Raw genomic sequence first — 253,795 nt, forward strand, 5'->3', positions numbered from 1 at the left:
AAATCTAAATTAATCAATAAATTCAATAAATAATCCTAATTCTAAATGACCACTAAATGCAGAATAACGCGTTGTGTGAAAAGCCCAAAACACTTCCTTACCAATTTTTCTTGGAACGTAAATGATTTGAAACTCACGATTTTTCGTTGTTCATTAGAGTCTGTCTGGAAGCTGTCCGGTAGAATCTCGATGTTTACAGCACGCTGCTCTTTAGTTACGCTGTTGGTGGAGATGTTGAATTGAACCTCGTCACCGACCATCATGGTGGCTTTTGTAATCACATCACAAGACCTAAAAGACAATTTCTTGTCTGTGCCCTCCAACGTTGTAAGCAAAAGACCCAGGGCAGGCTCATGTTTTTCCGCCTGTCAAAAAGTAATTGGATTTTTTTTTAAAAGACAGCCATATATGAATCTGTACACATCATGGGTTTCTCACTGTTCACCTCCCACACATGGCAATAACTACTTCCATCAGCTCAAAGGCAACCATGCTTAGCTCATAGGGACTTTCCAAAGAAACCTTTGTATACTCACAGATTAACAAACTCTTCTTACAAAGATTATGAATTTTTTCTGTTAGAAATTATTTCAATACGTTGCACAATATAAATGCAATCCAACCCATCATAAGAAAAACAAAAAAAAACTAAATCATATTATGGCAGCGTAATAAGCGTTTTATATTAAGTTGATGATTTATTGATACATAAGGGGGAGGCTAAGTGTGACCTTTATTAGCACGGTGTGATAGCTGTGGGATGTTCCTGTTTTGCAGATATCCTCAGAACTGAAGAAAACAAGGGTACTGTTTTGCTCAACAACTGCTGCATGTGTGTGTGACAGAATTAAAAAGTAATAGTTATTTACAAAGATACACTATTTAAGCATCGCAGTTTTAACACAAGCCATTTTAAAGGTGCAATTTGTAAGATATTTGCAGTAAAATGTCCAAAAACCACTAGGCCAGTGTTATATATTTTGTCCAGCTGATTACTATCAATATCTGTAATGTTTTCAACTACTTGTAAATCGTGAGAAAATTTCCATTCAAAACATTGTTACGGGGCAGTGCAGTCTCCTGTCAATGACGTTATTGTCCATGTGACCCTTTGTCACCGCCTTTACTGAGGTAACCCACATGACAACAATGGTCGAGTTCGGAAAAATAAAATGTCGGCCAAGGAAACGACTGGAGGACAAATTTAGTGTAAATAAACGTATATTTTCACTTTTTACAAATTTTTATTGCATTTCTAGTGAGAAATTAGTATTCTAGTTTTCAAATATGTGATTAGTTATCACAAAGGCGCTCTCTGTTCATATTTCAAACACGCTGTCTTTGAAGTGCGTCGGAAAGCCTTTCTCTGAGCTGCCTTCAGGCCTCCGAGTTCGAAGTCATGTCCTCATGAGGCAGCGAGGCCACAAGTCCTCACTGCCTTGAGTTTTCGGACGCAGCCAGTGTCGTGGACAAATGCGGAACTATGCGATAGCGCCTGTCGGGCTACGCGCTTGCTTATGGACAACTCTTTACCGTCTGCCGCTGGTTGTGTCAGCTCCTGTTAGCGTACGGGCCAACCAAACGACCCAAGAAGAGTTTGGAACAAAACGAGAGAGGATCAATTTGTTGTTGCATTATCTGGATAGAGAGAGCTTCACGACAACATTTAACTAGACCGAGATTCTGATCCTGCTTGTGTTTTACGCGATGGGTGAGTTGTTTTGATTCGTAACCCTTCAAAAAACGTATGCTATTATATTGATCACAACATTAGTGTGTAGATTGTAATCAGCGCGTCTTCCCGCGGACGATATGCACATCAAAGGTATTGTACATCAATATAAATGGTCATTTTAAGACACTTCACAATAAGATTTGTACTGTCAATACATTATGTGAAAAATCATTGTAGATTGTAAGTTGAAAACTTAATTCTGTGCTGTGTTAACCATCGAATTTGGACTAATACTGTAATATCTATGACTGAAAATTTCGTTTTGAACATCACATATAAACTTACATAATGAAATAAACGATGTCATCAAACGCAACATTTATAAGACTTGATTACCTTATCCATCAACGTGATTTCTCGTTTTCGTCTGATTGATGGCCATCAGCGGTTGAGTTAAAGACTACAAATCCCATAATTCCACGCTGCTTCAGAGCGTCAGTAAACAACATCATTTTTGTTGTTTGATCTGGCGCCATCTAGCGGCGCAAATAATACAAACTGCATCTTTAAGCCGTTGAAACACACACACAATAGAGCTATATGCGCACGCTGTTTCTGTGTGAAGAGCACTTAATTTGCAGAATTTCGACAGAAGTTTGATTGAGAGGGGGAGTAGTCAGGAGTGATGATGTTACTGCGCACCGAGGTCGAATTGCACCATATAATAATATGGTTCTCATTTTTATACACTTAAAAAAAATTGCCATGTTTTATTTTGTGCCACCATACTTACTCGTGTAACTACTCATGTAACAGTCTTTCTTTAAATAGGGAAAACATGGAAGTGTTTGGTGGCTTCTAAATTCATCCCTGTGTGGATCCTAAGGAATGAATGGGGCTAGGCTAAATGCATTCACAACACGCTGTACAAAGATTAAGTGTACGCATTGAAAAAAGATGGGGACATGTATAAATTTGTCTAAGTTGAGGTAGGAACACAGTAAAATATTGAAAAATGTTTTTTTCTTTAATAAGTATCACAAAATCTATAAAGTGTACATTATAGCTGATAACCACATGAACCCATTTGGTTTTGTGACTGTAGAAACATGTATATTAAGATGTAACTTTAGAGATGATCCCTAAATTCACAACTATCAAATTGTCAATTAAGAAAAATCTGCTCCACGATCAAGTTAAATCTAGTTTGCTAAATATGCTTTTGCTGTTTACAAACAAAACACTTTATATCAAGTACAAAGCTTTAATTACATTACAAGAATACCACTTTTGTTATCATCTCAAGATCATGAGAAAATAAGTTGTGATCACAAGAAAAAATAACTGTACACAATCTCTCTCAGCTAGATAAGCCCTATTCAGAGAGGATACGTTTATATGAGGAGCAGTATTATGTGATAATTACCCAAACATCTCATTTAAATGAAAATGTTTTTTAACTTATACATTTTGGCTGTTGCTTATGTACATGGGAACATGGAGCACGCAATCCTATTTGAATAGGGCTGTAACTTACCTCCTCCTTTGTTAGGGAAGTCTTCGGTGGAACTTTGACAATTGTCCCTTCATGTTTCTCACTGCTTATATCATAGGACACAACTCCAGGTTCGGCGGTCACCGGCTTCCACTACAGATTAAAGTGTGCACAGGTACAAAAAAAAAAAAAGTTAATTGGTATGCGTGAAACATCTACAATGTGATCACGAATAAGGTCAATCTTTAAAATCTTAAGTACCTTGTCTTTCACAGGAGAAGCTGCAGATGTTAGGTCAGATTTTTTTTCATTGCCTTCTGCTTGATTAAGGGTGCCCTCGGATAGCTTCATCAGTCGAATGGCTTTCTTTTGGTCATTCACCTTAAATAAACAGCATTCCTATATTATACAGCACTGCATACGATCAAAACCGAAAACATGATGTGTGTGTTTGGACACTTTTACTCACAATGAAAACTGTGAACTCCACTTCATCCTTAACATTCAGTTCATCTTCTGACAAACGATCAGCAGGAGAGGCAGGCAGGTCTCCATGAGTCTTGGTCTTAATGGTCAGGGTTTCATTGGTCTTTTCCACGATCACACCCTGTGAATCAAAAAATTGAAGTTACTCTACACACTTTCAATACGAAATGGTTTGATGGTCACAAAAGGCATGGACACTTACCTTCTCTCTGATTTCCTTGGTGAGCACAAACGATTCTTTGGCTTTTGGTTTGATGTTTGTTGCTCGTTGTTCGTTAGTTAATACATTTGTCACTAACTGGAACTCCACACGATCATACAGCAGAAGAGTTATGCTGGTGTCAGCCTTTCCAAAGGGGATATTAACAGGATCCACGGATATAATGGTCCTGACGCGGCCAGGATTCGTCTCCTTCGCATTCTCCTTGATAAATACATACAAGATTTTACAATCAAAACACATCACATCAAAACTACAAGACATTGATATGACGCAATAAATCTTACATTTTCAGACTCTTCTCGAAAAGCATTGCATGAAAAGTTTCATTTAAATGGATGTAAGACCTATATTTATACTTTGCAAATGAGCCTTATATTGGTGGTTTTATGTGGCTTGTTGATCTCAGTTGTCCTTCTTGTGTTAAAGTATTTCATATTGAAACAAGAAGTTGAGCTGTACATTACAGAGCTTGTCGCTTTTCTTCAAGCTATAGTTTAAGATACAACCACTTGTTTTTGCTTGTTAGAGGCAAGGTCTTGCTTTTAGTCTAAGGTTTTATAGAATAATATGATGGACATGATATATTTTGTTATTAATTAAGTCATGCATTACAGTACAAAAGCATTAGTTGAGCTCATAAGTTTACATCTGCAAAATGTTAGTATTTAGAAAAAAAGGGGGCTAACGTGTAGATGATGCTGGAAAAGTATGGCACGTGCAGAACTTGGACTTTTTTGAACATAAGTGGCTTAAATCAAACAAGATTAAAAAACAGCTCTTGATCAACTAGTAAACATCATACAGTACTTAAGGGGTGTGTACACCAAAACGTTTAAACGCAGCTGAAAATGCCAGGCGGATGCCGACTGTAGGCGCTTGCCAGCTTTTTTCAGCTGAACGCTTTGGTTCATTTCATCCAAACTTGAACATTTTTCAACTCTAACTGTACGTTCACACGGGGCGTTTTTCCGGGTCCGCGGACGGCGCGCATACGCGGACATCTCTAGTATACTTTCGGCTGAAGCGTTAACACTTCCCATTCACTTTTAATGGTTGACCGTAAGTGTTGCCGAACTGAATTGTGGATCCATCTGCGCCACGTCACTGCCATTGCTCAACTTTTCAAATGGCAATGCGTGCGTCAGCCAATCAGATCACCTTATGCAAACAACCTAAGCAAAGCCAGCCAATTACGTTTATGGAAGACCGGAGTATGTGTTGCTTCAGACAAGCCTTCCGTCAAGCGTTAAAGGGACACTCCACCTATTTGCATTAAGCTTTGTATAGTTAGAACCTCAGTCATGTTTTTGAATGGTTGTGCAGCATTTCCTCAGTGAGAAAGGAGAAATACAGATTTCAGTGTTGCACTTCCTTCTTTCAATGATGTAAAAATCATCATTTTGCATCATTGAAAGAAGGAAGTCCAATATCTTTGTTGAGGGGGTGAGACTACAAACACCCCTTTTCTCGGTCAAATAGGCACCAAATTCCAAAGGTATGTTACATTTCGACTACAAATATGACACACTTTCAATAAAGATTAATGTTTCTACAGGTGAAATGCTCCTTTAACGCTCAACGCTTAAAACCATCAAGTTCTGGCACTCAGCGCAAACAAAACCCACCAGCTGCTGGCGTTTTTGAAAAGCACACTCCTTCCATTGGAAACAATTGAAAACATCTGCTGGCCACCAATGTAAACACCTTGGTAGGCACGCCCCCTAAAGGGGGGGAGGTCGCACACTGGATGCACAACTCAGCGCTGAGCCGTTCTAAAAAAATAACAAACGCATTGTTTTCTAGGAGTATATGCACACCGGCACCGACAGGTGGTGCCTGTCAGTGGCGCCCCCCTGCTACGACTCAGAAAGTTGCTTGAAAATGTGAAATTGCTTGTTTAGGGCAGTACTAAATAAAAATAAGCAATTTGTGTGATCCTTTTATGTTTTGCTGAATATAAACAAGGGGTATGTAAACTTATGAGCTCAACTGTTATGTATTGATAACTTTTAATTATTTTAGTATGAGTATTTATTTTATTGTCCATATGTGGTTTGGAGTGTTCTGTGCGGTGTGTTTGTATTGGATGCCATTGATTGTCATTTGCACTGTAAAACAAATTTACCTACGGGTACAATAAAAGGTAACCTAACCTAACTGCTTTTAACAGTGGCTAGAATGTGTAAAAACATTGGTTTAGCATTATTATTCGAGTAAGATTTGAGTATTATTACAGAAGGTTTTGGCTGTGTCCACAGAGGGTACAGAGCGGTCAAGGACTGGGGAAGTTAAAAGCTAACTGTGTGTGTGTCAGATGTTTCTCTTTAAGCAGTGTGAAGGAATAAATCAACAGTTCAGTGTAACTTTAGATGAACAGACCCTGCTAAAACAACTAGATAAGACACAGGGTTGCTTTAAGGTATTTATACAGTATCTGCAGTAATGAAACAAAGTTATAACTTCGCAAGAAACTCTTTCAGCTGTAAAAAACAGGAAGCAGGAAATCCAACGGAAGAGAGAAACTGACTCTACTCAAGTTAACCCCTTTTAATGGTTATATTGTCATCCTGTCCTTTGTTTTTCTTTCTTATTTTGTTTCTTTTAAACGCCATACCAGCTTCTAAGGCTATATTCATGGCGAGAATAAAGTGTGACCTTTGTCTTATCATGTACTGATGTTATTATCAATGACAAAAACCCATCAACTGACAAAGATAAAAAAACTAAACCAAATATGCATACAAGACATATTTAAATTAAACTAAGAACAAAAGTCATCTGTTTTTCTCTAGTTAATGAATGACTTATTTTTTTATAAATCAGATGATGAACGGTCAAATTTATTTAGATACCCCAGCATAACTTTTGACTATCATCATGTACTGTATCGAAAAAAGTGCCCATTTATACACTACAGTAAGGAGTCATCTGAAAAATGTGTTAAACAACCAATCACTAGGGCGGCTCCATTATGGGCAAAATCATAATCATGATTATTTTAGTAAAAATTATAATCACGGTTGTTATGTTTAACACTAGAGACTTTGAAAACATGCATTTATTTTACCTTTTATTGGAGGTGCACCGATAGTAAATTTTCCACCGATACCGATTATTCACATTATGGCAGATTATTCTGATGATGCCGATAGTTTGGTGGTTATATTAACTTGCATTAACTAAATCCTGAAGACTACATTTTCTGAATGTAATTCATTCTTATAATGAATTTTATATTTTCTACACACAAAGCCCAAATCATTGCATTTTCCTGTTCTCAATACTTTTAAATAGTCGACAGTGTGACAAGTGCTTTTATCGTCTGTTATTGCCCGATACTTCTTTGCATCTCTTCGAAGTACCTTACAAACAAATCGGTCCAAAAGCATGCAATTCATATTTTAAATCGCACAATAATTATTTTACCTTGAACAATCAACAATACAATACAATCAACAACAAACCCATATGCCTTGTCCAGAATATCATAAACATCAATATTCTTAAAACAATGTTTACATTTTAGAGGTCGACCGATTTATCGGCCGGCCGATTAATTGGCCGATTTTTGGCATATTTAAAAAAATCGGCTTTGGCCGATTTTGCTGCAAAATTAGGCCGATTAATAGGCAGGCCCATCTGCAGGCACCTAAGTGCTGTTGTAGAACTCATGACGCTGCCTCTTGCTGCAAGCAGATCGCTCCCGTCTCGTGTGTGTACAGCCATGCCTTGTTCACAAACAGCTTTACTAAATGATGGCGGGATCGCGCGAATTAAGCAGCCAGTACAACAGCGCGACGGGGTTATGTCTCGCGGTGCACTGTCCATGCAAAGATTAGGCTAATTTCATGTGATTAATGAGTGATGATGAGTTTTGTTTGCGTGACAGAGAGAGAAGAGCCGCGCGCGCACGCTTTCTGTCTCCCTGCTTTTATTACTCAAAACAAAACTGACTCGATGGCGAAAGGTCGGAAGACCAAATCATATCCACAAAGGAAATGTTTTTCGTGTTGTTACAGTAACGCTTTGTTTACAGTTTTGCGCTGCTCAGCCTGGATTACAACACAGCGCGTCCGATTTGCGAACTGACTCCTTTGAACGGATTCGTTTGAATGAACGGTTGAAACAAAAGATCTGTCCCAACACTAAACTCACAAGACGTCACTGTCAGCACAATCAGTCACTTATAGCGCCTCAGACATGAGAATGTAAATGTGTTTAGAAAGATTTGCCCTAAATAACAGTCTCAACTAAAAAACATAGACATTTACTATATTAACTTTATGATGAATAAATATTTTATCAGGTCTACCAAATAAGGATTTTATCCTACAAAGCAATAAAAGCCATGGTAAAAAACTGATCTAAGATGATGACAGCAGAGTGTCAGGTAATATCTGTGTCTGATAAATGCATGGTGCAGAGGAGGTTGTAAAACTCTTCAGAAAGATATATTTTTAAATACTTTGACTTAAATAGTGACATTTTTGCATTTAAAATATCTGCTAATAATGATGAGAACATTTTGATTATTATGTACATATAGAAAATCGGCCAAACATCGGCCATCGGCTGCCCTGATTTCTAAAAAATTGGCATCGGCCAGAGAAAAAGCATATCGGTTAGGGGTGTCACGATTCTCCAAATCTCCGATTCGATTACATTTTCGATTCTCGTGTCACGGTTCAATTCGATTCTTGATTTTTAAATGATTTAAATAATTTTTTAAGACAAAAAATTATATGCCTTTATTATTATTATTATTATTATTATAGTTTCACATTAACATTGCATGCTTTTCCTCGCATTGGGGTTTGTGGGCTTTACTTTACGCGAGAGAGCTTGTAGAGAGAGAATTCCTTCTTGCACGCAGATAGACTTAATGCGCACGTCTTGGACTCCTATTATCTGAAATAAAACCAGTGCGTCATAAGCAGCTGCGCTTCTCTCTGTCTCACGTGCACGCGCTCTTTCCAAAGTCTAAACATAAACTAAAGTAATAATCCTTACGTATTTGTTCAGTTTTATGTGTTTCATGCGAGCTGAGGCAAACTATATCTTTTGTTTAAAATATAACCCGCTGCATCTTGGCGGCTCTCTCTCTGCACGTGCAGAGAGCTGCGCTCTGTCCGAAGGCAGATCACTAGGTAGTAATCCTGTTTATGATATGCATTTCAAGGAGTTGTAGCAATACATCCCTCGCGTTTAAAATATAAATCGCGTTCCGCTGGATGGATGTTTTTAAAGGCACTTCTGAGAGGTTTATTTTCCCCCGCTTGGCAAGCCGACCGGACATGACATGGGGACGTGACATGGGGGCGTGGCAGCACGGACGATCCCATTTTTTAATTCGAAGTTCAAGGTTGTGACTTAATTTCGATCGATTTCGATTTAAAATCGAAATCGTGACACCCTTAATATCGGTCGACCTCTAACCGATTATTCACATTATGGCAGATTATTCTGATGATGCCGATAGTTTGGTGGTTATATTAACTTGCATTAACTAAATCCTGAAGAATAAATTTTCTGAATGTAATTCATTCATAATGAATTTTATATTTTCTACACAAAAAAGCCCAAAATTATAGCATTTTCCTGTTCTCAATCCTTTTAAATACCCGACAGTGTGAAAAGTGCTTTTATCGTCTGTTATTGGCCGATACTTCTTTGCATCTCTTCGAAGTACCTTACAAACAAATCGGTCCAACAGCATGCAATTCATATTTTAAAATCGCACAATAATTATTTTACCTTGAACAATCAACAATACAATACAATCAACAACAAACCCATATGCCTTGTCCAGAATATCATAAACATCGATATTCTTAAAACAATGTTTACATTTGATTCATTACCATTAAGGACAAAAACAAGACATTTTTAATTATCCATTTTGGTTCCACAGAACAAAGGAAGCCACAGGAGCAAATAATGACCATATTTTAATTTTAGGGTGAACTATCCCTTTAAGATCTGTTGTACATATCTCATGAGCCGCTCACTGTTGTTTCAAGGTCCCTGTTTCTGCTTATCTCCTCAAGGTCAGCAAACACGCACAAGCAAAACTTCCATGATCTGCTCTCAGATTCTTCCTACTCCAAAATGTTCTCAAATTGTGTATTTTTTATTCAAGGCCAAAATTGCAAGTAATCAGTTTGTCCCTTACAAGTTGTACTACCAAAAAGCCAAATATCCATCTGGTCACCACTTAGTGATAAAACTGTCACAAACAAGCTTACTGTAAACAGCTTTGTTAGTTATAATGAAATAGATTTCATTTATCAAAACATTATAAAGATATGCATTTGTCTGTGTGCATGTCTGTAAGTGGTTATCTATAGTCAACATGTGGTCACCATATATCACATGATGAACTGCTGAGGGAAAAGTTCATGAGGCCCCTCTTGGAATGTACATATATCTTAGTGTTTAACAGATATATTAGCCGCCGGTCTGTTGGTCTCAAACAACATCCAGCACAGTGAAGTGCTTTATGTGGGCCTTTTCTTTTTCAGAGATTTCTCCATGTTTTACCATTTTGAACAAAAGCGATGAATGTCACATTAAAAGTCACGTGTTTATACAAAACCTTGAGAATATATTTCAGGAAGCAGCAATGTGATTATATTACTTACATCAGTAAGGGTTGTAGTAATCACACCTTCATACGCCGTGCTGTCAATGTCTTCTGTTCCTCCAGGTGCCACTTTCACATCAGTCGCCACTTCTTTACCCTAATATCACCAGAAGCAGTTATAGTACACAACTTATATGACACCGATGCTTCAACAGATTTCTGGGATTTGAGCACGTAACACGCAAACACTCACCATATTCTTCACAACAGTAAAATGCACCTTAACTCCAGGCACCAGAAGATTTCGTTTTCCATAAAAGGCATTGAAGACAAAGGAAAACTTTTTCAGATCCTCACGCTCGATGAAGCCAGTGCTATTCTGTGGAGAATTGAACAAAAAGTGTTGGATAATCAAGAAAATACAATAACGGTAAAAGCAATACATATCCAGAATATAAAAGAGCTTCTTACGGTTTTAATAAAACATACTTACACCAACAAATGTAATGACTCCCAATGAGCGTCCTCGAGGTGGACTGAAATCAAATAAAATAAAAACATTTGACTTTTAACGTTTAACTTTTCAACAGTCTGTTGTTTAAATGTATTTTCTTAATTCCACAAACATTTTGCAGAATAAAGCAATAATCTTTTCTAGAGAAAGCAACAACAACGCTGAAATTACTTTGATGTGAATTTCTTGAATGCTGATAACTTGGACGCCACCGTCTTAGCGGGTTCATTTTTAGCCTCTGTCGATTTCGATGGTTCGGTTTCCTTTTGAGGTTTTTGTGGTGGTGGTTCGGTTTTTTGGGGCGGTTGAGGCAAATTCTGGAAAAAAACAACAACATAGATTGTACTGTAAATAGACAACCCACAGTAGACTTTTCAGCCGTTTAGTGAGTGATTTAAAAGACAGGCACACTTACAGCAGCATTTAATGTCGGGGGTGGACCTAGTCCTTGAAAATCATGTGGTGGTCCAAAGCCTCCTCTCTCTCCAAATGCAAGATTGCCCTAATTTATTTGAAAGAAAAATATTGATTATTTCTGTATCCTGCAAAAAAAGTTTTATTCAAAAATACAGAAGCCAAACATTTAGGTGGTGCTGGTCACCATACACTTTTATTGTATGGGAAAAACCTCCCAAGTGACTAGTGTCATTGACCAATATTATAATGGTTAATAATATATTGGCAGATTTTCTATTTTTTTATTGGCATAGCCCAAAAATCTGTTCTTTTGTAAAATACATTAAAGCCAAAATGTGGCAGACAATAAAATAACCACTCATTATTCAGTTTTTAACATAGCGTTACGTTGTATTAATCCAGCACTTACATCCATTGGTGGTGGTGGTGGCCCATAATTTGGGTCTATTGGATGATAACGCTCCATTGGGTCCATCATATGGTAACCTGGTCTATCGTTAAACTCGGGCGGACAGAAGTCTGAAGGTCCACCACCAAATTGCGGAGGACCATACGGCGGTCCGCATCCATAGTCTGGATTGTAAAAGCGTGGATCTGGTCCATCATTAAACCCCGCAAAAGGTGGAAAAGGCGGTCTGTCCAGGAAATCCATCGGGCCATCATCCATAAACCGTCTATCATCTACCATGCCATCCATCATCATCATCATCATCATTCTGGGGTGTCCCGGTCCGAACTCGTGTGATGGCACAGAAAACCTCGGGCCATGTGGACCCATCGGACCTGGTCCGTGGAATCCGCCGCGAGGAGGAGGAGGCATGGGCCATCGTTCCTCAACCGGTCCTGGGGGACGCATCCCCCTTCCACGTTTATTTTTTATCATTTTCCTGACGTCGGTTGCTACTCATGTAACGTGACTGAAGTTTGTCGGTGACCAGCATGCGGGCCAGATAGCACCGTTTTGCAAGCGGGTTGTCTGAACTTGTAACTATGGAGATATAGTTCACTTTTCACGAATTACATCGCTCGGTAACGCAAGCGCTAAAATCGCAGTGGACCACTTGAATTATTACGTTCGAACTAAACTTTAAACCGTTACTTCTCCGCAAAACCCACAACAAAAAATAACTGACTCCTCTGCGCACACTCACTTAACAAACACTCAAGCACGTAATGGAGACGGCCACCGGATGTGACGTGGGAATTTCAAAATAAGAGTGCATTTTAAGTAGGTAAAACCTCTTTTACTGTCTATGGGTAAAACGAACAAAAATGTTGAGTTACATTTATTCAAACGATTGGATTTAATTAAATTATTTTGTTAATTTTTATTCTGTAAACCCTGTTCGTAAAACGCAAGTGTGTCTTGATGCGTTTTAGTTGAACCTTTACCAAAAATAATGGATCATAAATATACACATATAATCATATACATGCGTTTTGGTACTCCACGTAGATCGTAAATCATTAAGATAATCATGTAAACGTTATTGTGGTTTAATCAAGAAAAAGCGCAGCTCCCCAATTACTTAAATGCGTTTATAAGGGGGCATTCTTGCCAGGACCAATATGGCGGCGCCAAATCACATTAACGAACCACAGCGGTCAACGTTTCGACTAAGGGCGAAAGTGATCATACCTCTTTTTGTAAACCATAGACTGTAAAAAAAAATAGGTGTAAACTCTAGTCTAGAGGCAGTTGCGTAGTTGTGTCTCTTTGAGGGCGCAAAAACGTCGTTTGGAATCTCCATAAACAGACGCAAAACGGAAGTGGCGCTACGATGCCGTGACACATTTCCTGGTCTTGTAAAAAGGCGCTCTGATTTCAAGACAGCTAGGCTGAGATCATTTCCAAAATTATGCACATATACTTTTGTGGAAGCATCCGTGGAGGGAGACAGGACGTGAATATTTACCAGAGAATAGTGAAGCAGTTACAGAAGTATGGGGAAGTTTTAACGGAACATGTCAGCTATGATAGTTTGTCTGAAAAAGGTTATCATCTTTCATATTTGTGCAAACTCTTATATAACTTTTTGTAAGAGTGCAAATGAACCCTAAACTTTTCCCTATTGTCCAGGTGAGGACGCAGTTTTGGATGGAGACAAAGCAATTCATGATCGAGATATGAAGTGGCTTATGATGTCTGATGGTGAGAGACCATAATATCAAGTGGCATTTATGTTAAGGAAAGATAACACAGACGCACATTAAAACATATGGTGAATAAATGTTGTAGAAAGTACATCTTAGTTAAATATATTTTTGAATTTGAAAATATATTTAGTTTTAACCCTAAATATGAGAATAGATTTTTAAAATGTTTTTCAGGGGGCAACATTTCTATTTTTACAACCCATACGGCAAATATATATATATATATATATATATATAGAGAGAGAGAGAGAGAGAGAGAGAGAGAGAGAATATTTTTTCTGCCCAAAATATAAACATTTGTATAAAGTGTATAAGGTATACAAAACTAAATCTATACGTATGTTTAAAATATAAAATTACAAGTATATTTTTCCAGTTGAAAGTATATTTCATTTTCACCTTTTGTTATGTTTACAAGTTTGTAACATACTGACCAAGTTTTTCTTCCAATGTGACATGAATATAAATGCTTTAAAATATTTTTATACAGTATATATATTTCACAATATACAAAAAATGACCAAAAATATATTGGAGAAAAATACATTAAAGGTGCAGTGTGTAATTTTTAGAAGGCTCTCTTGACAGAAATGCAAAATAATATACAAAACCATATTATCAGGGGTGTATAAACTAAAGACCTTTTTATAGTGAACCGTTATGTTTTTATTACCTGAGAATGAGACGTTTTTATCTACATACACCGAGGGTCCCCTTGCGTGGAAGTCTCCATTTTGTGCCGCTATGTTTCTACAGAAGCCCTTAACGGACAAAAGTTTTTTACTAAGTTGTCTCCGACGATGACATGTTTTTCCGTTGGTGGCTACCGTAGCTTCTCTATGCGTTTCAAAAGTGAGGGGTGAGCAGTGGACTGAGCCATTGGTTGCAATTCTCGACCTTACCACTAGATGCCGCTAAAATTTACACACTGCACCTTTCAGGCAGTATTGAGAGAAATGTTAAGTATTTGTGAATTCTAAAATAATAAAATGCAATTAAACATAATACTACAGGATCCAGACATGCTTGTCGGTTTTGTTTTCTATATCAGTGATAGTGGCAGAGGTGACACAACCATCTTTGGGAGTGGGTTATGAACTTGGTCAAGCTATGGCCATAAAAAAGAGGGTTCTCTGCCTATTTAGGCCTTCTTCTGGCAAAGGTATGAAAGCTTTTGTAATTGGCATGATTCTCAGATATCCTTATTTCTAGACTACTGTAATACAGTATTATCTTAATACTGGATTAACTGTTGTAAAATATTATATTGCAATTCTTTATCTTTTTTGGAAAATAAGACCTATACCCTTTATGGCAGATTTTGTGAGATTCTCACAGATATTTTAAAGTTACCAGCCAGTGCACAGTACACAATACTTTATGTACATCATGTAAATTCCTGCATCTCATATTCTTCCTTTAGTACTGTCTGCCATGATAAGAGGAGCGGGTGGTGCTTCAACAGACTCACTCTTCCAAGTGCAGGACTACACAGAGGATGAAGTTGAGAGTATCTTGGAGAAATATTTTGATGGTCTCACCAAAAACTGAGCACATTTCATATAGGTCAGCATTTCTCTATTAATGTAACTAAAGACAGAATAATTTGCCAGCCATAATTAGGTTGTAATTCACGTTTGTACTGTTTAAATTTGACAATGTTATTTTATACGATGTGAACATCTTAATGTTATTGAAAATGTAAATGAATCACTTTTTTACTTAAATGTGATTTAAAATGGTTAAAAAATTTAAAACTTATTATTTGCATTGATTGTTCCTGTAAATAAAGAATTTCAAGGTACAATATAAGTTTTTTTTACAAGTATTGCATTAAATATCCAAAAATAACTTACACATTTGTATGGGGTTTTTTTACACTTATGTACTTAAATATTTAAACAGTTTGTATAAAAAATGTCTTCGGTTTCTGATCAAACTGCAGTGGAAATCGTATGTGTCTTCATGCGGCCTTGCGCAGACCGATTGGTGTATGGCATCAAAGTATCGCGAGAGCGATTATAGCGCAGTACTGTTGCGTCACTTCTGCAATACTTTGATAGCAAACATCGATCGATCTGCGCAGAACGAATGTTGTATTTGTATTTGTCGCATTCGACCTCTAGTGGCGAATATTGTGCATTCATCTTAAATACAGGTAATGTTAGGTGTAATGTTTTTAAATGTCCACTAACGTTAGGTGTCGTTAATTATCTGATACAACGCTAATGTGGATTAAATCTATGGGATGCTGTAACGTCACCAGGTTTAACATTTTAAATGAATGTCTCAATACAAAACGAAGGGATAAAATACACACAGTTCCGTGTTGCTTTTATTAAATGGTTAAATATATATATATTGAAGAAACATATTGAAGAAGGCTGCGATGGGGTGAACAGGCACAACTTAATCATTGATGAACCCTATTTCCTAACAAAAGTTAAATGTTACTTTGTGTTATTGACAATTTAACCCCTTAAGTGGCGCAAATACCCTTTGAGTGGTGGTGGGGGGGTGAAAATGTGATATACACCTTCAAATTAATATGGCATGTTTTTGGTCTAGAAGCCTAGTCTTGGTCTTGTTTTAAAGAAGACACTTTGAGGGTTCTCACAGAAGTGTCAGTAGGTAAAATTATTAAAAAAATAAATTGTTAAAAATAGATAAAAATAATTCCATAACATATTAATTTTACAAATAAAATTATAAAAAATGTACAAGTAGTTGTGATCCAAATTTAAAGTTAAAATCACAAAAAATGAGGTTTGCGTCACACTTTTAGTGGTTTTACCAACGGTTTAGGTGTCAACGGTTTGCTGCATACTCTTGTCACAAATTAATAAATTACTGTCAATGCAGTATTATTACTGCAAAAAGGTTTTGAAATATGAAAACTGCATTCTTAGAGCTTTCAAACAATATATAGTTTGTCAACATTTTTAAAGATTTATACTAGGATATAGTTTTATGAATATATAATAATTAATATGCATTCCTATGGGGGGACATGTAACATAAAAACTGTCACTACATTATTTCTATCATCAGACGTTGAAATATGAAAACTACATTCTGAAAGCTTTCCAATTATAGTTTGTCATGATTTTTTAGGTTTAGGACAGGGTATTAGTGTTACAAATACATAACAACAAGGTGGCCCACCTGTATACCCGTGGCATTTTAGAAAATGGCTCTCATTATGTCATTCCTTTACCAACATGGTGATGATAGGTGAAAACTACACTCTTAGAGCTTTCAAACGATATATAGTTTGTCATGATTGGATAAGAATTCACATGCAAAACACTGAAGTAAACGTATGCGTCCCACTGGCGGGAAAGTGACATTTCGCAGGATATAAATGTTTTGAGGCACACTCTCTTCATAAATGAATCAATTACTCTACCTACATAATTTACTTTATAAAACATTGTTGAAATATGTTTTCTAGAGGCTTAGACCTTTCAACAATATATAGTTTGTTGTGATAGACATAACATTTACATGGAAAATATTGGAGTAAACTTAGGTGTCCCGCTCACGGGACAGCGGCACTTATCAACGTTATTATTTATGACCATATTAAAATTCATGAGCACATTCCACCTACTCTAAATTCATTATAGCATAATTTAAATATCAGCACTGATAAGTGTAAATGTATCTTTTATTAAGGTACCAATTAATTAATGTTAATTTTATTTACACAACATGAGATTGTGTTCGATTTGATGCGACATCAAAGCATCGCGAGAATACTCGCGGTACTTCGATGTCATACACCGATCAGTCTGCGCAATAAAGAATAAAACATGCGACGTTTGATTAAAAAAAATCTGCAATCTGCGTGAACGGACCAATCAGTAAGATCTACTGTAGTGCATTGAAGATTTTGCAGTGACAGACGCACTCAGATTGAAGAAAAGCATCTATTTTGTGAGCTGAAGTAAAGGAACTCCATCAAGTTGAACAGAGAAACATTTCAGAAGATGGACAGTATATGAATATATAAGTTTATCTCAATTCAAAACTGGACTTGAGAAGATATTTTATATCTCCGCATCTATACAATTGAACAGAAACATGTCAAAAAAAGACTAAAAACTTTTTTAAAGAAAGAAATGAACGAAGTGATTAAGGTGTTTTGCTTAGCAAATAAAGCAACTAGCTACAATACTTTTAAATATTTATTGCCATTACATCTGAATGAGGCAGGCTAAAGTTAAATTTGTGTTTGTGGGACTTGTGCCCATCACAACCAGGTTAAATATAAAGCACCTGCTCATCATAGATTGCTGTCTGACAAGAGACTTGTCCGTCACTTGTTGTGCAGCCCTTAAACACTTCTCTTTTCCAAACCTTTGCAAACATTTCTCATTTCCAATACTTACAATCATAGAAATGAAACTCAAATGTGGTATATAAAGGAATTTAAAATGGAATAAAGGCCTTCGCTTTTGGTATTTTTAATTTAAACAATCCACAACTTCTTAGATCAAATTAAATAAAAAATTACTGTAAAGGTTTATGCATCCCTTTCAATTTTTTTCAACAAAAAAAAAATTGTTAACAAAACTATGAACAGTTTCCAAAAATATTTTTCCTCTACGATATAACATCAATATTTAAGATCCTTCAATGAACTCAGTAAAGTATCCTCCTCATCAGCCGTGAATAAAGTTTCAATTTTGTAATGTAAAGTAACTGCAGCATAAACCCAAATAAACATGAATATAGTTTTTGGTGTAACAACCAAATTTAGGCTAGGGCTCAAAGTAGGAGCTGCTAAGTGCAAAGCAAAGAGCACATTACAGTGAAACGTCTGAACTCTGGATTTCTTGTAACAGGTTTTCTAGTTTGGGTGTGGTTTCTTGTAGTGTCTACTTTTAAATTCGTAGGCCTTCTGTAAGCATCGTTTATTCAATACGGATTAGTCGAAAGGGTTGAAGTCCCTCTCCAGGTTTTCCGATTCATCATCGTCAGAGAAGAAGTCGTCATCATCTATGTCTTCCTCGTCGTAATCTTCATGCCATTCTGGCACGTATTCATCATCATACTCATCATCCTCCTCGGCTTCATCGCCGACGTCCTCGGCGGCGTGATTGTTGTTGTCTGAGGTTCCCGACTCGGAGCCCCTGTCGGATTTGGACCTGAAATACAACAATAAACTTGTACTCTCTTCAAGAATGAGGAAGCATCACTTATGTTTCTCTGTGAATATGAGGTGGCTCACTCTTTGTTGGCATCTGTGTTATTAGCCAGATTCGAGGCCTGTGCAGTGTCTTGGTCTGGCCCGGTCTTGGACTGATAACCAACACGGAAGTCCTGACATTAAAAGTGACTTGTTGGTAAGAATGGCTATTTTTCACATCCAATCAATGCATATTCTTCTTTCATTAAAAAAAACATCTATGATGACATAAATTATTGAGATTTGTTTAATGAAAGTGGAATATTCCTTTAATCTGATTATTAGAATAATCTGATCATGCAAACAGAATGGGTTATGAACATCATTTAATGCTTACTATACAACTACGTGGAGTGGGATTATGGACCATTTTGACAGAGCTATGAACTTACCTGAGTGGAGTGTTGAAGGATGGCCACAAGACGTTCCTGAATTCTGCGAATCAGCTCTAAACCGGTGTTAAGATGTTCTGGCTTTAGGAGTCGCACACAGGAGGCAAGATCTGTACATTGCAGGAGTGTCTCTTCTAAGGAAAACCAATATGAAAGTATTGATCATCATATACGCAGATAGTAAATGCATTCATGAAATTACAAAATAAAAGACCACAGTCAGGTTAGCAAGGAAAAATCCGGAAAAGCCATTTAAAGAAATGCAGCAAAACTATAAGCAGTATGAACTGCCAGGTAAAACATTTCCAAAACAGCAATTGCAAATTTAGGGAAGCCACAACAGAAGTTTGGTCCAGGACTAATATGACCTGAATTGGCCTCTATTAAAGGTGTATTTTGATTGCATTTTTATTTTCAGTTATTTTTCAGACACTTTTATTGTGTTTATTTCTAATTTTGTCTAATTTTATTTTCTAATTGAGTTTATTTGTTAATTTTCAGTTTTTGAAAGATATATTCATTAAATAATTACTTTTAAATATGTGTATTAATATTTACTGCCAGGTAAGCACAAGAATTAATTTAAATAATCACAACAAACAAAGAAATGTATAAGCTATAAAACAGACAATTAATTGTCACAATTTGTTATACAATTAACCGTCAACCAAATTTCATAACCGTGACAGCCCTGTTGGTTAACGCGGCACGTTTTTCCGCCAAAGTTCAAATTTTTCCACTCGCGCATTTCCCATGGCCACGCTCAACAACTAGCCGCACGAATGAGGTGGAATCACAAGACCTTCAGACACGTGTCAACACGTCTTCACATTGACTTAACATTGAAATCACTCGCGCTTGATGCCTCTACCGCGGCTGGTGTGAACACAGCATTATAGCGCAATCTGAGCCTTAAGGGTGCACTCACACTATCCAAAGCCTGGTTCGGTTGACTAGGTGTGATCGCTCTTTACCGCGCCTGGGCACGGATTGGTAAATCGCGCCCTGGCCGTGTTGTAGAGGTGGGCTGGAGCGCAGTTCACTTGGGTTCAGGCGCAGAAGGCACAACGTGATCGCTTATCGCACGTTTCAAAATAAGAGACGTCTATTGCACGACCACTCACCTTCATCTGCCTTTATTAAAACCTTTGATGCGCGCATCAAGCGAGCTGCACACGCGACAGGTCAACTAAGTAATATGATGGCATGTGGGAGGGCTTTGTGTCATCGTGCACAAACGACTCTGAATAAAAAAACCACAGACTTAACATTACGATGGGTTCCAGTGTTAGAAGAGCGCTTTACTTCCTGCTTTGTTCCAAAACATCGCATCTTAAAGGAATATTCAATTTTCTTAAAAGAAAAATCCAGATAATTTACTCACCACCATGTCATCCAAAATGTTGATGTCTTTCTTTCAGTCGAGAAGAAACTATGTTTTTTGAGGAAAACATTGCAGGATTTTTCTTATTTTAATGGACTTTAATAGAGCCCAACATTTAATATTTAACTCAACACTTAACAGTTTTTTTCAACGGAGTTTCAAAGGACTCTAAACAATCCCAAATGAGGCATTAGGGTCTTATCAAGCGAAACGATTGTCATTTTTGACAAGAAAAATTAAAAATATATACTTTTAAACCACAACTTTTCGTCTAGGTCCGGTCCAGCGCAACCTAACGTAAATGCGTAGTGACGTAGGGAGGTCACGTGTTACATATATAAAACGCACATTTGCGGACCATTTTAAACAATAAACTGACACAATTAGTGTCAGTTGACATACAACAACGTCGGAACGGTCCTCTTTCAACACACTTGTAAACACTGGGGCGGAGTTTCGCTTTCGTCCTCTGTGACCTCTTGACGTCATGACGTATTGCGTGGGGTCACGCTGCCGCATTACGACTGAATCTAGACGAGAAGTTGTGGTTTAAAAGAGCATATTTTTTATTTTTCTTGTCAAAAATGGCAATCGTTTCACTAGATAAGACCCTTATGCCTCGTTTGGGATCGTTCATAGTCATTTGAAACTCCGTTGAAAAAAACTGTTAAGTGTTGAGTTAAGTATTAAATGTTGGGCTCTATTAAAGTCCATTAAAATGAGAAAAATCCTGCAATGTTTTCCTCAAAAAACATAATTTCTTCTGGACTGAACAAAGAAAGACATCAACATTTTGGATGGCATGGTGGTGAGTAGATTATCTGGATTTTTCTTTTGGGAAAATGGAATATTCCTTTAATGACGAAAGCGCCCCCGGGCTCGGATCGATAAAAGTACAGTGTGAGTGCATGCTTCTGGGGGAGTAGTGGGGGGACAATCGCACTGGGGCATGGTATGGTTTGATATGTATAATGTGAGTGCGCCCTTAGAAACAAAAGTTATGGTACAGTTGATGTCAGGTTTAATTGTTGTTCAGAAAAAAAATTAAACAACATAAGTTTAGGATGCGATTTTAGAGATATCTCTCTTTCCGCATTCACATAGATAGGACAGCAGTCTCGCATGATTAAAATAACTGCTCGGACGCATTGCGAACTTTGTACTAACCCAGTAGGATCTGCAGGGCATTGGTATGAAGGTCCAGAGCTTCTGTCTGTTGCTCCATCACATCCATCTTCTCAGTATCCTGGTTGTAATAGCTGTATACACACGAGTAAGCCAATACCTACGTGACAAATTACATAGCGCAAATAAAGGGTTATGACAACGACTGGAAATAAAATCCACAATGTGAAGTAATTCGAGTCTCACACCTTTCGAGCTTGAGCAAGAATCTTGCATGCATCGATCACGAATGTCAAAGACTTCATCTGTAAAGCTTCATTGATAGAAAACACCTTGTTCTCCAGATTGATCGCAAAGTCCTGTAAAATACAATAGGAAGATATTTGCATACAAAACATGACTGATTAAACTAAACTAATTATGAAAGATGAATGGCTCCAACAAACCTTGGCTTGGTTATGAAAGGTGCATCTTTCATTGTAGTCCTGGAACTTCTTCTCTTGCCTTGCAGCTTTGCTGACCTGTGGTCACATATTAACAAACAGTAGTGTCGTTAAAGGGACACTTCACCCATTTGCATTAAGCTTTGTATCGTTAGAACCCCGGTCAAGTTTTTTTAATGGTCATGCATCATTTCCTCAGTTGCCGCTGAGACAGGAGAAATACAGATTTCAGTGTTGCACTTCCTTCTTTCAATGATGTAAAAATCATCATTTTGCATCAATGAAAGCAGGAAGTCCAATATCTTTGATGAGGGGGTAACTCTTCAAACACCCCATTTCTCGGTCAAATAGGCACCAAATTCGAAATGTATGTTACATTTTGACTACAAATATGACGCACTTTTAATAAAGATTAATGTTTCTACGGGTGAAATGCTCCTTTAAGCTGATCGACTGTTCAAATGTGTGATATTTGGGGAAAAAACTTTTGAAATCCTCATAACTTAAGAGCATTTAAAAGAGGATGTTTAATTTCTCTAACATTGCATTCACACCAGCCGCAGTAGAGGCGGCAAAAACGCGCTTTCGTGCGTAGTTGGACGCTTGAACATTTAAGATTAATCACTTCATTCGCGCTTAAAATTCTAGTCATTCGAGGCATTCACGCGGAAATTCACGCTTCTGTGACTCCGCTGAGACTCTGCTCCCTTTCCGTAATCACCACACTACTACAGAAAGGTCCTGATTGGTTAACGCGCCGCAGAAATTCGCTGGAGTTCAGATTTTTCAACTTGCGCGTTTCTCACGACAACGCTCAATTCCAGTTTATTCGAATTCTACCGCGCCGCAGGATAACTCATCGCGTCTTTGCATCGACTTAACATGTAAATCACTCGCGCTTGCCGCCTCTACCGCGTCTGGTGTGAACCCTGTATAAAAACATGCAAAACAGTGTTACGGTACATTCACAGCGTTAAAGCTTCTCATTCACTCGGGTGACGCCATGCGTTGCCGAACTGCATTGTGGATCCGTCAGTGTCACGTCACTGGCGTTGCTCGCAGCAGAAGTTGAACATATCTCAACTTTTCAAGCGCCAACACTGCCAATCAGATCGCCTTATGCAGAGCCAGCCATTTACATTTATGCTAGACCGGAGAACAGAGGAGCATGTGTTGCTGCCACTGTGATTGGCAGTTAGCCGTAGCCGCAGTTTGACACCCTGTGTGAATGTACCATTATGCTGCGTTCACAGCAAACACAAATAGTACGTCAAATTCATGTCTCGTTTCCCGCTTGAACATTTTGAATGCATTCTCGTGTCTAAAGCGGAATAGACGCGCGTAAAAAGCAAGCGTGAAGCGAAATTGACACGCGTCCGTGGCGAAATGCGCTTATTGTGGGAGGGACAAGTGCTAGGCGGTTGTCTGAATATCAGTCATTCCTCCATGTTGAATGAGTGACTCCGGGCGGGCCTGCTGCCACAGCAGCAAGTAGGCTCCTGATTGGTTAACGCGGGCGTGAATTGACAGCAAAGTTCAAACTCGGGCGTCAGAGGCGGACACACGGATGAGACAAATTGTCGTCTACAGCACCGCGATAAACACCTCATTCGTGCCGCAAGACCTCTAGATGCGCGTAAACCGAGGGGCAACCTTCCGTCTCTCTGATGAAGCCAATACGGAAGTGACTTAAACTGCAATTCATTGACTGGGCGCTAGAGGCAGGCTCCAAAAGAGAGTCAATTCCCATAGACCCCATGTTAAAATGCCCAACTTTACAGTAGAAAATAATATATTTACAGCCGGGTACAAAAAGTGTTTTTGGTCCATATAGCTAATTTTGCCCTTCATGACAACTGTGTGTGAATTTTTTTTATAACTCAGCCATTTAAATTATATTAAGCCTTAAAGTTCTGCATAATTAAGGGAGTGGCCACTTGAGTGATGGTTGAACAGCCACTGCTGTCACTAACGTCGAGCTAGTCGGGCGTGGTTTCAGCAATCAGCCACCTCAGCTTTACACATGTTCCCCCCTCTTTACCCATTTTCAGTTTTTCGCGTTTTTAACGCCTACTTTAAACTTCAAAAACGATCTTCACAAACTAACGGGTGACGTCACGGACAATACGTCCATATTTTTCACAGTCTATGGCGTAAAGCGTCTTTACATTGACTTAACAATAAAATCATTCATGCGAGACGTGCCGCACAAGCCCTGAAAAGTGAAGCCAAAACGTCTCAATCGCCCCCCAGTGACTGGTCCCAGTAGAGGTCATAAACCCGCCTCCCCAATGTCATTCAATGGGACTTGAGAGCAACTAAACAATTTGATTACACTTCAATGATCTTTTTTCCAAAGCTGGTTTCTGTCATTTACTTTAGTTTGTATCACGCTGATATAAATTCAAGTGTTTGTTTTTAGTTATTTATTTAATGCTATAAAAACGGTGGTGTCACGTCATGATTGACAGCTGTGATATGCGCATTCTGCGAGAGCAAAGGCGGGGCCTTGATTTTTCGCGGCTTTACTTGCTCACTACTGCGCAGGACTGGTCCCGAAATCGCTACTGCGCAGACTCAACACCCAAGATGTCCGTGCCGTATCTGGACACTGGCGGCTTTACTTTTCAAAAATGAAAGAGCGCGAACGGCTGTCGTCCATCTTTTTTTACAGTCTATGGAACACAGCTTTAGAGTTTAAAGGTGTAGTTTTGTGTGTAGATTTTTAGCGGCATCTAGTGGTGAGATTTCAACAAAACCACATTTTTACACATACATCCACAAAAAGATATTTCAGCATTTAATATTTACCATGGCCGAGCAGTTGTAGTAATCTTTATGTGTTGGCTTCCATGGCTTCAGACATCTCCAGCAAAATCCATGGTTACATTTGGCACACGTCATACTACAGGGCGATAAGGATTCTTCATGTAATTGTATAACTCAAACCGAGCACAACATATATGGTAATAATGTGTCTAGTAATAATACAGAGTGGCATATTTTGTGTACACTTACTGTAGGCAACCCTCGTTTTTCTCAATCTGGGCTTGGCAGCTGGGGCAGCGTTTGGATATCAGTTTGGCCAGATGTTTACTCTGTGCTTCCATACTCATTCCCTCGTAATAGCCGCCGTCATCCATCCACTGAGACATGTGACTGCAGCTGGCAGGGTAGTGAGCCTGGCAGTGGATTGGGTCATTTGACAGGCGTGAGAACAACAGCATGCTTTGTAAGGAAGTTCAAAAAGAGTTTTATTATTTGCTTCACCTCTGGGAAGTTACAGTTGAAACAGGAAGACCAGCAGCACTTGGAGCAGGTGCCCATGCTGCCAATGTTCTCCTTGCACAGGATCTGGTCACAGCCCTGAGGGTTGGTACACCAAGTCAGGTTGGAGCAGCACTCCACAAAGCCTCGCAAAAGGGCGTTGTCATACTGTAAACGAAAGCACACCCAAGCACAGATCAGGACAATTAGTCGATGATGATCATGTCTCTTAACCCATGCAGTGTTTGTGTTGAGCATGCACATATTTGGCAATAGTGTCCTTATCAGTGAGAATGTTGTGAAAGAACTTGGATGTGGGCTGTGCCCGACAGTCTGTAGTAGGACAGTCACAGTTCATCACCAGGTTCTGTTCGATACGAGCGGTGAGGTACTCCTGCCAGCAGGACTGATGGGAAGAACAAAAAAATCATGTCAGACTGTTAGTTAAAAGTCTTCAAATACACAGATATATAATCAAGACCATGGAAAAAATACAGTGGCAAGAAATCTCTGGATCTGGCGGTAACACTTTTAGCATAGCTTAGCACAATCCATTGAATCGGATTAGATCATTAGCATCATGCTAAAAAATGAACAGTTTCGATATTTTTCCTATTTAAAACTTGACTCTTCTGTAGTTACATCGTGTACTAAGACCGACTATAGGAATAATCAAGGATTTTGCTGCCGTAAGCGTAGTGATATTACACAGCGCATGAAAATAGTTCCCTTGGTAACTTTCAATAGCAGGGCACTATTTTCGGGCAGTGTGTAATATCATTGCGCCTCCTGCAGCCATGTTACGGCAGTAAAGTCCTTGATTATTACGCCAGAATGAGAGTATAGTTCCTAGCCATATCTGCCTAGAAAATCACAATTTTTAATTTTCCGTCAGTCTTAATACACGATGTAACTACAGAAGACTCAAGTTTTAAATAGGAAAAATATCGAAACTCTTTGGGTTTTTTAGCACAATGCTAATGGTTAAATCAGATTCAATGGATTATGCTAAGCTACGCTAAAAGTGCTAGTGACAGACCCAGAGATCAGCTGAATGAATTCCAAAACTGTAAAAATCAAATGTTTAACTCTAGAGGAGCTGGAAAATGAGTGTCCCTTTAATTCTCAGAAAAGACTTGATCCTCATACTTACCCTGCAGCAGTAATGCATACAACAGAGCATGGGTGGTGGGTCACTCTCTTTGGACTGGGACAGGCACACAGGACACTGGGTCACAGGACCGGGCTCCGGCTGGGGGTTTTTGATCTTAAGCCCGGCGGCCAGGACCAAAGAGTCTGGGTCGTCCGTGTAGCGTTGGATCAACGTGTCCACGTTCCACTTGCAGTGTATGAGCAGGTGCTCGGCCCGGTCCAAATCCAAACTCAGAGTTCCTGCCACCTGCTGTACGGTGCGCTGCATCAGTTGCTTAACCTCCTCCTGAGTCATCGTGCGACCCATGGAGAAAAGCACAGCCTCCAGCACGCCGTCCTCCATATGCTGCGGGGGAACTATAAGACCTCCCAGGCTGTAGAGAGGGAAATATACACAAACAATAATGTGCTGTGGCTTGGGAGATGTTTGACAGACAGGATTTTATCAAGTTTTTGCACTTTGAACAGCAAGCCTATACAAACCTGCAAAATAAAGCACTGCAAAACGTATCTGAAAGATTATTTTAGCATTAAGCTCTTATTTTGGAATATTGGAATATATAACAGTTGAAAAGTTTGGCAATTTCAATAAAAGCATTCAGCAGTAGGGGGAGTACAGAACTGTGTTCGCCAGCCGTTGTATTTCTGTAGAAATCCGTAGATATGTCTGCAGAGTTCTGTGTCGATTTGTAGTCGATTCGAAGGTACAAATAACAGGGTTTTTGCAGGTTTCACAAAGTCAAATTTAAATTAATAAAATTATTAATAAAATTTTATGAATAAAATTTAAGTCAAATTTTATAGTCCAGTGCACATGCATCCTTTTTTGGGGGCGCGCGATGCGAAGCTCGTCACAACATGTATTTAGCCCGTCATGTGTGAGGTTTGTCATTTCAAAATAAGTGCCTGCTGCAGATCCGTCTAAAAAGTTTATGATAAGAGACCCTCCCATTTGCCAGATACTCACTTAATCAGAATTTACGGTTAAAGGCTCTCTAAGCGAATCTGCGAGACGTTAGTTATTGTTGACGTTTGAAACTGTTTTCAAACAGACTGAGCGTAGCTAACTCCTCCCCCTCCCTTCCGTGCTTTCATGAACGCGCCCAGCCCCCACCCCCAAATCCTTTTTGTCGTTTATTGGCTGGAATACTTTGTTTTGTTATGTGATGCTAGGTTTGGCCACTTGTTGATATTGCCGTTTGTGAAGCCTGGGCTGTCTACAGAGATCGCGTTTTTTTACAGTTTGATCAGCGGACAGGCAGCAAGCAGATAGTGAGGAGATGTTTCCGGTATGTAACAAAAAAATTTTTATGGTCTAAAACGCTTTAATTCGCTTAGAGCGCCTTTAAGGGAGTGTCTTGCGAGTATTTTTGTGAACGTGAGAGTAACTTTTACCATAAACCCCTTCAATGCATGTGCAGCAGGCACTTACTTCGCCAAAGACACGTGATTCACATTGTTCACATGAGGCAACAAACACATGCTTTGAAAACACAAGCAAACACGACACTCGAGCAGCCACTGTTAAAATATATAGGGGCGGTTTTCCGGACAAGGTGTAGATTAATCCACGACTAGGTCTTATTTATATAAGGACATTTAGCCTCTTATGGAACGGCTGAAATTCCACAAGGGGGCGTATTTGTTCCTCAGACGTTGCACAATAAACGTGACATCCGAATATATTCATTATAAATCATGAATGAAAAGTGAGATTCGAACGAATGTCCATTAGTGAACTAACTGTATACACTTTTTATATCGTAATTCGGTCAGAAACGTCAAGATTGTGAGATGAACAAATCGTTTTGGATTAAAAGGCTTGGATATTCCATTTCCTTGGACTTTTGGGGATTCATGAACAATTTGTTTTGGACAATTTCACCAAAGCGGATAAAGGGAAGATTTTGAAGGTAAGTAAATATCCTAAATCGGCGCCGCCCGGTTCAGGTAACTAACAACTAGATTACAGTTTTATGACTGCTAAAAATCATATTATGCTTTGTGTGTGCGCTTAATGGAATCCCGAAAGTCTAAGTTTTCCAACGATGTGCCGCATGACCGTATATTTTGAAGATTTAGTGCTTTAAAGTTACAATGACGTAATGCAGCCTCACGTGCAAGGGAGGGGGTGTACCGTGTACGGCACAGTGATCCTTATCAGGTTAAAGGTGCATTGTGTAATTTTTAGTAGGATCTCTTGACAGAAATGCAATATAATATACCTAACCTTATTATCAGTGGTGTAAAAAGACCTTACATAATGAACTATTGTTTTATTACCTTAGAATGAGCAGTTTTATCTACATACACCGCGGGTCTACTTACATGGAAGTCGCAGTCATGTTTCTACAGTAGCCCTAAACGAAAAAACTGCTCTACAGAGTGAGTTTCAGCCCTACGTCGTCTCAGATAACGACATGTTTGTCCTGTGGCGGCTGACGGCTGTATATGCGTTTTGAAATTGAGGGGTGAGATGTTGGTTGCAATTCGCAAACTCACAACTAGATGCCGCTAAAATTTACACACACCACCTTTAAAGGTCACGCTCTTTCTGATCCCATTTTTTAAACCCTAGTTAGTGTGTAATGTTGCTGTTAGAGCATAAATAATACCTGTAAAATGATAAAATTCAAAGTTCACTGCCAGGTGATAAATTTTCTTTAACAGAATTCGCCTTTCAAAGCCTACAGCCCTCTACTTCCTGCTTTAATGACATCACTAGAACAGTTTTTTGACTAAACTCCGCCCACAAGAATACGTCAGTCGGCAGCTAAGCGAACGGCAAGCTAAGCTGCTGTCGAATCATAACACACTAAACAAACTACACAATCAGAACTCGTTACGTATTTCTGAAGGAGAGACTTCATAGAACCAGGAAGACATCAGACCATTTTGAGGACAGTGAAAACAGCGCTATACAGATAAGTCAATTGTGTGAAAAATAATGTTTTTTTACACATGAAACATGAACACATGGTATATTGCGCACTAGGGATGCTCACATTGACCGTTTAACCGTTAACCGAAGGTAAGAATTTATGACCGATTAACATTATCAGTTAAAATAAAAAAAAAATTTGTTAATACATGGTGCGTGTCGTCATGAGCCGACAGACATTTCGCCACTTTTCGATCTTTAATTTGTGAATGTCCTGTAAATGACACAAATGATTGCTGCCCTGACGTCTGATAAAGTAATCATTTGTATGAGAAATCATTTGTATGCGTGTTTGGAAGCTGAACGGAGACGCGCGCGTGTCCCGGACAGACGTTCGCTGATGGCCTCTGACCCTGTCCATAACATGTGAGCGAAGCAGAGCGGCGTGACGCTCCGCTAAATATTCCGCTCTACTGTTCAAGCGCTCCACTCAGTCGCCCAAGCAAGCGCTCCGTTAACTTTCCGCTCACGCTAGCAAATAAACCAATTCCCGCTCCGACATAAAAAATTTTTTAGTAAGCCTTATTTTTTCTGTACTAACGTTCTTGGATAATTGCATTTAATTAAAGTATTAGCTGATAAATCAGCTAAAATGTACAGTTGTGTGTTGGCTATTAGACCTATAACTGATACGGGGTTCCGGATATAATTCAAATTAACAAATTGTTTCCACGACATCCACGTTTTACTAATTCACAATTTTAAGTAATAATAAATGTAGTAAGTAATTACGAAATATTATAATAATTCGTTCCCCTTATGAGAAAAAAAATTAACAAACTATACTATTATATAAATATATTATTTGAAAAACTAAAATAAATGAAGAACAATTTCTTAACAAGAAGGTTTTTTAAGTGCAAATTTACAGTGCATCAGTAAATACAGAACACAGCTGTGTCTTAAAGAAATTAAAATTAGACAGTATGAACCTGTAAATGTACAAAACGAATGCAATACAGAAGGCCATGAGTATTTATTTATGGCATTTTCAATAGTATATTAGTAGCTAAATTAACGTGTATCTAATATGAAAACGAATAAATCATTATTTTGGCTAAATTCATCTGGATAGATCATTTTAGTCAGACTGATTTGTCAACATTTCAGAAGCTTAAATGCTATCTAAAACAGGAGAGCAAATTGCAGAACAAAAATGTTTAGCTTACTCGGACAGAACGAAAAGCCGTTAATTAAGCGGACTCTGTAAAATAGAGGATGTGCGCTGAATCAGTCGAGTCGGCAAATTATCATCAATGTTTATAATGTTCCACGCATGCTGTTGATGAAAAAAAATAATATCTAAATGTCCATGGAAGAGTCAAGTGTTCAGTCAGTTAATACTAAAGGCACCGGCGTTTTTGGCTAAGCTTCCTCATCCACGGAGCGGAGAACGGGAGAACTATAAAGGTTTTTATTTTAAGTGGTTTTAATGCTGGTAAGCAATCAGTTACATTATGGCGCTTTGTATTTGTGTTGATCAGTTAGATTAAAGTAATTTTCATCTTTAAAACGGCATCTAGATGCAGACGACGCTACAGTTATTCTGTAATCTTAGTTTCATTTCTTTCATTTCTATATAAGGCTGGCGACTTCATTAAAACAGTATTTGAACTCCATAACTTATTGCTATAGATTCTCGAACTATCAAATTACCAAAGGGCATACTGGGATGAGCGAGCGGTGCTGCGTATTGAGCGAGCGGAGCGGAAACTTCGGAAATGCGCTCTGATGGAAATATTACCAGTCCGCTCCCGCTCCGCACCGCTCACATGCTCTGGTCCATAAACATCTCTCTTTTGTACAAACGGAGAAAGACGACGCAAAAACAAAACTTTCTGAAAAGCACCCGGCTTTAGAAATGACCACTGTGGTAGATGAAACGGAGACAATCTGCCCTTTTTGGATATTAATCCTCTGGACTGTTCGCTTGTTGCTTTTTAATAAGGTAATGTTGCGTGAATATCTGATAATGTATGAATCCTGGTTCTGTTGTTGATCTGTCGCTGCTGTTTGCACGTTCAAATTAAATCTTTTGTTTTTACTAGTTCACAGACAACCGTCAACTGTATTTTTACTCAATGACAATTTCATATTAAAATCTTATCAGTTAACGGTTAATGTTCGGTTTAGAAGCTACGGTTGTCGGTCGGGAAAATTAACTGATATGAGCATCCCTATTGCGCACTGTAAACACAATCAAAGCTTCAAAAACACAGAAAGAACGAGACCTTTTAGGAGTTTCTTAGGCATTGATATGTTTTATGGCAAAAAATATAATTAATTAAATTGAGGAGACACTGGTGGGTCCATCACTGCGGTTAAACGCATATGTGGGGACAAGCGGGAAAAAAAAGCTAAAAAAAAAAGTGCTGCGGGAGCATTTCAATCAGCATAAGAGGTAGCGTTACATGGATGTAGGACAATTAAAACCGGTTTAACATTATTTAAGACTTAGAACAGCGCAGACTTTTCTGAAGGCCTTAAAGGAACAGTATGTAGGATTGTGGCCAAAACTGGTATTGCAATCACAAAACTTGTGGCTAAAACTGGTACTGCAATCACACAACTGGTGGCCAATACACAAAATGACAACATAAACATCAGTTGAGGGCTGCAACTCCACTTTTTAAATGACATTATCCTGGCCATACCACTGTTGTCAGTGTTATAAGTATTTGAAATGAAAATGATTTCTTAATGTCTAGTAACATATCAGGGCCATTTTACGATTAATTGATATAAATTTCTTACATACTGTTCCTTTAAATTTTGATTTTGAAATTTAAACCCTGTATAAAAGCCTAAACCTTTTTGATTAAATGTGATCAAGAACCTGTTAAAAATATAAAAAAAAACTTTCGATACTTATTAATTTGAAAATGAGAAATGCTTCGAAATGAATGCATTTTAATATCAACTGGGTCTTTCTAAACAAGTTTGTAGAGCCAAAAGGTTATTGAAGGTCAAGTTATTGAATCATTAACTCAAAATTCTAATTATATATCTCATAATTTTCAATATATTATTATTATATATTATATTAATCTTTTGTGCACAGAATAAATGAGCAACAAACATGATTTTATTTTTAATATGATAAACATATTGGCACATATAAATTTGCTCAATTTGCCTTTTGCAATATATCTACCATATTTATCAACAATTTTTTTGCAGCTTATAAACACAATAAATGTTCAATTTTAAAAAGAGATATAAAAAATAAACTCTTAAAATGTGAAGAGTGTTATATACTGTAATCTGTTTTAGCGCAGAGACTGATAAATGATAGTGGGGCTACATGTTTGTCCAGCCAATGGGAGACGTTGTCTGAAAGTTTGATTATTTTTACAGTTCTGTTTGGCACAAATATAACATCTCACATTCAAATGCAACCTGAGGATATTTAAAGACCCTTGATATTTGAATCCATTCATGACGAAACATAACCTTTTCTTTTTTTGGCAAATATTTACATTTGGATACATTTTTCTCACTGAGCTTATTGCAATGCATTGTGGGATTTCCTTTTATGTTAAGGATACATGCAATGCTGCCTTTCGAATTTGGAACAAAGAATGATATCTTTATGGAACAGAACGCCATGCATACGATCTTTAAACGGACATAAGACATAAACATCTCCCGCTCTCCGTCTCCTGTCTCACATGAGGCTCAAAGGTTAAGGGTCATCAGCACACCTGGTGTCGGCATTGTCGCTGCCGCCCGCGGAGCTCTTCTTCACGTCTATCTTGAAGGAGAACTGCGCCTGGCCCTTGCGGGGTGTGGTGGGGTCTTCCATTAAAAACTCTACGATGTGTGGGCTCTCTTCGTTGCGGCGGAGGTAGCCTTTATTAATGACGTGCATGATGCAGGAGAGCACATCGGTAGTGCTGCAGCTGAAACGGAGCAAGGCAGCACCACGAATCGACTCCTGTTTCTGACATCTGTCCAACACCTGCAACATATATGCAGAACATTTCTAGCATTAAATCCAGCTTGAAATACACTGGTAAATACATTGTTAGTACTTTAAATACAAGTTAAAAAACCCTAAAAACTGTCATTCATTTAAAACACATGGGCATTTTACAGTTTTTAATGATATCATTCTCAATGAGTCTCCGAATTATTATTGTAAATAAAATATTTTTACTGTTTTCAAACAATTTAACTAATGTTACCATGATGTACATGGTCATATTTTAACTATATCTTTTTATTTCACATTAAATCTTTCCCCGCCATTGACGAGTTATCTTGTCAATTAAGAGAAAATGCTTCCCTGCGGCAGTCCATATTTCCGCTGTTATTCACCAGATTTTGTAAGGTTTGTTTGTAAAAACTACTTATAGTCCGGAAAATACGGTATATTAGGACATTTAAGTCGCTCCGGAGTATAAGTCGCATCAGTCAAAGAATGCGTCATGAAGAGGAAAAAGAACATATATAAGTCGCACTGGACTACAAGTTTCAGTAGTAACAGTTTTTTTCAGGGGTAGGCTACCGGAGCAACATATAGCGCCCTCCCATGGCTGTAGACGGTAATGTTTTCTTTTGGTTCATGTTAGTCAGTATCAATTAATTTTGACATAAGTCGCACCTGACTATAAGTCGCAAGACCAGCCAAACTATGAAAATTGTGTGACTTATAGTCCGGAAAATACGGTAACTAATAAGGCCTAATCCTGGATTAATCTAAACCCCGTCTGGGAAACCGCCCCAAAGTGACTTATACTTTAAGCGTCATATTTTCCAAACTCCTCCAGACTTTACCTTAAACACCAAATTATCAATATGCATCTCCTTCTCAATCTTCATGATTTGGACAATGAGACAGTAGACGTAGTTCCTCTTTCTCTCCAGTGTGATGGCAGCATCTTCATCCACATTCAGGTATGTCTGCTTAGGAAGCAGGAAATGGTGAACGCGTCTGTCTGAACTCTGCGACAGGGACCTCTTGTTCAGTCTCAGGACCCCTAGAAAGTGAAATTAGAGTTCAAACAGATCACTTTGGGTTTACTATTGTTCACTGATGTAAATGGTTTGCAATTCTATTTAAAAAGATCTGTTTGTAATTCTAGAACGACAGCAACCTTTAAAATACATTTCACCTAATGTATCATAAAGGGCACATATTATGCTAATTTTTACAAGATGTAATATAAGTTTCAGGTGTACCTAAAATGTGTCTGTGAAGTTTCAGCTCAAAATACCACACATATCATTTATTATAGCATGTCCAAAATGTCCCTATTTGGATGGGAGCAATAAAGCTTCATGTCTGTACCTTTAATTGCAAATGAGCTACCAACAGACAGTGAGCGCTTTTGGTTAAAAATAGATCTGATTCCTGTGAATACAGTCGGAGACAATGCATTAGCGCTACAATGTGCTAACAAACACATTAAGAAAAGCCTTTGAGATAAATTAACTATACAGTCAGTGGCTGTGGGCGAGGCTTTGTTTGTGTGACATCACATTGACAAGAGAATCAAGACAGTGATTATGTCTAATGAGACTGCTTTGGTTTAATGGGGATTTTCATTTTAGGGTTTGTTGTGTTCACACACTGCCAACACACATTTATGTCCAAACCCATAAGAGAAGATTTAGCATAATATGTGCTCTTTAAGGCAGAAAAGAAGCATTCAGTAATACTTTACAGTTTATTGCACTAAAAGCAACTTCATGTTAGCCTTAAAGGGAAACTTCACCAATTTGCATTAAGCTTTGTACCGTTAGAACCCCAGTCATGTTTTTGAATGGTCGTGCAACCATTCCCTCAGTTTCTCCTGAGAGGGGAGAAATACTGATTTCAGTGAGGCACTTCCTTCTTTCAATGATGTAAAAATCGTCATTTTGCGTCATTGAAAGAAGGAAATCCTGTATCTCTATTGAGTGTGAAAGACTACAGACACTCATTCCTCATTTTTCCAAGGTGGGGGCTATGGGTGGGACCCACTCACGCTTCAGACCAATTACAGATAAGTGGGTGGGACTTACGAAAATATACGAACACAGACGGGAAAAAAATGATCAGCCGCCATCTTTATGCTAAGCTAAGCTAAACAGAAGTTGTGGAGCGAGCCAGAATTCATGTTACAATAACAGTGGAAGTTAATCAATATTACATGGAAGAGGGTGATTTTACAAGCGTGATGCTCTAATCCGCTGTACATTGCACCTTTATGAGCCACAATACTGCAAAGAGCTGAGGCAGATGTAGGAACAGAAGCCCGAGGAGTAGGCCGGAGCCTGGGCGTCGGCTGGGTAGAGGAGCCCGGTGAAGACGCAGCAACCATCGGCCTCTGCTGCGTAGAGAAGCTTGGACAGACTACTGCCTGTATTCTCGCGGTGTGCTTGCTTTATTACATTTCTGCATCAGATAAGGATATGGACGTTTGTTTGGTGAAGGTTTCTAGACAAGAGAGGAACTTTGCACGCGTTTGGAATGTTTATTTCACGGACATGTTTCGGTTTACGAGCAGACGCGCTGCGGAGTATATAGGCTTGGACGGACTCGCGCCGTTTGCTTTCGGTTTAACATTTCTGGATCAGATAAGGATATGAACGTTTGTTTTGTGAATGAAATAAGCACGCGACCAGAAACAAAGACGTGTTTCGGTTTACGAGCACAAGCTCCAAGAGCTGAGGCAGCGCGTCTGTGGAGATATTGTGCAGGGGACGCGTTTGTGTGGAGGATGCAGGGATAAACGGACGTCTGACTAAAGTGAGTGTTTATATTTTCTTTGTTATACTAACGTGGCATTTATGTACACAATAGCATATCTGAGCGGTGTTTTATATGTCTATATTGTGAGAGCAGTGAGGCCAATAATAACACAAATGTAATTACAGTAAACAAGAGACAAAAAGAAAATTGGTAAAACTAAATAAACATTTAAAATGCATACACTTTTTTTAAGTACTTGGAAAGACATTTGTACTGCGCATCTGAAACCGCACGTTACTGTTTGAATAAGACTTTGCTACACACCAGGCCAGAGTGTTATTGTGTGTAACACAATGTAACATCACGTTTAAAAGTAAATCATGATTGGTGTCTGTCAGACACAGTGGTGGTGGCTATTTTCTTTGTTTTACTAACGTGGCATTTATGTACATAATAGCATGTCGGAGTGTTCCGATTAATGGAAGTGGCTTGCAGAGCTGTGCATTGTGGTGCATAGTGGCAGTTGTTGTTTTTCATACAAATGTGCTCTAAAGTCACATTTTGTCTTTTCTCTGTCAAATAGGCACAAAATTCTACATTTATGTTACATTTTGACTACAAATATGACTCACTTTCCATAAAGATTAATGTTCCTATCGGTGAAATGGCCCTTTAAAGACTGTAGCATTTATTACCTGAACACATATTTAACATTAGTTAATGCAAACAATTGTACTGTTATTAACAAAGATCAATACATGCTGTAAAACTGTTCATGTCATCTAATACAGTGGTTCCCAAACTTTTTCAGCGTGCGGCCCCCCTTGTGTACAGTGCATTTTTTCGCGGCCCCCCCCGAAAGAAAATTTATGACAAAAACAGTTTTAAAATGTAATATTTTTATTAAACAAAACATATACATTTATACCTAGTAGTGCTGTTGGTTAGTAGGCTTATTATTTTTTTAGGTTTAATTACACAGAATTCATGATAAATTTATGTATTTTATAAAATTTCATAAAACTGGGGCCCCCCGGGACCATCTCGCCACCCCCCCCCCCCCCCCCACCCCCCCTTTTGAAAACCACTGATCTAATACATAAACTTAAAAATTATCTGATTTAGTAATGCTAATGTATTACTTATAACGGTCATTATTGTTATTAATAACAATTTAAAATTAATATTATTATTTTTCATGTATTTTATTATCATTACTTTTTATTGTGCACCAAAATATATTTTCTCTATAAAAGCTTTGCAACAACACAAAACTGTAAAAAAAGCTCTATAGAAATGAACGGAATCCAACTGTTATAACAAATAATTACAATACTACTGTATTAACAGGGTTTTCATTACTGACCAACACAGACAATCAATGCTGTGGCATCAGCAGGATATTAAAGGGAACATATTATGAAAATCTGACTTTTTCCATGTCTAAGTGCTATAATTGGGTTGCCAGTGCTTTTATCAACCTAGAAAATGTGACCAAGTATAACCCAGTAGTCGGCGCCCATAGCCCCGTGGTTAGTGCGCAGACATATAGCATCAGTGTGCTTACGGCGACCCGAGTTTGATTCGTGTCTCTGAGGTACTTTGCTGATCCCGCTCCCCTATCTCCACCCAACACTTTCCGGTCTCCACTCCACTATACTGTCTAAATAAAGGCCAAAAAGCCTAAAAACAGTTAAAAAAAAAGTATAACACAGTAACTTTTGGTAAACCACTCTCTGCAAGCATGTGAAAAATAGGTCATTGAAATTTGGCTCCCCTTGTGATGTCAGAGGGGGATAATACCATTAATCTGCACTATCCTACCACAGCACTGCCATTTAGTGTAGGGATCTCATTTGCATTTTAAAGGACCCACACAAAAACGGCGCGGAGCACGCGGTCTTGCAGTGTTGCCAGGTCCTCGTCTTTTTTGCACGTAAATACCGTTTTGGCGCTTAAGCGTTTATGGCTTTTGGCTCATGAAGCGATCAAGTTTTTGGTGTTAATAAAGTGTGAGGGTGCCGGTCCCAATATTTTGATCTTTGAAGTAAAGCATTTAGATTTATTTCGGTTTATTATTGGATTTTTCTTGTTCGCTGTTTTTATGGTGCAAGATCTGGCAACACTAGTCAGCAAACACTTGTGCTTTTCCTCTTTTAAGCATTTATTTTTTCAGAAGAGAGACCTGTCCTGTTTATGATGCATGCTTAAACACTTGATTAACTACTAGTTGTTCAGTTCGGTTATGTACACACTGTGCAGAGTTTTTGTAAATTCGGTTGTCACTACCTGCATTTTGCGAGAGTTAATTCGGTTGTAGAATGCGGTTGTGAGTCCCGTAAATTACTGAACTGTGTGTGTACAGAAAAGGATTAAGCATTAAAAGGTGATGTGACAAGTGAATTTATATGCAGTGTGTACGGGACCTATATGACATTGAGCTAGAACTTCACATATGTACTCTGAGGACACCAAAGATTTATTTGACATTAATCATTAAAAAAAGTCTTGTGAAATGTCCCCTTTAAATGACGTACAAAGTAAGTGTATGTTTTGTTTCATCCCTAGTACAGAGATCAGCCCGCTCACCCTTCATAGGATCCTGGCTACAGCCGGATTGAATGAGAACACCCTTCTCCACAGTAAGAGGTTTGAGAGCGTGAGTCAGCATGGCTGGAGAGAGACCGGTGGCCTGCTGTAGAGCCTCCACACTAACATCCTGTAAAACAGAGGGAAAAAGGAAGTACTGAAGCTAGTATGCAGTACGTAAGCCCGCAAACATAGTTTTAGGTTGTAAGCTTGACATCTTTGAAGAGTGTTTTTGGAGACAAACCTCCTGTTGGTTGAATTGTAGCAGGATGTACATCTGCAGTGTGGAGACGTAGAGCGTACAGGAGCCGTAGTGAAGCTCCGCGTGGCCGAGCCAGGTCCACTGCAGCCTCCTGGGCTTACTGTGACTGAGGCCATACATGCATTGACCTACACAGCAGATATACATTAGAATGCATATCAATGGACACATGCAACAACTTTTAGATGGGAAGACAAGATGTTTAATGTGATTTATCACATTCTTGTTGGAGCAAAACTACTATCAACCAATCAGATTTAGTGTAAATATGAGAATGAGGAGTTTAAACATCACTTTTTAGCCAATGAATTTCCATGGGTTTCAATGAGTCTGTGATTGGAATTACACTTTGGATAAAAGCTAAATCATTCACAGTTACATCAGGTTAGACATCACATCGAAATTGAATGTAGTTGAATCTGAACTAACTGTTGGTGTAAAACTCTGTAAACCCGGCCAGGTATCTGCAGAGTTGAGAGGGGAAGTGTTTGCTAGGATCCTCCAGGTAGCAAGGAGCCGACACAGCCCAGCAACGTGGAGATAAGACCAACACTTTCACGTCACTCTCTTCTTCAGGCTCAGACATATCCTCATCCATCATCTGATGGCACACACACACACACAAACACAAAACATTAAAAACATGACTTATACCGTCGTCATTTACAAGAAACACCCTGAATTTAAAAATTCAAAACGAGTCATACATAGTCTTAAAAAGCATGTCACATTTATAGTCATTAAGTTACACGAAGTTGAGCAGCTCTTTTATTAGGGGGCGTGCACGCTAAAGCTTTTATGCCAGCGTATGTTTTCAATTGTTTCCAATCGAGGCACACCGTTTTTCAAAAAAGCCAGCAGCTAGCGTAGAGAGTTTAAAAATATTCAACTTTGGGTGAAAAGCTCAGCTTGTCAATGTCAGTTCTCACATGGCCGTCCAATCACAGCAGATGAGGGGCAGGACAAATATCACAACAACCAACAGGTGCAATTGATAAACAAAGCAGAAATATCACAGCAACCAGAGTGCTCGTCCGCCTGCGTTTAAAAGCTTTGGTGTGCACGCCCCCTACTTGCTTGATGGGCGTTCCTTGGCTAGTTTCTAAAAGCGGTATCAAAAGTCACTTTAGAAGTATTGTTAAGTTACAAGAACGGTATTTTTGGATTTAAATGTATTTATTTCTAGATAAAAGTAACAAAATATATGAGATAAAATGGCAAACTTATCAGATATATACATAAATACGCATTTTCCGCCATCTTGAATTATTTTCTCAGACTCGACCACAGACCTACGTCACGCTGCTCCTTCAACTCCGATTGGCAGTCGCTTTGTCGCATCGCTCAGCATTTGCATAAAATAGCCTGCTTGTCTATTTTGGCCCCACCTTGCTCGCCCAGTGGCGAGCTCGTCGCTGGCAAACGGCCACTCCCATTGAAAATGAATGAGACAGAGAGACAAAGCCTGTCGCTCTGTCTCTGTCTCTTGTAGCTAATGTGACTGGGGGGTTAGACATCACTCTCATCTCCTCAAAGTTCTCTAGATTTTTATCCAGCTGCTGTAGACGATACAGATGAAACTCCTGCTGAAGCTCCTCCGACCCATTGAGGCTGTTGAGCATCTGCTGGGGAAATCGGTTTGGGAAGCAGGTCCCGATCTGCTCCACCACAGCGCTCTCAAGCCACACCCTCCCCTGACCCAAAAGACGATCACCCAGATAATACCTGAAGAGAGCAAAAAATAGACATTTGCAATGATTTAACTTGATTTATTAAAGAATTCACCACTTGGCATTTTTCCTACATTAAATTGTCTTACTATTACTACCAGGGTTCTAAATTAAGTGTTAATAAAAACTTACTAGCCAGTTTGGCCGGTGATGCATTAGGCATTGCATGCATGATACATAATGCTCTGTTCTTGGACATTTATCCCTCTGGCAGTACTTCCTACATTTCCCATGAACACTGTGCCTTAATGCTACGTGATGTTTCATAAACCCATTGGCTGCGCGCAGTTTGCAGTGAAACCATGGAAACGAACGGAGCGCGTACACCAGAAAACACAAGGAAGGCGGCATGTGTCCCAGTCTAAATCTTTTGTGCCCCAGTGTAAATCTCAAGTTAAAATTTTAGCAGTTAACTAGTGTATTCCTTTACAAAGATAATAGTGGCAAAAACTGATATATATGCAATGTAGTTATCCAACTTACGCTTGTTAAAGCGACGCAGCAGGCACGCTGACGCATACACGCACAAATCCATGTCCGAGCATATTTGTGTTCATCCGTGCACAACCGCATTCAAAAGTCCAGGTGACGCCAGTTAGCTTATGAAAACATGACGACACTAAAGTAAGTTATGTTAATCTAAATGTTAATCTTATTTTGACTCGATCACTATTAGCTTCTGTGGACATCAGAAATTTTTTGTGCAAAGCAGGAAAGGAAAGCAGAAAGGAGAGATGATGAGTTTAAGGGAGGTAAGAGAAACTATCCTCACCCAGTCAGGTCTCAAAACATTAGAGGAAAACTCTCAGAAAAACCTCTCATCAAGTCTATAGAATTGCATTGTTGCTGAGAAAATCAACAGATGTATGTGTCAAACTGTTCTGTATTTTCAAATATGGAATTAATATTTAGTTTACTAATGTTTGACACTACATAAACAGTTAGCAGTAACTATGACTGGGATTATTTTAGTATGACTGGTTTCTTAAAATTTTTAAAAAATATTCTTGTAAAAAGAAGTTATTAATCATTGCTATCATTGTATAATGTTGAACACATGCATGTACGTGAAAGAAAAAACGAAACGAACAATTTTGTGGTGGGAGCAAATAATTTAAAAGTTGAGGCAGTATAAAGGACCATGAGAGTGCCCGAAGTCAACACAGAGCCTAACGTTAATTAAAACTGCCAAGACAGGTCGTATTGAAGAGAGCCTTGATGGGAGAAGCCTCACTTTATGTGTTTTTCATACCAACAATGTTAATAAAATTATCAAATGCATTCACGTGGCACTCATAATTTCTCTTTTTCACCTGAAAAAATTTGGCTAGTGGAAATGCTGATTGGCTGGTAACTTTAGAAAGTTACCAGCCACATTGGCTGGTGATCAAAAAAGTTAATTTAGAACCCTGATTACTACCCATACTAGCTAGCACAAGTCGTCACACCTGTAAAAGTGCTCAAAGGTGTTGGCGAGCTCCAGACCCGACAGGAAGAGCATGGGCTCCAGGAACTGCTGCAGCTGGTTCAATGTGTCCACATTAGAGTCCACTCCACTCTCCTGGATCATCTTGTCTATGTACTGTGCGAACCGTTCACTTACCTTAAAAGGAAAAAAATGATTGCAGTCTGGGAATAATATAAATACTAGTGACAAGGTATGAATTGAAAATACCAAAGAAATGACCTTAAACATGCAACATTATTTGATGTGGTGGCATCTTTGCAACTGAAACAGAGTGTCAGTCTGGAACTATCGAGTAGACCCTGCATTTATTTTAAATAACCAATAATGTTTCTTTTATGACACAGTGTAAAAAAGCCACATTTGATAGCATGTGAGCGCCATAGTTGTATAAAAATTAAGTATAATAAAGTCACAATTTAGATTTAAAACAAAAATGTTATTACAGAAAAAAAACAATGATAACGGTGACGTGTAATTTAGGTTTGTCTGAATTGTTTCTTACCCCCTACATAGTGCACTGTGTGTCATACAAAGTATAAGAACTACCTGTAGTAAACGATCAAACAAGTGTCTGATTCAGGCACAGCTTACAAGTTTTTTTATTCATAATTTCAGAGACATTGCTTTTGAGATGCTAAAGCACAGCAGGGCAAACTTTTTTGACTTGAGGGCCACATCAGGTTTAGAAATAAAAGGCCAGGACTTGGAAAAATGACTTGCCTTTCTCAACCTATAAATAAAATTTACATTCTCATTTTTTATGCATCTTTTCATCAAATAATTCCTGTCATTTTTTCTATTCAGATTGCCTGGTTGCTGACTTACATGCATAGCGGTGAGGATGGAGAGCTGAAGCAGGGCAGCAGAAAAGCCCTGGCGGAGCGCCAGCACAAAAGCTGTGTGCTGCCCGAACAGTTCCTCCATTGCATTCTTCAGCCGCAAGAACATGTTCCTGTAACGCTCTCCGAAATCAGGAAGGCTGCATGTCGAATCCAAGAAACTCTTCACCTGGAAACAACCAGAGCAAAGATATTTTATACTTTTTTTATCCAATTTAGACTTCAGATTAGGTATTTAGTGCCTAATTTAGTACAAAAATGAAGTTAAATTAAAGTAGGTCTACATGTTCTGCTGACGGGATGTAAAAACCCATTTAAAGGTGCAATGTGTAACTTTTAGAAGGATCTCTTGACATTATTATCTTTGAATGAGGTGTTTTTATCTACATACACCACCGGACCTCTTACATGGAAGTCGCCGGCATGTTTCTACATTAGCCCTAAGCTACTAAGTTTCTCTATATTTCTGTGCTGAATGCACTTCGCCAGGGTTCGTACAAGTTTTTTTATTACGGGTCCAGCTGACGTTTCAGGGGTTTCTATACGCATCACTTCTTTATATGGGCACGTCCCCCGGAAAACCCCGCCCACCCGTCAATCAGCTGGAGACGCTAGAACTTGCAAACATCTTATCATGCTACTCTGCTTTGTTTAATTTCAAAACTCAACAATGACATGAAAGAAGAAGTGTGTTTTTGGATGTAAGGAGAAGAAATCCAGCCTTATGAAAACAATGGATAGTTTATTATCCGGGGTAGCAGCGGAGTTTTGCGTGTGTGTTTGATGCGCTGGATTTTCCCAACCGGGTCAGTAAGACTTCTGTCTTATGTTGGAAATAGGCGCGTGCATATTATATAAATGACACGAACATATAAGTGTTGTATAGTGCTGCATGACTCGTATTCGCTCCTCCCGTGGTATTAACTCCTCCTCCTTCATTTTTTCGTACGTTATCGGAAAGATTCGGTAAAGCTAATCTTTCTTTTATAAATCTGATTAAACTAAAGACTCTTCGGAGATATAAAGGATGTAATACTACTCTATAGGTACTCCAGATTAACATCAGAAATGCAGAAACAGCGTGTGTTACGTGAGCTTTAAGCGATGGACTGAGTTGTTGATTGCAATTCGCAACCTCACTGCTAGATGCCGCAAAAACCTACACAGTGCACCTTTAAAAGAGAGGAGATTTTGCAAAATTCTGTCTGTTCCTGAATATATAGGGTTAAACAGACCATTTTACATTGATATTTGTCTAACCTGTCGCTGAACGACACCTTGCCAGCAGAGAGCAATGCCTGCGATGCTGCTAGTATTCTTAACTTTGGGTTTGGAAGAGGAAGAAGATGAGTTTGCTGAAGGGGTTTCTTTATTCTTTCCATCTTTCCCATCTGTAAAACAATAAAAGCACCAAAATAAAATGACACTGAGAAAATTCTGCTAATATCAAAAACATACAATATGGCCTACAAACCACAATAAAGGCTAAACTGAAATCAGGGCTGCACAATTAAACTACAAAATTATATTTGTATGGGCCCATTGTCTGCTCCGTAAAATAAAAAATAAATAAAACAAGAATATATAGAATATTTCTTTTTATACCAATTGTGCAGCCCTACCAGCAATTCGTGTGGAAAGTCCACAGAATTAAAATATCATACAAAAGCAGAAATAAACAAATAAATATTATGAAAAAAGCTATTTGTTATGGTTAGTTTGGAGTTGGGCAGAGCAGATGGATAGGGTGCTGCAAAATAAAAAAACGATGTCAAAATGAAACAACATTAGGTTCTACGCTATTACTTACTCTTTAAATCTCTGCTTCTGTTGATACCTTCTGAAAACAAGAAAAATACCTTGAAATGTGCTGCTATACCAATTAAAATACAAATCCCACAATAACACTAAAAGTATGACTCTTTATCTTCAAGTCCCCCACAGCAGCAGCACTTCAGACTTTAGTATTATCTGTACTGTTTTGAAGTCACTCACTAGATTTAATGGGAGGTTTAAGCTCCTCTGTATCAACCGTACTGGTGTCCACATGTACGAGCAGATGAGTGAGACGCCGTACACGAGAGTTAAAGATGGAGGCCGAGGTTTTACATTTCCTGGAGGATTCAGCGTTCTCTAAATACTCATTGAGCAGCCAAGACAGAGGGCTCAAAGTAGACGTCTCTGTTAACAAGAAAATCAAGTCAATCACAAATTAATATGACACTCCAAACACAGTGAATCAGCTAAAATATGGTTGAATGGCTAGCTTAAAGTACCTTCAAAAGTCAGATTGTGACACCACAGAAAAATGTGGTGTTAACCGCCAACAAATTTAAAGGCTGGACAAAACACCAAGTAAATAAATTATTAAAATCTTGAAATAATAGGAGGTGGGGGCATAGACTGTAAAAAAAGATGGACGATGCCCATTCGCGGTCTTCCATTGGTGAAAAGTGAAGCCGCCAGTGTCCTGATACGGCGCTGACATCTTGGGTCTTGAGTCTACGCAGTAGCGATTTCGGGACCAGTCCTGCACAGTAGTGAGCAGGAAGTAAAGCCGTGAAATCAAGGCCCCGCCCTCGCAGAATGCGCATATCACAGCTGTCAATCATGACGTGACACCACCGTTTTTATAGCATTAAATAACTCAAAAAAACAAACTTATTTTAAAAAACAAACACTTGAATTTACACGAGCGTGATAAAAACGACAGTAAATGACAGAAACCAGCTTCAGAAAAAAGATAATTGAAGTGTAATTAAATTGTTTAGTTGGTCTCAAGTCCCATTGAATAACATGTGGGAAGCGGGGTTTATGACCAATACTGGGACCAGTCCCTGGGGGGCGATCGAGACGTTTTCGCTTCACTTATCAGGGCTTGTGCGGCACGCTTGGGTGGGGGCTGTCGGCGCTGAAACCACACCCACTCGCGGAAAAGCTGTCGTCTCTCTCAACTTTCAAAAACTGCTGCAACCTGAAGGGATGCTCACGATTGTGTTAGGGGCAGGGCCATGTGCAGGATTAAACTTTGTGTCTAGTGCATCAATAACTCTTTCCCCGCCATTGACGAGATATCTCGCCATTTAAGAGAAAACATTTGCATAAAAAAGTGTTACTGATGAGGTTTTAGGGTTATCTGTATTAACGCAATTATCCACTAGATGGTGCACTTCCCTCATTAGTAAAAAAACTGAAGCACTTTTTTTTTAACACTGCATTTATGTTTTGATAATCGTTTTGAATTTGATCTCTAACAAAATCCCTTAACAAAAATGAAATTATTTCAGCTTTTTGCTAAAAAAAAAATTTGTATTTCTGAAGAAAAATACCCATATTTAACAGTTTATAAGCAGGAAAAAACATATAGATAGGATGTACTGCTGCCTCACGATTAGTCGCGACTAATCATTTGCAGAATAAAAGTTTTTGTTTACATAGTGTGTGTGTGTGTGTGTGTGTGTGTGTGTGTGTGTGTGTGTGTGTGTGTGTGTAATAATTGTGTATATATAAATGCATACACATACATGTATAATTTTAAGAAAAAATATATTTATATAATACATATTTATATTTATATGTATATACACATGCAAATGTTTCCTAATCGTGAGGCAGCACTTAAAGGATAAAATGTTTTTTCCCCATTTTGTTTGTTTGTTTGTTTATTGTTTGTTTGAAAGCAGAGTGTCTGTTCTTTTATTTGATATATTTGTATGTCAGGGTTTCCCGCAGAAAATTTGTTAGTTAAGGTTGTAGGGTTGGGCGGAACCGAGGGTGTGGCAATCAAAGGGCGGGGCGTATGCGTCATGATGAAAATTAAAATATTTTTATTAAAAACACTTAAATAAAACTTAATTTTGAAGAAACTATGACAAAAAAAGAAAACATACTAGAATATTAATTAATTAAATGTTTTTACATCTAATGGGAATAGCTGCGTGATGAAGTGAAACTAAAGGGTTAATAAACACAAACTAAAGCAGATGTCTGGCGAACGATGATAGATAGCACAAAAATGTAAAAACTGATTATTTCTCAATATTAATTACATTATCTTAAAGAAGTGTAACTACTGTAGCATGTAAATAATGCACAGAAATAACGTGAGCAAGAGCGCTCAACAATTATCTCTAATCAACAGGCACGTGAAACCTAGCTAGCAGGTTGCTCAAACAATAAAAACACCAGCTAACTTACTTTAAATTTGCAAAAATTATAGATGAATACAATAACAGGCTTAAATGAACCCAAAACATAAATCCACTTACAGTTCTCACGGACACGCGTTTTATCAACTAGCTATCCTTCAGACATGACGGCCACGTCTTTATCTCATTTCGCCCGTGTGGTGCGCATGCACCCTCGCGGTGTGAAGCGCGTCAGCGATATTCTTTGAGATGTCTTATTAACTGGCTAGTTATCCTCCAGACAGTAATGGTCCGGACTACGTCTTTCTAATTTTGGCCGTGTGGCACGGGTCCTCGCTCGGGGTGTGAAGCGCGTACGCGCTATTCTTCGAGATGCACTTGACGGCCTTTTGTGGAGCAATTTTTTTTGGGGAAGACCTAGTTAAGACGGCAGAGTTTCCAAGCTTAGGCCGGCCGCCTTAACTGAAAAATGCTGGCGGGCAACTTTAAAAAAAAAGTTCTTTCAGGAGTGTGTTTGTTTATGAGACTTACAGTGTAGTGCATCCCACAACTGCAGGTTACCTGAGATAGTGATGCTCTGTATAATGGGGGTGATGAGGGCTTCCCAGCAGGTCCGACCTAAAGCCTCTGACGCCTCAGCATCAGGCAGAAAACGATCAGCAAACATCTGCTCGTGTCTTAGGGCACTGTTTAACCTAAACCCCAGAGAAACCGTATTAAGAAGGGGTAAAACCATCAACACAGTACTCATTTATTTGGCAGCGGCGAAAACACTACCACTGTAATACTGCTGGAAAATATTCAACAACAAGACATTAACCGCTCTATATCTGCTCTGTAAATGAAATCAAGCTATGGCAGAAAATCTCACTTGTTAAAAAGCTGCAGCAGCTGATTCTTCTCCTTCAGAATCTCCTGGCACCAGGTGTGAGCTTTTGTAGTATAGAAGAGATACGTGCGGCAACACAGCTGCTCTTTAAACACTGGCCAGAACGTGGGCTTTGGCCCAAGAACCTCAAACCCGTGGACTCTCGTATCAATGCCACCCTGTTTACAGAAAGGTAACACAATTTGTTTGCTGTACGTAGATAAATTGATGAAAAATCTGCACTGATGAGTCGTGTGTCTTAAAGGAATATTCCACTTTCATAAAAAATCCAGATAATCCAAGATGTTGATAACAATTCGATAATTTACATAATTAATGTCTTTCTTTGTTCAGTCAAGAAGTAATTGCGCTTTTTGAGGAAAACGTTCCAAGATTTTTCTCCATATAGTGGACCTTATCGATCCCAACCAAGGCATAAGGGTCTTATCTAGCGAAAAGATTGTCATTTTCGCAAGCAAAAAATATGTACTTTTAAACCACAACGTCTCATCACGCCCCAGCCCGACCTTACATGTTATGTAATCACATCGAAAGGTCACACATGACCTATGGGAAACTACCGCTCCAGTGTTTACAAGTGTGGAAAAAGCAGGCAGTTCAAATGTTTTTGTATGTGTAATGATACTACTACGTCTTTGTGTCAGTTTATTGTTTAAAATGGTCCGCAAGTGTGCGTTTCACATACGTGACCAGTCACGGAAAGTAGAGACACAAGTCGCATTTTGAGGTATTCGCAGATTCTGAAAGTGCAGTTTCTAAGCTTTCCAACGATGTGTAACACATGGAAATCTGATACGATTTGGAGAAGTGGCCATTTGAATGTAGAAACTCAAAAAAATCAAACAGAGAAAATAGAGACGGAAAGGTACTCTTTTTTCCAGCTGAAGGAGACAATAGGGCTCATTTACATCCATTTAGCTAAGCCATACCCCCTGTAAAGCCGTTTTGAGATACAGATGCTCTAGCATCATATGTAGTATTTTGTGACAGAAGTCCGGATAAAAATAAACAGGACTTTTTACCTTTGTGTAGATCACAAGTCGATTCCAGTGTGTTTCAGATTTGTGAATCATCCAATTACCATTTTTGTCCACAAATGCGTATAATCCATAAAATATAGATATATAGTCTATTGTTTACATCAGATTTCGCAAGAACGTCTAGTAATAGAATATAATATACAATCTGAGGACTATTTACATCGTAACATGTAAGGGTATATGAGATTACACTCCGTTAAACACATGAACCCGCCTTCAAAGTTTGTATTTAAAATAGAGAGGTAGTATAATAGGTAATCCAAACAGCGCCGTCGAAAACGTGACCTCCTTTAGGGATGGAAACAATTGCTCGCTCGTTCCTCCATCAGCCATTGACTTGACAATGATAGACAAAACATGTAGCCAATTATATAAAGAATTCAATGATCTCTGTGTGACTTTTTTGTGTGTGTTTGACTTCATGCTGCGCTGCAAGAACTGACAGACAGATGACGTCAAAGTACCGCGAGAGCGAGTCGAAATTAAACTACTCCGTAAGATTGCTTAAAGAGCTCCCGCGGTACTTTGACGTCATCCGACTGCGGCGCCGCATAAAGTCTAACAAGCCAGTGACGCGGGTGACGTAGTTATCTGTTCTGCCCCTGCTTCTTTTTTTCTTTTGTTTTGTGCGCCCAAGCTTCGTTTACAGTCTGAGACACACGCTGTAAGTTTGAAAAAAAAATTGCCAAACTTCACAACAGAACCGAAAGAGAAGACAATGCTTAATAAAGTCGTAATTCTTGCTATTTTTGGACCAAAATGTATTTTCGATGCTTCAACACATTCTAACTGACCCACTGATGTCACATGGACTACTTTGATTATGTTATTATTAACTTTCTAGACATGGAAACCGTACATAGATTTTTAATGGAGGGACAGAAAGCTCTCGGACTAAATCTAATATTAAAACATCTTAAACTGTGTTCCGAAGATGAATGTCAGAGGTCTTCTGAGTTTAGAACGACATAAATGACATTATTTTCATTTTTGGGCGAACTATCCCTATTAAGGAGCCACGCTGTTCCCTTTGGGGACGGGGTGAAAACACAAGCCACTTATAAAGTATGTAAATACACACAGACAATGACGCCCCCCGTTGCACACTAGAATCTCTGGAAAAACAAGCCTATTTCAACCGCAAAATGTACGCTTTTAAATATACAAAAACTGCTATCTCAAACATGGAGAGGCATCTTTGTGATCTCAACTAACAGATTTGGCAATAAAACAAAAATCACAAAATTTTGAAAAAAAAAAAAATCTTTCTTTCTCATTATCTCGGAAGTTGTGCTGCCGACTTGTGTCACTGGTTTCCGTGACGTGTGACCTTTTGACGTGATTACATAATACCTGGCGTGTCACACGGCTAGCGCAAGACGTGAAGTTGTGGTTTAAAAGTACATATTTTTTTTTAGGGAAAATTAAGATTGTTTTGCTAGATAAGACCCATATGTCTCAGCTGGAATCGTTTAGAGCCCTTAAAACTTTCAAATTGTTAAGGTCCACTAAAGTACACTATGGAAAAAAATCCTGGAATGTTTTCCACAAAAAAACGCAAAGAAGTTTCTTCTTGACTGAACAAAGACAGACATTAATTATGTAAATTATCAGGATTTTTTTATGAAAGTGGAGTAATACTGTAAGGTAAAGAGGGTTTTATGTTGACAAAGCAAACAAAGGCTGTTTTTTAATGTGCTGTAACAAAGAACACTCTTCTCATTGAAGATGTCCGACCTGTTGACATCTTTTGATTCGGATCTGAATGATGGGCCAGAAGCGGGTCATGTTCTCCAGCAGAACCACATGACTGGCTGAGGGTGGCACATTCACCTGTTCAACATACGAAACGAAAGCATGATGCATGTTTTAATTTTCCTTTAGCAAGAATTAATAAGATGAGTTTTCTCACAGTGTTGAGTTCTGTATTGATATTTGTGGGATCATCTCCTCCCAAAACAACAATACGAGCCGGCATATAGCTGGAATCCTCGCTGGCCACCAACACCGTCATCTGCCTGTCAATAAAGAAACAAGGGGTTCTGGGTTTGCCACAAATAAAACAGCATTTTATCACAGCCATACAACTAATTTGTTTTATACAGATTAACATTAGACACACTGGATAATTTTTACATCTTGAACAATTTTAAATCTATTGGACAGCACACACTAGAGGATTTGACCAGAGCGTGAGATCACACACTTGATGACTGAAGTAAGCTAACGATTTTAAAGCGAAGCGAGATCTCACAGAAATGCAAGATCAACATGGCTTGAGAAAAACAAATGTGGTAGGTTCTTGCATGACACATTATAAAAGCACTTGTATCACAATTCGATCCAAATCGATATTATTTCTCGATACTCGTCTTTCATGTCATGTTTGTGGATGTCTTGTTTCAGCTATAAATGCATGCAACATCCGGTTGCAGCTCGCACGCTCTTATTGCCTATTGTAGCTGTCATGTTGGATGCTTCCTCAAGAGTCAAGTTTGATAATTATGAATAAATCGGCTGCAATAAAACACTAATCGGGTAATCCCGCCTTTCGATCGCAGAAGGGGGCAATTCGGCCTTAAAATCACATGCCTGGCCAACCTTAGGAATCTGTCACCAAAATCTATAGCAATAAATATCACACCTGCATAAAGCTTATGTGTATGACAAACCCTTAAGCCGGTTTACCTGATGATCACACCCTTGTGCATGTAAAGGTTGATAAAATGAGAGCCTGTGCAGCCGTTGGATTCCCAGTAGGTTTTGGGGTTTTTGTCTGTCAGCTTGTTGGCTCGATGGTGATTGGAGGAGACCTCCACCTTCTCCCAGCATTTATCCTCCTTAAGTTCAACACTGGAGCCTGGAGAACAGATTTCATCAAAATTAACAAATGCACCAGGTTAAGCAACTTACTGGAATAGATGCCACATCTGCAGCAAAGTTTAAAGTCTGTAACTATTTTTAACTATGAATTTAAAAAAATGGGGAAAAACATTTTCTGCAAAAATGACTTTCTTACTTTGTCTTGTTTTCAGTACAAATATCTAAATTCTTAAACCAAGATGCATTTTCTTCATAAGCAAAATCCCCTAAGAAAAAAATCTAGCTTTAAAACAAAAAATATTAAACTGAAGTGAATTTGTGCAAATAAAATGCCAATGGGGTAAGATTCTTTGTTTGTTTTTGTGAATTTTATATTTTTGGTCATTTTGCTTATCAAGGAAATTAATCCGGTTTAAAGAATTTTTGAATACTTGAACTAAAAACAAGAGAAAAATACTAAGTAAGAAAGTAAATTTTTTAGTGTTTCTTATTCAATTAATTGAACAATTTCTGCAGCATAAATCATTTTTTCTCCTTTTTTTATTCAGTGCACAGATATGACATATCTCATCAAAAATTACTTCTAAGATACTACTTCAGTTGATTTCATAGCATTGTAAACGTTAAAAACAGAAGAAATAATGCAAAATGTAAACATATTTTGCCTACACAAAACAAATGCTCAATACCATGCTGTGATCAGTTTATTTCACTGGTTTATTACTTTAATTAAACATGACTAGTTAGTACCTTAACCCCCGATAACTTTGTTTTCCTATCTTGATTGATGATAACTTGATGGTGCTCTCGTAGTAAATTCTTCTTCGCTAAATCAGTGGCGCGCAACTTAAGAAATTAGTGTAGCTCGCGGCCCCCTTTGCTGGTGAAAATAATCATTACATGATTGCTCCGGTCTGGTACTACAAAGACTACATGCTGATTGTTCTTTTTTTGTGTATTTGCTGGTTGTTTTGGACGTGCTGTAAAACGGGGACATTTCCAGGGACAGCTCCAGTCGGGGACAGAACACCAAAAAACTGGTCACCTTAGTCTAGACGCCCCTGGTTGGCAGGCTTATTAAAATGGATGCAATTCACAATTCCCATACCCTGCCCATTTACCTTTAAAACGGTGTTTAGAACCATCCTCCCTTGTAAAACAAGTCACAGTATGAAGATGGACTAAGATGAAAAACAATTATTTTCGTTATTCATTTTGACGGCTCCCTGCTCTCCGCTTTGAAGAGTTTAAAACTAGCGCTATGAATGGTCGATGCCTTCTTTTCCAACAGGTTGCTGCCCAATGCGGTTACACCCATAGATGAGTTGTCTAGTGCGCAAATGCACAGACAGGTCAACTCAAAGCCATCAATGGCTTTTCGTGTATTTTGAAGTGACAAATCGTAGCAGCGTAGTTTGGTGTCTAAATGCGTATCTGTTACGCAAAATGCATAAAGGTTGGCAGGTCTGCTAGCAGCTAACTTAAGCATGAAGGTGACCCTTCGAAATTACAAAACATAATTTAACATTAACAGTCATTCAGACACTGACCTTGGCACAGGTTCCTCAGGAACACATCAAAGAAGGGAATGTTAATAGGCTGATGGCTGCGCCGGTGCTCTTCAATCTGACCAAGAACCATCTGGTGAAACAAATGTGTCAATAAAACTTTAATTAAACAAACTGAAAAAAGTAGCAAATCGGCTTATAATTTAACAAAATAACACTTTACGCAACACGAGAATGAAAGCATACATCTTTATGTAGGATATATACAAATCAGATTAAGCAACCAAATTGATATTGTTTATCTCATTTGTACCTGTATGCATCCTGCCAGCACACTGGTGGTCATTTTCTTGTAGAGACTGGCATATTTCTCACAATCATTGATCAGGTCTCGCAGCTCTGTGACCTTGAGCAGGTTGGTGCTGTGTTTGTCCATGGCTTTCAGAAGGGCCTCTTTGGTGCCAAGACGGCACATCACAACAGCGTAGTCTTTGTTCAGAGATGCGAGTCGGTGCAGGAAGCAGATGAACTGCTGTACGACCTGAGCGAGGTGACAGAGGAATGAAATGTTAAAACCTGTCGGTATGATGACATTTGACGATGAAATGCTACGTGATGAAGACGAACGACATCTCTGTCGGTGATGAAGGCCGTCATAGATGACAGACACGGCTCGATGCTCTCATGCCACGGCAACAGATCCTCCTTGTAGTTATCCAGAAACTTGTTCAAAATCCTGTTGAAGAGAGAAAAGTTACCACATAGTTAACACAAAACAACACTTTAAAACACAAACAAAGTCATATGGGGTTGAAACAGCACAAGGGTGTTGTCATGATGAGGTCTTACCTAAGGATAGAGAGCTGTACAGCACGGTCCACTCGGTGCTGGTCAATGAGTCGAATAAGGTCTTGAAAGGTATCTCTACTGTGGGTCACCTCATTTCTCTCTTCCTCCAGCTGGGAGGCGTCGTCGCAGAGCAGCTGTTCCAGAGTCAGTATGACCTCTTTAGTGGCTGACATTTCCTTCAGACTCACCACCAGCATCTTCAGTTCTGTGTCTTTAAAGTCATGATCGTCTTTAGACTCTACAAAAACAAAGACAGCTGTGTGTAACCCAAAACCCTTGTGATCCAAATCGAAGACATATCATTAAAGGAATAGTCTACTCATTTTCAATATTAAAATATGTTATTACCTTAACTAAGAATTGTTGATACATCCCTCTATCATCTGTGTGCGTGCACGTAAGCGCTGGAGCGCGCTGCGACGCTTCGATAGCATTTAGCTTAGCCCCATTCATTCAATGGTACCATTTAGAGATAAAGTTAGAAGTGACCAAACACATCAACGTTTTTCCTATTTAAGACGAGTAGTTATACGAGCAAGTTTGCTGGTACAAAATAAAACGTAGCGCTTTTCTAAGCGGATTTAAAAGAGGAACATAACTACTCGCCTTAAATAGGAAAAACGTTGATGTGTTTGGTCACTTCTAACTTTATCTCTAAATGGTAGCATTGAATGAATGCGGCTAAGCTAAATGCTATCGAAGCGTCGCAGCGCGCTCCAGCGCTTACGTGCACACACACAGATGATAGAGGGATGTATCAACAATTCTTAGTTAAGGTAATAACATATTTTAATATTGAAAATGAGTAGACTATTCCTTTAACATGCTGCGAATAACAAAGGCAAAGAAATCATTGTGAATCTGTATTACAATCAACAAATCATAATATTATTACGGCAATAATCAGTGTTGTCTCCCAAGTTAAAATTAGGGGTTTGTCTGCAAATTTCGATCATATTGAAAAGGGTGGTGTATGCCGATCTGTGACACAATCATCAGGAGAAAAGCCTGTATCGTGCACATGCGCAGAAGAATTGTGCTTAAGTTCACGTCTTATATTAACCTTTTATTTACGCTACACATGATTCTCATCAGAAACACGCAATAGCAAGACAATAGCAACACGCATTATTAAGGTAAATGGGGTAACGTGCTGTACATTCTGCAGCGTTCATGTCTTTTGTAACATTACATAAAGCAATAAAATAGCGTAGCGAAAAGTGTGTTTTTGATGCCTATATCTGAAAACTTCTTAAAGGGACACTCCACTTTTTTTGAAAAATATGCTAATTTTTCAGCTCCCCTAGAGTTAAACGTTTGATTTTTATCGTTTTGGAATTTATTCAGCTGATCTTTGTGTCTTAGCTTAGCACAATCCATTGAATCTGATTAGACCATTAGCATCACACTCAAAAATAAGCAAAGAGTTTCGATATTTTTCCTATTTAAAACTTGACTCTTCTGTAGTTACATCATGTACTAAGACCAACAGAAAATTAAAAGTTGCGATTTTCTAGGCAGATATGGCTATGAACTATACTCTCATTTTCGCGTAAAAATCGAGGACTTTGCTGCCGTAACATGGCTGCACGAGGTGCAATGATATTACGCACTGCCCGAAAATAGTCCCCTGCTATTGAAAGTTACCAAGGGAACTATTTTCAGGCACTGCATAATACCAACTACAGAAGAGTCGAGTTTTAAATAGGAAAAATATTCAAACTATTTGGTTATTTTTGAGAGTGATGCTAATGGTCTAATCAGTTTCAATGAATGATGCTAAGCTATGCTAAAAGTGTTACCGCCAGACCCGGAGATCAGCTGAATGGATTCCAAAATGGTAAAAATTATGGGGTGGTTTACTGGACAGGGATTAGATTAGTCCTAGACTAAAATAAATGTAAGAGCTGTCCAAACTGAAAACATCTTGCAGTGACATATCTTAAAATACACCAGTGCCTTTTGTTTTGCCTCGAAATGCACACAAGTAATGTTTTTAGTAAGGTTTGTTTGTTGAAACTAATTATATTTCCTAATTTAAATAAGGCCTAGTCCTGGTTTAAGATAATCCCTGTCCAGGAAACCACCCCCAAATGTTTAACTCTAGGGGAGCTGGAAAATGAGCATATTTTCAAAAAAGTGTCCCTTTAAGAACAACTTTCTCCAAGTCAACTTTGACTTTGTATATTTATCCAGAGAAAAAAAGTGAACTCGACGAGAGATGCTGTCTGCAGCGTGGCGTTGCCAAGTTCTCTGCTGAGGGCGGAGTTCAGATTTGGATACTTTTAAACTGTTTCCATGAGTTGACTTTTTTCTGTGGGCTAAAGATGAAAGGATTTCGTTGATTAGTTATTAATATTTGGACTGTATATAGTCATCGGGATGCTTTTGGGCTAGTTTTGAATGTCCATTAGGGTGTTTTTGATACGCAAATCTGGCAACCCTGGCTGTGGGTTTGCACAGACGTTTGGTTCGGATTATATAGAATGTACATGTAAACTAACATTTTAAAGGTGCAGTGTGTAACTTTTAGGAGGATCCCTTGACAGAAATGCAATATAATCTACATAACTATATTATCAGTGGTGTATATGAAGACCTTACACAATGAACTGTATTGTTTTTATTACCTTAGTACAGGCCGTTTTTATCTACATACACAGCGGGCCCTCATGAAAGTCGGCAATTTGTGCCGCCATGTTTCTACATTAGCCCTAAACAGACAAACTGCTCTACAGACCGTGTTTTGTCACTACTGTATTTTGTCTTAGACAACAACATGTTTGTCCTTTTATGGCTACCATAGCTGAGCCGTTGGTTGCAATTCACAATCTCACTGCTAAATGGAGCTAAAATCTACACACTGGACCTTTAATTAAATTGCAATGTTTAGGGTACATGTTAACTGTATTGTCGTAACCTGCAATCTGAATAAATTCAGTCAAATTGACAACATTTTGTGCATGTAAACATAGCCACTGTTGATCACTGATTGGTCAGAGAAAATATTCACTACCAGAGTCATTGCTAAAAGCAAGATTAGCTTACCCTTGGTGCAACGTTGAGCAAACCAAGTGATGTCTACATCTGTGCTTTGTTGTACACCATGTCTCATTTTCACATATTCATTATTTAATATGTGTACTGCTTTGGTTAAAAGGTTTAGGAAACTGACGTTAAAAGTGCCAAGATATTCTCATCACTTCTTTAAATAAAGATTAAACCAGCAGTCACATGGACTACCTTAATGATGTCTTTACTGTCTTTTTAGGCCTTGAAAGTTAAGAAGTTGAGAGTTTGCGTTACTTTCTATGTCTCAATCTAATTATGAGATTTGGACCATCGTTGTTTGATTTTGACTCATTGATTTTCAATCTTTGACATGACCTTACTCCTTCACTACAGTATTAAAGATATCAAGGTTATATTTTCACTTTAGCTATGTCTTCACTGACTGGATTTTCACAGAGTTACATTTTGCAGAAGAAAAATATTCAGAAGATAATGCACAGTGACACCTTTTTTCTCCAATTTGTGGACCATAGAGATGTGGTTAAGGGCGATGATGGCCAGCATGCTGTGATGATTCGAAGCAGAAAGGCACTTCTTCAGCGTGGCACTGACATTGCAGGCCACCAGCTGCTCCGCCAGGGTTTTGTGGCTAGAGATCAGCATGATGATGATCAGCAGCCCATTTAGCACAGACAGTCCACAGCTGCTTAAAAAAATCATATAAAATGAGCTGAAATGCAGCAGGTGCTGTTAAACATAAAAAATAACCATACTTCAAAAATCTCACCCTATTGTGTTGAGCATGAGTTCAATGGCAGACGGTATGGCACACAGGAGACCTTTGGAGCCTTCAGGTGTGGCAGAGCCGATGCTTGCGAAGATCTCCAACATCATCTGAGTGCCAGACTCAGACAGGGGCAGACAGCCACCTACACTGCAGGGGTCATGCTTACTGGCACCTGTTATGACCTTCAGAGTCTGTGAGAGAACGAAATGCATGTCAGACGAGGAGTGCCTTCAGAGGAGTGACTGAAGGCAAAGGAAAGACATATGGATGTCACAAGACACTCACCGCCAGTGCGATCTGCTGCAGCTGTATACAGGTACGATACTCCTGCATGCAGGACAGGATAGCTTTAACACCTCCTTCTGTGGCGAAGGAGACCCTCCACTCATATTTTAGCATGAGACTGTGTGTCAGCAGCAGCGCATCACCAACGTTCTGCTTGGGCTGACTGCAAATCATCTCCACCAGCATCTTCAACACTTTATCACTGCATGCAAGATAAAAACATTTTAGATCTCTATAAATCAATTGAACACTAAAACACCAACACTATTTTAACAATTAACACAAAAAAACTGTACATTACATTAAATGTAAATTTATATCTTCATATATCCAATAATCACAATCAGTAGACAGAAAACATAAGCAGCCCTGTATTCCTTTCACACTACTTTCAGGTCAGGCCTTGAGTGCTTTTAGTTTCTAATGTGGGGTCTCACCGGACGCTCTGTGCAGAGTCTGATCTGAGGGTGCTTCTCTCCTGAGGTCCCTCCTCCTCCAAAATCTTACTGATGACCTTGATGCCGGCCAGCTGCAGTCCTGAGTCTGAGCCGCTCTTCCTCATGATGTCAACAACCTCACCGATCTTCTCCAGAGAGCCCTTTTTACCCTGCACCTTTGGGCTGCTGAACACTAAAATCAACAGCACACACAAAACAATCACTCAGCAGATGTCAATCATAATCCAGATACTTGTACAATAACAGAAGGGGTACTTATTGGTTCTCTTAGCATTGGTTACCATGAATCTAGCGTCAATGTTGTTTATGATTACTGCACGAGTAGTTATGATGATTTTCCAGAGACTGGAGTTTTTTAAATAAAATGCTTCCATTTGCCAAGACACACCAAAGTGGAATTCCTAAATCTACGCAAGATGAGACCATCTAGGGGCCAAATGACAACGTGAAATGTCACAAAACTTTTACAACCCATTATAACTAATTTTCAAATGGTAGTTTTTGATGCGGTTTCATAAAATGACAGATATGCATAGAAAAATTTTCCTTTTGTGTATTGTTGGATGTAAAGACAAGTAGGTCAGTTTCTCGTCATGCATTGGATGTTTATCAGTATATTGAAACAGTGCAGTCTTAAAGCGACAACATAACCTGATTTCTGTGCCAGAAATGTTCATTACACATCCAAACGACTCACTACTCTTAACTCTTTCACCGCCATTGACGAGATATCTCATCAATTAAGAGAAAACGCTTCCCCACCAATGACGAGATTTTCCGTCTTTATCCACAGGAAGCAGGAAGTAAAGCCGCCAAAGCAAGGCCCCGCCCTTGCAGAATGCGCATATCACAGCTGTCAATCATGACGTGACACCACCGTTTTTATAGCATTAAATAACTAACTAAAAACAAACTTATTTTAAAAACAAACACTCGAATTTACATCAGTGTGATAAAAACTACAGTAAGTGACAGAAACCAGCTTCGCAAAAAAGATATTTGAAGTGTAATTAAATTGTTTAGTTGGTCTCAAGTCCTATTGAATAACATGGGGGAGGCGGGGTTTATGACCTATACTGGGACCAGTCACTGGGGGGCAATTGAGACGTTTTGGCTTCACTTTTCAGGGCTCGTCAGCATGCTTGGTAAATGCATAGATAAACAACATTGTCAACAGCCATTTTATAAACTATAACAACAAAACGTTAATTAATATAACATAAAATAGCAGTTAAGAAATTTAATGATATACAACTGTTTTGTTTGTTACTTTCCTGACAAAATATTTTCCCAGTGAAATGATTCATTCAATTAATATTATCCAGCAAATTAATCTTCACTCTTTCAGATTTCTGGGTGTTTTGAATTATAGCCTCACATATCCACAACAAATTTATCTTAATCTGTTCTGAACGCACAAGTTTTATTGGAGGAGGCCTGCAAATATAAGTTTATATGTTTGCACAACATACACTTTATGCATGTCTACGGCGTACATTCACATTTCATACTGTTTGCATACGTGTGCACTAGCATTGCCTTAGGTTGCTGGAGGATTCACAGGACAAAAATTTAATTACAAAGTGTAACAGTGTGTTTCATGTACATATAACAAAAAACTCTTGAATCTTAAAATGTGATTCAGGGGGTTAGAGAGAATAACTTGCCTTTCATCTTCTCCTGCAGGTCATCCGGATAATTGGTGTCATCCTCATTCGGAAGCTCGCTTTCTGTTTCACTGCCGCAATTTCCCACATCTGCTGGGGTCTCTTTCTTCGCTTTCTTAGATACAGAGCCCATGGTGCAGGAAGAGGCAGAGAAGGAAGATGCTGCCGATGACAGCAATGATGAAGATGAAGCTCCCTGTCCTGCCAGCGAGCCGTCCATCAGCATGTCCTCGTCCTCCAGGCCGGCGCCGCCACGGCTCAAGTAATGCTTGGTGAATGTATGTGAGCAGAGCAGGTCTGTTAGACAGGAGGCCTGCAAGTTCTGCCTCAGGTAATGAAGAACTTTCTGCGCAACCTCGCTCGTAAGAGACAGCTGGATGAGAGTAGATTCATCCAGATCCACCATCTGTAACATACCAGGAGGGCAGGCAAGAAAGCATAACTTGTAATCTGGCATATTTAACAAATCAAAGTATACACACTCATTACTTGTGCTTGTCCAATACAAGCTTAGTCCACAAGTAATATCTGAAGAGATGAATAGTTGCTTTAGACCAATAAGAGTTCACTTTGTGCGGCAATCCAGCACTTTAAGAAATGAGCACATTTTGCAAATCCTGTTTAGTTTAAGCATCTGATTCAACACACCAGCTCATCAATATAGTGCTCTAAGACTGTGTTAAAGAAATACAAAATGCGAGTCTGCCTGTGACAACCCAGCTAAAGTCATGTATTTGTGACCTAAGGGCCGTTCACACTTTTACAAAAACGATAACTCTTGTGTAAATCTAATATCTTACGCGTGTAAAGCCCCCCAAGCCCCCCCCCAAAAAAAAACGCTGGTTACCGGTTCATCGAGGCTTTGCCTTAGGATGCTGTTGACCTCATGCTGCTGTTTAGGCTCCAGCTTCTTGATAAAGAACAGCACCTCCCACCACTCAGCTCGACTTAGGGTTTCTGCGTCATCCCGAGGGCTCTCCATCAGGTACGGCAGTGAGTAAAGTCCTCCAGGGGGCTTTGAGAAAAATGTCTGACTCACTGACACATTCACACACACATTCACAAGAGGGGAGAAAAGTCACACCAGGACTTGGACTCTACAAAACCAAAGAAATATAACCATAATGCTGCGTTCACACCAGTACGCAGTACAGGCGCCAATCGCGAGTGATTTCAATGTTAAATCAATGTTAAGACGTGTTGAAGCATGTCTGGAGAAAAGCACGAGTTGAAAAATTGGAACTTTGTTGGAAAAATGCACCAGGTTAACCAATCAGGAGCTTGCTCTTGTAGTTACGTCATTACAGAAAGCTAGCGGAGTTGCAGAAGCCCCTCCCATGACGCAAATTTCCGAATGTCTGGTTGACTAGAATTTCACGCGCGGCTTTCACGCAAAACGTTCAAGCGGCAAACTAGAAGTGGTAGACGACCTGGTGTGAACACACAGAAAGACATGCCGTCTTCACCCCAACATACAGTAAGGCCTGGAGTATAGTCTGTTTTTTACGTGTTTGCGAACGTACGTGCACTGTCAAACACACCACATTCTCCTGTACGTGCATTCGCGACCTACACGTACAATGTAAGTTGTTTCAAAAATCCGGTGGTACGCATACAATACGCGCACACATCTAATGACAAAAAAAGACCCTTGCGTACACGTAAATAATTGACCATACATACGCCAACAGAGTGGTGTGCTAGACACTACAAATACTACTTCTGTATGCGGCGATGCACAGATGATCACTGCATGACCAAGAAGTATTATGAGAGCAACTCAACAGTACAGCTTTTGAATTGCTCTCACAAATCGACACATTGATGTCACACATCAATCAATCTGTGCAGCACCACATCACATAAAAGTCGTAAATACCTATGGGTTCTATGTCGACTAAAGTCATCAAATATTGTGCATGCATGTGTGTTCAGTCAGTTGTCTTACTGAAGTTTATTGTCTTAGCATCAGTATGAGAGTGTGTTGTTTAATTAGCTTGCTTTAGTGCTTTGGTATTGAAATTGGTATTGAGAATAGGAATGCACTGATAGTTTGGCAACGCAATTATTTTGCCATTAATAGCAAAAAACTCATTTTCAGTGTTCGGCCGAACAAGTGAAAAGACCAAATAAATTTTACTGAACAATTAGGTCTTTGATGACGTGATCGAAAATGCAACCAGCGCAGAGTGGAACGCGTGCAAAAGTAGCAAACATGTTGGTGAAAAGCCTCTTAACTCTTTCCCCGCCATTGACGAGATATCTCGTCAATCAAGAGAAAACGCTTCCCTGCCAATGACGAGTATATCCGTCTTTCCGCAATACCGCTATTATCCACTAGGTGGCGCCCTTCCGCAACTTTTTAAAACCGGAAGTATTGCCCTATGGCATGCTGCTGCATGTCCGTGTCTGTTATAAAGATCGCTCTGAATGGGATCTCTATGAAAAGTCCGTCACAAAAATGGAATTATCTCTGCTTTTTGCTCAAAATGTGGTGTTTGTACAGAAACCTTCCCATATTCAAAAGCTGATTACAAAAGAACCACTGAAGGTAGGATGAAACGTTTTTTTTTGTTTTGTTTGAAAGCAGAGGGTCTGTTCTTTCATTTGGTATATTGTATGTTTATATATTTGAAGAAGAACATTTTCTGGAAGGCATTAAACTTTTGTGAAAATCATGAAAAACGCTGGCGCTGGCTGGCACACTTTTTTAAAAAACGCTGGCGGTGAAAGACTTAACGTGTCAGAGAAAGACGCGAAAACATACAGCAGTTTAAGTTTCATTTATCATTTAAAATCAAAACATCCTGAACACCATGCAGTGTATGAGAAAGACACTGAGGCGGCGGCGATCCTGGGTATTTGTCTGCTGAATGCACAAGCACAGAGAACAAGAGACTTTAGCTCTTCATTTCATGTCTTAGATGAGAAGAGAAATGATAAACAGCAACTGCAGTATGTAATAAAAACTTTCTAGAACCAGTAAAGTCCTACAATGACAAACACACTTATATTAAACAAGAAATAAAACGTTTATTAACAAAAGCTTTTTGTTGGACCGCTTTTTCCTCTGTCATGCTGCTGTCAATCTTCCCACTGTCTCTCTCTCTCTTTTTGCTCATACTTGACTGTGCACGGAACATAAAGTGCTGCATAAGCGTCGTTGTACGTTTCTTAAGGCAGAGTAATGAATAGGCTTTTTGCATTTTGTGCGGGAATAGAAGATCAGTTTAATATCCATTTAGCAAAGACTCATTTATGTGGTTGAATGTATATTAAAATTAAGTCTATCTATAGCTATCTGATCAGAGAAGTGACCAGGTGTAAACGGCCCTATAATGACTGCTGGAATCTTAAAAAAATCAATTGTTAAATAATGTGAAATAAATATAGTATAAAGGACGTTTTGAAAATGTAACTTGTGCAATGGTGAAAAAATCTGCAAAATGATTAGAAAAAATTTTTTTTTCGGTATTCGGCCTTCGGCTGAGCGTTTCATTTTATTGGGCTTCGGCTAAGAATTTTCCTTTCAGTGCATCCCTAATCGAGAACCATGAAATATTTCTGCTGTTGGTGCCAACTACTGAAATTTGGTGTTGTGACAACACTACACACAAGCATGTATGAGTGTTTGTTTTACCTGTAGTGAGTTTGAGTGTCTCTGTAAGGGACGAGGCCTTTTCCTGACTCTCCTTCTCTGATTGAGTACCACTGCCATTTCCGAAGATCTCAACCATGTGCCAGTGAACCCAGTATGTCCTGGATAAGGAATTCCAGTAGACCTAAAGAGCAAGAGATCGAAAACACAGCTTGTGTCAACAAAGACTGTACACCTGCAACACCATACACGGAACAATGCTCACATGTTGCTACAATATTTACAGAAGGTATATGTACTGTATAACGGTCACATGTTTCCTGATCCCGTTTTTCAAACTTTAGTTGGTGTGTAATGTTGCTGTTAGAGCATAAATAATACCTGTAAAATGATAAAGCTCAAAGTTCAATGCAAAGCAATATATATCGAACGACCGGTTTGGACTACAGCCCTCTACTTCCCGGTTGAATGACTAAACTCCGCCCACAGGAATACGTCAGTCGCCAGCTAAGCTCAAATGGCGAAGGGCAAGTGACAATACAGTTTACTGGCACGAATGGCTCTAACACTGGCACCGGGCAGTCCTTTATGTTGAGCCCTACTAAATCCCTTTCATTCAACCTAAACTTGCATACCCATTTATCCATATTTCATTTAAACATTCTTCAAAATAACAGCACCAACCTGCACAGGTGGCGAACCGTCGTTACTGTAGCGAAATTCTCCTTCGTCCCCAGAACTGACCTCTTCATAGTCCTCCAGCATACGAACCATCATGCCGCTCTTTAGGTTGTCCTGCACATACTCAACATAAGCCGAGCGCGATGTGAAGTCAGAACGCGTCTTGAAACCGTTTGCCGTTTTCTTCTTTTTCGGTGGTGTGACTGTGGCCATTGCCGCTGGGACCATGATGGAAGATGAAGCGGAGAAGCGCGACTGAAAGATGGAGCGAGACGGGTGTTTCTGGGTTTCGTTACTCATGTTCTCCATACATCTGGCTGAGCTGGACGTGAGGGGTGACTGGCGATTGCGATCCCAGCCCATAACGCGGACCAGCTCGGAGATGAGGTTGGCCATGGCCATGGTGAACTCAAACTCCCTCTGCACGCGTGCGTTTTCGGATTGAAAGGCGGCCGTGGAGGAGGAGGAGGGGCCGACGTCCTGTCGATCAGAGGTAGGCTCCACCCCTGCCGTATTGAGTTTGTCCATCAGTGAAGTGACGCACAGGTAGCGCTTTACCAGCGAGAAAAGCAGCTTGCCTGGAATCTTTGATAAATAAAAAACAATTATTACACACAGACACTGATACAGGTTTGACAATATTCACACCCATCTATCGTTGATAATGTAAAGGGGGTCGTACACCAGGTGAGTAGTGCAGCGTCATCAAGACAAGTCTTTAAAATTTTATCACATTATTTTCTTTCAGTGACACCTGTGGTGTGATTCAAAATAAATTTGCAGATTACTAATTTCTAGTTTTATTTCATTTTGAAAGAATATTTGGGGTATAAATGCAAAAACGTCAATGTGGTGGAATCGGTCTGGGTCAATAGTGTAACTAGCTTTTTTTAATGAAAATATAAATAAAAAATGTGGAATAAAATATAATCATCCAGTGTAGTGTAATAAAAATTTACATATAACTAATAAAATTATATTACTATTTTTGATGATTACACTTACATGCGATCAAGGTGTATAAAACATGTAGTATTTCTCATTCTTTGGCACAATTGGCAGTTACACCATTTGACATTTTCAAGTCCATTTAGTCTTAACTTTCATAAAATTAGTGCAAATGTAATTTTTATTGCATAAAATTAACATAAATACACTATGTGCATTAAAATAAACTTAATGCATGGTTTTAAAACAAGTTAAGATTTTTGAATTTCTCATCTTGCCAAACCATTTTTGTCTCTGACCCACATATAGAAAATCACTCTTTTTAAACTATGAAGTAGCAGTTGTTTGCGGAGATGGCAATGACATATGGCCAAACATATAGACTGCAGGTTTAAATAAAAATAAAATATAATATATTAAAGGAATAGTCTACCCTTTTGCCATATTAAACTATGTTATTACCTCAACCTAGACGAATTAATACATACCCATCTTTTTTCAATGCACTGTACAGCGCGTTGTGAATGTGTTAGCATTTAGCCTAGCCCCATTCATTCCTATGGTACAAAAAAAGTTTTATTTTGTGGCACCATACTGGTATAACTCCTCATGTAACAGTCTTTAAATAGGGAAAACATGGAAGTGTTTGGTGGCTTCCCTGTTTGGTAACATAGGAATGAATGGGGCTAGGCTAAATGCTAACACATTCACGACACGCTGTACAGTGCACGCATTGAAAAAAGATAGATATGTTAGGGCTGTGCCGGTTTCAGAATTGGTGATGACGGTTATGACGTGAGTCAAATGTGACGGTTCATCACATAACCGTCTGGGGGGGGTTGCTTGTTTAAATGCTGGTGGATTGACGCGAAAGTGTCATTTTACTATAAAATAATGAATGTGATGCCAAGTGTGTTTTAAACAGTAATGACTTTGAGAAATTTAACAGAAAGCAATGAAATATTTAAAAAACACACTGTTGCCAGAAGACTGCGCTGTCACTCTCTGCCCAGCATAAATGAATCCTCTATCTATCATTATCTTACTAATCTTCAGAGAAACAGATTTGTGCCATGGGCTTTTAATGTCTATAATTGTGTCTATATCTGTCATTACACGGACCAGAACAGCACGAAAACAATGTGGATTAAAAAGCGTCTTGAAGAGGGTTTGCTCATAAATGCATGTAAAATAAAGTAATGTGAACTTGAGATTGTTATACTGTTATTAAACTGCGCCATATGCGCTGCAAACGCAGCCGTTGTAAAAGCACAATGGCCACGCGCGGCAAATGCTCTCCGCATACGCGCTGCTCAGTGCTCATGCTTGCGATGTGAAACCAGCATTTGAATAAACTAAACACTGATTAGCTACTTGCTTTACGTTTATTTACAATTAAAGGCGGAGTCCACGATATTTGAAAAACGCTTTGGAAAATTAGACGGGCCGTCTACCAAAACACACTTATAGCCAATCAAATCAAATAAAATGCCAGATTGCGTATGTGTGGGGCGGGTCTATCAACAGAAGGTCCAGATTCTATTGGGGTAGGGGCGTGTTTGTTTAGGTGATTTCAAATATCAACATTGGCTTTCAAACATCATGGACTCCGCCTTTAACAGCAAGACAACTAGCAGTGAATGTGCTTTCAGGAGAGTTAGTAGATTAACATGGGAGGATTTGAACTTGAAAAGCGGGGCGGAGACTTTCCGCGGTTAAAACTTATTATGGTCATTCATGTTCATTTGATTCTATAAATTAAATAGAAGGAAGAGATGATTTGAAAGGTGAGACTTTGTTTAATATGTTTAATCTCGAAAGTACCCAAAAAGTGTCCTGGTCTCTCCTGTATGTCAGCGCGTTGCCAGTGTCTGCTCCGCTCTGTATTTTTCATTGCGTGACGTGATAACATGGTGGGGCGTGTAACACAGACTGTTGACAATTGTTTTTTAATTAGTATTTAAACATTCTTTATGATATATATTTTTTAATATTTTAATAACACGGTTTTGTCGGTTATAGAGTTCTAATGACGGTGTTCAACTATAACCGTCGGTCTCACGGTTATATAATAACCGTCACACCCCTAATATGTATTAATTAGTCTAAGTTGAGGTAATAACAGTTTACTTTGGCAAAAGGGTAGACTATTCCTTTAATACTGGCCAATCTTGCATCAGGAGCAGAATTTGAACTTGCGCATGTGAGAGTCCGCATCCGGTTTGCGATACCTGTCAATCCGCTTGTTAAGTCATGATGACATATGATATACTGTTTCCGGGTTCAAGCATCCACTTATTTCAATAGAGGATATTATTTTATGCCGTTTATGAGCAGAGCACTATTAATTCATATTGCACATTTACGTAAAAAGTTTATAAACCTACAGAATCACCCCTAGCAATATATTAATAATTCGCAAAAAATCTATGTCCATGAGTCCATTTCTGGTTATCTCAGATTTTGTTATGGAGAAAAAAATAAGGATTGGTGTTTTTGGTAGTTTTGCATTATGATACAAGTGTAAATTAGCCTGATTTTTTGTTATTTCCCTATGGCATTTGAGATCGGATGGTCCTCGAAGCGGTGCATGGCTTCAGAGCGGATTGTCCTAGACGCGATGCTTCTCACCTAGAAGTATGTTCATATTAGCCCGGTTCAAAAACCAGTGGCCTGCCTACCTAAACAGTATAATAGGGCATTATATGTGCACTCATGACAAGAAGTATGGCAATGATTCAAACAGAATAATGAATCATTGAATATGTGCTACAGGCTACAACCTGGCACAATGCATCTCTCCTTGTCTTTATACAAGATTAATGTTATGTGCATTGTCCCTGTTTAAATAAAATAAATGAAACTAAATTATTGAAACTATGAATCATCGATCATTCATAAATTAAGAATCATGGGGAATTCCTTTAGTTCCAATTTTATGTAATGACACCAGATAATAATGACAGATGTAACTAAATAATATGCGACTAAAAATATTTTTCTACCATTCATTTAAGTAGACAACCCGGTAACACTTTGTAAAAAGGGTCAATGAATCATGATGAAGTAATACCTAAATTAATTCTTACTTAAATATGAACTAATGCCGAGTTAAGGGATGTACTAAACATAAACTACTGAAGAGTCATCATTAACTACAAATGACTCATGACTCAACACATGAATTCATTGTTAATTAATAGATTAACTACTATCTTAATGATGACTCTTTATTAGTTTATAATTAGTACATGACTTAACTTAGTATTAGTTCATGTGAAAATACATTTATGTCATTATGATTCATGGACTTTTATTATAAATTGTAACCGGCAACCTCAGGCATCGAGACCACATGACCGAAACATTTGTCGTTTTTCAATGAAGCAGTTGCTTTTCTCTCACACTTGTGCGTTTCGCTTTCATTGTAAGTTGGCAGGCTTCCCTTTGCAGTTTTGACCTTTCAGTCTATGCACTACATTTTGGAAAGCTTAAGTTTACCAAGTTACCATTTATAAAAAAAATCTGTTAATGTGTATCTTTGGCTTTATGATGTTATAAGAATAAAGTCAGTAAATAAATCAGTAAGATGTCTTTGTTTGAGATAGATATGATTTGTGGTACAATAAGTAAATCTGTTGTTAATTTGGTTTATGCCCCGAAAAACTTTGTGAGTCAGCCGTTTTACAATTGACTGTTTAGTTGTCAAACGTTTCTTTAAGAGCGTTTATGTTCCTGCTATTTAACGTGGTGTGTAAGTTGATGTTTCATAAATGGTTCTTAATCAGTCACTTTTGAGGTTTCATTTTTCTTGGAAACTCCCTAAAAGTAAACAGGGACAGCGAAGCGCATCACTAGACGTTGGACAGAGCTGTTTTAGGCTGAAATGGAGCAGAAGATGAGTACCTGGGGCAGATGAATGCCTTCAAAGGAGATACCGTGCTCCTCAGAGGAGGTGGTCTCTGCAAAAAGCTCCAGCAGGGTGTAGCGGTTATCAAAGTCCATGTGCTGTTCAATTCCATCCTGCTGGCTGAGGGACAGGAGCACATAGGCTCGACTGCCTGTGAAAACAAAATTAAACAATCTTATTTACTTCGATCAGCCTTCTACCAGACTGTCACTTTATTGATTGTACTTTACTGGACATTTGGCACAAGATGTTGGAAATGCTTTAAGAAATTACAATTACTGAATGAGCTCTGCACACCATACACCTGCGTACCAGTCATAGACATAAAAGATTTCATGTGTGCCTGTACTATGTTAAAATAATAGCATGTGATGTAACTCAATTTCTGCTAATTACAATGCACTGCATGTTTAATACACAATTTAATGTTTGATTTCAGACCAGTGTTTCTAAACGGCACAAACATTTCATACCTCAGTGTTTTGGTTGTGTAAAAGAAAGAAAGGACACCGATGTTTCTTTAGTTTTGTTGTGGAGAGGTCATATCCTTATTAGTGGCTTGTGGTGGACTTACAGAATGAGGAGGTGAAACAAGGTTCGACTTTCATATTTGCCAACCCACAATGTGGGTAAGACAGCTATGGCAGATGGGGGATGATATTCAATGGGATGGTCTATGGACAAGTTTATAAAACACGAGCGGGAGAAATTATGGGTTTTAGTTGATGCTTGCGTTGTGAGTAAACATGCTGCACAAGGTTTTGTACATATGTAAGGGCTTTCTCAGATATTTCAGAGCAAATGTTGAAATAATCTTCTTGTGTAACTTACATACACTCACAAAAAGAAAAAAAAAATAGTATCATTAATAGCCTAAAGACCAGTACTTAAATTGTTTTTTGCGGAGGCAAGCAGGAATTATCAGAAACACCTAACTCCTGCTTGTCATCAATAGGAGCGTGCATTTGACTTCATGTGGCGTCACAAGAACCTGCAGACGGATGACATCAGATTATCACAAGAGCGTTTCGAGAAATCATACGGAGTCTGCGTTAAAATTGCTATCTCAACTTTCTCACCAACATAAAAATGGCATGACTAGCAAATATTACACAGACGTTTGACTATTTTAAGAAACTTGCTTGCAGTTCACCAAAAAATGAAAGTACTTACATTATTGAAGCACTATATAAAGGAGTGTTAGGAATCGAGAGGATCAGTCATCATTCATAACACTTTATTGATATTGCAGTTGAGTAATATATCATATGTAAGGTACTCTTGCTGTCCCATTTGTTATAACCGGACTGCGTTCTGCTCGCGAGTTTGACTTACAGAGCTGAAGGAGCTTTATATACACTCTAAAAAATGTCGGGTTGTTTTTAACCCAGGGCTGGGTAACTATAGGAGAACACATTTTTGGTTTAAAATGGCCGAAATAATGCGTTTTTTACCCAACTGCTGGGTTATTGTTAATTATTTGGGTAATTTTAACCCAGAAATGTGTAGCCTATATGCACCCCTAGATCAAATTTATGACATAAAACAATCTCAAACATAGAAATTAAATTTAACAAAACATAAATTATACAATGTAATTCTGTTAGTTAGTAGCCTTATTTTTCTGAGGTTCATGAGCATAACCATCATGGTGGACAAAATTAAATGCAGGTGAATGTTATATGTAATTTGAATCTATGGTTTAAAAGTTTTAAAGGGGGAGGGGGTTAGGGATGTTGCAGTGCCAGAATTTTTCCACAGGTTAATCAGTGTGTAATCATGCACATTTATATGCCACCGTACGCTTTCGTCTTTTCCGGAAAAAATTGAAAGGCTGTTCTGTCTTTTATAAATCTGACAACACGAAAGACTCTTTGGACATATAAAGGATGAAGTACTACTCTATAGGTAACCAAGATTTACATTAGATTGGCAGAAACGGTGTGTGTTATATGATCTTTAATAAATGGTGATCAATTTAAAATAAAAATAAGACCAGCCTTACATTAGCTCTAAAACTACTGGTTCAACCCCACCACATTCTAGACAATAGTTTGCAAAACTTCTGCCAATGACATATAGCCAATGCTATGAACGCTCTGACACATATCCCCTTGTGACACAGCCCTTTTATTGATGCCTTACAATGACTCACAATTCCCAAGATCTCACAGGACACTGGCTAGAAACTGAGGTTAATACCGTTTGCACTTATGAAACAAATGCTGTTTTCTGAAAACACACTTAGACAGTCACATTAAAGTTGGTGCTTCACTTTCTTTTATAATAACCTGAATGCTAGAGACCAACGGAATGTAGTGTTTATTTTTCATTGTAATTTGCTAAACACTGACCTGCAAATTAAGAATAAAGATGTTTGACTAATAGTGCAGGGTTTCCCGCAGCACTTTGCAGTTCGGGCGACCCGCCTAAGCTGGGAAACCCTACCGCCTTAACTAGGTCGTCCAAAAAAAAAAATTAGCTGCACAAAAGGCTGTCAAGTGCATCTCGGAGAATAGCGCCAATAAGTTAGCTGGTGATTTTTGTTGTTTGAGCAACCTGCTAGCTAGGTTGCAAGTGCCTGTTGATTCGATATAATTGTTGAGCGCTCTTGCTCACGTTATTTATGTGCATTATTTACATGCTACAGTAGTAACACTCCTTTAAGATAATGTAATTAATAGTGGGAATTATAATCAGTTTTTACAATCTTTGCACTATCAATCATCGTTCGCCAGACATTCTACAACATCTGCTTCAGTTTGTGTTTATTAATCCTGTAGTTTCACGCAGCTATTCCTATTAGAGGTTTCTGTTAAAAACATTTAATTAATTCATAATCTAGTATGTGTCCATTTTCTGTCATAGTTTCTTCAAAATTAAGTTTTATTTGAGTGTTTTAAATAAAAATATTTTCATTTTTATCATGATGCGTGCGTATGCCCCGGCTCTGAACACCCGCCCAACCCTACAACTTTAACTAACAAATTTTCTGCAGAGAATCCTGTAGTGGATCAAAATTTTAGACTGACCTCTTGGCTGGAAATCAAACTCTTTAACATATATCCCAAAGGATGATATATTGACTGGATGACATGCCATTGCGATTCATGTTACACACATACCTTTCTGTACCATAAATGAGCTGTGGATCTGAGGATCAAATTGCATATGTGCCACAGCACAACAAACTCCCTAAAGGCTTTGGAAGCATCCTGCCGTTAATTTTCAAATTAACTCATTTTTGACATCTTTGCTTGAATATTTAAATTGGCAAGGTCTAAAACACATGCAAATCACTTTTGTCATGGTGCAGAACTATACTCGCTTAGCTAGACTACTGAAGGTTTGGGAACCACGATCACTTTGAATGGGCAAGGAATACCCAAGAGGTCATATGACAATCATGTAAAGCTTGTCCACCAGGTATTCATTATTGTCGAGCCCTGCATTTAATAATCTGTTTGGAATAAAGTCATTATCCCATTGAACAACACTGTGCTAAGTATTGCTATAAGTGTTAGCAGCAGTAATTATATGATTTCAAGCAAGGGGTTACTATAATAGTCTGGGAAAATACCCTAGAAAGTGAGAAAACCCAAATATGGTTATTAACACATAGGTCTGAGCATGATTCCGAGATAAATTTAAGGCTTTACATGAATAAAAAAAAAAAACATACCAGCATCATGAGAAGCCAAGGCCCGCAACATCTTGCCAGCGCTGCGTCTAGTCTGTCGTTCTTTGTTGCAAAGCAGTTCCATAAGCAGGTCAAGAGCGCCTGTTTCCTTGAAGACCCCCACCAAAGAGCCGATACTGGCATAGGCGCTCAGCACATGAATGGTGTGCGTGATGCTTATACCGAAGTCGCTGTTCTTGGCCATCTGCTTCCGCGCGCGCCGCACAAGATTCTTCACGTCGTCCTTCATGTCCGACAGTTCACCCTCATCGAAGGTGACGTTGGTGGGGAACTGTCCACTGGGTCGCTCTTCTTCCTCCAGCAGAGTCCTTTGGGAGTCTGCCATTCGTTTTCCTAGCAGAGTGGGGCAGTTTGCATATACATCCTCTGTGGACATCCACATTAGGATGCTCTCCGTCTTGCTTTCTCCTGAAGTGGACCCGCCAGACCCGCCGACACCCGAACTGTTTCCGCTGCCACCGCCCGCCTCATTGCTGCCACCCGAGCTGCTGCTATCATCCACAGCCAGCAGGTTCCAGCGAATCAGGTACTCCGTCTGGCCGTCATGAGTCCTCCGTTGACGGATGAGTTCCTCTGGGTAAGCCTGCTGCTTCGGGCCCAGCTGAACCAGCAGGTTGCCGTTACGGCGCTCACCCACCATGGTCGCTAAACAGAATATAAAAGGTAAAAGCATTAGTTGTAGTTTAAGATCTACAAATTATGTCTCTGATTGAGTGGCAGTGGCAGGCGTTCAGAATGTTACAACAGTCAGTTACCATTTACGTTTCACATTTTAAGATTAAATGTAAATCTGTTCATTAAAAAACGGCTTTATTGGACATGCATAGAAGAAATATTAGTGGGGAAAAAATGTATTAAAGGGCTCAGATGCAAAACCCTCTAAGTGCGACTCACATGTCATCTTGCAAATTAGCATTTTTTTATCAGATTCTTAATCGATTCTGCCAACAAAACTGTATTTCTGAATGACTCGAGGACACGATTAAGCGAATTTGAAGAACGCACCTTTTTCTTTAAAGGGGGGTCGCACACCGGCCACGCAGCTCAATATTTATTTATTATAATTGCATATCCGTGCAATTCGTGCAACATTTATTAGGGAAGGCACAATTCTCAAAATAATACTGAACCGTTCAGAACAACCTCCACAGTTCAATACGCGCATGTAAATAATAGTTTTTCAGTCCAAATAATTTCCATGAGTTGTATATTTTTTTGTGTCTGTCTATAAATCTACACCCTGAGATAAACATCTTCCTGTAAATAAATATCCCATTCCAACCCGCTAAATCAAACCTAGCATCTTTTTGGATAAACCAAACTTTCAGTCAGTGTGAAAAGGCGCGTGCTTCTTGTTTTCCCGGGACAGAGATCATAAAATAATACCATTTTAATTACACTTAAAAACAGTTCCTAACAAACGTACTGTTTCGTTTAAAACATGTTAAGGCATCTTCTTCCTTGACTTGTATCTGAAAAATCTGCCTCTGCTCTCCTTCTCTCGTACAGTATCGTTATGCTAACCTTGTAGGTGGCTTTAGATCTGCCCAGAGGGATCGGACTATGACATTAAAGTACCGCGAGAACTAACGCTAAAGCCCAGTTTTATAATCGCTCTCGCGATATTTCAGCGTAATAAGCCGCATTGGTCACAGTTGATCACACCCAACGTTTAATTTTATTTATTTGAACCTTGATTGATATTATCTCTCTGTGAGCAACTCTTAAGTGTATTAGAAAAACTGCGCCAAAATTCCTCATAAGGCCTTATAATTACATCAGTAATTGTAAACAAATTTAGTTTGTGGTTCACTTTTACCTCACTTTCACTTAACGTTAGACAACATGATGAAAGTCCTCTAATTTATGACAATGTGACCTGACAAGTTCTGTTAAGATTACGGTAGTACTCGTGATGCATACTTAAAGCATATGGCAGCACATGAAAAACTCCGTATCCCGCCTACTTTAAACTCCAATGCTGAAATTGGTACCTAATTTGTAATCGTAATAATATAATAAAACTACATTTTTCATGCTAAAACACTTGCATTTCACATAATTTGCTAGGCACGACCAAACTACCAAGTTACCTTTTATTGAAGTTGTCGTGACAGCTTCATGTACATCCACGTTGTTCTTATTGGTTAAACACGACACCCAAAAATATCACTTCCGTCTGCTTAACGATGTGAACTATCAGTCTAACTAAATAAGTAGCGGGCAGGCAAACTGAATAAAAAGTGAAATTACGCAAGACCTGTAACAACGTCTCGTGACACCATTGTTTGCTAACATTAGCAAACAGTCATTCTCTCACACAAACCAATGTCAGAAAGCGATGTATTTGTTTTACAGTTAATGCAGCTAACTTAGGTCCATCCCCAGCTAATGTAAGCCCGCTAGCGATGCTGCTAAAGCGGGGCTGTGTGTATCAGGCTTGACGGCGCGTCTGACTCACTCTTCCCGAAGGCTTGACTAACACCAGCCCGGTCTGTGCTCTCATCAGAAACCGCATCGAGACACGCTGTTTTCGCTTGTCAAACGGCAGACACGCAGGGCTTAGTCAAACAAGTGTGCGTTAACGCTAAACTAGCAAGCAACTTGACGCGACAACCAGGAAAGCTTGTAATTAACGTAACTTAACCGCCCCGGCGCGAATCTACACTGTTCAGTATAACGGCAGCGTTCTAGTATGTCGCGAAGCGTCACTAGCAGCGTATAACGTTATATGTTGTAAGTAACGTTAGCTGTCAGTGCGGCCTCGGTTTAAAAACAAATAGAAACCAGCGACCGAACTACAAAACTCCGCTTTGACTGACCTCCCGTGTTGCAGGGCCTCGCCTCCTTCTCGACTTTCCCCCTGGGTGGATGGAGTTTTCTTCTCCGTGGTAGCGTATCGTTGCCCAGCCTGAAGTCGTTTTTGCTGCCCGTTGTACACTACAGTTAAGTGTAGTCCAGTCAGCGCTGCTTCCTGTGGAACAGGTACGAGTTCACTTCTCTCTCGTGCATTGATGTTTGGATGCAGCAGCCCATTACTGCCCTCTACAGACATGGAAGCATACCCACTACACCACTGGTATAGAGTAGAATATCAACTTAACCCTGCTTTTATAAACACACTTTCATAAATTTTAAAAACAAATCTCCGATCTTGTGCATGTCTGTCTGTCTGTCTGTCTTCTCTAGAGCTCCTACAGTTGACGTCACAAAGCCTAAACTACGCCCTTTTGCCAGGCAATCGTAGAGCGCTGTATCATTTGTAGGCCTATTGATTGTGGTTGAACAATAATTTCAAACCAGACTGTTTATACCATACAAACTATTTCATGTTAAGACCTTTATGTTTAATATTAGCCCTGCCATTACATAAAAGCATTTAAAATGTGGAAAATAACTGAGCTGATACATGTTAAAAGGCATTATGCACTTCAAAAAATAAATGTCTTACTTAGTATTTTTGTCTTATTTTCTAGTATAAATATCTAATAATTCTTAAATTGAGATACATTAGCAAAATGGCTTAAGAAATTAAGTCTTGTTTATTAAAATAAATAATGAAAATCAAGAGGTTTTCCACTAAAATATCTAATATTAATACAAAAAAATGGCTTAAGATTTTGAGTCTTGTTTATTGAACTAAATGATGAAAATCAAGAGGTCTTTTACTTAAAACAAGTAAAAAATATCTGCCAGTGCAGTAAGAAAAATAAACTTAATTCCAATTTCAACTTAATTCAATAAACTTAATTTAAGTTTATTTTTCTTACCACACTGGCAGATATTTTTACTTGTTTTAAGTAAAAGACCATGATTTTCATCATTTAGTTGAGTAAACAAGACTTAAAATCTTAAGCCACTTTTCTTATCAAGTAAATGTATTAGATATTTTTAGTGGAAAACAAGACATACATTTTTTTGCAGTGTGCCACATATATCGCTTAAGTAGGGCCGGCCCGGCACTGGTGGCCGAAACATTGAACCACCTCACAGTCCTCTGCTGAATGTTTTGTCTGAGGAAATGTTTTTATGCATTTATATTTGTCATTGCTTCTTGAAGTGGGACTGGATTTTCCTCTTGTCACCTCCTTAAATTTCAGCACAGACTACACTACATGAATTTGGGTTTTCTTTTTGAATCCATTTTTAAGGGTTTGAAACTTTTCTTTCTTTTATATACAGCAGAGAGTACAAATTGAGAATTGTGTGATTCATCTGCTTAATTACTTAACCCTTATTTGTTGTTGGGAAATTTTTTTGTCGTAATTTGGCCATAACTTTCTCTGTGTTCCAGGAAATGGAATATGATTTTTCGTGATAAATCTTATATTGACACATATTTTGGGAGAATGCTTTGAAATTTTCCAATAACACAATATGATATTAAATGATGTCATGGCTTTGCATTCAAAAAATGTGGTTATAATGGAGGTCAATGGGGAAAAACAGACACAAATCGCAAATGAGGAAGAAAAAAATAAAATCTGATGCTGCACATAAACTAACAATGTATCAAAGCCAATGTTTTTACTAATCTTTGACATGCCCAAGACTGTGAAAAAGGTAAAATCCAATCCACAATCACTTTTTACATCAGTAATTTTGTGCCTCCCCCCAAATTATCATCACTGACATCACTTATGAACTTGGCAATTAATGAGTTAAAATCCTAGAATTTTTTTGTAAACATTTGGCAGTTTTAATGAGTACTGAGATTGATTATCAGATTTATGCAAAAAATTAAGAGAATATTAATCTGATACATTTTTACAGCCGTTTTAGTTGAATGTTTTCATCCATGAAGAACACGAACAACACATATGTCCATCTAATTAATCTGTTTAAAATATTATTACACTGTAAAAAAAAATCCGTAAAAAACGGTAAATCTCTGGCAGCAAAGTTGCCAGAGAAATTCCGTCAAATTACGGAAAAAAATGTTTTTCAAAATTACATACAAAAAATACAGATAATCTTTTACAGTCATAATTCATTAAATTACAGAATATTACTGTTAATAATTGCTATAAAACTGTAGAAAAACAGATAAATTATGTGAAAATACATAAAAACAACTACTTTTCAGGTTAATCCCTGTAAATATACGGCTTTTATTAGTTACTTTATTAAGTTGCTCTGTATTTATACAGTAATATTCTTTTAAAATACAGTTTATCTTAGTAAAATAACCAAGAAAATTTCATAAAAAACTTAATAAGTATGTGAAAATGCATGAAAAACAACTACTTTTCAGGTTAATCTCGGTAAAGGTATGGTTTTTATTAGTCATTTTATTAAAATACATGTATTAAAAATGTAATAAGTATGTGAAAATACATTGTAAAGAAACAGTTTACTCTTATCTTTACAAAACAACTAAGAACAATGTATAAAACCCAATAAGTACATAAAATCAAAGACTAAAAAATTACATAAATATATTTTAACAAAATGATTGGACAATATGATTGATTGATTGATTGAGTGTTAAGGAGTTATTAGATAAAAGGGGTGGAGTTTATAAAATGGCATTATTTACATTTTTGTCATCATTAATTAATTTTTTATGTACAATCAACTCAACTGTTGTTTGTTAAGTTTACTTAATCTTCTTTTGTTAAATGAACTTAATTATTGTTCGTTGAGTTTACTTAACAAATTGTGTGGAACCTGTTGACAAAATATTTTTAAGTAAATCCAACATTTCATTTTTTTGAGTGAACAACAAACTGCACATATGAAAAAAAACTGCAATGAAACATACTATAACAGCCTAGGTCCCACTTACTGCCATTCCAAAGAGCCATTAGTTTAAAACTGAGGTGGTGGGTATATGAATGGTTGTAACTATGGTAACAATAAAATGCTGAAAAAAATGTTCCCCTTAATGTCCAAAAACACTGAAATTACAGGGATTTTACACATGAAACAAAAACTAGTACATTACAAAACTAATAGATCTGTGGATTTTAGGTGCTTTCAGTTGACGCTTGATCCTTCTTTTGACCCCTGTTTGGTTTAGCCACCGATCCATTTTTACGTTATTAAAACAGAATGGCAAGAACTGATATCACAGTTTTGCAAGTGCATTAAAAATCTACTTAAATAAGTGACAATTGTATAAACACTTGCCTAGTTTAGGTCAACTTTTGGCAGGCCACTGGGGGGGGTTTGGCAGACCACACTTTGAGAATTACTGTCTTAGAGCAGTGAATCACAATGTTTCCTGAAGCCTCTAGGTGGTGCTATTGAGTAATTTCTACACGCCCACTTCTGACGCCTATACCACATGTAAATTTGCACCACACAGTGCTCGGGCCCTAATAAACAGTATCTGTTGAAGTCTCTGTCATTAAAATTGATTAAATAAGAAAAGAAGAGAAAATCACTCGCCGCTCCTGACTGACTAATAAAGATGAATCCATATTTCCTTTTAACGCAATTATTTTTTTGCCCAAAATCCTTTGTGTTGAGCTCTGATATTTGAAATAAGTTTGAGGTTTATCGTGGATTTAGATTTCCTAAATAACTTTTCCTGCATTTAACATGACATCTTTTCCTTCATTAACAGACTGTGTTAAGGTTAGACAGGGAACGAACCCAGGCGCAGACGTAGTCGTAATGATTAACACTTTTATTATAGAAAACAGTTAACAAAACAAAAAAAACCCATGATGGGGTAAACAACAAACAAAAACTGAACAGAGGACTGGGTGAACTCAGGACTACAATTAGACTAGACTACAGGACAAAGAACAAACTGGACTATGACTTCACTAAACAATACAACAGTGTACTCACATCGACAAGGCAAAACAAACCAGTGAAGAACCCCAAACACAAGGACTTTAAATAGGAGAACAAATGAGGTGAACAGGTGAAAATCATAACAAGTAAGAGATCGGGTAAAAAGTGGTTAGCATACACAATACAGGCCACGCATTCCCCACACAAGACATTGTATTGTCAGAACCCTGCCATACTGAACTAATATACAAAATGAGACAAGGTTCCGGCAGGATCCTGACAGACTGTAAATCAGATGTGAGGAACTTTAACATTTTTCTTTTAATGAACTACGGTTTCCCTAAAGTAGCCTTCCCTACTGAAAATTCCAGCCAAAACCAGCACAAGCTGGTAGCTGGCCCCAGCTGGTTTTAGCTGGTTTAAGGTGGTTTACGCTGGTCCTCCCAGCCTGACAAAGCTGGTCATGCTGGTGGGCCAGCTGGTATTCCAGCCTGACCAGCTAAGTCCAGCTAAACCAGCTTAAAATGTGACCAAAACACACCTAGACCAGCTTGCTACACCAGCAAAACCAGCTTCCTACACCAGCAAAACCAGCTAAAACCAAGATGGGGACCAGCCAAAACCAGCTCACCAGCCCATGCTGGTCTTAGCTGGACTCTTCAGCAGGGTTGGCCACCACTGGACGGGTCTTATCCATTTTAAACCACTCATGTGCCAAGATCTGCTTGATTGTTGCTTTCCATTATTCTTCAGGCACTGTTGAATCAGATCACGGACATCTGTAGGTTTTAGAAAAGAGCTGGTCAGTCACGATATACTAATGACATTTATTGACATGACATATTGAGATTTTTTGCTTGTATTGTTGTTATTTCTGTCTGATTAATAATCTATCATGTTCTTGTAACAGATATTGTTAGTGTAGCTCAGCTGGTAGTGAATTGTGTTAACAGCACAAAAAGTTGTGGGAGAGGAGCAGACATACTGATGAAAAATATTACCTTGAATACACTTCAAGTAATGTATTGGTATTGCATTGAATTAATTGCATGTAATCTAAATGGCTTTAAGATTTATGAATATGGTCAACAGGGTTTCCAGATCACTGTTCTTTGGTGCTTCAGCCTTTACGGTCTGGTCTAGTTCATCTTAGTTATGTTATGGATAGTTAAATTAGTTTTGATGACTTGCATAACAAATAACTGTTTGTGCTCACATCGCTCTATACGCTTGATGGCGACCTGCAAAGAGAAAGACAACATGAAACACTGAAAAGCACCTGACACTGCACAACATGTTTAAGGTTTGCACAGTGTCTGTGGTAATAAGTATGGGTGCCGTACCAATGTGCCATCAGCTTTACAGGTTCCTCTATCCACCCTGCCAAAGGCACCACTCCCAAAAAAAATCATCTTTACTCATTCTATACTCTTATTCAGCATTGAACGATTCTGAAACACACACACACACACAATAATAAAATGTATGAGGTTACATATTCACAGAGTATAAAAGGGATCAAACACACGCTCACAGACTTAATACGATATTTACATAGACAGAGATAAAACAAAACAATTACAGAGAAACAGGAATCAGTCAACAAGAGAAATATGAAATGGAAAACAAAGTCAGAGAAGAACGACATACAAGAAATCATTGTCTGATATGTCTACAATAAGATCTGCTTTCAAAAAATACAGTAAATTGTGCTGTCTTACCAGGACCTTTTGGCACAAAATGTTTGGCAACCTTTGGCATGGGCGTGGCACCTGTGTTCTGGTGCATTTAAACCATTGATGTGCTAAGATCTGATCGATTGTTAGTCGTTGATCTGGATTCATGTACAGGCACCATCGAATCAGATTACGGGCATCTGTAAGTTTTAGAAAAGAGCTGATTGTCTGTCTGTCATGTTCTTGTATCAGATATTGTTCCTGTAGCTCAGTTGGTAGTGAATTGTGTTAACCACACAAAAGGTTGTGAGAGAGGAGCAGACATACTGATGAACAATATAAACCTTGAATACATTGTAAGTTGCTTTAGATAAAAATGTCTAAAATACCAAATGAGTAAAATGTACAAAATGTAATCTCTTTGTCTTTCACCTAGTCATGGTTTAACTGCGTCCCGTAATCCTAACCACGCCTTAACGTTGCACACCTTTAGGAAAGGGTGGAAATCCGTGCACCATCTCATAGAGCACCACACCTAAGGCCCAGACGGTTGCTGGCATGGCCAAGTATTGCAACCTCATTAAGGCCTCAGGTGGAATGCAACAATTTGCTCCTGTAAGCAAAACATTGTGTTGAGTAATTTTGTAACAGGGTCACATGATCATGATGTCACTAAAAGCAAGTTCCCATGCTCCAATATGTTATTAAAAAACTCCAGCTCACCTTCACGTGGTTTGGATGTGTAGCCAGTGCTTTTGACTAGACGAACCATCCTAAAGTTTGTTAATTTTAGGTGTAAACCACTTTCATCCACCATGATGCTTCGAGAATGGATATCACTGTGAAGCACCTCGTGGTTTAAACAGTGTAAGGTGGCGTGCTTGATCTTCCTTCATTTCCTTTTTATTGATATAAGAATACAAGTCCTTTCAGTCCCTTTGGTACTCCAGAAAAAGCATGATCCCGTTGCGTTACTCATACCAGTCATACATTTTTATGACATAAGGGCACTCAGGGGCTTCTTTTAACTTAAGCATCAGTGTCACCTCTGTAGGGAGCAGTTTGCAATATCCAGGCTGGAAAAAAGTGGTCAACAAAGTAAGATGAAAACTCTCTGATAAATGTGACCCTGTCTGTAAAATCGGTTGATTCGATTATAGAATCCTAAAAGTTTGATTTTAGCCATATGTAGACAACAATAAATCACTGAAAATGACTTTAGCTAGGTTTTTAGTACACTGCATTTAGTATGCCACAACATCTGACCATTCTTGTGGGTTTGCTTCTGTCGGTAAAACATGATGTAAGCAACACAACTACAACTGTGTGCAAATTATCAAGCATTGACAATAGTCCATTCCTATCTAGCTCAGATTTTGAGAGAGCAATTACGTCCATTGTTTTTTCAAGAATGGACTACTGCAACTCCCTTTATTATGGAGTTGATGCCCGAGCACTTTTGCGTTTACAGAAAATCCAAAATGCTGCTGCTAAGATGATTAAGTCAGCAAAGAAATATGATTCTGTGACTCCCTTACTAATTTCTTTGAAGTGGCTGCCAGTACGACTTCGAATTGTCTATAAAATCCTGGTAGCCTACTTGTCTTTAAGGCCTTGCACAATCTAGCTCCTGGTTTGGTGAAATTCTACACCCCTTTTAGATCTCTTAGATCTGAAAACCAATATCTACTGTGTACTACCAGGACAAAATTTAAACATCTAGGTGATAGAGCTTTCTCGCGAGCAGGCCCTAAATTGTGGAACAACCTCACCTTTGCTATTCGATCTGCCAAATCTTTGCACATTTTTAAGGTTGTGTTAAAACAACATCTTTTAAATTCAAATGGAGAGCATTTTTAAATGGGTTAATTTTAAATGTTTCTTGTATGTGAGTTGGATATATCTAATCTTGTGTTTTGTTTCCCTGTTCCAACTGCTTTGTGTTTAACCTGTGATTTGTAAAGCACTTTGGGCAACGTAAGTTGTATTAACAGTGCTATATAAATAAATAAACAAACAAACATAAACAAAACAAACATATTTAAGTGTACAAATTGAATATCACATTTGCTGATAGTTCGGACGACAGCGCCCTCTGGTGGTATTACGTAACTACATCATCTTATACATTTTAAATTGAGACAGCGGAAATTCTCATCTTTAGTCTTAGGGTTACTTAATTACTTTTGGTGGCTTATAATTACACTCAGAATGGCTCTTGCCAAAAATTGTTGGCCTGTATTGCTGGGAAAACTAATGTAAAATCTGAAGACATTATATGTGCATGAAAAAACAGTTGATCTGCGCTCGAACAGACCTTTTGACTATGATGTAATTTATGTTACACCTGGCCTTGTATTTTATTTGCTTTTTGTTGTTGTCTGTGTGTTCATTTTAGTTATTTGTTTCTTTTGTCTTGTGATTTTGTTGGTAATATGTTTGTACTTCTGTATATATAAAACACACCTTTTGACTCTTGCTTAATCAATGTATCTGAACAAGCTTGTAAATACTTTGTGTAAAGCACTGATCTAGATCAGTGGTATATACTGTATATTTTGTAGTTTTTTTCTTTTTGATTATTTTTGCTACTTTTACACTGTGTGTTTAGGTTTGTTCCCACATGTGTCTACACTAATAAATCACCCTTGACCTGACTCCAAACGGCTTCTGTGTCACTTTTGCCTCCTATCCCCTGGTCAAATCCTAACAGGTATGATAAAAAGTTTTGTGAATGAATAGGAGCCCTGATCTTTTGCTTTTGCTCACAGTATGGTCCTCCCCACTTTGAAAATGTCTCCTGCAGCCCTGCTTGCACTGAACCTTAACATAAGAAAATAGCTAATTTACAATATACATATATTCTAAATAATTACACTATTAATAAAATCCTTTTCCACTTAACTTGGATTTAAAAGTCATTTTTAACTGTATTTACTATTGATAAGTTGCTGTAACTTATAAAATAAAATAGACATAACTAAAGCAAATTCAACTTGATTTAATAAGTTACAGCAACTCATCACTTTGTAAACCCTAGTTGATTAAACTTAAAAATTTAAGTGCAAAAAGATTTGTGATTTTTACCCTAGTCACATCAACACTGTAAAAAAACTTTGCTGCCTTAAAATTTTTTGTTGAATCAACTCGGATTTACAAGTCATTTCAACTTACTATTATTTATCTTGACTAGAGATGAGTTGTTATAACTACAGGTGAGTTGTTATAACTAATAAAATTTAGTTGACTTAAGTATTTTTTACAGTGAAGCAGTTAGACGTTTCAGCATGGTTTGGTCCATCCTGTGTAGGATACATCTCCTTCACGAACCTCCAAAATTTCATGACATGAAACAACTTAGATTTTGAATTAAACAAAATATTATACAGTGTAGCCTGATTCTTCTGAGGTTTAACCAAGGTGACCATTTTAAGAAAATACACAACTGTTCAGTTTTTATGTTATTAACCTAGAAATAAACATTTAAATTAAATAAAAAGAATGAAATAGTAAATATTAGGAGTGGCTTTAGCATACTGCAGTAATTGCAAGCATACATAATAAGTTATATCCTTGTGCATATAAGTCCTACAGATAAGTATTACCTTAAACAAGTAATCTTTCTTTTTTTGTGTCAAAATAATCAGGATTCTTAAAGTGTCAGTTTTGTGTGCCTAGCTTGATCATTGAGAGGAATACTGCAATAGCAGCTTACTGTACTTTTATTTATAACCAGCAGATGGCTGTGTTGTCAATGTAATACAGTTGTGGACAAAACTTTTGGCACACTTGGTAATTATAAGAAAGTTGTGAAAATAAATGTAGTGTGTTTCTCCATTTGAGCTTTAAATTGGATAAAATCAAGTTAAAAAATGGAAAGTGTGTGTGAATCTTGGGGTCAAAAAGCTTTGAAAGATGGTAATGATGGGAGTTCTTTACCTTAACTGCAGATGGAAATGATTCCGATGGGACTCACAAATCATTTTCATGGATGACATAGAAAATTAAGTTTTATAACTATTGAATTATTAACTTGTAAAATAACGTATAATAATTTAAATAATAATAATACATTTTATATAAATTATTAAATAAAAATACACTAAAAATAGACTAAAAAAACATTGAACAAAGGGATGATTGAATTGAACTCTGAAAGCTGAAAGCTAAATACAGACTTCACTATAAAAAAAATCCAGCATGAAGTTAAAACAACTATTTTAAGTTTTGACCTGTGATAAGATGACAAACTTTTGAAAGATCCAGTGGGTGTTGCAGACAAGCAAATAAACTAAAGAAACTTGTGTTACTTTTAATAATAGTTAAAGCCAACTAAGAGACAGTTTCTTTCCTCAGTCGATAAGACTCCTGAACAGCCAGAACTGATAAATCACCGCACAGATACCCCACATCATTCGCTCACTATACTCCAAACAACTGGACTATTGCAGCGCACAATGCACTTTAATATAATAATCTATATGCCATTATTATGCATTTGCAATGCATTACCACACTCATTACAATTGCATTACAATAAAGGCTACACAATATACACAACATTATGTATATACAGGGCAAATATATATAGTTTTATTTTTTTGTATATTGTGTACTTTTGTGTATAATGTATATTGTGAATGTCTGCAGAAGTATGCCCAGTGGGACTATGTGCAATGTATACTGTGGATATTTGGGTAACCATCAGTGGCAGCCAGTGACTTCTTTTTTCGAGGGCGCTCGATGCAAAGTTTGTTAAAATGTGTGTGGTTCCCTTTTTCAAAATACGTGTTCTGTGTATCAAGAGAACCTGTGTGCATCACGTGTGTTTTGTCAAAATAATATGCGTTTATGATAAAAAAAAAAGATGCCCGCGTTTGCCAGATACTAGCATAATCTCATGTGTAAAGTTTACTGTTAAGGGAGTGTCTCTTTTATCATAAACGGTATTGACGTGTGTGCAGCAGGCACTTATTTTTTACAAAACGTGATGCACACAGGATCTCTCAAAGCACAGAACACATATTTTGAAAAAAGGAACCACACACATGACACTATGAACTCTTATTTGGAATTAGCACCCCTCGGATGAGCAGTCACGAGCCGCCACTGGTAACCATACGTGCCATTTTCAACGAACATGTTATGATAGCATACCGCGTGACGTAAGCGGTACGACCCAACGTAAGCAGGTTCAAGCTCACCAGGCCCTTGTTACGATCTCACCACACCTTTGGTACGAGCTCAGTTCGTCCGCTCCATCTCCGTTGAGGTCTGCCCACTTTTTCAAATATTGCCGGTGGGTGGAGTCAGGCTCTGACCAGGGGTTTAGTTACACCTTTAAACAAGCAGAAACTGGAAGTAAAGTTCCGACCAGACGCGTAACCGCGACAACGCGCGTGCGTCTAATGAAACCGTCTATAACTGTGCTTTCACACCACCACTGGCGAGAGCATCAAAGTGGCCGTAACGGTACATTCACATGGGGCGTAAGTGTTAACACTTCCCATTCACTTTCAATTGGTGACGTCATGCGTTGCCAAACTGAATTGGGGATCCGTCAGCGCTGCGTCACTGCATTGCTCGTGGCAGAAGTTGAATATTTCTCAAGCGATCAACGCGTGCGTCAGATCGTCTTATGCAAATAACCTAGGCATAGTCAGCCAATTATGTTTATGGAAAACTGGAGCTTGTGTTGCGGCAACTGTGATTGGCTGTTGGCCACGCTTCAGACAAGCCTTCTGTCAAGCGTTAACGCTTTCGTCCCGTATGAATGTACCGTATGTCATTTATTTTCAATGAGAGACGGCGGCGATCTCCGTCAAGCAGCGGCGCATCATGTACGGTGTGAGCGTCGAGGAGAGTTGAAATCAACTCAACTTTATGGTAATGAGCTATGACGCGGTTCGGCGGCAACCAATCGGAAGGCGGAAATCTTCGCTTGAGAGGATTCCAGAGAATGCATTCGAGTGTCAGAGCATCCACTACATCTTTTCTATAGTGTTGATAGGGCAGCTAGATCTTTTATTGATGCTCTCAGCCGTGGCGGTGTGAAAGCACAGTAAGGCAAGGGGTGAGCAATGACTGAGCGTTGGTTGCAATTCACAATCTCACCACAGATGGCTCTAAAAATCTACACAGTGGGCTTTAAAGCAAACTCTTTTGCAAAAATTTTAAATGTAAAAGTGAGCTAATAAAATAATCTGCAGAACATTAATGTGTGTTACTTAAAGGAATATTCCATTTTCTTAAAAGAAAAATCCAGATAATTTACTCACCACCATGTCATCCAAAATGTTGATGTCTTACTTTGTTCAGTCGAGAAGAAATTATGTTTTTTGAAGAAAACATTGCAGGATTTTTCTCGTTTTGGTGGACTTTGGTAGACACCAACAATTCGTACTCAACTCAACACTTGACAGTTTTTTTCAACAGAGTTTCAAAGGACTATAAACGATCCCAAACGAGGCATAATGGTCTTATCTAGCAAAACAATTGTCATTTTTGACCAGAAAAATAAAAAAATATGCTCTTTTGAACCACAACGTTTCGTCTAGGTCCGGTCCAGCGCGACCTATCGTAATTGCGTGGTGTCGTTGGGAGGTCACGTGTTGTTACATATATAAAACGCACATTTGCGGACCATTGTAAATAATAAACTGACACAAAGACATTAATTAGTATCAGTTGACATACAACAACATAGGAACAGTCCTCTTTCTCAAGACTTGTAAACACTGGGGCGGAGTTTCGCGTTCGTCCTCTATGACCTCTTGACGTGATGACGTATTGCGTGGGGTCACGCTGGCGCATCACGACCGGATTTAGACGAGAAGTCCATTAAAATGAGAAAAATCCTGCAATGTTTTCCTCAAAAAATATAAATTTCTCCTCGACTGAACAAAGAAAGACATCAACATTTTGGATGACATGGTGGTGAGTAAATTATCTGGATTTTTCTTTTAAGAAAATGGAATATTCCTTTAATATGAAAAAAGAAAATCAATCAATCAATCAATCACATTTTTAAAGCTCAGAGAAATACCCCTAGGAAATTTGAAGATACTCTTGTTTAGGAATCTTCTGGCACAGTGATGAAGTCTACACGTCTGACGTAACGGCTCATAAGTAAAGTACGTCATGTTATATGTGGTGTTTAGGACCCAGGGGAACGCGCGAGCACAGCGCTATAAATACAGCAGACGGGGCGAGCGCGAGTGCGTTGTACAGCTTGGACATCAACAGTCCTGTACAGTCTTCAGTTTTTTTCTCACTCGTAATACCGCAGTCGTGACGGTAATACGGGTTAATAATGCAATCTAATAGACATCGTGTCCGCATGAAAGGTTTGTGATGGTGATTTATTATTATCTTTAATGATAGCCTAAACGACTTATCGAAACGAGTAGAAAAACGGGACGCTTCAGACTTATTTGTTGTCCTTTTTCTAAATGTACATAAAAGAGGACACAAACATTTCCTGAGTCAATGAGATTGTTCGTTTTTTATCACAAAATCATCATCCACTGACTGCTCTACCAGCTCACCTTGGAAGGTAAGTTACCAGTCAGATCACGAACTTGTACAGCAAATGAATGATTGCACCAAGATGACATCAGTACACCATCTGCTTCCTAAAGCCCGGAAACTAAAAATCTTTATTATTAAACATGATTTCATTCTTTCACTGATGTATTTACATTCATAGGATCGAGCATAAAGCAACGATCACGTTATATGATGTTGGATACGGATAGCCGTATTTATGGCAGCTGATTGATCAATGATTCTGTCTGATCAAAAGAGATGAAAGACAAAAGACGCGATTGCAATTAAAATCTTAACTTACTGATAGTTATGACGATTATCCGAGATATTTATTTACAGGTAATCTATGTCACGCATCTCAGTCAGATGAGATTCTGGTACAATGGACAGCTCCCGCAATCAACAAACAGAATAACAATTTGCTCAACATTTTTTACTTTATTCAGTTGAGCTCAAAATTAAGTTTGACTTCCTCATGTCTTTGGATAACGAATAAACACTGAATAAATACTCAGTAAATATTTATTTAAATTGAGATTTATACACCATCTAAGAAAGCTGAATAAATAAGCTTGCCATTAGTGTATGGTTTGTTCGGATAGGACAATATTTGGTCGAGTTACAACTATTTGAGAATCTGGAATCTGAGAGTGCAAAGAAGTCTAAATATTGGGAAAATCGCCCTTAAAGTTGTCCAAACGAAGTCCTTAGCAACACAGATTACTAATGATAAATACATTTTTTAGGAAATTTCCAAAATATCTTCACGGAACATGATATTTACTTAATAATAATAATAATAATAAAAGCAATAATTTTGGCCCACACATTGTATGTATTGTATTTGAGTTATTGCTACAAATATGTTGTTTCACTTATGACTGGTTTTGTGGTCCAGGGTCACATAGACGGTTTCAGCAGTAACAACATGAACAAGCGGCTTTCGTGGCCCTCACGTAACTTCCGGTAAACTCCGCGAAGAATAAATAACAACAAAGTCCTTTTGAAGTAGTTTATTTATATAGCAAGCAAAATAAACAACACATAGATTACATAGGAAACCAAAACATTTGTTATTTTCGACGAGGTATTTGTTTAAGAGTAAAGTTCAGACCAAACGCTTATCGCGTCACTGCACGTGCGCCCGATGAAACGGTCTATAGTAGAGGAAAGTACACTTTTTACACTGTGTAACATTTACTGAGCCCCATACATCACAACGGTATAAATCTTATACCAAATGAAAGAAGGAAGTCTTGGGCACATACTGTATGTTGCATTCATTACATTTTCATATCTTATCTCATTACGGAGTTGTAGACTGTTGAATAGAGAATATTCACGTTTGACAATTTGTCCCATCGGCAGGTAAATTGTCACACTAGATTATTTAAAAAGAAAAACACAACTTCTTAATTGTGATTACTGATTTTAATTTTTAATTTGCAAGCATTAAAGGAACAGTATTTAGGATTGTGGCCAAAACTGGTATTGCAATCACAAACCTTGTGGCTAAAACTGGTACTGCAATCACACAACTAGTGGCCAATACGCAAAATGACAACATAAACATCAGTTGAGGGCTGCAACTCCACTTTTTAAATGAGAATATCCTTGCCAGGGAACTGATGTCAGTGATATAAATATTTGAAATGAAAATTAATTCTTAATGTCTAGTGACATATCAGGGCCATTTTATGATTAATTGATATACATTTCTTACATACTGTTTCTTTAACTCTAGGGCTTTTCACACTGCACTTAACCCTGGGTTACCTTTATTCCAAACCCTGCTTTTAACCAAGGTTAAGGATCGTTTCTTGTAATTTAGAAGTGGGGTTATCCCTGATTTTGTGGGCTTAACCCCGCATTGCAGTGCCAAACACACGCAGTGTGAAATGAAGCAGGGTTAGAATGTTATGACCCTATTAAACACACCTGAAGCTAATCAAGTTGCTTAATAATTACAGACAGGTGTGTAAGAGCAGGGTTTCAGACACCTGACCTAGGGTTTAGGAATGTACAGTGTGAAACGTCAGATTTTGAATACCCAGGGTTATCTTTTAACCCCTGCTTAAGTACGAACAGTGTAAAACGTGAAACAGATAACCCAAGACTCCCTTAACCTGGTGTTTATAATAAGCGGGGGTTAACTATTTCCAATCTGAAAAGCATGTAAGCAAAGTCATTGAGACAACTTGCCCCAAACTGACATGTGCGCTAATGTTGGCTAAATCTCAGGGTTAGCTCAACATAGCAGTATCAAAAGACACATTATTGTCTCTATTTTGTGCAAAATAATAACTTTTAACATTCATACCTAACAAAACTGTATTGCAAAAAATGTGAAGTGCACATTATTTTACTTTCTAACCCAAAAAAATAAGAAAATTGTGCTAATGTCAGATTAGAGCGATCTTTACCACACTTCGTGTTCACTGTAGAAAAAGTCTTCTCACAAAGTGGCCATTTTTGAGAGAGTGCCTCTAGTGTTGGAGTTATGAACCGCACTGTCAAAAATAAAGGTACAAAGCTGTAACTTGGGCAGTACCCTTTAAAAAAGGTCCTAATATGTACCATTTAGGTACAAATATGTATCTTTGAACTGCCAATATGTACCTATGAAGTACTAATATGCATTCTTTGGGTACAAAGGTGTACCTTTTTGAAAGGGTACTGTCACAGTGACAACTTTTGAACCTTTATTTCTGAGTGTGACAACATACCCCACTCTACCTGTGTAGTCAAATATCTGCAGATTCCTTTTTTGACATGTATGATGACAAAGCCACATACAGTTTTTATTATAAATGTGACCCAGTCTGTCAAAACCCAGTTAGTCTTTTTTTGTGTGATAAAATCTATATAACATAAAAAAATAACCTTGATATCTTTAATACTGACTAAGTAAGAAATCAATGAGTGAAATCTAACTTTGATGCTCTTTACCTCAGAATTAGATTATGAGACTTTTGACTGAATTTCACAGACAGGGTCACAAATTTCATTGCCTTTATCAGTTCCAGATCAAATCCAATTATACTCTCATGTTTAGTTAGCATCTACAATCTACATCTCAACTATTAATTGTCAAGACCAATTTTTTAAATGCCTTGACATTGGATTTTATTCAGTTCATTTCGGGGCAGTACTGTAATAGGGCAATGAGTTACCGCATATATACAGTGTAGCACTCAATGATATCTAACTAATCTTCCTTAAACATTTGTGTTGATGTAAAGTTACATTACATCTTTTATTATTTTCCACTTCAATTTGATAACCATGTTGATGTTGAATCTTGCAGGAGAGAATGGAGGGATACTTACCTCATGCCTCAACAAAGTCATTCATGAGGCAAGCCTTTCCCGGCACCAGCACTCAATAGACCAGCATGGAGAGAGCAGGACTAGAAACAGGAGCAGCAAATGACAGAGATCAAGGGAAGACACCATTAGCAAGGAGTGTGGACCTGGGTCCTGAACGTTGGCAACGTAATGGATTGATCAATACCCATAACTTAATGGTGGGGACTAAGGAAGGACTGGTGTCGGCCTATTCTGCCCCACAGTATCAGGGCCACGTAGTGTCCAAGGACAAAAACGGGACACAGGATGGAAGAGGACCTCCGCAGTTGCTAAACCCCAGTGCTCTTCCTCAAGCTCTAGATTCTTACTACAGGCCCAACCTCATTCTTTACCCTGAGAGCATGCTGAGAGCGTGGGGTGAAGGAGGGGACTGTTGTGAGACCACCTTTATTGAGGAAATGACCCCTGCTAATTCTGGCTCTGCTAAAGATGGAATAGTATTCACTGACACCAGGCTTCTGGATCTGTCTATGGAAGACGCCAAGGTCCAAACACTTTCCTGTGATGTAGATGATGACGATGATGACTTTCAAGAATTTGAGGTGAGAGATTATGTGCTAATACAGTTTTACCTAATAATACCCCGGGCTTTTAAGGTGACAGAAGAATAGTGTTGAAGCTGGGTGAGCGTATAGCTTTTAGACAAAAATTAAAACAAGAATTAACACAGTCAATGTGCAGTGTAAAGCTGTGCTGTAGTGGCCGAACGTGATGCCCAACTTTGAAAACCTGACAGTTTTGCTCTTTTTTCAAATATTTTATCCATGCTCATCCAAAGGGCGCTAATTCAAAATATGGTTATATATAATATGGTGGTTCCTTTTTTCAAAATACGTGTTCTGCATCGAGAGCTCCTGTGTGCATCACGTGTTTTGTCCAAATAAGTGCCTGCTGCACATGCGTCAAAACTGTTTATGATGAAAGAGACGCTCACGTTCACAAAATACACGCAAGACACTCCCTTAACACTAAACTCTGATTCCGCATGAGATTATGCAGGTATCTTGCAAACACAAGCGTCTCTTTTATCATAAACCCTTTAGTCTGCATCAGGCACTTATTTTGACAAGACACGTGATGCACATATGATCACTCGAGTCGCGCGCAGAACACATATTTTGAAAAAAGGAACCACACACATGACGGGCTACATACATGTGATGAACTTCCCTTGATAAAAGAAGTCACCGGCCGCCACTGCATTACCTTATCACACTTTGCGACATGGAGTGCTTAAACTGGGGTACTGTATGAAGATGACACCTATTGAATCGTATGCTGTGCAACATCATCAGCATGCGCTACTGGTTAACAAATACCGGTACGCAGGTTGTAGCAGCAAACACACTGTGCGTTAATAACTTAGTCTATCTTTGGTCGCAAGACTGGGAAAACGCACGTCTTCGAACCTCTCTTACAGTGCGAGATAGGAAAACAGATAAGTAACCACGTCCAGGGACAGCCAAAAATTGTGCAGTCTATACCCGGTTTCAGACTAGCCTGACCTCACAAAATATGTGAAATAGTCACACATTATTTTGCTCAGTTTTGCGTGACATTGCATGTATTTCCACCATTTTACGTGCCCCTGCCACGACTTTCTTTTCCGTGACAGTTTCACGTATTGTCGCTTCGGTTTAAGGTTAGAACAACTTTCTGTTACATAAAATGACATCCTTCCCCAAACCCAACTCTAACCCTAACGTCAGACAACAATGGTTTAAAAATACGATTTTTTTTATAAACCAATACTTTAAGTGACATCCTAACGTAAACAGCAAATCGAACACCAAACCAAAGCGCCAATTGTAAGAAAATAGGAAAAACAGTTTAGTAACCAATACGTGAAACTGTCACGGAAAAGAAAGTCGTGGCAGGGGCACGTAAAATGGTGGAAATATGTGTCACGCAAAACTGAGCACTGACTATTTCACGGAAATTTGTGAAATCAGGTTATTTTAGGCATGACTATGACAACCATAAACTTCATCTTTGATTGTTTAATCTAACCTGAAAGGCATTAAAAGCAAATATTTTAAGTTTTTAGCCACTACCTTGGGTTTGTCTAACCCAATTGCTACAGTAAAATGAAATTTTCTTTTCACATAATTCATGCAGCATACAAATATGTTGTTAACCCCAAGTTTGGTCCAATGCAATAATAAAGGGGTGAGCTAAAGTCTCACTGTATGTTTCTGCTAATTTAACACCCTCCTGTCATATGGTGGTCTTCATGAGAGCACCTGTCTAGTGCTCCTGCGCCATGACTGGGAGTGAGTGGGCGATCAAAAGAGTGTAAAGAGAGCCGGTCTGGACATCCAGTTTCCCGCTGCTGTCCGCCTGTTTAGCCACCTGTTCTTAGGTCGCTGTGTGCTACAAATGTGTGGCTAAATGCAGCAGAGCAGAAGCAGCGTGCAGATGTTCTGGTGGTTATATGCCTTATGTCAGCATATTAAAAGAATAGGTCTAATATTAAAAATGTTCCCATTTCAAACCTATATACTGTTACAAATACTTTCAAATCTGATTGGTTGTTCAATGTCGTATTATGATATTTAATCACATGCTGCTGCCAAATCTGATTTTAGTTATATGTTTGTTTTTCGATTTCACAAAATAAGTTTGAAATATTAAGCATCTTCTTTCTTATACATCATTGTTTCACTTCAGAAGACAGTATGGTTCATGTGACAGTTTTCTATAGGATTTTGTAAATGCGTCATGGCAGATGAGCGAGTGGTCATCATCACCAAGTTCATGCCACTTCCCAAACACTAATTTGACATCTCAAGCTATTCTATAGCATCAGAAGGCTTATAGTCTTACTATTTCTAAATGTAGATGGCAAAAAACATTAGTTTTATGTTCCTTTCTGCACTTGACACTGCTGTGTAAAGATTGTTTAACCCATATGCATGAATGTTTTTTCAATCATGACATAATATGTATCTAACACAGATCTCTAAAATTCCTTATTATTATAAAACTTTCCTAATACTTTATAATGTCAATTATAATAAATAAATAAAATAAAATGAAAAAAATAAAATAAAATAAAGAATAAAATAAAAACATAAAAATTTAAAAATAATATAAAATAAAATAAAGCATGTTGTTATATATTGAGATTTTATATGTCATCCAACAGAATATACAATGTTAAAATTATGCACTAATGATATTCCAGGTTTATAAAGACCTTAAGGATTAAAAATAACACCTTATGGCTTTGGAGCTAGATAAATGTCTCCAAGTGCTGATGGATTCAGAGTTGCCAAGTCTGCGTGATAAGTCCTGCCCAATGGCCAATCAAACAATAAACTAGACCCAAAATCATCCTTTCATCTTTCTTGAAAGAGAAACCCTACGGCAACAGCTAAAAGTAACCCAATTTCATAGGAAAACCAGACTTTTTAAATATTTTTTTTTTACTTTTTATTTGAAGTCCAGTGGTCTGGAGTTTTGCATTTGATTTATGAAAAATGGTCTTTGCACACATGAAATAGGAATTTTATAATTAACAATGTCGTTGCATTTTATTTATTTATTTATTTATTTTTCAGTACAGATATATATATATACAATGCATTTTTATATGGATCATCATCATAATGGGTATTCCATAATAAAATACATTAATGGCCAGTAAGAAATGTAATAAATGGGCAGAAATAATCAGATTCGTACATCATGATGAAAAACCCGACAACACAACACATACGCATGAATGAAAACATTTTATTTTGTTGTTTTTACAAGCGCATATAGTGTAAAGCATTTTTGTTTTATATCCACTGCATTAGGCAGATGAAAGAGAGATCTCTATCATAACAAAAACTGAAAGAGTAACCGCCCTCTTTCATTATCACAGCCGAATATGTTCTGACCTTTTCATTTTGAAATCAAATTAATGCACACTTGACATTCCTATTATACAAGCACCCGTCTCAATCTGTTGCGCCATTACGTCCTCACTCGTGTAGTTTCATATGCCATGCTGTTTGGAATAAGATGTGTCAGGTTAGCAGAGCAACGTGTCATCTCTCAGCAAATGCCAATCTGAGTAAATGAGATGTGCTGAAATTTGTCGAAAAGGTTGGACTGAAATTCATCAGTCAGAAAATTCATTCCACATCATTTGATACCTATTAAAAGAAACTAGTTTAGTTTTTGCTTATTTTCTACATGCTGCTATGTATTGTGGTATAAATACACTGCTGATAGTTCACAGTGATTTATGTCAACTGTGACTTACTACATAAGTTATGGTTTGTTTGAGGTAATTTAGTAAATGCTACTTGCTGAATGGACATTGTGTAGTTATCCCAAAAATAATTAATAGTTGGCACTTCTTCTGGCACAAAAAGATTAAAAGCCTTTATTTAGATGTAGTGGCTGTCTATATGTGAATAAAGACTTTTCAAAATTAAGTACAAGAAAAAGTATGATACATTTTTGCAGTATATGATTGTTTTCATATTAATAATCTGTTGTGTCTAACACAACTAGTTATATATACATACACATATATACATGTAATATCTAATAATGCTGCTTTCTTAATTATATATATATATATATATATATATATATATATATATATATACAGTGGATATAAAAAGTCTACACACCCCTGTTTAAATAGCATGTTTTTGTGATTTATAAAATGAAACCAAGACGAATCATTTTGGAACCTGTTCCAACTTAATTCCCTACTTCAAACCTATATATTAAAGTAAAAAACATTAAGAATAATTTTGTGGTGAAAAAATGGCAAGTAAAGTTGTACAATAACCAGGTTGCATAAGTGTGCACACCCTTTTACAATAGTGATTGTGGCAATGTTCAGAAGCAACCAGTCACATTTAGACTTAAGTTAAATATGAAGTAGTACATACCTGTCATCAATTAAAATAACTTTTTAACTATTAATGAAGTGTGCCTGGTCCTAAAGGATTTTTTCTAAGTATCATCCCACTGAAAAAGACATTGTCTGTGTAGAGCTTACTCAGCAGGTACATGATCCCATTGTTGAAAAATCTTAATCAACAGAGGATTAAAAACATTTCCAAGACACTGAATATACCATGGAGTACTGTAAAAACAATAATCAACAACTGGAGAAAATATGGCACAACATTGACATTACTAAGACCAGGCATCCACCTAAAATTTATGAGAAAACCAGGAAAAAAAATTGTAAGGAAGGCTGCCAAGAGTCCTACAGCAACCTGAAAAGAATTGTAACAATATCTGGCAAGTACTTTTTGCTCCCTACATGTGACAAAAATCTCCTGAATTCTTCATGTTTGGCCTATAAGCATTTTTTTACCAAAAATATTATCAAGTCCATCTAAAGTTTGTAAAAACAAATATTTCTATATCCCAATCCATGTGGAATAATGTATTATAGTCCATTGAGACCAAAGTTGAACTTGGGCCGTTATACCAAAATATATATTTGGTGCAATAAAACCCACATCACATCACCAAATAAACACCATGCCCAGAGTAAAGCATAAAGGTGACAGTATCATACTTTGTGGCTGCCTTTCTTCGGATGGAACTGGGGTTTTAATTAGGGTAGATAGAATAATGAATAGCTCCAAATACCTGTCAATTTTGGCCCAAAACCTTAAGGCTTCTGCCAAAACACTTAAGATGAAGAGAAATTTCACCTAACAGCATGACAATGACAGAAAGCACACCTCTAATCAACAAAGGAATTACTTCACCAAAACAAGATCAATGTTTTGGAATGGCCCAGCAAGAGTCCGGATCTAAATCCCATCCAAAATCTATGGGGTGATCTGAAGAGGACTGTGCACAGGAGACACCCAACCAATTTGACAGATTTAAAATTCTTTTGCAAGGAGAAATGGCAAAATATTGCAAATTCAAAAAGTGTTAAATTGATTGACACATACCCATTAAGATTGAATGATGTGATAAAATCTAAAGGTGCTTAAACAAAGTTTTAGTTTAAGGGTGTGCACACTTATGCAACCTGGCTATTGTACAACTTTACTTGCCATTTTTTCACCACAAAAGTTTTCTTATTGTTATTAACTTTAATATATAGGTTGGAAGTACGGAATTAAGTTGAAACAGGTTCCAAAATGATTCATCTTGTTTTCATTTTTTAAATCACAAAAACCTGCAATTTTAACAGGGGTGTGTAGACTTTTTATATCCACTGTATATATATATATATATATATATATATATATATATATATATATATATATATATATATATATATATATATATATATATATATATATATATATATATATATATATATATATATATACAGAGAGAGAGCGAAAGAGAGAGAGAGAGAGAGAGAGAGAGAGAGAGAGAGAGAGAGAGAGAGAGAGAGAGAGAGAGAGAGGGAGAGAGAGAGAGAGAGAGAGGGAGAGAGAGGGAGAGAGAGAGAGAGAGAGGGAGAGAGAGGCAGGCTCATCATCCAGATGGTGCTGTTAACTATGACCCTTTTTGTGTTAATATATGCAGAGGGTCATTTTGGTGCAAATTGGTAACAAGAGAGACAGATTTTGTAAGATGTTTAGGCTTTTGTCCAGAATAATAAGGGAAAAAGGCACCTACACTGTAAAGACATTTAAGTAGCCAAGACATTTCACAAGTGATAATCTGTCATCTGATATCATTCATGTGACCTGACAGTTTCTACTTAAAGGTCCCGGTCTTTCTGTGTTTTTGAAGCTTTGATTGTGTTTACAGTCGGCAATATAACATGTGTTCATGTTTCATGTGTAACAAAACGCGGTATTTTTCACACAATTTACTTATCTGTATAGCGCTGTTTTCACTGACGACGGACGTATTCCTGATCGCGAATCCTAAATATTAAAGACATACCATGCACTTATTTTACCTTAATATAACAGCTTCAAAGTTATTTTGGTGGCAAACAAAGTCATAGTAGGACGAATCATCCTCCTGTTGAAGCTCGGGGAGGACGCCGCTACCAAAACCAGCAATGCAAGCTTGAGAGAACCGCCCCTGACAAATCTCGCGAGAATCACGACATGCTTTACGGCAACGACGTCACAGACGTTAGGCTTGTTCGACTTTGTGTGGCGCTGCAAGAACCGACCGCCGGATGACGTCAAAGTGCCGCGAGAATGATCCGAGACGGCACTTTGACGTCATCCGGCGGTCGGTTCTTGCAACGCTGCATGAAGTCGATCAAGCCCATAACAACAACTACACGCGCGAATTTGAGACGTGAGGCTAAACGATTTAAAAGTTAAGAAAGCGCGTTCGGAAGCGAGTAGGAAAAGAGAATCTGACCGCGTTAGGAACCAGACAAGAGTCCCACTCGGTCAGGCTTTTACTTGTTGGCGTGAGCTAAAAGACAGCACTGGATGGGATGCTGATCTGGCGATCTTGTTGATGGACTAGTAAGTAAATCTCTCATTTGTAAACTTGTTTGCGGTCTATGTTGTATGTTGTTGCGCTTGCTTGTAGTATGTCATGCGATTATCATGACAACAGTTGTCAATATCTCACATAATTATCAGGACATAAATAAGCCTAGAGGTTGTAAATAGTGTAAACATGTACACATTGCAAACTATTATGATAAATAGCAATAATCATGTATAGTGACATTATAACAAACAATGTTATGAGATAATGCAACGTACACAATTAACTTTGTCATGGCATTTTGTAATTTTGTAAAAATATTTAGCTGCAATCATGTTAAAACATTATAAGCTAGCAAACGCGGTATTTTATTATTATATGCACTTTACACTTGGAATAAACTTCTTATTATCCAATTACCATCATCTGTAGTTTAGTAGACTATGCAGTAGCCTAATATTTGTATGAAATTGTGAAACATTACCCAGTAATTATCTTTGGAGTACTAGAGTGGGAAATTACGACAGTTGCAAGTATTCTCCAGCGACTCTAGGGGTCGCTGTTTGACAAAAACGCCGAATTGCATAGAGCGGCTTTAAACATGTGGGAGAAACCCTGAGGACAAACATGTGAATGCTCTTGAGATTATGACATGAAACGAAACAATATCCAATCAGAAAGCGAGATGATGGAAGACGGAAGCAGTCATGGCGCAACACAAAGTGAAGTTGATGCAAAGTGAACTTGTACAGACTATGTTCCCGCTGTCTCCACAACTTTTCTTTTTTCCCCCTTGAATTCTCAGTGAAAATAAGGCCAAACACTATCATTGAAATGTCTTCCTGCATATTGTACGCCATGCTTATTCTGAAGTCTCGCGAGATTTTGTGAGATTTCCTGTGTTCACAGCCGGGACTGGTTGAAAATCTGTTTGTGTGTGGTGTGCTGTCTTTGACACATCATGGCACACCACACTATAGGTGCAAAACAATTTTGTGGTCACATTTTGAAAATCTTTTGGTGCGTACCTAGCATAAAGTTTGAAAAATAGAATCAGGAAGAACATGAACTGTGTTGATGCCATATTTAAATATGCATTAAGACATTTCAAAATCAATACTTTTAATTACTTTGGCCTACCTGAACAACTGATTATAGAAGTTACACTATTTCTGTTCTATACAGTTTGTATGAGCCATATTCATTTTGTATTCATTTGTATTATGTGATTTTGTCATGTGCCACTAGAGGGCGGTATGAGCTTTGTGGCTCAGCTGATCTCGGGTCAGCCCGGGTGATTTAACCTCAAGGAAATCCAGACACAGGTGTTGCGAATTTGGGAAGCAAACAATTTTCGACTGTGCTTTGGTGTTTAGCTTGCTACAGGGAACAATAGGTTTTGTTGTTTTTGGTATGTATTATGAGTCAAGTTATTGCCGCTGTATTATACATAAGGAAAATAAACTTGCTAGATAATATAATACGCAATTGTCTCAGTGTTGATTGGTGTAAGCTGCACGGGCACACGTCAAAACTTTATACACTCTATTTGCAACCAGTACTAGACTTTGTTAGGACATAGTCAGTACATTTAGGTCGAAAACTGCTTCAATGGATAATCGTTCATCGTAAGGACGCGGAACGGTTATATTGTGGATTTAACTGCGTTCGTTTGGAAACCCCGGATGTGAGGTGGGCAAATGTTTGGAGTTGCCGATTGCTGAAAGGAGCTCTACAAGAGCGAGTTAAAGGGTCAACGGCATACCAGCATCATTACGTCAGGACACCATTCATCAAGCCGGCCAACGCACTATTGGGGTATGTGATGATCAGCGCTGATATTATGAATGGCCATGTTAATTTGTGTGTACACATTCGCGTAAAACCAATGCATTGGTAGCAACTCGTAACCATCTAAAAATAGCTTTGTGCGTTTAGACGAACTGTTGCGCAACACAAAACTGTTTGCGGGGTTTTTGATAAAATAAGCCAATTCACTTTGTGTGGTCATTATGGCTGAAAAGGAAAATGGCCAGCATGGCCCTGAGACTGAACTTTATGTGAATGAAGGGGTAAAAACTGTAACTGAAAAACGTGTGGTTAAATTAACACCCAAAGCTTTGTTGGAAAAAATAAGCACTTTAGAAAAGGAAAGAAAGTCTAAATTTGGTAAACTAGCAAACAAAAAGAAATCTATTGCTAAATTAATGGGTGATAAAAAGCATGTAAATCAGGTTGAAAATGAATTTAACATGTTTAATGAGTTGTGTGATGAAATACAGCATGTACATACATCTTTATTGGGTTTATTGCCTGCTGATGAAGCAGACAAACATGAAATATGGTACAGAGCTAAAATGTTGAATTTCAATGAGTTTTTTGTGGGTACAAATCAATGGTTGTATAACACTAAAACTTGTTCAGTTACCAAAATGGATGATGATCATGATAATATGCCGGTTCAAACTGAAACTCAAACTTTTGATGTCAGTGCTGAAAATGGAAATGAGGTTGATGTCAGCAATGTAAGAAGAACTGCTAGTGGAAATGATGAGGAAGAGGAGGATCAGATTCAACCTCAAGACAGCATTTCAAACGTGCAGTCAAGGCACCGTGACTCAAGTAAAGGATCCTCCAGTAGTAGATCGTCCACTTCTTCAGCCAGATGCAGGGCGAGGGCAGAACAGGCCGCTCTCTTGGCTCGAGCTGCTGCCTTAAAGGACAAGCATGCATTGGATGAACAGGAGCTCATCTTGAGGAAAAGGAAGGAGCAGCTTGAGCTGGATACTGAGATAGCTGCCACTTCTGCTAAACTAGCAGTGTTACAGGTCGGTGGTAGCGTCCATTCAAGGCAATCTTATGGAATGGCTTCCTATATCAGGAAAGGGGCTAGATCTAAGCTCTCGCCCACCTCTCTCAATCCACAGGCCTCAGTATTTGTACCTATTCCCTCACAGGGACATGTTTATCCACCACTACAAAGCAATGCTTCACAATTAGTCACATCAACTATTTTGCCAAAGCCAGCTGTCATTCAAGACTTACAACACACTGTAGGCCAACAAGTGTTTCCACCCGTACAAGACCAACATCAGACAGCAGGACTCTACAATTTGCTGCAACAACAGAATGACATTACATCTCTCCTTGTTAAAATGCAAACTTCACAACTGCTGCCGCGCCGAGAAATTCCAATTTATGATGGAGATCCTTTAAGGTTCAACACATTTATGAAGGCGTTTGAGTACTGCGTGGAAGCAAAGACCAGCTGCAAAGGAGATTGTTTGTACTACCTTGAGCAATTTACTAGGGGGCAGCCAAGGGATATTGTGCGTAGCTGCCTTCATATGACTGCAGATAAAGGATTTACTGTTGCTAAAAAATTGCTCAAGGAGCATTTTGGAAATGAGTTCAAGATAACAGAGGCATATATGGAGAAGGTCACAGGATGGCCAAGTATCAAAGCCGAGGACTCCAAAGCACTCAAAGCTTATGGACTCTTCCTCCGTGAGTGTTCCAACGCTATGGATGATCTTCAGTACTTAAAAGAACTTAACATGCCAGCAAACATAAAGATTTTGAGTCAGAAGCTTCCGTATAAACTCAGAGATAAGTGGAGAGCAAGGGCATGTGAGATACTGGAGAGAACTGGTCAAAGAGCACGATTCTTAGACATTGTGGAGTACATCGAGCGCCAGGTCAGAATAATATCAGATCCAGTCTTTGGTGACATACAGGATAGTTCACCTGTTATCAAAGGAGCTACAAAAGGAAGCAAGTTTCAGGTGAAACCTAGGCTGGGAAGAAATAGCTTTGCAACACAGGTGGTCATTGAGGACGGATACAGCAAACCAGATCTTAACAAGAAGGAAAAGGCTCAGAACAAAGGGACATTCTTTACCAATAATGATTCTATTTCCTGCCTGTATTGTGGTGCAAATAATCATGTTTTGGAACAATGTTTTAAACTGGGAAAGAAGACACACAGGGAGAAACTAGACTTTCTAAAGGAGAAAGGTCTGTGTTTCAGTTGTTTCTGCACAGGACACTTGAGTAAGAATTGCGACAGGCGCATAATTTGCAACAAGTGCAACCGAACGCACCCCAGTGTTTTGCACATAGGAGAGAAGGAAAGGGTTACTCAAAGGGATCAAAAGGATGGTGAGCAGAAAATTACTGAGCAGTTAAATACTTCTAACAGCTGTGTAACATCCTCTGCTTGTTGTCATATAGGGGCTGGCCACTGCAATGGAATTCTTCCCATTTTACCTGTTAAAGTGAAGTGCTTAAAGGGAAACAAGGTTATTGAAACGTATGCTTTTCTGGACCCAGGGAGCACAGGAACTTTCTGCACCAGGAAGCTCATTGATAAATTGAACATGGAAGGATGCAAATGCAAGATTCATATCCGCACCTTAGGCCATAATAACGCAGTAGAAAGCTCCGTTGTTGACGGTCTGGAAATTTCAGGAGTTTCTGGTGAGTCCTTCTATCCACTTTCAAAAGTGTGTACCCAGAAAGAGATGCCTGTCTCTACAGCCAATATAATCAGCGAAAGGGAGCTGAGAAAATGGCCTTATTTAAATGATGTAAAGATTCCCCATATAAATGCTGATGTTGACATACTAATTGGCACAAACGCATCCAAGTTGATGGAGCCTTGGGAGGTGATTAACAGTCATGAAGGTGAAGGACCCTACGCAATCAGAACCCTACTGGGATGGGTAATAAATGGTCCATTACAGGGAAGTAGTGACTGTGGAAGTGACCACCCTTTAGTTTATGCCAACAGAATTGCCATTGACAGAATTGAAGAACTGTTAACCAGCCAATACAACTACGACTTCAATGAGCAAGCTTCTGCAGAACAGGAAGAAATGTCAAGGGAAGAAAAGAAGTTTGTAGAAATAATGGAAAGCTCTGCTCAGCTTAAAAACGGGCATTATACATTCCAAATGCCTTTCAAAGAGAAAGATGTTTCTATGCCGAACAATCTTTGTGTTGCTATGCAACGTGTTCGTGGTTTGAAAAGGAGACTTCAGAAAAATGCAAGCTTTCATGAAGAGTACAATAATTTTCTTGCTGATGTCATTAGAAATGGCTATGCTGAAGAAGTGTCGCAGCATCAGTTGGAAGCACCAACAGGGAAGGTGTGGTATATCCCGCACCACGGTGTGTACCATCCACGTAAAGGAAAGCTACGAGTGGTGTTTGACTGTGGAGCAGAGTACAAAGGGGTCTCACTCAACAGTCAGCTTCTGCAAGGACCCAACCTCACCAGCTCGTTAGTTGGAGTTCTTATGAGGTTCAGACAGGAACAAGTGGCCATAATGGCAGACATAAAGGCTATGTTCCACCAGGTTAAGGTGGCAGAGAAACACAGGGACTACTTAAGATTCTTATGGTGGCCTCAAGGTAACCTGGAAACAGGTCTTGTAGACCATCGCATGACTGTCCATTTATTCGGAGCGGTTTCCTCACCCAGTGTCGCCTGTCTTGCTCTTAGAAAAACTGCTGAAGACAACCAGGCCAACTTTCCAACGGAAGTGATTGAAACGGTCAACCGAAACTTCTATATGGATGACCTACTGAAGAGTCTGCCCTCTGAAGAGGAGGCAGTCAATATGGTTAAGAACCTTATAACCATTTGCAGTAAAGGAGGGTTTACCCTCACTCAATGGATAAGTAACAGTCGAGAAGTGCTACAGGGTCTTCCAGAGGATCTCAAGTCTAAGAACCTGCATGAGCTTGATCTGGACAGGGATAAGCTGCCATTGGACAGAGCTTTAGGTTTACAGTGGTGTATAGAGACGGACACTTTCAAATTCAAGCTGAAAGTCAAAGAGAAGCCAGCAACCAAGCGAGGCATGTTATCCATTATCAGTTCAGTCTACGATCCATTGGGGTTCCTGGCACCTATAGTACTCCCGGCCAAGCTGCTGTTGCAGGAGTTGTGTAGGACAAAATGTGATTGGGATGATCCAATACCTCCAACTTTCCAGCAGAAGTGGAAAAAATGGCTGACAGATCTTGAGAAGGTGGCATATTTCAAGACCCACAGATGTGTGAAACCTGCAGGATTTGGGAGGACTGTCAGTGCTCAATTGCATCATTTCGCTGACGCGAGCGAGAATGGCTATGGTACGGCTACTTACCTGAGGATGCAGAACATGGAAGAGAGGGTTCATGTTACTTTCTTATTTGGCAAAGCCCGAGTGGCTCCCTTGAAGACTGTCACCATTCCCCGTTTAGAGCTCACTGCTGCCGTTGTTGCAGTACGAGTAGACAAGATGCTTCAATCAGAGCTCCAGCTTCCATTAAAAAAGACTTGCTTTTGGACTGACAGCACATCAGTTCTTAAGTACATAAAGAATGAGGACAGAAGATTTCAAACTTTTGTAGCAAACAGGGTAACCACCATCAGGGTTAACTCCGAAATTGAACAGTGGAGATACGTTCCCACATCCCTGAACCCTGCTGACGATGCTTCACGTGGATTGAAGGCCGAAGATCTTATGAAGCAAAGATGGATAGAAGGCCCAAAATTCCTACAGGAACCTGAAGAAATGTGGCCAACATTTCCTGTGGATACAAGTGTCACTGCCGACGACCCAGAAATAAAGAAAAGTCTGACGGTCAATGCGACACTTGTTGACATCAATGCCACATCGCAACTGATGACCCATTTCTCTGATTGGCAAAGATTGAAAATTGCAGTTGCGTGGCTCATTAAGTTGAAAGAAACCCTGTTTAAACTGAAAGAAAAAAGAAAAGAGTTGGAGCGTGCAAACACCAGTGGAGCAGCAAGGTTGGATGTGCAAAAGGAGATGCAAGCTTTCTCAACATCACTTGGGAATCAGAAGGTGGCGTTGGAAGATCTCCTAAAGGCTGAGACCTCCATAATTGCTTTTTGCCAGAAAGAGAGATTCCCCGTTGAATTTGCTGCACTAACCTCTGGCAAGTCACAAGTGCCAAGAAGTAGCTGCCTCCTCAAATTGGATCCGGTTTTGGATGGAGGACTTCTACGAGTTGGGGGTCGGCTTAAAAGGGCAGCAATCCCTGAGGACATTAAGCACCCTCTCATCTTATCAAAGGACCAACATATCTCCGATCTCATTCTTCGTCATGTCCACTTACAGCTTGGACATGGTGGTAGAAATCATGTTCTTTCTGCTACAAGGAGAAAATACTGGATCACAAGTGGACCTACTGCAGTAAGGAAGATCATATCAAAATGCCTCATTTGTAAGCTCCTTGGTAGAAAAGCTGGTGAGCAAAAAATGGCAGACCTACCAGAAGAGAGAGTGGTTCCTGATCTTCCACCATTTACTAACGTTGGCGTGGATTACTTTGGGCCAGTTGACGTAAAAAGAGGGCGTAGCATCGTGAAATGGTATGGAGTAGTATTCACTTGTATGACAAGCAGGGCTGTGCACCTGGAAGTGGCATATTCTCTTGATACGGATTCATGCATCAATGTGTTGCGAAGGTTCATCTGTCGGAGAAGACAAGTCACACATTTGAGATCTGACAATGGCACCAACTTTGTGGGTGCAGAAAGGGAGTTGCGAGAAGCCTTAACCTCTTTGAATCATGACCGTATTGAAAGAGCCTTGCCAAAAGGGGAATTAAGTGGGATTTTAACCCTCCAGCTGGGTCACACCACGGTGGCGCATGGGAGCGCATGATACAGATGATCAGGAAGATCTTGTGTTCTGTGCTCCGTCAGCAAACCTTGGATGACGAAGGGTTCCATACCGTGCTCTGTGAGGCTGAAGCTATGCTTAACGATCGCCCCATTACAAGACTGTCAGAGGATCCCAATGATCTCGAGGCATTGACACCAAACCATCTGCTACTCCTTAAAGGAAAACCAGTTCTTCCACCAGGACTATTCGATAAAAGGGATGTTTACGCAAGGAGAAGGTGGAAACAAACCCAATACATTTCTGATCTCTTTTGGAAGAGGTGGATCCGTGAGTACTTGCCCCTTTTACAGGAGCGTCAAAAATGGAACCAGGAGAAGAGGAGTTTTGTTCCTGGAGACCTGGTCATGATTGTGGACTCCACAGCTCCACGTGGGTCATGGATGCTAGGAAGAGTCCTGGAAACCTTCCCTGACAAAAGAGGTCTGGTACGTGTGGTTCGTTTGAAGACGAAGACAAATATCATTGAACGACCAATAACTAAAATATGCTTGCTTAATGAAGCTAAAGAATAATTGGTTCCTATTTCATGGAGGCTATATTATTGGTATCTATGGCTCTTTTTGATTTTGGTGTAATTGCTCTGCCAGACGCAATTAGGGGCTGGAGTGTATGAGCCATATCTATTTTGTATTCATTTGTATTATGTGATTTTGTCATGTGCCACTAGAGGGCGGTATGAGCTTTGTGGCTCAGCTGATCTCGGGTCAGCCCGGGTGATTTAACCTCAAGGAAATCCAGACACAGGTGTTGCGAATTTGGGAAGCAAACAATTTTCGACTGTGCTTTGGTGTTTAGCTTGCTACAGGGAACAATAGGTTTTGTTGTTTTTGGTATGTATTATGAGTCAAGTTATTGCCGCTGTATGATATACATAAGGAAAATAAACTTGCTAGATAATATAATACGCAATTGTCTCAGTGTTGATTGGTGTAAGCTGCACGGGCACACGTCAAAACTTTATACACTCTATTTGCAACCAGTACTAGACTTTGTTAGGACATAGTCAGTACACAGTTCTTTTTTATTGGCTATGTGTATTTTAAGCTTAGTAAAAAAGTTATTAACATAAAATGGCATTCTCAAACCATTTTAGTGCTGTAAATGGTATATTTCTAAGTGAAACAAGATATTCAATGAAAGTTCAGTGAAATTTTTTTCCACCTCTTATTACTGGAAAGATGTTTGTTGTTCTGTATGTTATTTCGTGGAAATATACAAATATCAGGACAGATACACACTGTATACACACTTTAAATATATGAAACATGGCTGCTGTTGGTCCAAAGGATGCTATTACATTTAAATTTATTAATAACCGTATGTTTGTGTATTAAAATTAAAACAATTGTGGTAGTATGTAATACATTTACACAGCCTTTAAGTTGAATGAAATTATTGTGCAAAAGTCTTAGGCCAACACCAGCTTTGTTGTTTCAGAAGTTTTAATGTCCATCCATATTTATTGTTTGCTCTCTTTATTAACATACAAACAGAAAAGAATAATATCCTACAGTGAATAAGTATAAAATATGTAAAAAAAAAAACACAGAACAAAATGGATTCTTCTGGCAAAAATTGCTATAGCTTGACTTTTCTTGGCACAAAACACATCTTAAACTTTTTTGAGGAGACCTGAAGCCTTTGGATTAGAATTAGAAATTGGGGTTTAATTTTATTTTATTTAGCTTTAAGAGATCCTGCAGGTTCATGCTATTGCACAAATGGAAGGGAAGGTCACACGAGATACTTGATATACTTATATTTTGAATCAGTTTTATACTTCATTCAAATGTCCTGTATTTTCTGGTTGTTGAGATCAATTATATATAATAATATACCATTGCAAAACAACCAATCTAATGTTGGCATGGTGGCCTAAGACCTTTGCACAGTACTGTATTAAACACTGGCAGAGTAAAGTGTAAATTCAAAGTAAAAAGCCACAAACATACCATACAACATAGGATTGCTATATTGGATTTGTTTGTTTACTGGAAATCAAATTTATGGCCTTGTCTTACTGTAGCTAGCGTCACGCTCTATCAGATGAGTAATATAGCAACTTTATTTGATTCATTGAGGGTTTGTTTTGTTTTCTGCAGAGTGAGTACTCGAGTGATTCAGAAAGTGAAGACAATTTCCTCATGATGCCCCCGAGGGATCATCTGGGCCTCAGCGTTTTCTCCATGCTTTGCTGTTTCTGGCCCCTTGGCATTGCAGCTTTCTACCTGTCACATGAGGTGAGAATCTTTCAACCAATAATCCTTAATAATCTATGGTGAAAGCAATCAGCCGTTACGAGTGCGTTACTGTGATTTTACCACAGTTAAAGGCATAGTTCACCCAAAAATTGAAATTCTGTCATCATTTACTCATCCTCATGTTGTACTAAACCTGTATGAATTTATTTTTTTCTGATGATATGATAAATGATGGAAAGCAGCACACAGCTGATAGTGTCCATTGACTTCCATAGGAAAAAAAATATTATGGAAGTATTGTGATAAATGATGAAGAATATATTTTGATAAATAATGGCAAGCACACAGTTGATGGTACTCATTGAATGTTATTGTGTTTGTTTTTTCCTACTATGGAAGTCAATGGCTACATTCAGCTGTGTGCTTACCATCATTTATCAAAATATCTTCTTCATCATTATCACAATACTTCCATAATACTTCCATTTATCATTTCATCAGAAAAAAATAAACTCATACAGGTTTAGAACAACATGAGGATGAATAAATGATGACAGAATTTGCATTTTTGGGTGAACTATGCCTTTGAGGGGTGCAATACATAAATACAGAGTTTAGACTCTGAACTGTTTGATTTTTTTAAAGATGTTGTACAGAAACATTTCTGGGTAACCTAGCCTACATATAAGTAAAGTATAGGTAAGTGAAGTTTGATCGACAAGCCACCTTTTTTTAAACTATAAGTGACATGCTTTGTGTACTAGATGTGTTTTAAATAAAGTTTGTATTATTACAGTATAACACTAAAACAGATTTTAATTAAAGACAGCTGAGTAACTTCAGATCCCCAGATGTTATACATGCAGTATCTGTTTACATTGTTAGTTTCGTGCAGGCTGCAGGGCATAAACAAGAGATTTCCTCAGTTACCACATTATTTCAGAAAAGTACCTATAGTGTGCTGCAGTGTCAAATGTATTTATATCTTACTGCAATACTCCTGAGAGGAGAGAGGTTGCTTACAGCTCAGAGATGAAGGGGTTATTGGCAACAGCAAGCGTACAGAACAACTCATTTTATTTTCACACATTTTCACTACATCCCATGCTAGGGGTGGGCGATATGACCAAAATCTTCTATCACGATAGGATTAATTTTATATCATGATAAAGATATGTATCACGGTAGAGGTTGTTTAAGTTTTAATAAGGTTTAAATCTTTAATACCATAGAAATGTTCATAATTCTCACAAAAAAAATATACAAGCATAGAAAGAAGATAAAAACAAACAAAACGCAAGCTCTCTGATGATAAACAGTCAATGATATAAAAATGATAATAAATAATTATGCATGTATGTATAGGCTTATATATATTTTTATTTAAGGTAAAAAAGTGATTTAATCAGGAGCAGTGAGAGATTTTCATCTCGATAGAAACGATAGTCCAAAATCTCTACCGGTTGACAAATTTCTACCGGTTAATTATGTCTACCGGTTTATCGCCCACCCCTATCCCATGCTAACCAATAACATTTTCTGTTTCATATATTTATTGGTTTGCACACAAAAAAACAAAAAAGTAAACATTAAAGACACTTGGATAACAATAACCAACATATTTGTACACAACATTTTCCTTTTTTCCCCCCCCATAACCCCCACAAAAAAAAATAATAAAAAATAAAAATAAAAAATAAATAAGCAAACAAATAAAATAAATATTGTAAAAATATATACATATATAAAACTAATAATAACAATGAGAAAAAAAAAAAAAAAAAGAGAGAGAGGGAGTCAGGCCTAGTTAGCTTGGAAAAATTGCCTAAATGGTTGCCACTTGTTGTAAAATTTGGCGAGATTACCTTTTTTGGAATATCTTATTTTTTCCAATTTTAAAATGGACATAACATCAGTCATCCAAAATGTACTGGATGGGGCATTTGTTGCTTTCCAATTAAGGAGGAGATGGCGTCTCACTATTAAGGAAGTGAAAGCCAGGATTTCTAATTGCACAGATGAAAAGAGATGGTATTCTTGAGGAGTACCAAAAATGGCTACATGCGGAGAGATATTAATGGTTTTGAGGAGCACTTTAGACATGGTGTCAAAATAAGTTTGCCAGATATTTCTTAGAGTTGGACAAAAGAAAAACATATGTGCAAGAGTACAGGGTGAGCCAGAGCATCTGTCACAAACATCAAGTGTATTAGGAAAAATTTGAAATAGTCTGGATTTAGAATAGTGACATCTGAACACTACTTTAAATTGTATTAAAGTCAAGCGGGCACAAATTGAGGCTTTGTGAATGCCGTTTAAAACAGAGTCCCACCAGTCAACATCAAAGTCCAACCCCAACTCTTTCTCCCAGGCCTCCTTTGTCCTAGAGGCTAGATGATCATCGTAGGACTGAATAGTACCATAAACTTTCGAGATTAAAGATCTTTGTGAAGGGTTCAACCGTAAAAGACTGTCCCATGTCTGTTCAGGAGGGAGTTGTGGAAAATTAGGAAATAAGGTTTTTACACAGTTCCTAATTTGGAAATACCTAAAGAGATGTGAAAGTGGGAGGTCGAACTCACTAGCAAGATTTGTGAAAGAACAGAAAACCCCGTCTTTATAAAAATCCTTAAAACATTTCAGACCCTTATCATGCCATAAAGTGAAAATAGAATCAGTTAATGCAGGTTTGAACGCATAATTCCTCAACAGTGGACCTGAAATAGTGGGAGTAAGAAATTTAAAATGCTTCCTAAATTGAAACCATATCTTTAATGTGGAAATGACCACTGGGTTGCTGGTAAAGCCAGAGGGGTTGACTGAAGCCATGCCAGACAATATTGCCAGTAAAGAGGACGTAGGGGATGATTGTATTTCCAACTGACACCAAGGTATGTTAGCCAGTTCTAGCCAAAATATAGTTTTAGTTATATTCGCAGCCCAGTAATACAATTTGAAATTTGGTAAGGAGAGGCCACCATTGAATTTGCAGTTCTGAAGTATTTTCAGCCTTACTCTAGGTGTCTTACCATTCCATAGAAAATGAGATACAACTGAATCAATGTTTTTGAAAAAACCTTTAGATAAAAAAATAGGTAGGCACTGGAACAAAAACAGGAATTTTGGGAGGACACTCATTTTAACCACGTTAATTCTACCGATCAGGGACAGGGGGAGGGAACCCCATCTTTGGAAGTCGGCTTTAATCTCAGTCAATAGGGGAGAAAAATTTACATCATAAAGAGTTTTGTAGGACCTGGCCACATGAACCCCCAAATACTTAAATCCCGAAGGACTCAGTTTGAAGGGGATATCAGACTGAGAGAGCTGCATTGCTAGGGCATTGACCGGATAACATTCGCTCTTCGAGACATTGATCTTGTATCCCGAGAACAAACCGAATCTGTGAAAAAAAGAAAGGATAGCAGGGCACGCCTCTACAGGATTAGTGATATACAAAAGCAGATCATCAGCGTATAAAGAAAGTTTGAATTCAACATGAGAGCGCGTAATGCCGCTAAAAATGGGGAGAGATCTCAAATAAATGGACAGAGGTTCTACGGCAAGAGCAAAGAGGAGGGGAGACAGAGGACAACCTTGTCTACAGCCACGATTTAAGGAAAAATAACTAGATTGAATATTATTGGTTATGATACTGACACAAGGTGACGTATAGAGAAGTCGTATCCATGATATAAAAACACTACCGAAACCAAATTTCTTCAAAACTGCAAACAAGTAACTCCATTCGACTCTGTCAAACGCCTTTTCTGCGTCAACAGAGATTACAACTTCTGGAATGGCGGCAGTTCCTTTCGAGTAAATAATATTTAATAAAGTACGAACATTGTAGAAGAGCTGGCGTCCTTTTATGAAGCCTGTCTGCTCCTGAGATATAATTGTCAGAAGCACCTTCTCTAGACGACATGCCAGGGCTTTCGCAAGAATTTTTGTATCGACATTCATCAAAGAGATAGGTCTATAAGAAGTACAAAGCTCGGGATCCTTGCCCTTTTTTAGAAGGACGCTAATAGAGGCCTGTCTCAAAGTGGAAGGAAGAGAGTCATTTGACAAAGATTCTACATAAACAGCGTGTAATAGCGGGATAAGTTGATTATGAAATGCCTTGAAAAATTCAACCGGGAACCCGTCTGGCCCAGGTGACTTATTATTTTGCATATTTTGTAGTGCCAGTGTAAGTTCTTGCGTAGTCAGTGGAGAATCCAACTGATCAATTGCATCTGTGCTCATATCCGGAAAGTCTATATCATGCAAAAACGCATCCATATCAGTCAAATCCGAAGGAGATTCAGAAGTATACAAAGATTTATAAAAGGATGAAAATACTGAATTTATAAGATCAGGTTCCTCCACCAACATCCCCGACTCATCTCTAACATGAGGTATTAAACGTGAGGCTGCTTGTCGACGCAATCTATGAGCTAATAATTTACCAGACTTGTCTCCATACTCGTAATATTTGGCCCGAGAGTGTAGAAGTAGCCGCTCTGCATCATTAGTTGTGATCAAGTCTAATTCTGTTTTTAATACCACACGCTGCCTTAATAAATCAGGAGACGTGGATGAGGCCAGCTGTTGATCCACAGATTTCAAATCAGCTGATAATTTTTGAATGGTTGACGTTCTTAATTTCTTCAAATGAGCTGAATATGAAATAATCTGACCCCGTAAATAGGCCTTTAAAGATTCCCACAGGAGCGTCTTAGAAATGGGTTCCAATTCAGATAGAAGAACGTAGCCATTATTGGACATAAAACTACTTAGAGTTCTAGCCATTTGTGACTGACTCACGCTGACTGCAGAACGGTCTAGCTGAGAATTCACAACACAATTCATGTCCCCGCCGAACACCAAAAATACATCATTTAAAGATGGTAGTTTCTTAAACAGATTATTAAAAAAATTTGGATTATCAAAATTTGGCGCATAAACATTGACAAGTAGCACTGGAACCTGGTATATGGTCCCTAAAATGATCAAATACCTGCCGTCCTTGTCAGAAATTATTTTGGTCTGTGTGAATGGAACTGATTTACTAATCAGAATGGCAACCCCTCTGGCTTTAGAATTAAAGCTGGAATGGAATACTTCCGCAACCCAGGGACACCTCAGCCGTGTCTGGTCATTATTTCGCATGTGGGTCTCCTGCAGAAAGACAATATCAGGCTTTAAACGCTTTAAATGAGAAAACACCTTTGAGCGTTTGACAGCACTCCCCAAACCTTTGATATTCCAACTAACAAATCTCGTATTTGAAGCCTTTGTACTTGTCATGTTTAATTTATATCACAACTGAAACTGCAACCGACCACAATTCGACCTCCCAAAAAAAAAAAAAAAAAAAAAAAAAGGCAGAAAATGAGAGATGAACCCAGACCCCCCTCCCCCCGCACCTACTATTACCCCATCTTCAAACGATAAGATACCGGTGCAAACTCCATTAGGAGTCATTAACAAAACAACTAAACTCCGTGTATTGGACCTAACAGTCATCTTCATGCTTCTCCAAATACAGCAGGAGCTCCTGCATAACAATAATGAAATGTGTAACTTAAGTTACAGGGTGTACATTCAACTAGAACAGTGTGACTCGTGTGAACCCGAGAAAGATATCTGTATTTCACAATAATAAAGTAGTTGTGCCACTCTTACTTATGTCTCAAAGTCAAATATACTTTGAATATCTATATAACACAGATATGTAACATGAAAGTCATTTTGTCGGCAAGTGACTCTCAAAATCAGTTATAACTATTTAAGAGTTTTAATAAAGACAGCAGCCTCTCCAGGGGATGTAAAATCCTTTGTAGCCCCTCCACTCGTTGTGATCCGGAGGAGGGCAGGATATATAAGACCATACCGTATGCCTGGAATGTCTCTGAGGGCGCACTCACATTATCCAAACCAAACCAAACCATGCCCCAGCGCGATTGTCACCCCTCCCTACTCCCCCAGGTGCACGCACTCACACTGTACTTTTTATCAATCCGAGTCCGGGCGCGCTTTCGTCATTAAAATGCGATTGTTTTGAAAAAAGCAGGAAGTAAAGCGCTCTCTTAACACTGGAACCCACCGTAATGATAAGTCTGTGTTTTTTATTCGGAGTCGTTTGGTGCGCGTTTACAGACAGCCTTCTCACATGTCATCATATTGCTTAGTTGATCTGTCACGTGCGCAGCTCGGACATTCACGTAACCCCGCTGCGCGCATCAAAAGGTTTTTACAGAGGCAGATGAAGGTGAGTGGTCGCGCAGCTGACGTCTTCACCTTTTGAATCGCGCTCAGGCGCGAATGCGCTCATACCACAGCCTTCCGCGCCTGAGCCCAAGTGAACCGCACTCCGGCCCACCTCTGCAACCCGGCCGTGGCGCGATTAACCAATCCGCGCCCGGGCGCGGAACAGAGCGATCACACTTGTCAAACAAACCAGGCTTTGGGGGTCAAACGCGCCCGAGCGCGGTTTGGTTTGGATAGTGTGAGTGCGCCCTGAGTTGCCTCCTGACATCATTAAAGGCAGCGCGCGCTCTTGCCGTCCGGGCGGTGTGATCCGGAAAGATGGAGATTGAAGAGTCCCCAATTTTGATTCGCTGTTGGGTCCTGGCACGTTGAAGGATGTCGACACAGTCTGCGTAATAATGTAAACGTGCTATAATAGGACGTGGCCGCTCTCCGGGTTTGGGCTTGGGGTTTAAGGATCGATGAGCACGATCAATAAGAGGTGCTTTATCCAAGTTAAGGGCTTCCTTAAGCAAAGCGGAGGTAGATGCCGCGGTAACCGTGCCATATTGCTCTGATAACCCGATTATACGGATGTTATTACGGCGAGATCTGCCTTCTAGATCTTCACATTTATTCTCAAGAGCCAGAACTTTATTAGACAGGCTCTCCACTTTACTCTTAAGGTATGTCACGTCGTCTGTGCAGGTTGACAGCGATTCCTCCATCGCAATCACAGTCCCCTTTAGCTCACCTACGTCCGATTTTGTAGCGGCTAGGTTAGCCGTCAGCTCAGTTTTCACACTTTGCAGTTCTGACTTTATTTGGGATAAGTTTTCAGTCATAGCCATTTGTAGTTCAGATTTGAAAATGCCTACCATCTCTTCTCGGAGAGCAACAAGAAGTTCAGCTTTAAAATCTGCGGAGGCTACACTCAAAGCTGTGACGGTGTTAGCAATGCTAACGCCATCTCCATCATGAGGCTGCGGTCCGACAGGATCACACTGGGGCGAGGATGTAGCCCCTGTGTTAGGCCGCGCTCTCGATGTTGTCTGACTGTCCGTATTTCTGGGTTTTGGAGGCATAACGGCATTTAATACAATCAAGAAGGCACTATGATTTCAAAATCTGTACACACCGCGTCAGTCGAAAACACCCTGATAGTCTTTATATAGAGTTTCTGCAGGAGCTCCCGGAGCCACGTCTTTACGCCATCAGTCACTAACCGGAACTCCAACCAATAACATTTTAATGTTTTATCATGCTTAATTACTCCAACATTTTTACCAATGTTTAAAAATTAAAAAAAAAAGTTTTGCAAACTGTATTATTCTGAAAGGTGATTGCATTAGATTCTCAGCACAGAAATATAGTCGTCTATAGACGGTTTCATTGTACGTTGTAGCTAGGGTGACCAGATGAGATTGGCTGAAATTCGGGACGGGGGGGGGGGGTCATCCAATAATAGTTTTATTTATTAATTTTATTTAATAATAAAAGATAATGAATTTCAAACGGAATCAATCATATTAATATAAGTACATATGCATATAAATAAATTTATATAATACGTATAGTATTTTATACTTTATACAATAATAGTTCATACAATAATAGTTTTCTTTATTTTATAATAAAAATAAGGAATTTCAAACTGAAGTTACTGAACTAATCCTATTTTTATTAACATAAGTACATATGCGTATAAATTTATATAATACGTATAGAAGTATTTTTTTGAACAAAGTGCCTTGCCCTCGACCAATCTGACTCCTTCACGCGACTGTCACTGCCTGCACTTTCAACTGTCCTCGCGGTTGCTGCAACTTTCGCTCTCTAAATCAACTCTATAAAACAAAAAGGTCCTATTGTCTTTGTGCATATAGATGAATAAGATACATTAATAGAAACAATACAACGTCAGCATATTTCGCGGAGGTTTTAACTGCACCAAGCACAATGAGAGCCTACAGTATAAAAACAAGATGCTGCAGCCAATGGGCAGCCGGCGGGGGCTGGCTACAGGATGACTTAACCTCCTCGCTCATGTTTTATCAGACAACTACTACTCAAGATTTTGCTTTAGTATAATTTTCGGGGAAATTAAAGCGGGATTCGGATTAAGATTTAGCTTCAGTATGATTTTCGGGACAATTAGAGCAGGATTCGGGATTCGGGACAGCAGCTTAGATTTCGGGACTGTCCCGAATTTTTCGGGACGTCTGGTCACCCTAGTTGTAGCAGTTAGGCGTTTGGACAGAACGTAACATTCCAGTCTCTGTTTGTTTAATGGTTTGACTAGTGGCTGAAAAAAACGAATGTTTTGGTTTCCTAAAGATAAGGTAGACCGCGATCATGGATCACTGCTATAAGGGAGGTTTGGCAGTCAGTCTGTAGTTAACTAATTTCTCGCCAGCCATTTTTTTTAAAAGTTGCCCGCCAGCATTTTTTTTGATATTCACACAAGTTTCACAAAATGCCTTCCAGAAAGATTTTCTTCTAAAAATACATAAACATACAAATATATCAAATGAAAGAACAGACAATAAACAAACAAAACGGGGACTATCTTTTTTCCTCTGTTTATAAACTCTTAGATATAGGTTTTTTCTTTAAAAAAAGAAAAAGCTGAAATAATTGCATTTTTGTGAAGGAATTTTGTTAGAGATCAGATTCAGAATGATTATCAAAACATACATAGAGTTTAAAATTAGTAAATAACCTTTCGGCTTCAGCTTTTTCATAATTTCATGAATCCATCTAGTGGATAATTACGGTATTGTAGATTAACATAAAAATTATCCAGAAACACGTGTTTATCATGCAAATGTTTTCTCTTAATTGACGTTATAACTCGTCAACGGGGGGGGGGGGGGGTGTGTGGTGGAGTTACGATTGTATACAGGTCATACCTGTCAAGTTTTGGATTTGAAAATAAGGGAAATTTTCCGCCGCCCACCACGAGCACTCCTACCAACCCAAACAAGCTCCAGTATCCCTTACATTTTAAGACTGGTGCTGTAGCCTAAATGACAACACAAAATGGTCAAACTCATTTTAGGCTGAGGGCCGGATGGTAAATAATGGCATGATGTGAGGGCCAGTTAATTTTTTTAAACCTTCTAAACCGTGTGCTGATAATTGTGTTAAAATTAACTAAACAAACTAATTTATTAACAAGAAAACTACTGAAACACACAGCTCTGTGAAACCTACATTTCACAAGTCGCACTCATACTGTACATACTATACACACAAATTTACATCTGTACAAACCCACTGGCCTTAGGTTGAAAAGCCTAAATTTAACTTCCTTTGCATGAAACCTTAACAAAATTATACCTTAATGTCAAAATTATTTATAAACCATTCACGTTTCTTTTTATTGAGAACGTCTTTGTATTGAGTCATTTAGAAAATGAAAATGCTAGACGGGACAGTGGCCCAAACCAAAAAGGGCACTACGGGGGTGGTACTATTAGTATGGTTTTAATAAAGAAATATAATAACAAGAATTAAAGTGTGACAATAAATATTCAATATGATTTACCTGCTGGCTTGATGGAGCTTTGAATCCATGTTTGCAATGTTGAACTTAAGCAGCCTCCCTTTCCGTTCTCTGTCTTTATTTTGTGAAGGCATTGGTGTTTTTTGTATTTTTTTGTCTACAAGTGTGCCAACAACAGCAAATGTAGAGTTTATATTAACTTAGATCTGATAGGGAATATTAAATCCATTAGACAAGCGATAATACTAAGAATGTGGATATTTTGTTGTTGTTTGCTTGCTAAGTTGTTAGCACTTTTAGAACACCGACAGCAAATCATTACCGGAAGAAATACATAAACAAACTTCCAAATGAGTAATTCTGCGGTTTAACAACTGATATTATGTAATAAATCTACCTGTTAATGCAACAAACTTCAGAAACTGTCGTGTTCGCTCTCCAGGCAAAGAGTGTACACACGATAGAGATGCTGCGGAGTGGGCGGGAAAACACGAAGTGGATTAGCGGAATCTGTGGATCTTTAGCAATCTTTAGGATCTTTTTTATAGATCACAACCTTTGCGTGCGAAATTGCGTACACACTTTTCCAGCTCCGCTTTGTGCGTGAGGCTAGTGACAGAGATCAGATTGGGAATGGGTTTTTTTATAACCCCGCCCGGGCTTTATTATTTTTGTGGAAGTTAAAATACGGTAGATTTACGGGAAAATACTAATACTGGAGGACGGCGGGAAAGAAGGGTAAAATACGGGACTTTCCCGGCCAAAACGGGATACTTGACAGGTATGATACAGGTACGTTACACATTGTACACAGTAATGTTAGCTCAGTGTAGTTTTTGATTTGCTTTAGCTATGATTTTTACTACGGTAATCAACTTATTTATTTAGCTTGTTATCAGAAATAAACTGCTCTAAAAGGACTCTGATGTTATTGATATTTTGTAATTTAACTGGAAATTAAGTTATGGTTAGGGTTCCACAAAAGCCGTTTGTTTATGTTGTTACTGCTCAAACCGTCTATATATTGTGTATTGTAGAAATTAGAATGCTAGATATCACAATGTTATTCAGTTGTCATAAAAACTTTAGTCCTTATTGGTAAAATGTAAACTTTTGTTTTTCATGTGAAATGTAACTTGGACATGAAATTTCCCCTTTTTGCATTTAATCACATTCAGTGGTGATGTTTGAAGATCTCAGATGTAAAAGCCGCTAAACGCCACCTCCGTTAAAAATTAGGTAACGATGTTAACCGAATGCTTTACACGTTCATCAAATACTTTCACTTCAAATCTGCTTAATCCCGGCCTCAGGCCATTCAGAATAACTGGTTCGTTGGCACAATCAGTTAAACGCCACATCGATTTTTCAGAAAAGTTTTTAAGTGCACTAAAGACGAATGTGAAACAACTGTGGATCTCATTCAAAATTGTGTCTCTTGTGAGTACTTGGACCTGAATACAAGCCGAAAGTGGCAGTGGCATGAATCATTGCATCTTGAGTAATTTTGCAACTGTTTACTATGTCTTGAAAGTCAAAGAAGTGGATGTTTTTGTCAACAACGCTTGCATGTACTTTGACAGCTTTGCAGCGAAAGACAGTCAAATGTGTTAAATGCTAATGAAAGTGACATTTGTGAAAATAAAGCATTTCAGATACTGACTAATAACCTTTCATTGCAAGTGAAATGACTGAACCTAAACATAAGTGCCTGATAAAAAAATGCTCATTTACAAGTAAACATTCAGATGCACTTAGAGGGTTTTGCATCTAAACTCTTCATTTGTTATTTTTGCAGTCCATCTCACTCTCTCTGTCTCACTATATTTTTTGTCCTCATTCACTTTTTTCTTTCACAGCACATCACGACTCAACACCCACAGCTCTCTGATTCTCTATCTGAAAAATAGAAAAACCTTTCTCAGCCTGCCTCTTAAAATCTAAGCCTACACAAAAATCAATTCTCTGAAATCCCTCTACAAAGCCTATCAGCTACAAAACCATATCAGCGATAACAATATTCCATTGGCTGAGCCAGTCTTGTTGTGTCAAACAGACTGCAAAGAATACAAAATGTAAAAATGTTTATAATGCACACTAGTGATACTTTCCCCAACACTACAAATAGCTATAGTGGCATATTGACTGATTTATTTTTATTTACAGATTAAAATAACTGTATAAAAAATGTCTTCTTTCTTTAACCGAATCTAAAATCTACATTGAACAAAATACAATATATCACTCAGAGTCATGTTTGGACCAATGATAGATAAATTTTGCAACAGATGAAAAGATGGTAATGATGGTAAGATGTGCTACTACTGTAGCTTCACCAAACTAATATGCAAAAATAATGATTGTTTTCAAAGTTTTAAATGTTTCCATCCAGTATTTAACTTAACATATTGCATTAAATATTGCGAATGCAGTGTTTTCACCAGCTAGCAGAAAAGAACAAAATCGTCACTTCCTGATAAACTGGCACTAAAGCTGCATCCGAAACCACCTACTTCTGTAATAGGTGAAAAGCAGTAGGCGAGGCGAATAGTATGTCCGAATTCGTAGTATTCAAGACAGTAGGCGAAAAGTACCTAGATGACATACAACTTCCTGCAAGATCTCAAAGTGTTCTTTCTATGGACAATTTACTATCCCATAAGCCCCCGGGAGAGGAATTTTCCAATGAAGAAGACGGAGGGGCGTTGTTTTATTCAAAAATGCTTAAAAGTGTTAACATTGTTCTATACAAATGCAAATATACATAGGCCTATATTAAACAGCTGTCCCTTGGTTAAATTGCACTAGTTTAACATCATTACAGTTAACGACTGACTTGCTGTTAAGACAACGTGTGTCACGTAATGTATCAGCATGGTGGATGTAGTACGTCCAAATTCATTCATACTCCATATTCATACTATATGGTCAATGAGTAAGTACTTCATCTATTTCAGTACCTACTGTCACAGTATTTGATTTCGGACGCAGCCTCAATGAGTTCTGTAAGCTGCTTAGTCCAGTTATACGTCCAACGCGCTAAGTCGAGATGCACATCTAGGGATGTATTTGGTTAAAGTGTTTCCATTGTAGGTTATGCACATTTTCTTATCAAATAAGAAATGTATCCAACTCAATTATGCGCATACGTTTTTAAATGTGCATTTTTAAAATGTATGCACATCTTGGCATTTCCATTCATCGGCTTTTATAGGTGGATGGAAACAGATTGGTTTAAGCAATGTTGTTATGAGAAATGCCTCACTTCACCTTTAAATATGTCCTTCAGACAAGAACAAGGATAAAAAGAGTACATTTTTACAGATCTACACTACAAATGAATATATTTTTGAAAATACTGTAATATTAACACTACACTTTAACCTTTATGTCTTAACAACCAATTACTTATGTGCAGTATCTACCAACATCTCAGGCAAAGCTTTTTAACATTGATTTAAGACAAAACGATGACATCACATTCCTTAAAAGAAACAATGCTTCATCGGTTTTCCTCCTCAGGAGACGTTCAGGAATTCATTTGAAAGATTGCAAACCTTTTAAATTACTGTGTACTTTGTCTTGGGACTTGAAATACGTTTGTCCTTTCTGAGCAATTACTCATTAATCAATGGAGCTCAATTTCTTCACACTGTAAAAAAATTGCTGTAATTATGCAGCTGGTTGCCAGTAATTTACTGTAGAAGATAAAGACTGAAAATATTTCATGTTCATTTAACTTTGAACAAACTGTTGCCAGCAAATAACATAAATGTAAAATCTACAGTAAGTTACTGGCAGCTAGTTGCCAGTAATACGCAGTAATTCTGTAATTTCTACAGACATTTTTTATAGTGCAGTTATACACAGTATCGGCCTATCGCATCAAGAAAGCACGATTTTCCACACGGTTTCACAGACAAGGCTTAAGGCTGGTTCAAGATTAAAACACATGTTTGAGCTGTCTCAACTGAAAATAACTTGCACATACAGATCTTATGCCAGTGCCATTGATTTGTCTTAAAGGGGACACATCATGAAAATCAGACTTTTTTCATGTTTAAGTGCTATAATTGGGTCCCCAGTGCTTCTATCAACCTAGAAAATGTAAAAAGATCAACACAGAAACTTTTTTGGTTTTGGTAAACCATTCTCTGCAAGTACGTGAAAAAAATAGGTAATTGAAATTTGGCTCCCCTTGTGATGTCAGAAGGGGATAATACCGCCCCTTAATATGCACTATCCAACCATAGTCTCGTGTAGCCAGACCTTCAATACTGAAGGTCTGGTGGTTTTCGCTGCTTTTTCTGGAAAAAGCCCGCCCTTGAGCTGCTTGACCGACATGTCAAAAAACCAATCACAGTTTGTTTCGTCTAGCGTCACGTTCCGGCTCCCCACAATAACGAACCGGCTGGCAACAAGTCAGTTATTGAAATAACAAGCCGGAACTGAATAGCATCTAAATAAACAACATTACTCACCATAGAACAACGTTGTGCACTTCATCAACAGCCACACCAATGAGACGCTCCGTTAAACATCTGTTTCAAGCATATCTCTCCACTTTTTAACACCTACAAGCAATTCAGGATAACCGAACTTTTTGACTCCACTAACTGCCTCAAGCTAAACTCTTGGATATCTAGAGAGTCTATGCTGCGAACTTTGCATATTTTTGAGAATCCAATGTTTAGCTGATCATGATAACTGGTCATTTTTATCTACGTGAACACCACTGATTCTCTTCCTCAATGGAACGTCAGAGCTTTGTTTTCCAGGGACTGAAACTAATCGCGACACTCGCGTCTCCTGGAAATCTGGTTTATTTCAACCAATCAAAAGACGACTTTAGACATTCTCACAGGGTTTCCAGAAAAGTGTACGAAAAACATCAGACGTCTGAGGCTGAGACTAATCCAACCACAAGCACTGCCATGTAGTGCAGAGATCAGCTCATTTGCATTTAAAAGGACACACACAAATACGGCACATTTTTGCTCACACCTACAAAAGTGGCACATGTTATAATAAACATGTTATAATAAATTATCTATATGGTATTTTGAGGTAGAACTTCACATACATCCTCTGGGGACACCAAATATTTATTTTACATCTTAAAAAAATCTTGTGAAATGTCCCCTTTAAGATACAAACCAAAAAGTCTTATTTTAACTCCTGGCTTTAGCTAAGCCTTGTCTGTGAAACCAGGCCTTTATGATTTACATCTCATCTCTAATGTATTGGAGACCAACCACACAGATCATTTCATTTTTTCTGCTATGCACAAAGTAATGGACTGAAACCAACTTTCATTATATACAGTAACACATATCATTGTAAATAGTTAACAGCCACAAAGCAATATGGTCAAATTCTCTTTAGTAAGTATAAGTGTAGTATATAATTGTAAGCATAGTACTTTGTACTCCAGTGATTATTTCTCATGTACTCTAAGTCACTTTTAATAATGACACACACCTTGAAGTCTTGACTACAAAAATGTATATAACATTTAACATAACTAAAAAAGAGACATACACAAAAAATATATAACCATATTGTCATTAATGATTCGTACCAAAATATGATTTAAACATATGTCAGCTTGCCCCTAACTCTATGTGAAAAATAAAGCCTCTGTGAAAACTAGCCCCAGTCTCCACTTTATGAATTTTCTTTCTGCTTTAGACACCCAGCTTAAATCGCTCTTTTTACAGCAGTCAAACGTAACTGCATAGTTTTAAATAAGTGTGTGTGTGTGTGTGTGTGCACGGTAATACAGTCTGAATGGTGATGTATAATGCATTCAGTATGGGGCTATAGGGCTTTCCATTGGGTTATGGTGAGAAGTTAATGGATGGGTGGTGTGAAAGTCATTCAACATCTGTGAAAATGAACAAGGCGTGATATGCTTTTTCCCTTTAGTCTCCCTTGAGGCACCTTTCCTTTTTTGTCATTTAGTGATGCCACTTTTAAAAAGTTTATTGCGATCCACTAGTAAAATGGAATTGGAAAGCATACCGAAATTAGCATTTGAATTGAAATAAAGTGTCATTGAAGGTCCCGTTCTTTCTGTTTTTTTGAAGCTTTGATTGTGTTTATAGTGCGCAATATAACATGTGTTCATGTTTCACGTGTAAAAAAACGTGGTATTTTTCACACTATTTACTTATCTGTAGGGGTGGCACGGTTCACAAAACCCTCGGTTTGGTTCGTATCACGGTTTCACGGTTCTCGGTTCTGTAAGGTTCTTCTTGTTATTTTTTCTTTTAATTTTTAACACTCCAGAAATGTATTATCTTAATGTATTAATTATCCATAATTTAGGATACAGTATTAAAAAAAGTTATATCATGTAATCATGCACAAACTGAATTCCATCTCTGAGGAAAACCAGGTGAGATTTTGATACAGCAAGAGGGAAGACATTGATGATTTCAACATGCTTTTAATCTATTTGGCAAAAAAAGAGAAGGTGTATTGGCATCTACATGAACTTATGTGCATTTTTAGCACACAAAGATAACTTGCATTCATCAAACTGCCAACTTCAGTGTAGCTCTTAGATTTATCACTGAGAGGCTGCTTAAATACTGCAGAGAGTATATGTGGTCGAGAGAGAAACATAACGTTTACACCTGTAATATTTAAATCTCTTTTGACCACTTCTGTCCTTACTTTGAGGGGCAATTATGAAATAAAATCGCGCAACTTTCACACGCTAGCCAAAATGAAACTACGCGGAAATTAGCCGCTTTAGTTTTATCAATGAAAGGCTAAAAATAGCGCCTTTACCATATGTTCTCGGCAGAAGTCAGAAAAGACGTAAAACATTGTGTTCAGTACCTCAGATTAGATAAATGGGTGGAAAGAAGGCTGTCTCCTGTGGCTGTTCGAACACATTCAACCCATAGATTGCAGTTTTATTTCCGCTGTCATCATGGGTAACATGAAATAAAAAATGTTTCCACAGACCAAACTTATACGACGCTGGCGCATCCTCCAACTCCGGGCAGACTTCCTTCCCACTTAACATTTCTACACGTAACAGGACCTGCAGCACTCATTCTCCACACCAGTCACCTCTTCTTTCGAGCGATTCGCGAAAAGGAAACACGCTATTTGAGGTCACATACAGGGCACAAGGCTACATACATTGCGCATGCCATGAACCGTCGAACCGTGTGACGCACACACGCTCCGAACCGAGACAAGCAAACCGAACGGTTCGGATCTTTTCATGAACCGTGCCACCCCTACTTATCTGTATACGGCTGTTTTTACTGTCCTCAAAACGGGCTGATGTCTTCCTTGTTCTGTGAAATCCCTCCTTCAGAAATACTTATCGAGTTCTGATTGTGTAGTTTGTTTAGTGTGTTGTGATTCGATAGCAGCTTAGCTTGCCATTAGCTTAGCTGGTGACTGAAGTATTATTGTGGGCGGAGTTTAGTCAAAAACTGTTCTAGTGATGTCATTAAAGCAGGAAGTAGAGGACTGTAGTCCAAACCGGCTGTTTGCTGTAGGCTTTGAAAGGCAAATTCTATTAAAGAAAATATATCGCCTGACAGTAAACTCTCAGCTTTATCATTTTACAGGTATTATTTATGCACTAACAACAACATTACACATTAACTGGGGTTTAAAAAAAATGGGATCAGAAAGAATGTGACCTTTAATAACAAAACATGAAATTTAGTTACCTACAAAACGAGTTAGATGTATGATATAGATGCAGTCATATACAGTAGCTAGATGAATATTTGATAAAAAGTGTAGCTTCCTTTGAAACTTCTCTTGCATTCATCTGATCTAACAATAATCCCAAACATCTTTTCATTTTCTTAGCAAAGTTCTTTCATCAAAGCTCGTTCATCTCCCACCAGTGATGAAGTTTAATGCTCAGTTAATTATTGGGTTGTGTAAGGTTACAGTTTTATCCCAATGGTTATACAAATTACATCTGCATATCAGTGGTGACACTTTTATGTTTCTGAGTTTCCAGGTGATTTCCTGCATTGCTTTGTATTCAAATCTGAGTCTTATAAAAAACAGATTTTATTGTATGACACCTAAACAGCACATTTCCGTGTCTCCTACATGTTTCGCATATTTATAAACGGGATTGTTCGAGAGAGGCTCGAGATCACTGATGATCACCAGCAGGTGCATGCCGAATACAAATCCTGTCCTTCTTGATCTTCTGTAGAGGAAAAAATACTCTGAAAACTGCAATTTGCATATCCATGTGCAGTTGCCCTAGAGAAGCTAAAAGCATGATGGGAATTGCTGATGACTGCTTAATGCTCATTGGTTTACAACAAACATGGTGTTTAATTCTCTTTCAAAGTGTTAGTATTTGAACTCTGTGTAATGTGCTCTGTTTTTGCATGAGTCAAAAGAAGTGAGAATTGTCGGACAATACAGATATTATACTTTACCCGTCTATTTTCCTCTATATTCAGGATGCGCCTAGTATTTCAACAGCGTCTTCTCATTATTAATGAGAAGTCCAGAGACTTGATTTCAAACTGACACGGCTGTTTCCATATCCTCGTAATGCATTTTACCCATTCCTTGATCCAGCATTTTCTGGTTTGTAGGTGGCCTAATCTGATTTGATTCAGTGATTCGTTGATTTGTTAAGAAACGTCCAGTCCAATGATTCGTTCACAAGCTGACAGATATATGAATAAATCTGAAGAGGCCTGGGAATGCTGCTCTAATTCTGTCCTGATACTGAACTGTGCAACAATCTGTTTTTGCTAAGCTTGTGTGCATAATCTGATTCATAGCTTTTAGAGCGTGGTCTAACACAAACACGATAAGCTCCTTATGTAATGGTTTGGCGCGGAAGAGTACAAACGTAGGCCTTATTGGACGTAAGCTTTGAATAAAATACCTTTCTTAAACAATGCGCTTTTTATCTCGTCTGCATCACCGTGGGTGCTTTATGCTGAGATCTTAGCAGAGTGTCACCAACATGCAGTTCTGTTCTGGTTGAAGGTTATGCAGGAGTATCACGTAATAACTTTTTAAAATATTGTACACAATGCAGTCTAAAAAGTGAAACATAACCTGTCATTAGTTTGGTTACATTTGGAGAATAAATATGAAAAGGGATCAGCAGTTATCTTTTTTACGTACAGCGTCACATTGTTTAAAATGTGCACGCCCATGAGCGTGCTGGCTTAAAAATGAGGTGTGTTCAGGCGCATTGTTGGTGCGTTGCTATTTTGAAGCAACTAAAAAAGACTACGTCATTGACCAACTAAAATCTGGTCTAAAGTCTAAAGTCAATTGCGCAATATTGTTTTTGTTATTTAAAGAGCGCATTAGTAATATGCGCCTATAAACGCGACGAGAACACTCGTTTGCTTATTACACAAAATTGATGCTTAGCAGCAAAACTTTTTAAATAAAAAAATGAAAGGATTAAAAGGTAAAAGATTATTATTGAGTCGCTTGGACATAAATGAGGACGAATTACAAACCTTCAGAGGGCATGAAGCTGAAATCAGCTGGCACCTGGGACCACCTTAAAAGTAAGCAGATTTTTTGCTTTTAAAAAGTGCATTTATTTTGATTTTTTTTAAATGCTACCCCACGGATTTATTGTATGTAATGACAATGTACCTTTGGATTTGATGAGATTTTTATGTAATATTTTTCAAAACACTCATGGCGGTGTCCCAGTGCTGAAGTCTCCCAAGTTTGTAAATTCTTTATCTCCTGTTTGTTAAAAATAAAATATTTTTACTTATGCAAACCTTTATTTAGCATACTTGTAAATGTTTCTTATAAAAACATTTTTGAGAGTACAGTGATCATACATCATACTTACAATCTTATTTTACTTATTACTCCATGACTGAATTAACGATGAATCAAAGTGAATCAAAGCCTTAATTACACAATTAACCATTTCAATAAATAAAACACAATTAATTTTTAACATCAAACTGGTGGTCTTTTTTCACTGCTTACAGTTTTTCCGCTTACAAACTCTGCCATGTAAATAGGGAATTGACATGGAGCGAGCACAACTGAGATCGGAGATGAGACTCATTGGTGTATTGCATGTTACGCCCAAACCGCACCCATTACTCATTATTAGAGTAGGAACAATCCTTTTAGACTGTGCGCAAGGCTCAAAGACCATTTTCCCGTCGTTAAACTAGCAAAGGTGGATTCGGACACACCCTAAGTCCACTTGCGTCGTGCACTTAGACTATATGCTTAGAATGTTAAAATAGGGCCCTAAAAATGGTTGTGCTGAGGAAATGGGTTAGGTTTTAAGAGAGATTGGAGGAATTTATACGGTTGGCTAGAAACTGATGGCAGTTCAGTCATCTTTATTCAGAAGTTCCTGAGTCAGCAGAAACACGGGATCTGGCATTTGTTTTTACACTTGGGATGTATTGATATACCTGTTTAACATTCACCATGTGACCATATATTCAGACACATACAGTACTTCGCTATGAATAAAACAATCACAGACAATGAGTTTTACAGTTTGAAAAAATATGCAATAATGCCAAGTCTTTTAATACATAATAATTTATGAACTTTTTACATTTCTTATTTATTTTCCCAAATTCCAAAACGTGCTTTCTGTAAAGCTGTTTGCAACAATGCTGATTTGTGAAAAGCAATATTTTTGAATAGACATTTTCAAGAGCAAGGAGGGGGCTGATAAGTTGAATCAGGCATTTAAACACCTGATTCAGGCTATGTTTACACGTGGGCGGCTATTTTCATAAACGGACATTTCAAGCTCTCCAGTTTCAAAAATAATATCGTGCATGTCAGTTTTCAGAAAAGTGTTCATTTACACGTACCCGTGCATATATGCCGTCAAGAGAAGCTCAAGCCCACGTAAGCCAATCACCGGCAGCGCTAGTGGTGACGCGGACTGGTTCTTCATGTTGGAGGGAGGAGCTGTTGCAGTAGGTGGTCGATGACGTCAAAGTACCGCGAGAGCGAGTTGAGGAATCACACGTAGAGGTCTAATTTCGAATCGCTCTCGCGGTACTTTGACATCATCCGTCTGCCAGTTCTTGCAGCGCCGCATGAAGTCAAACACGCGTAAAATTGCTGACCTCCGACTCCGAGCACTCGTCTCTGCTCCTCGACATAATGGAGCAGCTCTATTTACAAATACAAACACACGAAACGAGTTTGCACGAACATTAATGTGATCTTGGAAGCATTCACAGTAGCAGTCACATGTAAACATAGGTCGCACTTTTGACGTAGGTGCGAGCTCTGGCGCATACTCTGTGACGTTGCCTGTTTAAACACCCGTTTGTCTCAGTTTACATGCAACCGTGCAACCGAAAATTTTCAACAGTAAAACAAATTGATAACAAAACTGGAGATAACAACATACTGGTTTACTGCTTTAATGGAGGCCCTGAAATTGATACCCTGACTGAAAACCTTACACAAATCATGTTAACTCGGTTTGTATTGCAAGCCCTAGGGGAACCATCTACACGAGTCGCTTGCTCCATTGAGGGCTCAAAGCTCACCGGTGGACCATTTGTTTTTCAAACAATGCGTTGTGGTAATGTCAGTGACAGTTTTATTAGATAGAGTCCTCTGTGATGGATTTGGTCAATTCTGTTTGAGTCGAAACAGAGCAAAAGTCATCCAGTCCTACATGACACATGACGTTTACATCGCAAAACCCTTGATAGGCAGTCTATCAAACTATAATATAACCAAGAAGGCTTGACAGTACGTAGGCTACATAATACGTAATTTAACGAGGAGAATTGTTATGTACACTAAGAACAAATAATCTTTGATACTTTTCTCGCAACTTCTGCAAAAAGGGAAAAAGGAACGAATATTCTTGTTAACAGCGGTTGCTAAGACATAAAATTGAAAAAAAGTAAATTGAAGAGTCATGTCCAGAGATCAGAATATCATAAGGTATCACTGGATGTCAAACACCTCATCATTAAAATCACAACAGCTGGAGTCAGAAAGAGTTGTCAAATAGAAAGGATTACTTCACTTTTATAAAAAATCCCAATAATTTACTCACCCCCATGTCATCCAAAATGTTAATGACTTTCTTTGTTCAGTCGAGAAGAAATTCCCGTATTTTCCGGACTATAAAGGCGGACATACACGGTGCGATTTTTGCTGTCGTAGGGGCTCGCATGCGATTTTTTTTTTCTCGGGAGCAAATCGTTCATGCTCGTATGGTTGCGGTTCGCACCGTGTGAGAGGAATTACGAGCTGAGCCGAGCAGGTTACGAGCACCTCACGACCTCCCGATAATTTTTAAACATGTCAAAAAAGTTCAGGAGCTGTCGGTATAAATTCGTAGTGTTGGTGCGGGTGAACAAGACGATCTGGCAAAGCACTTAAAGTTGACCAATCAGAATGTGACAAAACACAGAATAAGAAAGACAAATGTGGCACTGCTACCTCTAATCTGGACCACAACTCTATATGATGGATTTCCGTCATGTGACCTTTTACGTCATGCCGCCATCTTGAGGACCTACCGAGTACCAGTAGGCTATTGACAAGCATTGGCTACCTTGCTACGATTTACGGATTTCTGATCTTTTACCGTCTATGATTCTTACGGATACAGTAAAGGGCTACGAAAGACAACATGTCGCATCTCGACTGTCATGAAAAGAAACGCTACTTAAAAAAATATATATCTTGGTCAGGGTGTGATGCCTACTCGATCCCTGATGCATTCTTCCAGCCGTTGTTAGACCACTATTTTACAACATAAGAAGGCGCGACACAACATGAAACTTTGCTCGAAGTATCACCTGGATCTCTACACATGAACACGAGCATTGAGAACATTGTTTGTGTACACAGAGTTTACTAAAAAGAAATGTTCTGTACAACTGACTTTGGCTGTTGTGGTGTCCGCTCGTCATCTCTGCCAGACGTAAATAATCAATTTCCGAATGCGAATGAATGAATCTCATATGAGGCTCCTTTTTCAACTAGAAGGTCAATATTGTTTTTCACTTGCAACAAAACAACATATTATCCATGTATTTTTATGGAACTATGCTTTAGGAGATATCAATCTTTACTCTCCTCCCTCTTTATGTCGCAATTGGAGATCGATACATCTTGACTGGGAAGAAGGCGGCGGACGCCAAATCATCCAAAGTCAGTTGTTCAAAACCTTCTTTTTAGTTAACTCTGTGTTCACAAACAATGTTCTCAATGCTCGAGTTCACAGGTAGAGACACAGACGATACTTCGAGCAAAATACCATGCTGTGTTGAGCCTTCTTAGTGTTGTTAAAATAGCGATGTTGATGCTCACAGCATATTGAAGGCATAGCTTCTAGTTCTTTTGCGACCACTTCAGGTCATCAAAATGGCAGAAGACAAGTGAGTGACGTCAGCTGATATTCATGTATAGCTGGCTATGTTTCGCGCACACACACACTCCCGTGACCGGACATCATGACAAATATGACAGGTCCTTTCAGTGACGACCTCTTGATCAGCTTATTTGCCTGAAAACCTGTGTTTTTGTGATGTCGGGTCACAGCTTTGGATGTGTGCGGAAACAGGAGTGAGTGCAGTTGTTTTAGGCTATACTGCTGTTCTGATCATAGGCTACCACAATGCATAAAACAATGGCCACTTTTTAATATTAAAACTTTTTTGTTTTACTTGTTGATTTTTCTTTACTTGTTAATATGTTTTATCATTATTTACAATGTAAACATAAAATAAGCCAACTAAAATATGTAATAAATAAATATAAAATTATTAGACTCCGTGCAGAGACCACTGGTTTAAACAGTACAGGATGGACAAAGAATGTCGCAATTTTTGTGTTATCCAAGCTGTGCCAAAGTCGCTGTAGTACAGTTTATAAATGAATGGATATTTAAAGGGCTGTTGCGACAGAAAATAAAAAGCAACGGAATGTCCATGTTTAATAGGCTATAAGATATGCATTTATTGAGAGAGTACATAAACACGATGATCATATGCGGAGACAACGTTTTCCACCTTATTATGGAGCTTCTGCTTTAACAAGTGAGCTTGTTCGGTAATTTTTACTCACATATATATATTTTTTTTACATATTTTCGACCAAAGGAACAAATGATATAGCCCATAGTTTGTTCTGAAATGATGAGAACATTATCTCTGAAACTTTATTTAAATAATGATTAATTTGTTTTCATACTATATGTATTAATTTACATAGGCCTACTGTGAAAATGCCCTATATTAATGTGCAATGCCTTCTGTATGGCATTTATTTTGTGCAGTTACAGGAGCACAAATGCTGCTGCAGGCTCACTTTTACTTCAAGACACCGCATTGACCGAGGGTCCGTACATTTGCACTTAACAAGCCTAGACAATGTGCTTTATATTAAATTAAATGATTTTCATTTTACAAATTAATATTTGGCTATAGATGTGTTGTCTTAATAACTTAATTATAAGGGAAAGACGTGTAACGTTAGCTTACCTTGCGTTTTACCTCATTGCTCCTCATTCTGCATTTACAAATAAATAAATAGGCCCACTGAATTTGTTTTTTGAACGGTCATATTTATAAAAAAGCAACAATATATGTAACATTAATAATAGCAATATAGATATTTACTTGGCACTACAAACATATATTAAGACGGTAAAACCACATATGCGCTAGCACGAAAAATCACTGCCAGAGAAAATCCTTCAACGCCACAGCACTAGACCTATATTGCAATTTCGGAATGCATTAACAGAAATACAAAAGAACAGAAAATCCAGGCTGTTTTCTGCACTTAAAGGAATATTCAGTTTTCTTAAAAGAAAAATCCAGATAATTTACTCACCACCATGTCATCCAAAATGTTGATGTCTTTCTTTGTTCAGTCGAGAAGAAATTATGTTTTTTTGAGGAAAACATTTCAGGATTTTTCTCATTTTAATGGACTTTAATAGACACCAACAATTAATACTTAACTCAACACTTAACAGTTTTTTTCAACAGAGTTTCAAAGGTCTATAAACGATCCCAAACGAGGCATAAGGGTCTTATCTAGCAAAACGATTGTCATTTTTGACAAGAAAAATAACAAATATACACTTTTAAAGCACAACTTCTCATTAACTTTAAAGGGCTCTGAATGATCCTCTCTATCATGCTTTTATATAAAAGTAAGATACCTGTATAACATTTGAAATCCAGGCTAAAGACTAAGTAGCAAATATATTATTATGCACAGCTTTTATAACATTGCCAGGTCAAAAATACATCTGAGAGATTCTAGGTCAAGCACATGATGCACAAGATCAGAAGTGCATGAATTGTGATTGGCTGCTAAATGCGAGGGCAAGTTCAATGACACGATTACCATCATCAGGCTATTGTGAGTCGGCCCGATTGATGAACGCTTGCAAAGCAAAGATGAAAGACAAAAGCTGACACACAGTTACAGGCTTTTTGTCAGTATGCAATTATCAGAATTATGCAAAAAATCTTGGGTAGAAAAAGAAACGCAGATGGAGAAATATCAGAGTAGCAAGTGCATGTGAGCAGGAAGGAGAAAACATCATGGCAGTGTTGAGATGTAAATGAATTCATCAACAATATATCTGTCCCTAATCCTGCTAACATTTCCTGGACTTCAAAGGCTGCCGGACCCGTAGGAGATCTCTGAGTCATGCGTGTTCATTTGTTATGCTCTTTAGTGGCAGTCAGCTGTTGGAGAGGAGCCAATTAATCATTTCTCCCGTGTTCTTCTGCACGCTTTCTGTCTCAAGAGTTTTCAAAACGTGTCCACGTTTGCCATTTACCGTATGTCGTTTGTTCCCTTTCCATCCTGCAGACAAACAAGGCACTGAACAAAGGGGATTTTCACCACGCAAGCTCCAGCTCCAGACGCGCTCTCTTCCTGGCCGTTCTTGCCATCACCATCGGGACTGGCATCTATGTGGGCGTGGCCGTGGCGCTTATCGCATACCTCTCCAAAAACAATCACTTGTAGCCTTGTCTTCTCCAGCATTTCCCATCAGCAGTCGGATGAAGACCGGATCACTTCAAGGCCAGCTGAGCTTTTTTATAGGACTCACCAGCAAAGTCTTTCTCTCTCGTGCTCTTGTAAAAGTCACGTTTCTGGTAAAATGTCATTTGTGCACAGTATATATTATCATGGGACTGTGCGCCATGTGACATCAATATTGTTTGTGTTCACCGTTTGTTCAACGTTAAGGGCAAATTGGCACAAAGTTCAAGTCGATATAAAATCAGAAGTGACCCTATTTACATACAGTACAGTACATTTATGACAGTGTTGTAGTTGATTCCAACTCGAGTCCGAGTCACGGCCAAGACCAGTGATCAAGTGTCGAGTCTGTGTCCACATTACAACACTGATCCCTGGTCATATTTTGCACAATTTGTACACCACTTTGCAGGCAAAAAATGCTTTGTGATAGAGTCCACGTATTTGAATTAAATCTTATAGTCATGCAAGCAACATATAATTCTCAGTGTTAAAAAATGTTAAGGTACGTTTGACCAATTTCTCATTTTCAGAAACTACTTTCAGCAGATAGAAGTTTTAATGTTGCGTCACTAATGTAAGTTTTTAGGACGGATCCACTTTTAGCAATGGCACCCTCTTGCTTTCAACCACATTGTATGTATTAAAGGGACGCTACACTTTTTTTGAAAATATGCTCATTTTCCAGCTCCCCTGGAGTTGGACATTTGATTTTTGCTGTTTTGGGGTCCATTCAGCTGATCTCAGGGTCTGGCGTTACCACTTTTGGCATGGCTTGGCGTGGTCCATTGAATCTGATTGGACCATTGGCATCGCACAAAAAGAATTTCCAAAGATTTTGGATATTTTTCTTATTTGAAATGTGACTCTTCTGTAGTTACATTGTGTACTAGGCCTGACGGAAAATTAAAAGTTGCGATTTTCTAGGCCGATATGGCTAGGACCAGAGATGGGTAGTAACGAATTACATTTACTTTGTTACATTTACTTGAGTAAATTTTTTGGGTTACTAGTACTTTTAGAGTACTATAACTTTACGTATATAAATAGAACAATGAGACTTTCAAGGAGAGGTTTGTGAAAACCCTCCAAGTAGTCTGAAATTCAGTGTTTTTACACTTCGTTTATATCAGATCGGAAGTAACGAGTATTTAACTACTTGAGTAGTTATTACATCTAATACTTTTTTATTCTTAATTAAGTTAATAATTAGATTAATACTTTTACTTAAGTAAATTTTTGTATAAGTACTTGTACTTTTACTTGAGTACAGATTTTGGGTACTCTACCAACCTCTGGCTGGGAACTGTACTCTCCTTCTGGCGTGATGTTCGGGGACTTTGCTGCCGTGGCATGGCTGCGGGAGGCGCAGTGATGTTGAGTAGTGCCAGAAAATAGTCCCATTAGTAACTTTCAATGGCAGGAGACTATTTTCGGGCAGTAAGTGGTATCACTGCGCCTCCTGCAGCCATGTTGTGGCGGCGGGGTCCTTGGGTATAGCGCCGGAATGAGAGTATAGTTCCTAGACATATCGGAACTATACTCTCATTACTCTCATAATTTTCTGTCGGTCTTGGTGCATGATGTAGCTGCGGAGGAGTCAAGTTTGAAATAGGAAAAATATCGAAACTCTTTGGTTATTTTTTGCGCATCGCTAATGGTCTGGTCAGATTCAATGGATTATGCTGAGCTATGCTAAAAGTGCTAGACCCGGAGATCGGCTGAATGGATTCGGTAGGGATCAGGTGTTTGGCTCTATGGGAGCTGGAGAGTGAGCATATTTTCAAAAAAAGTGGAGTGTCCCTTTAATGTCCAATTTTCACAATCAAAAGATTTCCAAAAGAAACAGCTACATTTATTTAGTTTCACATCTTATTTCATTATAAAAAAAACAAAATAACGAAAATAAAATGGGTTGCAAGCAGCATTTTATGTTGACTATGATGTGCCACAGTGCTTTTAAGTCTTTATTTTAAGAGCTACAGAACCTTAACACACAAAAAAGGGCATTTACAAAACTCATTTTGATATTACAGTAACAAACTGAACATAAAGCCATATTGATGGGTTGTATAAGGGCAGAAGTATGGTCCACTTTTTACGCATACGCAAGTGTCTGTGTACAGTGCACGTGATGCAATTTTTATCATCAGAAGAGTGTGCGCGTACTATGTATGCACACCGATGAATTTTTAAAACCTCCATACATGTACACGTAGGTTGCGTATGCACCCACAGGGGAAATTTAGTGTTTAGCCCAGAAGATGCATCGAATCATGTACGAGTACGAGTCAAATAAACTACACTTTGCAAGGCTGTGCGTTGGACCATGTGCGTACCTTCGTACTACTTTTACTCGAATGTACTTTTACTGGAATCATGTATGTGAGACTCGGACATTTAATCTGTACATGCGCTTTCACTTACATGTCCCTCTGTAAAGCTGTAAACTATCACTGTCAAATTATTTTGGGGAACGGCTTTAGCCAGTAGGCTCATGCTCATTAAATGTGATCTTTTCATTTAAACCTGGTCCTTTGTGGTGACTAAGCGACTGATCTTTAAGGATGGTGAAATCCTGGTCACCTTTGATTAGCAGATGCCATATTTTCATACACTTTAATATCATATTTATTTACAGTTTTACATAAAATCCTCCTACTTAATGGAAGGAGCTTTCTGTGAAAATATAACCTTGATATATATTTAATATTGACTGAGTAAGATCCTTTCAATGATTGAAACCAATGTGAAAATCTCATTATTAGATTATAAGACTTGAACTTGGATTTCACAGACAGTGTCGCAAATGCTCTCCAATGCAGGGATCAAACCAGTAAATTTCTGATTTTCAACCCTAAGCTTTGATCCCTTTGATAATGAAAAAGCAGGTCACCCAAAACCTAAAGTTCTGTGACTATTTCTTTAACCTCCTATTTGTTCCAGACCCATGACCCACATCTGTCCTGAATTGTAATAAGCTAATGGTTTGTAAGCGTACGGCAGCAGTATCTGTCTTTGATCAGTTGTGGTTTTCATCTCTGTGTGTGCTGAAGTCTTCATTTCAGTGCTCTGCTGGCTGAATCACTAATGACTTGCACAAATTTAATCCGGTCAGATATATCTCTGCAGTATGCTGGGGATATTAGCTACCTCACTTTATACATTCATGCAGAGTTGACTGATGAGGTTAGGATCTCAAAGGATTTATTTATCTTTCCCACAGAAGCAGTGTGAGCTTCTCTCCACAGATAGAGATTAGAAACCAAACATATTGCTTTCTAATTACAGAAACTCTCACGGTGCCTGAGCGGCATCAGTTCATCTCAAATTATAATTCATTCACCTTGCATCCCTATTCCCTAAAATGGTGCCTGCCGAGGCATCACACAAAAAATAGATGCCTCAAATAGTTTTTTTTAACTTAATATTCAAAACTTTTACTACACTCAGTAGAAAAGCTGCATAATATAATTTATTTGACAAAATAAACAAAGTTTAACGCGTGTTTATCGGAACCTAAAGTGTAATCTCATATACAGTTACAACGTTAATAGTCCTTAGATTGTATATTATATTCTACTACAAGACGTTCATGCGAAATCTGATGTAAACAACAGACTATATATCTATATTTCACGGATTATACACATTTGTGGACAAAAATGGCAATTGGATGTATTCTAGACAGTTTTCATGGGTTATTCACACATCTGAAACAGACTGGATTCGATTCGCGATCGTTATATCAACACAAAGGTAAGAAGTCACGTTTATATTCTGCATGTTGTCATCTTCTGTCACAAAATACTAACGTTACATTTATGATGCTTAGAGGATCTGTATCTCAAAAGAGACCATACATTGATGCTAATCCTGTAAATTATACCTTTTAAACAATGTATAGTAATGTTAATATTATTAATGTTTTTAGACAGTAGGCTATAAAGATATTTTTGCAGGCTAGATAGTTTGCACCATGGTTTTGAAAGTAAAAAACTGCTTTATTTTACAATTCTATATGAACTAAGTAATAGTGCTTTGCCAAACTAAAGGGGTTTGCCAACCTAACCAAGACCGGGCCTTAACGACCCAGCTTTTCCGACGAGCCTAACGTACCCCCGTGTCTCTTATCACTTTCCCAAGATACGGTCCGAACCTCCCACTAGCTTCTAGCAATTAGCACGCGGTCCACAAGCAATGTACATCCCCCCCGGGTCTAAATTTCTGTAATTTGCAAAAATAATGTGTTTGAAAATGTTTTATAACGGGAATATGTTAGTGTTGTTCAGGGCAAAACAATTGTATTGTTGAGACTGTTACATCACAATTTACTCTGGAATCATTATGTGTCATGAGTTTCTTCTCCTGTAGTGTACTTATTAGTGATACTTTTTTGCTTGATTTGTCTGTTGGCAATACATAAACCGTTAATAATAATAAAAATAATAATACAGTCTTTACTGCTCACGATACCTTTGCAATGCGCACATGATTTTAGTAGTGGGGCGTAGCCAAAGGAGCTGCAGCTCATAAATATGTAATGACCAGCTCAAAACGGCACAATCTGAAATGCACTGAAACAGAGGCTCTTAGAGATGGGTAACAATCTTTTCCTACAAGCTATTTCGAGCAAACAGCTTTTGAAACTGTCAGGACTCTGCCTTGAAGTCTTGTGTTATATTTGTATTTTGTCATGGTGGCAGAGTTCTGGCAGTCCCAGGCCTTATGTGGAGGCTCATGTCTTGTTTACTGTGGCATGTGCCTCCAGTGTCTTGTCATTGTCCCCGCCCCCCTCGTCCTCCTGCTTATTGTTAATTATTACTTATTCCCATCACCTGTTCCCTCCTCGTTATCTTGTTTAGTTTCTCTTATATAATGTTCTCTTGTCCTTGTTTCTGTGCAGGTTCATTTTGTATTGTCAGCGGTGTGTAGTTGTATGTTTTCCAGTCAAGTAACAAGTATTGTCAAGTCAAGAGTTTAATAGTCTAGTCTAGTGTTTTGTGTCTGTCTATGGTGTATGCCCCCACGTGGGCTTTTGTTTTTGTCTTGTTTTATATTAAAGTCTTTTGTTAACCCCTTCATCGTCCGCTATTGGGTTCATCTGTCCAAAACCCTAACAGAAACATGTTTTATGGAACTCATACACCTATTTAACTTGTGGAAAAGCAGTCATAAGATGGGCACTTTAAATAGTTGAGAGCGGGGCACATCCTAACGCTTTTTGGTTTTGATCATTAAAAAAATTGAGTTTGATTAATTATAATTTTAAAGCAACACACAAATCTCTGTTACAAATGAACATTTGAAGTTTGTTTCTAATACTTATTGGGTTTATTGATTACCGATTGGGTTACACTAAACTACCCTGACTGAGAAAACTAACCCAATTAAAAAGGTACAGTGTAAAGTCCAAACTTAAAATTGTAAAAAATAAATAACTTGCATAGCCAATTTGATTAAACTCAGAAATTTGTAACTGAATGGTAGTGTTTGTATTTTATTTAATCAAACAGTCACTGTGGACTGTTGTGCCTTCATTGTCAAGGTAAATATCAGGGTCTCTTCAGTCTTAGTTTGTAATACTTGGAGGAGTCTATATGAGATGAGTCATTCATTTGAGAGTCAACATCTGCAGTTTTCCACTAGCGGAGGAGGAAAGCACCGTCTCAGAGTTCATACTCAAATTAACCTGATTACGGATCTGATTCTGATGAAGTGTTCGAGTCGATCTTGACTGGAGATGGGAACGGTAAGGTGATTCTAGTTTCCGATTCTCTTTAAAGGTTCTGCTTTCTAAAGGATTCAATTAGTATTTCTTTTGAAGAAGATCCTAATTATGTTATACTTCTTCATTTGTTATATATTAAATGACTGTCTCCACATATATTATCACTTATCTATCAGTTTAATGTAATATCTAGAGTTTCTCAAGCACAGGTCATGGGTTAAATCCACAGAGGGACCAACATACTGATTAAAAATGTATAAATTGAATTCAATTTAAGTTGCTTTGGATTGCATAAATGTTAAAAGATACCCTGGTGAAGCATAATTTTTTGGTGTTATGATTGGTCAGGTCACCTGTCAATCAAACTTCAGTAAAGGGCCAGTTGGGATACTACTACAATGCAATGCATACAGAATTGTTTTTTGTGCCGCGATTATCAATGTAAATGAATACACTAACAATTAAAGTAAATTGTTCAAATTTCTGGGGCACAGCAGATATACAGTACACTGGGGCACATTCCCGGTAAAAGGGGCCTAGCAACGCCCCTGCATAGGCCTATCAGTGGAAGCGCACCAGAGGACGTTTGGAAGTGAACCGAAATACAGTAGATATTTTCAGTCCAGCCTTCTCATGTTTTTGTTAGTCATTACAAATGTAAATGTTGGTTTTAATTGTTATTTATAACACACACTTTAATAACTACATCTCTTCTCTCTACTGTGCTAAAAGGGTTAAATAGCATCTGGAGTGCAATTACCCTAATGCATGTTTGTTATAATTTGCAGAGAGCTTTAATAATGTTTACATGTGTTTACTGCATCTGTGGGCTTCAGTTAATTACTCTCTTCTCTACAACTGATGCCATTGCTCTGACACAATATTACCTGTTGTAGTCACCGAGCTGAAGGCAAATGCATCTTTGTAAACATTGTTATTTTCAGACTCATAACTGGCTGATTGAAATGAATCGTATGGCTTCATCCAACTGTCCAATGACATGATGAGTTCATTATTCAAATGAGCAACCTAAGAATGGATGTTTATTTTTTGAAGGAAAGATTCACCTGTTTCACCTGAGGGTATTCTGGAAGAAACTTCTTTTTGTTTTGTTTTATATGACATGCACAGGGCCGTGCAGAGACAATTGGAGGGGCAGGTGCTCAAAGAATAAAAAGGGCACTTTGCTCGCTGATACGCAAGCACACAACTGAAACAAATAATAAAATAATACAGAATAGAAAGATGATTTTAAGTCTAACGTTTTTCTTTATTTTCCTTGCAAATAGAGTGAGACAGAAAAATCTATATAGACTGAGTTTTATATCTATATATTTATGCATTTGGCAGCCACTTTTATCCAAAACGACTTACAGTGCATTTCATTTTGTGTTTGTGTGTGTGAACAGTATGCAGTTTTAAAATTATATGATATTATTGCATTGTGACATTAAGAAATTATTACGTTTACAGGCTTGTGTTTTTGTTGTCATATTTAAAATATAATTCTATTCTAATCTTGTTCGAAATTTGTATACAAAGAGAGTAGCCTACATATTTTAGTTTTGAATCGTGTTTGTGTTGTGTTTTTGCACACTTTGATGCCTTGATGACAGGGCAATAAAATAATGACATTCATCCCTCCTTTCATTCATTTCATAAAGCCTCTAGTACTTTCTTTATTTTCAGGTAAACTAAAACTGGTTGCAAAGCTGGAGAGTTTTTGACTGAGTTAATAATTTAGCACGAGTATAGCTATATTACCCAACATCAGCTCACATTGTCTTTTATCAAAGTCGAGTCCAGGAATCGTAAATTCAATATGATACAAAAATTAAACGAGTTTTTTACCGTATTCATTGGATCTTGCTCTTCCAACAACCTCCGCGTGACAGGTGGATGACATTAGAACAGCTCGAGAGCAATTTGAAATCAAACTCCTCCGTATGATTTCCCAAATATTTCTCGCGGTACTTTGATGTCATGTGCGTTTCGGTTCTTGCATTGCTGCGTGAAGTTGAGCACACCTAAAAACTCGAGACAGCTACGTATAAACTCCCGGCAGAGAACGTCCCTGCCTTTGCTTCATCCATTGTTTTTATATGGGAAGAATGTTTTCTTTTCAGCGTGAGAAATGCAAGGTGTGGCGAGTAAACTGGCTGAAATGAGTGTCTCCCGCCGAATGCGTGAGACTTGAGAGCCCTGTTTGCATCTAACGTTCTAAAGATGTTAATACACACAGACAGCAATAAACAAAAGCTGTGCATGCTCTCCTCACGTTGTTCTTGTAAAATAATAACAATATAACAAGCATCGCTTCGGTTCAATGCCGGCTCGAGGGGGATCCTCCCTCTACTGCGCACCGTGTCGTGCACGTGTGGGCGCTGTAAGCGCTGTGAGCTAGCTAGTGATCGTCCCTAAAGAGATTGTCCAATGAAAGGTCAATACGTCATCATGTGACTAATTTTATTTGCGTCTAAGTTATTTTTTATTAATTTTACTAATAGTTAGATTGGGCAGGCCTTCACAAAAGGGCATTTAATTACAAAAAAAAAATGCCTTGACAAAAAGGGCACTTTGGTCATCCAGGGGTAAAGGGGCAGGTGCTTGGGCACCCACCGCCCCCCCCCCCCCCTGCACGTGCCTGGACATGCATGTCCGTTAAATTAAAAGTAGTCGAACATATAAACATTCTCAACAGTACTGCTTATAAGACTGTTCTGCAACACATGTCATTCTCATCTACAAATGACTTCAGTATGAATGGCTATCCCAACATACTCCTCTTATAATTTTTGCATTGTACGGTATGTGTTGTCTACTTTATTTACATCAGGGGTCTCAAACAGCTGTCAAAAATATAACATAATCCGACCCACAGAAAGATTTGAATTTACTTTGTTTTGATTTTTGTTTGATAATTGATTTAAACTTTGAAGGACCCGTTCACACGTCGCTTCTAAAAATGCGCTAAATGTGGGCAAGCCGCTTCTTCCTTCTTTCTTAAAGGCGGAGTAAACGATGTTTGAAAGCCAATGTTGATATTTGAAATCACCTAAACAAACACGCCCCTACCCCAATAGAATCTGGACCTTCGGTTGATAGACCCGCCCCACACATACGCAACCCGGCAAGGATGTCGGTTAGTAGACACGCTCCTTACTGCTGATTGGCTATAAGTGTGTTTTGGTAGTCGGCCCGTCTCCTTTTCCAAAGCGTTTTTCAAACATCGTGGACTCCGCCTTTAAGTGTTCAGGAGGCTGCCCTCCAGTGGCATCTTTCATTGCTAAGCAACCATGAGCCAAGCTGTCCGTGAGGGGGAGGACAACGGAATGCATGATCGGATTTTAATCGTAGTTAACAAAAATATTGTGCTTTTTGAATGATAAAATCAACCCTATCTCACGGCAAGATAACCAGAAACGCTGGGGAATTCAGGTGCTGTAAATCGACTCATCTCTTATAGATCAAGATAATTTATAAAGATCTTTAAACGAAGGATCGGAATATCACAAAGTTGACATGGTAAGCAAGTTAGTTAATATTTTTAATTAAAGGAAAATAAGTAAAACTAGACGGTGGGCCGAGGGGAGATTTCGTGTTATCAGACGATCTCTGGTGAGGGATAACCCAGTTTTTTAAATGTAACCGCTACGCTTTTCAACAAAGCAAATAAAAATTGTTGCCACTTACATACTTTGCACATTTCTATAATATCGGTAACTTTCTCCAGGTTATTTTCCCGGAGAATAGAGCAAGCAGCTACGTTTGGGGTCCGAAGTTCATGACGTATTTGTTGCCTTCATCCAATAGCGTGCGTGGAAAAGTGTCGGTGTTGATGACGCGTGTCAACACACTGGCGAGTTTCGCAGGAAAGATTGAACTTGTTAACTTATTTTGGCCACTAATGCTGTTTTAATATTCAGTTTGAAACAAAATGTGAAAGTAGGGGTAACGTTGCCCATTCTTACCGTTTTTATTTTATGTAGCCATCTTTGTCATCTCCTGTCATTTTTTTGTAATCTTTAATAAATACACCGTTCTATTTTTTTTACACCGTTCTGATTTCATACATTTGATCTGTGTTATCGCTTGGAAACACAACGTCATAAAAACGAGACAGCCAATTCTTTTCCCTGTTTACTGGAAAGAAATGCAAAAAATGAAGTGCTGCATGTATGTATTTGAGGGTAGTGGACCCACCATTCCCTTCACAGGCACAAGTTGGCAGAAATTGATTAAATCAGTGTTTTTGTGGAAAGACCTTGAATGCAGAGAAAGCAGTATACAAGAACAAGCAGTACAGGCATATAAGTTACAAAGCCAAGATCCTACAAACAAGTTAGTCAAACTAGCTAACACTGGCTACCACAGGCAGTGCTACAGCCATTTCACAAATATCACAACGATAAAAAGGGCACAAAGGAGAAGAGAGGAAGTTTTTATTGAAGAAACTGCAAAGGAAGGTTGATATTATATTGTATAGACATGCAGTGAAGAAAGTAGTATGGTTTACAGTAGTATAAATTAAATATGCAATGTTTTAGCAGTAGCCTTTAAATAGCAGACCAAAAATGCACCATAGACAAATGGTTTAAGATTATTATAACATTTACATAGAAAATCACTGTGGGATGGCGACATATACAGTGTATATACATATACATGTGCAGTGTAGTAAAATTAAAAGAGTAGTACAAATGTAGATGCAGTTTATTAACAGTAATATAATAAAAACAACCTACAAAATCTACCTTTTCAATTATGGCAGTTATTATCAACAAGACCAGACACCTGGGGTCTCATTTATAAATCCTTACTAACAGTCTAAGTACACACAAAAGCCAAAAGTAGCATACGCCAAAAAATATTAGGACAAAACAAAGCACTGTTCCCTTTATAAATCACAGATCACCTGCAAGTGTTCATACATGAATCATTCTCAGGTCCCACCCTGCAAGCACATCTCCCATTAGGTTTGTTTTTTTTATAGATCACAACCTTTGCATGGAACTGGCGTACGCACAAAACGGGGCTGGAAATGTGCGTACACCAGTTCCACGCAAAGGTTGTGATCTATATATAAAAAAAAAAAATTAATGGGAGATGGGCTTGCAGGGTGGGACCTGATGATGATACATGTATGAACACTTGCAGGTGATCTGTGATTTATAAAGGGAACATTGCTTTGTTTTTTTAAGTCTTAATATTTATTTATATTTATTCATTTTTGGCTTTTGTGCTTACGTAGACTTTTATCAAGGATCATACGCACAGTTTTATAAACGAGCCCCCTAAACGATGTGAAACTGGTTTATCACCCATCTTAAGGGAACAGGTGGAACCAATATATGTAGCATGAGTTTTTCTTTCTTCAATCAGTGATGTGCAGAACCTAAACCTATTGTTTTGCACTTTTTTAGTCGTAGAGGCAGAGTATGGCAAGGCAACGCCAATAAAAACACAGGCTCTGAGGTCTTAAGCCATGGTTTTTACACATCCAAGCAGGCCCCACACCTGCTTCCAGTACAATGCATTATCTGCAAACATGAGAAGTATAAGGTTCAGAAAAACATCAGGAAAGGGGTTAAAATAAAATTAACACAGTACAAAACAAGGTATCACTTCACCTGCCCTTACAAAAATTAACCATTGTTTTTCTACAGTAGAAAAAATTGTTACAGTAGTAGCATGATTAATTTTCGTAAGGGTGCTATCGAGATTATACCCGGTACATCAACACACAAAAACACGAGAACATTAACTAACATATGCAAATACAAGCACTTCTGCAAAACAGTTAATTTTTAATCGCAGTGGGCGCAAACTTTATGATATATTAACAGAACAACCAGCTGGAAGGTGTCTCTCTTCGGAGATGGAAGAGAAATGAAGACGACACACATATATATTTTGTGTATGACCTAACGTAATTAGTATTTATTCAGCGATCGGCGGTAAAAGTTAATCTGCACGGAACATCGTTGTTGTACGGAACCATGTACGGAACGGTTAGTCTACGCCTACGTAAAACAACACTACCGAGACGCATACATACGTTTGAACACACCAGTGTACATAACAAACATTTTATATAGATATAAATTAAATAAAATTAATACTTACAATCACACAAAGAATGTCCTTGGCGATGGTCAATGTGCTTCCGCTGCATCTCGTGTCTTAATCCGTGTAACAGCTGTTCTACTATCCTACATCTGATTGGTTAATAATAATCCTATGTCAGTATCTTGCCGCTCTATTGGTTCGACTGATATAGTAGGTAACCGCGTTTGCCTGCATATTTACGGGGAAATTTTATCATTTCGGGGGAAAATGTGCAATAAATGCGAGTGGCAACACGTTTCATATTGTTGAGAATAAAACAACTGTCCAAACTTTACAAATTCAGGTTCTCCCTCCATGGGGATCATCCATTTCGAAAAGTAAAGCAGATACGGACCCTCGGCCCACCGTCTATACGGACTACCGGCACATCCAGGAACTTGACTGTAAATTTCGTCACCGCCCCTTTTTGGGGGCTAAAAAAGCAGCCCTTCCATTGGCTTCCATTCAAAATAGCAGAACAAAGCAACGTTTTTACACAGCCGGCAGGCGTAAATAACTTATGAAATCACTCAGATTAAACATGTCGAGTATTTATCTGTCCACCCTGCCTGCCATAGAGCCCGAAAGATACATTAACACATTTAATTTGGTCAATATAAAAACATGTCCCTTTCATTCTCACAATGTCAAATTTGTGTAACAACGCCATCCAGTGATTGCTGGAAATATCGCTAAGCCAGTTAGTTGTATGACTCGACGGAAAAGTGCACTCATTACTCTAAATATAAAGACATAATAAATAAATCCTAAGTAACTTTCAAATACAAAGTAAAATCATTCACTTGCTTCCCTGTTGACTCGATGAGGTACGAGTAAATGTCCGAGTAAGACACCTCTGGCCAATAGGGAGCGTTGTTACACAAATTTGATGCTGGGAGAATGAAAGAGACATGTTTTTATATTGACCAAATTAAATATGTTAATTTATCTTTCCCGCTCTATGGCAGGCAGGGTGGACAGATATTACTCAACATTTTTAATCTGAGTGATTTCATAAATTATTTACGCCTGCCGGCTGTGTACGAAGGTTGCTTTGTTCTGCTATTTTGAATGGAAGCCAATGGAAGGTCTAGTCTGATTTCCCCCAAAAGTGGGCGTGAACTTGTTCAGAGACATTCTATGACGTTGCGCCGGTTGTGCGTATAAGACGAATAGCATACATTATTGATGTTGTGGTGTGTCATGTGACAATCATGACCCGTCGCCATGGACACAAGGGGTCAGATATTTAAAGTTAAATATTTTTAACTTACGCGTGAAATGGTTGATTTTAAATATATATATATATATATATATATTCTAAGTAAACAACAACTTTAGTAAAAACAACAGCCCAAGTTTAGTAAAAAAATTTTATTGAAACTATAAATAAATATTCTGCATCCATTTTAGGTGTGCCACTGTGGGTGGCTCCTGCACACCCATGGCTACGCCCCTGCTGTGACCCAAATCTCGTTCGCACATCATCGCGATATTTATCATCAATTTACAAACGTCGCCACATGTTTGTGAGTATACCATAAAGTGTCTGTTTGTTCGACATTAAATTCATTATATGTTTTTTATTAATCCAGATCGGCTTCTAAATGTTGTTTGAATTGTATTGGTCATCTATAGTACATTATTTTTGTTCAAAATAAGTTCAACACAACACAATAATAATCAAGTAGTGGGTGATTAGCGCGTAATTAAAAGTCACGTTATGTTAGTCACCATTAACATAACGTGACAGATCCTCGATAATTTATTATATTCTTATTTTTGGAATTAACTACCAATGTACTTCTACTGTGGTATTTTGTGTTTATAGTACACAAATGGTACCATGTTTTTACCGCAGTTAGTTTACTTCTACTGTGGTATTTTGTAGTACAGTAACAGTAAACCTTATTTTTACCACAGTAGTTCAGCCTTTTTATACATAGTAAAAAACAGTAACAACAACACCATGCTTTTAATGCATTTGATGTACAATTCAGAAATCTTTAGACATTCAGATCCTTCTTTTTTGGTCAGTTTTATTCTATTGCTGTTTTATTTATTTATTTATCTTATTACATAGTCTTATGATAGTGGGTGGATCTTGGGCTTTGTTGTAAATAGTTATACACATACAATGTTTAGTAAATAAAGAATTTAAAAAATATCCAAAATTTGTTATTCGCATTTTTTTGTCTTGCAGTTTCTTCACATACATCTCATACTCCTCCATCTACACCAGGAGTGGGGAACCCTGGGTCCTGGAGGGCCACCTGCACAGTTTAGTTCCAACCCTAATTAAACACACCTGAATTTCATTTCCAAGTAATCCTGAAGACTTGAGCCGTTTCTCAATATGCGTTCTTGTGGACTTGTCAAACGTCATCAGTCGCGGCCCAAGTACAGTGGCCCTCCAGGACCAGGGTTCCCCACCCCTGATCTACACGCTCCACAACATTTAAACCAACGGCTCTTTTAGGAGCCATCACTTGCAAAAGCTCTCTTACTCACTCACTCACTCACTCACTCACTCACTCTTCTATAGGGCTGTGCAAAAAAATCGTCTGCGATTCTCATGCGTGTTTCATCAGTAAAGCCGGTTTCGTGATTAAAAGTAAATCGCCATCAGCTGCTTTCAGATGGAGCGGCATTTATTACACAGACCCGTTGTTCACCAAGAAGCTAGGCAAAATTGCATAGATTATCGGAGTCGATTTTCCTTGATTTTGAACCCGATTTTGCCTAGCTTCTTGGTGAACTACGGGTCTGTGTAATAAATGCCACTTCATCTAATAGCAGCTGATGCCGATTTACTTCTAATCATGAAGACAATTTTTTTTACTAAGTTATCTCCGATGATGACATGTTTATACTGTTGCGTGTAGCGTAGCTTTTCTATGTGTTTCAAAAGCGAGGCATGAGCAGTAGATTAAGCCATTGGTTGCAATACGCAACCTCACCACTAGATGCCGCTAAACGTTACACACTGCACCTTTAATCTATTCGTATTAACTAGCACGAAATCCCTGCAACACAGTGGTGTGTTAAATGCGATGAACTAATCGTACAATTTCGTACGAGCCAGCTCCTATGATTTCATACGATTTAGCCACTTGGTTAAATCGTTTGAATTATTACGAATTCGTTATGAGATAGGGTTGGTTTTGCTGGTTAATAAATAAAATAAAATCAAATAATTTATTAATAACTTGTCAAATGTATACTTACATAGTTAAGAGATTAGTAATCATTTAAAGTGATGATGATGTTATTCCCATCAGATGTTTATATTAACAACAAAAAGAAAACTACACTAAGCCAGAAATATTATTATAATTTATAATAAATTAAACAAAGTGCTTTGTAAGTCTTTTTTAATGTTGTGCTTTGTATGTTTATAAATTAAACCAGTATGAGTTACATTCACAGCACATTCACTTTAACAAGCATAACATTATAAACTTATATTAGTACAATGTGATGCATTTTAAAGTGGCTAAAGGCAGTGTAAAACAAGCCACATACAGCAGATGACCATACAAATCTTCCTATATTGGTGGATTTAATTTGTCAAAAAACATTGTTTATATAACTACATAACAATACTACCTTCACATTTTGATGTGATATATAAGGGTGATTCTCACGAAAACCTGGTTTTAAACATGTCAAGCATGAAAATGTAAAAATTGCTTAAATTTACTTTTTTTCCCACCAAACAAACAAAGTCTGGAGTAAATGGGAACATTAATTTAAAAACTTTTACTTATCATTAAACACTTTTTGTAACATAATTTAAAAAATTTGTCCTAAAAAATCTCATTACCGCAACAGTCAGAAAACATCAACACTGACATATTTTCAAAATGACATGACAAACCTAAAAGAACATAATTTGAACAGAGATTCTGCACATGCATTTAAAATCAAAGTATTATGATTCTATTAATTAAATTAACATTTAATAAGCATCTGTTGCGGTAATGATAATCAAAATGTCGTGTAAGCATTCTGACAAGACAATATTTCAAATTAACTGTAAAAAAATGATCTTACCTGGTAGCCATCTTGAAGTAACTGGTCCATGTGCTTGGTCACTCAAAATCAAACTTTATTAAAATTCTGTATGTGTGCTTAAACTGTTCTCAAAAAGTGTTGCGGAGGATGAGAACATCAGGCATGGACACATCATTTTCCTAATTTTTCTTCATTATTATTATACATGAATATTCAGTAAATATTTTTTCTGTCATCTAAAGTAGTCTAGAGAAACATCCATTTATTTCTTTTTAAATATTTTTGTGTTAATTTGATTAAATTACAACATAACGCATGTTCAAACACAGCTGGACACATTGCGGTAATGAGAATTTCAGCAGAAAATTAGATAAAATTTACAATTATAAATTCTTATGTTAAAATCACACATTGTGCAAGGTAGAACACAGTATTGGGTTAATTTTGATGCATTTTAATGTTACTATATTACACATTTTAAAGCTAAATCATCATTAATCATGGTAAACGTGAGTCTCCATGCCTCTGCGCCCAGCCGCAATTTTTCTGGCATCTCTCCTCCTTCACTGCATTTTTCTTCTCTTCTGTTACTTGGAATTGGATCTCGAGCCCGATCAAGATTCGAGCTGCCTTCGAGAACAGCAAGCCAAGTTCGTTTAGGTTCCATTAATTAATAAGACTAAATGGGCTGGCAAACTAGTAAAAACAATGAAAGTAAAAAACAATAGAAAATATACTATAGCCTAAATAAAGCAATTATTAATTTTCCTAATGCATGGTTGTTATCTATACTTCCCTTTAAAACGTACATTTTGAAAAGGAGGATTTTCAGCACGTTTGAACAGCAACTCAGCGACCCCAACCATCCGGTCCGCGAAATTTTTTTAAAGCTGAAACCGGTCCGTGGTGAAAAAAAGGTTGGGGACCCCTGGTTTAGGTGATCTTGGGTTGGTTTTATTATGCAAGTTCATAAAATATTTATCCTTCTGACTGATAACACAATTTTGCCTAGTTTTTATTTATAGACAGATTTAAAGGAACAGTATGTGGGATTGTGGCCAAAACTGGTATTGCAATAACAAAACTTGTGGCTAAAACTGGTACTGCAATCATACAACTGGTGGCCAATAGACAAAATGACAACATAAACATCAGTTGAGGGCTGCAACTCACTTTTTAAATGACAATATCCTGTCCAGACCACTGTTATCAGTGATATAAGTATTTGAAATGTAAATGATTTCTTGATGTCTAGTGACATATCAGGGCCATTTTATGATTTATTGATATACATTTCTTACATACTGTTCCTTTAATGACAAACATGTGCATAATTAAAAGAGGTACAAGTCTTAATAATGATCAGTTTGCCCTAAAAAAAACTGAATACACTTTGACTTAATGGCTTTAAGTTAAGTTAAATCATTTATTTTTCCTAAAAACATGTATTTAAAAAAAATTATTTAGCAATTATTGTGTAAAAAGTGCTAAATGTTTGAAGTGGGATCTTGTTGCTTTTATGTTTTCCCCAGCAGGTGTTTCAAGCACTTCAATAATTTCAAGTTTATTCTAGATTCATTTAAAGCAACACTAAAATCTTATTGCTCTTTGCTCCGCCTACAGGTTAGAAGAGTGATTGTTCATTACCACTGTCGTAAATAATGCAGCATAACTGGCTCTGATTCAGGCACGTGCACACATAGACATCAAAGGGGGCTTGAGCACCTGCCCTTTTTATTCCTGGAGAGAAAGTGCCCTTTTTTTCTGGGGTGCTTTTAAAAAAAAAAAAAATAATATGATCTTTATTCATATAACAACTGATGTCTGTCTGTTTCTTGTGTTTTTTACTTGTTGCTTATTTAATTTAAAATGAATTTATTCAGGAATCATTTAAATGAGATTTAAACTCTTATAAAGAAAAATAGCGCTATCTGTGGCACACAAACGGTCAACAGATGAGTCCCGCCTCCAAAATTCACATCGCTAATATGATTGGCTTTACCTATCCTTAGTCCCGCCTCTCTAAGTTATTTCGCTTTATGATTGGCGTGCCTACACTCGTGCTGCATCATTCGCGCTTCAAGCGCCAAAGCTGAGCCTGAACGAGACGCGATGTCCATAATTTGCAGGCAGCTACCGGTAAGTGTGTGAGGAAGAAAGCATTCTTATATTAACAGTTTTATGCACAAATGGGACACGTTGTTACACATAACGATTCAGGGACATTGCTTTCCATGGCAATCCCATATTAACCTGAAGAGTTGCAAACGTGTAACAGTGTAGTGTATGTAGTTTAAACAGACTGCTCATAAAATAATAAAGCACAAACAATAAAATACTTGCTAACTGCAGTAGTAAGCTTTTTTGTTTGCGTTTTTTGTAATGTCTGTTAAATAGGTATTATGTGTTATACTGGAGTGCTGGAGTAGAGTGGGAAGAAATCTGATGGTTCAGTATTTTACTTGCCCAGTCAGAATTTTCACTGACATCACAAAAAAGTAAAATATAAAATACAAATAAAATAGGCCTAATCTATATTTGTTGTTTCTGACATGTGTAACCCTAATAAATATGAAACCTAAGATTTAAGGTGCCATAGGATGTGTTGTCATAATATGTTAAATTGTTCTTTGACAATTACATAGAAGGTATGTTGCTTTATTAAGTGCAAAAATTATCCAGAAACGTTTTTACATGTCTATTTACAACCCTAGAATTTGTCATTTTAATTAAATGGTCTATTTTTGCCCATATTTGAAAGGGTCATGAATAATAATGTTGAGCTCTGCTCTGATTGTTCTGCTCTGAGGCTCATGCCAGAAGCTCATATTAGTAAACAGACCTTATATTTTGAGCCCTTATCAGACAAAAATACATTTTGAGTAACAACTAACAACTAATCAGCTAAACGCTAGCATATGATATAGCATTTATTGGCATGTAGCGCTAACTCAGCAGTTACAACTCTGTTATTAGCATTTTAACAAATTTGTAATTAATATGTAATTTAATGTTTTCAAAACATGCACATTGTGTAATGGCTTCCTTTGCTGCTCTATAAACCTAGACTACTAAGGAGATGGTGTCTGTGTGAACTGATTATTTCGTAGACATCTTTTGAAAATTAAACAATTGCGTGAGTTTGAGGAAGATAAAATTAATTAACTTTTTAAATAATTTTTTAAAAAAGGAACTCAGAATTGTGTTAATATATATACTTTTTGTTTAAAAAAAAAAAAAAAACATTATTATGAAAGGTGCCCTTTGTTTCACTTGAGCCCCTGCCCCTTAAAATGTCTGTGCACGTCCCTGCTCTGATTGGATTGTAGGTCTGCCGTAAAGCAAGTTTTTGTAGTTTTCCCTCGAACTACAGGACCACTACCCGACGGTTGAAAACTTCTTTAGTGTGGTTTTGGCCGATAGAGGGCTGCAAAGCGAATGTGAAAGTGCCGTTCACCCTGTTTGGAGTGGGTGAACCACTGAAACTTTTTTGGAAACGTTATTTTAAGATTAAAAAAAAACTCTTTGGTGTTGCTTTAAGGCCAATTGCAATTATATTATCATAAATATATATTACATGTATTTCGTAAAGTAATGTACTTTTAATGAGCTCTTAACTTTACAACAAAAATAGTAGCCAACAGTGATAACAGAAATAGCTGCAGAGTAGCAGTTTAATTTATGCATGATTGGTGAAATGTTCAATCCACAGATTTAAATAAAATAAGTTAATCAAAATGTCTTGATGATTGAGATGATTAAACTAAAACACAGAGTAATGAAGGGTATATTTTAAGGGTTAGGTCAAGTGTACTTATTTATTTGGGTTAAAACAGCATCAGGTTTAACATTGTGTCCGATTGGATTTACTACGTTAACTCCCAGTATTTTATACCAAGGTCAAGGGTTTGATATTGCATATGAAAAACATGTACATAAGTAACACAAGTTAATCAAATTGATCAAATAAAAAAGTAAAAAAGCAGATTAAAACATCTGCTAAAGAAAAGTCTTCCATATTCAATTCAATTTTATTTATAGCACTTTTCACAATTGTTTAATTATTTCAAAGCAGCTTTACATTAATAAACCTGACTCCCTAAACTCCTAGGAGAAAAAAAACCCTAGAGAGAGCCAGACATAGCTGATTCTATAGAGGACTTACTATATATTAGATACTTTATTTTACAACTTTAAAATATAAAAACATTAAGAATTAAAAAAATTTTTTTAATGTGTTCAAGGATGAGACAGGATCTGCATCAGACGTTCAGCCAGCGGTCTGTGTTCATGAAGTCTGAAATACAACCTGAAGATGAGAAAGAAAGGAAATTTAATTTTTAGTCATCATATTTATAGTATATCTAGAACCTTAAAGCCACAACACCAGTGGCGGCTCGTGACTGCTCATCCGAGGGACGCTAATTGAAAATAAGTGTTCGGAGTGTCATGTGTGTTGCTTGCGTTTTTAAAATATTTGTTTGTTGCGTCATGTGATCCATGTGCATCACGTGTTTTGTCAAAATAAGTGCCTGCTGCACACGCGTCAAAACCATTTATGATAAAAGAGATGCTCACATTCACAAATACACACAAGACACTCCCTTAACAGTAAACTTTGATTATGCACGAGATTATGCGATTATAGTTATAAAAGCATTCATTCATACCTCCTTCAAACTCCATACGTCTCAGGATGATGAAAACGGCATCTCCAATCATTCCTCTCTCCTTCAGTCATTCAGCTTCATCCTTTTCATTTTTTCCATGGATAGTGCACTGTAGTGATGAAAATGTACATTTAAAACAATCTTACTATACAACTAACTACACAAAATAAAAATTATGTAATCTGCAAAATGCAGTTTCCTACTTGAAAAGGTCTGTTACCTCATTTTGTATATGAGTAGCTCTGCTTCGTTAGACTCAGTTTTAAACCAGTCATGATCTAAGATCTGCTTGAGCGTCGGACGATCACTTGGATTCTCGGCCAGGCACCATTTTAACAGATCATAGATTTCTGTACAAGATTTAGGAGAGAGCTGGTTAGTCATCATGACACACAAATGGCAATAATGATCATGGCATAAAGAGACACTTTTGTTGTCATTTTTGTTGTCCTGGCCCCTGGTCACAGACAGACAGTACCTCAGGTTAAGATGATGGCACAGTGATGTAATACATTGGCGAGCCACTAAATGACTGTTTAGCTAAACACAATAAAGTCTAACATCTTGCCAGACAGACCGTATCCTCTGATAATATTTATTGTGGATTTGATCAGAGACTTTGTGTGTGCATGTTGATCAGTCATTTTCACTCACCCTTTGATAAATCCATCTCAGTTATCCTCAGATTCCCGGAAAGAAACTTCTCTATATTAGAGGGGAAATCTCTAAGCACCATGAAATACAGCAAAACACCTAAGGCCCAGACGTTTGTTGGCATGGCGTGGAATTTCTTAGCCGTGTAGATCTCAGGCGGGGTGCAACATGGAGCTCCTGTACACGAAACATCATGTTGAGTCATTTTGTAAAAGAAACAACAGATTTCAATACTCCGCTATATTTAAAAAAATTCAGCTCACCTACAAAGTTGAAGGTCCTATATGCCTCATGCTTCAGATAATGTCCAGCCCCAAAGTCAATTAACTTCAGGCTCATTGTTGATTGTTGCACCAAGAAGTTATCGGAATGGACGTCGGTGTGGAAAACTCCATTATCCAGACAGTGTTGCACTGCCAGTACCGCCTGACGCATGAGGTGTCTTGCTGTATTTTCACTTAGTCCTCTATTATTTCTAACAAAATCCCACAAGGATTCGCTGTACAGTGGGTACTCCAACACGAGGATGAAATCGTGTTTAGTCTCGTAACAGTCATACATCTCTATTACATTGGTGCATGAGGGCGCATCTCCTAACTTAAGCATCAGCGCCACTTCTGTAATGACTGGTTGGGGGTATTCAGGCTGGAGAAAAAATGATGAATTAGATAATAACAAATAAATTGTATTGGTGCATATTCGGTTAACTGTCTATTTTATGTCTAGTTTACTTCATTACATATTATGACAACTTACAGACTGAAGATATGTGTGAGTCTTTTGTTTGGAAATCCGCTTGATGGCAACCTGTAAAGAGAAAAACAACAAAAGTTAATTTCTCTTGAGCTGACTAAAGCGGCTCACCTGACACTGCACACATAACTTTAAGGTTTGAGAATCTACAAACTTTAAAACATGGTTTAGATCAAGTGGACATACAAATTTCAGCAACCATTGTGTTTAATATAAATACGAGTGCATTACCGGAGTGCCATCCGATTTATCTATCCCTTTGTACACTTTGCCATAGCCACCTTCCCCAAGCACTTCATCCTCCAAGAGTTGATATTTAGAATCAAAAGGCTCTGAAAAATGATGAGGTGACAGTACATGTTAACACTCATATACTCACAGATGAAAGGTACAGCATACATTTCCAGGTACAGAAGAATATGATGAAGATACCATTTCACATATTGGTGCAAACAAAGTAGGAGTAATGAAGTCAGTACACTCACCTCTAGGCACTGAGCGATTAGCTCGTTTCTTCTCGCTTGGCAGTTCAAAAGCTTGTTGACCAACATTTATAACTTTTGGCCTGACAACTTTATCATCTTCTGGTAAGGGATTTCTGGGATTTTCAAGGGCTTTTGCCTCAGGATTTCCAACATCTTTTGACCCAGGATTTTTTGCTTTATTTGGGTCAGGATTTCCTCCACCTCTTAACCCAATATTCTCTGGAATGGCACCTAAATTCTGTAGCCTGGCATTGGCTGCAGTGATGCCACCAAAACTGGCCAGATCCGCACCATCCATGGCATAAGGAATAGCTGGATCGGCATCTTTTTTCACTTTACTCTTCCCTTTTTTTCTCCAAGGGTTGTGAAATGAGCGGCTCTTTGAAGCCTTTTGTTTTTTTTTCTTTAAGCCAACACTCTTCGATTGAGAATCTGCCAGATCAACAACTTCCCCGGCATCAGGGATAGCTGGACCGGCCTCAACCTGTGAAGTCGGCATCGACTCCACTTTGCCCCTCTGGAAGCATCCAAGGATGCGTTGCTTCAATGTCTTGCATTTATCCGGACGAATCTTTGGTTTTGATTGGGGGCCGGCCAGATCCGCACCATCCATGGCATAAGGAATAGCTGGATCGGCATCTTTTTTCACTTTACTCTTCCCTTTTTTTCTCCAAGGGTTGTGAAATGAGCGGCTCTTTGAAGCCTTTTGTTTTTGTTTCTTTAAGCCAACACTCTTCGATTGAGAATCTGCCAGATCAACGACTTCCCCGGCATCAGGGATAGCTGGATCGGCCTCAATCTGTGAAGTCGGCATCGACTCCACTTTGCCCCTCCGGAAGCATCCAAGGATGCGTTGCGTCAATGTCTTGCATTTATCCGGACGAATCTTTGGTTTTGACTGGGGGCCGGCCAGAGCAGGAACATCCATGCCAACAGGAATATCTGAAATAGCCTTGGGCTGTTGAGTTGGCACAACAGTCACTTTTTCTCCCTGGAGGTTAGATTTGCGGCTCTTTGAAGCCTTTTGTTTCTGTTTCTTCGGACCAACGTAGGTCTTTGACTGTGATGCAAGATCAACAACTTCCCCAACATCAGGGATAGCTGGATCCGCTTTAAGCAGGGGAGTCGGCACTGACTCCACCTTGCCCCTCCAGAGACAGTCAAAGAATGCCATTCGTTGTTTTTCCGGTTTGAATTTATTGTTTAATTCAGAGCTCGCCAGACCAGCGTCATCCTTTAGATTAGGATTACCTGAATCTGCATTAAGCTGTGGAGAAGACCAGAGGTGGGTCAGACAGACAGACAGACAGACAGATAAATGTTTCCAGCTATGTTTAGAAGCCAAGTTTCCATCCAAGGCTTTTTAGCAAAAAAATGCTTTAGCGCGTAAATGCAATGTCAATACCTCAAAAAATATACTTAAAAAAAATAGCTTTAACGCAAATAAATGTGATGTCACATGATAGATCTTCATCACGCGCAACCTCTGAAGGGCATAACAGCAAACAATGAGCACTCTTATTGCAGCCTGAGACTTTCTGTTTTGATTTGCAGAGTCGATCCTCCATATACACAGAGGGTACGCAAGCTGCACTGAACTTACTTCATGAAGTGTTGAAATGTCAATCACTTATCCATAAAATGATTCATGTTTATTCTCCTAAATATTAATTTTTTTCTCCTCATAATCGGGTCCCTTTGGTGAAATCACATTTATTTTAAATGTTGAGACCACAAACATCAGACTCGACCTGGCTAAGCTGTTATTGTATGAGCATTAGAGAAATTAGGTAGATAATTTGCTCAAGATCTGATTTTTTGTGATACACCAAAACTTATGTGACAATTCGCTTTCATCATTCGTGACATCACCACGGACACCATTTTAGCACCATTTGAATAGAAAACCTTTTTACGCATATTCACTTGGTCGATAACAAAACCTGGATAGGAACATGTCTATAAATGGACAGATAGTTGTAGTAAATGTAATGATGTAACAAACCTCTGAAGGAATCAGTGTTTCCACTTTATCTTTATGAAGGAATGGGTGCCTTACATTCTTCCATGTCTTCTTTATGGATTTAAATAATTTATTCTCGCATTTTTCTACACCAAAAAACAAAAACAAAAACAAATGATTCATTATGACAAAAGAGAATGACAAAGAACTGTGGTCAGTAATAATACTTAATAAACACATTTAACAAACTGTCCACCCAGATACTATTTGATTAAATATGTATATGTAATTGAGTATCTAATTCTTTATAACAGATTCCTAAAAATACATCAATGATTATTGCATTAATAATGCTGTTAAAATAAGAGTTTAAAACACACTATGGTCTAAAAATGGTCTAAACTTAATTTCTTATTGTAAGATGCTTTATTTTACTGACTTTAATGTAATAAGATATCAGTATCTGCAAGGGCCGACAAAACTATTGAGGAACAAACATGGTACAGATTTAAAGATTGTCAAGAACACAAAATTTCCATCTGACCTGTGGGGCTGTTCGCCTCCTCAAATGCAGGAGTAAACTCCTTTACTCCTCCTCGTGGATGTGAACTCCCGGCGCGTCTCTCTAACAAATGTCCTTTGTTCGGGACTATGTCAGGGACAGCACATGGAAGGACAAAATCCATTCCATCATCATCACATCTCCATCCCAACACTGCAATTCAATAAATAATGTTATGAAATGAATGCTTTAACTGAATGATCAATATGTGTCTAAAACTTGTCACTTATTTTAATGTATTATTTATTTAACTGTATAAAATAAATACCACATTTTGCTTTCATTTTCATCTTACTTGTTGGGATTTTCTCCTCTCCTCCTTCACTTGGATTCAAACCCCCGGCAGCGCATCCGACCTCTGACAAAAGTCCGATGTCAGGGACAAAGTCACAGGTCAACACAGCATTCGGTAGGAATGAATCCATCTCTCCTCCAAACACTGCAATTACAATTCAATAAATGAATGCCTTCATTTGAAATTATAATTTTTCTTTTTGTCTAAATTATATTGATGCCGAGAGAGACCATGCATTATTATTATTTTTGCTTGCTTGTTTTCTCATGATCACGACTTCATTTTCTGGGGATCTCGAGATAACAAAAAGTTGTTATCCTGACAATGCAAATGTCATAATGTAATATCCTGTCCATAATATTTAGTGTATTTTAAAGTGAACTGCTGATGTGTAGCTAATAATTACATAAAGACTAATAAATAAGAGCTGTCCAAACTGAAAGGAAGTTGCACTGACATATCTTAAAATACATCAGTGCCCTTTGTTTTGCCTCAAAATGCACACAAGTAATGTTTTTAGTAAGGCATGTTTGTTAAAACTAGTTATATTTCTTAAATAAATTAAGACCTGGGCTGAATCCGAAATCGCATACTTACTGTGTAGGTACTGAATTTCACTGAGTACCCACTTAACTCTTTCCTCGCCATTGACGAGATATCTCGTCAATCAAGAGAAAACACTTCCCCGCCAATGATGAGTATTTCCGTCTTTCGCAATACCGCTATTATCCACAAGGTGGCGCACTTCCGCAACTTTTTAAAACCGGAAGTATTGCCCTATGGCAAGCTGCAGCATGTCCGTGTCTGTTTTAAAGATCGCTCTGAATGGGATCTCTATGAAAAGTCCGTCACAAAAATACCCATTACCCATATTCAAAAGCTGATTACAAAATAACTGCTAAAGGCAGGATAAAAGTTTTTTTTTTTGTTTGAAAGCAGAGGGTCAGTTCTTTCATTTGGTATATTGTATGTTTATATATTTGAAGAAGAACATTTTCTGGAAGGCATTAAACTTTTGTGAAAATCATGAAAAACGCTGGCGCTGGCTGGCAACTTTTTTAAGAAACGCTGGCGGTGAAAGAGTTAACGTACGCTAAGACAGTACGTACGTTCACGTTAAGTATGGACAGCATCCACCATGTTGACGTTATCATGCGACCTATGACGTAGTAGACTTGTTCGAGTTCATGCGGAACCACAAGAACCGACAGGAGATTGACATCACAATACCGCGAGAGCGACTCGAAAGCAGACTTCTCCATATGATTTCGGGAATCGCTCTCACGGTACTTTGATGTCATCCACCTACAGCGGTGCATGAACTCGAACAAACCTAATAACAGGCATGAAAACTAGGGATGTCCCGATCCTATCACGTGATCGGAAATTGGCCCCGATCACGTGGTTTCAGACTCGGAATCGGACGTTACCTCCCGATCAGGACTCGGATACATATGCAGGGTTTAAATTCCGGCGTCAAGGTCTCGCTCTGCTCTGCGCCAGTGTACACGCTGCGCTGGTGCATGTGAACTGACAAGAAGAGAATAGGCTTGTTCGAATTCATGTGGTGCCGCATAGACCGGCAGCCGGATGGCGTCAGAGTTTCGCGAGATCGATTTAAAAGCAAACTCTTCCATATGATTTCGCAGGGGTCACTCTTGCGGTAGTTTGACGTCGGCCGGCTGTCGGTTGTTGCTGTGCCGCATGAAGTCGAACAAGCCTATTGACATGTTTTTATTCATAGGCTTCACTCGTGCGTGCAGGGAACCCACGACAAGACCGGGTTTTTCCCGCTCATTTAAACAACGCGTTTTTGTCATCATGTGCTCAGACGCAGCTCCGCGTCTCACTCAGAACCTCAAGAACGCGCATTCCCGCAGGATCATTTGACATTACTGTGGAGATGAGAGATAGAGGTAAGAATGGTGTCCACGTCGAAAAAACTTAATAGATGTCTAGAAACAAAGTATTAAAGTATGTATAGCCATGTCACTCATCTCATTACACTAGTTAACTGGATACAACTTATTGTATAGTTTAATAAAATAATGTATTTTAACTAACTGCTGACCAGCTTAGGGAATCTCTATGGCTATTTTATAAGACATATTGCTGAATCAGTATGTTGTTTTTCTTGTTAATTGAGTCTTTTTTGGTAGCCTATCTTATGCATAGAATTAGTCAAGGAGATTGAGTCTTATAACTTCCTTCAAAGTTTGATCAATTGTGCATAATGACATGTGCACCAAATGCATATAGGGTGTCAGACTCATAGATTAGCATAATTTAAAGTTCAGGTTTTAAAGTTTGGGTCAACATGTGGCACAGCTTTAAAACTGAAACTTAAAATCATATCAGAGGTACAAAATGTAATTGAAACACACCAGTGGCTTTGCTGTCATCAGGATTAAACATGTTACCCCTCGAACCCTCCCTCCCAACAGAGCCTCCCCAAAAAACAAATCCCAATTTAACCCCTGAACATATATATATTCTCATTATTTTTTAACACATCTAAAGTTATGCGCTGGCAGAGAGTTAGACTCTTTTGACTCCACACAGAAACCGCAATGCGTGGGGCATGACATAAGGAACATCCTGGATCTGTTTTTTCGCTCTTCTTTATTCTTGTTTATGTATTATAGAAATATCGGATCAGGACTCGGTATTGGCAGATACTCAAAATCAAATGACTCGGACTCGAGGGCAAAAAAACCTGATCGGGACATCCCTAATGAAAACGTATGTGTGTGTATGAGGGACAGGTGCACTAACACCTGGTCACATCAGTAACTTGACAACTCTACTACTTTATTCAAATGAATTTTTCTAACAATCTATCACATATTTACTGTCATCTCAACACAGCTGTGACAATTCTACAGCTTTATTTTAATGAATCAGCTGAGCACTTTGTGGTATATCCTGGCAGGTCTGTGTGTGAAGTCAGGGTGCTGAGGAACAGCCCTGTGTAACGTATCAAAATCACTGATTGGTTGGCCTCCGGTCGATTGCTTTGCTTTCCCGTGGCATCATGGGAAAGCTGGGATAGAAGTGTCCATCCGATGCATGCTTCAGAATCTGGGCGGACTCTGCAGTGCATCCGGGGATTTCTCGCCTACTGATTTTATGGATACTGAGGATTTGGACATACTAATCTGTTCACGTACTGTTTCCCCTACTACATTTTCAGTAAGTAGGTGGTTTCAGACAATACTTAAGTACACGTGACTCTGAATCTCGCAAGAAATAGTCCAAAATCCCACTAATTCTCGCCTACCCATTTACGTATACTGAGGTTTCGGACATACTATTTGTTCACTATATAGTATGGCAGTGGCAGTATGCAGTTTTGGCTTCAACCCTCGTCTTGGTTTAAGATATCTCTTCCCGGGAAACCACCCCATAATGTGCTTGAAATTAGGGACCATCTTTAAAGTAATAATGTACACGTTTCTATCTTCAATAGTATTTAAGAGTTTATATTAATAAATATATAAAAAAGTAAAAGTGTACATTATAGCCGACAATATGAACACAGTTGGGTTTGTGACTGTGTGTTGTATAACGTGTATATTAAGGAGTAACTTTAGAGACGCTCCCTAATTTCACCACTATCATATTGTCAACTACATACTGACGAATCGATTTCATCTTAAACGAATCCCTGATCTAACTAAAACGTAATTTGTTAATCCCCTAATTCAACAAAATATACATTTTCTGTCCTAAAACAATACAACCCGTTCATGTACATACATATTAAGTACACATAGCTTTCATCACATCACAAAAATACAACTTTTGTTAACTTGAGATAACGAGAAATTAAGTTGTGATCATGAGAAAGCAAGCAAGCAAAAAAAAATAGTACACAAACTTATTGGCTTCAGTAAATTAACAAAACAGTCTGGATAACAACAGTGGTATGCACTGCTAACTATTTATTATATTATACATCACTTATGAAAATTAAACATGGTTTTACTACAGTTACATCCACTGATCTATATAAATGACTGGATTGCGCATAGAACGCTTAACGTAACAGCGTGAGGTGAAGCCAGCGCAGAGTTCGAGCCGCCATCTTGGTATACCCAACCGGCAGACGCGTCATTGACTTCCATTCAAAATCATGTTTTAAATTCACCCGCTTTACAGCGTATCAGTCACGCAAGATTATTTTTAGGATATGTGTACGTAAATTAACTGTTATTTCTGGTGTTATTTGCAATTTTTATGCTTTAATCGGGCAGGAAAATGGATTTATAAAAAAACGTTAAGGTGAGTGTGTCTGCTGCGTTCTGTTAATGACAAGTTTTTTTTGACATTCAGCTATACGGTCAGCGTTATTTCTCTAAATAAGTTTGGGTAACTTGTAAGTTTAGATAACACAAAACCAGCAAATTATTGCATACACATACGGTACAAAGTATGATTATTTATTTAGATTTCAGAATGAGCACGTTTGTCATTAATACTAAATATGCTGCTATCTGTCTGCTGATCTGATACTGTAATGAAGATGAATGTATAATAACTGATTAAAAACTAAAATGTACAACTTTCAGTAAATTGCTATGTACATGCTTAGGACGTTTGTGTTGTAATAATGTACAGGGTAACTTCAGATATAAAAACGAAGACTAGTAAAGTGATGTTTTATCATTAAAATCTGATCGCGTCCATTGATTTAAAAGAATGTTTGGGTATACCAACATGGCGGCGCGGTGGCTTCACAGTTGTGACGTCATGCGCTATCCAGTCATTTATATAGATCAGTGGTTACATCTAACAAAACATGGTTAACGGTACTTTATTAAAACCATTGTTACCACAAAATAACAATGGTTTTACTAATAGTACTCAATACACCAATAAACATGGTTACTACACTTTTACCACATAAAAACCATAGTTAATTTTCGTGAGGGATATTAAAAAACAAGGCCTCATACGGCGTAATTCTTATCTTAAATTGTGGGGATGTTTTATTCATTTTGGGCGCTTTTTGTTAAATTAATGGAGTCAAAATTTGACTGCGTTTTCTGCCGATCAAGAAAAACTGCGGGTAAAATGTCAAGTACACGAGCACCACCTGGTGTGTCTACATGTACACGTGCATTAACAACACAATAACTGTATGTAAACTTATCAGCATGAAAGTCAGACTTTTTGCTTTAACTCGCATCTTACCTTTTTGGCGTTTCGCCTCATGTGTTGGATAAACATCCACCATCTCCTCCTCTCCTCCTTCACATGGATTTAAACAACCGGCAGCGCGCCCGACTTGTGACCAAAGTCCGATATCAGGGACGCAGTCAAAGTTCGGCACAGCATTTGGCAGAATAAAATCCATATTCTCAACATCTGCTCCTTCCATGTCCTTGTCGGACAATGGTGTTACAGGACGAAACATGATGTGAAAAGATAACTGCAGACTTAACTGTGCTTAGACTCGGTTCACAGAGGGTTGAAATCTAAGTAAACTGTCTGTCCGTACACAGTGCGTCAAGCAGTTTAAAGTTGCGAACTTTTGAAAAGTCTGCAAATTCACTTGATAATCTGTACAGTAGCGTTCGGAGTCAACCAAAGGCAAGCGTTCAGATCAGTCAAATGATACCAGTTTCATCTGGCTGAGCGTTTTATAGGCACCGATTGTGATGTCATAATGTCTCTATGACAACGATAAGTTCTACAGTATGGTTGTCATGGAGTTTAATGACTTTGTTCTGTTTACGGTTCAACTGTGATGAGTTTTATATATATATATATATATATATATATATATATATATATATATATTTATGTCCCCTGTGTTGTTTAATTAAAACTATTTACAACATTTGGACTTTTAATTGTAGATATATATATATATATATATATATATATATATATATATATATATATATATATATATATATATCAAAACTCTTTAATATGTCTTAATGCTTATTACTACTTTTTAAAATGTATTTTACAGTATGTATAGATGCTATTTTGTATTAATATATTTAGACCTATTGTGTTATTCATTTACAACCACTAGATGGCGCTATGTTAATTACCAGTAATGTTAAAAGAAAAGAGTATTAGTCTAGATCAGGGGTCTCCAACCTTTTTATGAGCAAGGGCTACAACAATGGATAAAAAAATCTAGAGGGCTACTTTTTGATATAGTCTACTTAAAACTTTTTTGCTTTACTTGTTTATTTTATTTTATTTGACTTGTTTATATTTTTTTATTGTTTAAAATGTTAACATACGTAAACCAAGCCAAGCTAATATAAAAAAATATGTAATGATTACATAATACAGTTGAGACTATTAATAGAATGTGCTTTGGCGGGCACCTCACAGACTCTGTGCGGGCTACCTGGTGCCCGCGGGCACCACGTTGGTGACCCCTGGTCTAGATTAAAACACAGACATGCTCAGATTGTATGGAGATTTTATTTAAATCATTAAAAAAAGTATCAAAGGTAATCTATTTTAATGCATGATACATACGAAAGTTTTTTCATTGCTCAAAATCCTTCACGCATATCAAAAAGTTAAACACTGGCAGTCAGTCAAAAACAGACATTAAGTTAGCTAATAATCCCTCATCCCTTACAGCAGTTAAAGCATCAACAGAGTTACATATTGCTGGGTTTACTGCAGGGTTAATTTCACTAAACACTACTTAATATTAATTCCCAAAAACATTAAAGGACATTTGACATGTTGACTCATGAAGAACCACCACAGAGACTAAAGGGTCATGGTGGTGGACAAAAATACTGTATGAGATGAGAGGAAAAGATCTTAAAAAATGTTTCCACTAGCAAAATTATTTTGTCTGACCCAAACCAATTTCATGCAACAATCTCCTATCTCTGGTTAGATATCATGAAGCCCAAATTAACCTCCTGAACCCGAGCTTTGATTTGTCTTTTTTTTTTTCAGATTTCCACCAGCTATTTTTGGGAACCAATTAATATAATAACCAAATATTTTTCTTTGAACATGAAGCAGTGTATTTGTCCATGTTTGTGTATAACAGGTTCCAGTTACACAGAATTAAGTATTGTGATGCAAACAACAAAAACATTGATGTCCAAATATGTGACATCCAGATCTTAGAAGGTTAAATGTGGCATAATACAACTATAAATAGAGATAGACCTTATTAAAAAATGTTACCTTATTAAAGATATCAAGATTATATTTTTTACATTATAGATTTTATGTAGAAATCTCTCACACTTGCTTCACTGATACTCTGAACTTTATTGAACTACATCTAAACACAGTTTAAGAATTATCTTCATTCACTGTTATATTTACCTTTAAGCTGGAGGACTGTAGAAAGAAGACTGTACCATATACCATTAATCTATATAAAGCAATGTACCATACCACCAAAAACATATTGATGTCATACTTTCTGTTAATGCTATTCATTTTTATCACCACTAGGTGGCGACTGTAGATCAAACATGCAGTCACTGTTTCATTTTTCTGCAAAGGTTTGAGTGGAGATGAGCACGTGGACCTGTGTGATGATAATAATAAGAGATTATTCAAAGACATATCGCAATGAGGATAACTTTAGTATAGGGATAAACATTCCCTACTGAAAAACAGCCAAAACCAACCTAACCTAGTTGACCTGGTCTCCCAGTTTGGTTTTAGCTGGTGTAGCAGGCTGGTTTTAGAGAGGTTTTTAGAGTCCACTTTTAGCTGTTCAGATCGAAAAACCAGCTTTGCCAGGCTGAAAGCTTAGAAGAGTGGTCTTAGCTGGTTTACGCTGGTGCTGCACGCCTGGCAAAGCTGCATACATCTGGTTTTAGTTTCTGTGAGCTTTTTCCAAACAAAAAATGTGCACCTGGAGAATCCAAATAGACACATGATAATAAAATAAGAAAGAGCACTACATACTACATAACTATCAATTCAAAACTTATCTGCACACAAAAGCACAAAACTATTACAGAAAAAAGAAAAAAAAAACATTTGTACATTATAACAAATTACTCCAGTCATTATCTGTGTCAGTTGAAGGCCTATTTTACATTGCAAGGAGAAAACACACACACACACACACACACACACACACACACACACACACACACACACACACACACGCACGCAAACGCTTTATAATTACAAATGCCTTATGTTTCCCAAATAACTTATGCTTATAATGCTCAACATTGCTGTTAATACTCATATTTTCCCCCACATATCTTATTTTCTTGTGTTTATATATTTTATGCATCAGATTCATTAATATGCATTTACATCCCTTGTGAAAAATAAGTGTGCTTAAGTGTACTTTTATAAAGTGTACTTATTACATAAATAATACACTTTAAGTATATACACTTAAGTGTGAGTTAAATGCAATCTTTTCGGTGCACTGAATGCACATTAAGTGAAATTAATTTAAAATATATATTAAAGTTGAAATAAAATGTAATAAGTTGCCATTAAGAGTGATTTTTAACAACTTAATTGGTACTTTATTACAACTTTATATCTACTTTCATAAATGCTTCTAGTGTTTTTACAATATACTTAAAGTGCACTACACAATATAATTACATGCAATTAATGTGATTTAAAATACACTTTAATGTCAGTTAACAATAAACTTAAGTGTGGATTAAAGCCAATGTTTTCAGCGAAATGAATAAACATTAAGTGTAATTAATTTTAAATGTATCACATATTAAGTTAAAATTAAAACCAATAAGTTGCCATTAAGAGTGCTTTTTTGCAACAACTTATGTGGGTCTTTAATACAACTTTATATTTACTTTAATAATTGCTTCTAGTGTTTTTAAAATATAGTTAAAGTGCACTGTTCAATCTACTGTCAAGCAATTAATGTGAAATTAAAAATAAGTTAATGTATATTAACAGTACATTTAATTACTCATTAAATGTAATGTTTCAAATACAAGTTTGCCAAATAAATTAAAATATATAAAATTAAATTCAATCAGTTGAACTGTGATTTCAGTGCAGTGAAGTGATTTCAATGCATCTTTCTACAGTATGTCCTTTAACTACTTATGGAAATATGGTTATGTATGTACTTCTCAAAATACTGAAAAACAAATCTAGTTAATTAAATATGTATTCATTTCAGTTTAATGCATTGCAAACAAACAAAAACCACAATGCTTACACTGACAATAAAACAGTTTGGTTGTCAAATAATTATGAATAAAAAATTTTGTTTTGCAAAAGTACATTTATAAAATGTATAATGAGTTGTATATATCCAAACAAATACAAAAAACCCTCTTAGTTTAATATTGTAAAATTAGAATCAAACAAGTATCAATATTGAATAATTACATCCCTTAGAAAAAAAACTCAAAAGTTATTATTTTTTAACATTTTAACAGACAACTAAAAAAGAACTGCACGAACTTTAAATTAACAAATCCTTTGGTAGGTCACATCAGTCTAATGATCATTTATTAATGTGTTTAGAAATATTGTCATGAAAGTGTACTTTACAAAATAAAACGTAGCGCTTTTCTAAGCGGATTTAAAAGAGGAACTATATTGTACTGGGTTAACATTGACCCAATGCTGGGTTGTTTTAACCCAACTGCTGGGTTATTATTAATACATACAACAATCCAGCATTTGCTCTATCCAATATTTACTCATTACGGGTCAAAAATTAACCCAACCAGTTCTGCACTACACAAAGACTCACATGTAAGCCCGTATTATTGTTTAGTTAACTTATTTTTCCCACTTTGCATAGAGCCAAATGATCTGCCGAAACACAGCTGGAGAAACAAAACCACTGTTAATCTCACTTACTGATTTCAAATGAAATCATCTCAGCAGCTTGCAAAATGGCCTCCAACTGGTTCCTTCCATAATAGGATGGCTTTTTGAGGCTGTTGGGCAGTCCTGCACCTTTAACTGTTATGCCTTGATTTATCAGGGGAGCCTTCCAGTACCTCCGGCATCCTCTGAAAGACACGGGCAAACACATGCATGTACATGTTACACATTGTAACACAGTTGGACAATTGTGACTCTCCCATCCCGTTAATATCCAGTGTACAGGCTGTAAACAGTCGGTAATGTGTCATAATCGTATGGTTGATGGACACAAATAAGTTATTGATTTGATAATAATGCCATGAAAACATGAAGGTATATTAGGTTATCAAGACTTAAAAAGTGTTTGAACATATGCTTACTATATTTTTGGTTAACAGATCTTGCACTTTTCTCAGCAGTACATTGACCTCAACTCTGGTTCTCGGTGTTGCGGCTGAGGAGCTGGCTACAGATGTAACAACAGACAACAATCAATTTTATAAAACTATATTATGTATATTGGCACTATTACGGACCTGAGTCCATTTCTGTGGATATACAGATATTTTATATAACCAATATTACCTTTGAAATGCAGTGCAAAGTTCACTGTGTCCGCTGAGTCCAGGAAATCGCTCGTTTGGTCTTCTTTTTCAGCTGAAAAAAAATTGGACATAAACATGTTAATATAAAATGCTAAAAGTGATTGAAAGTAAGGACTTGGAAATCTATGAACCGATAAAAATATACATTTATTAAAGCAACTTAAGTGTACATAAAAAATTAACCAAATGAAGAAGAAAACTGAAATGTAATTAACTTTACCAGTGGAGGATTGAACATTTGTAGAATTTCTTCAGCCTCTCTGGTAGCTGCTTCAAGTTCAGCATTGTCAGTTTTCATTTCAAGATGCTTTGAAATAACTGCAGCTTCCTGACATAACTGGTCAAAACCTGAAGATGCCATATTGAAAGAATGAAGAATGCCAAGAGAAATAGGCAAAACAAATTGTAAGAGGGACAAACAGAGAGAGAGGGGAGAGTGAGAGAGAGTTAGTGAGTGTGTGTGTGTGTGTGTATGAGTGTGTGTGTGTGTGTGTGTGTGTGTGTGTGTGAGTGTGAAAGCGTAGGAGAGTAGGGCTGTGCAAAAAAACGTCTGTGATTCTCATGCGTGTTTCATCAGTAAAGCCGGTTTCATGATTAGAAGTAATTCGCCATCAGCTGCTATTAGATGAAGCGGCATTTATTACACAGACACGCAGTTCACCAAGAAGCCAGGCAAAATCGGGTTCAAAATCAAGGAAAATCGACTCCGATAATCTATGCAATTTTGCCTAGCTTCTTGGTGAACTACGGCTCTGTGTACTAAATGCTGCTCCATCTGAAAGCAGCTGATGGCAATTTACTTCAATCACGGAACCGGCTTATATTGATGAAACACGCATGAGAATCGCAGCCGATTTTTTTGCACAGCCCTATAGAAGAGTGAGTGAGTGAGTGAGTGAGTGAGTGAGTGAGTGAGTGAGTGAGTGAGTGAGTGAATGAGTAGGAGAGCTTTTGCAAGTGATGCCACACAAGTCTCCTCTGATGCATCCTCGATAAAATGGGCGGATCAAGAACACATCCAGGGATTTTATGTGAACTTGGGCTTGATGCGAACTTTGAATTGGAACAGTACTTGGGCCGCGACTGATGACGTTTTACAAGTCCACAAGAACGCAAGTACAGACAAGAACGCATATTGAGAAACGGCTCAAGTCTTCAGGATTACTTGGAAATGAAATTCAGGTGTGTTTGATTAGGGTTGGAACTAAACTGTGCAGGACAGTGGCCCTCCAGGACCCAGGGTTCCCCACTCCTGGTGTAGATGGAGGAGTATGAGATGTATGTGAAGAAACTGCAAGACAAAAAAATGTGAATTACAAATTTTGGATATTTTTTTAATTCTTTATTACTAAACATTGTATGTGTATAACCATTTACAACAAACCCCAAGATCCACCCACTATAATCAAAAATAAAACGTAGCGCTTTTCTAAGCGGATTTTAAAAGAGGAACTATATTTTATGGCGTAATAGCACTTTTGGGAGTACTTCGACTCGCCTGAAAAGTCCGCTCCCCTTCTCACTCTCATAATGGGAGAGGGAGGGTGTTACTGCGCCGAGTCGAAGTACTCCCAAAAGTGCTATTACGCTATAAAATATAGTTCCTCTTTTAAATCCGCTTAGAAAAGCGCTACGTTTTATTTTGTACCACCAAACTTGCTCGTATAACTACTCGTCTTAAATAGGAAAAACGTTGATGTGTTTGGTCATTTCTAACTTTATCTCTAAATGGTACCATTGAATGAATGGGGCCAAGCCAAATGCCATCGAAGCGTCGCAGCGCGCTCCAGCGCCCACGTGCACGCACACAGATGATAGAGGGATGCATCAACAATTCCCAGTCAAGGCAACAACATACTTCAACATTGAAAATGAGTAGACTATTCCCTTAACAAACTCGTATCAGCCACTGGTTAGATCAGCGTATCAGTCAAAAACGATCACGTACGAGACAAATCAATTACCCCCATAATACAGGACCCTAGGCTTACTGTGCAAAGACACGTACATTACCTGGCTGTTTGATTTTCTTAGCCCACGAAATGAAAGGCTTGCCAATCTTCATCATTTCGCTAAGCCAAGTTAATCTCCATTGCTCTTATACACCTTTATCGATGTCCAAAACATCGGATCCTTCCTGCATTACAAGTATGTCCATGCTAGCAGAAATAAAGTTTTACCTCAGCTTAACGTGAGATACAGCCAGAAAACCCGGAGTGGATCTGGTGCGTATGATTACAGAACGCTTAGAGAGGAACGTGATTTCGTTCCACTCCAAGCTTTGATCACATTCCACTTAACAAGGTAGCTACACGGCTCTTCTGAAGTGGTAGATGGCCTCAGGGCAACGTTATGTTGACCCTGGGACAACATTTCAATCAACCAATCAGATATCAGAATTAAGTTTACAGTTTGTTTTAAGTTTAAGCTTACAACCGGGATTAGCTGTTTCTAGACCATTGTTTTTCACTTATCATATTCCTCTGATTTTAGGGTTTGGTTATGGTTAGGGTTGGGGTTTGGGGTGGGTATAGGTTTAATTTAGAAAAATGTTGTCCTGGGTCAACACAATATGTTGCCCTGAGGACATTAACCACTTGGCAAAATCAGTTCGAGCATAAATATCGCGACAATGTGCGAACGAGATTTGGGTCACGGCAGGGGCGTAGCCACGGGTGTGCGGGAGCCACCCACAGTGGCACACCTAAAATGGATGCAGAATATTTATTTATAGTTTCAATAATTTTTTTTTTACTAAACTTGGGCTGTTGTTGTTTACTTATATATATATATATATATATATATATATATATATATATATATATATATATATATATATATATATATATATATATATATATTTTTAAAATCAACCATTTCACACGTAAGTTAAAAATATTTAACTTTAAATATCTGACCCCTTGTGTCCATAGCGACGGGTCATGATTGTCACGTGACACACCGCAACAACAACAATGTATGCTATTTGTCTTATTACTTTATTACTTTTTTAATTAAAAATATTAACTAACTTGCTTACCATGTCAACTTTGTGATATTCCGATCCTTCGTTTAAAGATCTTTATAAGTTATCTTGATCTATAAGAGATGAGTCGATTTACAGCACCTGAATTCCCCAGTTTTTCTGGTTATCTTGCCTGCCTGTGACACACACAGATTTTCTGATGCACACCCAGAGGTTTTTTTCTGGCTAGGGGTCACGCTTCTTGAATGCGATGAACAAAATCGCATGGTATAGTACGATGTAATCTATTCGTATTAATTAGCACGAAATCCCTGCAACACGGTGGTGTGTTAAATGCGATGAACGTATCGTACGATTTCGTACAAGCCAGCTCGTATGATTTCATACGATTTAGCCACTTGGTTAAAGCAACACTTTGTATTTTTTTTACCTTTAAATTATGTCTCTAAAATTATTTCAGTGATAGAACAACTTTTAACTGGACAAACTGTACCTCCTAGCTGCTACAAGCACACTCTGAAAGTGGCGGTGGAGGGTAGAGCACACAGCCCCGCCCCTCCCCCTGCCTGCAGAAGAGTGTCTGATACCAGGCACTGTTGCGCTTTTCAACCACATGGGGTAGCTGTAAGTCATTTTTACATGGAAACTACATAGTGTTGCTTTAAATCGTTTGAATTATTACAAATTCGCCGTGAGATAGGGTTGGATAAAATAGCTCTGCGGATATCTCAGAAAGGGTCCCAAGCCTATTTAAGTTTGAGACCCCTAATTTAGGCTACATGTTTATGTTTTATGAATGTTCAGATGCTTTTATCCAAAGTGACTTACTATACATTCAAGCTATACATCACTGGAATTTAGCCCACAACCTTTCCACAACAGGAACACTTCAGACTTTACATGAGAAATGTGTCTCTTACTGTGCGTTCACACCAGACGTGGTAGAGGCGGCAAAAACACGCTATTCGTGCATAGTTGGATGTTTGAACATTTTGAGTTTACTTGCATGAAATCTTATGCTACCAAACGTGGGTTATCGCGGTACTCGCTCTAGATTACTCACGGGATTTAACTTCTTGTCATGAAAATTTTTCGCTCGAGTTGAATATTTTCAACTTGGGGGAAGATGCATTTGAAGCACATAGCGCGTGTTTTCGCAGCAAACGCGCTGCCCATATCGCGTCATTCGCATCGGCCCACGTGAGGATGCGTCTGATTGCGTCTTTGCATTGACTTCGTATGTAATCTACTTGCGCAAATCATTGAACTCGCGTTTGGTGTTTATGCCCCATTAGTAAATTGATGCGCGTACACGCATCTTTACATTGACTTAACATTAAAATTATTTGCGCCATACGCTCTATTCGCGTTTGGTGTGAACGCAGCATGCATAATGCTATATGATGCAACTTGCATACTCATAGGTTTTAAAACTATAAACACAGAATGATCTGCACCATGTCGACCTCTGCCTTTTCTGCAGTAATACTTTTCTTCGGTCATGTCTCTGACTTGAGCAATATAAAAAATAAATAGACAGATGAATAAGTCAAAGTAATAGTAAAAAAAGAAACAGTTAGCACATTTATCACAATGGCAAGGCTTTGTGCTGAGGTGTCTGGCCCAGAAATCATTGCTGCAGTCTTTCTTCCAGCTAGGGCTATTAATTAGAAATGAACAACAATTAGCCTTTCGCCGAGCCCCGTCCCCCTTAGTTACTGTTGCTACTTCCGACAAACAAATGACCAGCGTGACAGATTGCCATGACGGAAAGCGATATACCCGTGCGTGTGTCAGTGACATTTTTGACCTTTAAGGGGATCGCACACCGGCCGCGCAGCTCAGTGCCGCGCAGCGCCGCGCCGTTCTAAAAAAATGTAACACATTGTTTTCTATGAGTGTACGCACACCGGCGCCGCCAGGTGGCGCCTGTCCGCGCCGCCCAGCTGTGACAAAGGAAGTTGTTCAAATCCCTGTCGCGCCACACAGCGCCACTCACACAGTTTAACATTACATAACATCATATGTGTCCCAAATCATTAACAAGTAACATTGGCTGCTAACGTATATTTTACATTTTGAAATAGACGTTATCTGACGAAGCTCGCGCTATTTAATGTGCACTTCCGGTTTACAATACCTCCGAGTTCTCCTAGGCGCGACGCGACGCGGCGCTGCGCGGCGCCGAGCTGCGCGGCCGGTGTGCGATCCCCTTAATGCTTACCGGTCTCACGCAAAAAATGAGAAACCACATGACCTGTAAAGGGGATCCCACACCGGCCGCGCAGCTCAGCGCCGCGCAGTGCCGCGTCGCGCCTAGGAGAACTCGGAGGTATTGTAAACCGGAAGTGCACATTAAATAGCGCGAGCTTCGTCAGGTAGCGTCTACTTCAAAATGTAAAATATACGTTAGCAGCCAATGTTAATCGCTAATGATGTGGGACACTTATGATGTTATTTAATGTTAAACTATGTGAGTGGCGCTCTGTGGCGCGACAGGGATTAGAACAACTTCCTGAGTCACAGCTGGATGGCGCGGACAGGCGCCACCTGGCGGCGCCGGTGTGCGTACACTCATAGAAAACAATGTGTTACATTTTTTTAGAACGGCGCGGCCGGTGTGCGATCCCCTTAACTCAAATGCAACCAGCACAGCCTTGTGGACCAGTCATGCTCTTGCACTGCCGAGTAAGTTATCTTTCATATGGTATAGTCTATTAATGTCTATTGCGAGTAGCTATTTTGTTAAAATACAAGGGTAACATATGTTGGCTAGCTAAACCTACGTGTGTTTCAAAGCTAACTAACATTTCTCTGTCTGTTGTTTTGAGGATAGCCGTTTTGAGAATAATGTTTTATTTATGGTGATACTTAGATTTCACAAATAGGAAATTGTTTTGTCTTAAAAGTTGCAGGACAGATAATACAATAAAATAAAATGTATAATATAATAAAATTGCACAGCATTTACGGAATTGGGAAACTCAGGGGTAGGTTTTCCGTTCATAAAATGCTACATGAAAGATAAAAACAAATCATTTAAAGTTGATTGTTAAGGGCGCTATGTTCGACTTTGTCGTAAACTGACGAAAAATAAAGTTGGGGAGCTGAAAGTCCCAACACAACAGCAGCTATGTACGTTAGCTAGCGTTAGCTAACATGTTAACTAATGTTGGCAAAATAACTCATTAAATTTAGCATAGAGAGTAGGTTAACATTCTGGCAATTATATTCATGGTAATTATAACTTTGGTCCAATTTGTGTTCTTGCCTCTAGTTAGTAGATGTAGACCACTGTAACTAGTTAGCTGTAAGCCTTACCTTTGTGCAGACGTATTTATGCTTCGTAAATGTTCAACACATTTAACTGAATGGGGCAGTCCACACTGTTTTATCCATTGTATGCACCGCTCACAAACGCTGCGGGCGTGAATGTTTTCTTCTTCTTCTTCTTCTATAATGTTTAACTGGCGGTTGGCAACCAACTTATAGGAGCATTACCGCCACCGACTGGACTGGAGTGTGGATCAAGATATACATACAGGAAAAAGAAAAAAAAAAAAAAGAAAAAAAAAAAAAAAAAAAACTCTAAATTCTCTTATTTAATTCACATTCTTTAATAAACTTAATAACATAATCGTATATATTGTTTGCTGTTTTCCCTAATATTCCTGATCATGTAAAATCAAAGTGTTTAACATTCTGTAATGATTGAATAAGGCGATTCCTCTCCTCATTATATTTTACACATTGAAACAAAACATGTTCAACTGTCTCTTGCTGATTGCAATGTATACATTCTCCAGTTGGGTGCTTTCCAATTCTATATAATGTACTATTAAGTCCAGAATGTCCAAGTCTAAGGCGAGTAATGATATTCCCCTCCCTTCGTTTCCTATTCTCCTCTCTCCCATCATCAACTGTTTCTTGTATATTATATAAGTGTCTTCCTTTATCATGTTCGTTCCAGTATCTCTGCCAAGCTGTTTTTGTATACATTCTAATGTATAATTTTGCTTCTGTTTTACTCAATGGAATATGAAGGTCTATTTGTTCTATTCTTAAAGTTTGTTTGGGCGTGAATGTTTGTCGGAGGTGCTTGCATAGTAACGGTTGCTGTGATGTGTGATTGGACAATGGCCGTTTTGGGGGAGGGGCCGGCGAAAGGTCAATTGAGTTTCCACTACACACAAACCAAACACAGCCTACTACAGTTAAAACATTTCTGCAGACAATCCATATACTGAATGCATATAATACTCTATTGCCTATATATGACAATAAATGTTCATATAAAGTACTGTCCAAAAGTCTTAGGCCAGCATGCCAGAATTAGATTTGTTGTTTTTGCAATGTTATAGTGATCATATAACTGTTTCTCAGTCTCTTTAATAAAATACATCCAGATAATACAGGAAATGTGTATATACTCACTAAAAACAGTTGGGTTAAAAATAACCCAATAAATAACCCAATGGTGGGTTACTATACACCGACCCTTTGTTGGGTTATTTTAACCCAATGCATTGGGTAGAAAGTTTTAACCCCATTATTATTATTATTATTATTATTATTATTATTTAAAAAAAGCATTGTCTGTTACAGAAACCATGGTTAAAGCAATATGGCAATCAATACCTCATGAAACTTGTTATTATACTACTAAAGAAAGACATGATTCATTTTCGTAAGGGATCATGCTGTTGGTGCTGTTTAGTATTAAAATAAATTGCGATGTTTTTCTACCTTTATGATGGCTTAAAAACGCGTGTTGGCATCGGTAACAGTTAATCAATGGAACAGGTGTAACGGACAAAAACTAGACAACAATGTTTTTGTACAAGTATTTGTAGAAAACGTGGCTGATAGTTTACTGTGTGTTAGAGCTTAAAGACACTTTGTAGCAAATAAAACATTACACAGAGATATATATTTTAAAACGTACCTCTCGTGTCTGTCCGCACTCAGCAGTGGCACCTGTCGAAATTCAAAATGCGTGACGTGAGCCCGATTTTAACCCATCTGTCTGGGTTGTTATAGAAATAACCCAATACAAGCTAGGAATAACCCAACACAACAACCCAATATGTTTAACCCAACGGTTTTTAGAGTATTAAAAACTGTATAAAAATGTAAACTGATGTGTCAAGTATTAAGGGCAAACTCCCCTTCCACTTGAGCAATTGCAGGATCTCTTAAACCTAAATAAAATTAAATCCTAATTTCTAATTTTAAAGATTTAAAAAGAAAAATTAATTTAAGTAATAAGTAATTTTAGTAATTACTTAAGTAATTTAAGTAATTTTTTTACTTCTCAAAAACGCTCAAGAGGATTCCTGTATTTTGATTTCCTGTATTTTCTGTTTGTATCTTAATAAAATAGATTGAAAAATAAATACAGATGACATTAAAACTTCTAAAACAAGTCTGGTGGTGGTGGCCTAAGACGTTTGCACCATACTGTAAGCTGAAAGTAAAAAGCAGAAATCACTCTCATAGTACATTTTAATGGCAACAATTTAATGAAATGATGGTGCCACTGACACACAGTTTGCTTGCTTTCAGTCGACTGCTTTCAGTTCATTGTGAAGGTTATTCTGTGCTATAATTCATGAATTCAGATTAAAGATGAAAAAAGATCAAGGAATGATAACTGGACTCACATGACATGGCAGTGCTGGCTACATCTGTCATTATATATTAAAGTGCCCATCTTATGACTGCTTTTCCACAAGTTAAATAGGTGTATGAGTTCCATAAAGCATGTTTCAAAAGTTGTTTGCTCGAAATAGCTTGTAAAAGATTGTTACCCATCTCTAGTAGCCTCTGTTTCAGTGCAGTTCAGATTGAGACGTTTTGAGCTGGTCATTACATATTTATGAGCTGCTGCTCCTTTGATCACGCCCCACTACTAACGTAATGTTAAAACTTTGTGCGTCTGTAAAGTAATATTTAAAACATGATGCGCTTTCTGCCGGCTGCCCCATCGGGTTCTGTGCGTTTGTGGGGCGCGTCACAAAAAAAGAACAGAAAATCGTCATATCATTTTAAATTCATTTTGTTAATAAGCTAATTATTTAAGTGCAACTTATTTCGTGTATGCCTATTTATTTTATTAAATGTCCTCTATACACATAATAGCTGCAGGTGCGTGATGTGACTGACCATCATCATGTTCTGTTGTTTTTAGGATATTTTAGATAATGTTTATAAAAGAGTCACAACGTGAATCAAGCAAGGAATTAATTTCTATATTTTAAATAGTCTGTCTGCCCCAACGAGCTGCAGTTGTGGCGGAATGAAAGTAGAATGAAACACTTGACTTCCACAAACTGTTTCTCCGTCTACCCATACAGCAGCTTGATTCGCGGTCCCGAAAGCTGTCAATCATCTCCGTCTCTCAATGATTATTGTGAAAGTACTGACGTAATTATGCGGATTTAAAATCCTAAATATCAAACATGTTTCATAAGATCGGGGCGGCCCCGATATGCTTGAGAGCATATCGGAAGGTGTAAGTTTAGATTTTTAAACGTCTCACATTGAATGCGGATGAGACTAAGAAGGCGGCGCTACCGGAAGGTAGTTAATTACATTAATAAAATTTTCAATATGGATATTTCTACAACAACACCGCACGGATTACCCTCAGAAGACCTTTGTTTATCATCCTGGAGCCGTTTGGATTTAATTTGTGAAGGATGGACGCACTTTTTTTGGACTTGAAGGTCGTGGACTATGGCTGGACCCCGTAACATTACATTTAATCAACTGAAAGATCTAAAATATTTTCTAAAATATCCGAAAATGTGTTTGTCTGATAAACGATGGAGATATGCAACTCGGACAGCTTGGGGGTGAGTAAATCATGGGTTTAATATCGTATCGTTTTTGGCCGAACTATCCCTTCAGATTGTAGGCGATTATTTGCGTCGTAACACACTGTATATAAGATTACTCAGGGTTCCAATAACCACGCGTTAAAACTTTGTTTTTAAAAGTAGGCGGGAATATAATCCATAATATCCAAATAGCGCTGTTATTTCAGTGAGACATGATAACAGCACAGAGTGTCTCAGCGAAGTGACTACTGTGCTCTGCTCTGAGTGCTCTCTAGCTACCTGGTGGGTGGAGACCTGCGAGTGGGGTGGTGGGGGGGGGGGGATTCAAACTGAATGTGATGAAACGGTTTGTTACGTAACAACGGAGCTGAGTTTGAAACCGTGTAATCTGAGACTCAAGGCAGAGGACATTCAGAAACCTGTATCTCACTCAAAACAGCATGGATGGATTTTTTCCAAGTTTGTATGCGTGTGGGAGCATCAGAGACACAAATGAACACCCCAAAACCCAGAAAAAGTGAGTTTTTCATAATATGGGCACTTTAATGAAGAATTATTCAACCCGCACCATCACAATTATACTTTCTGAAAAATGAAATTAAATAACCATTATGCACACCAAACATAAAATGACTTTGAGGTTAAAAAATAAAAACCTTATAAATAAAAATTTGCTGCTAATATTATCAGATGTGACCATAACACAAAAATAAAATGACTTTTTGATTTCACAATAGCACAAATGAACACTGGTTATAAGCATGAATGGTTCCTAACATAAAACACATTGCAAAGACAGAACAAAAGATGTGATTACCTGTAATTATTGACGTCAAACCACATTCAAAGATTAAATGAAATTATTTTTTGTTTAAAGGCACACCATGGAACTTTTTGGCCACTAGGGGGTGCTAGACATGTATTTTTCACGCCTAGCGCCCCTAGAGGCCACAAGCTCCACAGCACTGTCGCAAAGGAAAGGAACTGGCCAACCTTAAAACTAAACTAAAAACTAAACATTTAAAACGCTAAACGATCAACATTAGCCGCTTTTGCACTATCGGGCCTGTGCGAGCCAGGGCTTCAAACGGGCCTCATGGAGCCAATAGCCTCAGACCTCCAGCTGTGTAGCCAAAATCACGACGCGGTTGCATTGTCAAGCCAATAGCGCCGCTGCGCTTCAGAAAACCCCGCCCTTAATACGCCTACCTGGATGTAACGTCACACAACTCCGCCTGTTTTACCGTGAGGATGTCACTTCAATCTGACAGGAGACGGGAGTGAGATCGCATCATCATACAACAAACATAAAGAACATAACTGAGGCGGCTGTTTGCACGGTGAAAGCCAAGATGAGAAGATAGAGATGTTTGCTTCATCCGCGGTGTTACTCTTGAAGTTTATGTTGGCTGCACACGAGCGATCTCACAACGAGACAAAATCAGAAGCAATAGTAAACTTTATGAAGTAGGATCATTACAAATAAAGCGTTCATCTACCTAATGTGCCATTATACTATATACACAATATTTTAAAGAATATAACGAGTCCTAGTTTTACATTTATGTAAAATAGTCTTATTTTAAAATGCAGGTGTGCACGTGTGTCTAAATATGTAACGTTAAGTGTATAGTTCAATGGCGATGTAAACATACTTACACATTATAAGAGGTGTGATATCTTTAATCATGAAAACGTTAATAGTTGAGCATCACATGAGACACAAGGTAACTGTCTAATAGCTATTTAAATAATGTGTCAATCAATCAATACTTTTGTCTATAAAGAACTGCCTCGAATTGCTGAATAGGACTGAAAATCACTTTACTTGCATCTCAAAAATCAAAACGTTTGAGAAATCATTAGAAAATGTACTCGTTAAGAATCAACTCTGAATATACACAAGTATTTAAAAAGCTATGTTACAGTGGTTAAGTTAATGATGGTTATATTTACCATTTTGTGGCATCTTACTATTTCTGTGTTTCAGATGTGATCCTTATTAAGCAATCATTTTCAATAAACTGACAAGCAGCCGTAGTAATAATAACGCGGTACTTTATTTACATATGAACTTTATATCAGTGCACAAACAGGTGTATTTAAAGACATCTCCTTCGGATGGATTTCAACATCCATGGCTCCTCTCGTCTCATCATCATCTGTTCGTTTCATCTCCTGCTCTTGCATCTGTTGCTGTATCATCTCTCATATACAAAATAAAAACTCCTGGATGACAAACTGAAAGCTTTACGTTGGCATTTTTTCTGTCAAACGGACACAAAAGAATAAAGCAGCACATGTGATGTTTTGTATAAAGGGTTTGTACATACACATACAGTATACTCACATATAAAGTTTGCTACATTCATATAAGAGTTAAATTAATCTCCAAAATACCAGAAAGCATGGCTATGACTAATATAATAAAACCATGGTTACTTTTTCTAAGGGCTGACTAAAAAATTCCACACAGATGACAATATAGCACAAAAAACACAATAACACCCATGTAAGACACTTCATAAGCAAAATAAGCAAATAAGCAATCGTTATTTGTATTGTATTTTAAGTGTTTTGTATGCAAACGTTATGTAGCATGTTAACTCACCGTCTGTAGATACCATCGTGACTCGAGTGATCGCTTCTTTAATACATAGACGATGAAATGATGATCCAACACACATCTTTAATTTCTCAGCACTGTTGCACTTTAAACACTTTGTTCTGTGCCCGAAACTTTATAAACTTCTCCCGAACCGGTAACTTAGCGGTGTGCACCGGATCCTTAGCATGGCGAGTTCGGCGTTGTAACGCGTCTTTGTTTTTACATATGCAGATCATTTTCTACAGTCCGAAGTACAAACATAGCAGGCATCTTCCGTTAAACAGTAAATTACTGGTGATTCCGATTATTTTTAAAGTTTTAAATCTGCAGACAGATGGATGCGCATCTTGCCAGAGACTCAGATAAACCCCGCCTTCGACCTTTACCACTCCCCTCGCCCCGAGAAGCCCGATGTGGCCCAAGGAATTCGGCGGGCCAGAAAAGCCGGGCCTTAAGCCCCAACGAAGCACCAGTGAAGCACGATCATGCCCCGGAAGTGACAATGCAAACGCGACAGGCCTCGGCAAGCACTGGCACGCCCGCTTGAAGCCCGATAGTGCAAACACGGCTATTTTGAGACAACAGGGAGAAACGCAGTCATGTTACAACTTTCTGATGAGGAACTCGTCGTGGCAGAAGCCATTTCTCAATCTGAAGGTTGCAGCCTCCGAATGTCGTATTTCTAAGCTGCATACGTCATCAAGACTCTCTTATTTCACAATATTAACAATTATAAAGTTGACTATTGTACTTAGTTAATCGTAAATTGTTGCAGTATGCTTATGACTTGCGAATGTAATGCTCAGTTTACCTTAATAAACCAGGCTTGATGACGTGTGCAGCCTGCATATTTGACCTCCGGAGGCTGCAGCCTTCCAATTGAGAAACGACCAGAAATATTTCCTTGCCTTTTTCCAAACAAATATTGTTGCATCGTCTCTCTCTCCCTCGCCACCAGGATTTTCCGCAATGGCGCTAGTTTTTTTTCTCTTTTGTGTGAAAATTGTCGCTCCAAATCCAAGTAAACCGATGTGATCCAAGCAGACCTAAAGTCTGCCGCTTTGTAATACGTCACGCGAGTGACAGCGGAACGCAGCAAATAAGGAAGAGAGAAGAGAGAAACGCTCGGATCTGATTGGTGAATGAATAGGGTTTGGTTTTACACTGTGTGAGTTTGAGCAAGTTTGACTGCTGTAGCATCCTGGATTGTAATGTAAATACCATAGACACAGTAAAAGAAAGGTAAATACGTGAACACAGCATCTGAATACAGCAAACTATAAGCAAGATAATCGCCGTCATTTATAAAGAAGATCGCATTTATGTATGAATCAAGATCGTGAGTTTATATTAAAAAATTGCCTTAAAGGGGAATCGAACCCGGGTCGCCCGTGTCATAGGTCCGTGACACTAAAACTGTGCCACGGAGTCACATGCTAGAAGTTGCTCTCTACACTCCTTAAGTAGCCTCCAGCAAAATTCACAAATTGTGTGGAGGAAGTGACGTATGCCGTAAAGCAGTCGAATTTTGTAGTTTTTTTTGGTGCTCTGGTTACCACCAGAAACCCTAAGTTTTAAAATACGAGTAAAAGTGATACAGACCCCGTCAGGCTATGGTAGACATGTCATTCAACCTATTTAAAGTCGATGTACTACCACAAGGGTCTTGAAAATTTATTATGAAGGTTGAAAAATTACATGGTGTCACTTTAAAAAACGGAAATGTTTTTGCAGGCTCCATCAGTCATAAATAATGTTGGCCTGTGCGTCACAGGAGAAGACCCAAATGGTCCTGACTTGCTGTCTCATCTGTTGAGATACCTACAGTATCTGGACTCATTCTGGATGATAAAAAAATGTATTTGTGCCTTTGGGTCTGTCATGGCACTCATGTGTGTCAACACCAATCACAGCAATGTCTCTCAGACAAGCTCAGTGCTGATATGATGGGTTTGGCTTGAATCTTAACCTGACCTGAAAAAAAAATATGCGTAAGTGTGTTTCATCAGTATTTCTTATTCTAACATGACAATACACCAAATCTCATTCCTCTTGGACCCATCATCTCACAGTGCCTGACCAAGAATCTCCAGAGTGGAAAACATTCCCAGAAGACTGGAAGCTGTTTGGAGGACCATTTTGATGTGACATTGCACTTCTGTTGTTTATTCATGTTGTACAATTTTCCTATTCAATCTATATCATGGTAATACATTTGCATAGTGTTGGGCGGATATACAGTCAATGCAAATATTCTTATGTTTCATGTTCTATTTTAAATTTCTTTCTTCTGTACAAATAAAAACACGGTTGGTGCTGTGTGGGGTCATCATTTGCTATTACATGATGCGTAAATACAGTGTTTAATGCTTATATAGAAGAAGGGTGCTGGCCGGATGGCTGATGTAGAGATTAGTTACAGAGGAAATGAGCTTTAACTGATGCCATATTAACAGAAACCAACTGCATTCAGACTCGGAGAGAGTGACGGGAGGTCATGATCATTAAAAAAGAAGAGAAGATGAATGAAAAACCCTTTAAATGACATTTAAAGCAGTCAAATGCAAATCACTCTTATCTAGCAATTGGCTTTTAATTATTATGCAAATAGAGGATGCAGTGGGATGTGACATCACAGAGGGCATGATGGGGCACTGCCGCCTTTCCTCTGCACCTCATAAGTCACATGGACGCTTCAATGAACCAACTATAAACATTGTACTTTTTCATAGTTTGACATACTGCACATTGTGCAGGGAGGTGTTTTGGCTATACAATAGGCTTTATGCCCAGCTGTACTTCTTCCTGAACTTCAGCCAGCTCCTTGTTTCCTGTCTGCCATTATTGGACAAACTGATTAATCCAGGTGTGTCCGACCTCAGTAGTCACAAACACACTGATTAATCCAGGTGAGCCTGACCTCAGTAGTCACAACAACAATAATCAGAGACACCTGGATTAATCAGTTTGTCCAATAATGAACACGAGATTTGATGTTTACAGTCGCTAATGGGAACTGGGATCAAAATCTTATCAATTTTAAATATGTGGATTTCAGCGAATGATTATCTTTTGTGAATTTATGTTGTGTTTTGGTGCAATTATTGTTGTTGCATTGGAGAAAAAACCTTTTGTGTGTCATGGTAAACAAACTAAATATTAAATGATTACAGAAATGTTATTTATTTTAAGGTTTTAAGTGTAGTCTTGTTTAATATTGTGTAATTCTCTGAAAGTCATGAACATTTCATTAGGTAAATGAGAGTCTAAATAAATCAGAAAAGTCAGAAAACACGACTAAAACATTCGGACGGGATTAAAAACACAGAGGACCTCTGAGAAGCACGATTTTCTCAGAGGTCCCCCTGTAAAACTAATCCCGTCCGAATAGGGCTATTGATACGAGTAAGAAACACCAGTGCCTGCGATTTTAATATTTATAGAAATATGTACAAATCTGTGTCTGTTAATACGTAAATAATTAACTTATTAGTCCTGTCAACACGTCAATATAATAAGAAAACGAAATGTATGTGTGGTACAACCAACAATGCATGTATTCTCATGAGTTCACGTTGACAGTTCACGTGAACTCAGATACAGTTCACAACTAGAATGAAGCAGTCTGTCATAGCTTGGAGATATGAGTGGTTACTGATGGTGTATAATTGCTCTATTAATGTATGAGGCATACAGCATGACTTATTTCTGGTCATCTCCACTGAAACAGCGAGCAGACAGACACAAGTGCTGTTCAGTGTTTGTAGTTCTCTAAAGTAAAAGGACAAACCAATGAGTAACACTGTGAATTTGAGTCTTTCCTTCAATTACAGTGGTCTTCAAAAATGTACCAGGGTACAGAACCACATAGGCCATTGTTATTCTTTAGTGTTAAGCACAAGTCACCAAATTAACCCAGAAAATGTTTCTATTTGATCCAACAATGAATTCAAGCAACCCAACACTTTGGGTTGAAACAACCCAACATAAAAAAATATGTTTAATAGGTACTGCCACCGATGTTTTAGACTTGATGTCTGTTTTTCAACATAGAAATTTAAGCAGTATCGCTTACAACTGATCTGTTTAAAGGGACACTCCACTTTTTTTGAAAATATACTCATTTTCCAGCTCCCCTAGAGTTAAACGTTTGATTTTTACCGTTTTGGAATCCATTCAGCTGATCTCCGGGTGTGGCGCTAGCACTTTTAGCATAGCTTAGTACAATCCATTGAATCTGATTAGACCATTAGCATCGTGCTAAAAATAACCAAAGAGTTTGGATACTTTTCCTATTTAAAGGCGGAGTCCACGATGTTTGAAAAACGCGTTGGAAAAAGAGACGGGCCGACTACCAAAACACACTTATAGCCAATCAAATCAAATCAAATGCCGGGTTGCGTATGTGTGGGGCGGGTCTATCAACAGAAGGTCCAGATTCTATTGGGGTAGGGGCGTGTTTCTTTAGGTGATTTCAAATATCAACATTGGCTTTCAAACATCATGGACTCCGCCTTTAAAACTTAACTCTTCTATAGTTACATTGTGTACTAAGACCGATGGAAAATTAAAAGTTGCGATCTTCTAGGATTTTTTTTAGCAAGATGCTAATGGTCTAATCAGATTCAATGAATTATGTTAAGCTAAGCTAAAAAGGTAAAAATCAAATGTTTAACTCTAGGGGAGCTGGAAAATGAGCATATTTTCAAAAAAAGTGGAGTGTCCCTTTAAGTGTGGGTTTACAGACTGCATGTTTGTTTATGCTGTTAAAGTTCATTACTGTAACTGTAAGACACATATTGATTCAAATAGATCAAGAATGCCTTTACAAGCATAAGACAGAGCTAAATTTAGTGGACAATACCTCTTGTCCCTGATGTACGTGGTGTCTGTCAAATTCAGAGGAATTATTTCAGCTTTAATCACCCTTGAGTAAAGAGACTGAAAAACATGTCCCATTTCAACCACCGTTCCATTTTTAGCCTCAAGTGCTGTTACTGAGCATTACATCAGGGAACGTGCCAGAGACCCAATACACTAAATGATCCTACCTGCTTCTTTGAACATTATGTGTTAATTATCCAATATGACATGTTTATGGGAGGGAAGTGGTCAGAGTCATACATTTTACGTTAAATGCACTTTCCTTAGGTGATGTTGCTTGGCTTCGTTTCCTGTTATGATTAAAATACTTTTCTGTATTAAAGCAGGTGAGGACTGATACTATACGGGTCTCATTTTAAAATTTCACCAGCTGATCATGTTAGCAGTAATTTATCACACAATCATGCATTCTAGAAAAAAATGCTGGGTTATTTTTAACCCCAGTGTTCATTTTGAGACCGTACTATCTGCTGGTATTTTTACTCTTGATCTACAGTAGTCCATCACATGGCCATCTATCTATTATCATTGAACACTCTATTTTAATACAACTCTTTTATTGCTAAAGGGTCTATGGTGGGTGTGCTGAGTTTCACATCAAAATCTCACAATATCACAAACATCAGCACATTAAAAACATTTGACTCTTCAATTAGCAGCTCAAGATTTAAAAGTACTTTTTAAAACATTTTGCAAAACATTCCAGTCCTTTGGTGCTGCAAACCCAAAAGATTGTTTTTGCAGATTAGTGCGTATGGCACCAAAAAGTATAGCCCACAAATTCTGTCAACGTAAATTATCCAACCCATCAATTTTCTTTTGCATCAGGGAATTGATAAATGATGGCAACATACCCATGATAGACTTTAGAGTTTAGCTGAAGCCATTTTATACAAAACATCCTCATAATCAAGAACCAGCATGAAAGTGGCAGCAACTATTTTATTTTTTTTTTGCCTCGGATGAGAAACAGGCTTTGTTTCTAAAATAAAACTCCAGCTTTATTTTAAGTTTTGTCCTTATTTGATGTATATGAGATTTTAAAGATAGAGATTCATCAAATATAAAACCAAGATTGCATTAATGGCAAATTTGCTGCATGTTTCTTTGAACTTGACAAAAAACATAGCTTTAGTTTTACTTTCATTCAAGGTTAAAATGAGACATTAAAGCTTTTGTTGCACAACATCAAAAGCGGACTGTAAAAAAAGCACAGTTTGACGGTGTGTAGCTGCACTACAGTAAATCACTGTGCCAGCAGCATAAAAATAAAAGGTAGCATTTTTAATATTAAAATCTAGATTATTCATTTAAATAACAAAAAGTAGGGGCCCCGGTACAGAACCCTGAGGGACACTTCTGTAGTGGTGCAGCTAAGTATTATGATTTCACGAGGAACGGGGCCCAAGTGCAAGGTAGTGATGAACTCAAAAGGGGTTTATTTAACACAAAAGCCCACGTGGGGGAAAACAACATGACATATACGGATTACAGTACCGGACAGGACTATGACATGAAGAAACACTATTACAAGACTATACTAGACTTTACTTGACCATTATAAATGTATCTAACCATAGACTGTAAAAAAAGATGGACGACGCGACGTCGCCTCCCTCCATTGTAATGAATTGAATCCAAAATTGTCACGCCATGTTACGTAAAAACGCCAGTTTGGAGCCAAGGCATGTGCAGAAGGAATCGTCCGAGGAGCCAGAGGCGGAGCCGCGGTATCAAACTTCCGCCCAAACGCTCGCGTGACCAATTCAACTACGCCAATCATAACGACACACCCTGTTTCTATAACATCAAATTACTAGCTAATTCAAACTATGAATTGTACTGCAGCCAGCAACCAGGGGTCGATCAAAGAGCCAGAGGCTTCACTTTTTTAAGACTTATGAGGCACACCCATGTCTAACCAACAAACATACCAAAACAAACCAAAACGATTCAGCACAGGACAGAACACACTAGTGATGGGTTGTTCGCGAACGAGCCGGCTCTAAGAGCTGATTCTTTGTAGCGAACGAGCAGAGCTGAATCTTCAGACGCAGGCAGGGGTGGGACCGTAAGAGCCGTCTCTTCTAAGGGAGCCGAGCCAGAAGAGCCGAATCTATGAAAAGAGCCAGACTGCCATCACTAAAATGTAGAGCCGGAGCTTGAGCCGAAACAAACCATACAAACACACAGGGCCTTAAATAGTAACAGCTAAACAGATTATAATGAGGGAAGGTCAGGTGAGGGGAGTTAACCAATAATGAATAATTAATGAGCAAACAAGGGATGCGAAGGCAGAGACAAGAAACGGCAGCACACAGCCCAAACAAAAGGCCATGTGCTACCACACAAAACATGGGTACCGCTACAATCCTGACACATGAACTATAAATTACTGTGACAGGCTGGCAGGATTATGACATACAAGGGCCCATCTAACCTTACCCATTATGTTTTCAACAGTATCAAAAGCCTTGAACAGATCAATAAAAAGTGAAGCACAATGGGACCCTTAAGTGTGTCTATAATATCATTTAATACCTTAGCTGCAGCTGTAGTTGTGCCACAGTATGTATTTTTTATGAAACCTGACTGAATATCTGACAAGATACTATATGTTCAGTTAAGTATACAGACACTTATGTGTGTTCATATGTTCACTAATAAGGGTTTTAAAAAAACCTTTAGGAATACAGATGGATGCACAAAAAGCTTTTGCAGTTTGATCAAATAATGCTAAAAGTATGTTATAGCTTGTTTATTTATCAAACGGTATTAAGAAAATTATGAATCTACTGTATATTTTGGTAATTGTTGGTATAAAGAAAATGTGCATCATAGTCTGGGTCCCTTCTCACCTGTGTTACATGTATCTGATGTTCACAATAAGTTATGGTTTAGATGTTATGTGGATACTCTGCCTTTTGTTCTTTTAATAAAGTTGATCTTTATTTTTGTACTCATCGTCGTCGCTCTTTTTGGTCACACACCAGAACCGTAACATCCATAATCTTTTGTGCTATAACTATAGACCCCTTCACGGTTCACGTCACAGGCAGTTTCCACTGCGCATGTCAGGGTCAGAAAAGCCATTACAGCATATAGAGTTGCGTATGTTTCGGTATCGTCAAAAATGCCTACTTACGTCGTGGGTTGTGAAAATCGCACCAGGTCTTTCGTTAAGTTTTCGCGATTCATGCAGAATTTTAAAAACAAAAAAATACAACATCTGCAGCTGCAAGCAATTAACGTGCAGACTGGAACAATGCAAATATTAAAGAGGCTTGTGTTTGTTGTGTTCACTTCATTTGAGGTAAGTCATAATTTTTCAGCCCTGTTAGATTACATTATAAAACCTGGATGGTATGAACAGTTTGACCCCATGCTGCGCGCGCACCCGATAGTCATTCAATGTTTACAAACTTTGAAGGGGTCTATAAAGGAGCACATTACAGAAATACTGTGGCAGTGCATTTTCTAAACATAGCCAAAAAGATTAGATTACAGATAATCGTCACATGTAAAAATCACATGAGAGTCTCTGCCATACAAGGTCACTTATTACACTGTAACATGCTTGCTGATTTTCAGAATGAAGCCATCGATATATTATATACAGCGTGGACATCTAAATTTCAGTAGATGCCTCCGTGTCCTGGGATTTTAAAACATTCATCCAGCATCACTTCTCTGTGAACTGTTGCTAGGTTACCTTCCATGCAGTGGTGCAATCTGCCCTTCTTTAAATGAGTGAGAAAGTGTAGTACACATGTAGGGTTAAAGTTCATGTGGAAGTGCTTAGGAACAATAATGAGGTAATGTTTCTGGGTTGCATTTTAGATGTTAACTCTTAAAAATTAGGATGCTTCTGTTTTCACGAAGGCAACAAAGAAGCATTTTTGGCTGAAACCTTTATTTGTGAATTATGGACTTGTTATCACTCTTTGCTAATTGCAAACATTATTATTCAAAGAGCCCCTATTACGTTGCTAAAAACAAAGTTGTTTGTTGTATTTGTTGTAATGTACCATACATGTACTTTACCGTATATTATTGATGCTCCTCTATGCCCCCCTTTTCTGAAATGTGTCCATTTCTACAAAGCTCATTGTTCTGAGAAAGTGTGGTGTGTGATTGGCCAGCTATCCAGTGCATTTTACTTGGCTGAACACCCAAAAGCGTGCAACGGAAATGGGATGCTCCTTACAATATTTGGATGATCAGCTCCCAACAGGAGATAATATATATATTATTATTAATATATAATATATAATATTATTACCATATCAATGTGAGCCCCAATCTGATCCAAAAAAAAAAAAAAAATGCAGATGACCAAGCTCATCAATCAACTTTGCCAGCACAGCTTAAGCAAAATGTAATAAAACCATGTCTCCATTTGTGATCGTAGAAACGACAAACAACAACCACTACTCTACACTGCTCAAAACTCGTGTTTGAAACTTGTTTTTGTCAGTATTTTAAACATGAAAACATAGACTACTTACATGACTCAGAAATGGGCAGAATTATAATGATGTATATTGTCCACGTCAACAGGCTGCGGAAGTTAACATTTGCCTAAATCCTTGCGTTGTTTGAAGTAAAAAAAAGAGATTCCCAGTGGAGTAGATAACTTGCGCCATCATAGACTTTGAGATTTGTAACTTTTTTTATATATATATTGCAAAAAGCTGAAATAATTGCATTTTGTGAAGGAATTTTGTTAGTGATCAGATTCAGAAAGATTATCAAAGAGCACAGCGTTTAAAATTAGTAAATAATTTTTGCTTCAGTTTTTAATAAATTGGGTAAGTGGATCCATCTAGTGGATAATCGCGGTATTACAGATTAACATGAAACCCCATGAGGAACACGTTGTTTTATGCAAATGTTTTCTCTTAATTGACGAGATAACTCTTCAACGGCGAGGAAAAAGTTAAAATATTTACTAAATGAACTTCAGCCTATTACAATATTTATATTTTGTTTTTGACAAATGTAATGACCGCCCCCTTTCCTCTTTTTGAGCTAACACTAGAGGGCAGTGTTGGGGAAAATAAGGTTAGAGGTCAGTGTTTTGCAGCACGTTGTTGTTGTTCAGTTGATTGCAGATGCGCAAATAGTGCTGAGTGAGAACGATGAAAAAGTTTGTATTATTGTTTTAGTTTCCCCTTAGGAGTGTGGAACGAGGTATGTTGTGTAATATTTCATGTTCATTTATGTATCATGTCTTTTCATTATTATTTGTGAAGTTAAAGTTTGATTAAAGCAGATTGAACTCTGCACGTGGTTACCACATTAACGTGGTATGCACTAAACAAAACATTGTGAATATGTATTTGGTTATTATGTTTATGTTGAAGTGCTTATGTTTATTTATTTTTTGTTATTTGTCTTTTTATATAGTTTTATGGTTCAATGAAGTGTTTTATACACTGCAAGTAAGAGAGGATGCATGAAACCTGTTAATGCAGAGAAAGTGTTTATTGCATTAAGAATAATAAACAATCAAATCGAGCATCAGTGAAAACTCTAACGTTATCCCTGTGGCTCAATTCGTTCCATAGATCCCGAGGTCGTGAATCAGTATATCGTGTAAACAGGTTCGGGCACTGGTAAGGACCCTAGCTCACTTGACGTCGGGTTAGGGTGACCAGATGAGATTGGCTGAAATTCGGGACGGGGGGGGGGGGGTGCAGACGTAACGGGGGGGGGGGGGTGTTCATCCAATAATAGTTTTATTTATTAACTTTATTTAATAATAAAAGATAATGAATTTCAAACGGAATCAATCATATTAATATAAGTACATATGCATATAAATAAATTTATATAATACGTATAGTATTTTATACTTTATACAATAATAGTTCATACAATAATAGTTTTCTTTATTTTATAATACAAATAAGGAATTTCAAACTGAAGTTACTGAACTAATCCTATTTTAGTACATATGCGTATAAATTTATATAATACGTATAGAAGTATTTTTTTAACAAAGTGCCTTGCCTGCCCTCGACCAATCTGACTCCTTCACGCGACTGACTGTCACTGCCTGCACTTTCAACTGTCCTCGCGGTTGCTGCAACTTTCGCTCTCTTAATCAACTCTATAAAACAAAAAGGTCATATTGTCTTTGTGCATATAGATGAATAAGATACATTAATAGAAACAATACAACGTCAGCATATTTCGCGGAGGTTTTAACTGCTGCCAGCACAATGAGAGCCTAAAGTATAAAAACAAGATGCTGAAGCCAATGAGCAGCCGGCAGCGGCTGGCTGCAGCCAATGGGCAGCCGGCGGCGGCTTGCTGCAGCCAATGGGCAGAAGGCGGGGGCTGGCTGCAGGATGACTTAACCTCCTCGCTCATGTTTTATCAGACAACTACTACTCAAGATTTTGCTTTAGTATAATTTTCGGGGAAATTAAAGCGGGATTCGGATTAAGATTTAGCTTCAGTATGATTTTCGGGACAATTAGAGCAGGATTCGGGATTCGGGACAGCAGCTTAGATTTCGGGACTGTCCCGAATTTTTCGGGACGTCTGGTCACCCTACGTCGGGTGTTTCCGAATTCAAAGGCCATAGACATTATATACGTAGACACCTCATGACGTGCTGGAACGCATCAAGCGTCGGCGCCATATTGGATGGGTCTCCTCACTGTACGCTAGCATCAGAGTCAATCGGAGATAACGGACAGAAAGCAACTATGCCCGTATTTTGTGCAGCTTACGGTTGCAATAACCGGCGCAGTATTGATTCCAGATCACATTACATTTCACAAGTAAGATTGTACAATCATTTTGGTTATTTTACGTTATATTATGTCAATGTTCAGCAGGAACTGGTACTCTCTCTTATGATCTCTCGCTGTTTTTTCTTCACATTTGAAGGTTTCCCAGTGATACAGGCATGAGGAGGCAATGGGAAGTTGCTATAAATCGGGAGGGTTTTGTTGTGTCAATGATTTTGACAGGACGGGTCAGATTGTCAGGCTTAAAGATGGTGCGCCCCATTTGTCTTCAACTTCCCACATCATCTCCAAAGAGTAGGTGTATTTTTACTCTACATAACTTATTCGGACCTTACAGTCTATGATTCGGACGGGATTAGTTTTACGAGGGTAGATGGAGTAATATAATTTTACCACAGGACGTCTGTATGCTGATGGTCAATTTGCACGGGATTAGAAATCTCAGTAAAACATTGACTTGTTTCCCGCCTAGAACGCAAGTGAATGCTTCTTTCAGTGCTTCTGTATTTGAAAAGAAAATACCCAAAATTACAGGAAATGACGGAATGGTAAAAGTCACCGTAATCTTTACTGACATTCCGTAATGATTACTGACATGAAGCATTCGGATGGGACTAAAATCACTGAGAAGTTCTGATAAAAATTTACTTTACTAAAAAATGTTCACTACATTCTTAACCATAGAGTCATACTCTCAGAGTCTGTATTCCTTTTTTATGTAAAAATTACTTAAAATTGTGTACTTTTACTTTTCTTGAGTAAAAGTACTAAAGTACTTTTTACTTAAGTAAAAGTAAAAAAAGTAGATGTTTAATGTACTTATGTAAATATTAAATAAAAACCAAAAACTTGAAATTATGAAATGTAGTGGAGTAAAAATTACGATAATATGCTTTGGAATATAAGTTTTCCAAAGAAAAACACTGATAAAATACAGATACTTGAAAATGTACTTTTATGTAGAAAGTAAAATACTTAAGGGCGCACTCACACTATCCATACCAAACCGCGCTCGGGCGCGTTTGACCCCCAAAGCCTGGTTTGTTTGACTAGTCTGATCGCTCTGTTCCGCGCACGGGTGCGGATTGGTTAATCGCGCCGCGGCCGGGTTGCAGGGGTGGGCTGGAAGGCTGTGGTGTGAGCGCAATCGCGCCTGAGCGCGATTCAAAAGATGAAGACGTCAGTCTCACCTTCATCTGCCTCCGTAAAAACCTTTTGATGCGCGCAGCGGGGTTACGTGAATGTCCGAGCTGCGCACGTGACAGATCAACTAAGCAATACGATGACATGTGAGAGGGTTGTCTGTAATCGCGCACCAAACGACTCCGAAATAAAAAACACAGACCTATCATTACGGTGGGTTCCAGTGTTCAGTGAGAGCTTTACTTCCTGCTTTTTTCAAAACAATTGCATCTTAATGACGAAAGCGCGCCCGGACTCGGATCGATAAAAAGTACAGTGTGAGTGCGAGCACCTGGGGGAGTAGGGAGGGGTGACAATTGCGCTGGGGCATAGTTTGGTTTGGTTTGGATAATGTGAGTGCGCCCTAAGAAGTGTCTGCCTCTGTCAATATGCCATACTTAAAGAGCATAATACAAAGTATTTTAGCATGAAAGCAGTATTTTTCAATGTGTGACAGCGTCCTGTATCATAACTAAATCTCTGCTGCTTATAACAACTCAAACCGTGTAAAAATCCAGTAAAAATTAGGGGAGTTATGATTATTCCTCATTAGAAATGAATGCAAGGGAGCGCACTGGACACCCATCCAAGATGCAGCAGCGCAATACGTCAGCTCCAATAGGCAGCTCAGTCTACGAGGTGTCTACGTTTATAATGTCTATGTTCAAAGGCTGCGACCTTCTAAGAACGTATTTTAAGACCGATTGTGCCACAGCAGCGCGACTTGAGGTTAGTTAGGCCGTCCCAATTCAAAGGATGGTTAGAATGAAGCCTCAAAATGTGTCTTCATTTCTCCGTGCTGTAAAGGATAGAACGAATGGATCCCAAAAGTCTGCAACGGATGCATATAATGGCTGGATATTCTAAAATAAACAATTAAAACCTTTATTAAATAAAAGTGTATTATCAGAATTTTTTTTTCTTGTCACTGTTTTAGTATTATAAGTTATGTTTTGTTTTAATATTATTCTTTGTATGTTGCGTATATTTCTAAGGTTGATTAATTTGATATACTGTTGAATAGTTTAATCTACATCAACGTGTCATATTTTCTAAAATGAATTAATATTTTTCTTATTCCATATTTATAAGTCCGAAACGTCTCCGCTGTGTCCTGCTGACAGGCGCGGTGGGCGCGTGCAGCAGGTGACACCAATTATGGAAGTTAGACCGTCTCATTTCAGTTCTTTTCGCGAACTTCTGAGGCTTCCACCTTGAAAGACCGAGTGCTCACCTTTTAAGGTCTCGTGCTTATAAGGTTGCAGCTCTTGAATTGGGACACAGCTATTGGGACACTGTTCACTTATTTTTTTTGTCACGTGGCTGCTTAAAGGAACGCTATGTAGGATTGTGGCCAAAACTGATATTGCAATCACAAAACTTGTGGCTAAGACTGGTACTGCAATCACACAACTGGTGGCCAATACACAACATGACAACATAAACATCAGTTGAGGGCTGCAACTCCACTTTTTAAATGACAATATCTTGGCCAGACCACTGTTGTCAGTGATATAAGTATTTGAAATGAAAATGATTTCTTAATGTCTAGTGACATATCAGGGCCATTTTATGATTAATTGATATACATTTCTTACATACTGTTCCTTTAAGTGTGTTGTGATCACTCACAGGTGTTACTTATCAACAACCGGCAAAACCAACATCTCTCTGACTTAATTTTAAACAGTAGGCTACATTGTGAAAACGCTGTTATTATTCTATTAAAGGTACTCTAAGTGAATTCACGCGTTTTAGACCATAAAACATTTTTTTGTTACATACAGCAAACGTCTACTCACTATCTGCTTGATGCCTGTCCGCTGATAAAACTGTAAAAAACGCGATCTCTGTAGACAGCCCCGGCTCTACAAACTTTAATATAAACACAGTGGCCAAACCTGCACCACGAAACAAAACAAAGTGTTCCAGCCAATAAACGACAAGAAGGATTTTGGGGTTGGGTTTGGGCGCGTTCATGAAAGCACGGAAGGAAGGGGGAGGAGTTAACTACGCTCCGTTTGTTTGAAAACACATTTCAAAAATCAACACACAGATTCGCTTAGAACGCCTTTAATACCCGTGCATAATAAAATTGGGGAATATAATTACTTAATTTTTTAAATATATATTTTTTACAATTTTAAATACATTTTATTATTTTAAATATTGAGTAGATTGTGGTCCCTTACTGTGTTCTGTCACCATTTCATAAAGTTTATTGAGTTGGACCTTCAAAAAGGTCACATGATTTCCGGTAAGGAAACAGGGAGCTGATTGAGACATACCCTATGCCTCATTCTTTGGACCTAAGGGACCGCTACAACAACATTTAATATATTTTCAATATTTACCTATTTGCTTTTTACATGGCTGGCAAACAAATCATCTGCTTGTTAAGTCTGACGTCAATGTCCAGGTCCGTATGCTCCATCAGATGCATTAAGCAAACAACAAACTATACTACTACACTCACAGTGTAAAATACACAATCTTTAATTCCATAATGAAATCCCAAAAATTAATGAATCTTTTATGAAAGCATTGTTGTCTGGGACGTTCTGAGCTTGGAGAATGTAGTGTACACCACAAATTTATAAAAATATATCTTAAATGTGCAATATTAATAAATAGCATGAATAAACAGCTGTTGTAGTCTCATATGAAGGGAATGGAGGGTTGGGTTGGACAGGTTATGTCATGACTTATCAAGCGGATTGAATCAAATTAAAATAATTTATTTGAAAAATGGACTTTGAACAGATGAAGAGAAATCAAACCTACTAACTCTGAATAAAAAGGCCATTAAAATCATTGTGATGTTTGCAAATTGCTTAATATAAATAACAAATTAATTGATTGTGTATAGATTTGTGTATCTTTTTATACAGCTATATCATTTTTTATGAATTTTACTGTGATTTATGGAGCTGTTGGCTTTAAAACTTGACTGTAAAAATTGTTGCTGTAGTTATGCAGCTGTTTGAAAGTAGCTTACTGTAGATTTAGATGGATGTTATTTATTGGCGGCGGTTTGTTCACAGTTAAATGAATATTGAACGTCAGGTTTTTGTCTTTACAGAATAAAACTATAAAGTGGCGGCCTCATGCAGAGCATTCTGGGAGCCAGAAATCCTCATAAACCTTTTTATGTTTTTTTTCCTTCAAATTCTGGTTCCCAGAATGCTTTGCATGAGGCTGTTATTTTAGTTTTATTATGTAAAGACAAAGACTTGTTAATGTTCATTTAACTTTGATCAAACTATGGCAATAACATAAATTTAAATCTTTAGTAAGTTACTGGCAAACAGCTGCAAGTAACACTGTAATTTTTACAGGAATTTAACAGTGTGTATTGATCTCCATTTTGTTTATTTGTTATTATCTGTATACCAATTAGACATTGAATAATCTTTTACTGTCCCATCTTTAATACAATAGAGAGCAAGACAAGCAGCAAAGAATAGGAACCAATGGAAGAAAATGCCTTATGCACCTGTCTGGTGCGGAGAGGATAAGATTAAGGTAAGGTTATATGTTTATAAAAAAAACAGGAACTATAACAGCACGAGGCAAGTATGAGATTGTTTTTTGGTCACGTGCTGAAAGATTAGCAATCTCATCTTAGTTTTGTTTTGTTTAAATGCTAGTCAGCATCAAATGCTGAATATGATTATATCAGATCATTATTTTATTCCTTCTGTAAATAAAAAAACCTGTTTGGGCAAAATGTCACAGCTCATTTTTGCTGTAGAAGATTTCCTGAATCAAGTCAAATCAATATCAAATTTGTTTGCGTTTTATTTAAAACCATCCATCAGGAAAACCCATCTTCTGTTGATGGTAATCTGCGGCTAAGGGCCCTGTTTGTTTCCTATCACAATACACCACTATATACATCATCATCATTATTCCAGACAGAAGAGAAAGGCTAGCTTTACAAACTTACTCCCAAAAATTATGCATATTCTTAAAAACAACACCAGCTTTAGTCTTTTTGGCTACACAATTTTTTACAGACCGGCTGAACTTAAGATCAAGTTTAAATAGGTCACATAAGAATTAATATGAAAACACAGACAGACAGACAGTGGGTAATTATGCTTTCCTTACTCGGCAAATTCCACGCATGTAAATGTTGTAGAGAAACACTGCCACCCAGTGTTGAATTACAGAATGTGGTGGACACATTTGGAATAGCTGGTACTGTAATTGGTAAAGCCAATACTGATCATTTTATAGATTATTTATATGTGTGTAAATTGTTGGGTTGAGATCTGGTGACTTTGGGGGCCATTTTATTACAGTGAACTCATTGTCATGTTCAAGAAACCAATTTGAAATGATTTGAGCTTTGTGACATGGTGCATTATTCGGCTGGAAGTAGCCATCAGAGGATGGGTACATGGTGGTCATAAAGAGATGGACATGGTCAGAAACAATGCTCAGGTAGGCCGTGGCATTTAAACAATGCCCAATTGGCACTAAAGTATGCCAAGAAAACATCCCCCACACCATTACAACACCACCACCAGCCTGCACAGTGGTAACAAGGCATGATGGATCCATGTTCTCATTGGCCCTCATTTATCATTCTTGCGTAGAAACGGCCGTATATATTGGCGTAAGATTATGCTTACACTCCTCTCACCGTTTGATTTATGAAGCTGTGCGCACCTTGGCAATTCAGGTGTACGCAATACCTGCCCTTCATAAATGCCGCGGCTGAAAACAATCGTCATTAGAATAACACGCCCATATAAATTCAAGTCTCCACCACCCCCACGCCCTCATTTTACGCCATTGACACATGGAAGATGGCAAAGAAGAGAAACCGGGGATGTGGAAAGAAACTAAATTGTTTTATTTGGGAGTTTAAAGAGTGGGATTAAAGACACATTAATAATTGCATGACAATTTGTAATATTTTTATTATTATTTTTATTATAAATGCCGTTATTGATATTTAGAATAATAATAATAATTATTATTATTATTATTATTTACTGTTGCCTACATCTAAATTCTATGTCTGCTTAATGGTTCAGTTAAGTTTTGTTTAAAATAATATTTTAAAATGATGGAGTAACTTTTGTTGTGTGTTGTCTGTATTTACATAAAGTTGTTTTTAGCTGTATCTTAGATCCAGTTTGATACGGAGCTCCGGATATAATTCAAATTAACAATTTGTTTCCACGACATCTACATGTTTTACTAAGCTAATTCATAATTTGAAATAATAATAATTGTAATAGTAATTACGAAATATTATAATAATTAATTCCAAGGAACAAACTGTTGGATATTGGGAACAAATTCTAAATGCATGGCCATACTTTAGACTAAATAAGAAAAAGAAGTGTCCATAATGTGTCCAAAAAGTAGCATAAAAGATAATTTGTGGCCATAATTTTGTCCGCATGTCATCATGATCAGATGTACGGCTCCATTCAACACAAGCATTTTACCTTACCTCATCTGTATTTATTTATCATCGAATGGTATGTAACTAGCTTACCTTTTAATGCATTACCATGTTTTCATAGCACATCCTTGTGCTTTCTTGCAATGTGCCGCTTCAGATTCCTGGAAGAATATTTGCTAACTTTTACAGTCTCTCCGCACTCCCTTTCAATTTTTTCTTCCTGCTCAATCTTAACTTTGATTTTTACTTTACATTTATGTATAAGGCTTGAATTCCATAACTTATTGCTAGACGTTTGATTCTCGAACTAGCAAATTATCAAAGAGCGTTCTGGGTTCAACGAGCGGTGCTGAGCAAGCGAAATTTTCGGAAAGGCGCTTTGATGGTAATATTACCACACCGCTCAACGCTCCGCTCCCACTAAGCTCCGTTCACATGCTCGCTCTGAAACGTCAGGTAAAGCGCACAGGCTCTCAACTGAAGGAATATACAAATCAAATGCTTTGGTAAAGTCTCACAAATTAAACATTGAAGTCCATGTTGCATAAAAATAAACACTGAAGTTTATAATTACGATGTTTTAGTTTTTTTTACAGTGGGTCATAATATATCATATATTTTAGTTTGTCAGTGGGTTTTGTGGTGTTAGGAAGTGTTTGAGCATTTCTGCACTAACTCAAAATGTGCGTACACCACCTCCTGAGCTGGCATAGGATTTGAGCGTGCCGTACGCCAACGTCCATATTGATAAATCTCAAAGTCACCGTGGTTTTAGGTGTACGCCAGGTGTACGCTGGAAATTTGGTGTACGCACTTTTGAAAAATTAGGGCCATTCTGTTTATGCCAAATTCTGACTCTACCATCTGAATGTCTCAACAGAAATCGAGACTATCAGATCAGGCAACATTTTTCCAGTCTTCAACTGTCCAATTTTGGTGAGCTCCTGCAAATTGTAGCCTCTTTTTCCTATTTGTAGTGGAGATGAGTGGTACCCGGTGGGGTCTTCTGTTGTTGTAGCTGATCCGTCTTAAGGTTGTGCGTGTTGTGGCTTCACAAATGCTTTGCTGCATACCTCGGTTGTAACGAGTGGTTATTTCAGACAAAGTTGCTCTTCTATCAGCTTGAATCAGTCGGCTCATTCTCCTCTGACCTCTAACATCAACAAGGCTTTTTCGCCCACAGGACTGCCGCATACTGGATGTTTTTCCTTTTCACACCATTCTTTGTAAACCCTAGAAATGGTTGTGCGTGAAAATCCAAGTAACTGAGCAGATTGTGAAATACTCAGACTGGCCCGTCTGGCACCAACAACCATGCCACGCATTAAGCTATTGCTTAAATCACCTTTCTTTCCCATTCTGACATTCAGTTTGGAGTTCAGGAGATTGTCTTGACCAGGACCACACCCCTAAATGCATTGAAGCAACTGCCATGTGATTGGCTGATTAGATAATAGCATTAATGAGAAATTGCACAGGTGTTCCTAATAATCCTTTAGGTGAGTGTATTTCATAAGTTCTCAGTGCAAACCAAATTGGTTAGTAATTACACTCTGTTTAAAGTATTTTTCAATTATTTGTAAGACTTCACGTTTAAAAACATAATTTAATAATAAAGAATTATTTGATATCCAGTATCCACTTCTGCTTGTGTTCTTTCTATTGATGTTAGTACTGAGAGAAATATGAATGGATCTATGGTCTGTAAGAATTGCAGGATCAATAGTAACGTTGTCTACAAAGGATGTCAACTCTTTCGATATTTACCATAATAAGAATTAGAAAGTATTTGCCATTTCCCATTATTACCCTCAGTGTGAACAATTTCTCCCTGAAAATTTCCTTTAGAATAGCGACCCCTGCTGATCTATTTGTACTATGACTCAACCAAATGTCCTGTTTTATTATGCAAGTTCATAAAATATTAATCCTTCTGACTAATAACACCAGTCTTTTGTCAAATGTTTGTTTATAGACAGATTTTATGACAAAAATGTGCATAATTAAACGGGGTTGTTAGTTTTAATAATTTGTTTGCTCTAAATAAAACTTAAAACAAAGAATACACTTTTAATTATGTCTTAACTTAAATAATTAAAAAAAGAAATAGTTTTAGAAAATTCTTTCTATTATTTTGTAAAATGGAAAACATTTGGACAGATCTTGTTGCTTTTACACTATTTTGACCAGCAGGTGTCGCAAGCGTGTGTGGTGTTTTTTATTCAACGCTTTAAAGCAACACTATGTAGTTTTTTTACCTTTAAATAATGTCTCTAAAATTATTTTAGTGATAGAACAACTTTTAACTGGACAAATTGTACTGTTGCTGCAACCTGAGCAGCCTCCTAGCTGCTACAAGCACACTCTGAAAGTGGCGTTGGAGGGTAGAGCAAACAGCCCCGCTCCTCCCCCTGCCTGCAGAAGAGTGTCTGATACCAGGCACTGTTGCACTTTTCAACCACATGGGGGAGCTGTAAGTCATTTTTACATGGAAACTACATAGTGTTGCTTTAAACAAGAAATACAGAAAGGCATTTATAACTAGAAGAATTACAAAAGAGATTACACTCAATTTACACTTATAATCTGTACATATAAAGTAAAAATAAATAAATTAATAAAAAAATGTAATTAAAATACATCAAATAGACAGTGTAATAGGGGGTTTTCACACTTAAATCAAAATCCTGTAATAAGGTACATAAGTATCTTGCTTTGGGTTTTTCATTCCGTTTAACGTCTCCAAATATATTACAAATTACTCTTTAAACATCACAAAACATGGGGTTTTAACATTTACATTTATGATTGTCAAATTTTAACAACATCAACAAATGATTTACAACATAGGATATCTTTCCATCCTCAATTAACTCTTTCCCCGCCATTGACGAGTTATCTCGTCAATCTGCAATACCGCTATTATCCACCAGGTGGCGCTCTGCCGCAACTTATAAAAAACGGAAGTATTGCCCTAGGGCAAAAAGCTGTATGTCCGTGTATGTTTTAAAGATCGCTCTGCATCTGATTTCTATCAAAAGTCCTTCACAAAAATGGAATGCTCAAAATTTGGTGTTTTTGATGAAGCCTACACATATTTGAGAGGTGATAAAAACAGAACACATGAAGGTAGGATGAAATAGATTTTTTTTTGTGAAAATCATGAAAAATGCTGGCGGTTAATAAGCCAAACTTGACAATTTCTCATGATAATATTAGTTTTACATGTAATCTTTGGTTAATCCAACAGAAAGCATCATTCCGGTGCTGCACAACCAGATGGCGAGTGACATCATTGGGCCGCGAGAGCCATTCAAAAGCGTAACAAGCAGTATAATCTCACGATACTTTAATTCAAGTTGTCAGTCGGTCTGTGCAGCTCCCCTATGGCAGCTCTGCATGCAGTTGATGTGTGCTGAGGGTGCTGCAGCAACCCTACTGGCGGGTACTGTATTTTTTTAAATATAATTACTAATTCGCTAAGTTAACGTGCGTCAAGTGACGTTACTCGCTGATAAGGCTCTGCTGGTAGTTTAGTCATTTGATCTCCACACAAGTCAAGCAAAACATCTGGAACATGACCTGTGTGAGGAGCTCCTGCCTACATGTCTGTTGGTGATGTGTGTTGCACCAGTGCCTCAGCTTTACAGCTAATTACCCAAAAGACAACTACAATTAATTTGTGTCTTGCTAACCTGACTGATAATGTAAAATGTTTTCCAAGGTTTAGATAAATCGCAAGTAACAGATTTCAGTTTAAATTTCAATACTTTTCGTAACAATTTTCATTCTGTATTTTTATATTTTGTCAATCTTTCTGTAGTTTTTTTTTTACATTTTTGCAGCGTTTTTCCTGTAAAATTTACACAATAGCACATTAAACACTTTAAACTAAACATCGAAAAAGGTTTAGTTTAAATATGTGTTCGTTTAACATTAAAGATTTACACACAAAGTGTGTTACTTCGGTGTGCAAAATAAACAAACACATTATTAGTGAAACTGTCCAGTATTTTGCTGTCCTTTTCTACACCTGACACTGAATCTTAGATTGATAATCCTAGACGTTATGCTGGATTAAAGGATGATCCTGGGATCCTTTAATACTTATCTGTGCTTTCTACTTACAGGTCCAGATCAGAAATCTGTGGTAGAGGAGGACTTTGACAAGAGGGGGTCAGAGTTTTCCTCTCACCATGAGCTTTCTGGCGTGTCTGGCACAAGCACTGACACCAGCTCCCTCACTAAAGGGTAACATTCGACATACACAGCATAAAAACTCTTTGTAATAGATGTATGTCTTATATCATGCAAGATAGTTTTTAGCTCTAATTTACTGGCTTATTGTTTTGTTTTATCTGTTGGATCAGGATTTCCTTTGTTGTGGAGATGATACATTCTGTGACTTCGGTCACTTGTCCTCATCCTACCAGCGGCATCTCTGCCTCTGAATATATTTGTGAAAATCATTTTGTTGTCATCAAGTTGTTTCATTTAACCTCTTTGCTTTGCCCTCGCCATGGTTTTCCACAGGTAAAAGATCTGTGGGTCACCGTGGACCACGACAAGGACGAGGACCTCTATCAGCAAAGGCATACACGAGATGAGATTCTGTCTGCTTGTGTCATCTTCAGAGAGTTTTCATAGAGAGTCTAGAGGATTTATGTAATCACAAAAGTAAAACATTATATTTCAATACCTGCTAGAGTGTTTAACAGTAACTTAGACTGTAATGCATACATAACCTAACTGATGATAATGTGATTTCTAGGAGGATATCAAGCACACAGAGCCTGAAGATCTTCAGCAAAGGGCAAAGACTTTGGTCTTTTATTTGGTGCTTTGTTTCAGGTTGTGAATATGTGTCTGCAGCCTTCCGGTAAGAACTCACAGGTCTTCAGTTGTTTTGTTGCAGTAACATTTTTCTGTTTTGTCTTCCACGCTGATAACATGCCCAATTGTTAGAGAGTTGAGTTAGTTTACAATGATAATGTTTCTACCTTGCATATATTTAAGGTAGGGCTCATTCTGGTCAACTTTGCCCTGACATCAGATGAGGCGTGTACACTGCTGAGGGAGACACTGGATAGGGAGATGCTCCGACTCTGCAGAGAAGAGCGTTGGGACCGGAAATTGGTCAACCTCTACAGGTTCATGAAGAAGTACGAAGATCTTTCTCCTGCCACATCTCTCAAGAATGTTTTTCATTTGGCAAACGATAATAACAAAAGTGAACCGGTACATTAGAAGTCATACAATTCACATTGATGTCGTGCTTAAAGAATGTTATTAATGTATTCAGTTTGGGAAAATGTATTCTTCTATTTGTTATAGGTTTAGTTACCATACACTGTAAAAAATTCTTTGCTGCTACATTTTTAGTTGACTCAACTCAAATTTACAAGTCATGTCAACTTATTATTTATCTTGACAGGAGATGAGTTGCTACAACTAAGTCGACTTCTTTTAACTATATTTTACAAGTTATAACAGAGTAATTTCAGTAATTCAATTAATTTCATGTAAATTAACATTACATTACATTAAGCAGACACTTTTATCCAAAGTTACTTACAAATGAGGAATTTAAAATATATATTAAATCTCTGATTGTTTTATTTACAGCTAAATAATGCAGATACTGTTGAGGACATGGAGATAGAGTATAGTTGTCAGTAAGTTAAACAAATTTTGTCAATTTAACCATTGTAATATTACAATTAACTCTTGGTAAATGTTTCCATAAATAGTTCTTAACAATATATTTAAACGTATTTTTAGACTTTCATCTCCTAATGGTCTGTCGGCTCCGCTTGCGCCTCCTTAGGCCCAGGCGTCTCAGTCCTCTCAGGTAGATTTACATCAAAGCCCTGTACTTTATTAGTGCAAATTTTAATGAAAAGTAGTTTCATGTAAATGTTTTAAGCCTATGATTGATTTATTTACAGCAAAATAATGCAGACACAGACGAGGACATGGAGATAGAGTATAGTTCTGTATCTCAGTACGTTAAACAAATTTTGTCAATTTTTATCTGTTACCATTTTAATATTACAATTAACTGTTTGTAAATGTTTGAACAAAACAGTTCTTAACAATATATTTAAACATATTTTTAGACATTTATCTCCTGATGGTCTGTCGGCTCCGGTTGCGCCTCCTTAGGCCCAGGCGTCTCAGTCCTCTCGGGTAGACTGTGAACCTTACAAGTGCCAATTTGAATGAAAAAATAGGTTCATGTAAATGTATTAAACATGATTGTTTTATTTACAGATACAATTTGGCAGATGTAGTTGAGGACATGGAGGTTGAATACAGTTCTTCATCTCAGTAATTTTTTCAAAGTCTCTGAATTAATCTGTAACCAGTATAGTATTACATTTAGCGGCTCCTCACGCGTCTCCTTCCCTACCTCTCTCTAGAAAGCGTCGGGCTCCTTCTTCTTCACAGGTAGATTTAAATTGAACCTTTTAGCAGAACTCAGTGTTAATCTCAATTTGTTTTAATATACGTGTATTAAATCTTAATTACAGCACAGTAATGGAGATAAGGATGAGATGGAGGTGACACTAAAGAGGGCCAGACTGTGTGTAACAGCAAGCAATTTTCAAGCTCAGTAAGTTTATCAAAGTCTTTACCTTTTGTTATATTACAATTACCTTTGCATGAATGTTTACAGAAACAGTTCTTAACAATATATTTCTATTCATCTGCTCCTAGACTGTCGGCTCTGATTGCGGCAAAATTTCACCAAAGCCCTAAACATTATTAGAGACAATTTCATTGGGAAAAATAGTTTCATGTACATGTATTAAATCTCTGATTGTTTTATTTACAACAACAACAAAAAAAAACACTATGGAGGAGGTGGAGGTCGAATGTTTTTCTGTTTTTCAGTAAGTCTTAACATTTCAGCCTTAACCTTTGTTATTTTACATTTACTTTTTTTTTATTTAAGATGTTTTATGATGTTTTCGTGCTTAAATGTTTGCTGTTCCCACAGTACTTTTATATGTATTTGTAAACATTCAACTAATTACAGTCGGCCTATCCAGCAAGTGCCTCCTCCCGCCTCTCCTCCTCAGCATCCCTCTCGCAAGTGTCGGGCTCCTTGTACTGCACAGGTAGATTTATACCACGGCCCTGAACAGAACAAAGTGTTAAAAAAAAGTTATTTAAAGTCTTAAATCTCTGCTTGTTTTATTTGCAGGAAGGACGGTGTCCATGGCCAAAAAAAAACGTAAAAAAAAAAACTCACCTGCTCAAACCCCACCCCCATGTGCAGTAAACAAATAAAGAGACACAATTTGTCTATTAAATGTACAATAGTGCAGAAACAACAATTTCAAAGATGGTTTGTGACACATTCATTTGTTTATAATAAATTTATAATAAATCTTTGTGCAAATACATTGTCATTCTTGAGCCAGAAATTTTAACATGCATGTTACTTAAGTGACAATGTGGCAATGTTATAGTAAATGGGTATAGCATATAGAAACACATAATGCCAGTCCTGTGCTAAATAATTGAATATTTACAAAGGGATAGAAGTTATCCCTGCCTGCACTCTCTGATAGGCATATGCATTTAACCTGACCCACAGAATGACACAGGTTAAGCACAGGTATAATTTAACCTGACCCACATAGTGATACAGGTGAAGCACAGACTTCACTAGGTGACACCCACTGGAACACAGACATGGCAAGGTGGTCAGAGATTTCGTATTATCAGTTGGAATCATGTACATAATGAAATGAAATTATAAATATATATATTTCATGTATTATTTTATTTCTTAAACATGCACTGCTGATCCTTAGTCTCCTCTTTACATTTGATATTTGGTATTTTTCTGAATCACCATTTTCTTAAAGGCCTTTGGCAGCTACCTTTTTTTTTTTGAGCCAAAAGGATATGGAGATATTTGGATATATTTAATGATAAAGTACATATTATATCATATAGAACATTTTACTATGGGCACTTATGTAACATTTACATTCTCCACTTCTGTCACAGCAGATGCTAATTGTTCATTCTTAGTGCAGTGTACCTGAAAAGCATTACACAAAATTATTGAAAATCTGAAGAGGCTTTATGACATTAAAAATGAAGATGATACAGACAATCATGTCTTTGTTCTTCATTCAATTTCTGTTTTGTTGGAGCTTTTACTGAGTTGTTTCTGGGTCTGGCTGAGGTCTAAAAAAATCAACTGTATGGAAGTCTGGTTGACATTTTAAGTAACAGTCCATATGTGATCATTATCAGACGTGATCAGATAAATTTGTTTCAATTTCCTGATCAGATCTTTGTAGATTTTTTCAAGGATTTCAACACTCTTCACTTTATCATTTAGTATTTTGGATCCCTTTCTCTTGCATTGTCAGCACCAAGTTTATCCCCTTCTCTTTCCATCATTTCTTTGTGTACTTCAGTGCAGTTGTTCTAATGATGGCAGGTAGCTGTCATCACTTTGTTTGGATCCTTGTCTTATTCTACTTTTTAATTTTTTCCTTTTTTTATTCATCCCAGTCAGTTTAAGGAAATGATGAGTAAAATAGGCCTTACTCATTGCAATTAGTTTTTCATATAAGATGTAAGTTGCAGTTGTTCTAAAAATCATAGGTCTCCAACCGTGTTTCTGGTTACAACCCCAATCAAACACTTGAATATGATAATAAAGTTGTTTAGAGCTACCTAAAAATTAGAGGCAGGTGTGTTGGAGGTTTGAAAGAATTATGCAGGACAGGTGCTCTCCAGGAACAACGTTGGAGACCACCTAAAACTTATGCTGTATAAATATATATATATATATATATATATATGTGTGTGTGTGTGTGTGTGTGTGTGTGTGTGTGTGTGTGTGTGTGTGTGTGTGTGTGTGTGTGTGTGTGTGTTGGATTGTCTAAAGCTTATTATGCAATACTTGTTAGCTTGTTTTTGCCGTGAAATTGTTATACATATATATATTTTATTTTATCTCGTTTCTGTTCTTGCATACGCCACTAGATGGTGGCATCGTATTTCAGAAGCAAGTTGCTATGGTTGAGATACGCACTACGCAGACAGTGTCGCGAGGAGATGACGTATGCCTCACTTATCTGAATCTCATTTGACAACTTACACGTTGTTGCTGGTGAATGCCGCATGAGGGGACTGAGTGAATACTTTCCCCCAAGGCTAATTTATACATTTGTTTTAACATATTTTTAAGTACAAGTTACCACAACACGAGTCTAGGTATGTACACGCGGTTATTTGGCAATGACAGTTATATTTAGAGATATAACTGCAGTGCTTACCAATGTGGCGGCGTCGGAATGCTAATTTGTGTTAGAGGTGTACGATTCCTGTGACATTATAACAAGTCAGGCTTTCTTCCTTGTTGTTTGTATGTTTGGCAGAGTAAAAGTAAATCATTAGTCGTTTAATGAAGTGATCTGCCTGCCAGATAAATAATTAATACAAATTAAAACGTTGCCCAGCAATGTGTCCTCGGCGTAAAGGGACTGCGGACGTTCGAGTTTTAGAAGATATTTTCAGCGTCCGATTCAAATGTACAGTTTTTTTTTCAATGAATGAATAATGTTATCCTGATAAAAAATCTGCACTTGGTAAAATATTTGCATAATCTTCATCCATGAAGGTACAGTGCAGTTATAAATAAAAGTAACATTTACATGTCAAATACTGTACGATAATGAATATACTAAGATTTAGTTAATAAAACTCGCAACATTTTTTTGCATGAACAATGTCAGCAGTTGTATGGTTAGGGTGTAATTTTCAAATATACAATTTTATTTGGTATCCTCTTTACATATATTGATAAGGATTAGTATTCATGGAACATTTATATATACAAAAAGTACTCGTTTTGTGGCGTATTAATTTGTATTAGAAACCACAACTTCTGCATTGTTACATTTTAATTGTGGCTTGTCTTATCAGTATTGACATTGAGATTTTTACATAACCTGAGCTCTGATACCAGCAGCACCAGATGTCTATTGAGTCATTTGGCCTGAGTGTCAAAAATGTGGTCTCAGCATTATTTTTTTTAAAACGTTTGCATGAACCGTTTCAGTTGTTTTATTCTTGACGGTTCACTGTTACCATCAAGGTTTCTTTCGGCTATGGTGCTTGGGTGGTTGCAGAAGTCATTGAGTTTACTCAAATCTGCCGAGTTGTATGTTGCTCATCCCTTCACAGGGCCCAACCCTCTGGGGACGGTGTACGTGCAAAATCCGCAAGGGCTCGTGGAGGCAGCAGTGTTTGCGTATCTTGATGACGTGTAGTGAGCTGGTGGAAAGTGGGCTATTCTGGAAAATCGAGAAACGATTGTGCTTTTATTTAATTGACGGTAAACAAACGAAACGACAAGCTTGGATTATCCCGTCCGCTGTTTTTGACCGTTTAATCGACAAGGTAGGAACAGAATCGATGCTTTTAAAAAACAAAAAGTGAACGGAAGTTACCGGTATGTTAGCACGGCTTTGACTGTGTGATCGCTTTTGTTTCGAAACTAACGAATGTTAGTTGTGTCATCTTCCGCTTTGTTTTGCCGCTTTTGCGCTTTGGGTAAAACCAAATGACATTTTTGTAATTTGCTATATTGTAAATGCATATTGAAGTTAAACTGAAGATTTGGTAAGTTAGCATTTATTATAAGCTAAGTGTTGTCATGCTAGCTACACGAAGTCCACGCGATCTGTAAAAAATTTGTGTAGGTTTATGTTAAATTAATTTGCTGTCATTGTTTCCTCTGGATTATAGTGTATAGATGAGGTCAGGAATGAGAGCTATGGGCAGACTGTGCTGGTATTGAGCACACTAGTACGCACTATGCAGATATACTTTTGAGGTGTTTTAGATCAAAATAAAATTCTAGTATATTTTTTACTGCATTTAAGGTCATTTCAATTAAAGGGTCGTTGAAGATACAGTAAACATGCCTTCATTTTATTTTTATTTCTGTTGAAGGGCTGCTCCAGGAATCATAATATCTCGCCCTTCAGATGTTGTCAGCTGTATATTATATTACACTTCACGTGCTGTTCTAACTTTGTCATGCATGCATGTTGCAGCAGTAGCACACGGCGATATTTGCAAGATGTCAAAGATACTTCAAGTATACACTTCTTTGTTCTGCTGAACACATAGGAAGATATTTTGAGGATCATGACTTTCATTAGTAGGAAACAAGAATACTTTGGAAGTAAATGGGGCTCATGATTGGGTTTGGTTACAAACATTGCTCAAAGTATCTCATCAGAACAAAGAAATGTATACTGGTTTGTTACAACATGAGCGTGATAAAATGATAACAGAATGTTCTTTTTTTGAACTATCCCTTTAACATGTCATGGTCTGGTTTAAACAATGCTTTTAGTATCAATGCAATGGGAATCTGATGTGTTTTTGTTTTGTACGCAGCATGTCATCAGCAGGGCAAAGAGAGATATCTGCACTTCGGCAGTGTATTCAGGCCCGCACCCAGTTAGAGGAGGCCATTTCTGGAGTCATCAAAGCTGAAGTTCAGCTCAAGAGCAATGCCAGAGAGGTGAGACACAAGAGCTTCGGTGTCTTCTGATTTATTTATAGAGAGATATTTGAGACTGTAATTTTTGGCTTTGTTTTAAACCTCATTTTTGGTGGGTGTGGATTTCTTTGGTTCACTGGTGCACAGTAAGAGATTATTCTCTTGTTTATATCACAAACATGAGGAAACATGCATGTGCATGATGACATAATCATTTGTGACTCATGCTGGCAAAATAAGTCGAAATGAGCAAATCTTCAAGTTACAATTATTTATATTTTTACATCTCTATTAAAAAACTTCAAAACGATGTTTAATTTGTTAGAATCTGACTAAACATTGACAGAGTTGCACCTGTTTGAAGTTGACGGAGTCAGCTAAGTCAGTTTTGAGAAATCGAGTATATGTATATTTAATGTATATGTATGTATATCAGGGCTTTGAATCAGATCTTTTTCCCAATTGGTTCATTCTGAACAGAAACTGTATTTTAACGTTTGCGGTTTTCGGTTCAACCCTAAAATTGACATTCCTGAACCGGTTAGAACAAAAAACTTTCTCTCAAGTTTATACATGAAGAGTTCTGATCTTTGAAGGGCATAGGGATAATCACGTTTGATTGAGTCGGACCAGACACATTCAACTGCATGTGCGTCTGTGCCTAAAGAAAATTGCTCACTTTAGTGCCTTTTTGCAGTTAAATTGTTTAAAATCACTAAAGTGTTAACATTTGCAAGCCTTTGAAACATGTGCAAATGATCAACTTTTACCCTATTTAAATTCCCATATTGATTCGCGAATCGCATGCGAGCTGAACCGTGGGTCGTGATCTGTATCAAGGACGAACTGTGATCCGTTACACCACTAATTAGTATTAAAAAAACAAACAACTTGAGATACTTAGCCTACAATATTTACCTGATTGAGCATTAGAGACTTGGGCTTGAGTAGGTTACTTGCTGGTGGCAAGCTTTTCATTTCTCTGATGAATTAACGATGACCGTAAGAGAACTTCACAGATTATTGCACAGAAATCTTGTCAAAGAACGAAAAAAAAAACGGTATTAACCAGTTGCCATTATTTTAAATAAAAGATTCTGTTCTGGAGCATATATTTTTTTGAAAGTTTCTGGTTTTCGTTCCGTGAACCAGTTCAAAGCCTTGATGTATGTATGTGTATGACCTACAGTATATGCATCAATACATGCGAGAATTGGTGCGTTCACGGTGGTAAAATACTGCCACCATCACTGCCCCATTTGGCACACACACAGTCAAAAACAATACTAGTACTTTTTTAACCAAACATTCACTTAAGACATAACCGATTATAGGTTCTACCAGTGTGAATTTTTGTCAAAACCAGATATTTTTAAAACTGCAATTCTGTGTACATGTCCATATTTCAAGGTTGCGTCTGTGCATGCTTCAGATCTGTCAATGCACGAGGAATATTGGGCCGAGATCAATCAGGGTCCGAACTTTCTCACTTAATTGCTATTTTAAGTCCTGCACTCTATTGTCTAATTCCTGCATGTTTTAAAACCAAAATGTCATGCACATGTGGATGGACATGCATCTTTGTATTAGATTAAGCATTAGGCTCTCTCAGAAAACGTACAAATTAAGATAATTTTGGATGCTTAATGACTATTTAGAGCATTGAGATTGCTAGACGAGGTACTTATTTTTATGAAAACTTCAATTTCGACCAAAATCGTATCTCTTTTGCCTCTAGCTCAAAATTAGACTGTGAACATTTTGACTCATTTTGCCAGTACGGGTCACATGATTTTTTTATAAAAATATCTCACCGCTAAATTTCATAATAGCTCTCTTGACTAAGGTCATCTATTAAGAGAGTGCTTGTTAGACCGCAGCTTAACATGCTCGCCCAGATAAGGTTTTTACAGTTGAGCTATTGTCTTATAAACAGCTTGTAAGCTAAAAATAGGTATTTACACTTATTTCCTTAATCTCTCTTGAGAAACGTAATTGGAAGTTGCCATAATCTTATAACACACCTGCATGGTTTTCAAATAAGAGACTTTGTTTCCATTGTTAACGGCATCAAATCATTGCAGACATTGTTAGGAGGTGGGGACAAATTTAGCCACCGCAGGAGTTTTAAAAGCCACTTAGTTCCTTGCACCTGCTAAAAGTCATGCATGTGTGCGTGTGTATATATATTTATCTCAAGCAAACTGTCTGAACAGTGTCTGCTTGCTCTCAGGTGAGGTCTCAGCTTCACAGCTGCATCAGTAGACACCTGGAGATCCTGCGCTCTCGTGAGGTTTGGCTGCTGGAGCAGATCGATCTGGAGGAGCAGCTCAAGGGAGAAGCTTTACAGCAACAGCTGCAGCAACTTCACTTGGTGAGTTTGGCAGATGGTTATTAGACGTTATAAAGCATTTGCATGGTCAGTTGTCTTTAATAACCTTTAATAATTTTAGAGAAATGAAATCTGAAGTGAAGCTGGTCTGCTACAGTGAAGTGTATTTAATTTCTATAGTTTGAAAATGATTGTTTTCTCTCTCCTCAGCTTAAGGGCCAGTTCGACGTCCTCATTCATCAGATGGAGTATTCTAGTAGTAACAGTCCTGCCACCGAGCTCACCAACTGCCTGGAAAAGTACGAACATGATCAAGCTTTTATGATAAATATATCTCCTTTACTTGCCAAATTATTGTTTGTCTACCAAACTCTGAGAGCGGCACTGTAGTGGTTTTAATCTCTTATAAACAGATAAGTCAGCTAAAGAGCCTCTTTTCTATCCAGGCTTACTTCTCTGAATCTGACTCCTGATGAAACCCCAGAGATGAGCTTTCAAGCAGACACCTGCACCTTGCGCAAGGCCATCACTTCTTTTGGCTCCATTTGCACACAGGTTTGTAAAAGGCTATGTTTGGAGACATGATTGATGTACATTGATGGTTATAGATTGCAAACGGAGAGAGATGTGGTAACTGAATTTGCTGTTTTATCAGTATTTAATTAAAAAAATTGTGTAGACTATTGCATGCACTGACTGACGGGTACACAGTGTAGCTAAGCTAGATATATTGTCAAAATACTGTGTCCTCATACCTTTGTTATAAATAGACTGTACAGTATGCTCCGTTCCCTACCCTTTAACAAAGCTCATGCATTCATAACTCTTTCCAGAAGGAGATGTCACAGGCCTCAAAGTCTTCTGAGAGATCATGGCTTTTCCAGGACTGCCCAGTTTCTGTTAAGAGACAGGTTTGTTTTGGATTATGTCATACTTTGCTTATGAGGTGTTTTATATTGTATATGCTCATTCACATGCATTTCAGAGGAATTTCAGAAAAAGGCTTTAAAGTCATTTCTTTTTCTTCTAGAAAGTAGATACTGAATGGACCACGTCTCTGGCTGAGTGGCTTTTAGGGAACCGCCCAGTAACCAGTGCTCCTGTAGGACACCAGTTTAGTAAAAACCTTCAGGACTGGCTGCTTACGTCCAAGAGCTCTCAGGTGCACTATTTTTTTTTTTCAAAGACTCACGAACATGCTCGTACTGATGAAAGTAAACATGAACATGTATTCTGGTAGCAAGTACTTAGATAATATAGTTCATTGCATGTAGGGTTGCAAAGAGGTGAAATTTCAAAATATTCCAAATTGGAAACTTAATGGGAATTTATGGGAATTATTTGGAAATTAAGGGAAATTTATATAAACTATATCATTTACAAACAAAAATAAAGATTTTGTTTGGTCACAAGCAGACATGCATGCAAGGTAATAACATTTTTAAAATAAGGAAACAAAAAATACCCTACATTTTTGAACGGTAGTTACAGAATAATTTTATTTATAATAAATTGTTCTTTGTTTTAAAAGGGACATTTCACAAGACTTGTGAAATAAATCGTTGGTGTCCCCAGAGTACATGTGTGAAATTTAAGCTCAATTGAGCAGATCTCTGCACTAAATGGCAGTGCCGTGGTTTGATGGGGCTGTATTATCCCCTTCTGACATCGCAAGGGGAGCCAAATTTCAATGACCAAATTTTTTCACATGCTTGCAGAGAATTCTTTATCAAAACTAAGTTAATGGGTTGATCTTTTTCGCATCTTCTAGATTGATAAAAGCAATGGGGATCAAATTATAGCACTTAAAAAAAAGTTAGATTTTCATGATATGTCCCCTTTAATATTTTTTTTTACTTTTTAATTATTTATCAAATAATCTTGATACTTGTAATCATTAAACCTGAATTTATTTGATCAAAATTATTCATCATCATCATAAATAATAATCAATCATCATGCTGCAAGATGTTTTTTAGTTCCCAGGCAACTCCAAGTTAATTTCTATGAATTCCTGTTAATTCCCATGGAATTTTGCAGCCCTCATTGCATGTATTTTTTGTGTTTAGTAGTGTTATTATTTTCTCTCCTGCCTTTTTTATGTAAAATATTTAACCCAAAATGTTAACCCCCCACCCCCATATAGGAGGATCACCAGTTACCCCCCTTTGACTTCGAGAAAGCTTGGGGTCAGCTCCAAGACTTGGAGTCATGGCTTTTGAAGGAGAAATTGCCCGTTCGCGAGCGAACCTGCAGTGGCAGCTCGACTTTCTCTATAGAGATGATCGAGGAAAGCGACCTAAATCTGGATGAGGTTGAAGAGGAAGTCCAGCAGGAAAAGGACGGTGACGTCGCAGAGGAAGAGGAATTCACCAAATGGCTCCTCAGCCCAAGCCCAAGTAAACAAGAGAAATTCTCAAATGATGATCAATTCGAGGATATTATCAAACCTTTCTACGAGAGCTTTTCCTCCAGCGATTGGCTCCAGAAGACCGACTGTAGCTCCTGCTGCTCCACACGTACTGCAGCCATGGAAATCGAGAACCTCGGAAACCTCAAGTGCCTAAAGATGCCTCCATCCTCTGCCAGCACCCCAGAACCCATCGAGATGTGGCTTCAGAAGACCATCCCACTCGAGACCAACTGCAAAGCCAACGAGACCTGTGCCAGCTACGCTCAATGTGTGTGTGATGACAACTGCGGAAAGGAGGCCCTAAGCGCTTGGCTCCTCAAAAAAGAGGGCCGAGATAAGAACGGCGTACCCGTCGATAAGAACGCCACGAGCAAAGTGTTCAGCCACCATCAGGAGCAGCAACAGAAGGTTCAGGCCATCCTAGAGGCCTGGCTACACCCAAGCAACAGTGCCAAGACTCCTGCCTGGACTACCTTGAATGTCAAAACCTCAGTTCCTGAAAACACCTCATCAAAGCTTTCACAGAATGACAACTGGCTTCTGCCAGAGAAGAAACACATTAGCAATACTACAGATATACCAAGCAAAACAGAGAGCGAGGACGGTAAAGATGGTAAAGAGGACAAATGGCTTCTACGCAAGCGGGCCAACGCACAGGTGAGGCTGATAAATAAGTTATATTGCCTAAAATGGCTTTCATGAGATCGTAGAGAATGTATCATGACAAAATATGATCCTCTTTTACAGGAAAGACTTGCTATGCCTACAGTATGTGACCTATTTTCCTGTATGAAGCTTGGGGATAAAGAGAAGTGGCTACATCAAGTAGCTACACAGGTGAGAAATAATGCCATAAAAGATCAGATATGACTTAAAGGCATAGTTGACCCAAATATAAATAATTCTTGTCAGTTTCTCATCTTCATGTCTAAATCTGTATGAACACAAAAGAGGATATTTTGATAAATGATGGTAAGCACCAGGCCTGGGTTAGCCATCGGGAGGACTTGGAGAATTCCCGGTGTGCCGGTCTGTTTTTTTCCAACATGACGATGAGAAAATGGACAGAATTTTTATTTTTGTGTAAAATATGCCTTTAAAAGTTGTTGTGGTGTTAAAAGTAAAAGCATTTTCCTTTCTCTTCTTTTTTCAGATATGAACACACGTTTGCTTTTTGAGGCTTCACAGATCTATTTTAATGGCTGATTGTTGCACATTATTTCATCTTTTTAAGCATTTTATCTTTTTTCTTGAGACTGATAGAGTGATGTGGACTAGGGGTCTTGTCTAGTATACAATGCGTTTGGGACAACCATCGCTTGTGAAAGAAACGAAAGAGTTTTTTTATGCTGGGGAATTTCTGTAATTTTGCCTTTTATTGGCAGAGTCCAGTTTAATTCCAGTGATGCTGTGGTGACCAATGTGGTATTACAATTCACTGATGTGATTTAGAAATTGTAAAATAGACCAGATTGGTACATGCAAAATAGAAATTTTCTTTCTTTTTTTTAATGGGACGTTGTGGGATGGGGGCTTGGGAGGAAATAAAAAATAAATCTATATATTTTAATCACGCACATTTCTAGCAGTTTTTTCATGTTTAAAACTTGCCAACTGCACATATAGAGGAAGACGCTCTCCAAGCATAGAGTGCTTTCCTCCACTGACCGTAACACCTCTGAAAATATGAATATTTATGTAGTTTTGCTTTTTGCAATTTATTTTACTTGGATTCATGTAATGCATACCAGATAAATATAGCATAACATGCAGTTGTCATTGGCACTAACATCCAAATGTGACTTGGTGCAGCAGATTCGAGCAGGGAATAGGATGTTTTTGCTAAATCTGCTTTTAAATCAATCTATGATAACTTGTGCCTGACACTGAATGTGTAGCAGTCAACATTTTCAGTATGCAAGAATAACTCATCCTAGTTTGCCTGTTTTTGATGCATGATGGGCATCCTATGTATGTGTTTCTGTGTTAGGCTGAAACTTCTTCATTTATCAAATAATCCTTGTAGTCATACTTCATTACTTGGATGTGTCAGCTCTGTTCACATGTAATGCAACTAACGTCTTTGCAGTTAAGGGGCAAAGGCTGCAGGAGAATATAAAGCCGTATTAAAGATTAACACTTTGTGCTTTTTGCTGACAAAAATGGCAAACCTCTATTTGTCAACTTACGTACCAATCTTTCACTTAGTGATGGACCAAGGATTTGGTATATAATGCACATTAACAATGAAAACATATGGAAATCATCTGCACAATGTTTTGTATAGTTAATTTTGTGTTTTCTTTTGCCAGCCTGTCAATGTTAGACCGCAGCACTGGCTACATGTATTCTCATACAATCTACAATATTGCTTGCAAGATCTCTGTCTAATGCTCTTAACTTTAATAAAATTTCCTTTTAAAGTGACTCTATTTCTTTCTGTATTCTTGGGAAGTTACCAGTTTATGCTAACAGGAAGGGCATTCATTTAAAATGGAAGTTAACATGCAAAAAGACTAATGATTTGACAATAACTCAAAGTCAGCATTTACACAGTTAAGGAAAATCTTGAAGTTTAATATTGTGTTTTGAATGAAACCATAATGGTATTACATAATGAGAGATAAATAATAATGTCAAGAATATTAATGTAAACAGTATTATGTTTTTAGTATGTATCAAATCATTATTGGTCATGCATCCCAATATTTACAGCAAAGTATAAAACACGAAAGTAAAGATGTAAGGTAAATTAGATTTATTTTAAGTGACATTAATCCTATATTTACATCTGGTTATGTACATCATGGGTCATGAGATGTCTGGAATATCATATCATTTAAAAAAGGGGTGTTTTCCAGACATTAGAAGTCAGGGAATTTTAATATTTTTGTTTACCAAGGCATGTGATATCAGGGGATTTTTATTTGTTGCTTTCAATTTTAGTTTTCATTTATCAAAATGTAAACCGCTTGTTTACCCCGTCAGACCCTGCCTCCAATGGAATGGACATCACATGTTTTGTGGTTCAAACCTGAAAAGGGGCTTAACTTGTGACGTAAGGAATGTCATTCGCGGGTCCAAACCTTCAATGACTACAACAATTCAAACCGCTGTTTATTAGCACTGTTTTCATTTTAAGCATTTAAGCTATATATTTATAAACTGAAGGCATACACTAAGCTCATGGCATCCTATCCAAATGTCAAATTCCCTGACCTTCACTGACTAAAAAGCTGAATTGCCATCACCTATATATATGGTCAACAGCCCTCAATGTTATAATGTTTAAGTGTGCACGACAGAATAGAGATGTTTCTATGTGTCATAAAATCAGTTAAAACAAGCACCATTAATATCTAACACAATGTTACATTTTTTACTGGACAATCTGTAAAGAGAAAAGAATGTAGTAAAAACACTCATGATTAAGAAATGTAGTGCAAAGTTAACAGCATAATAAACATAAACTTAAAATGAGAGTGAAGTCCATAAAGAAGCCGCCATGCAAGTCGTGATATAACATGAAATCATACTTAAGGACCACTTGTTTGTCATGAGCTCAGAAAAAGCTCATATCAATTGCTCTTAAAAAACATATAATTTAAGAACTAATGGTCACAGACTTTTCATTGGAAATGAAACTAAATTATGTTTGTATCATAAAATGTCACATGTACTGTAGTTATGAACATGTACTGGCTCCAAGTTCCCCTCACCTTTACAAAAGTGTTCCTGATAACTATGAATATGTAAATAAATAATAATAAACAGAAGTATGTTCCTGCTTGACCAAATGTGAATAAACATTAATCATAACTTTTGGACTATAATCTACTCATTTTTGTTGTTAAGGGTTTTTGTTGTAAATGTTAAGTTGATTGTGATTATTGTTGTTTGGTTTTCTTTTTACTTTTAGCTTCTTGGCCTATAGCATCTGATAAGGGGACTACCGAGGAAGACTTTTGGCTAATTTGGGCACAACATCTGTTGATGACTAACTAAATAAATAATAATTATATTTAATTACCACCAAATGAAGCAGTTATCTGAATTTAGCATAATATAAACATTTAACTTTACACTTACAATAATTTTCAAGTCTTTCCTATCCTCTCTTCTCAGTGTGTACCGGAAAATTATGGTTGCATTGTTTGAATCATGTTGTTGTTGTTTTTTCATAATCATGAGATGTCTTGTGATGCCGGGATAAATTTGTATTTTTCCTCATTTGACTATTGCCCTTGTGTTTAGTCATCATTAATAGGGAACTTGTATATATTTTTATCTTGTCAGATGTTTGAGGTAACACACATTGCTTATTGATTTCTAAATCAGTCATGTCAACAATGACTAAATGTTATTTTACGCTATTTATAGACTATGTTCCTTATATTCAATATTTTTGTTTGACTTTGATTTTGTTTACATCCTTCATTTTGAAGATCTTAATAAATAAAACCTAAATTTATGTTCGATTTAAACTTAAAATAAATAAATAAATAATATATTCAATTCTAAATGTTGAATTTAACAATACTGATTCAAATCTATTGCCACATTTTAACATTGATTATCACAGGTCTCTATAGTAAATATATCAATTCCAGACCTATCATTTGACATTAATCATCAATATGTGACCCTGGACCACAAAGCTAGTCATAAAGGTCAATTTTACATCATCTGGAAGTTGAATGAATACACTTTCCGTGGATTGATAGGACAATATTTGTCCAAGATCTTGGACTCACGAGAGCATCCGTTGCCATGGGTACATTGCGTAGTTACTCTCGTAAATCGCGTGAGTCCAAGATGGTGTCATTACCGAAAGCTAGTTTATAAAGTTTAAAATATGTTTTTTTTAAATATCGTATCGATTACCCATGGAAGACCTTTATTAACCCCTTGGAGCCGTTTGGATTACTTCTCTGAAGGATTTATGCACTTTTGTGGGCTTCAAAGTCAGAAGTTGTTCGCTGATCACTGTTTTCTACCATTATAAGCTTGAAAAAGCAAGGACATTTACTAAAATAACTCCAAATGTGTTTGTCTGAAAGATGATGGACATATGTATCTTGAATTGCTTGAAGGTGTGTACATCATGGGGTAATTTTGATATTTGGGTATCCCTTTAATATCCTAATGATTCTTGGCATAAAGAAAAATCTATATTTTTGACCCATACAATGAATTGTTGGCTAATGCTACAAATATACCCATGGGACTTAAAGGGATAGTTCACCCTAAATGAAAATTGTGTCATCATTTACTCAGTATTATGTTGTTACAAACCTGTATACATTTCTTTGTTTTGATGAACACGGAGGAAGATATTTTGAGTAATGTAACCAAACTGATCATGAGCCCCATTCACTTCAATAACACTTTACAATAAGGTTCATTAGTTAACATTAGTTAACTACATTAGTTAACATGAACTAATTATAAACTGCGCTTATACAGCATTTATTAATCTTTGTTAATGTTAATTTCAACAATTATTAATACTTTATTAAAATCTTGTTAACGAACATTAACAATTAAAAGCTTTATTTTTATTAACTAGATGAATAAATACTGTTACAAATGTATTGCTCATGGTTTGTTCATGTTAGTTAATACATTAACTAATTTTAACTAATGAACCTTATTGTAAAGTGTCACCAGTATTCTTTATTCCTACAATAGATGTCAATGGGGATTATGATCAGTTTGGTTACAAAACATTCCTCAAAATATCTTCCTTTGTGTTCACCAAAACAAAGAAATGTATGAGAGTGAGTAAAGAATGACACAATTTTCATTTTAGGGTTTCATTTTATCCCTTCAAGGTTTGGTAGTCACATATATACGAGTCATTTATTATAGAAAAGCTAAATCAACCACATTTCTGATTCAAAACTAAAGTTTTTTTTACACAGCTAACACCAACTGAGCCTGTAAACTTGCTGAATCCAGAGATAGTCTCATCTCATTCTCATAGACGTCAGCATCATCCCACAGCTGCCGTGTTGCATTTCCCTCACCCTGATCAAGAACATGAAGAAGAGCGATAGGGTTCACACCACCCCACACCCAGCACCAGTGTATGCTTGATAACAGTTCAGTGGATATGAGCCATTCAGAGCCCACCCATCCTGCTTATACTGAGGCCACAGCATGCCAAATAACATGCCTGCACATGTACAGTAGAAAGTACTTCATTCTAGTGGTGGGGTTTAAAATTTATGACTTATCTTCATAATCAACATGACACTGCACGTCTCCAGTCTTGTTTGAGTTAATATAAAACAGAAATGTGCCAAATGTGCAGAACAACGAAGCAGCAACGACTGCGAAAATGCTGATTATTTTACAGCACCATTATCAATCCACACTTCCTTTGCATGTAAACATGTTTGGGTGCCTACGTGAGATGTGACTTTGAAATATGAGATAAAGAAAGCAATGATTGATCTTGTGATTCGGAAATTATTAAAGTCTTCGGAAGGTCAGAGGGCGAACTGCATTTAAATGATTTAGCAAAATTCTTATCTGACTACCAACGCCTTTTCAAGAACCGTGCACCGTAATCCTCTGAGAACACATTTTCTATGAACTCTGCAGCAAGTCATGATAAAAATATTTGTGGATGCAATACAAATATCTGAATATAGATAAAAAAAATGGGCTAAGAGATTAGAAGGGTTTAGTTAATAATAATCTTCTTCAAACCATAATGATTTATTGTCCTAGATAAATTTATTTTTAAGATAATTTAAGATATTTTGCAGTACGAGCGAGTGAAATGTATTGATTATATACATCAATATAAAAATTTCATTTAGAAATATCTATTAGCATAATTGACTCACACTTGTTTCAAATGATTCATTGAACTCACCTACAAGTGTTTGCCCATGTGGCACCTTGGCGGGACACCACGGGATTCTGAATTGGAAAGGGCACAGATTTGGGGTTTAAAATAAAGTTACAAAGAGTTGATTTGTAGTTTTTATATTCACATCTAAATATAAATAAATACAAGCTATACATGTTTTTGTCCATTACACATGGATTATCACCTGTTGTTCCTATAATGATTTCTCTCACGTTATCACCAAAACATCCCATTGGGTGTCAATGAGTTGTCTTGCACAGCAGACGTGCATCAGACTTTGGCCCAGTATACTCAAACCATCCGTGAAGAACTGCACGTTATTGAAACCTTGACCACATGATGCACAGGTGTGTACACACAGATGTTTCTGAGCTATTGATTTAAAACAACCTTTACACAGAATCTTGAAGTTTATAAAACACCTGATGTAAATGTTAAAGTCTAGCTGGCTATTGCTGCAAGTTTATTAGATGTTCAATATTATTGCTTAATCTATTTCTTCTGACCTGACAGCAGCTGCATAAACACAAACACGTGGACCTAAATGTTCAGGTTCAGAATCAGCAGTGTTGAAATCCGCTTACAGAGCTGATTTTGTAATGTGAGCTTAGCTGTTTAAAGCCTCCTGCGAGATCACATAAAAATGTCACAATATTACAATTAAATGCATTTAAACAATTCCAGTTATGGTTAGTTGGTAACACATTACAACATTTAAATTAATGTATTTAGCAGACACTTTTAGTACATTACAAGGTAAACATTTTTATCATCATATGTGTTTCCATGGCTTGAACCCATGACCTTTTGCACTGTTAATGCAATGCTTTATCACTAAGCCATACCGGAGCCCAATAAGGTTGTATTTGTTAACAATAAGTTAATGCATTAGCTAACATGAACAACACTCCTACATCATTTATTCATCTTAGGTCACTAATAAATTTATAAAACCAAACATTGTAACATTAGTCAATGCACTATGCACTAACATGAATAACTGTATTGGCTTTAACTAACATTACCAAGAATTAATAAATGCTGAAAAACACTATTGTTTGTTTTTTTCTTCATGTTGGTTCATGCATTTACTAACCTTAACAAATACAACTGTATTGTAAAGTCTCACTGGTTAGTTATATAGCAAGTGGATTAGTTAGTTAGAAATAAATTAGGCATAAACAATGGCCACATTGTTGGTTCTGAAATTCACATAATTACAGCATTTATATTTGCTAGTAAGTTTCTATCTTTTTTGCTGTGATTCTCAGACTCCCAATCTTAAAGGGATAGTTTACCCAAAAATGAAAATTCTGTCATCATTTATTAACTCTCATGTTGTTACAAACCTGTATACATTTCTTTGTTCTGATGAACACAAAGTAAGATATTTTGAGGAATGTTTGTAACTAAAAGGAAAAAAATAATTCTATGGAAGTAAATGGGGTCCACGAACGGGTTGGTTACAAACATTTCTTTAAATATCTTCTTTTGTGTTCATCAGAACAACGAAATGTATACAGTTTTGTAACAACATGAGAGTGAGTAAATGATGACAGAATTTTCATTTTTGAGTGAACTATCCCTTTAAACTTGAAAATGAAAAATTTTCATGAGAAAGATAAGTGAAAGTGGTTCATAGTAATAATGGAAAGTTTTATATCAGCACAATCAGAAAACATAACACACCCATTCATTGGAATGTCCGTCTCTAACATCATGGAAGATGACTTGTGCCTAACTTCTCATGGTAAACACTGCCCTCTGCTGGTTCAATGTTTAAAAATTATAAAAGCATAATAAAAGATAGCATGAAGTAAATAAGGAATAAAAAAGCGTATTACTGTACAGTACTCTGTGTCTAAGTATGTAATTAGAGAAATTAGATATTTTGTCCTTCTCTTTTGTTATATGCCAATGGTGGTCACCAAGATCTACTTTCCTGCAGCGTTCTACGAACTTCTACCTAAAAATGAGAAAAAAATGCAATATAATATACATAATTATATGTTATCATTTTATAATTTATGTAATATATAATATTATAATAAAGAAAAAATTTTAATATACAAAAGAACATAATACAGGTCTCTTAAAATAAACTTATTTTAAACTAATAAACTAATAAAGTATTTACTACAGAAATCACTGGACCAGTACTATAGAGGTTAAAAATTTTGTAGCACATGCCAAAAGTATAAAACAACAACAATGTATACCACAACAACCACAGGTTCATTACATAAGTCAGGACATCAATATAATATATAGTTTATTTTTTCATAAATTCTGTTTTATTTTATTACCTTTTTTTGTTCGGAATAGTAATGAATCTGCTCAAATTAAATAATACTGTGGCATTAAAGTGTAGTATAGTTTATATTTAAATTCCTAGATAGTATAGTGTTTTGGTCATATAAAAATATATTTTATATTATAGAGTATTTTATTTAATTAAAATGATATCTAATTATATATATTTATAATCTCGCCTTGATGAGCGCTGTTTTCATCCCAATTCTACCCCCGAACACTAAATCTAAGATTTTTTTGAGATTTTGCCGATAGCTGTATCCTATTTAGCCACGACTGGTTCGGTTTGGGATCAGGTTATGACTATTTCTTTTGACAGGAATACTGATCCAGTAACAAATATTACTTGGCAAAATCCCAGTGCCCCCTTTGGACTCTGCTGTGCACATGGATGTGCAGTGGTTGATGCAAAGATACCCGTGATACATCCTCCAATAGTAAAAAAGGCCAGCTTGAAGTGTCCCTGTGTCTTGTTTGCTTGAGTGGGTAAAATCTTTTATCTGTATCCTATGGACATATTGAGAATGACAGACATGATGAGATCTAATGAATCGTCAAGATGGAGGCATGAATCTTAATTCATCCCTGTGTGAGATACTTGGGTCCACATTAAAGGCGGGGTGCATGATCTCTGAAAGCCAGTGTTGACATTTGAAATTTCTTAAACAAACACGCCCCTACCCCAATAGAATCTGGACCTTCTTTTGATAGACCCGCCCCACACATACGCAACCCAGGCAACGATGTTGATTAGTAGACACGCACCTATAATGCTGATTGGCTACAAGTGTTTTTCAAAAATCATGCACCCTGCCTTTAAGGTATGGAGAGAGAGGACTTATGCCTGTCACTGTACAGAAAAAAAGAAACATCTATTTTTCAATGCTGTGTGTCAGAAACATGGAGAGTAGCTATTTTTAACAAGCAAGATTATCTACGGCAATTTTTATGTCCTGTGCCTTACATGGCACTCCAGGGAGCTCTGTATTTGAATACTGTGACCCAGCAGATCCAAACAAGCTGAATCCTCCAGAACTTCTTGAACCTAAACCAGATGATGATGGCTCTTTATTCATTTATATCCTTCGCTTTACTACATGCACCTTTAACCACAATGACCAACATTTGCTTGAAAACCTAAAAATACAGGGCCCATCAAGAGGGCCTCAAACTGACTTAAATTTATTTAAAACAAGACATTATAGCTTTAACAAATGAAGATATTTCTTGGCGTTTAGTTATTTTTATAAAAAATATACACATTGCTAGATATTTCAAAATGCAGTGAATATTTAATTAAAAAGAAATTGTTATGGGGGGGGGGGGCTTTAAATATTGTTCTGGACATTGTGGGGCAACAGTGGACAACAGTAAACACATTTAAGCTCTTCTGTTAGAACAGAACTGCCATTACGGAAATTAACCATGCTTTTTGAGGTAAAAGTGTAGTAACCATGGTTTTTCTACAGTAACCATGTTTTTTTAACTGTAGTAAAACCCATGGTTAATTTTCTAGCTGAACCCCCGTTCATTTATGAGATTTAGTTAAATTAGGAAATCAGTCTATTGTGTTTTCATTTGCTTAATGAAAAACGTATTTAGTATTTTCATTGGTCTCATTCATTTTACATTTTAAATGAACCTGACGTTGTTGTTGTTTGCCCAAAGTAAACTTCCTGTACAAAACCCTTCTTATCCCGTAAACCCATATTCAACCTTTGATTTTTCTACGTAATTATTATTATGTATAAAAATGTGCTGTCGTGATCAGAATAAATCGTGAATTTGAATTATTCCTCCGGGTTATTACCAAAGGATATACTCCGCGACAGTTTTGCGACAGCATGCGATTTACGGCCGTGTGTAAAATCATATGGATCGTGAAACCCGCATTCACTAATAAGATCAGATCACTATACACACGATATGTAAACGTGCTACGACTGTAACAGCTTGTTTAACTTCATGTGGCGCAGCAAGAACCGACATGAAAATACCGCGAGAGCGATTCGACAGCATACACCTCCGTATGATTTCTCGGACCGCTCTCGCGGTATTTTTATGTCACCCGCCTTGTCAGTTCTTGCGGCGCCACATGAAGTTGAATAAGCCTAATGAAATGTGCGCTCGCTTTATCAAAGTACCGCGAGAGCGAGTCGAAAGCTATACTTTCCAGTTGCTCTCGCGGTATTTTGACGTCACCCACACATTAGTCAGCGCAGATCCGCATGACGTCGAGCACATCTAAACTGACAGTCGTGACGTCATCGGCTATGATCTGACAGAGGTGCGGCGGAGCGAGAAGCGACTTCCAGGGACCAAATTGCACATTATATGCTTGGTAATTACTTGAAAATATATTTATAACCGACGTAACGATTGCCGACATGTCAGAGGGGGGTTCGCGTTAGGTAAAATGAAAAATGAAGTGCAGTCGAGGGTAAAGGAAGATGATACTAGTACAGTGACCGATTGGCGCTCAGTTGCTGTACTTTGGAATTTAAACGCATTTAAGATCAGCCAGACCGGCCATATGTCACTGCGATCACAATAATAAGACCTTTAACTCGGTAGGTTAGATTACGTTTTGTCTGAAGTGTGCTTTATTGTTATTGCTCCAAGCGAAACCTACATTGGTTGAGAATCAACCGATCAAAGGAGATTTTCAGGTTTCCCAGACTGTCTTCATAGTATAATACATGAATTATAATGGTCAGTGATTCTGTTATGCTCTCCGATCAGACGTAAGTGCTTTTTAACCAATTCTTGGCAGTAGAACAGAAAGTACAATGTGTAAACACTGTTCCGTTTTAGTATGTATGCATATCTGGGCCTTTATAAAACACAAGCTTTTATAAAACACATTAAGACCTGTCTGTGATGTTGAATATATGTGCAGTTTTATATCGGTGAGATTGAATCGATGCCATAATAAGATGAATATTTGTACAGTCAGCGAATGCCTATTGCTTGCCATTAAGTAACAAGGTCGGCGTTATTTACAAGCAGTTTCTCCTACATTTTAGTAATAAAACATCAATATTTGACCTGAAAATATTTAACACGAGAGAGATTAATTGCTTTTAAAGAATAAATTTCAGTTGGACACGCTTGGTTGCAGCCCCATTTAATCTTTTCCCACAATGCACCGTGTCAGTACACAGTTGTGTTTCCTGTTTACCACTGTATCGCTTTTGTTTAGTTCTTTTTCTTTATTGTCGATGATTCTGGTAAAATGTTTTGGTTGTCAATCGTATAATGTTATCTCAGAGAGGGCGAGTTTATAAATAGATAAGGCGAAGGTTAATACGCGATATATGTTGATCTATGGGAGTCGCGGTATTTAGCAGATGAGGAAATATCCTCGTGCCAATCTAAGTTACTTTCATTTTACACTTCGACATCTTCGCGTCGAGTTATGACCGATTTGAGACATTGCGCGGGAATCGCTACATGGCTCAAAAGAAGCTTTTCTGAATGTCAGAATGATTCTTTAGAACAGCGTTGAAATATCAGAATGATTCTTTACAGCAGCATTTAAATATCAGAATGATTCTTTAGAACATCATTAAAATATCAGAATGATTCTTTAGAACATCATTAAAATATCAGAATGATTCTTTAGAACACCATTAAAATATCAGAATGATTCTTTAGAACATCATTAATATATCAGAATGATTCTTAAGAACATCATTAATATATCAGAATGATTCTTTAGAACACCATTGAAATATCAGAATGATTCTTTAGAACACCATTGAAATATCAGAATGATTCTTTAGAACATCATTAAAATATCAGAATGATTCTTTAGAACATCATTAATATATCAGAATAATTCTTTAGAACAGCATTTAAATATCAGAATGATTCTTTAGAACAGCATTTAAATATCAGAATGATTCTTTAGAACATCATTAATATATCAGAATAATTCTTTAGAACAGCATTTAAATATCAGAATGATTCTTTAAAGCACTATTGAAATATTAGAATGATTCTTTAGAACATCATTAATATATCAGAATGATTCTTTAGAACAGCATATCAGAACGATTCTTCAGAAGAACACCATTAAAATATTAGAATGATTCTTTAGAACACCATTGAAATATCAGAATGATTCTTTAACCATTAATATATCAGAATGATTCTTTAGAACACCATTGAAATATCAGAATGATTCTTTAACCATTAATATATCAGAATGATTCTTTAGAGCACCATTGAAATATCAGAATGATTCTTTAGAGCACCATTGAAATATCAGAATAATTTTTTAGAAGAACACCATTAAAATTTTAGAATGAATCTTCAGAACCTTCTCTAAATGCCATGATTCTTTGGAGCATTCTCCTTATGTCAGATTGAATCTTTAGATCGTTCTAAAAATCACAAATGTTATATGTGAAATTTTCTAAATATTGTAATGATAATTTTTATTTCTTTATTTATAATGTTCACAATATATAATCATAATTTTTTGGTACATTCTTTTAAAGTCAAAATGATTCTTAATTTACTTTTATACTTATAATAATACACAAAAACAATGAATAGCCTAAAAAAAATTTTTTCATTGACAAGTTTCTCATTAATTATTATATTGCATCTTAACACAAACTATCGAGTCATCACTTTATTAATATGCCAAGATGGTCTCCAAATGGTCAGGTTGATCATGCTGGTCGGAAACATTGGTGTTATTAAATCTATCGATATTACATAAAAACACTATCTGCTTTATTACTAGTACTTTACAGTCAAACTCACTTTAGTTTTTGTTTCCCACCAGGATTTCTCGAGGTGTAAATTAGGCCTGGGATAGTCAGCGCTCCCCAGTGAGATTACAACTGAAGGGCGGTGAAAATCAGCCCCTAATGGAAGAGATAGAGACAGAGTTGACCTGCACAGAGCAGGATGGTTTAGGAGCAGACTTCATCACAGTGGAACTTGACACCCAGCCTGTGGAATATGTGGTGAAGTGGGCCGAGGTGGGCTCCAAATTCACTATATCCTGCGTGAAAAAGGATGTGGACGAGGGTACCTGCTTCACTTCCGATCAGGTGGTCAGAGTGGATCCGGACGAGACGTTCTTCGTCCCTTACGAGGCCGTGTACACGGAATGCGAAGACGCGGAACCGGACTTGATCCCGACGCACGAGGAAGAGGTGGTGAGCGAGTCAGACTTGGACGAAAGCACGGAGCCGGGAATTGGCGAGCTGTGTGATGACGAGCACGTTTCGGATGTGTCCTGGCAGAGCCAGACGCCACGTTCCAGAACCTACAACTGCCACGTCTGCGGAAAAGTCTACAGCCATTCTTCCAGCCTCGCACGCCACCTGCACGTACACTCGGATAGGTCGTCTTTCCCCTCTTCCTCTAAAGGGTCAGGGGACAACAGAAAGTCTCTCCATTGCAATATGTGCGGAGTGAAATGCAACGGCAAGCGACTTTTGGCGATACACAAGAAATGTCACAAAACGAAGAGACTGCACACGTGCAACATATGCGGCAAAACATTCAATCACAGCTCTAGCCTCTCACGGCACAGGTTAATCCATAAAAAAGGCCTGGATAATGAAGTCAGGCCATTGTACCCGGCCCCGACCCCAGCTCCCATCATGACCCAGCGCAGTTTCTCACCCCCCAGCGAGGACACGGACAGAGAACCGAACCCCTCGGGAGAACGACAAAAGCAGTACCAGTGCCCGCAATGCGACAGGGTCTTCAGCCACTCTGCCGCCCTAAACAAGCACCAGCTGGCACACGTGCGACAGCTGCTCAACTCGTACACGCAGGGCAAAGATGCGCTCGACAAGTCCTCGGACCTGAAGATTCGCCTGAAGCTGTGCTCCCGCGACAAGCCCAACTATTACACCCTGTGCAAGAAGAACAAGCGCAAAAAAGGGGGCAAGAAGAGGCTGTGCTTGCCGAACGACAAACGGCCCTACCAATGCAGGATGTGCGAGAAACGCTTCAGCCACACCACCAGCCTCTCCAGGCACGAGCACATGCACGCCATCGACAAGCGCTACACCTGCAGCATCTGCAAGAAGACGTTTATTCGGCTGTCCAACCTGAAGCAGCACCAGCAAACGCACGCTTCGGGAAAGCTGTACGAGTGCATGCAGTGCGGGAAGACTTTCGTTCACTCCTCCAGCTTCTCGCGGCATAAGAAAGTCCACGCACGGATCAAGCTGTCCCCGAACCATTGTGAAGAGGAACTGGTCATCGATGAGACGGCACCACTCGAATTTGACTCTGAGTGAGAAAGACGAAAGCTCTGGACCTGTTTTAACACCTGATGAGAAAAGAAATGTTATTGATGTGTCTTTGATGGTTTTTCTTTATCATTTATTTTTTGTTTTTGCAAAAAAATTAAAATTAGTCAGTTTGGTGTGTGCTCACAAAAAAGTTGACTTCAATCTAATATTCTTGTAATTATTATTATTATTATTATTATTATTATTACATCCTTTCTGGCTAGAGGGTGAATTGGCCACCTTTATTAATATAAAAAAAACTATATGTATATTTTTTGTTGACATTCCCTTTTTCCTTCACATTCACAGCTAATCTGTATAATTTATGTCTCTTCCTTTTTATGGAATTCACAAAGTGGATGGCATTGGCAATACAGGTGTTATTTATTTTCCTTGCACTAACCTGTAAAAAAATCGATATTGGGGGTTATGGTTGGGAGTGTGGGGTAGTCAAGGATATAAGTAGGATATAATGGTACATTTTATATGCAATTTTCCGGACCCACGTTCCATTAAAGAGTGCAATCTGAATCCATTATTTCCCAATATTTAGTGACAACAAGCGCAAACATTTTCTCTTCTGATACAACCAAATAGTAATTTGACAAGCACCAAACTTGGGTTGGACACAGATTGTTCTTGGTACTGGTTATTTGTCAAAATATGAAATCCATTGTGTCCATGGAGGTTAATAAATGTATAATAATACTGTTGATGCTTAGACATTGTGTACAAATGCATTCAAAACATTGTTCGTGTAAATGAACAATATAATTGCAAAAAATATGTGCTTTTTACTTCTGTATATGTGTAAAAAGTTGCAGTTGCAAAAAAGTTCATCTGATTTATTTTTCACTATATACAAAACTTATGGAAGGGATTTCATATTTTAACAAGCATTGCACTATTGTATTTCTAGACAAAAGCACTACATATTTAGTCAATTGGACATGTTAATGTGTCGGGCGAGATTAACAAAGCATGAAAATATCTTCCACACATCAAGAAAAATTGATAAGTGCCCTCAGCTGCTCAGTGTAAGACCAAAGCTCTTCAATGCACACATGCATGCACCACTTCAAATGTGCTGTTTAGTTCAATAAAAAGCATTCAGACAGTCTTTTGTTTAGTGTTCATACAGACCTGGACCTTTTTCTGTTTGAATTGAATTTGAATAGCAATTATTAACCCATTTATGGTGTTTGAAATGAGACTTTGGGGAGTGATATCTTGCGCGTGTGAAGCACACAAGTTACACCCACAATGATGTTTTTATTAAAACAAAAAAGCCCTCGGTACTCTGTAGGCCTACATGTTATTTTTTTAATGGTTGGGTGTTTCTTAAAATGTTCTTGAAGTAGTATGTTCCCCAATTTTATGAATCTTTTATTGCCATTGTTTTCTTTATTTTTTACTCTTTGCTGTTCTAAACAAGATGATCCCTTCTCCTGTCCATACTCCTCATATTTTGATTCATGCTTGTCATTTAACTTTGTTTTTGCTTGCTGTAGCTGTTTCATCTTTCCATTCAGCAGACCTACGTCTTAAATGGAGATGTAGATTTTTGTGTTGTGTTTGCCATTGGACTCCAGTTTAAGAACTCTGTCTTGCATTTTTGTAATAAATATTGATTTAATAATCAGCAGTGTATTGTCTGAACGTTTATCAGTCCATTCATCTAGTAACTGGCAATATATTGGACGTTCACCCAAAGTTGTTTACTGGTAGATTTTTATTATTAAGTTCAGACATTTATTTCCTCACGTGCCCATCTCATTGTCTCATTATTATTATCCAGTTGTACAAACAAAAAGCATTGCTCAAAATGCTGTTTTCAATTGAAGTTCTGCTATCAGCCAGAAGATGGCAGCACAGGTCTTTAAATTCACTTTGCCTTTACAATGCATGTCACAGTTTTTAATCAGTTTTGAGACTGAACTGATTTGGTATCAGTTTAGAAAATCAACAGCATGTAAAACAAATCAATAGCATTGTTGATAATGAATAAGATTGTTCAAAAGAATATACACTCTCAGAAATAAAGGTACAAAAGTTGTCACTGGGGCAGTACCCTTTCAAAAAGGTACACCTTTGTACCCAAAGAGTACATATTAGTACTTTGAACTGCCAAAATGTACCTTTAAAGGTACATATTTGTACCTAAATGGTACATATTTGGACCTTTTTTAAAGGGTACTGCCCCAGTGACAGCTTCGTACCTTTATTTTTGACAGTGTACACTGTAAAAAGTTGTTGCACTTGAATTAAAGTTTAATCAACTTGAAGTTGCAATAAATTTTTAACCAGTGATTGGTCGCTATAAATGATAAAAATACATAATTTTTATCATTTATAGCAACTCAAGAAGTTTATTAAACTTAAAAATGTAAGTGCATCAAGGAATTTTTACAGTGTGCCATGTGACATTTCATACCCTTTCAGGGACTCCTTTTTCACATTTATTTTACACTTTGATTCAGTACTAAATTTGTTGTTGTATTTTGTTCTAATATTCATTAATATTAATATTTTGTTCAAGTGCTAAAAAAACTAAAACAGGAAGTGCTACTGGACCAGTGTTGTTTAGATCCTACATTAAAAGAGACCACTTATCACAGTTTCGACTTTAATAATCATTTGTAAATGTATTCTGAACATTTCAGTCCGGTGAATTTCAGTGTTGGGGAAAGTTACTTTTAAAAGTAATGCATTACAATATTAAGTTACTCCCCAAAAAAGTAACTAATTGGGTTACTTTTCATGGAAAGTAATGCTTACTTTTAAGTTACTTTCGCATGACTTTTAAGTTTTTTTATGACTGCGAAGTTCTGCATTCAGAAATTGCATTTTTCCATCAAAAAATGTCAAGCTCTGGGGTCTCATTTATAAAGCGTGCGTACGAAAAAACGTGGCTGGAAACCTGCCTACGCCAGTTCCCACGCAAAGGTTGTGATCTATAAAAAAACAAACTTAATGGGAGAATGGGCATGCAGGGTGGGATTTGAGGATGATTCCACGGATCTGAGGTGCCATCTTCCACGGTTAGGGACTTAGGTGTGATGTTCGACAGCAACTTATTCTTCGATAGTCATATCGCCAACGTCTGCCGCACAGCATTCTTCCATCTTAGAAATATCTCGAAAATACCCCATATACTGTCTACATCTGACGCAGAGAAGCTTATCCATGCTTTTATGACCTCTAGAATAGACTATTGTAACTCGCTACTCAGGGGATGCCATGCAAATCAAGTAAACAAGCTTCAGCTAGTTCAAAACGCTTCCGCAAGGGTACTTACTCAATCTAAAAAGTATGACCACATAAGCCCAATTCTGGCATCTTTACACTGGCTACCAGTTAAATATTGCATACAATTTAAAATATCACTAATCACCTACAAAGCTTTAAATGGCCTAGCACCCTCATATCTTAGAGAATTACTATCAGAATACAATCCATCACGCACACTACGGTCGCAAAATTCTGGTCTCTTGATTATCCCTAGACTATCAAAAGTGTCTAAAAGTGGAAGGTCATTTTCCTACTTAGCCCCTCAGCTCTGGAATGATTTACCAACCGATGTCCGAGAATCAGACACAGTCGATAATTTTAAAACTAGACTTAAAACTTTTCTATTCAACAAAGCAATAGCAAAATTTTTCTAGTAAAATTACTTAACTCGAAATAGTTATCTTTACGGAACAAAGCACACGCGGTCCTAACACAGACCAACCAAATAAATAAATAAAAACCTTATCTTAACCTATAGTCGGATTGCGATTTTAGAACTTTCGTGTTCTTGTGAATAGTATGCCATACAAACCCGTTTGCCACTGAACCTGCATTAACGACGACAGTGGGGCCTCCAGCCTTAGTCAAACGGGTTGGCACGTATGGTCGGGTTGTGATTTTGGCGCTTTCTTTCTATTGCGAATAGTATGCCATACAGACCCGTTTGCCACTGAACCTGCATTAACGACGACAGTGGGGCTTTTGGCCTTAGTTAAACGGGTTGGCACGTCTGGTCGGGTTGCGATTTTGGCGCTTTCTTTATATTGCGAATAGTATGCCATACAGACCCGTTTGCCACTGAACCTGCATTAACGACGACAGTGGGGCTTTTGGCCTTAGTCAAACGGGTTGGCACGTATGGTTGGGTTGTGATTTTGGCGCTTTCTTTATATTGCTAATAGTATGCCATACAGACCCGTTTGCCACTGAACCTGCATTAACGACGACAGTGGGGCTTTTGGCCTTAGTCAAACGGGTTGGCACGTATGGTTGGGTTGTGATTTTGGCGCTTTCTTTATATTGCGAATACTATGCCATACAGACCCGTTTGCCACTGAACCTGCATTAACGACGACAGTGGGGCTTTTGGCCTTAGTCAAACGGGTTGGCACGTATGGTTGGGTTGTGATTTTGGCGCTTTCTTTCTATTGCGAATAGTATGCCATACAGACCCGTTTGCCACTGAACCTGCATTAACGACGACAGTGGGGCCTCCAGCCTTAGTCAAACGGGTTGACACGTATGGTCAGGTTGCGATGTTGGCGTTTTCTCGTGATCTTGTAAATAGTATGCAATATAGACCCGTTTGCTACTGAACCTGCATTAACGACGACAGTGGGGTTACAGGCCTTAGTCAAACGGGTCGACAGGTATCATTTTCTCTTAAAAATCGGAAGGTGACCCTTAGTTACCATATATACCGTCGCAGTGGGCCCCCAATTTGCAAAATCCTCAACTGTGGATAAAACAATTATGCCTCAATAGTTAGTCTGTCTGAAACTAAGCTGATTAAACCACATCACTGTGTGACACTTGCATTACATGTGAACGGCCCCTACGCTAATATGATTTTGTTTTTCTCTCCCTGTCTCGTCCCTGGGTCCCATTGACCCTGAGGACAATGGGACAAACAGACCCAGTTCCGGTAGATGTGAAAGTCGGCACACCTCTGATCTACTGGTCGTCCTTCAATGTGATGCCCAGCTGATGCCTGACCAACGACCACCGGCAGGACCCGCTTAATATCCGCTTAATCTCTGCTTAATCTCCTTATCCGTTTATATGTGTGTATATACAGTTGTGTTCAAAATTATTCAACCCCAACTGAAATTGATTGTTTTGGCCGGTTTGACATTGATTTGGATCATTCAGTCATCCTGCTTACAATTACATCAAAGAGGCATGTGTAGGTCAGACAAATATAACATAACATTTATAATGAAATAACCACAAATGTCTTTTCTGTGCTCACATCATTATCAGTTTTATTCAACCCCCAAGTGACATTCAATCTTAGTACTTAGTACAACATCCTTTTACAGTTAAAACAGCTTTTAAACGTGAAGCATAGCTTGACACAAGTGTCTTGCAGCGATCTACGGGTATCTTCGTCCATTCATCATGGGCAAAAGCCTCCAGTTCAGTCACATTCTTAGGCTTGCGCACTGCAACTGCTTTCTTTAAGTCCCACCAGAGGTTCTCAATTGGATTTAAGTCTGGTGACTGCGATGGCCACTTGAAAATGTTCCAGCCTTTTTTCTGCAACCATGCTCTAGTGGATTTGGAGGTATGCTTGGGATCATTGTCCTGTTGAAAGGTCCAACGTCTCCCAAGCCTCAGGTTTGTGACGGACTGCAACACATTGTCATCCAATATCTCCTGGTACTGAAGAGAATTCATGGTACCTTGCACACGCTGAAGTTTCCCTGTACCTGCAGAAGCAAAACAGCCCCAAAGCATGATTGACCCCCCACCATGCTTCACAGTAGGCAAGGTGTTCTTTTCTTCATAGGCCTTGTTTTTCCTCCTCCAAACATAGCGTTGATCCATGGGCCCAAACAGTTCTAATTTTCCACAGAACACTATCCCAAAACTTCTGTGGTTTGTCCTCATGACTTTTGGCATACTGCAGTCGACTCTTCTTATTCTTTGGAGACAGCAAGGGGGTGCGCCTGGGAGTTCTGGCATGGAGGCCTTCAGTACGCAGGGTGCGCCGTATTGTCTGAGCAGAAACTTCAGTACCCACATCTGACAAATCTTTTCTCAGTTCCTCAGCAGTCACACGGGGACTTTTTTCCACTCTACGCTTCAGATAGCGCACAGCAGTCGCAGTTAGCATCTTTTTTCTGCCACGACCAGGAAGCGTTTCAACAGTGCCCTTTGCCTTGAATTTGCGAATGATGCTTCCTATGGTGTCTCTTGGTATGTTTAACATCTTTGCAATCTTCTTATAGCCATTGCCCTTCCTGTGAAGATTGATCACCTCTTCTCTTGTCTTCCTGGACCATTCTTTTGACTTCACCATGTTTGTAACCACACCAGTAAATGTTTAGAAGGAGTTGAGTATCACAGTCATTTTAAAGCTGCCTAATTGGTGCTTATTAGGCTTTATTGCTGTTCCCTGACATCCATAGGTGTTTTCAATACCTGATTGAAAACACTTCAATGAACCTCTGTTCTTCAGAGTGGTAGTTCTTTAAGGGGTTGAATAATTGTGTCAATAAAGAATTCACAAAAGAAACATTTACTACTATATTACAAAACCAATTGATGTCATTTTAGTTGCATATGGTTCTTTAAGAAGTCATTGTAGGATTTCATTCTGAATACAATTACAAATGTACACTAAATTCCCTAAAACCCTTAACAGCATTGGGGGGTTGAATAATTTTGAACACAACTGTACATGTATATCTCCCAAGGGTTTTTCCCTCCTAGGACTTTTATTTTTATTTCCTCGGCTAATCAACCCGGGGTTTTTGTTTTTTTTTCTCCTAGGGGGTTTTTTACCCCGGGGAGGTAGCCTGCTTGGGCTTAACTTAGCTTCTTCTTCTAGACGTTACATTAGTAATATGCTCGCTCATAATGTCGCGTCATAGCCGCAGCAAATTTGACTGCTTATGCTATTGTGTATTATGTTATGCTATCTGATTTCTGTGCTTTTACTGCTTCTATTAATGTAAAGCTGCTTTGAAACAATTGAGTATTGTGAAAAGCGCTATATAAATAAAATTGAATTGAATTGAATTGAATTCATGTACGCACACTTGCATGTGATCTGTGATTCATAAAGGGAACATTAATTTTTTAAAACGTCTTAATAATTCTTTGCATATTTTGGCTTTTGTGTGTACATAGACTTTTAGGAAGAATCCTATGCACAGTTTTATAAATGAGGCCCCAGGTCTGCCATTCCCATTTTTGACTAAAACTGTTTACGCATAAAGTGTGTAATTCTCAGTTAATACGTTCAGTTAAAAAAAAAGTTTACTTAAAAGAAAGTAACTGGAATATTAATGTGTACATTTATAAAGTAATGCGTTACTTTACTCGTTACTTCAGAAAAGTATTATTATTAGGTAATGCACGTTACTTGTAATGCATTACCCCCAACACTGGTGAATTTGAACAAAAGCAAACATCGAGTCACCCAACAGCAAATGTAAAAGACTGAGAGCATTCAATTAAATTTTCTTTATATAGCGCTTTTTCACAATTGTTAAATTGTTTCAAAGCAGCTTTATAAAAGCAGGAGAAAACACAGAATAATCGGTGGACAACATAAGAAGCAGAGCAGCTAAGATTAAACCATACTAGTGAGTGTAGTAATAACATATAGAAGAGAGTTCTAAGTTAAGCCAATGTCAGCTGCCTACCTATAGGGGTTGACAAGACCCATGTGACTAAAAATCACAAAAAATTTAATTTATGATTTTTTTTCTCAAAAAAAAAAAAAAAACATGTAAAAACCTTAATATGTTGTTGTTGAGAAAATAATTTGAACTTGTTTTCTTTGCAGCATTAAAAATTGGAAAACACTGAATCTTTATTTAGTTATTTTAACCACGTGTTTCCCATTTTTATTTTCAGTAAATAAATGCAAATAAAAACAGAATTGTATTAAGAATTTGGCAGAAATGTTGTCGGTAGTTGACAGAATTTTACTTAAACAAATACCTATAACACTCTTAGAATGAATGTGTTAAAAACAATACATTAGTGTTGATACTAGGACAACACACTAAATGCATTGTCCTAGAATCCACAAATCTCTGTGTTATTATTGAAACAATACATTTTAACACAACTTCAATTAACTTAACACATCTCTGTGTTATTTTTGGAACAACACACTTTGTGTTGTTTTAACACATCTTGTGTTGTCCCTTCTATTTATTTGAACTCAAAATCAACACAAAATGGCACATAATGTGTTAAAATTACACATAATGTGTTAAAAGCTTAATGCACAAAGATGTGTAAATCCTTTCTAAGAGTGTAAATCTAGAAAAATTGAAAGGGATCATTGTGTCTTAATTTTTTCCGATTGCTGTATATGAATTTCCCATCATTTTGCTCACACCTCAGACCTACAGAGGGCGCTCTAACATCAGGCATTGATCTATTTCCTCACTGAGTCCGTGCACAAAAATGGGAAAAACTTGGAGCGGTCGCTGTTGTAATATGTCAAGGTTGGTCTGGCTGCCATGAGATCACACCAGATGAAGAGATGAAGAAATGTGTGTGCACACAGGGGCGGTGCTGATAGAGGATGAAACACAGAAAATAAAAAGCAAGCTCTTATTAGAATTCTAGTGATCCAGCGCGGAGATCTTGGGCCATCAAAGTGAAGCAATCAAATTTGCCATTGTTGCCAACCTTGCAAGCCGAGGCTTCCTGGTAACCCTAAAGTGAATTAGCTGAGGTTTTCTGCAAGCTAAGAAACAGCTCCTCTGTTCCTCAACAAAAAGCCCATTGAGATGAAGGGAGCGCTGGCCTCTCCAGGCTCTTGGAAAGCCAACCCCAGGCCGATGAATGGAAGCCTGAACTCCCATTAAGACACTGTCTACTGTGGGAAATGTTGGTGATGTCATTGTCAATGCATTTCTTACTGTTTTGTTTCTTTTTCACAGCTTCTGCCCCCCACCCATTTCGCTAACGTTCCCTTCCTGTTCCATTTAGACCCCCATTATGGGATGCAAAACAAGAAAAGTTGGAAAACAGACTGAAGCATGGTAACTATGGAAACGTGGAAACTGAACAGGGAACGGGAGGGGAATGTTCCTCTTTGAAATCTGCAAGTTGGGGAGGGAGTGAACTCGCTGTGAGGGGGAACCACAGCAAGAATTACAACACCTCAAAAACAAATCGGCTCCAGCAGTTCATCCAGACAAAGACTTTGAAAGTTTTGTGATCTCACAGTGTCCTGTATCCAGAATCCCAAGACCTGACTGAACTTTATAAGCCATGTGCTGGGGGCTACATGGCAAAAAAAAAAAAAAAAATGTCAAATGCAATTTTAAAAATATTTCAAAATATACAAAAAATGACCAAATAATATATTTGCTGAAATATATTTTTAAATATGTTTACAAAAATGTATTTTTCACCAAAATATTTTTTGAAAATATTTTTAAATATTTTTAAAAATAAATCAATTTTAAAGCATTTACATTCACATCACATTGGAACAAAAACTTTGTTTATGTTATAACCTGTAAACATAGGTCTAAAGAGATTAAAATTAAATATATTTACAACTGCAGAAACATACTTTATAAACTTATTTTATAACTTATAACTTTTTTATTTACGTATAGCCTACTTTATATTTTGTCCAGTATCTCTTGCCCCTGAAATACATTTTAAAATATATGTTGATATGAAGGTTAAAACTAAATATATGTTCAAATGCAATTTTAAATATATAATAAAATATACAAAAAATGACCAAAAAATATATACTTTTATTTTTATATTTTTACAAAAATGTTTACAAAAATGTTTTTTCACCAATGTATTTTTCTGGCAATTATTATTTTTTGAATATTTTAAAATATTTTTTAAAAATAAATGTATTTTAAAGCATTTATATTCATGTCACATTGGAAGAAAAACGTTATGTTTATGTTATAACCTGTAAACATAACAGGTTTAAAGAGATTAAAAATTAAATATATTTATAACAGCAAAAATATACTTTATAAACTTATTTTATAACTTATAACTTATTTTTTTTACGTATAGCCTACTTTATATTTTGTCCAGTATCTGTTGGCCCTATTATAAAATATACAAAAAATGACCAAAAATATATTATTATTATTATATTTTTAAAAATAATTTGTTTACAAAAATGTTTTTTTTTCACCAATATATTTTTCTGGCGAAAAAAATATTTTTTTGAATATTTTAAAATATATTTTAAAAATAAATATATTTTAAAGCAATTATATTCACGTCACATTGGAAGAAATACTTTATGTTTATGTTATAACCTGTAAACATAACAGGTTTAAAAAGGTTAAAAATAAATATATTTACAACTGCAAAAATATACTTTTTTTTAATGTATACTTTATATTTTGTCCAGTATCTATTGCCCCTGAAAACATTTTAAAATATGTTGATATGAAGGTTAAAACATAAATATATTTTCAAATAAAAAAACCCTTCAATTTCTACAAAATATATTTAGCATATATTTTAAACATATTTTTGGCCAGATGTATTTTTTTGCCGTGTGGGGTGTAAAGCTGTGGAGAAGTCATATCTTTGGTGTTTAAATGTTTGAACTTAACTTAAATAAAAATCAATCAAATCTAGTCAAATCTACTTTTTAGTCATGCGCAGCCTCACCCCAGCTTGTGCCCTTCGTGCTCCCCCCAAAGAAAATTTATGACATAAAACATAACATTTGAATTAAACAAAACTTAATAAATTATACAATGTAGTGCTGTTGGTTAGTAGCCTTATTTTTCTGAGGTTTAATTATTCATGATAAATGTATGTATTTTCTAAACTTGTCATAAACATGGGGCCCCCCTGGCACCATCTCAGGTCCCCCAGTTTGAGATCCACTAAGTTAGAGGACTTAAATCAAATTTGCTGTCAGTTTACTCTACAAAATACACACTTTTTCATTTTGGTTTGGAAGGAAATATGGGTATTTTCACCTATCCAATGAAATTGAAGTGAATCCATTTCGCAAAAACTATGCACTCATTCTTTGTTACAAACTCATCTCCAACGAGTGAAAACGTGCTTCAGTCTTTGTGTCGGTATAAAACTATTGTGAGCTCCGAGAAGTTCTCACGATGCTTGTAAAAAGACTTCTCTTGCTTGTTTGGCTACCTGCCTGGGTCACTTCAGGCTGACTTCCATTGCCGCCATGGGGCTTTTTTGGTTTGATGCTAAATGGCGAAAATAAGCATTTAGGAACCGACTCATTCAGGAAAAATTAGCATATGAAATGAACATCCTCTCAAACATTCTTCTCTCAGATTTATAAAGGAGCGAAGGATGAATGTCTTTATTTTCTGTTCCCTGCTGCAGTAGTACACCCACCGAGTGATTTAACAGTGAAGTATTTAACTGTGTGTCTCCGCGGCCTACAGTGGAAGTGATTTGTAGTCGTAGCTATTTGCATAAATTGAAGTGAATGAACGCGCATTCCGACTGGAAATTCCTTTCACACCATTCCTGCTTTTATCACAATTACCTGCAAATCAGAAATCCTTAGAAAGTGTTATCATCTAAGAAATGAAAGCGAGTGTGACATTCGCTGAAATCTCTTTCATTACAGTCATTGACTCCAGGCTATCACATCTATTATACATGCTCCCATTTAAAATCAAATCTTTAGCACATACCATTCAATGCCAATCTTCTGTAATCCCATCCCTTAGACTGTTCGCACTATGTGGTCCTGTTTATTGGACAAAACTTGCAAATAACATTGATGCAAGTTTTAAGATTCAAGTCAGATTTAGGCATTACACTGTGATACGGCTGTGGTGGTTTAATGGGGGTGTGGGGATTCAGCTCGTGCCAAAGGGCAGAATAAGCAGATAAAGCAGAAGCTAATTAATCCGATCTTACAATAGAACAGAGCTGCTGTTCATTTACTCATGTTTGTAATATAATGCACAACCCTCGCTTCAGGCAAACAAACTGAAGCGAGAAGATCCTGCGGTGCAGTGTTCAACATTTCACATTAGCAGCAGAGCTGTTTCATAATAAGCACATTACAAGTTACAAGAAAGAAATGTTAAATATTTATTACATTTTCATTGTTAGACCATCAGGTGAAAACAATCAGAGTTATATTTTTGTGGTTCTAAATGACTTTGATTAGTTTCATGAATCAATAGCATTTTTAATAGATTTCTTATTAATCAGTAACAGGTAGGCTACACCCAGCAAACCCAACACAATGGCTGCAGCCTCCGGAGGTCCCATTTGTAGGATACATAAGTCATCAAGACTCAGAATATTAAAGGAACAGTATGTAGGATTGTGGCCAAAACGGATATTGCAATCACAAAACTTGTGGCTAATTCTGGTACTGCAATCACACAACTGGTGGCCAATACACAAAATGAAAACATAAACATCAGTTGAGGGCTGCAAAGTGGCCGGACCACTGTTGTCAGTGATATAAGTATTTGAAATGAAAATTATTTCTTAATGTCTATTAACATATCAGGGCCATTTTATGATTAATTTATATAAATTTCTTACATACTGTTCCTTTAACAATTGTAAAGTTGACTTTTATTCTTAGTTAATCGTAAATTGTTGTAATATGCTCATAACTTGTGTATGTAAAGCTCAGTTAACCATTATTTTCTGCATACCGTATATTTTTGTTATTTCTGAAACGTACAGATTTGAAAAGCTCTGTGTCCCGTATTGGCCAGCTAATATGTACGTTATAATTGGTCTGAATACCTCTGACGTCAGCAGGAAATGTGACGCTCCTTACCATGTTTGAAACATTCACTCACAATGCAATTATGACAGGAGTTAAAGCAACACCAAAGAGTTTTTTTTACCTTAAAACAATGTTTTCAAGAAAGTTTCAGTGGTTCATCCACAGGGTGAACGGCACTTTCACATTCGCTTTGCAGCCCTCTATCGGCCACAACCGTGCTAAAGAAGTTTCCAACCGTCTGGTCGCGGTCCTGTAGTTTGAGTGAAAACTACAAAAACTTGCTTTATGGCAGACCTACAATTCAACCAGAGTCAGCTATGCTGCAGTATTTACGACAGTGGTAATGAACAATTACGCTTTTAACCTGTAGGGGGAGCAAAGAGCAAAAACTTTTTAGTGTTGCTTTAACTTACAGGCTGTGAGTCTGTAGTGGGAGGAATTATGATAATGTCGGTCTTGTCTACATCACCAATCCCAGGAAGTAAACTGTTGCCTACAATCCGTGTGTTTGTTGTAGTCCAAGAAAAGAGATTTACGTTGGAGACAATAACTTTTACTTTGGGGTTAGTACTTTTGCATATCGTTAACATGTACTAACACACACTTACACACCAAAAGAAATTGAAAAATAGGACAATAGGTGCTCTTTAAATGGATTTAAACGTTGTTTAGCTTAAAGTAAACATTTTCTCAATCTAAAGTTAAGATAACATCCTCGAGTCCGCTGGTGCTCTCTGCAGGCATTTGTTATTATACATAATGCTGGTTTAAAACACATATAATATATTTATATTTTTGTTTAATTAAACCACATGTTAACTTAGTTTTGATAGTTTATTTGTACCAATTATTAATGGTTGCATTTTCAGTATTATTTGTAATTTTAAAGTTTATTGCTCACTTTTTTCGTCTATTTTTTGTTACCAATAAATTTTTTGAGGACCAAAATCATTGAGGATTTCTTAAAAAGTGCTAAAATCTCATCTTGTCTCGTTCTTGTGAACCCAATCTTGTGTTTCGTCATGTGACATTACATGATTAAAAATGCAAGAAAACTAACTCTAAATAACATTTTACTATTAAGCAAAGTGTCCTGCATGTTAATCTAACACCAAATTTAAACTAGATCATTTAAAACATTAATAAAAACTACATAGAACACTGAAAAATCATATTTTAGATAAAATGCACATTTTAGTCATGTCCCCGGGATTTCACTTGTTACCCAACACGTTCCCCCTCTGAAAATCACATTTTCAAGAGGAAGTGACATCATCTGGATCTTCTGAAGGCCAAAAGTTACTTTTCTGTATATTTTATAATAGCCTATTGGTGCTATGACTGTGAATGTCAATCTTAACGTTTAATCCTGTTATTATTTCTTAAATGTTATTGATTTATTTTAAAATAAAAAATATCTATCACTAAAATTTGCTCAGTGTCTTCATGCTATTAGCATAAATTGAATGCATGCTTGTGTTTGCTAAATATATGCTAAAAACTCAGTCCTGTTACCAAAATGCCTCCACCCTATATTAAGAAACCATGTTAAATAAAAACTAGTTACCTGAGATTGACCAATAATATTTGTAAATGTAAAATATTTGTGTTGTTAGATTTAGTGTTGCAAATGGCGCCGAATTGGCCCAAATGGCATTTGCTTCAATTGGTTTACATTACATAAAACAGCCATTTTTACATTTCATCACATCATGTGTTACCCTTCTTGCATGACAACTATTTCGACCGTCTGGAGTCAGCATCTCCCGACCGCATGTCCTGTTCTGCAGCGATGCACGCCTCTCTGTCACCAGAAAGCCGAGCTGTAGCGCCCTGCTCGGACATGAAGGTCAGCGATGCTCTCGGATCAGTTAAGACGATCCTTCCTGCTTCTGCTAAACGTCCCCTCAGGGCTCTTTCTCTCACCCAGATCAGCTCGCCTTTCTCTCTCTTGGCCTATCATAGCTCTCCATTGCTCAATTAGCCTTCACCCCCTCCTCATCTCCCCCCAGGCTCATTGCGTTGTGTTACACTGCACATTAGTGGGGCGTCCTGGCTCCTAAGCGTGGGGAATAAGGTCTGCAGATTCAGTAGGAACGTGATCCCACCTTTACATGCTAATGCAGTCAGCACGGGGACTATCTCTCTTACTAGCTCTCTTGAACTTTCGATCTTGAATTTGACATATTTTGCAGAGTTGACTTTTTAAAGGTGAAGGTGGCAGTTTTGCTCCATATAGTTCCTCAAAGGTACATAGTTTTACCAAATCTGTACCTAAATTGTATATATACTGTATATTAGGATGTTTCTAAAGGGAACGACCCTGTGACAGCTTTTGTACCTAAATGAATGCAAGTCTAATTATTCTGAATATAAATTTGGATAAATCTTAATATTTAGCCGTATTTATTTTATTTCTAAGTTTAATTTTTTTGCCCTGGTATTACTTAATATGTGAACAATATTATGCACATTTTCAGACACAAATATAATGTGAAATGTGTTGATCAAATCTAATATCACAGTGCAGTGGCCATTTAGTTTATCTGCTTTTGTCAGATTATACAACCTAAAAGGAGCCAATATCTAAAATCCTAAACATTTCTGTTCCAAAGAAAGCTGGTAAATTTGTGAGCCATGTTTAATCTCTTCTCCCGAATCTGTTCACGACTTTAAAATGTTAACAGCTTGCATTGTAAACCTAATAATGAGAACAAACAGCGATTTCATTATTATTTGGTGGGTTTATGTTTGTACACAGCAGAAAGTCCCATACTCACACCTCCTCTCCCGCCCATGCTTCTCTTGCATGCACCATTACTGTTTTAATCATCAGATAAACTTGTTCATTTTACTTTGCATCCTTCCATCTTTCCACTGTAGGATGCATCTCCGCTGAATATCCTCTCCTCCAACCACAGGATAATTGACACCCCCTCTGCCCTGGAGCCATGCAGAAAGTGAGGGAATGAGAGAAAAAGAATAGCGCTGGTGTCGGTGTAAGAATTGTAAGATTCGGGAGTCTCATTTTTCCCCTGCACAAACACTTTCATGGCTCAAGACCTGCTGGTGACTCAAGATGCGAATTCTACGAGCAAACAGCCGGCGGGCCACTAACACGTCTTATCAGCTGTGAGCAGAGGGCCGTATAGGCCTGGGCAATTTGAGCCCTGTGATAGACACGGCAATTCTGATGCACGGCCCCGGATTGCTCCGAGATGATGGTGTGGAAGAGAATGCCGGAGAAAAACTAAGGTGAAAAAGAGGTTTGAGGGAGCCGGAAAGTGAGTTTATTAAGAAAAGCCTGCATGTTGTTGGGGAAGGTGATATTGTGCCTCTTAAACTGAAATCCAAATCATTTCACTATACTGTCAGAAAAAAGGTCAAGAAATGGTCCCAAGCTATCACTGGGGCGGTACCCTTTACAAAAGTCCTAATAAGTACCATTTAGGTATATATCTGTATACATTTTATGTACCTTTGAGGTACTATAGGGACTGTTTAGATGCAAAACGGTACTTTTTGAAAGGGTGCCGCCCCAGTGACAGCTAGGGACCACTTATTTGGACAGTGCATGCTACAGTGATTTGAACATGGTAAAGGGGATTTGTTGGCACCACACAAAACTATCTTAATCACTGTAATGCATAATCTGTGTGATTGCTAAATAATTACAGTAAAACTGTTCGATCATTATTTATTAATTAACATAAGTTATTGCATTTACTAATATTAGCAAACAATGAACAATATAGTTTAAAAGCATTTATTAGTCTTTGGTAATGTCAATAAAAAATTGTATTAATAAAATTGTTCATTGCACATTAATTCATATTAACAGACACAACTTTTTATATTAAAAAAAATGTATAAGTAATTGTTAAATTACCATGTCCTAAGAATAATAATTCTTAAAGAATGAATCATTATTAGGGCTGTTAAAAGATTAATTGCGATTAATTGCATACAAAATTAAAGTTTTTGCATAATGTTTGTGCACTATGTGTAATTATTTTGTATATATAAATACACACACATGCATGTATGTATGTATGTAAAAAACATTTACATGTACAGTACAGGCCAAAAGTTTGGACACACTTGACTAAAATGTTAACTAGGATCTTAAAAATCATTTAAGCTGAAGGTGTGTATGGTTAAATGCTTAATATTGCTTTTGTAGCCAAAAATATACCTGTGCCAAACAGATGAATTTTGATATTAGAAAACTTACATTTTATTATAGATTAAATATGAACTCTTTCTATACTCTTTAAAATTCATCCTAAATTGAAAATTTAAGAAGCTTCTTAAAAAAATGACACGCATACGGTTCAACAATTTCTAGGCAAAGGGTGACTGCACTTCAAATAATAAAATATCACAGTTTTGGTTTATTTTGAATGCTTTTAGTCACCAACATAATTTCCAAAGTTGTATTTGTGTTATGCCATAGGTTTGATGAGTTTATTGTGTTATATGCAATAATGTATAAATAATGAATGAGTGAATGTGTCCAAACTTTTGGTCTGTACTATAAATAAATAAATACATTTATTTAGAGGTTTATATATTTTATATTATAAATACATAAAAATACATACATTTTATACATGTATGTGTGTATTTATATATACATAATAATTACATAAATATATTGTGCAAAAACAAACTTTTATTTTTTATGCGATTTTTATGCGAAAATGCCTAAAAAAACCCTCAAAGTGTCGATTGTATCTTTAAAAGGTTTACATAATTTGAATCACAAGCATTTCAGCTTTCCAAAGACATGTGATATGTGTTTTGAGTTGTTTTTGTGTTGTATTTAAGGAAGTTTTCTGTCAAATAATGCAGTGTCCCTCCCACAGTACACTGGAATTTTAAGGGGTTAATAAATATAACTATATTGTAAAGTGTTGCCACGATTACATTTTATTTTATGACAATAATTGCCATAAACAATTTTTCCACAAAGTAATTTAATTTTACTGCATGGCTCTTTCTACATTCATTTATTCATTCATTTGGTAAGCAACCATTTAAAAATATGATCATGTAGCTTATTATTTGTAGGCAATGCCCATTATTTTATATATGCCATAATAATGCATGTGTGCAAATGATCCCCTTACCTGCATGTTTATTGTTATTAAGCAAAGTTATGCTTGATATTGAATCCAGTGACATTACAGTTAAAAAACTCGAGCCACTAAACAAACCAAGTGGACTCTTAAAAATGAGGGTGCTTCACGATGCCATAGAAAACCCTTTCTGTCTAAATTCTAACATCTGAAGCAACATTTCTGTTTCCCAAAAGGTTAAAAACGTATAAAAGAAATGGTTCTTTAAAATAATCTTTGATTAAATTGTTCTTTGAGGAACCAAAAAGGTTCTTCTATGGCATCGCTGTCAAGAACCTTTCAAGTGTAAATAAAAATATTACAATGCGACATTCAATGTAATGTCTACTAAAGCTAAATGGTCTTTGAAATCACTAAAAGTGCTCATCTGGCAATACTGACCATTGCAAAAAGCAATAATGTGGTAGTCTTTACTGTCGAGGTGGTATTGATGTTGTATTGATCGTCTTGGTCAAGGTCAGAAGCAAAGAGGAGGAGCAGCTTTTATTCTGAGTACACTTCACTGATTGATTGTCTATTAGGGAAGAGCGTTAAATATCTCTTGCATTATGTAGCTTTGAAGCTAATGACAATGACAGTCTGCGTGTGACTTATTAAGGCCAAGATGAAATAGAGCTCGACCAATTCACAAAGTGCTTTCTTGGCACAGTTCACAGGTGATTCATAGCATCACAGCCACGCAAACTCCACCAAGAACCTTATTCAGTCAGATCAGCACATAATCGCCATGATGAATTTGTGCCGGGTAATGATATGCACTATTAGCTTTTATGATAAAACACTGTACTGTTGGCTTTTTAATGGGAATCACAATTCTTATTCTTAAATCTATGAAAACTGCATGAAGACATATTTTCATCCACTCAGGAAACGGAGACAAGATGTTGTTTAAAATGTTGTTTATTACATACATATAAAATACGATAGAAAAATACATTATAAACTTGTAACAATGCTGTGAAAACAGACATGTTTTCTTATAGGCAATACTTAGGCAGGGAACACACATGTTAGGGGTTGAAAGACGTCATGTCTTATACACATATCCACATGGATGAAAACGACATCACATGATAAAACTTTTCATTTTTAAAGGTGAAGGGTGTCATTTTTATTATTTCTAAAAAATTCCAGTCCTACTTCAATCTTAGCACTCTCAAAAAATGCTGGGTTATTTTCAACCCAATGTTGGATCATAAAGGGATGAGCCCAACATGTTGGGTTGTAATTTATATGCCGTGTTGTATCAACCCAAAATGCTTCACTGTAAAAATTATTTGAATTGAGTAACCAAGTTGTTTTAACTTCATGCTGCTTTTTATACAATGTTGGGTCAAATATAAACATGTTCTGTGATAGCTGTGCTGCTAAGCGGTATTTTATAAGAGTTTATAGACGGCACAGCAACTCTTGTGTATTGCACCCATCTGCGCGTTGCGTTTGGTATTTTGTACAGCATAGGAATTGAATCGTACCTTGTTGTTGTACAAAGCAAAAATAACACTTTCTGTTAACAACAAAGGTGCAATATTTCATATTTAGGTTAGTCACTATGTTAACTCTTTCCCTGCCAGCATTTAAAAAAAGTTGCCAGCCAGCCCCAGTATTTTTTATGATTTTCACAAATGTTTAATGCTTTCCAGAATTTTTTTCTTTAAATATTTGAACATACAATTATCAAATGAAAGAATAAAAAGAAGTTTTATCCCATCTTCATTTGTTCTTTTTTTATCACCTCTCAAATATGCAGTCTGATCTTACAAAAAGTCGTTTTATAGTCACACAAAATTTGGTCAATTTATTGTGTCAATGGCACAAAATTCAGCTCCTGTCTGTGCCCTAAGCACGGATGTCCCTCTCGTGACACTCGCACAAACTTCCATAAATAGCTCTTCATGGCCCTGACACGACTTTCTTATCGCTTCACCTTATGTATCGTTCTCTCATTGTTTTCTCCCATTCTCTTACCATTGTCGCTTGCGGTTGGGGTTAAAATCACTTTGTGTTACATTTTTAGACATCCTAACCCAAACCCAACTCCAGGTGAGAATAGTTTTAAAAG

The 253,795-nt window shown here is 37.6% G+C and overlaps 7 protein-coding genes and 4 long non-coding RNA genes across 29 annotated transcripts in view; 7 read left to right on the plus strand and 4 right to left on the minus strand.

Annotated features, from left to right (window-relative positions):
• The window catches only part of LOC129416009 (uncharacterized), a 25,723-nt gene extending 13,146 nt beyond the window's left edge, over window positions 1–12,577 (minus strand). For both annotated transcript variants that reach the window (XM_055170231.2, XM_055170230.2), the window contains exons 1-11: window positions 11,803–12,577; window positions 11,392–11,478; window positions 11,148–11,293; window positions 10,956–10,998; window positions 10,716–10,841; window positions 10,521–10,619; window positions 3,859–4,080; window positions 3,640–3,777; window positions 3,432–3,551; window positions 3,213–3,323; window positions 138–365 (exon numbers count right to left, since the gene is read on the minus strand). In XM_055170231.2, coding sequence (XP_055026206.2) covers window positions 138–365; window positions 3,213–3,323; window positions 3,432–3,551; window positions 3,640–3,777; window positions 3,859–4,080; window positions 10,521–10,619; window positions 10,716–10,841; window positions 10,956–10,998; window positions 11,148–11,293; window positions 11,392–11,478; window positions 11,803–12,276 — 1,794 coding nt within the window. In that variant the 5' untranslated portion in view covers window positions 12,277–12,577. The remainder of the gene's footprint in view (window positions 1–137; window positions 366–3,212; window positions 3,324–3,431; window positions 3,552–3,639; window positions 3,778–3,858; window positions 4,081–10,520; window positions 10,620–10,715; window positions 10,842–10,955; window positions 10,999–11,147; window positions 11,294–11,391; window positions 11,479–11,802) is intronic.
• Window positions 12,578–12,968: 391 nt separating this feature from the next.
• Window positions 12,969–15,401, plus strand: dnph1 (2'-deoxynucleoside 5'-phosphate N-hydrolase 1). Its single transcript, XM_055170232.2, has 4 exons — window positions 12,969–13,388; window positions 13,474–13,545; window positions 14,602–14,712; window positions 14,974–15,401. Exons 1-4 carry the CDS (start codon window positions 13,253–13,255, stop codon window positions 15,099–15,101), a joined length of 447 nt encoding a protein of 148 aa, XP_055026207.2. The 5' UTR covers window positions 12,969–13,252; the 3' UTR covers window positions 15,102–15,401.
• A 2,062-nt stretch (window positions 15,402–17,463) lies between these two features.
• Window positions 17,464–76,297, minus strand: LOC129415507 (cullin-9). Of its 4 annotated transcripts, none has more exons than XM_073872972.1 (42): window positions 76,141–76,297; window positions 73,301–73,963; window positions 69,615–69,769; window positions 64,764–65,345; window positions 64,122–64,263; window positions 61,329–61,519; window positions 60,482–60,887; window positions 58,794–58,986; window positions 58,357–58,558; window positions 58,072–58,262; window positions 57,791–57,987; window positions 54,273–54,510; window positions 54,054–54,159; window positions 53,737–53,964; window positions 53,466–53,556; window positions 51,781–51,952; window positions 51,005–51,110; window positions 50,830–50,925; window positions 48,035–48,210; window positions 47,725–47,858; window positions 45,011–45,196; window positions 44,826–44,852; window positions 44,276–44,406; window positions 43,002–43,184; window positions 42,157–42,311; window positions 40,501–40,703; window positions 39,408–39,575; window positions 38,961–39,106; window positions 38,717–38,846; window positions 34,228–34,430; window positions 33,153–33,409; window positions 26,509–26,881; window positions 25,617–25,761; window positions 25,359–25,519; window positions 25,107–25,270; window positions 24,900–24,993; window positions 22,092–22,166; window positions 21,894–22,004; window positions 21,688–21,805; window positions 19,137–19,270; window positions 18,787–18,878; window positions 17,464–18,703 (listed from the first exon to the last, which is right to left on the minus strand). In XM_073872972.1, the coding sequence occupies exons 2-42, from the start codon at window positions 73,956–73,958 to the stop codon at window positions 18,484–18,486; spliced, it is 7,740 nt and encodes a 2,579-aa protein (XP_073729073.1). In that variant the 5' UTR covers window positions 73,959–73,963; window positions 76,141–76,297; the 3' UTR covers window positions 17,464–18,483. The 4 variants fall into 4 exon arrangements, with proteins under 4 accessions (XP_073729073.1, XP_073729071.1, XP_073729072.1 ...); XM_073872970.1 differs by having other exon boundaries at window positions 44,826–44,855; XM_073872971.1 differs by lacking the exon at window positions 76,141–76,297 and adding an exon at window positions 75,412–75,547 and having other exon boundaries at window positions 44,826–44,855.
• A 12,642-nt stretch (window positions 76,298–88,939) lies between these two features.
• LOC129415959 (synapse differentiation-inducing gene protein 1) lies at window positions 88,940–136,478 on the plus strand. 3 transcript variants are annotated; one of them, XM_055170165.2, is made up of 4 exons: window positions 88,940–89,296; window positions 92,597–93,199; window positions 109,864–110,001; window positions 135,554–136,477. In XM_055170165.2, exons 2-4 carry the CDS (start codon window positions 92,684–92,686, stop codon window positions 135,710–135,712), a joined length of 813 nt encoding a protein of 270 aa, XP_055026140.2. In that variant the 5' UTR covers window positions 88,940–89,296; window positions 92,597–92,683; the 3' UTR covers window positions 135,713–136,477. The 3 variants fall into 3 exon arrangements, with proteins under 3 accessions (XP_055026140.2, XP_055026141.2, XP_073729075.1); XM_055170166.2 differs by lacking the exon at window positions 135,554–136,477 and adding an exon at window positions 121,567–121,750; XM_073872974.1 differs by having other exon boundaries at window positions 88,958–89,087; window positions 135,554–136,478.
• An 18,425-nt stretch (window positions 136,479–154,903) lies between these two features.
• LOC129416723 (uncharacterized) lies at window positions 154,904–166,709 on the minus strand. 2 transcript variants are annotated; one of them, XM_073872976.1, is made up of 10 exons: window positions 166,165–166,709; window positions 160,969–161,112; window positions 158,149–160,826; window positions 157,895–157,995; window positions 157,667–157,717; window positions 157,174–157,555; window positions 156,911–157,087; window positions 156,477–156,606; window positions 156,257–156,365; window positions 154,904–155,895 (listed from the first exon to the last, which is right to left on the minus strand). In XM_073872976.1, exons 3-9 carry the CDS (start codon window positions 159,320–159,322, stop codon window positions 156,320–156,322), a joined length of 2,061 nt encoding a protein of 686 aa, XP_073729077.1. In that variant the 5' UTR covers window positions 159,323–160,826; window positions 160,969–161,112; window positions 166,165–166,709; the 3' UTR covers window positions 154,904–155,895; window positions 156,257–156,319. The 2 variants fall into 2 exon arrangements, with proteins under 2 accessions (XP_073729077.1, XP_073729076.1); XM_073872975.1 differs by having other exon boundaries at window positions 160,969–166,709.
• A 253-nt stretch (window positions 166,710–166,962) lies between these two features.
• Window positions 166,963–171,922, minus strand: LOC129442004 (uncharacterized). 2 transcript variants are annotated; one of them, XR_012372055.1, is made up of 6 exons: window positions 171,634–171,922; window positions 171,394–171,465; window positions 171,189–171,274; window positions 170,800–170,954; window positions 168,609–168,838; window positions 166,963–168,505 (listed from the first exon to the last, which is right to left on the minus strand). It is a non-coding gene; the product is annotated as an uncharacterized lncRNA (long non-coding RNA). The 2 variants fall into 2 exon arrangements; XR_012372056.1 differs by having other exon boundaries at window positions 166,964–168,505; window positions 168,614–168,838.
• A 5,109-nt stretch (window positions 171,923–177,031) lies between these two features.
• LOC141368780 (uncharacterized) lies at window positions 177,032–186,551 on the plus strand. The gene is made up of 3 exons (XR_012372057.1): window positions 177,032–177,087; window positions 185,584–185,840; window positions 185,922–186,551. It is a non-coding gene; the product is annotated as an uncharacterized lncRNA (long non-coding RNA).
• An 8,744-nt stretch (window positions 186,552–195,295) lies between these two features.
• LOC129416638 (uncharacterized) lies at window positions 195,296–209,983 on the plus strand. 6 transcript variants are annotated; one of them, XR_012372062.1, is made up of 16 exons: window positions 195,296–195,527; window positions 195,637–195,791; window positions 200,121–200,204; window positions 206,235–206,355; window positions 206,638–206,781; window positions 206,876–206,983; window positions 207,121–207,266; window positions 207,730–207,779; window positions 207,886–207,955; window positions 208,031–208,108; window positions 208,224–208,293; window positions 208,378–208,554; window positions 208,638–208,720; window positions 208,825–209,000; window positions 209,147–209,228; window positions 209,315–209,983. It is a non-coding gene; the product is annotated as an uncharacterized lncRNA (long non-coding RNA). The 6 variants fall into 6 exon arrangements; XR_012372059.1 differs by having other exon boundaries at window positions 208,053–208,108; window positions 209,108–209,228; XR_012372058.1 differs by having other exon boundaries at window positions 208,053–208,108.
• A 1,210-nt stretch (window positions 209,984–211,193) lies between these two features.
• On the plus strand, window positions 211,194–220,827 carry ncoa4 (nuclear receptor coactivator 4). 3 transcript variants are annotated; one of them, XM_055170270.2, is made up of 10 exons: window positions 211,194–211,353; window positions 213,550–213,676; window positions 215,889–216,029; window positions 216,198–216,286; window positions 216,434–216,542; window positions 216,821–216,898; window positions 217,018–217,149; window positions 218,134–219,057; window positions 219,148–219,237; window positions 219,554–220,827. In XM_055170270.2, the coding sequence occupies exons 2-10, from the start codon at window positions 213,551–213,553 to the stop codon at window positions 219,557–219,559; spliced, it is 1,695 nt and encodes a 564-aa protein (XP_055026245.2). In that variant the 5' UTR covers window positions 211,194–211,353; window position 213,550; the 3' UTR covers window positions 219,560–220,827. The 3 variants fall into 3 exon arrangements, with proteins under 3 accessions (XP_055026245.2, XP_055026244.2, XP_055026243.2); XM_055170269.2 differs by lacking the exon at window positions 211,194–211,353 and adding an exon at window positions 212,293–212,541; XM_055170268.2 differs by lacking the exon at window positions 211,194–211,353 and adding an exon at window positions 212,631–212,763.
• A 2,270-nt stretch (window positions 220,828–223,097) lies between these two features.
• Window positions 223,098–224,858, plus strand: LOC129415356 (uncharacterized). The gene is made up of 2 exons (XR_008634783.2): window positions 223,098–223,493; window positions 224,325–224,858. It is a non-coding gene; the product is annotated as an uncharacterized lncRNA (long non-coding RNA).
• Window positions 224,859–229,791: 4,933 nt separating this feature from the next.
• Window positions 229,792–235,507, plus strand: LOC129416184 (uncharacterized). Of its 4 annotated transcripts, none has more exons than XM_055170461.2 (2): window positions 229,792–229,937; window positions 232,395–235,507. In XM_055170461.2, the coding sequence occupies exon 2, from the start codon at window positions 232,480–232,482 to the stop codon at window positions 233,869–233,871; it is 1,392 nt and encodes a 463-aa protein (XP_055026436.1). In that variant the 5' UTR covers window positions 229,792–229,937; window positions 232,395–232,479; the 3' UTR covers window positions 233,872–235,507. The 4 variants fall into 4 exon arrangements, with proteins under 4 accessions (XP_055026436.1, XP_055026437.1, XP_055026438.1 ...); XM_055170462.2 differs by lacking the exon at window positions 229,792–229,937 and adding an exon at window positions 229,980–230,166; XM_055170463.2 differs by lacking the exon at window positions 229,792–229,937 and adding an exon at window positions 230,198–230,340.
• The last annotated feature ends 18,288 nt before the right edge of the window (window positions 235,508–253,795 follow it).

This window comes from Misgurnus anguillicaudatus, chromosome 11, assembly GCF_027580225.2.
Source record: "Misgurnus anguillicaudatus chromosome 11, ASM2758022v2, whole genome shotgun sequence".
NCBI lineage: Eukaryota > Metazoa > Chordata > Actinopteri > Cypriniformes > Cobitidae > Misgurnus > Misgurnus anguillicaudatus.

Bases quoted from the DNA above. Each gene is read 5' to 3' on its own strand.
- LOC129415507 (XM_073872970.1), bottom strand. From the start codon at position 73,958: ATGGTGGGTGAGCGCCGTAACGGCAACCTGCTGGTTCAGCTGGGCCCG. The intron at 50,926-51,004 runs GTGAGAAAACTC...TATGTTGAACAG, and splicing joins TCAATACAGAACTCAACACT to GTGAATGTGCCACCCTCAGC. The intron at 43,185-44,275 runs GTTAGACAAATA...GGTTGTTTCCAG, and splicing joins AAGGTGTCGTTCAGCGACAG to GTGAAGAGTTTCTTGGATTC.
- dnph1 (XM_055170232.2), top strand. From the start codon at position 13,253: ATGCACATATACTTTTGTGGAAGCATCCGTGGAGGGAGACAGGACGTG. The intron at 13,546-14,601 runs GTGAGAGACCAT...TTTCTATATCAG, and splicing joins GTGGCTTATGATGTCTGATG to TGATAGTGGCAGAGGTGACA. The intron at 14,713-14,973 runs GTATGAAAGCTT...TTCTTCCTTTAG, and splicing joins TAGGCCTTCTTCTGGCAAAG to TACTGTCTGCCATGATAAGA.
- LOC129415959 (XM_055170165.2), top strand. From the start codon at position 92,684: ATGGAGAGAGCAGGACTAGAAACAGGAGCAGCAAATGACAGAGATCAA. The intron at 93,200-109,863 runs GTGAGAGATTAT...TGTTTTCTGCAG, and splicing joins ATGACTTTCAAGAATTTGAG to AGTGAGTACTCGAGTGATTC. The intron at 110,002-135,553 runs GTGAGAATCTTT...TCCATCCTGCAG, and splicing joins CTTTCTACCTGTCACATGAG to ACAAACAAGGCACTGAACAA.
- ncoa4 (XM_055170268.2), top strand. From the start codon at position 212,735: ATGCATATTGAAGTTAAACTGAAGATTTG. The intron at 217,150-218,133 runs GTGCACTATTTT...ACCCCCATATAG, and splicing joins TTACGTCCAAGAGCTCTCAG to GAGGATCACCAGTTACCCCC. The intron at 219,058-219,147 runs GTGAGGCTGATA...CCTCTTTTACAG, and splicing joins GCAAGCGGGCCAACGCACAG to GAAAGACTTGCTATGCCTAC.
- LOC129416723 (XM_073872976.1), bottom strand. From the start codon at position 159,322: ATGGCATTCTTTGACTGTCTCTGGAGGGGCAAGGTGGAGTCAGTGCCG. The intron at 157,996-158,148 runs GTGAGTGTACTG...ATCATTTTTCAG, and splicing joins TAATCGCTCAGTGCCTAGAG to AGCCTTTTGATTCTAAATAT. The intron at 156,366-156,476 runs GTAACAGACCTT...TCATCACTACAG, and splicing joins CTACTCATATACAAAATGAG to TGCACTATCCATGGAAAAAA.
- LOC129416184 (XM_055170461.2), top strand. From the start codon at position 232,480: ATGGAAGAGATAGAGACAGAGTTGACCTGCACAGAGCAGGATGGTTTA.